The sequence below is a fragment of the Carcharodon carcharias genome, chromosome 11, assembly GCF_017639515.1.
Source record: "Carcharodon carcharias isolate sCarCar2 chromosome 11, sCarCar2.pri, whole genome shotgun sequence".
In the NCBI taxonomy this organism is placed as follows: Eukaryota; Metazoa; Chordata; class Chondrichthyes; order Lamniformes; family Lamnidae; genus Carcharodon; species Carcharodon carcharias.
The window spans coordinates 68,384,186-68,630,443 of record NC_054477.1 but is presented as its reverse complement, the minus strand read 5'-3'; the positions used below and the strand labels follow the sequence as shown (position 1 = coordinate 68,630,443).

At 43.5% G+C, this 246,258-nt stretch overlaps 2 protein-coding genes across 3 annotated transcripts in view; one reads left to right on the top strand and one right to left on the bottom strand.

Moving 5' to 3' along the window:
- Positions 1-19,521: 19,521 nt before the first annotated feature.
- Positions 19,522-124,754, bottom strand: edar (ectodysplasin A receptor). Of its 2 annotated transcripts, none has more exons than XM_041198575.1 (12): positions 124,541-124,754; positions 79,738-79,804; positions 65,977-66,102; positions 54,765-54,946; positions 39,928-40,013; positions 35,875-35,961; positions 33,933-34,061; positions 33,752-33,826; positions 30,323-30,398; positions 29,185-29,341; positions 22,444-22,504; positions 19,522-21,636 (listed from the first exon to the last, which is right to left on the bottom strand). In XM_041198575.1, the coding sequence occupies exons 2-12, from the start codon at positions 79,786-79,788 to the stop codon at positions 21,302-21,304; spliced, it is 1,365 nt and encodes a 454-aa protein (XP_041054509.1). In that variant the 5' UTR covers positions 79,789-79,804; positions 124,541-124,754; the 3' UTR covers positions 19,522-21,301. The 2 variants fall into 2 exon arrangements, with proteins under 2 accessions (XP_041054509.1, XP_041054510.1); XM_041198576.1 differs by having other exon boundaries at positions 33,933-34,058.
- Positions 124,755-190,309: 65,555 nt separating this feature from the next.
- LOC121284376 (E3 ubiquitin-protein ligase SH3RF3-like) overlaps positions 190,310-246,258 on the top strand; it is a 518,157-nt gene continuing 462,208 nt past the window's right edge. The window contains exon 1 of the mRNA XM_041199801.1: positions 190,310-190,684. Within this exon, the coding sequence (XP_041055735.1) occupies positions 190,310-190,684 (375 nt within the window). The remainder of the gene's footprint in view (positions 190,685-246,258) is intronic.

Genomic DNA, 246,258 nt, shown 5'->3' with positions numbered 1-246,258 from the left:
AAATATTCATGATCTACCTGCTGAACGCCTTCTACTGGTCAAGGGATAGGAAGGCACGCGACAGACCAGCCCTCTGGGAAAAATGAATGGTGTCCCAGACCAGATGAATATTATCGAAGATGGTACGGCCTGGGATGGACTGGTCAGGGTGGATCATGTGGTCCAGCACGGTGCCAAGGCGAGAAGACATTGCCCTGGCAAAAATTTTATAATCCATGCTGAGGCTGGAGACCGGGCGCCAGTTCTTAAGTAGGCAATGGACTGCCCTGCGCCATGACAGGGGCATCTCCCGGGTTGCGATATTCTCCCCCAGGACCCCCCGCATAGCCATTCCCCAGGACATCCCAGAACGCCCTGAAGAACTCCACGGTCAGCCCATCCAGCCCTGGGGATTTGCCCCTGAAGAGGCTGTCAAGGGTGCCAGTCAGCTCCCCCAGACTTATAAGCTTTCCGGCGTCCTCGGGGCAGGTCCTCCCACAAAACTCTGTGAGCATCCTCACAGGACGGATCCGGAGAGGACAGGGCAGTGTCATAGGATATGGAAATGGCCCTGATGCCCTTTGGATCCAAGACAACGGATCTGTCGTCGACCAGCAGCATTAGGAGCTGCTGACGGACCCCGTGCCTTTTTTCCAGCAAGTAGAAGAAGAGGGAGCTGCGGTCCAGGTCCCAGAGGAACCGGATCCACCACCTCGCGTATGTACTGCGGGACCCTATGAGTTGCAGGTACCGCAGTGTGCCCTTCTTCTCTTCGTACGCTAGCTGCAGGGCTGGGCCCGCGTCGGGCTGAGGGAGACGTGCCTCCAGGACGAGCACCTCCTCCTCCAACTCCTCAAACTTGGATTTCCGCCTCTTTGTCGACCCCCTCTCTTGCTCCTGGCCAAAGACGCAGAGGTGAGCCTTGCCCAGGTCCCACCATAGCCTCAAGGATGGGAAGCCTCCCCACTTCCTTCTCCAGCCGGCCCAGAAACGACGGAACGAGTCCAGGAACCGCTATTCCTCCAGCAGCAGGTTGTTAAAGTGCCAGTACGTGTACCCCATCCGAGCGCAGAACTGAGCGAGCTCCGCCCACACCAGACGGTGATCCGTGCACAACACCTGCCACGCAGAAGCCGACGGAACATAGGACATATACAACTTAGAAACATAAAGGCAGTCGAGTCTGGATGCTCCGACTCCCGGTGACACGAAAGTGAAAACGCTGGAGTCAGAGTGGAGATGTCGCCAGACGTCCACCAAGTCGAAGGAGCCAACCAGGCCCCGTAACTTACTCACACCTCGCGTGCAGTGCTGGGTACCGTGATAGTCCCGGGCCTCGAGGGTACAGTTGAAATCCCTGCCCAGGACGATGCGATCGCCTGCGTCGTTGGAGCCCAGATGGGTGGACAATTTGTCAAAGAAGCTCGCTTGCTGCTGCGTGCCCAGGGGAGTGTACACATTCACAAAGTGAAACACTGCGCCCCTAGGGTGCACAGTAAGGTGCAGCAACCAGCCTGACACTGGCTCCTTGACCTCCAAGGTCTCCGGCTGAAAATGTGGGGCCAACAAGATAGCCACCCCGCCAGAATTGGAGGCTAGGTGACTCATGTAGACACCCCCTCACCACTTCAGGAGCCACTAGCTTTGTCTCCCGGAATGGTATGGGTTTGCTGCAGGAAGCACACTGCATACTTCCCATCCCGGAGGACCGAGAAGCTCTGGAACCTGCACTGTGCGTCCCTGCTGCCGTGTATGTTGAGGCTGGCTATGGTAGTCTTCATTGTCAGAAGTATGTGCTACCATCACCCAGACTCAATAAAAGGAGAGGACTTTTCTCAGTCTTCCCCTCCTTCAGGAGCCCAGCAAGAAATGTATGGACCTTCCGCTGGGCGTTCTGTTCTAACTCGGGGGCCTTTAGGGTATCACGGCTGGACCAGAACAGCAGAAGATACGAATGACACCGGTCCATGGCCACCTGGGCCCTGTCTCGGCAACTGCAATTACTCGCTAAAAATCCAAGAGTTCCTACAAAGGAATGAGGGGAGAGTCGGTGGGGGGCACCAGGGGATTCACCACCTCAACCGACAACGACTCTAAGTTGTCCCAAGTGCCCATCACCGTCCTCCAGGTCATTGCCTCCAGCTTCCAACCCCTTCCCCGTATTGAGTATGGGGGCTGGTTTGGAGCTGCCAATCGGCTCCACCTCGATCCCAACCCCAGGATCAAGGGCAAAGGGGTCCTCTCTGGTCTCTTCTTGGGGATATGGGCCAAAAGGCGGCAGCAGCTCCTCAGAGCCCTGCCCCCCCCACCACCACCTCAAGCACTAGGTCACCCGGTGTATCTGGAGAAAGCTCCAGATCTAGGATGGAGGTATCCGGCGCTGAAAGTTTGGAGGGTGCAGGGAGGCCTTCCTCGCCACCACCCCCTGATGACCCAGTGATTGGGGCCATGAATGGACTACCACAGTCCCCTGTCAGGCCAGGTGGCACCTTGGGGGTACAAGGTGGGTCGGGGTGGGACACCATTGCAAGGACAATACTCTCACTGACCCCTGAGGGGCCCTGCTCAGGGGACTGCAGCCAGAGGTCGGGGATTTGGGCTCCCACCAGACGGCAGAGTGAGAACTTACGGGGCAGAGACGCCACCATCTTTTCATTGGGGGATGGGTCACATCCAACCTCACAAGTCACGAGGTCCTCCCCCTCCGAGGGGTGGTGTCTCTTTCAGAGTAGGCTGAAGGCTGGGGAGACCTCCAGCTGCGAGGCCCCCACTGCCTCGTCCAGTCCCTCCAGGCGCTTCAACATCTGGGATTTTGGCTGGTCTATTCTTTTTAGGACAACCACCAGCTCAGGGTCACGCGCCTCATCGCTGTACGCCTTAAGAGCTCACACAAGAATGATGCTGGGTCCAACACATGCTGCTAAGGCACACATGAGCCCGGGAGCATGCGCAGACACATCGCCAAGGCCAGATGATGTCTTTCTCCCTGAGCTGATGTCCCAGGGTATCTGGGGATCAGCGTTCATTTGTGGGTTTTTGGGGCCTCCTCCGCATGGCAGGTCTTTCGTCGCACCTTCTTCCGACAGGGGGTCTCTCCCCCCCGCCTCGCCGGCAGCCAAGATGGCGATGGCTGTCAGCAGCACCTCCCCTTGTGGGGAGGAAGATGGAGCAGTGGTGAGGGGAGGAATGGCGGTGCCAGCTGTGGCCACCTGAGTGACATTGGTGGCCTTGGAGGCAGGGCAGTTCTTTCAGTTGTGCCCCACCCCATTTCAGGCATGGCACCACACGCTGTCCGCCGACCAGAAGACACGATAGGCAACCCCCTCAAAGGTGCCATCAAACCGCCCCTCCGTGCACTCCTCCCAGGCCAGGTGAACAAAGACCCGGTGCTGGAAGGAGTACACATGGCGGAGACTGGGGTCCCTGAGGCCGAGCGGGATTGGCACCACCCCATACCTGACCTTCCCCAGTTGGTGAAGGTGGGGGAGGAGGAGCTCACTGAGAAGAAAGGGTGGGAAGTTGGATAAAACAAGCGTCTCCGCGGAGGCCTCGAGGATCCACCGCTAGATAGGTCCCACCTATGGTGAGCACCTTGTCCAGGGCCAGGTGCACTGCCCACTCGGACCTCGGGAAGAACATCACCTGCCCATATATGCGCGAGGCTACAACAATGGCTAAGGGGCCAACAATCCCTGCCAAAGCCTTCTCACATGTTTCTATAGTCACCTCGGGGTGAATTCCGCCCTTTATTCCCCGCACCCCCCCCATGGTCCTGGTTAGGAGGTAGAACAGTAGACACACGCATACATCCCTTCTCCCCAAGTCCCATCAATAGTCTTCTCCCTCTCCCTACAAAGCAACATGGTCTTCACAGCCCCCACCAAACAAAAGCCCAGACACCCACTGCAGACATAATGAAAAAAAAGTCCTTATCTCCTGGCCTCCCTGTCTTGTAGCACCTCCTCTCTCTCTCCTCCAATCCCTCAGGCCTAAGGCCTTGCAGGCTCCAGGCCCCTGCAGCCCTGGCAGCAACACCAGCGTCCCTTGGGCAGCAGCAAAACCAGAGCAGCTTGTACAAGTCCAGAGGAGCATATTGGAAAAAGCAATAGTAGCAGCAGGGTGTACCTTTCCCAGCATTAGCTGCAGCCTCAGCCACCATACAGCGACAGCTCCCACCCAAGCAGGAATGAGCTGCACCTGAGCCCAGTCAGTCAAATGCTCTACCACTGAGCTATACCCCCCTGAGCCCAGTCAGGAAGCACAGCCTGGGCACGGGTGTTAATCACTTGTACATAGTGTCCACTATTGTCAATAAACTCCCAAGACTGTCTCCCTGCCTATTGCTCCTTGTTCTGATGAGTAGTGTTCATGTTACTCAGATGTGAAAACCTTTTTGCAGGTGTCTCAGTCCAGGGCCTCTTCCTTGTGCTTTGTGCAGCCTTTAGACCAAAGTGACAGTCCCGCCTCACTCCTGGAAACTTTACTGATGCCTGTGCTCACCATTGCTGCCAGATTGTAGTGGACAGGCATCACAGGGTTCTGTCATTCTCTCTGTGTGCTCTCAGCACCTTTAAGGTGGGGCTGCCCCCCCCCCCCCTCCTCTCTTCAGCATCTGTGACCAGTGACACTGTGCTCCTGAAGGTGTCAGGTGCTAAAGACGAACAAAGGACCAGGGGCTTCTAAAGTTTCATGGCTGCGTCTCTAAGATATGACCCTGATTACAGAGCGCAAGCGAGCTGTCCTCTGCCAGACAGGAATCAGACATTCTCAGAGGCTATGTGAAGATCTATGGAGTGTCCTCACTGCATGTCATCATTATCCTCCTGCAATGGAGTGACTATTAGGGCTTCCACTGCGTCTCCATGACAGGAGCATTCTCACAGAGGGTATTGGCGTTGCCATAAGCCAGACTGGAGCCAAACATCCACAGATGCAATGTGAGGATCTATGGGGTCTCCTCACTGCATGTTGTCATCATCCTCCACAAATCTAGCAGCCATGAGGGCCTCCCAAGCCTGCCAGCCTCGCCTGGCCAGACTCCTGTCATCGCCACTATCAAGGACCTCCTCGCCCTCATTCCCGTTGGTGTCCTCCTCATCTGAGGAGACCTCCAGCTCCTCCATCTCATCCTCAGCCAGCTCCTCTCCCCACTGCAGTGCCAGTTTGTAAAGGACGCAGCAGACGACGCCGATGCATGGCACCTGTTGCAGGGCTCCACCATATTGGCCCAGGCACCGGAACTCATTTTCAGCATCCCAATGGTCTGCTCCACCAAGGTCCAAGTTGCAGCATGAGCCGAATTATGCCTTCGCTCTACTGCAGTCTGAGGCCGCCGCACTGGTGTTATCAGCCTCGTCTTCTGCGGGTAGCCCTTGTCCCCAAGAAGTCATCCCTGCAGCTTCTGTGGACTTTGGAATACATCAGGGATCTGTGACCGACTGAGAATGTGGGAGTCTTGCACACTCCTGGAAACCATGCACAGACCTGCAGGATGCGTTTCTGGTGGTCACACACCAGCTGCATATTCAGCAAATGAAAGCCCTTGCGGTTGCTGTAGTCGACTACGTGTTCTGCCGGAGATTTGAGCACCATGTGAGCATAGTTGATGGCAACCTGCACCTGTGGGAAACCCAAGATCTGGGCAAATACAATCACTCTTGCACCATGGCTGTCCTGCTCCCAGGCGAAATGCATAAAATTGTACATCCTTGCAAAGGTGGCGTCCGTGACCTCATGGAAGCATTTGTGACTGGAGGCTTGTGATATCCCACAGAGGTCATCTGTGGAGCCCTGAAAGGAGCCACTGACATAGAAATTGAGCATTGCTGTCACTTTCAAGGCCACTGGCAGTGGATGCCCTCCATATCCACTGGCGCCAAATCCTGCTGTAGCTGGCAGATGTGACTGATCAGTTCCCTAGACATGCGCAATCTCCCGTGACACTGGTTCTGGTCATCTGCAGGAATGAAAGGTGGCATCTATAGACCGACCAGCGATGGCTCTCTGTTGCACTTGGCGGCCGATTAGCGGCAGCTTTGTGCACTGGACTGCATGCTGTGCTCTCAGCTCAGGTGCAGGCATTCTCCTAACCCACGCTGCAAGGCAGCACTGTTAGCTTGAACCATTGGGGAGACTGGTCCAAACCGGGATTCTGACAGTGCAAGGGCCTGCGAGCGCCTCCACCAGTGACTGCTCCATGGCGACCTTTAGCAAGGAGATTGTACAACGTGTGTAATCATCCAACTGTTCTGCAGTCCACTAAAATGCTCATTACTTTGCAGTCTGTGCCCGAGGGATGAAAAGCTCTGGAGCACTCGGTGGCACTTTGATGCCTCTGCATTGCTTGAGTGGGCAGATAAGCTCGACGCCCAACTCCAATCATATCAATGGCTGTGCCTGAACTGTTTCAATTGCAGAGGAATGATCACTTTATGTCAGGTGTCCCTCATGCGTGGCTGCTTTCCTCGCCCACCCGCCCTCACGCCCTCACCCTGAATGCTTGTGTGCTACATTCAACCGCTGGGCTGCCCTTGCCACCCCACCCCCCCCCCCCCAAAGTTATCTCAACCACAAGGCTGCCCTTGCCCCCGCACTCCTCCACCCCACCAAGTCACCTCAACTTCAGGGCTGCCTTTGTCTCCCCCATCCCAACATGCCTCAAGCTTGAAGTCCAACAGGCGACCCTGATGAGCTCTACGCAACGTTACTGTGTACCCACCTCCAAGCTCCCCTCAAAGTGCAGCCCTTTTATATGCTGTTGTGAAACATGATGGCGTGCTTTCCTGCTGTGCGGCCGAATTATCCAGCGGGGGGATGATTCTAGTGGACTGGCCTAATAATGATATGCAGATGTATGACAATGAGTTTCTTGAGATCTGATGACGGGAAACACAGCCCGACATCAGCGGGCTGAACGGATGATCGCAAACTAGTTTCACGCCATCGTAAAACTGATCATGCCATATTGTTCGCTCATGCCACCAAACACACCCAATGCCGGCAGGCATGGAAAATCCCAGTCCATGATTGGCAAAAGGAATTTCCTGGTATTCAGAACAGCTGCCACCTTATTATCTCTGAGGAGACACTAATAACCCCTGTGACTGAAGAGATCAAATCCAAGGGAATTGTGCAAAGGCCATTTACATTTCTTAGGCCAGGTCCAGCCAGTGGAGATGGACAATCTAATAGGACAAAGAACCCTGAAATCTCTTTTGAAATTATTAATGGTTGAAACATTAACTATCTCAAGAATCCAAACAAAGGAATATACATCCTTTGTCCAAACCAAAGTAAAGTGGGAGTCACATCACATGACCCCCCCTACCCCCAGCTGGAAGGACCAGTTACCCTGTGTTACTGGAGCTGCAACGCAGACTGCCATCCTCCATCTAGCAAGTAGCAGCTAGAACAAGGGCTCAATCCAGGTGAATGACTGGCACCCATCGACCCTGTGTCTACTGGAACTTCTGACCTTCTGTACCAGTACCTACAGGACTAACTCATCCCTGCCCATCTCATCATGGAAGCCATATCTACTGGAAAAATGAATTATCCAGCCTCAGTTTCAACCTGCTGACCTCTATGAAGGAATAGACCATTGGACTTTTGATTCTGGACTCACGTGAAACAATAATTCTTATCTTCTCTGTGGTCTTCGCCCTCTACCTCTTTCTTTCCCTCTTTTACTGAACCCAACTGCCAACCCTCCTCCCACATTTTAAGTGTGTGTAAAATTAATTAACCCTCTGATTTTACCCTATCTCAAGTTTACTGTGGAGTTGTTAAGAGAAATTGGATCACACATGGACTGTAGTGGTTCAAGAAGGCACACGTCACCACCTTCTCAAGGGCAACAAGGGATGGGCAATAAATGCTGGCTTAGCCAGTGATGTCCACATCCCATAAATGAATAAAAAAAAAGGACATCTGCGTTGGTACAGAGGTGACTTCGAGCAGCAGCACCTGTGACTGAGCAGTCCTCCTCAGGATACCCTCTGCTCGCTCAAAATGGTGAGGAGGCTAGAAAAAGTGTACTAAAAATAGTTCCTGGCTGGGGAACCACACTGTGTGGCTTTGTGGTCAAAGAAAGAAAAGTTAAAATTTTGCAACTTGGAATTTTAGGACACTCATGGATAATCTCAAACGTGAGCAGTTGGAAAGAAGAACAACAATCGTATCACATGAGCTATCAAGGCTCCAAATTGACATCGCTGTCCTCAGTTATACCGGCCTTCCTGGGGAGGCTCAGCTGAAGCAACAAACAGGACGATCCACCTTCTACTGGAAAGGAAAGCCTGACAGCAACCCTTGTGTCCACAGAGTCAGTTTTTGCCACCCAGAATCAGAGCTTGGACACACTGCTACAACTCCTCAATTGTATAAATGAAAGACTCATGACACTTCACCTACTGCTCAGCAGAAAGTGGATATGTCTCATCTAACCAACCGCAGTGTAAATGGAAGACTTTTGTGAACAAAGTAGCAGCCTTCCATCTCATAAGACCATGGTTTGCACCATGATGGTCAACTCTCTGTTAAACATCACCTGCCACTTGGTATGGCAGTCTCTGCCTCATTTGCTGCAGAGGAAGAGAGTAAGCTGAGAAGGTATATAATTCACTGGCCTCTTTTTCCATTTGGGGTCTCTTCTTGGACAGCTGAGCTTTTTGTTTCCGCTTGTCTCTTCCAATCCCCTTCCAAACAGTCAGCCTCCAGAGGTCAAAGCCATCAGCAACTCCCAGTTGTCAATGTCAATATCTGCTATCTTCATATCTCGCTTGCAGGTGTCGTTATGGTAGACGTATAGACGCCAAGGAGGTCATGACCCAGTGGCCTATTTACTGCACAGAATGGCTTTGGGTTTACAGTTGGCATCCATCCAATGGACGTGACCAAGCCAGCGTAGACATCTTTGACTTAACAATGAGTGTATGCTGATGGAATTAGTGCATTCCAGAAACTCTGAGTTGGTGAGCTTGTCCTGCCAATAGATGCCGAGGATATGTCAGAGAGAGTGAAGGTGGAAAGTGTTCAACCTTTTCTCCTGTTTAGCATATGTCATCCTGGTCTCAATGCTGCAGAGAAATTTGCTGAGGATGCAGGCTTGGTAGACTTGCACTTAGGTATTCTCAGTCAGGTTGCTGTTGTTCCACACTCCTACTCAGCTTGGACACAACAGCGGCAGCTTTTGCGATGTGTGCATTGATTCCAGCATCAAGTGCCAGATTGCTGGTGATTGTGGAGCCACAATATGTGAAACTGTCAACAACCTCCCACATCACATTGTTAGTGCTGATCGATGACTGTATGGCAACATCCTGGATGATGACATTGTCTTCCTGATGCTGCTGGTCAAACCAACTCTTTATGGCTTATGAGGCCTATCCATTCATCATTGTTGGTGCCCCTCAGTATGGAATGTTAGTGCAGCATCATCAGCATAGAGCAACTCTAGATCACCTCCACACGTGTTTGAATGCCTTGGTGAGATCAATGAAGGCAATATATAGTATTCTCCTTTGTTCACAGCATTTCTCTTGTAGCAGCCGGATTGAGAAGACCATGTCAATTGTAGATCTTCTAGTTCTAAAACCAAACTGAGATCCAGGATAAATGCATTCAGCCAAGATCTGCAGTCTGACAAGGGTAACACAGGCAAATGCTTTTCCCATGATGCTCAGCAGGGAGATACCTCGATAACTGTTGCAATCACTGCACTCGCCCTTGTTCTGCTACAAGGTCACAATCTTTGCATCATGCATATCCCGCAGCATCCCCTCTTCCTCCAGCAGAGACAGAGAAGTCCATGCAGATGCTGCAGGAGTGCCAGTTTCCCGTGCTTGATGAATTCAGGCTGTATAGCTTCAGCATGGAGCTTTGCTTATATGGTAAGCCATTCAATAGCTTTGCTAAGTTCCCCCATTGTGGGTTCAATATCCAGCTCTGTCATGACAGGCAGGCTTTCTGTGGTGTATAGAGCTTCCTCGGTGACAGTGCTCTCCTATTACATTACAACTCAAGGTAGTGTTCCACTCATCTCTCCAACTGTTTATTGCAGTCGATGATGACCTCCCGTCTTTGTTTTCAATGGAATCATTTTTTTTGCTAATGGATCTGTTGCCTTTTTGATCTCTTTGTAGATGCCCCTGGATATTCTGGCAGAGTTGTAACCAGTTATCATTGGCACGCTGGCTAGCAGCCTGTTGGACTTCGAGCAGCTCTTAGTACATTCAGAGTCTTCTCACTCAGATTTCTCTTATAATTAATGAGTAAACCACTTGGCGTCAGTGACAGATTTCATTAGAGTGATGTTAGCCTAGAACCAATCACCATTTTTTTAAAGAGAGTATCAACATAAATTTGGATAATAGTGAATTGATAAACTTGGTTTTGAACCTTTATTTTAAAAAGGATAAACATTGATTTTTCTCATAAAGCAAAGTACTGTGAATGCTGGATTCAAAGACAGTGATAATAACATCACATATACACTATGGGCAGAATTTTAACTGTGGCGCGCCATTCCCAATGGCAATTCTGCAAGAGGCTGCCATTTCTGCTCTTGTGCTTTTTGCTGGTTGCCATGTGTAGTGTAAGGATTTGGCACATAAAAGGTTAACGTGGGACTGAGTACAGTACAGCCCACACAGTGATGTAAGGGAACACATGACCTGTCCAAGGGGGTCAGTGTAGTGTTGGACAGAGCCCTGTGTAGAAGCAAGCATGGAGACTGCTCCTGGCTTGGAACTTTGCTGTACCAATGTATAAAGTTTCTAGACATTAATAAACACTTACTATTGAACTACCTTTTCTACAAATACCTTAATAAGACTCCCTGAACTATGCCCAACATCTTACAACATGATGGCAGCAAATAGAACAATCCAAAACGTTGCAGAGACTGCAGAAAAAAATTAAAATCTTGGAAAATTGAAGGAAAAATCAAAGAAGCATTCTGACCTGAAGAAAAGCTCAAGATTCAAAAGTGCAGAAGGAAATTACCAGACAAAAGCTCCAAAGAAAGACTTGGAAGCTGAAAGAAGAAATTAAATTCCTCACTGCAACAAAACACTCCATTGAATATCTCGGTAACCCAGCTTCAAAATCCAGAGTGTCCAGAATCAGCAGACCTAGCAGGGGTGAGCTAAAAATTTAAAATTCTTGGACAACACAAGCTCTGAAAAAAATTGAACACTGCAGTGGTCAGAAATTTCCATTTTAATCTCAGCCCGAGAAACCCGATTCCCAAGCCAATGCCTAAACAAGTGGCGGCTGATGTCGAATAAAAAATTTAATTAAAAATTAATCACAACTGAGTAGGAAGCTTTAAAAGCTCAGCAAAAGCCAGGACTTAACACTGCTAAGACCTGAAAACATTGTGCTAAAGTGTGGAAGACTCTAATCGATTGATCCAGGCAGCCATTGTTGAAAAAGTTTAAACACTGAGATCGCGAGCCCACCTAATCTGGCAAGTGCAGGAAAGTGTACGAAGAAGTGTATGGTAGCATTATCTTGGATTCCTGGAAACCTCTTAAAGCTAAAGCTGCAATGTTAAAATTTTAACCATGCATCAGAAATCTACTCTTCCAGATCAGTTTAGACTTATCCAAGGCCCAGATCAATTACAAAATTGGGGAATTTGGATAAAGAGATCACTTAGATACATGATTGATTCAGGTCTGTATAAAAAGACAGAAGCTGAACAGATTAACACACTGCTTTATTCGGTAGGCCTGATAGCCAATTATATAATAGCTAGACAAGGAATCAACAAATCATCTGCAAAACTTGCTGATGATGCTTATTTTAACCTCAGAAGTAACAAAATCCTTGAAAGGACTAAATTTAGTAAACATGTCCAGCAGCCAGGAGGACTGTCAACTCCTTCAGCTGTACAGAATGGCTGAAGGCTGTGATTACAGTGAGTTGAAATCTGAGCAAATCAGGGATAGAATAGTTGTAGAAGTGGCGAATCATGTACTCGTGGGCATGCTTCAAGCGAAGGAAGGTCTAACCCTTGAGAAGGACATCCAGATTGTCAGGCAATCCGAAATCCATTAGTAGCACAGATCTATATTAAAGGGCAAAAGCAAACTATGGTACAAAGTAAACCCCACTGTCCAGCTAGTGAAACAGCACGGAAACAGGGACACTCCAGGCCAAGGGAAGCAATACCCTAACCGACTGGTGGAGCAACCATGCCAGCGCTGTGGAGCAAAGTGTGCCCACCGTCATGATCAATGCCCAGCAATTTTAGCCCGATGCTTTCAATATAATCAAATAGGACACTTTGTGAAGCTGTGCAAAGACAAAACATCAAAACAAAAGAAGAGGATTCACGAGGTCGAAAGCACACCAAGAGGACATACAACTCTGCTTCTTGGGTGAGGTCAAAGATCCTGGATTTTCATTCTGAAATGCAACATCTAGGTTAATGGCCATCTCACAAGTTTTAGGTTGGACGTGGGAGCCAGTGTTACTGTTCTATTGGACAAAGCAATGTGGCTGAGAGACCTCTGGCTACGAACAACAGACACATTACTTTATGGGCCCAGAGGAATCTGCATTCTGGTCATAGGGATGATTCTGAAACCATTAAGGTATGGTGGCAAGCAAATCTTTGAGCTGATGTATGCCATCCGTAACCAGCCTTTTTCTCTCTTGAGCAGAGGTGCCTGTGTAGCCCTGAATATCCTCAAAACGACAGAAGTTGTCAAGACAACCACTGACGCAAAAAATGCAGAACTGCAAGTTCCCGAGAGCTCCAACAAGAAAGATTCTCTCAACTGGGACTTCAGCTCTGAATTGTCTTCTCTCTTTGCAGAGCAGGTTTGTCCACTTTCATGTGCCAGAAGCCCCTCATTGGTCAGACCAGTCAACCACTAAGATGGTTACCATGACACCTCGAGTAATGACAGTCAAGAGAGGAACCACCAATGAGAAAAGCCTCAACCTCCGGCTCTGACGCTAGTAGGAGAGATAAATCCTGAGGCCACAGACCAAGCCCCAGCCAGCATGACAGTGACACCAACGTTGCTGGAACTGAATAGCAGCCATCCATTGACAACAGCACACCACACAGCCAAATGGAAAGGTGAGTTTACCACCAAGTCACCCTCACAAAAGGAAGAGCCCTCTTCCATCCCAGCGTGAGTCATGGCAAGCCGCCTGAAGGAAGAAGAAAAAAAAACACTATAGAGGTGAGCTAGCGTTCCACCCTGTAAACAGCTGGATAAACCAGCCACCATCTATCACTACAATTAGGGAATCGACAAAGAGCGATTCAATGCCAAAGAATAGAAAAAGAGGACGAGAAGACACCCAGATGCCAGAACAATCTCCAATTCAACAAAATTCACCTGCAGCGACAGAGCCTGCTAATCCTCTGACAATAGTGAGAACAAGATGTGAAAGGATTATAAGGCCTCCAGACCACCCGAACGTATGAACTCAGTCTTGAGGGGGGAGGGATGTGAGGTAGTAGAAATGATGCAAATACATAAGGTAAACTGGGATAACCTGTAAATATATTGGATAAAGACTTGGAGGGAGGGTCTGGCACATAAAGGGTTAATGTGGAACTGAGTACAGTATCCATGCAGTGATGCAAGAGCACACATGACGCACACCTAGGGATCAATGTAGTGTTGGACAGAGCCACGTGAGGAAGCAAGCATGGGGTAGCTCCTAGCTTGGATTTTTACTGTAGCTGTGTATATAGTTTCTAGTAGTTAATAAATACTTACTGTTGAATTACCTCAGATTATAAATATCTTAAGACCTACCGAACTATGCCCTACACCTCACAACGCCATGCAATTCCAATCAAATGTTTAAGTGCCGGTGGGATGCACAGGAGACACATGCGATCACACAGTGGGGGAAGCTTTCTCAGTGGTGAAATCTGCCATCAGTTGACAATGCAAAAGGTAAGGTGGACTTTAAAAGAGCCTTCTGGACAAACAGGGAGACTTTTCACTATGGCCACAACTTTCCTGCTGAACTCCATTGCCTTTAACGGAAGACGTATTGAGAGCCTGAGTATTTTTTAAATGTAAATTTCACTTATAAGTATTGCACATTACATTGATTTGTGTACATCATTGTTATTTGTTGAGACTAGCTTAGAAAGCTAAATGTATTGGCATGTCTCATGGTTGGCAATGCATTGATGGTTACAGGGAGTAGTTATTGTGGAAGAAATGATGTTATGTTTTTGTGTTCACTTTTTATTGAATGTTCATGTTAGTGTCCAATGTTGTTCTTGCTACACTGTGGGATGCGACTGAACTACCAGGCACAGCTGGCCCTTTTTTCTATGAATTGTAAAGGAGATTGTCTGAGATCACTCTCAGCAGAGATAATTGAAATGTTGTGGGTGAACTCAAAGCCCTGGAAGGACTCTGCCAGCCAACACCCTGAGATGGACCCAAATGCAGACAATACTGACTCAGCCCTTTAGCCTCCTCATTTTCTTAACTTGAAAGTGGGGACATGGGTGGGCAGGTAGGCGGCAGGCAGCCCACCGCTGGATTTAACAAGCCCCTCGCCTTCAATCCTGTCAGCGGGGAAATGTAAAATCTAGTCCATGGTCAAAAACTGAGGCCTCAGAACACCACTGGTATGCCTAACACTGTTTGGAATTACCAGATCAAGGAACAGAGTGCTTAACTGGACAGAGCTTGATATCTGTAACAAAGTATATAGATTGTGTTAGTCATTATTTCTTGGCCATAAGTTTTTCTTCATAAAGTAAAGCCCAAAGTTTCAGAATCATCTTTGTCACTCAACTGTGAACATTCTCCAAATTGCCAGTGGCTTTTTGAAGGTATATACTACCCAGAATTTAAAACGTTATGTTTGTGAATTTCCAATTGAATATATGGATATAAAATATCTAATCTTGACTGAAATGTTTGCCTTCAAAATTCTTCCCATTCCTGATGATTGACCTTCACATTGACTGGTAAGCTTAAATGAAAGAGAAGGCAAATCATCACTGGGATGGATGGTGAGCAGTCAGAAATGTTGGCTGGAACCTAGTGTTCTGAGGTCGGGCGCGCTTGACCCGAACGCACGTAAATTTGCGTGAAAAGATGTCGGGCAAGCATCCCGATGTCATCGCGCACACAAGTAATATTGAGGTTGGCGAGTGCCCATCGATAATTAAAGGGCCAATTAAGGCCATTAAAAAACCAATTGACTGTGATTTTACTTTGCCCATGTGATTTTTAGCTCATCGCCTGGGCAAAACGGTTGAGTGGAAATCACGTTTTTATCATTTCCTCATCCATGGGCAGGATAAAAGGCCCTCGGAGCAGCAACACATTCTCTGTCATTGCCAGTCCTTTGTTGTGTGAGCACAAAATTATCCCAGAGCTTCTTTGCATCTTGTTTGATTGTCAAGCTTGCCTTTCAGCATCTCAGGTCCTCATCTACCCTGGAAGGTTCCGTTGGGTTTTGCAGCACAGTGCTCCTTCATTTTCAAGGTACTGCTCCTCTGCATCCCATTTAATGGGGATAGTGTATTCTGCCAGTGGAACCTCCTCTGAAGAGGAAGGGAGGGGCAGGAGAGAGAAGAGGTCAGGTGGGCCCAGGCAGCATCCCAGGGACAGACCTTTAAGAGGAGAGGCACAGGCTCAGCTGGTGCAGGAGCAGCAGGGAGTCCAAGGTGGGACAGTACGCTAAAGACACCATTACCCAGCAGCTAGAGTGTTCAGGCTGTGCTCCAACTACTTCCAGATGCCCCAGGTCCAGTGCCGCAGGAGACTCCGCCTCTTCAGGGACAGAGTGACAGAAATATGTCACATGATAGGTCCGAAAATCACCTCCAACTGCATTTGTGGACACCCCATGCCAGTAGCTTTGAAGGTCACAGTGGCCCTCAACCTTTATGCCTCTGGTTCGCTTCAGGGCTCAGTGGGGGATCTGTGTGGAATTTCTCAATCAGCTGCACACAATGCTTCAAGCTCATGACTGATGCTATCTTCAGACACGACCACAGTTTCATCCACTTGCAGACAGATGAGGTGAGCCAGGTGGAGAGAGTACGAGGCTTCACTGCAATGGCTGGATTCCCCTGCGTCCAGGGTGTAATGGATTGCACTCACGTGGCCATCAAGGCACCAGCAGGTGAGCCAGGAGCTTTTGCCAACAAAAAGGGATTCCATTCAATGAATGTTCAGATTGTCTGTGATCACAGGACCCTGATTCTCCAAGTTTGTGCCTGTTACCCTGGGATCTCACATGATGCTTACGTTGTGCGGCACTCACAGGTGCCAAGGCTGTTTGTGGCTCCTGCACAAGTGGATGGATGGCTCCTGAGTGACGAGGGCTATCCCTTGAAGAGGTGGTTGATGACCCCACTCTGTCACCCAAGAGCAGAGGCCGAGGACAGATACAACAGGAGTCATGCCTCCACAAGGGCCGTGGTGGAGAGGACCATCAGGCTGCTGAAGATGTGCTTTAGATGCCTGGGCCAGTCAGGGGAGCATTGCAGTACCTCCAGACCGTGTGTCCCTCATAGTCATTGCATGCTGCGCCCAGCACAACCTTGCTCTGTCAAGAGGGGACCCACTGGAGGCTGAGTAAAGTGGGGCAGCTCCACAGGCCAGGGAGGATGACGCGAGTGATGGCTCAGAAGAAGAGCCTAGGGAAATGCAGGGTGGGGACCTCGAGGCAGAGGACAGGAATTCTCTTGGAGGCAGGGCCACCAGGGATGCTTTGATCCAGCGAACATTCTGCTAGGCATCCAAGGCATTGATGCCTCATCACACTAACAGCATTGTCCCCTTTGCTAACAATCAATAAATGAGAACCCACACATTACGCCAGCATCACACAACGCCATACTTTTACAAGCCTGTGTTGCATCTGGCACCTATTCACACCATCCAGACAACTCAGCCTACTTAAGTAAAATAAATGTTTAAGGTACTTAGCGCGAACAAAGAACAAAAAAAGTGTCATCCCTAACACAAGAATAAGAAAAACGCAAAAAATGTCACCCGTGACATGCCCCTGCTATGCTCAAGGTGCCTTCAACTTATGTGTGCGGGTGTTGTCCCTCGGTGCCCCCCCCCCCCCCCCAACTGTCTGTGGCAATGGAGACAGCCTGCTGACTCTGCTGTCCTGGTGGCCCTGATGACCTTGATGGTCGTCCTCTGGCCCTCAGAGCCTGATCCAGCTCCGCATCCAGCCCCCTAGCTGGGCACTCCTCAGTCGTTGAGGCATCATCAGATGCAGCAGCCACTGGCAGAGGGGAGGAGGTGCTGGTGCCCTCATGCAGAGCGACCTGAGAGAAGGCCACAGAGATGACAGGCAGCTCGTCAGCCACTACGAGGTGCATTTGCACCTCTCTGCTCACCATTGATGGACAGGGACCTAGCAGGGAGACTAGGTCCCTCATCGATCTCTCACACTGGCAGTGACCTCCTGAGGTCACTGCCTGCATGAGAGCTTGCAAGTCCAAGTGCAACTCCAGAAACCCCTGAGCTCATGAAGCTGCCTCTCAATGAGTGCCACCACTCTTTCAATGGAAGATACTCTGCACTCGGCATTAAGGGTCAACACAGAACTCATGCTCTCATGGACTCCTCTGTGACAGAGACCATGGCATGCGGACGATCTCTGTCAGTTCTCCCCATGCATTTCGCTGGACATCCAGCTATGCTCCCACTGTCGGCTCCCTGGGACCTCTCTGCCTCTGCCAACTCCTCAAGTGACTGTGATGTCCCCTCACTGCTATGCATTACCCATGGAGCCGAACGCCTAATGCCCACCGCCATGTGAGTTTCTGTGCTGGTGCCTGGTTCACTGTCTGTGTGATGCTGGTGCAGGTGTGCTGTATTCCCTGGAGCTCAACGGTAGATCCTCAGGGTCCTGTGGATGGTGCATGTGCGGGAAGACGGCAAAAGATTAGTAAATTCATTTATCATAGTCACTATGCATGCTAGGCAGGCTGAGGAGACAGTGGACTTGCTGCATGGTGACATCTGCATTGGAGCTTCAATAGGCTTTCTGGCTATGACAGCCCAGTTTCTGATGGGAGGAGCCTGTTATGTTTCCAGTACCCACCGCACACACATCAATCACCTGCAGTCTTGCATTCATCCAAGACCCCCCCCACCTCACCATGACTGGAGGAGCTGGCTGGCAGCATTCATGCTCCAGTGCATCGCTCTCGCGCTTAGTGAGGAAGCACAGATTTGGCGCTCCTCCACCTGTTCTGTGGCACTCTGCGTCATTTTGACTCCTCTTCCCCTGACAGGGAAAAATAGTCTCAAAATTGCTGCGTCCCTGAGGGTCCTTTCCTGGTTTCCACCCACCCTCCCATCCGCACATTAGGCAGGCCGTGTCATTGACACATCTCACCCTGCAATGCACTGAGGCCAGTCGTACTGACATCCCAGCCATGGCAAGGCAGGCTTCCGTGCCAGTTGACATACACTCTTTTAAACCCCTGAATGTCCTGAGAAACAGGCACCCGACTAACGTTCTCTACACAGGTCCATGCCATTTCTGCACTTAACTTTGCTGACTGCAACAGATCATCGAATCTTTTGTGGCGCTGAGCCACGTGCAGCACACCACATTGTACCCACTGACCTGGGCGGCGACCTCTGTTCAAGCCTTCTTCGTCAGGTGAGGCGGCTTTTTCTTGCTGCCCTTGGGCATTAAGAAATGCTGCCTGGCACTGACCTCCCCCACCAGCACTCCAAGGCACTCATCTGAGAAACAGGGGGCAGAGTGCTCACCCAACTTGCCCTCCTGCCTTCCATGACCTTCAGCTGCTGAGGCCATGACTGCACACCAGAATACTTCTTGAGCAGCTTCCAGACAGCTCCCTCAGCCTTCCCCGGAACTTCTGGCAGCATTCAGGGAGCTGCCTCATCCGTTTTTAACCCCCCCCCTCCTGGGCCCACATTGAATCCAATGCCCGACGCATTCCTGCTATCTGCACACGGAAAATGCATCCGGAGGTCACGTTTCATGCTGTGGGGAGCCTTAATTGACCACTCAGCATAAGATCAAGTTCACAGCGCGATCTCGGCCGGGAGCAGGTTTTACATCCTCTTCCGGCCACCCCAACATCAGGCACACCCCAGGGGTAAAATTCAGGCCGTTAATATTCTCTTTCTTTCTTAAACCTCTTATTCATTTCCAGATCACTGCAGGGTAGCATCTTTGCTTTGACTAAAAAGGTTAATGTTAAAATAATGTAAAAGTGTTTATTTAAAAGGATTCAACTTACTGTTCCCATTATAAGAACACATGAGGACACAAAGCAGCAAACTTGGATTTTTTTGCGTACCATTTGATTACATCAGCAGTTATACTGAGATTAATTTTATTAGCGGATAGCCTAGTTCCTGTATTATAGAGACACTGGGCAGAATTTTCTGGCCCCTCACGCCGGTGGGATTTTCCAGTTCTGGCATAGTCAACAGGCTTTTGAGCGGCTGGCCGTATTTTCTGACTCCATAAAATTCCGCCCAATAATTGGGCTTGGGTGAAGAAGGTCAATGAATTGAACATTTAGTTGGAATTTTTTTATTGCTATTTCATAATACAAATTATGTACATTTGAATAAATTATACATACAGTTTATTCCTAGAAAAATGTATCACATTGGGATAATCATGAAACAAATCTGCAGAAAATATCCTGCTTGCATGGCTTACAGAATACCAGCTCAGTAGATTCTGAAAGCTCATCTCCATAATTTTCTATGTTCTCTAATTACAAAAAGGACTGGTGATATGTAAGGAAAACTGGCTATGTAATGCTAGTTGGTCCCTTTGTGAGGCGGGGGAATAAACAACAGAAATTGCCACTTTGGTTTCAAACATACAACTCTAATAAGTAACAACAGATCTGTCCAGTCTTGGACATTTTTTTTAAAAAAGATACTATTTTAACGTATTTTATTTTAAAAATGAATCAAGATTTATGGGCTTATTGCCTGTCTCAGTCTTTTTGATTATAATTTTCTCTCCTAATATTTCCTTGTAATGGCTGTTCTGCTGTGGATTTGTTGACTGTCATGGAGATTTTGTATACTATTGAAACATTGATGAATTTCCCAACATTTTTTTATTTTCAGTGCCTAAAACACAATGTATGGGTGGAAAGACAAACACTTCTGATGTGCTTAACAATGGAGCTCAACATTTTAAATAAAATCTATCACTCTGAATCTTCCTTTCTTTGTGTCCTATTAAGAAGACTTCTGCATTATAAAATGTTCACCATAATGTTGTGCTTTCACAAGCTACCTGATTCCGGGTTTTATCAAGTTTGTCAGCACTTTCTTGAATATACTTTTTTGCTGCTATTACTTGAAATATGCTGTACCTATTCATTTAAAATATTTATATTTGTAAGTACTAAGGAAAAAAGTGCTTTGGTTAAAACCTAACATATTCTTATGGGATTTCTGTTGCATTAATTTAGGGGTGACAATTTACTTAGATGCAGCAGGCCAATAAAAGTAGAAATATCATCCTTTATCATATCTAGCCAATCTCATATCAGAGATAAAATTTATGCATTTTAAGTGCACAATGCACTTTATAATAATTTGCTTCAGCACGAGATTTATAAAGTAATAAATTTGATGCAATCATATATGAACACAAAAGGAATTTTAAAAATCTAAATAAAAAATTAGCTGTTTTGATTGCTGTTTCCAATGTGTTTAGAAATTTTCAACAGGATAGATTTAAGTAAATGGCTGGTTTGCAGCCTCTTAAGCTTACCCTTGCTGCAATAATTAATTGATCGTTCTCTTACAATCAGCAAATTCGCTAGTGGGCCCCAGAATCAACCCTATTACTTAAGTCATTTGTGCAGTTTAGGCCCCTACATTGTCTCAGACTCTGCTTTACGCTGGGAAATGCCACTAGAAAGCAAGTCATGGTTCATAAATCTTTTAGGGAGATGTGTAGGAACAGGTCAGGCTGTTTGGCAAGTCAAAATGTTTAGTTTGTCAGCATGTTTCTGCTTAATTTTCATGTTTATTGCACTACAGGTGAATAGGCATCAGTCTGTACTTTCGGTACCCTAAAACTAACTTGTCAAATTATTCCTGATCTTTTAGATTTGTCCCTTAATAAGATGTCTTCCAAGAACAGAATAACACAAAGCCTAACAGTCAGGATCCTGAATAAGAATTAAGAAGCTTGAATACAGAACCTCTTTTCAGAGGTTCACTATTGTCTTCTGCCTCTTTGGTCCGAGAACTCGTAGTAAGCACTAACAGATAACATATTCTGGGCCCACAAACAATACTTTATGGTATTTATGGCAAGGGACTGACTACAAATTTGGACATTTGGGTAAAATAGCAGGATTAGCTAGCGGTGTATTTTGTGTGCACTCTAGAACGTCCATACACAAGGCTTCTACAGCATCCATCCTTTCGATATGCACAAGTCTGGTCAGGAGATCAGGAATGCTGTAACCTGCTGTGCTTATACGGTCGAAGAGTTGCATCCCATCTGTCATTCCACCTATTTCATCCCTCTTCAGCCCAAAACTCTCTGCCAGATGACGCCATGTTTTTACAATAGCTTTATCTGTGCTATAGGTAGAGCTCAACATTCTGCTGGTTTTCTCGAGGCAGTCAAAAGGCAGTTCTGTAGGGCTGAGCCCTGAAAATATGGATTATAGTTATTTATTAAAAATAAATCACTTCTACAATAAAAGTTTCAGAATAGCTAAGAGACCTGCAGGAATAAAGTATTGTTCTGCCACTCCCTCCTAAATCTAGAAATGCAATTTACTAGTATTTTAAGATTTGCAAATTAGTATGGGATCACCTAAAATTATTAGAAGTGATCCACAGAATTAAATAAAACTACCCAGGAGCTATATTCCTATGTATTTATATAGTATCTGAGATTTTCAGCAATCAAAGCTCTCCATTTCTAAATATCGCACATAATGAATGTTCTGGATTGTAGTGAATACCAATAATAGGTTTGGATTTCTCAGCAGTGAGCTATATTTGAACAGGTGACCAATATGGCATCCACCATTTTGGCCATATGCATTTACCCAGACATGAATTTTTACAAATTTTGAGGAAAAATGAAATGCCATTTTTCTTGAATCATAAATCCCAAATATAGGAGGGGATCTTTTTTAACTGATTAAAAGTAATTACTGATAGACATTTGGCAACATAATGAACCATTTAAAATAAATTCAGTGCATTTCCTATATCTAATTATGTTAGAACTCATGATTATAACTAATTATTTTTCTCAATAACCTGTTAACATAAACTCAAATCAGTTGCCCCTACAAGTAGATTTTATTAAAGTCAGGATGCTTTATAATTTTTGATATTTTTCTCAACTTGTACAATGTAGCTTAGGGAAAATCCACAAAATTGAAAATAACTAATGGACTACTTTTTGCAAAGTTTTACAAACAGTAGATTCCTGGTGCATTACCTTCTGTGAAACTGCACACTCTCTTGCACAATTCAAGTATCTTTTCCCTTCGTGTCTGTATCTGGAACATTAACAAAACTCATTTTCAGTTTATAAATAAACAGGTTAAGAATCAAATGTAGAGTGTGTCTCTATATGAATGTACTATTAACCTTTGGGAGGTGTATTAAAAAGCACATTAGTGTGAATATAGTATCACATGAGTTTATAATGCCTTGGTAGTCACACATTCAGTCCTTTGTAGAAGCTTATTTGCTATGCTGGAGTAACAATGCAGAAAAGTCAACCAAATGCATTTACAGCACCTGAACAATTAAGAATATGGGATTCTTTACTCTGAAGAAAGAGACTCATTGAAAATATCCGAGATAATTCAGGGAATACGTTAATTAAACCCCAATAAAACATTTGAGATTATCACAAGCCACAGAACCAGAGAGCATTGCTTCAATTTTTGAAGAGGAAATGTTTGCAAGCAATTTACATTTAACTCACTAGTGCAGACAGTGGTGTTAATGTGGTCCTTAAGTCATGAAAAGTGCTATAAAAGTGCAAGTATTTTTTACCTTATGGCCTGAATTTTCCCCCTGTTGGGAGGAAGGGGGGAGGTTGATGGGCGGGTGTGTGGGCGTGCTTCCGATTGGCGCCCTGATCGGAGGCGTGGCGCCATTTTACATGGGCAGGCCAATTAAGGCCCACCCAGCGTGGTTTCGTGCTGCCTCAGGGAGATCGCCTCTACTTTCAAACATATTAAAAATAAAAAAAAAATCCCTTACATGTCCCCACATATGACAATATCACATGAGCTGGGACATGTTCATAATTTCCAAAAAAACTTTATTAAAATTTTTAAAACCCTACACGAAACCTCATCCCACCTGTGGATGAGGTTTCATGTTTTTTCTAGTTCCCGCCGGGGCTCCTGGCCTGCCCGCCAACCTTAAGGTTGGACGGGCAGGTCCACTAATTATTTTAATTGTTCTGTCAGTGGTCTCAATTGGCCATTGACAGGTCGGTGGCATGCAGCTAATTTTGCTGTGCCCCCGCCTTCCTGAAAATTTGAATGGGGCGCGGTGACGTGGGGAGTTGTGCCGACATCACCGCATTTCATTTTATTCATTGACGAGCAGGCCCCGCTCCCGCTCACTAATGGTAAAATCGAGCCCTATGAGTGGATTTCTGGACTACAGGGCCGGTGCTGCAGTAAGTTATGCCACTGCCCTATTTCACACACCTAAATAATCAATCTTTAATTGGTGCATGTTTTTAGCATATGTTTATAAATGGCCTCAGAAAAATCAGGCTATGTCCTACCTTGTGTTTAGATGGTCTTGACATTCTGACAAAATATCTCAAAATCATTTAACACAATGAATTGCTTCTGTTGCGCAACAACTATGATTAATTCGGCAAATAAATGAGCCATACTGTGCCAGCAATTTCCTACAAACCAAAATGAGATGACTAACTGGTTAATAATTGTTTTTTTCATGGTGCTGATTGATGTTGCCAAAGTTATCAAGAGGGCAATCACCACAAGAATTACAGCACATCAGGCCTATCAACATTTTTTGAAACAACTAGGTTTTAGCAAAAAAAATTCAGCTTTGCCATGTTGTCCATATCCTGAGACGAAGCATATGTGAGGAAAGGTCAAACTTCCAATCCTGCTCCAAATAATGACATAAGGTATTTAGAGCCCACCTGAATTGACAGAAAGGACCTTGGATTTAACATGTCATCTGAAGGGCAACACTTCTGACCATATCAATATTGTGGTGGACACGAGTTAGACTGATAAGGAACCCATAAATGACTCCAACCATTCTTCCAATTGAAGCAAACTGATAGTAAATTCTTATTCCTAAGTATCATGGAACTAATAGTTAGACAGGAATTACCCTCTCTTACATTAACAAAATATGGAATCACAACATAACATAATAGGGTACAACAGCATAATGGTTATATTGCTAAATGAGTAATACAGAGGATGGACTAATGGCCAAATAGAATGTGAGTTCAAATCCCACCATAGATATATGAGAATTTCAATTCAGTTTAAAAAAATTGGAAATAAAAATCCTTTTAGTATCAGTAAAAGATGAAGCTGTTATAAAAATTAACTGGTTTAGTAATGTCCTCCAGCGAAGGGAACCTACTACTTTGACCCAGCCTAGCCTACATATGACTCAAATTCCAAATCAATGTGGTTGATTCTAAGGGGCATTGCAGGCTGGATTTTTATCCAGATCCGTGGAGAAACCGTGGACATTTAAAAATGGTGGGTGTCCCCATTTCCCACAAATTCCATTTTCGTTGCTCGGGAAAAGGGGGCGGTGCGTGATTCACACATAAGGGAAACCAAACTCAGTCGGGCCATTTAAACTCAGTACTGAGTTCTAACAGGCTCATTTTCACTGAAATCATAATGTGGGAATCACACATTTTTGGAGTAGATGTAAATGCTCATTAAGGGCGGATAATCCCTGTAGAATGGTCAAGGTGTGAAGTTATTTAAATCCCAAACTCTCTAAGTTAAAAAAAAGCCTGCCTGTGTCAGTGGGAGTTGAAAAAAAGATCTGTTCTAGTAGTTATAATTGCTGTTGTTGACATTTCCCCAAGGGCTATTATTATATCATTATGAATGCTTGGCTGTTCTCCACACCTACAATTATCTCAGCAGGAGGTTCTACATTCACAGTTTGATTAAGAGCTTAAAAAGTTTATTAAATGATTAGTTGTCTTTAATGTGGGATTATGAATAGAAGTTTGTTTTCATAAGGGATATTACTTGAGGGGATTTAAAAGTTTTGACTGTGTTTTTATGAATGGGAGTGTTTTTTTTAATTATAGCAAAGGCTGTATTGGTATTCAGACCTTTATTTCATTTCATCTCAACATATCTCCTGAGGTCATGCTATGGTGGATACTAGGTGAGTTGGCATGGAGGGTGTAAGGACAAAGAATGGTGGATGGGGACATGACAGGAGTTGGTAGTAAGTTGACATGGGGTCATGGGAATGGTTGGGAGGGGCATGGGGCATAAGTTGGCATGTGGACATGGAGGTCTTATGGGGAGTTTAAGGAAACAACTGGGACAAAATCCCTGAGAATCCAGAGATCCCACCTTGGAACTCAACAGTCCTTATGGCCGCCTCTGATCTGTGTCAAGATGCAGTAGTCCTAACTCCATCCCGCACCCCCCATCCTTTTGAAAATGAGGCATTTGTTGCCTTCAATTTCCCACCTCAAGCTACCCATCTCAGGAGTGAAAATCCGGCGCAAAAAGTCACTCATTTGTATCAAATCACTACCACCAGGAATGCGGCAGTTCAAGAAGAGAACTTATCATGACTGTCTCGTGGCAAATAAGGAGAGACAATAAATTCTGGTCTTCCCAGACCAAACGCAGACTGGGTGACAGCTTTGTGGAACACCTTCGATCTGTCCACAAGCATGACCCAGACCTCCCTGTCGCTAGCCATTTCAACATACCGCCCTGCTCTCATGCCCACATGTCTGTCCTTGGCTTGTTGCATTGTTCCAATGAAGCTCAACGCAAACTGGAGGAACAGCACCTCATCTTCTGATTAGGCACTTTACAGCCTTCCAGACTTAACATTGAGTTCAACAACTTCAGATCATGAACTCTCTCCTCCATCCCCACCCCCTTTCCGATCCCCTTTTTTCTAATTATTATTATATTTTTAAATATATTTTTCCTTTCCCACTTATTTCTATTATTATTTTAAAATTTATTTCCATCCATTGTTTTATCTCCACCTTTTAGCCTATTTCGATCCCTTCCCCCCACCCCACCCCCACCAGGGCCATCTGTCACTTGCTCATCCTGCTTTCTACCCTTAATGTCACTATTAGCACATCCTTTAGCTAATATCACCACCGTCAACACCCTTTTGTCCTTTTGTCTATGACATCTTTGGCAATCTCTTCTTTGCTTCCAAATATCACTGGCCCTCTATCCAGCTCTACCTGTCCCACCCCCCTCAGCCTATATTTCACCTCATTTCCATTTCTCTTCAGTTCTGATGAAGAGTCATATGGACTCGAAATGTTAAATATCTTCTGCTCCACAGATGCTGTCAGACCTGCTGAGTTTTTCCAACTATTTTTGTTTTTGTTTCAGATTTCCAGCATCCGCAGTATTTTGCTTTTATCTTAGTGAATTTGTCACCTTGGTTCCCCCCTTGGTATAAATTTTGGGGTAGAGCCCCCACTCCAGAGGATTCCCCTGCAGCCATTTAATGCTCTGTTAATTGACTCAGGGTGAGGTTTCTGCCCCCACCTGGGGAGGAAGTCCCACCTCTCTTGTCCCAGTAATGCCACCTTGAGGGGTGGCCATTGCTGGAACTGCATCCAGTCTCCAAGGAAATCTTCGCTGGAGCCGGATGGGGAGATAAGTGGGTGAGGGGAGCTTTCACCGGGATAGGTTAGCAGGCCCTGGTGAAGGGTGTGGGAGTGGTGGGGTGCCAGGGCACAGAAGACCCTGGGAGGGGAGGCCACCAATAGACCAAGGGGGTCTGTGTAGGAGGTTACCCACCTCCCTCCACCACCCCCTTGCCTGTCAGTATCCCAAGCTGCGGGAGATGCTGGGCTTCCTACTCAGCACCAGGCCTCTCACTTATTACTGGACTCCGCCCAACTCAGGAAAAGTTGTGGCAGTGTGGGAAAAGGTCCTCAATTATCCCACAGGTGCTGGTGCCTTCCCTGCTACTCGTAAAGCTGCAGTGGGGATGGGACAGTGAGGTATGCGCTAGGAATGACAACCATAGCAGTATGCCAATTTTACACCCCCAGCTTCCTTCCAACCTCACTCTGGGAGAGGGTAAAATTTTGCTCCTGGATACCAGGTGTTATATAGGCATCAGTCGTGATAGTTTTCATCCCACGCTGCTAAATGGATATAAAGAACTTCCATTTATAAAGCACCATTCACAACCTCAGCATGTTATAATGTGCTTCCTAGCCAATGAGGTAGTCACTGTTGTTACGGAGGCAAATGTGGCAGCCAATTTGTAAACAGCAAACAGTAATGTCCCATGAACAGCAAAAGCAATAAATGGTGGTGTTGGTTGAAGGGTAAATGTTGTTCAGGATACTAGGAAAACCCCTTGCTCTTTTTCAAATAAAGCTGTGGAATATTTTATGGCTATCAGAATCAGCAGACAGAGCTTTGGTGTACAGTAATGTTCTTAGGAAATAGGGATGGTTTAAGTAAGATATGTTTGTATTTGTGGGTGTTAGGATTGGGTTGTGGCTTTAAAGTTTAAGTTTGATTTGTATTTCTATATCTGCGTGTTAAGAAAAGGTCAAACTGAGCTTTAGTTTCACTTTAAAAGGTGCCTGCATTTCTAATGAGAGTTTTACGACTGTTGCAGCTAAGTAAAGCAAACACAAGAGTAGAGAAACTAAACTATTGCCTAGCACTAGGAGTCCAGGGAGGCAGGTCCCGCCCACAGACACACACAGAAGAAACTAGAAACAGCACTTTGATTTGGAAGCTGTTTGAGTTCAGTTGGTTTTGACAACAGCTGCCAGGAGAGACTGGAGCAAGGGAACATATATCCAGCCCCAAGCTAAAGAAAAGACCCCAAAATCCAGGGGGAATGGAACAGAAGAAAGTCCTAAGCAGACCTTCTAGTAAAAAGAAGAACAGAAACCTGGAAAAGGCCCTGTTCAGTCAAGTTAAGAGTGAGGGGCAGAAAGAAAGGCTCCAAGCTTCAGATTTAAAGAGTCAAAATCTGCAGTAAGCAGATTTAAAGTAAGAACAGCTTGTGAGAGGCCAGAAGGTCCAAAAAAAACAACTGAACGTCTATATCTCTTTGCTAGGGGCATCTGAAGCAGTGGTGCACTGTTGACAGCTGAGTCAGTGAGACAGAGTGTGTGGAAAATAGCTTGAATGCATGTGGTGACCCAAGGAAGAGGAACATCGGGAGGAGAGTTCAAAGCCCTGGAGGTGAACCATTGCGGAAGGCATTTGAGAGAAAGTGTCGGTTTGGGAGAAGATTCCAAAGTGAGTTCTTGGAGCGTAGAGATTGGAAACCCTTGTGTGAAATACGGAGTGCAGTGAGACCGGTTGACAACCATCTGATGGGAGCTGAGGGGAGATCCATAGCATCTGTTTAGGGTAGCATCTGTCACTTGGTTTCAGAGTGTAGTGTGTCTGACCACATGTCACCCTAGGTTTACATGGACTGTGTACCTACTGTGGACATTAAAATATATGATAGCTTTTGTAACTTGTGTTATCCTTACAAATCTGTATATATCTGTAAAGGTATACTTATGGGTAAAAGAGTAATGCAATATCGTTCATCTTTTCTTGTTTAATAAGTGTTTTATGCTTTTGTTAAAAGTTCATTAGCTGACTCCGGCCACCTGCTCAGTAGCCCCTCTCCACGTATTTGAATAAACAATGTTAGGATCTATCAAGCTAGGTTCCACCCTGGGATCAGGCTTGTCCAGTGGTAACTTCAGCTGGGGATCATAACAATGTATTGTCTGACAAACATTAATTAAGCTTGCATCTTTCTGGGGCCAGGAATAGAAATGGTTAATAGGAACAAATGCTATCTTATAGTTGATGAGTTATTGTAAGCCAGTTGGTCTGCCTGTGCAGTGACTCCTTCAATTCCTGTACCTGTTCAAATGCATATCTCTAGAGCAATGCATAACTTCCCAGATCCCACCTATTTCATTTCATATAGAAAGCCTTACCCCAGTTGCTTTATTGTTTGCTGATTTATCTCTCGTTAAAGGAACAAGTGATAGGAGGCATAAATCAGACATTCCCCGCTTGTCTAAGGCAGCCTCTTCGTCGCTGTCCATACTCCGACTCAAAAGTTGTTCATTTTCTGAGGAAGCATCATTTTCACTGGAAAAGAAAACACATTGCCAACAGGAAATATTGTGTAAAATAAATAATTTACATCAAGATTTACCTATGCACTGAAAAATATTCTTTAATCTGTATCTCCATGTAGAAGTCAAACACACTTAAGGGTAATCAGCTAAATCTTTTAAGCGATCTTGGTATTTACTCTGCTTAAATATGTCAAGTGATCTTTTCTCATCCTTGACTAATGTTGTTATTTCAATGTATGACTAAAGAAATATTAAAAGTCTCAGAGAGATCTGAATGAATTCCACCTTTCTTGTTTTTGGAATCACCCATATTGTGCCTTATTCATAATGAAAATACTGAGAGATGTTTAACATGTACAGGGGGTATAATGCAGCACTGGTGCTTCCCGTGCATCATGGGTCACTGGCAATGATACTGGGTGGGTGCTACATATACTTGTGCACAAATGAACTGATCTCTCTGAATAATGGGAGCTCAGAATACTTGCACAACTTATATTGTGAGAACACTAGGTATATTTCATGATGTGCCAGAAGCACTAGGTCGCAATGTTTGGGTACCAGCTGCCATTAAAGAGCTGCTGGTGACCATTATACACTAATGCTTTTCTGCTTTCTGAGTAGAGACACTGGGGAAAGTTGTAGAATGAAGCTGTGTACAATGGTATCTTGGACTCTATTGTACACCTGCCAAACGTTTCTGTCTGACAGAAAAGGCTGATTTTATATTTAGAAAACAAAGTATGTGTCATTATAGCTTGGAGTTTTTTTTCTAAGTATTTAAAATGCAATCCCACAATTGTGAATCAACACGAACTCAGGTTGATATGCAACAAAAATGGTTTTCTACTACTTTCAAGCACTTTCTTAATGGTAACATCTAGTATTAAATTCACATTGGTTTGCTAGATTTGTGTGCTTATTGTTAATATTATAAACCTTAGGCTAACAAAAATATGCAAATCACAGAAATCAGTGCAAATTGACTTACTTTTTCTCAGTCTTAGGTGGAACTGCCTTCAATTTATTATCAAATTCATCTTTCTCAGAGAATATTACAACATTTTCTGTCAAAAAATAAAGCAGAAGCTGATGCATGATCTAAAAGATAACTAACATGAATGTAAATGATTAAACAATGAGGGAGCAGTGTTTCTGCTTTGGGGGCAATCAGCAATCTGGGCACTAATTACACCCAATATTATGCTAGTTTTATGAGTGGTTCTTTTGCTCAAACACATTTTGAGATCACCAAAATTAAAGTCTGCCATGAATCAGTGTAATTGGGCAATGTTTTAAAATGCAATTTAAAAAAAGTACGCTGTAAGAAATATTCCTTGATGTATTTAGGAATGCTAACTTGATGCAATTTGATTAATACAGCTGAAAAGTAAGTATTTTTAATTAGAGTGTCTAGACCACCACTCCTGAATAACCTGATTTTAAATAACTGAAAATGACCAGCATCAGCAGTGGTGAGAGCAGGAGCCTATACAGGGTTAAAAAGGAGTGGCAACTCGAGGCCCCAGACTGGCAGCAGTGGCAAGAGTGGAAGTGGAAATACAAAGGAGCAGTGATCCAAAGCCCCAGAGCAGTAGTGGCAGCAAGAGTCAGGAGCAAAGGTAGGGACATAAATTAACTTAGCAGAGGGATGGGAACCAGCAAGTAGCATTAGGAAAGATTAACGAGGTGCACAAAGGATTAGGAGAAACAGATAGCACTCGAGTCAGGAAGACTAAAGTATTAGGTGCGGTCAGGGGAGGAGGTAATGCAATAAGGTCCAAACTGGATCTGCAGTACATGGAAGTGAATGTGTCTTGCATGTAAATAAGGCTGGTGGCTGCAAATGCAGATAGTCACATGGAAATATGATGCTTTGGTGATAACAAAGACCTGACTCAAAAAAAGGCAGGATTAAATATTAATTATTCCTGGATACCAGGGGTTGCTTCTTCTGGTCGGCGAGTGGGGGATGGGGGTGGGGGTGTGGGGTGGGGGTGGTTCCTTGAGTCAGGAGTGCGCTCTTTTGCACTCAGAAAACTTTTAATAAAGAAAAAAAAATTAAGCCATGTCCCCTCACGCGACAGTGTCACATGAGCTGGGACATGTCAATGAACTTTAATGAAAAACATTATTTAATTAATAAACCTTCATGAAACCTCATCCCATGAGGCTCCATGAAAAATGCAAAGGCCGCCTGGGCTCTTCGCCTACCCGCCAATCTTAAGGTTGGACTTTCTCAATAGGTTTAATTAGTTAATTAATGTCCTCAACAGGCCTTTGACAGTTCAGCGGGCACGCAGCCGAGTTAGCTGCGCGCCTGCCGTACTGAAAATCTAGATGATGCGCAGTAACGTCGAGAGGCACTCCCGACATCACCCTGCGTCATTTTACGCCTCGGTGAGCAGGCCCCACCTCTGCTCACCGGGCCGAAAATTGTCCCTTATGTTTCTGGTCCATCGACGAAGGAGGCATTGCTGGATCTGGTTGTGGGGAATGAGGTGGGTCAAGTATCAACAGCGGAACATTTGGGGCACTGATCATAGTATCAAAGTTTAGATTAGCTATGGAAAAGGACAAGGAGCAATCTAAAGTTAAAACATTCGATTATAAGAGGATCAATTTCAATGCATGAGAAGAGATCTGCCCCAAGTAAACTGGAATCAAAGATTGGAAGGCAAAATGGAACAATGTTCTACCCTTATAGAGAAGGTCATTCAGGTACTGTCAAGTTACAATCCCACAAAGAGGAATGGTAAGGCAAGCAAAGCCAGAGCTCTCAGGATGATGCAAAATAGTAAGATGAAGAAGGCAAAGGGGGCATATGACAGATGTCATTGGAAGGAGAGTTCAAAACCCTAGAGGTGAACCCTTGTGTAAGGCATCAGAGAGAAAGCGTCAGTTTGGGAGAAGATTCCAAGGCTAGGTCTTGGACAGTGGACATTGGAAACCCTTGTGTGAAAGACAGAGTGCAGTGAGACCGATTGGTTCACGGTGTGACAAGTGTCTGGAGGGGAGTTGAGGAGAGACCCATATCATCTGGTTGAGGTGGCACCTGTCACTTGGTTTCAGAGTGTGGTATGTCTGACCACCGGGTGCCATAGATTTACATGGACTGTACTTACTGTGAACATTAGAGTATAAGATAGCTTTTGTAACTTGTGCTATCCTTACAATTCTGTACATATCTGTAAAGGTATAGTTGTGGGTAAAGGAGTATTATAATATAGTTCATCTTTTCTAGTTAAATAAATGTTTTATTCTTTTGTTAAAAGTTCATCAGCTGATTTCTGTCACTGTTCAGTGGATACATTCTATGTGTCTAAACAAACAAATTAAAAGTTAGGATCTATCAAGCTGGGTTCCATTCTGGGATCAGGCCTGCCTAAGGGAAACCTCACTTGGGATCATAACAACAGTCTTTTTCAAAAAGGGGAGAATAATAATCTCAGCAATTACAGACCAGTAAGTATAACCTCAGTGTTGGAAGCATAGATTTACTTTCAGCAACATCTGGATTTTTGCATTTAACTGTGCATGTAAAGACCGGAAGTCACAGTCAGTTTCAGAGGAGTAATGATGGCAAATGCTGTCATTGCCTAATTACTACTGCAATATTTGAGCTGATAAATATGAGATTTACATTTTGGGAGAAAAAAATGCCTAGAATGGAAGTATACACTTACAGAAAATCCCTGCAAAGTGTAGCTGAGTGCAAAGCCTTGGGGTTTGGCAATATTAAAATTTTCATCAAAAAATACTGTCCTCATGTTCCAACATACTGCGCCACTGACTGAAAGGATGCAAGTTTGCATTCAGAATGTGACACATGGGAGTTCCTGACCTCAATCTTAACATTGTCGGGGGATACTAAAAGGCTGCCGGCAACAAAGGAAATTAAAGAGTCAATTACTCCCATACACATCCTAGTGACTTGTAAGTTAGAGAACTGAATCACAGGTCTCCAACCTGTGCTGTCAGTTGAGAAACATGGATGGCTATCTGGTGTGAGGAAATGCCATAAAAGAAAGTAACAAAATAATATAGAAGAAAAACATAAGGGATAATTTTTAAAACACAACACTTGTACTGATGTGAATTGGTGCTTAATTTCAAAAAGTGGAAAACTCAGCAATGTCAGGGTTTTACAGATATTGCAAGAGCAAAAATATAAATGAAAAGTTTACTGTTAGGAGATGTGTTGTCAGAAACATGTCTGGGAAATCAACACCATCTAAAACTTTTCTTTGAACTCTCAAAGTCAGATTTATTTTTACTTATTGTAACTCCATGCTTGTTAAATCCATTGGCTATTAAGTTGTGAAATAAATGCATATATTGACATGACAATATTTATATTCTAGGTAGGACTGGATACTTTTAGGACAAGTCAAAATGTAGATAATGAACATATTTTTACCTTGTACCTCCTTCTTGTCTTCTTGGTTGTTGACCTGAGCTTCAACGTGTTTTACAGATTGGCCACTGCAACAGGCTAAAATACAATAATGATTTACTTAGCTTTTTATCTAAATAAAAACTATATTTAAAAAAGTTTACTTCATGAGCACAATTCAGTCCTGCAACGGGACCATACTCACCCTGGGTAGAAGACTTTGCCTTTAAAATGTAGAAAAGAACAATTAAAACAATGGCTATGGCCATTATAAATATGGTAGACATGGCAATTATTAAAGCAGTGCCCAAGTGTCCTTGTCCAGCATGATCTACTAAACAAAGGTAGAATTAAAGAAATAAAATTATAAACAACTGAATTTTCTTTACAAATTATGAAGTTATAGATGTGCAAGGTAAGAAATAGGAAGTTGAGCGCATTGAGATTCTGAGATATCTAATCAATACCGTGAACAATATTTTCCATAACAGTTAATGGCAGAGATACACTCCTGGCACAGCTGCACATCAACCTCATGTCCCTCATATGGGAAGAAGAGCACATGCTGGGGGATGTCAGGGTTTCTGTGATCATGACTTTATTCAAGAACGGAGACAGTTCCGATTGCGGTAACTACAGAGGAGTCTCCCTGCTGTCTGCTATCAGCAAGGATCCTCCTCAAATGCCTCCGCCCAGTGGCTGAGGAACTCCTTTTGAAGTTGCAGTGCAGTTTTTGCCCATCAAGAGGCACGACAGACGTGATCTTCATTGTGCGGCAAATTCAAGAAAAGTGCAAAGAACAGCACCAACTGTTGTACATGGCCTTTTTCAGCCTCACTAAAGTCTTTGACTCTGTCAACTGTGAAGGCTTATGGAATTTCCTCTTCAAATCTGGCTGACCTCAGAAATTTATCACCAGCCTCCACTGACCCCATGATGACATGCAAGCTGTGATTCTCACCAATGGAACCACCACAGACCCTATCTCAGTGAAGACTGTGGTCAAACAAGGCTGTGTCATTGGACCAGCCCTCTTCTTCATCTTTCTCACTGTTATACTGCACCCCACCTCCAGAAAATTACCCACAGGTGTGGAGATAATTTATAGAACTGACAGGAAACTGGTCAACCTACACCTCCTTCAATCCAAAACCAAAATCACTCCAACCCCACTTATAGAGCTTCAGGATGCAGTTTATACTTGATGAGTGTTCACTCAGAAACTGAGCTCCAGGACATTGTCAACTCCTCCGAACCATATGAGAAATTGGGCCTTTCAATAAGTATCGAGAAAACTAAGGTCTGTTTCCAACCAGTTCCCACAGCATAGCCCCTCCCCATCAATTAAGATCAATGACGAGATCCTGAAAAATGTGGACCACTTTCCAGATCTTAGGAGTCTCCTCTCAATGAAGGCGAACATAGGTGACAAAATTCATAATTTCCTCCATTGTATCAATTCTACCTTCAGCAGACTGAAGAAAAGTGTATTTGAGAACCGGGATCTCAAACGCGAGACTAAGGTCGTGGTTTGCCAGGAAGCAGTGATCCTTGTGCTCCTCTATGCTTCGGAGACTTGGACAACCTACAGCAGGCACCTCAAAGCACTGGAGAAATACCACCAGCGGCGCCTTCACAAAATCCTCTAAATACATTGGTAAGAAAGGCAGTCCAACAGCAGTGTCCTCTCCAAAGCCACCTTGCCCAGCATCAAGGCACTGATCACTCAAAACCAGCTCTGCTCGGCAGGACGTCACTTGTATGCCTGACAACAGGCTCCCAAAGCAACTGCTTTACTCTAAAATTGGAGGCAACAGGAGATTCCCAGGAGGACAGTGGAAACACTTTAGGATGGGTTTCTTCAATACTGAGTGTTGAAAACAAAAAACCTTCCTCTTCAGCTGTGCCTTCAGTTCCCTAACCACCCTTACCATTCCCCTCCCCTTTCTCAAGTGCACTGTATCCCTTTTCCTTTCATAAGAAAGTGCCCTGAGAGATCTTCCTGCAACTGAGGAGCAGTATATAACTGCACTATGTATTGAACACCCAACTCAACAGCCTTCCAGAATATGCATACATTTTAAAAGCCTTCAGCTGAAAGTTGTTAGTTTATGAGATACTGAAACATCCTTAAGGTCACATCATACCTTTGTGAGTTTCTTGTAGAATTGGAGAGTTTGCATTGATGACTGAGGTACTGCTTGAAATACTTGAAGACAAAGCAATGCCCAAGCCTATGAAACAATAACAGAGGTTATTAACTTTTAATATAAAATCAAGACAGAAATGCAGTGTTCAGTTATTTCATGTATATTTTGCAACAAATATTTTTACCAGTTAAACAGTTGGAAAAAATTGTCAATTTATAAATATGAACTTTGAATCTCATATTTTTGGACAAGAATTGTATCGAAGTTGGCAGATTCCAGAATGAATCAGAATAATGACTATTAAAGCATTAATTGAATAAAAATGGAAGGTATTGGAAAGTACAATGTACATGCACCCATACAAAGTAGAGGAGAACTGATGATAGATTGGTTCTATCTTTCAGAATCTAAAATATTCTTTACTTGAACATGCAAATAACATGAATATTTCTATATACTCGTTAAAATTTAACACCGAGTTAAATGCAACAATTTTGCTTAGAATGTACAGACAGACCAATTTATCATCAAATAGCTTTTCTGACATTTTCCTCTACATCTTATTTTTAACAAATTCATAAACTCCACACAGGATGTGTGCATTGCTGGCCAGACCAGCATTTATTGACCATCCCTAGTTGCCCTTGAGAAGGTGATGTTAAACTGCCTTCTTGAACTGTTGCAGTCCATCTGGTATAAATATACCCACAGTGCTGTTAGGGAGGGAGTCCCACAACAGAGGGAGATCCAGTGACAGTTAAGGAATGGTAATGTAGTTCCTTGTCAGGATGGTGTGTGACTTGAAGGGGAACTTGCATATGATGGTGTTCCCATGTGTCTGCTGCCCTTCTCCTTCTAGGCGGTAGGGGTTGTGGGTTTGGCTGGTGTTGTTGAAGGAGCTTTGGTTAGTTGCTGCAGTGCATCTTGTAGATGGTACACGCTTTTGCCACTGTGGACACTGGTCGAGGGAGTGGATTTTTAAGGTGGTGCATGAGCTGCCAATCAAGTAAGCTGCTTTGTCCTGGATGGTGTTGATCTTCTTGAGTGTTGTTGGAGTTGCACTCATCCAAGCAAGTGGAGAGTATTCCATCACACTCCTGACTTGTGCCTTTTAGATGGTGGACAGGCTTTGGGGAGACAGGAGGTGAGCTATTCACACAGAATTCCTGGCCTCTGATCTGCTCTTGTAGTCATAGTATTTGTATGGCTAGTCCAGTTCAGTTTTTGGTCAATGGCAACCCCCAGGATGTTGATGATGGGGTCTTCAGCGGGGGTCAAGGGGAGATGGTTAGATTCTCTCTTTGTTGAGATGGTCATTGCCTGGCATTTGTGTGGCACAGTTGTTAGTTGCCACTAATCAGCCCAAGCCTGAATGTTGTCCAGGTCTTGCTGCTTTTTGGACACAGGCTGCTTCAGCATCTGAGGAGTTGTGAATGGTACTGAACACTGTGGAGTTGTCAGCGAACATCCCCATTTCTAATCTTATGTTTGCAAGGACTTTATTTTCTTTAAGCTTTTGATTTCATAAATTTGTTAATGTGATGTATCTCACCTTTATTTTCAGTGTTTTAGATAATTTTAGACACCTTTTTGTATTTTAAAAAAGAAATATGTGCATTTTCCCAAGCTTTCAATATAGTAGAACAATTAGTGCAGAGTAAATTGAAACAGGTTTCTTGCTTGTTTTTGTTTGGTGTTAATATATATGGCAAAAAACACTGATTTTCTTTTTCCTTTATTCTTTCATGGGATGTGGGCATTGCTGGCAAGGCTAGCATTTGTTGTCCACTCCTGATTGCCCTTTAACTAAGTGGCTTGCTAGATCATTTCAGAGGGCAGTTAAGAATCAATCACGTTGCCGTGGGCCTGGGCTTGTATGGTAGGATGGCAGATTTTCTCTCATAAAGAAGGCAAGTGAATTAGATGGGTTTTTACAACAATCAATGATAGTTTCATGGTCAACATTACTGGAAACAGCTTTATATTCCAGATTTATTAATTGAATTCAAAATCCACCAGCTGCCATGGTGGGATTTGAACCCGTGTCTCCAGAGTCTTAGGCTGAATTACTAGTCCACTGATATTACCACTATGTCACCATCTCCCCATTAAACTGTCATTGTTAATGCCTGTTTTATCTTGTTCAAGGAATTAATACATTCAAAAATATGGTAACTTTTCTGCTTTGATTAGCTCCCAATAGTCTTTGTATTAGGATACCTTGGTATTAAGCATACCTCTGACGGACAGGCTAAGCTTCCTTTACCGACAGTCAGATTTCACACAAGCAGCCTTTCTTTCAAATAGGAATAAATGTAAAATTTCTTCATACTTAAGATGGAAGTACCAATGTAGTAGTAGTTTGTGTGAATGATGCAACAAAAGGGCAGATTTCTCTGTGCCCTCTTTCACTTCTCTATTTGGCCATTTACAGAGGCCTGGGAGTAGGACCATCTGTTGTATTGGTTAAGGTATGATGTATGGCACAGAGAAACCCAAAAAATGGGGGAAAAAAGAATAAAATAGCACTAATATATATGTACATGCACTCAGAAGGGATAGGATAGGTAAATGTTGACTCCACCTCAGGCTTAACACCACAATTGTTCAAATGCCCAATACAATAAACATGTGATAATAAAAGCAAAATACTGTGGATGCTGGAAATCTGAAATAAAAACAGGAAATGCTGGAATAGCTCAGCAGGTCTGGCATCATCTGGGGAAAGAGAAACAGAGTTAATGTTTCAAGTCCGCCTGACTCTTCTTCAGAGCTATGATGCTTCTTCAGCTCTGAGGAGGGGTCATACGGACTCAAAACATTAACTCTGTTTCTCTCCCAACAATAAACATGCGCATGTGTTATTGTGTAACTATTGCTGTATAAAATTTCTGAACAATAAGGAGTTAGTTGGCCAAAATTTATTCATTCATAAATACCAGTTGGAACTATGGAGTGTTGGACATGGTTATGTAAATCTTAGATTATTTCTCATTGTTTTATATTGTCATGCAAAGAAGAGATCTGCAAGCTGCTAATAAAAAGTCTCACTTCTAGAATTTTCAAATCCAACATTTTTAAACAGAAAAGTATCTAGAAGGGTTGATATTTTGGATAAGGACCCTTCGTCAGAGCACAATGCTCACAGTAGTGTAGGATCGGCTTGTTTTTTTTCCTCTCTTTTGAGGACTGATGACTTATTCAGGTTATTTTTTGCCAGCAATCTGATGGAATGGATCAGTTACCCTCTGGAGAACCTGATTGGTTTTCATGTCCTTGATTGCAGTATGTTTTGTTTTCTTTTTTGACTTGCTGTACCTACACACTTCAAGGTCCCTTTACCTTTCCAATTTTTCAGTTTCTCACCTTTTTCTTTGTGTAGGTCTCTACCATGTCTTTCAGCCTCAAGATAGCACATTGTTTTGTTTTAAATACCTTTTTTAATAGTCTCATTGATCTTTTACATTGGCTAACAGTTTTTATTAAGCAGTTTGCAGGTTATTCAACCCATTATTTATCTCTGTACAGTATCTTTCTCTTTAATTACATTTTCTTTCTTCAAATGTTAATACTTATGTTGAGGTTTATGTCTCAAATGTTAAGTTATCTTTTCTCTATCTAGCTGTTGACCAACTTTTGATGCATTTTAGTTTTTGTTTCAGGTTTCCGGTTTTTTCCTTTATCTTTTTAACTGTAGGAGGGATTCCATGCCCTCACTTTATTCAGTTCAAAGCCAGGTTCCTAAATAAAAAAGGATTCTTTTCAAATCTTTAGGGTACTGTTGAACAATACAAATCAGGAAGGTCCAGATTTGAATCTCGTTCTTCAAGGACTTAGCTTATATCAGCCAGGATAACAATGAAGTAGCTACCTATAATCTCAGGTTTCCTGGGCTAGAGTGTTGTGCTAGGATAGGGCTAGACTAATCTGTGATGAGAACTTTGGTCAAATCTTCTGTGGAATTCTGGTTTAGTGCAAAATTACAATAAAGGAGGAAAGAAAATTAAATTAATGCTATATACATACATATATGTTTGCGAGGTAACTCACATTCTTTTGTGTTAGGAGGTGCCAGTGCACAGGAATGGCAAACCTTTGTATAGGTGTTTCTTGATCTATTGTCTAGGATGTAGTAACTGTAAAAAAAAAATCACATATATAACTTATATAACAAAGCATTTTCAGCACAAAATCGCACCTCACAGGTGATTGTGCACAAATAAAAGATTATGTCAAACATACTGAACACCAATTGATAAGTAAATCATTTGTCAGTGCGCACCAATCCTAAATAAACACAATTACAGATACAAGCATTAAGGCCAGGATGTTGATGTCGGCAAGTGGTGGGTGCGGCCCATTCACCGATGCGTAAAATTACGCGGGTTGACGTTGGGCGGAACTCCCAACGTCACTCTACGTTATTTCCATTTTCAGGTCAGCGGGGGAGCAACCGAATCAGCTGTGCGCCCACCGACCTGTCAACGGCCTATTGAGGCCATTTAAAAACTAATTCAATGTTAAGATTGTCCAATGTTAAGATTGATGGGCAGGCCAGGAGCCCTGGCAGGCTTCAGAAAAAGCATGAAACCTCATCCACAGGTGGGATGAGGTTTCATGAGGGTTTTAAAAAATTTAATAAAAGTTTGACTAAAAGTGATGGACATGTCCCAACTCAGGTGACAGTGTCACATGAGGGGACATGTCAGGGAAATTTTATTTTTGTACATTGACCATTTTTAAATTTGGCGCTGATCTTTCTGAAGCAGCACTTAGCCTCAGGGAGATGAGTGCGCTCTTTCGCACAAATGCGAATCCACCCCCCACTCCCCCCTGCACAGGGAGTGCATAGCGCTTCCTTGCAGACGTCACACTGGGCGGGGCAAAGTGCTGCCTCAGGGAGCTCGGCTCAAGTTTGAAAACTTTATTAAAGGGAGAAAAAAATATTCCTGATATGTACACTGTCACATGAGCAGGGACGTGTCAATTACTTTTATTTAAAAATTTTATACACATTTTAAATCCCTCATGAAACCTCATCCTGCCCATGGATGAGTTTTCATGTTTTTTCTGAAGGCCACTTGGGCTCTTCGCCTGTCCGCCAACCTTAAGGTTGGACAGGCAGGTAGCCAAGTCAGCTGCGCGCCCGACAAACTGAAAGTCTAAATGATGCATGGTGACGTTGGGACGCATGCACAACATCACTGTGCGTCATATTGCGTGTCAGCGAGTGGGCCCCGCCCCCCGCTCACTGATTGGAAAATGCTGCCCATAGTTTTTGGCAAACAATGTCCAACAACTAATGTAGCAAAGTATAAATTAAGAAATCTGGGAATGTTCTGACAGACTCTTTTAAATAATTGTTGCACAACCTCAGCAAGGTGCCCTGAGAATAACAGACACCGTAATGAGCTCTTGCATGAAAGTGAATAGGATTTTCTGACATTAGACTTTGAGGTAACAGTATACTGGGTGAATGTCCAACTAATTAATGAACCCACAATTCACGTTAATTTCATTACTGGTTGGTGTATATCAACTGTGGAGCCGAACCCTGTCATACGTTATTGCATTTCATACAGTAACATTTGATCATATCAACAGCCAGGAGAGGGAACAAGAGACAGTTAGGAAAATAAACCTCTACTCACAATACTGCAATCACCTCATAGCACTGGAGTTACTATAATAATATAATGCCTATAGTTTATTATACTCTGCTTATCGCTTCATTCCTAATTACCCATGTTGCCTGGCCTAACTGGTAACTAGTTTTGAGCAAACACATTCATCAATGCAAAGCCAACTTTGTCTCCTTTAAACAATTGTTTGAGTTTTGATTTTGCAAATCAAAACTGAAACACTATAATTCCTGGCACTGACCAGCCAAGCACCAAGAACAGTTGTGCATGCATATTCAGCCCACACTGTGGCTGTTGGCGCATGCACAGTTTCTCTGACCAAGATAGTGGGTGCCATTTTGGTCCTTGGCCAGTTTAACACTGCAAATTAAACCAAGTAAATGGAATGTTAACTGTTGAAGGTCTTTTGAAAATCCAGATAAATTACATCTACTACATTAACATGTCTACTCTCCCTGTTACTGCCTCAAAAAAATTCAACAAAGTTGGTCAAGCAAGATTTTCCTTTTTGAAATTCATGCTGATTATTCTTATCATCTTTTTTATTTCTAGATGTTCTTTATATTCTCTCCCTTAGCAGGGATTTCCATTACTTTTTTCTATTACTGATGCTAAGCTGACTGGTCTATAATTCCCTGTACAGGTTCTTTCCCCCTTCTTTGATATTGGAATTGCATTAGCTACCTGCCAGTCCTCTGACACTATGACCAGAATTTTTCACTTGTCGGGTGGGCACGCGTCCGACCTGAATGAGTGTAAAACGACACACGATGATGTCAGGCGAGGGTCCTGTCGTCTTCGCGCACTTGCGCAATATTTTGGTTGGTGGGCTCACGCGGGAGTCAGCAGTGCAGCCACCGACAATGAACAGGCCTATTAAGGCCATTAAAGTGCCAGTTAAATGTAATTTTTCCCTGCCCATCCAACCTTACGGTTGGCGGGCAGGCGAAAAGGCCAAGCAGCCTTTGCATTTTTAAGGAAACCTCATCTATGGGCAGCAATTAAAAATAAAATAAAAATTTTAACTTTTCATTAATAACATGCCCCTGCACACGAGGGGACATGTTTTTTTAACATCTTAAAATTCTCTATTTTTTACTTTCGTAAATATTCATCTCCCTGAGGCAGCTCTGTGCCTCAGGGAGCTTTTCCTGTGTGCACCCACGTGCATGCGTAAAGTTCCCCACTTGCCCTTCTCATATCTACTCTGTCCAGCCCCCTCATGACTTTGAACATCTCTGTCAAATCTCCTCTCAGCCTTCTTCTCTCCAAGGAGAACAGTCCCAGTCACTCCAATCTATTCTCATAACTGAAGCTTCTCATCCCTGAAACCATTATTGTAAATCTCTTCTCCACTCTCTCTAATGTGTTTGCATCCTTCCTGTAATATAGTCCCAGCACTGTACACAATATTCTAGCTGAGGCCTAACATGTGTCTTCTATAAATTCAGCATAACCTCCCTGCTCTTGTACTCTATGCCCCTATTAATAAAGCCCAGGATACCAAATGCTTTATTAACTGCACCCTCCACCTGTCCTGCCACCTTCAATGATCTATGCACATATACACCCAAGTATTTCTGCTACTGCCCTCCCTTCAAAATTTCACCCCTTATTTTAAATTGTCAGTCCATGTTCTTTTTTCTATTCATTCATGGGATGTGGGTTTCGCTGGCTGGGCCAGCATTTATTGCCCATCCCTAGTTTCCCTTGAGAAGGTGGTGGTGAGCTGCCTTCTTGAATTGCTGCAGTCCATGTGGTGTAGGTACACCCACAATGCTGTTAGGCAGGGAGTTCCAGGATTTTGACCCAGCAGCAGGTGAAGGAATGGCAATATATTTCCAAGTCAGGATGGTGATTTACTTGGTGGGGAACCTCCAGGTCGTGGTATTCCCATGCATCTGCTGCCCTTGTTCCTCTAAGTGGTAGTGGTCGTGGGTTTGGAAGGTGATTCTTTCTACCAAAATGCATCACCTCACACTTCTCCACATTGAACTTCGTCTGCCACCTGTCTGCCCACTCCACCAATTTGTGTATGTCCTCTTGAAGTTCCACACCGTTCTCCTCACAGTGCACAACACTCCCAAGCTTCATATCATCCACAAACTTTGAAATTGTCCCCTGCATAGCAAGATCTAAACCATAAATATATATCAAAGAAAGCAAGTGTCCCAATATCAACCCCTGGGGAACGCACTACAAACCTTCCTCCAGCCTAAAAAATATCCATTGACCATTAGTCTCTGCTTCCTATTTTACGGCCAATTTTGTATCCAAGCTGTTTTTATTCCATGAACATTAACTTCTCTCACAAGTCGGTTGTATGGCAATGTGTCAAATACCTTATCAAAGTCCATGTACAGCACATCAACAGCATCACCCTCAATGACGTCAAAAAACTCCAGCAAGTTAGTTAAACATGATTTCCCCTTTAGAAATCCATGCTGGCTCTTCCGTATCAACCCAAGTTTTTCCATGTGACTATTTTCTACCAGACACCTGTCATAAGCACACTTTTTTTTCTTTATCTTAATTTTAATCTCCTTTTTCATCCAGGGAGCTCTGGATTTGTTTGTCCTACCTTTCCCTTTCGATGGAATATACCTTGTCTGTGCCCTAACTAATTCTTTTTTGAAGGTAGCCCATTGTTCACCTATAGTTCTTCCTGCCAATCTTTTGTTCCAATCTACCTGGCCCAGCTGCGTTCTTGCCCCATCGAATTTGGCTCTTGTCCAGTTAATTTTCCTTACTCTGGATTGCCTATTGTCCTTTTCTATCATCATCCTAAAACATATAATACAATGATCACTATCTGCTAAATGATCCCCCACTGACGCTTGATCTACTTGGCCCAGCTCATTTCCAAGAACCAGGTCCAACAGTGCGTCTTTTCTTGTCGGATTGGACCAATTATCACCCCATCTTAAATCTTCCCTTCTTTTCCAACAAAATGCATCCAGCTTTCTTGTTATTCTCTGCTTGGGACCCTGCAAACTGGCTTCTCATAGATCAAAGAATGGTTACAGCACAAAAGGAGGCCATTTGGCCCGTCGTGTATGTACCCACTCTCTGCCAGAGTGATTCACCAAGTGCCCCCCCCCGCCCCCCCCCCCCCCCCAACCCCCCCACGCCCACCACCACCCCCAACCTTTCCCCTTTAGCCCTGCAAATTTTTCCTCCGGATAATTATCAAATTCTCTTTTGGAAACCATGATTGAACCTGCCTCCACACTCTCAGGCAGTGCATTCTGGATCCTAACCACTCGCTGTGTGAAAATATTTCTGTGCAATCACAACACAGGATCTGTTTTGTCAAGGTCATGAGTGATACCTTCTGTATCCATGATCACAGTTTGTTGTCCTGTTCTTATTTGTCTTGATCAGCCCTGACTTCTTTTGCTCCATTATTACTGGCTGTGCCTTCAGCTGCCCAGGTTCTAAGATCTGGATTTCCCTCCTTAAAGCCCTCTGCATCTCCACCTCACTTTCCTCCTTTAAGATGCTCCTTACAACTTATTTCTTGAACCAATCTTTAGGTCAGCTGTCTTAATGTTTGGCTGGATGTCAGTTTTTGACTGATTATGCTCCTGTTGAGCACCTTGGAACAATTTACTATATTAAAGGTGCTACATAAGTGTGAGTTGATGTTGCAGCATTGGCGCACATCTTCATTTATACAATAAGTGAAGTACTCCAATATGAGTAATTGTTGGATTAGAGAAAGGAAGATCAATGTGAATTCCTGCTCTTGATCACTAACTAGTATTTCTTACAAGTGCGTAGTTGTTTGGCAAGTCCAGATTCATGCTCAATAGTTAAGGCCCTTGCAATTGAATAGTCTACTGATGCTAACTGTTTGTGCTAACTAATAGAAAATACTCCACGAATTATACACCGAAGACACATCAAGCCCTTACAAGAGGAAGAGTTGAGGGTGAAAAAATCATCAGAGGAGAGAAAAAATATTCAAGTTTCAAACTAAAGCAATTCATGGTATAGAATATCATTATATGTACTTAATTTTCAGTCCCCTTCAAATTTCAAACATCCTTCCAGTCCCAAGTTGTCTGGATATTTAGTGTTCTACCATAATCTTACTGTGTAGTAGATTACTGTGGGATTCAGGAAAAAAATAGCTATTCTGTTAAACTGAAAACATGACTGAGTGACACATTTGAAAACTCCCAAAAACATTCATGGGCTGAATTTTCCGCCCGTTGGGGGAAAAGTTGATGGGTGGGTGCGTATGAGCATGCTTCCTATTGGCGCCCCTGATCAGAGGCTTGGCGCCATTTTACATGGGCGGGCCAATTAAGGCCCGCCCAGCATGATGTCCGCACTGAAGTGCTATGTGTTTCCTGTGCAAGGTGGCGGGGGGGAGGTTTTGGGGGCGATTCCCAAAATCGAGAGTGCACTCTTTCACGCATGCGCACAAAAGACCGCACTCATCTCCCTGAGGCTAAGTGCAGCTCTAAATGTGAAAATGCTCAAAATAGAAAAATGAAATTTCCCTAACATGTCCCCTGATGTAACAATGTCACATGAGTTGGGACATGTTCATCATTTCCAAAAAAACTTTACTAAAATTTTTAAAACCCTACATGAAACCTCATCCCGCCTGTGGATGAGGTTTCATGTTTTTTCTAATTCGCACCGGGGCTCCTGGCCTGCCCGCCAACCTTAAGGTTGGACGGGCAGGTCCACTAATTACTTTAATTACTCTGTCAATGTCCTCAATTGGCTGATTTTGCTGCGCCACCACCTTCCTGAAAATGGGGCGCGGTGATGTCGGGATTTCCGCCTGACATCACCGTGCCTCATTTTACGGGTCAGCGAGTGGGCCCCACCTCCCGCTCGCCAACCGTAAAATCCAGCCCCACTTGTATCAACGTGTGACTGGCCAGGGGATTTTATGGGTGTTAATTATCATTCAGCAATTGCTAATGGACACATTGAAAAGCAAATTAGCAGTCTGAACTGATATAAACAGAGCGGGATTAAAGATTAGGAAAGGTTTCTGTGCTGCTTTGTATGATTTCCTTTTTTAATCAAAGAGCAACAAAAACAGAAGCAAAATACTGCCAGTGCAGGAAATCTGCAATAATAACAGAAAATGCTGGAAATACTCAGTAACTTTGGCAACAGCTGTGGAGGAAGAAACAGAGTTAATGGGCAGAATTTTACCCTCGGATGGCGGGTGGGCCCCACCAGCTCGGCAGCGGGCAGACAGCTGACCCCCGCCACAGAAATGGGGCCCGCTGCCGTTTTGAGTGGGCGAACCAATTAAGGCCCGCCCAGCAGCCTGCCCGACAGGAAGCGCTATGTGCTTCCTGTGTGGGGGTGTGGGGGGGAGGGAATCCCCATCTGTCAAAGAACACACTGCTCCCTGAGGCAAAGTCCTGTCTCAGGGAGAATCGTGACAGATAAGTAAAGTCTAAAAATAGATAAATATTGAAATTATTAACATGTCCCCCTCATGTGACAATGTCACATGATTTGGGACATGTTAATAATAAACATATAAAGTTTATTAAATTTTTTTAAAAATGGGCATGAAACTTCATTCCGCCAGTGGATGAAGTTTCATGAATAATCTGGAGCCCACTGGGGTTCCTGGCCTGCCCACCAGCCTTAAGCTTGGACGGGCAGGTCTTTAATTATCTTAATGAGCCTGTCAATGGCCTCAATTGGCCACTGACAGGTTGGCGGGCGGACAGCTGATTTCGCTGTCTGCCCACCTTCTTAAAAACTTAAAGGGACCGGAATGACGTCAAGGATTCCTCCCAATGTCATCCTGCATCATTTTCCCCTCGGCGAGCGGGCCCTGCCCCCAAATACTGCCCAATGTTTCAAGCCAATAACCTCTCATCAGAACTGATGAATGCTGCCAGATCTGCTAAGTATTTTCTATTTTTATTTCAGTTATAAGGAGAAGTTGGTGGGGGCCACTTAATTATAGATATTTTTTTCAATTAAGTATGCACCAGAATATTTATGGGATTCATTATATGATATTTAAATTTATAAAAAACACATTATTTATTACAGCTGTTGTTCTGGAACAATGAACTGATTTTGGCTGGGATTTCCTGGTCCCACGATGAAAATTCCCGCCCGCAGTCAACCGACCTTTGCATCGTCTGTCAAAGTTTCTGTCCCGCCTATTATGATTCCCAATGCGGCCAGGACCAGAAAATCCTGACCTTTGATTCAAATAAATTACGGCAATCCTTCTTTTCTCAACTATTGTTACCCAAACAACATCCAATTTGATTCAACCAATGGAAAGCTCTAGTCCAGTGAGAGGAATGGTGCTGAGATAATGGGATTGATTTGGATTAAGATCTTTTTGTCTGATTTAATCTGTAGCAAGTTAGTTTTTATGGTACTATCTACACATGGAGCTGATAAACTGAGAATAGAATTCCAGGAATCTATAACTTTAGTGCCATTGCTAATGCAATCTTGTACTGGAGGCAATATTTATTTATCCTGTATAGTTAATTTCCCTGTCTGAGATTAACCAATTTATCGGTGTTCTAACTCATACCCTTGACCAAAATCTGCTCAAAGACACTAATCAAACTTGAACATCAGTTGATTCAAAGTCAAGATCACTAGGGTGAAATGTTTCTTTTGCTCCCAACTCTCCAATGTATCAGGACCAGTATGAATAACTGAAATGAGAAACATTAGGAGTCCTCTGTGGTTAGTGGTATTAGAGCTGATGCCAGACCACAAATGCGTGGAAGGCCAAAGCTGATGGTGTTAGTTTTCTGCTTCACACAGCAATTTATAAACAGTCCAACTGCCAGAACAGCTTGTGATTATTGCCCTAATCACTTCCGTGAAAGAGCCAAGACACAAGAAAACTGAGCATTCCTGGAAATTGGCTGCTGATATGGGCTTGTTGCCATTTGTTATCCAAAAGATGCACAGCAACGTCAAAACAAAGTCAACTCAAATATTCATATTGTTTTACTCCCAGAACAGCAGAACCTTTACAAGCATAAGGTATCCAAAGATAATTCAAGAGAGTGCTGGGTCTGATGCTAAAATATGAAAAGGCTAGGTACATTGGTTGAACAGTAACTCCAGGAAGTGTGAAAAAAGAAAGATAAATGGTGAAAGATCCAGGTAGAGATATCCAAAAGAACAGCATTTGAGAAATGAAGGAAAGAATGCAATTAAACAGCAGTGGCACAGAACGAGGCAGAAGAGACTGTGAGGAATACAAACACACAAACATATGGACAAGAAGCAGGAGTAAGCCATTTGGCCCCTCAAGCATGCTCCGCCATTTAATAAAACCATGGTTGATCTGATAGTATCCTCAAATCTGCATCCCGCCTACCCCCAATAGCCTATCACCCCCTTGCTCCAGAAGTAAGACAAACAGGCCAAGCTATCAAAGTGAAAAAGATCATGTCTGAGGGACAAAGAGAGTGAAGAAATATATAACAAAAGAGAGATCATGCCAAAGGGATCAGGAAGATTCAAAAAAAAACTATGGGGTTTCCTAGTCCTGCACAGAGGGAAGCAAAATACTGCAGATGTTGGAAGTCTGAAACAAAAACAGAAAATGCTGGAAAAACCCAGCATGTCTAGCAGCATTTGTGGAGAGGGAAACAGAGTTAACATTTTGAATGCATATGACCCTTCTTCAGAGCTAAAGAGAAGTAGAAATGTGATGAAATTTATACTGTTTAAGGCAGGTGGAGCAGGTGAAGCTGGATAGAAGGCCAGCAATAGGTGGGGACAAAGGAGAGATTGACAAAGATGTCATGAACTAAAGGACAAAGGGAGTGTTAATGGTAGTGGTAAGGGCTAAAAAAGGTGCTGATAGTTGGTGTAAAGGTAAGAAAGCAGAATGTGATAATAGCAGAACAAAGGTAAGCACTATGTGAAAGAACAACATGGAACAAGTAACAGATAGCCCCTTTGGGGGTGGAATGGTGGAGGGGGCAGTGGTGGGGAGAAAGAGGGTAGAAAATGGGATAAAAGTGAGGATAAAGAATGGGATAAAACAATGAATAAATGAATGAAAATAAAAATAAATTTCAACACACCATGTTGCTCTCATGCTCACATGTGCATCCTTGGCCTGCTGTAATGTTCCAGTGAAGCCCAACGCAAACTGGAGGAACAGCACCTCATCTTCCGATTAGGCACTTTACAGCCTTCCGGACTTAACATTGAGATCAACAACTTCAGACCATTAACTCTCTCCTCTATCCTCACCCCTTTTTTAATACCTTTTTTTCTACATTCATTTTTATTTTTATCCACTTATTTTGTGTGGGAAGTGTGGGAAGGTAGAGTTGAGGTAGAAGATTAGCCATGATCTAATTGAATGGCAGAGCAAACTCGTAGGGTCAAATGACTCTTCTTTTTTATATATAAAATAATGTTTTCTCATGGCGCAACTGGTTCTTTTGCCAGTCATCTTAAATCTGTGTCTCTGGTTATCAGCCCTTCTGCCACGACAGACAATTTCTCCTTATGTGCTCCATCAAATCTATTCAGAATTTTGAACAACTCCATCAAATCTCCCCTTAATTTCCTCTCTCCTAAGGCAAGAAACCCAGTTTCTGGAGTTTAACCACACAACTAAAGCCTCTCATCCGTGGGACAATTCTAGTAAGTTTCTTTCATACTTTGTCCAAGACCGTGCCAACCTTCCTGAAGTGTGGTGCTCAGAATTGAATGCAATTCTCCGACTGAGGTCTAAACACTGTTTTTCAAAGTTTAACATAACCTCCTTGCTTGTCCTGCCACCTTCAAAGATTTGTATCTACACATACCTATGTCTCTCTGTTCCTATACCCCCTTAAAAATTGTACCATCTTCACATCAAAATGCATCACTTCATACTTCGGGGAAGGTGGTGGTGTGGTGGTATTGTCACTGGACTAGTACTCCAGGTACCCAGAGTAATGCTCCTGGGGGCCTGGGTTCAAACCCCACAATGGCAGATGGTGAAATTTGAATTCAGTACAAGTCTAGAACTTAAAAAAATCTGATGATGACTATGAAAGCATTGCTAATTGTTGTAAAAACCCATCTGGTTCACTAATGCCCTTTAGAGAAGGAAATCTGCTGTCCTCACCTGATCTGGTCTACATGTCACTCCAGACACTTAAATGCCCTCTGAAATAGCCTAGCAAGCCATTCAGTTCTCAAGGGAAATTTGGGATGGGCAATAAATGCTGGCCTAGCCAGTGATGCCTGCATCCCATGAATGAGTTAAAAAAAAACTTTGCTGCATTAAATGTCTTCTGCTATGTACCTGCCCATTTCACAAGTTTGCCCATGCTTTACCCCTCCAGTCAAAAAATAACCGTTCACCAAGTCCCTGAGCCAATTTTGTACCCATGATGTCACTGTTTCCTTTGGGATTTAATTTTGCTATCAATTCTATCAAGTGGTTGTGGTCATCGGATGTGTAACATACCTTTAAGAAGAATGTTATCATGGAAGATCACATGATCTTAATATCCAATAGCAGAGTAGCTTGGGTTACCTTAGTAGTCAGTAGTGAATAGTCTAGAGCTAGAGTCTGCAATGTAGAGACAGGGCTTGAGTTGTAGGCACACATGTGTAGCTGCTGAGTTCCTTTGTAAATAAATAGAATGTGTTATACCTAAGAACTGTCTGCTGGTCTATTCTGTCTATGGTACCAACTCGGCCATCCCGAAACAAGCATGCAACCCGGATCCATTAGCCCAACTAAACTAGTGACCAAGGTCCAATAAACTGGTGATGACGGAAAAACAAGGAAGGACGAGAAAAAAGCAAGAAAAAGCGAGCAAGGAAATCAAGTGAACCGAAATTGGGCTGTACCTCACATGATAATTGTAAGTAGAATTTCTGTCCTAATTGTCAAAGCAGCCCCCTCGAAGCACGCTGCAGTTTGAAAGAGTTGATCCTTTTGACCCAACCGCGGATGATTGGTTTCATTATGTTGAATGCCTCACGTTCTTTTTCCAAGCTAACGACATTGCGGGGGAAGAAAAGAGGCGAGCAATCCTCTTATCCATGGTCAGAATTTTACACTCGGCGCGCAGGTGCATGCCCGACATGCCTGAACGTAAAATGACACGTGATGAACATAGATGAAAATGGAACAGCACCAATAGTCCATGTACTTAAACCCGACCAAAGTGCTCGAATTTATGGAGACTACAAATTGACTGTTAATAAAGTGGCTAAGTTGGCCAAACACCCTCTCCCAAAAATTGAAGACCTGTAAGCCAAGTTGGCAGGTGGAACTGCCTACACAAAGCTTGATATGAGTCATGCTTAATTGGAGTTAGTGAAGGCCTCCCAGAAATTTGTCACAATTAATACACACAAAGGGTTGCACTAATATACCCATTTGCCTTTTGGCGTATCCTCAGCACGTGCCATATTCCAGAGAACAACGGAAAGTTTACTGCAGGGATTGCCTCACATTGCAGTTTATTTAGATGACATTCTGGTGGCAGGACTCACCGAAAAGGAGCACTTGGCAAACTTGGAAGAAGTTTTGAAATATTTCTCAGAGGTGGGACTGCATTTAAAAAAAAATAAGTGCACGTTCCAAGCGAAATAGGTAATCTATTTAGGTCACAGGGTAGATTCACAGGGCATCCACTCGGTTTGGGGAAAACGTGCGAGCCATTAGAGATGCACCAGCGCCAAAGAACACCTTTGAGCTTAAATCATTTTGCGGATGATCAATTACTATGGATGTTTCATGCATAATTTGTTGACAGAACTGGCACCACCATATTACCCACTCAAGAAAAACCAAACACCACAGGAAGGAGCTTTCACAAAGGTGAAACAACTGTTACACTCATCCACCCTATTAGGACATTTTGCCCAAAGAAAAGAGTTAGTTTTGACATGTGTTGCATCTCCCTATGGAGTGGGAGCAGTGCTCTCCCATCGAATGGACAATGGCTCAGAACGACCTATTGGATATGTATCAGGAATGCTGAAAGCAGCAGAAAAGGGATACTCACAGATAGAAAAAGAAGGCTTGTCAATCATCTTTGGTGTCAAGAAATTTCACCAGCATGTACAAGGTTGTCATTTTACTATCATTTTGGACCACAAGCCTTTGCTAGGATTGTTCAGCGAGGACAAGGCTATAGTACCCATAGCCTCAGCAATAAACATAGATGGGCATTGATCCTGGTAGCATATGAGTATACTTTCATCCATAGGCCTGGAAATCAGGTTGCAAACACTGATGCGCTTAGTCATTTGCCTTTGAAAGAAAACAATGAGGATGTTCCAGTTCGTCAAGGACTTGTTTTATTATTGAACTTCTTAGATTCATCACTGGTATGTGCTCCAGATCAGAGATTTGACAAGTTGAGACCCAGTCTTACCCAAAGTACGCGAACAAGTTCTTCACAGTTGGCGACAAGAACAGGAATCTGACAAAATGAAACCGTATTTTCACAGAAGATATGAGATAACCAGCCAGGATGGTATATTATTGTTCCTCCAAAAGGACAAAAGCAATTGTTAACTGAACTTATAGAGTGCACATCCAGGTATTTCCTGAATGAAGACCGTAGCACGCAGCTATCTATGATGGCCTGGAATGGATGGAGAAATAGAGAGCTTAGTGAGAAGTTGTTTACAGTGTCAGCAAGGGCAATAGTTACCTCCAACAGCTCCGTTACACACTTAGGAGTGGCCAGGAAGGCCATGGATACAATTATATATTGACTGCGTGGGACCTTCATGGGAACAATGTTTCTCCTCATTGTTGATGCTCACTCAAAATGGATAGACATATATGAGGTGAAGTCACCATCATCTTCTGCTAGAATTGACAAGCTATGTCAAAGTTGCACCATCAACAGACTACCAGATGTTGTCGTATCAGATAATGGCACGGCATTTACGAGTGTTGAGTTTCAATGGTTTATCAGCCTCAATGATATCACTCATGTAAAAATGACACTGTACCACCCTTCATTGAATGGACTGGCCGAGAGAGTGGAGAAAGTGGTTCAAACATTCAAAACTGGCTTGAGGAAATTAACTGGAGACTCCATTACAACCAAGATATCACGTTTTTTTTTCCATCATAGGACCATCCCTCACACGACAACAAGTGTCACACCTGCGGAATTGTTGATGAAACACTGTCTCAGAACGAGATTGAGCTTAATAGCACCAAATTTAGGGGAGAAGGTGGAAAGGAGTCAGGGAAGTCAGAAAACTAGACATGATTGGCATAGTCGTGACAGAAAGTTTACCATAGGAGAGATGGTATATGTGAAAAATTTTGGGGAAGGACCGAAGTGGTTATCTGGTGAAATAAGTGCAGTGACTGGACCTCTCTCTTACCAAGTGAAAGTGGAAGACTGAACCATACGGAAACATATGGATCATATAAGGAGGAGAGAAACATAGTGCACAGGAAAAATTCCCTGAGGCACATATCTGCCTCAGGGAGATGAAAAGTTTTGAAAGTTAAAAATAAAGAATTGTAAAATGTTAAAAAAAAAATAGCCCCTCATGTGATTCTGTCATGTTAGAAATTAGTATGAAAATTTTAAATTTTTTTAAATGACAGATTGAAACCTCATCCCGCCCGTGGATGAGGTTTTGCAAAAAATGCAAAGTGGCTTTAATAGGCCTGTTTATTGCCCGCCCAACGAGCAGAAAATTCTGCCCAAAGGAAAAGCTCATTTTGGGATTGCTGCAAAATTAATATGTATATGAGAACAGGAGAAAAAGGCAAACCCCTGACATATCTGATCAGATATTCCAAGGGTTCTCTATCCTTTTCCAAAGTTCATATGAAGAACAACTCACAGCTGAAACTCAATTTCTGCAGTATTTTTCAAGCATCTACTGTATATCCCTCTGTATTCCCTTGTGTGGTCACCATGATGATGCATTAGCCTACTTTGCATCTTACTTCAAGCAACTGAAATAGGATCAGTTTCTTCCATTGCCCCAAATACTATTTCATGAAAACTTACGTGAAAACTAGAATAATGAAGTACATACTATATACATAGTGAAAAATTAACACGTTGTGACTAATGAATCAACTGAAATTCTTGACAAAATATGAAGCAAATGATTTAACCCCCCACTGCAAAGCCACCAAACGTGGCTTTCATAAATTTCTTATTCCAAAATGAATCTCAGAAGAACAATGCCAGTATTTGCCTGGTTTGGACTGCTAACTTCCCAGAAAGAACAGTAAGTTTAATAAACTACACTTACCCTGGAATACAAGGTCCGCACTCCGCATCAATCTCTGCAGTACCTGGCGTCAAGACAGTGGCTCGGAAGAAACCCTCACAATCTTTGTGCCTTCTGCAGATCTGATATACACCCTTTGAGAATTTGCCATCCTGGCAAGGCTGGCAGCCATAGGATTCATCCTTAACACCATATCCACAGTTCTAAAATAAAAATTATATGAATTAGATGCCAGAGGTGATTTGTATTTAGAAATTTGACTGGCAAAGGTCTGCACATTAAGAGTGTGACCCAAGGTTACCAGCTTCATCAGTAAAACACAGACCCATGCTTATTCCATCTGTGTGGCACATGGATAGTGAAATTGAGAAAGGAAGAGTTTAATTCTTTTCTCCAACACAGAGGCACTAAGGGAAAAGTATACAAAGCTGTTGAAAATGGTTTAATTTGGTGTGGGGTGTTTTTAATTTGATTGAAAACAGGCAAATTCTTTATTGATTTAAATACATTTTGGGACAGTGTTAACATTGATTTTTTTTAAAATTGTGGCACCATTATGTTTTAAGTGTTGCCCCTGTGTGCCAGGGTCAAGGATGTCACAAAGCACCCTGTAGTGAGAGGTTGACATGGTCCACATTGGTACCAATGACATAGGTAGAAAGAGGGATGTGGTCCTGCAGTCTGAATTTAGGGAGCTAGGTATGAAATTAGTAAGCAGGACTCCAAAAGTAGTAATCTCCAGATTAATCCCAGTGCCACATGCAAGTGAGTATAAAAATAGGAGGAGAAAGCAGATGAATGCATGGCTGGAAAGATGTTGCAAAAGGGAAGGCTATATGTTGTTGGGACACTGGGACCTGCTCTGGTGGAGATGGGACCTGTACAGGCAGACAGTTTTGCTAGTGCTATTGGGAGAGTTTAAACTATCTTGGCAGGGGTGTGGGAACCAGGAGATAAAATCTGAGGGTAATACTAAGGTGCACTGATTACTGGGAGAGAAAGATAACACCAGAGTAGGGAATAGTAAGTCAATAACAAAAACAGAATTACCTGGAAAAACTCAGCAGGTCTGGCAGCATCGACGGAGAAGAAAAGAGTTGACGTTTCGAGTCCTCATGACCCTTCAACAGAACTGAGTTCTGTTGAAGGGTCATGAGGACTCGAAACGTCAACTCTTTTCTTCTCCGCCGATGCTGCCAGACCTGCTGAGTTTTTCCAGGTAATTCTGTTTTTGTTTTGGATTTCCAGCATCCGCAGTTTTTTTGTTTTTATAATAGTAAGTCAATAGCTGGGGGCAGAGTAAGGGAGAGACCAACAAAAGCCTAAATCAGGGTTACTGTGCATGCATGTGAATACACAAGGTATGTTAAATAAGATTGATGAACTACCAGGTGCAGATTGCCATGTGGAAATATGATGTTGTGGCCATAACAGAGACCTAGTTCAAAGAAGGGCAGGACTAGGTGCTCTGGATATAGGGTGTTCAGGAAAGATAAGAAAGGAAGAAATAAACCCAGCAACTCTCAAGTTGGTGAGAGAAATACAGCAATCCTGTACTATTTGGGGCAGGCTAGGGAGAGAATTAAAACTACAGGGCATATATTACATATTATTGAACAGTAATAATTTTAAAAATTATACGGTTTCATATCGTTTCTCAACCAGAGTACTCCAAAAATATGATCTAGCATGGTATTTGACTTTAACAAAATTTGCTCTTGCTCTTCGATAGCAAATAAAACTATGGGCCACATTGGCTGTTGCCATTCTTTTTGTGTAAACGGTACAACAGCTAAAGGTGATTGGCAGCATTAAATGTAAACATCCCAAAGCTGCCATCTGAGTTATGCCAAGTCACTGTTTGTTTTGAAAAATGGCATCACACTGCTTCAATTCACTGACAGGTATTGAATATCGTGAAGTTGCTTTATTTACATAATAGATACAAGCTAAATCTGCTGCAGATTTTAGGCCTAGTAATTACAAGTGCCATTACCCTCCTAACATAGTGATTAAGTCTTAAAGGCTGTTAATCAACCTGTTTTGGCACCAAAATTGAATTAATTTAGGCGTGGAGTCTAGTTGCTTCAGGTATCAAATTATTTTAGGAGATTTAAAAGATGTCAATTTTTTTCTTACTTTTCCTTACATCTCTTTTTTCTCTTAATCCAATCTTTCTTTCCCTTCATTTATCCTTCTTCCTGTACCAGGTTTGATATTGATAGCCGACACCATTATGTCCTGTCACAGCAAAATTTCACCCATTGTCTCATATATAACTAATTTCTTTCTTAATTAGTTCTGGTCTCTTGACATGTTCCTGGGCTATTTTCTGGCTGTTTCTAATCTTTACTGTAGTGTGTAGGCATAATTTGTCATGTTATTCTCTCTTTCACTTCCTGGGCTCCACTTATCACCTCCATACAGCAATAAGGCTAGTGGTTGGCAACACATGTGGAAAATCATGCAGATGAGCCCACAACCCACCATTCCAGAAGAGTGTGGGATGTTTCAAAGGTGCTGCACTCTACATCATGTCAACTGATGACCTTTTATTCAAAGAACCACAGAATTTATATCCAATGAGTGACATTTTCTTTCCTATGGTTAATATAGAGCTCTTGTATCACTTGTAAAATATCATTAGTTTTGTTGCACGAAAATATTTTCTGATCATTCTTGGTTCACTTTCCCAAAGAAGTCCAAATGTATGACCATGAAGAGTTGAAATTCTATTATGAAAACCTCACTGCTGTAGGTAGATGCAAATTTAAATTTAATTCATTAATCTAGGCAGTGCTGAATTGCATTTTTATGTTTCCCTCTACATATGATAAGAATTGATTTTTATTAAGTTTGAAAACATGTAATATTTATCAGAGAATAGACACGATTCTAAAATAGCCTCAAGTAGAAAATAACAATGGTCTTGAATTTATGTTGTGGGAGAAATGTTTAATGCATTTATCTGAAATTTTGCTCTCCTATTTTAAAGCCAATAACCTGCTTAAGTAATAAGTAGGCTAATACCGCCACTATAATATGGAAAAGAAGATGCATTAAGCATCTATAAACTATTACTCTACAACATAAATTTAAAGTCAATGTTTACATATGAACAATTTCTATTTTTTTCAGGTTTTTTTTTAACTCTAATGAAAACTTTGTAACTTGGTTCGGTGGTTGGACTTTTGCCTCTGAGTCAGAAAGTTGCGGATTTAAATCCCAGTCCAGACTTTGAGAAGATATGCTAGTCTGGCATGTAGGGGCACTGCTACTCAGAGAGTATTGCATTGCTGGAGGTGTTGTCTTTCAAATAAGATGATAAACACAAGCCTAGAGAATTAAAAAAAAATCCCATGGCACTTTTCAAGAAAAGTAGGGAGTTCTCCAGTGTTCTTGTCATCATAAATCCTTAAACAACATCACCACAAAAAATTAACTGATCATTCATCTCAATGCAGTTTATGGGACATTGCTGTGCAGGAATGCCTGCTGGATTTATTAACTGTGAGCTTGTTTTGGGTATGAAATGCACTATATCAGTACAGAAAGAACACTAGTCTTATCTTCAAAAAGATTCAATCATGCTGGCAAAGAAAGATGCCAGAAGTAATAACTTCTGAAGTGCTTTTTGAAATGCTTACATGGTAAACATTCTTTTTCATTAATATTATTGATAATTTATTGCAATTCACAAGATGCAATTTTGAAATTGTATATGGTCTTGGGAATCATGAAGAATCTTCAGTTGTACTCCTGCATTTTGTAACACAGGAGGCAAACACCCTGAACTCCACACAACTATTCACCAAGCTTTTAAAATTTCAGACAATGAAGTGCTTGTTCTTGTAAACAAAATGCTATCACCACATTTAATTCTGCTTTCTAAAATAAGGGCCAGGGATCTTAGCCTGCAAGACTTTCAGATATTTGTTTTGAAGAATTTAACCGGAAGCCTACCTTAGTGAATACTATAACAGAAATATGATAAAATCCAAACCTGGAATTCATTATAATGATTCCAATCTCAGAGTACAATTATATTTTATTATAATGTCAGTCAATGTTAAGTTGCAAATGATACCAGCTACTACTGATAGTCCTCATAATTACAACATTGCAAACACTGACTTGTAAAATAGAGCCAAGGCTATAGCGGGCTTCCAAATAAAAAAGGAAACTAAAGGGATTAACTTTAATATGACACGCTCATTTTCTAATCTTGGTGAATGGAAACATTAAGAGGAGGTCCAGCATTTCCCAACAGTAAACAGCAAAGATTTCAAATGGCAAATCGCCTCAATCGATAAGGCACATGTAGAAACCTGAAAGCATGGTGGCTGCATATTTTCCAGATTTGAGATGGTGACAGTCAGGGCAAGAGACAAGGGCAGGAAGTCGTAAACATTGAAAGCAAAATAAAATCTTTTTGAGTAGAGGTTCATCACATTCCACTCATATTACATTAAATTTTTAAAAACCACAATGTACAAACGTGCTGAAACAAAGGACAGGAAAGACCAACTGGCCCATTAAATCTGTCCCAAACTGTCATGGTGCAACTTATGCACATCATGACACCTATCTCCCACTGCCTTAAACCCCCACGCCACCCCCGCCACCTCCCCCACCAACCTCCACCCCACCACACAACCAATGAACAATCAGCAATCTCTCAGGAGAGGCAAAAGGAAGGGGAAAAAATCCTTAGAAAATTTTTTTTAAATGCTGCAAAATTCGTCATTCAGGACCAGAGGCAATGAAACAAATGCATGGCGATAGTGGTGACTGGGAGACATTCCCCAGTGAGTTACCACTTTCCATACATAGCTGTGAAAGTCAGTCAGGAACTTGTCTGGAATGCTTGCTGTGAATCTGCACTGGCTGCATATCAACAAATTGTTCCAGATTTCAGCAATGAAATACGTCAAGACCCATGCTGCATAAATTATACTCATCCACCTTTATCCACATTAAGCAATCAAACTCAAACAGCCAAGCACATGGATAGATTTAAATCCATTTATTTAAACAAACCTCATTCAACTTTTGTCAAACGCTGAACTTCAGGTTGTTGCTGTAAAAATATAGGGTGGAATCAACCCAGATTTGCACTAAGTGCAGTAGTGAGTGGGATAAAGGGCTTTTTATCCGCTGGCCACAATGGTGAGTTTTCGCGCCATATTGTCCTATCCCCACCTCACTAATTATGCATTCCTGGGAAACACGCCAGGTTGCTGGCAGGGCGTCCTCTGATTCACCTGCCCTGCCATCACCTCAGGCCTTCAGTAAACCGGGTGCCATATTTAAAGGTCACCTCTGCAAAGAGCTAGCACTCTTCAAGGGATAGGAAACTTCTGGGAACTGATGGCTGCCAAAGGGAGGAAACATGTTGCCCCCAGATTTAGCAATGCCTCACCGAAGCGCCTACTGGACAGAGTGGAGGCCTGCCATGATGTCCTCTACTAATGCTCTGGGTGAAGGCCAGCAAGTCAGGTCACCAATCTAGCATGGGAGGCAGTGGCAGCGGTGATCAGTGCCAAAGGCTGCAAAAGAGGACAGCCATCCAGTGCAGGAAGAGCATGAATGGTCTCTTCCATCCTGCCAGTTATTATTCTCCTCACTCTCAACTCAAATTCCTGGACCCTACCATCTTCAGCTGCTTCATCAATGACCTTCCTTCCATCGTGAGGTCAGAAATGGGGATGTTTACTGATGATTGCACAATGTTCAACACCATTCGTGACTCCTCAGATACTGAAGCAGTTCATGTCCAAATGCAGAAAGACCTGGACAATACTCAGGCTTGGGCTGACTAGTAGCAAGTAACATTTGCACCACACAGATGCAAGGAGATGACTATCACCAACAAGAGAGAATTTAACCATTGCCCCTTGACATTCAATGGCATTACCATCGGTGAATCCCCCACTATCAACACCCTGGGAGTTACCATTGACCAGAAACTGAACTGGACCAGCAACATAAATACTATGGCTACAAGAGCAGGTCAGAGGCTAGGAATCTTGCAACGAGTAACTCACATCCTGACTCCCTGTAACCTGTCCACATCTACAAGGCACAAGTCAAGAGTGTGATGGAACACTCTCCAACTGCCTGGATGAGTGCAGCTCCAACAACATTCAAGAAGCTTGGCACCATCCAGGACAAAGCTGCCCACTTGATTGGCACCCCATCCGCAAACCTTCACTCTCTCCATCACCAATGAACATTAGCAGCAGTGTGTACCATCTACAAGATGCACTGCAGAAACTCACCAAAGCTCCTTAGGCAGCACCTTCCAAACACACGACTGCTACCACCTAGAAGGACAAAGGCAGCAGATAGATGGGGACACCACCACCTGCAAGTTCCCCTCCAAGCCACCCACCATCCTGACTTGGAAATATATCACTGTTCCTTCACTATCACTGGGTCAAAATCCTGGAACTCCCTCACCAACAGCACTGTGGGTGTACCTGCACCACATGGACTGCAGCAGTTCAAGGAGACAGCTCACCACCATCTTCCCAAGGGCAATTAGAGATGGACAATAAATGTTGGCCTAATCAGTGAAGCCCACATCCCATAAATTAATACTAAAAAAACACACACTCACAAACCCATTACACATCCACAGGGATCTCACACCTCAAGGGATAACACCACTAACTCTCACACACACCCTCGCATCTACATCTGGCTCTTACCTTCTCGAGCTTGCATCCTCATACCGTCCATGGCTATACTTGCCACACAAACATTCCATGCTGTGCCATGTGTCCTTCTCACACTCTTTCCATCTATTTTCATGCAGGAGAGGTCCCAGACCGTGGGTGGAGTGGCCCACATTAGGCCCCTCCACTTTGAGGAGTGTGACATCGTGCTGACTGGTGAGGACATGGACTGTGCCTGAAGTGATGGTGAGTCGGTGGTGAACACCCTCGTGAGGATCCTGCACCACATCATCCCTCTCTCAACGTAACAGTGAGTGGCCTCTCTCCTGCTTTTGACTCTGCTGCCATGCACTAATAATCTCTACTTTGATTCATAGGGAATTCTGCCAAGCGACTGATACCCTCAGTCAGTCAGTCCCTCAGCTCCAACCAGGTCCACACCTCCAGTGAGGAGGACACCTCCTCCATTGAAGAGCTGGAAATAAGCAGCCTGGAAGACCTGCCACAGCGCTTACCCACACCCTCCACCAGCACAGAGATACACACCTTGGTGGGATTTAGATTGAGAACAGACTCGGGTTCACACTCTGGTGGTGACCACGCAGATACGTGTCTGAAGCAGGAGGAGGCAGGCTCAGCCGAACTCCCCGGCACTCAGACTGCTGCTGTGGAAGAGACATCTGTGAGGTCTGAGTCAGATGATGAGCCTCTGGATTTGGCCTTTCAACTCACCTTTGAGAGTCAGCAGAAGGCAGGGGGAACATCACACAGAGCTGTTGGAAGCCCTCAGCAGACTGGCATGCGAGTCGGAGGAGTGCATCAGCCTCCTTTCTGATGAAGTGGTGCCCACATGTGTACGTATGGAGGTCTCCATGGTAAGGATGGCAGCTGCCATGGAGACCCTGGGCCAGCAGAACATAAATGTGTGAGCCCCGCACTCCATCACGGTAGCCTTAGGTGAGTTCCTGCAGAGGCAAAATGAGAGGGAAATGGGGCATGTTGACATCCCTCCAGCGGTTCCTTCCCCTTAAGGAATCAGGCCGGGGCCCTCGGGCACCTGAAAGGAAGAGGAGCAGCAGCTGGACACCCTGGGTCACCCACTCAGGAATCTCAGAGACTGTCCTCTCCCTCCCAGTCCTCTTTGCCTGTGACCCCCAACAACCTCACCTTCTGTCACTGCAGGGGGAGCAGTTGGCCCACAGGAGGACAAGCAGAGCAAGCCAAGGCCCCCAGGGCCTCAGCTGTTCAGAAGATGTATGCCAAAGACATCAGAGACAACAGGGCCAACCATTGCACAAGCCATCTCCAGTCCTGTTGCGGATGTCAGGGCAGCACCTAGGATAAGTAGTAGGCCTAGAAAAGTTAAGAATTTCTGGTCATAAGTGGTTGCACAGGTGAACACATTTTGTCACTTATTAATCTGAAGACATATTCACTTCACTGAATAATGTGTAATCTTGCCTTTCAGCTTAATTTACAGGCTTCCACCCCCTGCATCCCCACCCCCCCACCCACCTCCCCCACCCCGACACTAGCAGTTCAGTTGTATGCAGCTGGCCCATGAATGACCCTGGAGGGAGAAGTATGTGTGTGGCAGAGCCTTTCTGAGCCTCGTGAAAACACTCTCCCACACACGTAGATCCTTCCTCCAACACACTCATCTCAATGTCCTCAGCATTTTCAGTGCTGCCTGCTGGGGTTCTCTTTCAGTTCTTCATCTGAACTGAGCTGCATCTCCGCCCACCCACTGATCTCACTGTCATGCAGCACCTGTACCCACCCAACACGAGGCCCCTTTCACTTTCGATTTTAGAAGTTAAGTATGTCTTCAGCTCTCCCGTCCTTTCCCCTCCTGCAGTCACTCATGTCCTTTCCCCCATCGCTGTTGACCCCCCGGCATCACCTTCTACCTCCCCACTGTCACCTACCAGCCACAACCCTTTTCTTTTTGGGATGTTCACGTGAACATGTACATTCCCTATCTTCCCAAGAATCCCACCCCCATCTACATTGACCTCCCCGACCTCCACCTTCCCACCCCCAGGTTCCGTGTCTGCCTCTGAGCCCCCGCCAACCACCCTTACCGTCCCTTTTATCACTGCTGTCGCACCCTCACTCTCCCACCCTACCGACTAACTCTGCCCTTGGTCATTCTCATCATTCCTTCCTACCATGCCCGCCCTCATTTCACTCCCCATGAGGCAGTCATCAACTCCACAGACCCCTCCATTCCATATTCAGCTGGACATTCCACCCTCCACTCATACCCCACCCCTACTTCTTCCTTCACCCTTACTCCTTCCTCCAACCTTACTCCTTCCTCCACCCTTATTCCCTCTTAACTCCTTCCCCCAGCAAACTCCTTCCTCCCCATGGACTCCTTCCTCCGTCCGAACTCCATCCTCCTCTATCCTTCCCCACTCCAAGCTTCTTCGTCCCCTGAAGTCCTTATTCCCTCCCAACTGCTTCCCTCCTCCAAACTTCTTCCCTTACACCTTCCTCCCCCCTTACACCTACCTCCTCAGTTGCTGCATTCTCCCCCGTTAAACTCCCCCTTTGAACCTTACCCCCCTGACACCAATGATCCCCCATTCTCAACCGCACCCTCACTGACACCATTGTTTCCTTCCTCCCAACCTTCTCCGCCACCGCCACCCACCCCTGGTACACCTTCCTCTCCCAGTCAAGCCTAGACCTTCCTCTCCACCCACTCGACAATCATCCGTAGCAGACCATGGCCAAGACGCTGATGCCCCAGAGCAGACCCCAGATATCAATGATGGCCTTACACCTTTTGTGACCTGCTCTGCAGTGGAGCCATGTCCATCAGAATCCACTCAGCATGCAATGCATGTGTTCCTCCAGGGTCCGGTAGCTGGAGGGCTCCAGCATCTTCTGCTCCTCAGATGTTCGCAATGTGAGCAAGGCCCTAACGGTAGGTCCCGACTTCTGCACATCACACTTGTACAGATGTCTTCTGGGCCGGCGTTTTTCCACCGATGTGGGCAGTAAATTTGACGTGAGGGGAATGATTCTAGCGAGCAGGGTTTAAAATTAGATGCAGATGTATTAAAATGACATTCCCGGCGTGCGGTGACAGGAAAGGCGGCCCACCACTGACGAGCAAGCAATCACAAACTGGTTTCACAACGGCGTGAAACTGATTTCTGACCTTCCCGCCATATTGTCCACTCACACCCGGCATGACATCCGACGCCAACAGGGACATAAAATTCCAGACATAATTTTGCATCTGTTAAAACATTGGTATTGTGGTATCTAGTTATCAATCCAATAGCCCGCCTTTGAACTTTATTTTCTGTTGTCTCTATATCACTCATGATGTGAGGGGACCAAAACTTCTAAGTGAGGCCCAATCAGCATCTTATACACCGACAAGATAGCAGTTGTTTGGTGGTTAATTCCCCTGGCCATACATAACACTCTGTTTGCTTTTGCAATAATCTCATGGCACTGGGACTTCAGAGACTTACATGCAGTACATTCATATCTAAGTCTTTCTCCCACTGAACAGCCTGGAGTTTGCAACTCTGTATCGTCTTGTTGACAAACTTGTTGACAATTCCCCTGATGCTTTGACCTGGAGCATCGATAAAGATGGTGAAAAGCAAAAATTCTAATACAAATTCCTGTAGGAATCCGCTAGTAACTGGCCCCAAGCAGAAACTTTTCCATTAATAACTACCGCCTTGCTACAGAAACGCAATTGCTTCCTTATCCAACTCCAATTCTTGCTGCTAACCCCACAGGACCTGTATTAAATAGCCTATAGCCTGTGATATAGCATCTTATCGAGGACATATTGAAAATCATATTCAGTTCCATCATTATCTTTAGACTCAAGCAGATCATTACTGATGGCACTGACACAATGCAGGGATCTAAAGGCTTGCCTTAGAAACTGTTGTCAAGAAAGTCACTGATGGTTGTTTATTTCATGAGTTTTGGTACTTGATGTAGATGAAGGAATCATGATATCAAAGTGTATATCTGGCCCAGGGTTTATATCTGAGATACTGAAGTTGGAAATAAGGGCGGAATTCTAAGGCTCCTCCCGCTGGAGGGAATTTACGGTCCCGCCGAAGTCAATGGACTTTTAAACGGCTCGCACATTTTCTGACCCCGCCCCCGCTGCGACAGGGCGATAAAATTCCACCCGTGGAATATGGTGAAAACAACTATAGAAGCACTGTTCTTAACATAACTTTAATGTAACATAACCCTTGAACTTGAGAGACTCCTTTACATTCTCACCCAATGGAGGGTACAGATCAGTTATTCAATGATTAGAAAAATCAGCAGCAAATTGGGTGCATTGACCCCTACATTTGATTCTCTGATCTGTGTTCCCATCAAGTAAGATTCTATACTAGCATAGGATCTCACAATTTCAGACTTTTGTTTAGTGTCCTAGTTTATCAAATGCAAAATTATATTTTTATGGAAACTTTCTAAATTCACTGCTACTGTGCTTGATAAGACTTAAAAAATAATTGTAAGAAAAGCATTATTTATTTCTAAATGCAACTTACCGAAACAGGTTCTTCACCTGATTGACACTGAGGACAGGCATGGCAAACACCAGTGGTCTGATTAAAGTATTCATTTTCCTCACATTCTGAGGAGTAGTCAGCAATAACCGAAGAGATCAAGGATACCTGGCATTTAAGGATAGATCATTAACAAGTTGCTAAATGTTCCCGATACCAACACATTCATATTAATTCAAGCATTTACTTCCAAAAGCAAGTAAACTTGCAAGTAAAAAGTGAATAAAATTACTTCTCATAACTGCTGCTTGATTATTACCCAATGTTATGGTAGATAATTGAGCCAGTTATATCTGTTCTTGCCTCTAATTCTGGAAGCACAAAGGACAAAAGTTTCAAAACAGACATTAGCTGTAATCTGCAGACAAGTAAGTCGTTGGTAAAATACTTGCCTCAGGAAATAGGCTTGAATCCTTGCAGAAGCTCAGTTCACCCTGTTAGCTTTGCATTTATATGACTATAATCCTGGCTATAAATCACTGGTTCTGAGATTCCTGTTAGTGTTTCTCTTGTAAATATCTTCTGATCGCAGTCTAGGGAGGTAGAAGCTGATGGCCCTACTTTAATATTTACTGGAAATTTTTAAAGAATAGAGCAAAACAAATGATACACTATGGGCACAATTTTCACCACATTGGGTGGGCGTGTGCCCAACCTGCTTGAGTGTGAAATGATGTGCGATGATGTCGGGCAGGCGTCCCGACATCAACGTGCGATTGAGCAATAGTTTGGTCAGCAGGCATGCGCGGGAATCGGCAGCGTGCCTGCCAACAATTAGAATGCTGATTAAGGCCATTAAGTATTAATTAACTTAAATTTTGCACTGCCCATCCAACCTCATGGTTGACAGGCAGGCGAAAAGGCCAAGCAGTCTTTGCACTTTTTAGGAAATCTCATACATGGACAGGATGAGGTTTCCTAAAGCGAACAAAAATAAAATAACAAATTTTACATCTCATTCATAACATGTCCCTGCTCATGTGATAGAGTCACATGAGGGGACATGTTTTTTAACATTTATAAATTCTTTATTTTTGTTTTTCAAAACTCTTCATCTCTCTGAGGCAGTCTGTGCCTCAGGGAGGTTTTCGAGCGCGTGCCTGCATACATGCGCAAAGTTCCCCGCTCGCTCTCCTCCCCCGACTCCACACAGGCAGTGCTGAGCGCTACAGCAGGTGTTTCACTGGTCCGCCAGTGTGAAATCGCAGTCCAGCCCCGATCGCGGGCAGCGGTCAGCTTCCCACCCTCCCCCGCCGAGCCCACCCAACGAGGGCAAAATTCTGCCCTATGAAATTTGTGTCAAAACCATGATTGCACCTCAAAAACACCACAGATGTTATGCCATTGTGATGATAATGAAAACATAGCACTGTTTTCTCATGGCAACAAAGTCAGATAAATGCTTTTAACCTGTAGTTATACAGTGCCTTTAACACTGAAAAGAAAAGACTTGCATTTATATAGTGCTTTTTATGACCACCAGTTATCTCAAAGTGCTTTACAGCCAATGATTTACTTATGAAGTGTAATCACTGTTGTAATGTAGGAAATGCGGCAGCCAATTCATGCACAGCAAGCTCCCACAAACAGCAATGTGATAACGGCCAGATAATCTGTCTTTTTGTGATGTTGATTGAGGGAAAGATATTGATCAGGTCACCTGAGACAACTTGCCTGCTCTTCTTCAAAATAGCACCATGGGATCTTTTACGTTCACCAGATCAGGTTTATCATCTCATCCGAAAGACAGCACCTCCAACTGAGGGAGCACTGCAATGGAACATCAGCCTTCATTTTTGTGCTCAAGCCCTGGAACAGGACTTCAAGCCAGAACCTGCTGACACAGAGATGAGAGTTCTACCAACTGAACAACAGCTGGTGTATGGTCACACACTTTAATGAAATATCAAATCAAGCTCGACCTTGCAGATTGGTGAAAACATAATGGACTTGAGTTTAACTCTCAGTACGTGGGCGGGTTTTGAATGAGTTAAAATCTTGCCCAATAACGCTTGCTTTCATGATAGTTTATTTGATAACTGTTTATAGGGTGCTTAATGTGAGGGGAAACCAGAAAGTCACCTTTTTTCAATTATCTAAATAGCCATTATGGAACAGAAATTATAATGCATTCTATTTATACCATATGTTTCTTTTTTGGTTTTGAAGAGTTTTGGGTTTTTTGTTTTTATTTAAAAAAATATTTTTGCTATGAGAGATTGGTGAAATTATATGATATAATTACAGTTCATCAAAGTCCTGGAAACCTACCAAGTGACAATGAAGGTGGTAATGATCAGCCTGCAGAAGTCAGGGTAGTTGTATAGAACTATAAAGAAATTTATAATTTGAGGTTGGTCTGTAAGATAAAATAGGCACAGAAAGCAATGGGGAAGTGCAGGAAAGGAGAGAGGACTTGTTGGGACTGAAAGAGCACGATCCTTAAGAATAGTGGAATTTGTGCAGCATTAAAATAAATCATCATTTTTATGGGTATTTAAAGGATATTGTTGCAATTTAGGTCCCCAGCATGTAACTTTGCCACATGGGATTGTTTATGGGCAATTCTGGTGCAGAGGTCAGCAGGACCCAGAGGATTTTCCATCCATTAAGGATGAAAAGTTGCTTCTGGCAGGTGCATCACTGCACTGGGAGTCTGAATTCACAAAATTTCCCTTATGTTAAGTTAAACTGAATTCAGAACAAAATGATCCATATTGAGCTATTTTAGGCCGAACTGCAGATAGCTAATTTTTTCAAACTGTTCAGTTGCTTTTGAGGTGAAATTGGTCTTTGCCAGTAGGAGGAAATGGGTTGAGAATGGATTGGAAGCTCGTTATACACCATGGGCCAGGATTTTACGACCTTACTGCGGTGTGTCTCCCTCCCGTTGGATGCAGCGAGTCATTTAAACCTCCATTCAGTGCAGTGCGACCATAACAGCCCACCGGGAAGGAGGGGCTGCAAAATCTTAGCCTATGTCCAAGTCTCTCCTCTACTGGCTCCAATGGAAAAGGAAATTCTATACGCTCTAAAATAAGCTGCCACTTCACTATCAACCTGTTTTGTGTTCCTGGCAAAAATATCTTTCCCTTAAAATAAGGGGTAAAATAAGTTTCATGCATAATGATGGGGCAATTTTGGTGGTCTGCTTCTAAACACATGTGTTTTCCAGTTTGCATAACTAGAGGGAGTGTGACCACATTCACTGAAGCTCTCACACTCTCCCAAACCAGCTGCCAAATTGGATAAAAACAAAAAAACTGTGAATGCTGGAAATCCAAAACAAAAACCAAAACAGAATTAGCTGGAAAAACTCAGCAGGTCTGGCAGCATTGGCGGAGAAGAAAAAGAGTTGACGTTTCGAGTCCTCATGACCCTTCGACAGAACTTGAGTTCGAGTCCAAGAAAGAGTTGAAATATAAGCTGGTTTAAGGTGTGTGTGTGGGGGGCGGAGAGAGAGGTGGAGTGGCGGTGTGGTTGTAGGGACAAACACTGCTATCACTGCTTGTTTGTCCCTACAACCACACCCCCACTCCACCTCTCTCTCTCTCTCTCTCTCCGCCCCCCCCACACACACACCTTAAACCAGCTTATATTTCAACTCGTTCTTGGACTCGAACGCAAGTTCTGTCGAAGGGTCATGAGGACTCGAAACATCAACTCTTTTCTTCTCCGCCGAAGCTGCCAGACCTGCTGAGTTTTTCCAGGTAATTCTGTTTTTGTTTTTGTGCCAAATTGGATATTTGGTTTTAGTTTTGCAGATGCATGAATTTAATCCCTTCAAAGTTTTATTTACAAAGAAATCCATTTTGTGATTTGTTATTAGTTAAATAGTTGCAGCATGAAAAGTCGAGATCTGATACGAAAAAAGTCTTGCACTTATACAGTGCATTTCATAACGTCAGGATGCCCCAAGGCAATTTGCAGGCAATGAAGTACTTTTTGAAATGCAGTCATTGTTGCAATGTAGGCAAGCTTACAGTTAATATAAGGTTAAAATTTACACATTCCCACTTCTGGGAAATGAAGCTCCAAACTAGAAGTGGAAATCAATAAAGAAAATACCCTCACATTAAGCACATGTTTAACAGAATCTCACTCTTCATTGCCTGAGGCAACATTTAGCAATTAAAAGGCATTTAAATGCATTGTGAATCTTCAACAATGTTTTCTTTTCAATATCATAAATGTATCTAGGATTTCTAAACATTGATGGGCAATTCCTAAGCATGAAAGATAATCTTTTTCAAACCTACTGGTAATGCAGTGTATTACTGAGGAAGCACAGCATTGGCAGGGGCACAATCAAAATCCTACAGCAGAAGTTAAAAAAGACCAGGGGGCAGGATTTTTACCTCATAAGGTGGGCACAGCAGATGGGCCCAGGAGTGGTCGCGAAACTGACCGCTGCCCACGATCGGGCCCCGACTGCAATTTCAAGCTGGCTGGCCAATTAACGGCCAGCCAGCATGAATCACGCACTGTAACACTGAGTACTGCCGGGGTGGGGGCAGGAGGACGGTGAGCGTGGAAGACTGTGTATGCATGTGGGTGCATGCACTGAAAGCACCCTGAAGGCACAGAGCTGCTCAAGGAGCTGCAAAAATAACTGCAGGGATAGTGGATGCACTGGTAGTAATCTTCCAAAAATCCTTAGATTCTGGAAAAGTCCCAAAAGATTGGAAAACTGCCAACATAATACCCTTATTCAAAAAGGGAGGGAGACAAGAAACAGGTAATTTTAGGCCAGTTAGCTTAACATCAGTCATCGGGAAAATGTTAGAGTCTATTATAAAGAATATAATAGCAGAGCATTTAGAAATACATAATATAATCAAGCAGAGTCAACATGGCTTCATGAAGGAGAAATCATGCCTGCCAAATTTATTAGAATTCTTTGAAGAGGTAACAAGCAAGATAGATAAAGGGGAACCAGCAGATGTTATGTATTTAAATTTCCAAAAGGCGCTCAATAAGGTACCACACTTTAGATTACTTAATAAGATAAGATCCCATGGTGTAGGGGGTAGTATATTAGTGTGGATAGTGGATTAGCTAACTAATAAAAGACAGATAGTTGGAATATGGGGGGCATTTTCAGGATGGGAAACCTGTAACTAGCGGAATGCCACAGGGATCAGTGCTGGGGCCACAATTATTTACAATATATATTAATGGTTTGAATGAGGGAAATGAATGTACTATCGCCAAGTTTGCGGATGACACAAAAATAGGTGGGAAGGCAAGTGGTGAGGATGACACAAAGAGTCTACAGAGAGATATAGACAGGTTAAATGAGTGGGCAAAAATGTGGCAGATGGAATATAATGTGGGAAAGTGTGAGGTTATGCACTTTGGCAGAAAGAATAGAGGAGCTGAATATTATTTAAATGGAGAAAGACTGCAGAAAGCTACAGCACAGAGGGATTTGAGGGTCCTCGTGCATGAATCCCAAAATACTAACATACAAGTTCAGCAGGTAATAGGGAAGGCAAATGATGGCCTTTATTTCAAAGGGAATGGAGTATAAAAATAGGGAAGTCTTGCTAAAATTATGCAAGGCACTAGTTAGACCACCCCTAGAATACTGTGAACAGTTTTGGTCCCCTTATCTAAGGAAAGATATACTGGCATAGGAGGCAGCCCAGAGAAGGTTCACCAGGTTGATCCCGGGATGGAGGGATTTTCTTATGAGGGGAGGTTGAGTCAAATGGGCCTGCACTCATTGGAGTTTAGAAGAATGAGAGGTAACCGTATTAGGGGGCTTGTTGGGGTAGATACTGAGAGGTTGTTTCCCCTTGTGGGAAAGTCTAGGACCTGAGGGCATAATCTCAGAGTAAGGGGTTTCCCATTTAAGACAGAAAGGAGGAGGAATTTCTTCTCTGTGAGGGTATTCAATCTGTGGAATTCTTTACCACAGAGGGCTGTAGAGGCTGGGTCATTAAGTATATTCAAAGCTGAGAGAGACAGATTTTTAATCAGTAAGGGAATCAAGGGTTATGGAGCAAAGGCAGGAAAATGGAATTGAGGATTATCAGATCAGCCGTGATCTCATTGAATGGCGGGGCAGACTTGATGGGCCGAATGGCCTGCTTCTGCTCCGATGTCTTACAGTCTTATTGAGCTGAAGAATTTTATAAACATAAATAAAGAATTTAAAAATATTAAAAAGCATGTCCCCTCATGTGAATCTGTCACATGAGCAGGGACATGTCAAGAATCGGTTTTAAAAGTTTTTAAAAAATCATTGGTTGAAACCTCATCCCGCCCGTGGATGAGGTTTCACAAAAAATGCAAATAGCATTTGGCCTATTTGCCCACCCGCCAACCGAATGGTTGGATGGGCAATGAAAAATCTGCTTTGATTAATTGATTAAGGGCCTTAATAGGCCTTTTAATTGTCGATGGGAGCACTATCGTGAGAATGCACAATGACGGCGGGCGACTCACCTGATGTCTTCGTGCACTATTTTAGCCTGCCCGACGAGGGTAAAATTCTGCCCAGGGAGTCCTCAAACCAACATTCATCCCTCAACAAATACCATCAAAACAAATTAACTGGTAATATATCTAATTGCTGTTTGTAGAATTTTGCTCTATACACATTGGATGTTGTATTTGCCTATAAAATAGGAGTGGTGACATTTCAAAAGTAACATTGGCTTTGAATGTGCACTGGGATTTCAGTTTGTGAAAGGCACAATATAAATGCAAGTTTCTCCTTTGCTTTCTGCTTTACGGCTACCATTGTGGTGTGATTCATGGGTTAAAATTTCAGGGCATCCTGAAGATGGGAACGGGAATTGTTCCAAGACCCCAAACCCAGAACCAGCAATAATGAGCAGCGGGTTTGGAGATGCGGGGGGGAAGGACAGGAGTTCCACCATCCTTGCAAATCAGGCAAATTAAGGTATTTTACACACTGACTAAGAGCTTGTCAAGGGTATAAGGTCAGATTTTCAAAGAGGCTTACAGGTAACATGCGCCTTCTAAAACAGACCGGCAGTGGTGGTGGGGAGGTGGGTATAGAGTGGGAAGCCACTCATGGCTCCCCCTGGGCATCTCCCCAGCCCCAAAAAAGGGTCAGTAAGGCAAAGGGTGATTCAGTTCTTAGTCAGGGCCTGTCCTTGGTGCAGCACAAGTGCCAAAGAGTGGGCACACTGCCCAGGCTTTGAAGAGGGTTGGCACAGCTCAGGCATTGTGAGAGGAAAAGAGCAGGGGTTAAGGCTGCCAAGGATAGTGAGGCAGCCAGCTGTCCTGAGGGAAGGCTGCAGCTGGCAATGGGGATACCACTGTCATATTTTGGGCCCAACTGCAATGAGGGGCAGCATCCTCTGCAGAAAGTGCAGAACCCCGAGAATTAGGAGAGCACAGGAGAGGGAAGAAGAGCAGAAAGGATACGGATGCCATTACCTCAACATAGGATCTACCAACAAAGGCAGAGCTACCTGGAGATAACTGAGAACCAGTACCGCCGGAAACGGCAACTCCCCAGGCATGAAGCCTGTATCCCTCATCGCTGAAAACCTCACACCTTGCAGCACTGTTTGCTACGCCCTGACTGTAGCCATCAAAGTCACTGTGGTCTTGAACTTCTTCACTTAATTCTCCTTCCAAGAAACAGCTGTGGACCTTAGTGGCATCTCAAATACATCACTGCATCTCACAGGTCACTGATGCCCACTTTGTCAAAATTGGATAGCACATTCATTTAATGAGTAACACAGCCTTGCAGAGACAGCGGGCATTGACTTTCACCTGCATCACAGGGTTCCCTCAGATACAGGGCATCATCAATGGTACTCATGTGACATTAAAGCATACAGTGACTGCCCTCTCAGTTTCATCAACAGAAAGGGGTATAGAATGGAAAGAACATGCCCTCAATGTCCAACTGGTGTGCAACCACAACAAGAGCTTTTCTGACCACTGCCATGACTCCTTCATCCTCTGCCAGTCCAGGCTGTCTCAGATCTTCACTCCAAATTCCAAAGTGCATGGATGGATCTTAGGGGACTTTGAAGAGATGGCTACTGACCTATCTACAGGAGCCCTGTATCACCACCTTCAACACCTCTGTGTTCTTTTGTTCTTTTGTCTGTGACATCTTTTGATTATCTGCTCCTATCACCGCTTGCTTGTCCCCACAACCACACCACCCACCCCCCACTTCTCTCTCCCCCCCAACCTTAAACCAGCTTATATTTCACCCCTCTCCTAATATTCACTCAGTTCTGTTGAAGGGTCATGAGGACTCGAAACATCAACTCTTTTCTTCTCCGCCGATGCTGCCAGACCTGCTGAGTTTTTCCAGGTAATTCTGTTTTTGTTTGAGATCTGTTCTGTTTCAGATTCCAGACCTCTAGTTCGCTTCTCTGTGACATCTCGCTCCCCTCTGGTGCAGTGAAAGACTTTGGCACAATCAGCAGATTTTATTTTAGGGCAACCAGCATCAGTGATGGTCATCGTGGGTGTCTAAATAAGTTTCACCTTTCATCTGATCGCCTCTATTTCTGTCCCTACTGATGGAAAGAAACTTGTCTGTATATCAACTAAAGGCTCTTCCCTGTGATAAGAGCGGGAGAGAGTAGGATCCAGAGATAGACAGCAGCACCAAGAAGAGCTGCAGAGACGAGGACCCAGAGACAGACGGCAGCACCTAGAAGAGCAGGAGAGAGGAGAACCCTAGAGACAGAGAGCGACACTTGAAAGAGCAGGAGAGAGGAGAATCTGGAGACAGAAAGAAGCACCTAAAAGAACAGGAGAGAGAAGGATCCGGAGACAGACAGCAGCACCTAAAGGAGCTTTCTAATCTGTGGCTTCAGAGTGGGCCAACTGCAAAAACATCAAAGTGTGACATCACAGGAAAACAATTAGTTGATTGATTGGTGAGTCCTTTTCTCATTTATCTTTCAAAACTCAGGTGATTTTAGTAATTGTAATGTTTTATTAGTAGTAACAAGGTTTACTAATAGAGTTAAAGCTTACTAGGTTGGCTGGTGAGTATTTTCCATTTATCTTAACTAGGGAACTTCAGTCGGAGTAAGTAGAACATTTTTGAACTAATAGGAATATAAGCACAGGCAGGAATAAAGACATTATTTAAAATTCAATCAGCAAAGTAATTAATTATTTAAATGCTATAAAAATGACAGGGCAGGTGCTGTGCAGTGGCTGCAGAATGTGGGAGTTCATGCACACATATGGCAACCACATCTGCATTTAGTGTCTGCGGCTGGGGAAATTCGACTCAGTGACATTGAGCTGGAGGCTGAGCTGCAGACACTGCTACTAATCAGGAAGTGGGAAAGTTACCTGGACACTTTGTTCCAGGAGGTGGTCACACCCCTTAGGATAGGGTCATCTGATTTGGTCCATGATCAGGGACGGGAGGGTGTGACAGTGAGTGAGGTGGGTATGGGGATCGAGAAGGTAGAAGGTAGAAGTGGAGCAGCCTAAGCCCTTGCAATTGTCCAACAGGTTCGAGGTTCTTGCAGCCTGTGTGGACAAAAGTGGAGACTGTAGGATGGATGAGCAAACTGACCATGGCGCCATGGCACCAGAAACCATCTAAACAGGGGGAAGGTAGTGGGAATATAGTGATAGTAGGAGACAGTATAATCAGGAGGATGGAAACAGTTCGCTGTAGCCCAGAGTGCGAGTCCAGAAGACTGTGTTGCCTGCCCAGGGTCAAGATTCAGGACATCTGCTCTGGGCTAGAGAGAAACTTGCAGTGGGAGGGGGAGGATCCATTTATCATAGTCCATGTAGGTACCAACAACAGAGATAGGACCAGGAAAGAGGTTCTGTTGAGGGAGTATGAGCAGTTGGGGCTAAATCAAAAAGCAGAACCTCAAAGGTAATAATCTTTGGATTGCTACCTGAGACACAAGCAAATGGAGTAGGGTAAATAAGATTAGAGAGTTAAATGTGTAGCTCAAAGATTGATGTGGGAGAAATGGGTTTCGATTCATGGGGCACTGGCACCAGAATTGGGGAAAGCGGGAGCTGAACCATTGGGATGGTCTTCATCTGAACCATACTGGGACCAGTGTTCTAGTAAGTCATATAACTAGGATGATAGAGCTTTAAAAGAAACAGTCAGGACAAGGGATCAAGTGACAGAAGATGTGATAAATTAAAGATAGAGGACAAGGCAAGACAGCAAGGTAGCAATAAGTTAGTTGATAATCTGAGTATGGCAGGAAGGGACAGAATGTACAAACTTAAGAGTGTGCCAGCAGACAAGGTTAGAGGTTGTGAAAATTATAAAAGGTCAGAATTAAAGGTAGTCTATCTGAATGCACAGAGCATTCATAACAAGGTGGATGAATTGATGGCACAAATTGAAGTAAACAGGAATAACCTAATTGCCATTACAAAGACTTAGCTGCAGAGTGTCTAAGACTGGGAACTGAATGTTCAAGGGTGTTCAACATTTAGGAAGGATAGGCATTAAGGAAAAGGAGGTTGGATGGTGCTGTTAATGAGGGAGAAGATAAAGATATAAAATCAGTTTGGGTGGAACTAAGAAACAGCAAGGGGCAGCAAACATTGGTATTTGTTTGCAGGCCATCAAACAGCAGTGGTAATGTGGGGCATGGTATAAATAAGGAAACTAGAGATGCATGTACAAGGGTAATACAGTAATCATGGACGATTTCAATTTGCATATTAACCGAGTAAACTTAATTAGCATTAATGCTATAGAAGACAAATCCCAGGAATGTATACAACATGGTTTTCTAGAACTGTATTTTCAGGAACCAGCTAGAGAATGGGTTATTTTAGATCTAGTATTGTTCAATGAGAAAGGACTAATTAACAATCTCATTGTAAAGGAGCCTCCAGGGAAGAGTGACCATAATATGATGGAATTTTCCATTTAGCTTGAAAGTGATGTAGTTCAATGTGAAACTAGGGTCTTAAATCTAAACAAAGAAAACTACAAAGGTATGAGGGGCAAATTGGCTGTGGTAGATTGGAAAACTACATTAAAATGAATGATGGTGGACAGGCCATGGCTAGCATTTAAAGAATTGATATATGGTTTACAACAAATTTACATTCTTTGGGGGTCAAAAACCCAGTAGAAAAGGTCATCCAACCATGGCTAACAAGAGAAGTTAAAGATTGTACTAGATCAAAGAAAAAAGCTTATGAAGTTGCCAAAAAAGTAGTAAGCTTGAATATTGGTAGCATTTTAGAAGTCAGCAATGGAAGACCGCTAAACAGATAGAAAAAGAGAAAACAGAATATGAAAGTAAACTAGCGAGAAACAAAAACGCATTGCAAAAGCTCCTATAGGTATGTAAAATGGAAAAGATTAGCAATGACAAATGTGGGCCGACTACAGGCAGAGAAAGGAAAATTTATACTGGGGAATAAGGAAATGGCAGGGTAATTAAACAAATACTTTGTATCTGTCTTCATGGAGGAATATACAAAAAAGCTACCAGAAAAATGGGAGAACCGAGGGACTAACGAGAATGAGGAGCTGAAAGAAATTAGTGCTAGTAACCAAGTAGTACTAGAGAAATTAATAGGACTGAAAGTTGATAAATATCCTGGACCTGATGATCTATATCCCAGTGTTGGAAGAAGTGGCTGTAGAGATAATGGATGCATTGGTGCTCATCTTCCAAAATTCGATAGATTCTGGGATTCCTGCAGATTAGAAGGTACCAAATGTAAGAAAGGAAGGAGAGAGGAAATGGGGAACTACAGACCTGTTAGCCTGACATCAGTAGTAGGGAAAATCTATTATAAAGGATGGGATAACTGGACATTTTGAAAATCATGGTAGGATTGAGCAGTCAACTTGGATTTATGAAAGGGAAATCATGTTTGACAAACCTGTTAGAGTGTTTTGATGATGTAACTAGCAGAACAGATAAGGGGGAACAAGTGGATGTGGTGCATTTGGATTTTCAGAAGGCTTTCGATAAAGTCCCACACAGGACGTTAGTAAACAAGATTAGAGCACATGAGATTGAAGGTAATATATTGGCATGGATTGAGAATTGTTTTACAAAAACCAAAGAGTAGGAATAAACAGGTCATTTTCAGGATGGCAGGCTGTGAATAGTGGGGTACTGCAAGGATTAGTGCTTGGGTCTATATCAATGATTTGGATGTGGAGATGAAATGTACTATTTCCAAGTTTGCTGATGACACATATTGGTGGGAATGGGAGTTGTGAGGAGGATGCAAAGAGGCTTCAAGGGGATTTAGACAAATTAAATGAGTGGGCAAGAATATGACAGATGGAATATAATGTGGAAAAATATGAAGTTATCCACTTTAGCAGGAAAAACAGAAATGCAGAGTATTTTTTAAAGGGTGAGAGATTGGCCAGCGTTGATGTCCAAAGGTACCTAGGTGAACTTGTTCAAAAGTCACTGAAAGCTAACATGCAGGTGCAGCAAGCAATTAGGCAGGCAAATAGTATGTTGGCTTTTATTGCAAGAGGATTTGAGTAAAGAAGTCTTGCTGCAATTGTATAGAGCTTTGGTGAGACGGCACCTGGAGTATAGTGCAGTTTTGGTATCCTTACCTAAGGAAGGATATAATTGCCATATAGAGGGGGCAGAGAAGATTCATCAGGCTGATCCCTGTGATGGCGGGACAGTCCTATGAGGAGAGATTGAGGAGACTGGGCCTGTATTCTCAGCAATTTAGAAGAATGAGAGGTGATCTCGTTGAAGCATACAAAATTCTTACAGGGCTCAACAGGGTAGATGCAGGAAGGATGTTTCCCTTGGCTGGGTGGTCTAGAACCAGGGCACACAGTCTCAGAATAAGAGGTTTTCCATTTAGGACTGAGATGAGGAGGAATTTCTTCACTCAGAGGGTCGTAAATCTTTGAAATTCTCCACCCCAGAGGGCTGTGGATGCTCAGTCATTGGGTTTATTCGAGACAGAGATCGATAAATTTCTAGATATTAAACATATCAAGGGATACGGGAATAGTGCAGGAAAATGGCGTTGAGGTAGAAGATCAGCCATGATCTAGTTGAATGGCAAAGCAGGCTCGAGGGGCCGAATGGCCTACTCTTGCTCCTATTTCCTATGTTTTTAAATTGAGACTTTAGTCAGTTTCCCATTGGAGACAGTTTCCTGACCAGAAAACAAGCCCAGCTCCTGTTCCTTGCTTCCTTGGCAGAGATTCAGCCCCATGAGTATTATAGGACTGGAGTGTGGTTTTGAATACAATAGTCATGTTTCAGTTTAAATATGATATTAATTTGTCCTTTTCTTTAATACAGCATATTGCATGTCTGACACAAGCTAAAAGCACTGCACATCTTAATAAGACTGAAAAATACTGAAGGCTTCACATATATAATATTTGTAATATTACATTTTGAGCAAGTATCCTAAATAGTATTTTGTTTTATTACCTTTCGAATCATTTTTATTGTCACTACATAACTTGAAGGAAATGGCTAGTCTTTTAGCCATGCTTTTCATTACAGGCTGAGAGAGGTAATAGCGCCACTTCTTGAACAAGCAAGGTTGTCAACTCTCCTAGTTTTCAAAATTTCAGCAGTAGTTGCAGTTGGGCCCTTAGAGATCAACCAATTAGTTGACATTTGACAGGATTGGAATCTAAATAATAGAATTCTAGAATTCTGTCACTTCTTTGGAAATCAAGGACACAAAATACATGGCCACAAATTATTGTATTCCAACCAAATGTCATTCTCCAATATATCTAAATTTAGCATCCATACTTACTAATACAAAAGGAAAAACATGTGTCCACCAAAGTGTCTTGCAATGCGACATCTTTCTATTTGTTCACCTGTAACACATTAATCAAAATATATGAATACAAGTGTCTCTTCAAACTCTTCGTACTTTTAAAATGTAAGCACATTCTTTTATTCTATGGTCACTGAGCAGGTTGATCCGGGCGAGAGTTGTACAGAAAGAGAATAATAGGAAAATGTTTTGAAACCTATTGGAATATATTTTTCAACTTATGACCAGATCATTTTTAAAAAACATATTACTACTTTTTCTATATCAATCTCTATTTCAACAGATGTGCAAAATGTGATGTACTTCAGCTGTCATGTATTACAATCAGCATTAGCATTTGAGTCAGTCCTTTTTATCATCTTTTCTGTGGTCAGAGTGGATTGGTACTGATGGGTAGACTACACGGTCCGAAACATGGGCTGGAATTTAATTGACATATCACCACCAGCAGCTGGGAATTCTGTGTCAGTCCCTTTCGCCCTCTGACTTAATCGGGAGAGGTTTTGCCACCTATGGGAGGCTGGCATGGGGCCTCTCCTGCAGTTAAGTGGGCCTGGCCACCATGTTTCCTGCCATGACAAGCTGAATGAAATTCTGCCTCTGGTCTTATGTCTTTGAAGATACATTGCCATTTTTGTAATATACAGGAGAGCACAATGACAGTATCAGTGAAGCAACAGCATCAATTAATCAGGTAATCAAAGCAAAGAGGCATATTTTCTTTTGGGTTTTTTTGTTAAGTTTAATATTCAAGTAACTGGACAACAAGAACAGCAGAAAAGAGTAACCTGACTTTTCATCCATTCCTGCCACTGTTGAATCTTGTTCCCAATCCAAAATGCCCAAACAGATTTTTTTACTTGTTCAGTGCTGTTAAGATCGTAAAGGCCAATGAAGAAAAATGGTGTGCAAAATCATAGATTAAAAACTGTAGTAAATATTGTTGACAAAGGACAAGATTTTGAAATATTACTAAATATACGACATAATAATATGCTTCTTGCTTCACACTAAAGCAAGCACTTGTACAAGAAATTTAACTTTTATTGGCAGCCTCCAGTGGTCCCTTTAGAGGCCATTGGCTTAGGCCGTATGTAGACTTTGCCTTTCTGGAAGCAGCAGGCCCGTCGGCTGCAGTTAGGACAGCTAAATTTTACATTACACAGGAAGCCTCCAACAGGTGTCGGCTCCCTATTTGTACGTCCAAATGGTTTAACACCTGTTTCAAATGCGGGACCTGGACACCTCTTTTTCTGCCTTTACAAATATGCTGGGTGGCAAACTTCCAGGGTGTAATGAGTGCATGCACTTACACCCACCATTTTGGAAGCTTAGGCACCCATTTTACAAAGGTGCAATACCACCAAATCTTGATGCCCTCAAATCTAAGAAAATAGTATTCTTATCAGTAAATTATCTGCATCTCAACATATATCAAAAGCAGTAATTGCTCATTGCAAAAATTTAAACACAATTACTGTAACGTCACTGCACTGGAAGGAATAACTGCCAACAAGTCATGGTCTGTTTGTACTGAACCAATTCCAGTTGTCTACTGCCATTGCAATTCCCCAAGAACATAAGCAGACAGACAAACACATATTTAACATACCAATAGTTACCAATTTATTGACAGTGTCTCAATTTTCTTGTACAATCATGCAGCTTCTGAACATCAGAAGCAAATTGGCAGTGTACAGAGTAAGAGGCACATCAGCACATAATTACTACTGATTTTATTCAATATAATTAAGTGGATTAGACATTCGTTGTTTCAAGGTTCATTATCCTTGCTGGTGATACCGACAGCGGTGTGATTAAAAATGTCAAAATATCACAGGCATTTCTCACTAACCACTGTATTCCCAACAACCTGTGTACCTCAGGATAAAAAAAAAATCTGTATTTGCAGTGAACAAAAGAAAACAGAGTCACTGTGAAAACTAACATTTGTGTTCTTCAAGTGACACACTACAGTTTAATAAAAATTCATATTTTAAAATCAGTTCCTTCTACATTTAAAAATTGACATGCGGAAGACCTCAGAAATTCACTTGAGCTGACGCACTTTTGTGAACAATTGGCAGTATCTTAACAGTGCAGAAGGAGGATATTTGGCACATCAAGTCTACACTGAAAGAGCATTCCACCTAGTCTGACTCCCCTGCCTTATCCTCATGACCTTGCACATTCTCTCTTTTCAGGTAGCAATCCAATTCCCTCTTGAATACCTCGATTGAACCTACCTCCACCACCCTTCCAGGAAGTTTGTTCCAGACTCCAACCACCCTCTACTCTTTTTGCTGATTATTTTGAATCTGTGACCTCCAGTTCTTGATGTTCTCTTGAGTGGGAACAGTTTCTCACTATTTACCCTGTTCATACACCTCAGGATCTTGAATACCTCTAACAAGTCTCCTTTCAGCCTTCTTTTCTCCAAGGAAAACAATCCTAACTTCTCCAATCTGTCCTCATAACTACAGTTCTTCATCCTGGGAATCATGCTTGTTAACCTCCTCTGTACTCTCTCCAATGCCTTCACATTCTTCCTCAAATATGGTGCCCAGAACTGGACGCAGTACTCCAGATGATGCCTAACTAGTGTCTTACACAAGTTCAACATGACCTCCTTACTCTTGTACTCAGTGCCCCTATTAATAAAGCCTAAGATACTATATGCTTTATTAGCTGCTCTCTCAACATGCTCTGCCATCTTCAATGACCTATGTACATATATACTGAGCTTTATGTTTCTGCACCCCCTTTAGAGGTTCTCCCTTTATTTTATACTGTCTCACCATAACTTTCCTGCCAAAACGAATCACCTCACACTTCTCTGCACTGAACTTCATCTGCCACTTGTCTGCCCAATCCACCAACATGTCTATGTTCTTTTGAAGTTCAAGACTATCCCCATCACTGTTGACAACATATCCAATCTTCATATCAGATTCAAATTTTGAAATCACGTCCTGCACACCACAATCTAAGTCATTGAAATATATCAGGAGGAGTAAGGGTCCCAACATTGACCCCTGAGGAACTCCACTATAAACCTTCCTCCAACCTGAAAAACAACCATTTATCACAATTATCTGTTTCCTGTCACTCAGCCGATTTCTTATCCAAGTGCCGACTTTCCTTTTTATTCCATGACCTAAAATTTTGCTCACAAGTCTGTTATGTAGCACTGTATCAAATGCCTTTTGAAAATCCATATACACCACATCTACAACGTTTCCTTTGTCAACCTTCCCCGTTACCTCCTCAAAAAACTCCAGTAAGTTAGTTAAACATGACTTTCCCTTGATGAATCCATGCTGGCTTTCCTTAATCATCCTGCACTTGTCTAAGTGATTATTGATTTTATCCCGTACTATTATTTCCAGAGGTTGCCCTACCACTAAGGTCAAACTGACTGGCCTGTAGTTGCCAGCTTTATCCTTGCACCCCTTTTTGAACAAGGGTGTAACATTCACAGCTCTCTAGTCCTCTGGTACCTCCCCTCTGTCTAAGGAACACTGGAAGATTATCACTAATCCGTCTGCAATTTCCACACTCACTTCCCTCAGTACCCTTGGATGCATCTCATTTGCTCCTGGTACCTTATCTATTTTAAGTATGGATAGCCTTTCCAACACCTCCTTTATCTTGGTTGTAATTTCTTCTAGTGTACCAGTTACCTCCTCTCTTATCTTGGCCAGGGTGGGAAGTAATCAGTCAACACTTCCATTATTTCTCCAGCAAGTTCCCTTTTTTGTCCCTAATTTGCCCTACTCTTTCTTTTACCACCCTTTTATTATTTACATGCCTATAGAAGATGTTGGGATTCCCTTTTATGTTCACTACCAGCCTCTTTTCATGCTCTCTCCTTGTTTTCCTTATTAGTTTCTTCACTTAACCTCTGGTCCTTCTATATTCAGCCTGATTCTCCATTGTATTTTCTACCTGACATCTGTCGTACGCGCACGTCTTCCTTTTCATCTTTATCTCTATCGCTCTCGTCATCCAGGGCGCTGTGGATTTATTTGTCCTACCTTTCCCCTTGAAGGGAATATACCTTGATATTGCCTGCAATACTTTTTTCTTTGAAGGTGGCCCATTATTCAGCCATTGTCTTTTCTGCCAACATTTAATTCCAACTCACTCAACTCAGATGCATTCTCATCCCATCGAAGTTGGCTTTCCCCCAATTAATTATCCCTGCTCTGGATTGTTCTCTGTCCTTTTCCATGATTAACCTAAACCTTATGATACAATGGTCACTGCCCCCTAGAGGCTCTCCCACTGATATCTGATCCACTTGGGCCAACTCATTCCCTAGAACCAGGCCCAAAAGTGCATGTCCTCTCATTGGACTGGTGTTTTGAAATGATGAGCAGATTTCCACAACTCACCTCCTCTAATTAATTTTCCAGAATGTCTGGAGTTGAAATTATGAAACACTACATAAAAACAGAGCCAAGCACTTCAGTGAGTGCAGCGTAAAATTATAATCACATTTCCAGATAATTTTTCCAGCAAACTTTCAGAATAAAATATTCTATCCACAATTCTTATTTATTTGCACTTACTGGAAAATGGTTGTGATTGAAATCAGGAACAATTAGAAGAATATTCTGATTCTTGTAACTTGCTGTATTCTTCAAATTAAATATCTTGTCATTGCAATTTATTCCAAATGATTCCTGCCTGAGAATAGTTTCATTAAACTTTAATTAAAGTCAATACTGGGGATTCAATACTTCCTAGCTATTGTTTTGGTAAAGGATCGGCTCTTTGCTGAAACTTGGCAAACCCGTTTGTTCTTTGCAGCCAGTTAAATTAGCCAATTCAAACTTCCTGTGTACCAGGTAGTGACTCCATCAGTCACCACATCTTCCTGAGGTGAGGAAAATTGAAACTGCTTCATTTACCATTTGCAAGAGACAAGCAGGATGCCAGCCAGCGTGTTCTGACAAGTAGACCACCCTGGATGAAACAAAAGCAATTAGTTATGGCTCATTTCCAAAACTGCAGAACAGGAAACTCTACAATGGTGAATATCATGGGGAGAATGTTAATGCCCAAAAATGGGTGGGTTTGGGTTGGGTGGGATGCCAAAATATTAAAAATCTCAAACTCAAATCCAAGCTGCACCCAACCTGCCCACTTGCGGTTTAACGGAGACGGGACCAGGAGGCTGGTGACCAACCCATTCCCGGAAAGTGTGTCACTCATTTAAATATTTTAATGAGGGTGCATGCCTCAGATCTTTTCCTCTGTTTATATTTTATGCTGAATGGCCCGGTTTTCCATGCCTCAGGAAACCTGCAGTTATAGGGAGGTGCAAATTGGCGGATCTAAAAGATAAATGACTTTCCTGTGCTGGAGCCAGGAGCAGCAGGAGTGTTTTCCTCAGCTTAACTGTAAACTACTCCTGTGATCAGCCGTTCCCTACCCACCCCCATCCCGCCCACCTCAGCACCCTGAGCCACGACCTTGATCCTTTTCTTGATTTATATTAATGACTTAGACTTGGGTGTAGAGGGCACAATTGCAAAACTCCCAAATGACATAAAACTTGGAAGTATTGTGAACTGCGGAGAATAGTGATAGACATCAATAGGAAATAAACAGCTAACGTAATAGACAGACATCAGGCAGATGAAAATTAATGCAGAGAAACGTGAAGTGATTCATTTTGGCAAGAAGAACAAGGAAAGGCAATACAAGGATAAAATTCTAAAGGAAATACAGGAACAGAGGTACCTGTGGGTATATGTGCACAAATTATTGAAGGTGGCAAAGCGGTTAATAAGGCATATGGGACCCTCAGCTTTATAAATAGGAACATAGGCCAGAATTTTCCCGTCGGTGATTTGGGGGCAGGGCCCGCTCGCCGATGGGAAAATGACGGGAGATGACGTTGGGAGCAACCCCCGACGTCATCCCGATCCCTTTAAATTTTCAGGAAGGCAGGCGGACAGTGAAATCAACTGTCCCCCCGCCGACCGGTCAATGGCCAATTGAGGCCATTGACAGGATAATTCAAGTAATTAAAGACCCTGCCCGTCCAACCTTAAGGCTGGTGGGCAGGCCAGGAGACCCGGCAGGCTTCTGATAATATATGAAATGTCATCCAATGGCGGGATGAGGTTTCATGTTCCTTTTTAAAAACTTTAATAAATGTAATATGATATTTATTAACATGTCCCATTTCGTGTGACATTGTCACATGAGGGGGACATGTTAATAATATTTTGTTTTGTACACTGTCCCTAATCTCCCTGAGACAGCATTTAGTCTCAGGGAGCAGTGCGCGAAAGAGTGCACTTTGACAGCTGGGGATTCCCTCCCCCACCCCCAGCACAGGAAGCGCATAGCACATAGGGCAGGCTGCTGGGCAGGCCTTAATTTTGGCGGCAGGGGTTGGCTGTCCGCCCGCCGCCAAGCCAGTGGGGCCCAGATGCCCACCAAGGGCAAAATTATGCCCATAGAGCAGAGAAATAAGGAAGTTACAGTGATCCTTTATAAAACATAAGCTCATCCTCAGCTGGAGTGTTGTATCCAATTTTGGGCGCCACACTTTAGGAAGGATGTGGAGGCAGTGGAGAGAAAAGGTTTACGAGAATGGTTCCAGGGATGACAGACTTCAGTTATGAGCAGAGATTGGCAAAGCAGGGGCTGTTTTTCTTAGAGAAGATTAGGAGATTTGATAGAGGTGTTCAAAATCATGAGGGGTCTCGACTGAGCAGATGGGGAGAAACTGATCCCATTGGCAGAAGGTCGAGAACCAGAGGACACAGATTTAGGGTGAATGATAAATGAATCAGGACTGACATGAAAAAAAGACAATCTTGCATTTATATGGTGCCTTTCACAACCACATTTCAAAACACTTTACAACCAGTTAAGTACTTTTGAAGAATAGTCTCTGTTGTAATGTAGAAAATGCAGCAGATAATTTGCACACAGCAAACTCCTGCAAACAGCAAAATAATAATAACCTCATAATTTATTTTAGTGATTAGTGGCCAAACAGCTCCTTCCAAAGTTGCAATAAGGCTCTCACCCATCAAGGAACACCACTGGCATGGTCTTCACTCTGCGACAAATCCAAAAGAAATGCAAAGAACAGCACTAACTGATGTACATGGTCTTTTACAACCTCAGGAAAACTTTTGAGTCTGTCAGAGTGAAGACTTATGGAGTATCCTCCTCAAATTTGGCTGACCTCAGAAATCTGTCACCATCCTCTGCCTATCCACAATGACATGGTCTGCAGTGGTTCAAGAAGGCAGCTCACCACCGTCTTCTCAAGGGCATCTAGGGCTGGGCAATAAATGCTGGCCTAGCCAGCGAAGCCTACATCCCCTGAATGAATAAAATAAAACATGCAATCTGTGATCCTCACCAACAGAACCACCACAAACCCTATCTCAGTGAAGACTAGGGTCAAGCAAGGCTGTGTTATTGCACCAGACCTCTTCTCCATCTTCCTCACTGCAATGCTACACTTCACCTCCAGCAAATTATCCACAGACACAGCAATCATTTACAGAACACGTGAGAAACTATTCAATCTACGCTGCCTTCAATCCAAATCCAAAACCAATTTAACCTCAACCACTGAGCTTCAGTACGAAGGTGATGCTTGTGTGGGCGTTCACTCGGAAACTGAGCTCAGGTCTTTGTCAATTCCTTCTCTGAAGCATATTAGGAAACGGGCCTTACACAAAACAACCAGGAAACTAAAGTCCTCCTTCAACCAGTTCCGACAGCATAACCTCCCCCCACCCCCAACCCCATCGATTATGATCAATGGCTATATTCTGGAAAATGTGGACCATTTTCTATATCTGGGGAGCCCCTTCTCGATGTAGACAGACATAGACGTTGGAATTCATCATCGTCTCCAATGTGCCAGTTCAGAACTTTGGCCAACTAATGACAAAGTATTTGAGGATCAGGATCCCAAGCCTGAGCCTAAGGTCATGCTTTATCAGAAAGCAGTGATTCCTCCCACTCCTATATACTTCAGAGGCTTGGACAACCTACAGCAGGCACCACAAAGCACTGGAGAAGTACCACTAGTGGTGCCTTCACAAGCTCCTCCAAACCCAGTGACAAGATAGAGAGTCCAACAGCAGGGTTATCTCCCAAACCAACATACCCAGCGTCGAGGTGTTAATTACTCAAAACAAGCTGTTCTGGGCAGGATATGTCACTCATATGCCTGACGCCAGACTCCCAAAGCAACTGTTCTACTTGGAACTTGGTGATAGCAGGAGACTCCCAAGAAGACAACGGAAACGCTTTAAGGATGTCCCCAAAGCTTCCCTGAATCAGTCAAATATCCCCACTGACTCATGGGAGTCCTCACTTGTGACAGGCCAAAATGGAGAAGATTAACTTGAGAAGGCAATGAACAGTTTGAGAGACTTTGTTGGGAATATGCAGAGGGGAGGTTGAGGGGCGGTGATAGTACACAAACCTTCCAACAAGTCACCTACCCAAACCCTTCAAGCACTACCTGCCCCGCGTGTGGCAGAATCCACAGATCACACATTGATATTATCAGCTATCTCAGAACCCACTAAAACAGAGTGAAAGCAATAATTCTTGATCCTGTGGGACTACCTCAGAAGAAAGAAGAAGAATCTGTTATCCTCCCAGATAAAAGAAATGAAAATTAGAGACAAACCATTACAAGGGCAACATTCACATAACAATATCACAAAACCAATTTAGCAACATTTTAGGAAATAAATCTAAATAAAATAAATAAATCAGCATTTGCCTGTTCCATCCTGTTTGCATGCCTGCCTGCTTAATGCTCTGCCAGCTTTTTTGCCCGAGTGTTTGATTCCCAGTACTTTGAAGCTTCCCAGCACCTGTTTGTTTTCCAAGTTAAACGCATCAGTTCCGATCTCGGGAGGCGGAGAACAACTGGGCTTGAGCAGGCTGTTTTGTATTTGGGATACTCAAAGAGTGTGTTTCCTTTAGATTCTGCTGAATTTAATGACAGGATTTGATTAGCATATTTTGACTCTGTTTCTTGGCCGCAGCCAGCAAGATTCAAAGCTGCTTGGCTGTCGGGCAGGTATAGGCCTTTGCCGCCAGTCCACAGTCACAAAGCAGAGAGAAGGGAGAGAGGGATTGAAAAGGCTGGAGAAGGGGGTGATCAAAGACTGAAGAAGTGTATCAGAAAGGTCAGAGGGGGAGATCAGAAAGCTTATGGGGGCAGTGGGGGTTGTGGTGGGGGAAAGGATTTTGGGAGGGGAGGGGGAGATCAGAAGCAACAACTGGAGAGCACAGAGAAGGGAGGGAGGGAAGGATCACAGGGATTGGGGTGAAAGGGCTGGCTAAAATCAGGGCCAGAATTTTCCAGCTCCACCGCAGCAGGGATGGGACTGTAAAGTGCCCAGAGCCATTCTAAAGTCCATTGACTTCGGCAGTAATGTAAAATCTCGCTGCTGTAAAATTCCACCCCAGAAATCTGAAATCAGGCTGGTGGGAAATTATAGATTGAATCATAGAATGGTTACAGCACAGAAGGTGATTTTGGCCTGTCATGCCCTGCTGGCTTTCTGTATGAGCAACTCAGCCAGCCCCACTCCCCTGCCTTTTCCCCATTGCCATGCAAATATTTTTCTCTTCAGGTAATTATCCAATTCCCATTTTGAAAGCCACAATTGAATCTGTCTCCACCACACTCTCAGGCGGTGCATTCCAGATCCTAACCACTTCCTGAATAAAAAGTTTTTCTTCTTGTGTGTCGGCTGTGGTTCAATTAGTAACATGCTTACTTCTGAATCACAGAGTTCCAGGTTCAAGACCCACTCCAGGGCTTGAGCACAAAAATCAAGGCTGATACTCCAGTGTGACACTGAGAGTGCATTGTATTGTTGGAGATGCTGGTTTTTGGATGAGATGTTAAGCCGAGGCCCCATCTGCCTGAAATGCAAGTAGCAAGGGCGGGAAATACTCAGCTGGTCTGGCTGCATGTATGGAGAGAGAAACAGAGTTAACATTTTGAGTCTTCAGAACTGAAGAGTCATACCTGACTCGAAATGTTAACTCTGTTTCTCTCTCCACAGATGCCGTCACACCTGCTGAGTTTTTCCAGCATTTTCTGTTTTTAATTCAGATTTCCAGCATCCGCAGTATTTTGCTTTCATCAAGGTAGAAATGTAATGGGTTTTATGCCATTGAAGGCAGGGGAGGTGGAGGAAGAATAAAAGAGGAGGTTTGGGATAGGGTAGAGGGTGGGAGAGATTATATGACAAAGGTGTCATGGAAAAAAAGGCAAAAAGAGCAGTAATGATTGTAGTATTGTCGAATTGGGTGGTTGTAAAAGATCCCATGGCACTATCTCAAAGAAAAGCAAGAGTTATCCCTGGTGTCCTGGACAACATTTATCCCTCAATCAACACAAAAGACAGATTCTTCTTCTTTCTTCTGAGGTGATCCCTCAGGATCAAGGATGATTGCTTCCACCCTGTTTCAATGGATTCTGAGATAGCTGATAAATTCAATGAGCAATCTGCAGATTCTGTCACATGTGGGTCAGGTGATGCTCGAAGGTTTGGGTAAGTGACTTGTTGGAAGGTTTGTGTACTAACACTGTCCCTCGACAACCCCTCTGCATATTCCCAACAAAGTCTCTCAAACTGTTCGGTGCTTTCTCGAATTAACCTTCTCCACTTTGGACTGTGAGTGTTTTCAGAAAGGTGGGAGGGGGGAACATTCTGTAGACAGAGGGATAGGACATGCTCCTTGATCTGTAAATGCATGATTTTAATACCATTCATTTTATCATGTGGAGGTGTGGATGAAGGGGCAGATGGTATGGTTGCTAAATTTGCTGACGACACGAAGTTAGGTAAGAAAGTAAGTTGTGTGGAGGGTACAAAGTGGCATAGATAGGTCACGTGAGTGGGCAAAGACCTGGCCAAAGGAGTACTACGTGGGCAAATGTAAAATTGTCCATTTTGGCAGTAACAATAAAAAAGAAGCATATGATCTAAATGGTGAGAGATTGCAGAACTCAGACATTCAGAGGGATCTGGGTGTCCTAGTGCATGAATCACAAAAGGCTAGTATGCAGGTACAGTAAGTATTTAGGGAAGCTAATAGAATGTTATCATTTATTATGAGGGGAATTGAGTACAAAAGTAGGGAGGTTATGCTTCAGTTGTACAGGGCATCAACAGTGACTGGGGAAAGGAAATGAGTGAATAGGGGAGGGGAAAAAAACAGGGAACTTACACAAAAGCGAATCCAGACCATGCTGTCTAAATCAAAAGTGTCACGACAGTTGTGTGGGCGAGATCAGATGCTGCATGGGAGTGTGATCAGTAGGTGGAGATGCAGGTCAGCTCAGATGGAGAACTGAAAGCGAACCCCAGCAGGCAGCATTGAAAATGCTCAGGACCTTGAGATGAGTGCAATACTGGGAGGATCCACGTGCATGGGGGAGTGCTTTCTGCTTTCTGTGTTCTGCTGGACCAGGTTCTCCATGGCGTCCGCCATCCTCCCCATGGAGACCTCCATACTCATGCATGTGGGCACTGCATCACAGAGCAGGCGGACGCACTCCTCTGACTTGCATGCCACTTAGTTGAGGGCTTCCAACAGCTCTGTGTGAGGTTTCCCCACCTTTTGCTGACCATCCAGGATGAGTTGGAAGGCCTAATCCAGAGGTTCATCATCTGACACAGACCTCACAGATGCCTCCTCCCCAGCAGTCCTCCGAGTGCTGGGGAACTCAGCTGAACCTGCCTCCTCCTGCTGCGGATATGTGTCCATGCAGTGACCACCAGATTGCCAACCCGAGTCTGCTCTAGATCTAGGTCCCACCGAGGTGTGTGTCTCTGTGCTGGTGCAGGGTGTGGGTAAGCGCTGTGACGGATCTTCCAGGCTGCTTATTTCCACCTCTTCACTGGAGGAGGTGTCCTCTTGGCTGAAGATAAGGACCTAGATGGAGCTGAGGGACTGGCTGGCTGAGGGTGTCAACCCCTTGGCAGAGCTCCCTGTGAACCAGAGTAGAGATAATAGTGCATGGCAGCAGGGTCAAAAGCAGGAAGGAGAGCAGTCATAGTTGCATGCAGGGAGGGATGATGTGGTGCAGGATCCTCACATGGGTGCTTGCCACCGATCTCACTGTTGCCGGAGGTATGGACCACACCCTCACCAGTGAGTGCAATGGCACACGACTCAAAGTGAGTGGAGGACCTAATATGGGCCACTCCACCCTGGTCTGGGGCCTTTCCCTGCTGTTTTAAGCCATTTTATCCTGTGTGGAAACAGATAGAGAGAGTGCAAGCAGGGCACATGGCACTGCGTGGAATGTCTGTGTGGTGAGCGGAGCCATGAACGGGATGAGGATGCAAGCTCGAGAGGGTTTGAGCTTGATGGGGATGTGAGGGTGTGTGTGAGAGTTAGTGGTGTTGTCCTTTGAGGTGTGAGATCCCTGTGGATGTGTGATGGGTTTGTGGGTGTGAGAGTTGAGAGTGATGAGAAGACTACCCTGACGGAACAGATGAGACCATTCATCCTGTAGCAGCGCTGGGTGGCTGTCCTCTTTTTCAGGGCAATGGCGTTGACCACCGCTTGCCATGCTGGGTTGGTGATGCCGCTGCCCATCCTGTGGCCAGAGCTGGGGTAGAGGACACTGCGGCGGGCGTCCAAAAGACATTCCAGTGACAGTAAACTGGAGGTGTGCAGTCTTTTTTGCCTTTTGTGGACATCTTCCCTGCAGCATTTGTGGGCTGGAAGCACTGAGATGTGTGCACTCAGCTGGACTTTAAAAACAGTGCCCGGCATGATGAAGCGGTGGGGTGATGGTGTGGTGGGCGAATGACAGCCTGCCTGCCATGGAAACGGCATGTTTCCCAGGAATGCATAATTAATGCGGCGCGTTTGGGACGACACAGTGTGAAAAGGCCATTGCGACTGGTGAGTAAAACCTCATTTTGCTTGCCCGCCCGCCACCGCACTTAGTGCAAATCTGGGATGATTCCACTTCACATCTGGAGTACTGTGTTCAGCACTGGTATCCTTATTTAAGGAAAGATGTAGATGCGTTAGAAGCAGTTCAGAGAAGATTTTCTAGGCTAATACCAAGAATGGGCAGTTTGCCTTATGAAGAAAGGTTGGACAGGTTTGGCTTGTATCCACTGGAGTTTAGAAAAGTAAGAGGCAACTTAATTGAAACCTTTAAGATCCTGAGGGGTGTTAACAGGGTGGATGTGGAGAGGATGTTTCCTCTTGTGGGAGAATCTAGAACTTGGGATCACGGTTTAAAAATAATGGGTTGCCCATTTAAGACAGATTAGGGGAAATTCTTTTGCTCAGAGCGTCATGAATCTTTGGAACTCTCTTCCTCAAAAGGCAGTGGAAGCAGAGTCTTTGAATATTGTTAAGGTAGAGCTAGATAGATTCTTGATTAACAAGGGAGTGAAAGGTTATCAGGGGAGGCATGAGGTTACAGTCAGATCAGCCATGATCTTATTGAATGGCGGAGCAGGCTTGAAGAGCCGAGTGGCCTACTCCTGCTCCAAATTCGTACGTTTGTTTGTTTGACCTCCAAAGTTATGCAGCTCAAAAGAACAAAAGGCAAAGCGGTTAATTTCCACTGTTGCCTGATGATAACTGAGGTAACAGCCTCAAAAGCTTTAGTGCCCCATTTGCAGTGGTGATCTGGTCATCACCATATTAAAAGGTACTCACATCTGAGTCCCAAAGCAGCTGCCTCTTTCAGGCAGTAGGTCCCGTTTAATATGGAAGCAATGATTCTAAACATAGATTGGGCCCCGATCGCCATTTTAGGTAGGAAATGATCAGAGCCTGTACAGTCAAAGAAAATAAAAATCAGGAGGATAAAACTGGCTTCCAATTCACTATCACCAGCTTTACACACTATTGTACAAAGTCAAAATTACCTCCGTAATTTTCCATTACCACACAGATGCAGTTATTTATTAACATTGAATCATAGTTTTAACTCAATGATTTAAAAGAACAAAATTGTTCTGCAATTAACACTACTCCTCCACTTAATGGAAGGGTGGGGGGTCTCTTTCACCTTGAAGTGACCATTTAACTACAAAAAATGATGCAATGGCAAAGAAAGACAGGCTCCCAATCTTGCACGTCTGTTTCATTCACAGGATTCACGCATTGCCATTTTAAATGAAGCTCTTTTTAGGCATCCATCATGTCTGCTTGAAATAAGTACAGGCCCTTTTCAAAAGCTTTGGCATCCTATTGAACAATTGTAGATGAATCATAGAAATCATGCGCAGGAACTGCCTAGATAGCATAATTTCTAGGAATACTTAAAAGGGGTCATTAGCTGCTCCCGGGGATACTGATTAGTTTATTTGTACTGCTAGAATGCTGCTTTTCAGTTTTCAGGGGCTTTTGGTTTGGGGACAGGGCCCACTCACCAACGTGAAAAATGACGCAGGGTGACATCGGATGGAACTCCCGACGTCACTCCGCATCATTTCCATTTTCAGGTCAGCAGTGGTGCAGCCGAGTCGGATGTGCTCCCGTTGACCTGTCAACGGCCTATTAAGGCCAATAGAAAACCAATTCAGCTTATTAATGGAAGTGCCCATCCAACCTTAATGTTGGCGGGCAGGCCGGGAACCCAGGTGGGCTTGTGAAAAAACATGAAAACTCATCCACTGGTGGGATGAGGTTTCATGAGGGTATTTAAATTTTAATGAAAGGTTTAAATAAAAATTATGGACATGTCTTAACTCATGTGACAGTGTCACATGAAGGGACATGGCAGGGAAAATTTTTAAACTCCTTTATTAAAAGTTGGAAATCTGAGCCGATCTCCCTGAGGCAGCACTTAGCCTCAGGGAGATCTGTGTGCTCTTTCGCGCACATGCACGGAAGAGCACACTCCCGGCTAAGGGAATGCCCCCCTCCTCCCTGCCTGCACAGGGAGCGCATAGCGCTTCCTGGCGGATGTCACGCTGGGCGGGTCTTAATTGGCCCACCCACGTAAAATGGTGGCACGCCCCCGACCTGGGGCTGTGATCGGGAACCCACTAGCTTGCGCCCACTCCTGCACATCCGTCCCCCCTCGATGGGGGGATAATTTTGCCTACAGATGACATGGGTGGGCGGGGCATACCTTGACATGGGGGAGGGGGCAAAAGGGGGTGATTGAGGGGAATCCTTTGGCATGGGAAGCATGAGGGGCCATGTGTAATCCAATTGTACATATGAAGCGTGCATTAAACGACAGCCTTCAATTCTCCTGTGATCAGTTCCAACCCCTACGGAAGCCAGAATGCACCTCACTATTAAGAGATGTATTCTAGCTTTAAGTCATGCAGGCTAGCACTGCGTGATGCTAACCTCTCAAAAGCTTGGGTCCCTGAGATGTGCAGTCAGCACTGGGCTGCATGCCACAATCATTACAATTGCCAGGCAGCACAAAATTTTCCTTCTGCCTGCATCACTTTGAGCGGCTGCAGGCTATTCGTGATTTGTGATCGCTGTACCCAATTTTGGAGGCTATCCAGGTTAGCCCCCTTGATGATTGAGCAAAGATTGATGCAGAAGTTGGATTTCATGTCAGGAAACATTTGTGATATTAGCAATAATTAAAACCATTCTTTTTTTATTACTTTAAACGACTGATTCCCAGTTTATGTTCAATCAAATGTGGTTTACATTGGAAACAATGAGTAGATTCCGCAGAAAGGATCAATTCAAAGATATAATTATTGTGGTAAACAGTAAGTATAGTGTATACAGTACATCACCATTTTTGCAGTCCAAAACAATACAGTTATGCTTTCATACTGTTGAGCACGGCAACCGTTTTGAAGTGCAGAGCTCCAATCTTTCTTTTTTGAGTGCACATTTAGCGCTGTGATGAATTCAGTGCAGTGGACAGACATTAATGCCTCAAGTATAGTGGCAAATCAGAAATAAATGTATAATTCTTTTCATGTTCCTCAATAAATAATGGAACAGCACATAACCAGACTCAAATGTTTTTGAAGATTTCCAACAGACATGACTTGTGGGGGTCAATTTTAACTGCTACCAGGTGTCAATGTGGCTGAGTGAGCAGTCGGTCTATCTGAAAGCAGGGAGTAGGGAGGTCCATTTCATTTAATGATCAGGCTTCATAATCATGCCTATCATGTTCAATGGTTTAATTGATTTGTGCTTGATTATGTTAATCTGTTCATTGACCTAAATTCATTGTACATGATTGCTCAAGTCTGCAGGTGGAGCTAGAGTGCTGAAGTAAGTGACACTTTATGGAAGGTTCTGGAAAGATTTGTGTTCTGGGCTGAGACCACAGGCTGGATTTTAATCCTCAAGGCAGGTAGCGAGAGTTGGGAAAAGTCCATACTCTAATTGATGTCTGGGCTGTCTGCCAAGAATACCTAATGAGGCCTAGATGAGAGCCCAGAAATCCATTAGCTTATTGAAACATCTGAGCCCCAGGGAAAACATTGCTTGATTTTCAGCCTAGCTCTCTGATCTATGCTGTCAATTGCACGATGCCAATTTATACAAGTTGAAGAGGTTTCAAGTGCTTGTAGTTTCTGCTGTTGATATTTTAAAGGGTCTGTGTTACGGAGGCTTTCATTGACCTATAGTAAAAAGGAGTATTTTTTAAAGAAGTTGGAAAGTTATCAATGACTGATGTGTTTTTTTTAAGCTTTATTTGAAACACATATTACTGTCACTATAGGATTCATTGATTCAATACAATATATAGATGATGAATGAGCATGGAAGTGCCACTGCTTAGTATGGGGACATGAGGGCCATGGGGTAGTTTGGGGTCATCCCTTGACATGGAGGGCATGATAGGTGGTTAGTGGGGGGCTTCCTTGGCATGGGGGAGGGAGGGGAATGAGGAGGACCTTTTGAACTTAGCTTCCAAAAGGCTCCCTCAAACAGATTAGGGTTCACCAAACTACTGAGGTGCTGTGAACCATGACTCCTTGCAAAACTGGCCTGACTCCATGAAAATTGGGGAGAACTAGGATATGCCTATCCCTGCAATGGAGCCAGCCAGATTTGGAATGCAATGTATTTGCCATCCAAACCAGACTGCACCCTCAAAAGACACAGTTAAAAATCAGAAACCCTGAGAATGGAATCGGGAACCTTGGAATCGGGTCCTGGCCACCATTTTTAAAGGTCCGCAAAGTCAGGAAAATACAACCCAACATGTGTTGAAATCTTGAAAGTACTGAGATATTTTGAAGTACTGTAAACCTGTTGTAGATTTAGAATTAGTGTTATCTCTGCATTGCTCTGAGATAAATCAGATAAGGTATACAGCAAACTAACAAATACATAACAATGTCACTGGCCAATTTTCTGAGCACAATGAGGTCAGCAAGAGGCAACTGCCCCAGTGATAAAACTAAGCAGCAAAATAATACATAAAGAATACATTTACAATTTTATGATAAAAGGTGAATCATAACAATAAGTGTATTTAATAAAGTGTATTTAATAATAACACATCCAAAGGCACATCAGAGGAGAGCTATAAAGCAAAATTTGACACCAAACAATGTAAGAAAATATTTGGCCAGATGGCCAAAAGCTTGGTCAAAGGGGTGTGTTTTGAGGAAAGAGGCTTAGAGAGATGGAGAGATTTAGGGAGGGAATTCGAGAGGTTAGGGCCTTGGCAGCTGAAGACACAGCCAATACTCAATCAATTAAACTTGTGAATGTTCAAAATGTTAAAATTTAGAGGACTGCAAATATCTTAAACGATTTTAGGTTTGGAAATAGAAATAGAGAGGGGCAAGACCATAGAGGGATTTGAAAACAAAGATGAGAATTTTAAAATCACGGCTTTGCTTAACTCGGAGCCAATGTAGGCCAACAAGCAAAGGTGTCATACGTGAATGAGACTAGATGTGAGTAAGGAGAAGGGTAGCAGAGTTTTGGATGACCACAAATTTTTGGAGAATTGAATGTAGGAGACTGAGTCAAGCCCAGAGGTAACAAGGGCCTGAATCATCATCAGTATCATTTAGTATCAGATGAGCTAAGGCAGGGACAGAATCAGGCAATGTTACATAGGAAGAAATTGACAATCTGAGTGAAGGCTCAGGTATGTGCTCCACAGCTCATCTCAGAGTAATCCTCCCATGTTTCCCACAAACTTTACTGCGTAACACCCACAATTCTTCACATTTCCATGTACTGCAACTATTATTTTTTTAGCATCATGACTTAACTGTACAAAACTGGACAGGCAAAATGTTTTCAAAGCATACATGTACCAACAAGCTCCATGCAGGTGCACAAATGCTCTACCTACTGTGCCAAAAGAGAAATATTATTCTATTTTGTACAAGGATGCCTGAGAAGCACAACGTTCACTCTCCTCCCTTATTTTGATTTAAACATGAAAACACTCATTAATATTACACACAAAATTGGAAGGGAAATCATCATAGTGTGAGTCAATGAAAGTTAGATCAAGTCTACAATATTTCATGAACAATTATTAAATACAGGCCTTAGTACATTTGATAAAATAGTAGGGGTTTTAACTTCTGAATGGTAAAGCAGGCTAGTGAGTGATTGCTCTGTCCAGAGCAGCAACAGGAGGTCAAGCAGATTTTAATGGCTGTTCGCCTTCCTGGCCAGCTATTTTGGATAGAGAAACTTGAACAAACATAAACTTAAAGACTAGCCTAATCAGGCACATTTCCAGTAATTCTTCAGATCCCACAAGGGCAAGAAAAGGTTTCCCCTGATCAGACACTTTCCCCTTCCCCCTCTGCAAACCATTGACCATCTTGGAACCTCAATTTCCCCACCTGTGCCACACTTACCTTGGGCCTAAATTTCGATCTCTTCCCACCAAAAATTGTGATAATTAGGTTCCTTTGCATCAGTGGGTAGTGAAGAGAAAAATCATCCATGATCAATATATGCATGTGTGGCTGTCAAGCTTGGCTGTCCTATTCCTACTGTTGAATAGCCTGTCAACCCTCAAGACATAGATTCACATATAAGGGTAGGTAATTTGATCAAGGCACTGGGGATTGCTGAAATTACACCTAAATGAGCATGATTAGGGTACATTTCCCTGGTCCTGCATTAGAAAGATATATTGTGTTGGGTCACAATGAATAGAGGAAAATTGAGTGGGGAGGAGCACATCTCTGTAAGAGAACAGATCCAAATTTTCATCCATTATTATGGAGCCCCTTTACGAGCTTGTACATGTCTCTGCCACATTTTCCTGTGCTTGTTGTGTTCAGTTCATCTCATATACCCAGCCACAAGGTCATGAAATGGGAGGTAAGAGACAGAGAACACAGTCTCCACAACAATTCTTCCTATGCTCTTATAATCTGTCTACAGTATAGTTAATTTAATCTAAACTGGGAGCTTTTCATTCTTCCTCCATGTGTCTGAACATATGAATAAAGCATAAACAATATGCTCCAAATATGCTCCAATCTTGAAAATACAGATTAATTTTGCAACGGAACTCGGCTGCACTCATTCAGAAAAAAAATGTATTGTCTTTAGTTTTTTATCTGTAAAAATAAATTTATGGCTCTAATTATTTAGAACATTCTGCAACTGAACGATTATTTTTTTTCAAGGTTGACAGAAATTCGCCTTCCAGAAGAAGGACCATCATGTCAGTTCTTTGCTACAGCAAATTAAAACTTTTGACTATACACTCATGTATTAGAATGTGGTCAGAGCCTTCTGAGTTGAAATTAGATTTACTACGAGTTGAATTAAGCTGACTCACAAATGCTGACAATGGAATGGTGGACACTGGCTTATTAGGGGTGGCTGTCTGGGACCTGCAATATGGAAGAAGGGTGTGCAGAGACTGGGGCTGCAAACATTTTGTAAATTAGGGGATCACACGGCCACGAGACCACAGCACTTGAACAGCAGCACAGTCACCAAGCTCCCATTCACAACTAATGCAGTAAGTGAGGCCCAGTCATGAAAAATAATTTTGTTGTCTGAGTGGCCTTTAGCTTGAAGTATGGTCATTGGCCGCACCTCAGCTTAACTCAAGGAGCCAAAGTTGCCATCTGCCATGACAGTCCTCCCGACTAAAGAAATTGTGAGTACATTGAGGGCAGTCGGCAACCCTTTACTGGCTGCTGGTAACTAAACTTCTGATCCTATATTTCCCAAGCAACATCAACAATTCATATGGTACTCACTGGATCTGCCATAAAAGTATTTTATTCTCGCTTTGGGAAATTCTGTGAACAGAAGGTACAAAATATATGCCAGTTCTTTCTTTCTTTATGCGTTCCATGGAGTTATAGGGAATGATTTTGCACTCGTAATTTTTCAGAGTAAATTCCACATCACACATTGGGTATTCTGGGAGTTATTGAGCTTGAGCCTGATCCTTCCTCACATGGCAATATTGGTGGAAACTTATGAGGATTTACTGTAGTGACCCCTAATTATAGATTTCAGAGAGGAACAAAATTTAGGAAAAAAATAGTTTTAGATAGCAAAGTGAACAATGAGGAAGTCAATAGCAACACTCAAAACATAGGTAATTGAAGGAAATTTGATGACTGAACTAGCTGCAGAATCAGATTCAACACTACACTTGCAAAGTAGTTTTTAAATAGTGTATGATGCATGCATTTGAGTTGGAATGGAGTTCAGATATAAGGATGGCATAAAAATGCATGGCATTGCAGTGCAGTCACATTTGAATCATAACACGTGACAAAAACAATTGGGCTGTAACATCTGAACTCCAGGGTGCCGTGTTTGGAGAGTACCCCAAAGATGTGCTGGGGAACACCCCTCAGAGGTTTCCAGCTAAGGATTGCACGGCAACTGCCCATGAAGTACAAACTTCCAATGGGTAATTGCCCTGCACTGGGAACCATCTGAAAATATGATTTAAGTCACAAACTTTTGACTGTCTTACACCAAAAGTTACCCAGAAAAAGTTGGATGAATTAAAACCAATTCTAACTTCTGGGTAGCTATTGTACGGTCCTACACTGACCCCCCACAAGACTCCCCTCACTCCTCCAACTACTCCTCCCACTGTGACCATTACCCTCCCTCCCCACAAGGGGACATCCCCTGCCAGGCCAGACTGCTGAACTCTCCCTCATCCCCATGCCGCCGCCAGTCCCTACTCTCACCACCATTCCCAAACACCCCCAAGGCCTGACCCAACGTCCCACCCAAGGCACGGCCTGACACGAATCCATCCCCACCCCCAAGGCCCGACTTGACACTTCCACCCCAAGGCCTAAACTGATCTGAAACCCCCTCCCTGCCAGAGGGCCTGGCCCAACTTCCCCCACCTTCTCAAGGCCTAATTTGACAACTGCACACTCCACTCCCATAGGGCCTGACCCACCACCACACCCCTCACAGGGCCCCGCTTGACACCACACCACCCCCCCCAACAGGGTATGACCTGACATTCCCCCCTCCCCCCAACCACAGGGTCTGACCCAACCACACCGCCCACCCCTCCACCAGGGCCTGACCCAACCCAACACTGTGCCCACTGCCCCCCCCCACCGCTTCCCAACACTACCCATTTACCTTATATAGCTACCTTCTCCCTGGCTTGTCAAAGACCTTTAAATTGGCTGGACCTTTAAACTTATCTAGTTTACTGTAGCTAGTGCCGTAAATGAAGGGGACATGGCTTCCTTGCCTGTGACTTTTCAGCCCACTATGCTAGAGCCCAGGGATGTGCTGCACTGCTCAGATCTTGCCCAGCCTGAGACAGAAGATTGGGCGAGATGAGGTCGCCTGTATTTCAGGGTAAGAGCTTTTGAGTGGAGTGGCAATCCATCTCAATTGCCATTCCATTGGAAGTTATGACCCAATATGGCAATCCATGAATGCAAATCCCACTGCTAATAAATGACCTGTTATACTGAAATAACAAGGTCCAAATAAAATGTAATAAACTTCATATTAGTGGCAAATTTACAGATAAAAATAAGGTGTCGTCCATTTAAAACGGAGATGAGGTGAAATTTTTTCACTCAGAGGGTTGTGAGTCTTTGGAACTCTCTTCCTGAAAAGGTGGTGGAAGCAGAGTCTTTGAATATTTTTAAGGCAGAGGTGGATAGATTCTTGGTGAGAAAGGGGGTGATAGGTTATCAGCGGTAGGTGGGACGCAGATTTCAGGTTACTATTAGATCAGCCATGATCTTATTAAATGGTGGAGCAGGCTCGAGGGGCTGAGTGACCGACTCCTACTCCTTGTCTGTATTTTGATATAACATACCTGGGCAATTTTCCACATTTCCGGATAGATGTCAGTGTTGTAGCTGTACTGGAACAGGCTAGGGGTGCAGCTAATTCTGGAGCACAAGTTTTCAGTACTTCTGCAGATTGTTGTCAGGGCCCGTAGCCTTTCTTGATATCACGTGGAGTGAATCAAATTGGCTGAAGACTGGTAATTGTAATGCTGGGGGAGCCAGTGGATGTGGTTTATTTGGATTTTCAGAAGGCTTTCGATAAGTCCCACATAAGAGATTGGTGTGTAAAATTAAAGCACATGGGATTGGGGGTAGTGTATTGAGATGGATAGAAAACTAGTTGGCAGACAGGAAACAAAAAGTAGGAATAAATGGGTCTTTTTCCAAATGCCGGGCAGTGACTAGTGGGGTACCGCAGGGATCGGTGCTGGGACACCAGCTTTTCACAATATATATTAATGATTTAGATGAGGGAACTAAATGTAATATCTCCAAATTTGTAGATGACACAAAGCTGGGTGGGAGGATGAGCTGTGAGGAGATGCTTCAGTGTGATTTGGACAAGCTGAGTGAGTAGGCAAATGCATGGCAAATGCAGTGTAATGTGGATAAATGTGAGGTTATCCACTTTGGTAGCAAAAACAGGAAGGCAGATTATTATCTGAATGGCTATAAATTGAGAGAGAGGAATGTGCAATGAGACCTGGGTGTCCTCGTACACCAGTCACTGAAGGTAAGCATGCAGGTGCAGCAGGCGGTAAAGAAGGTGAATGATATGTTGGCCTTCATAGCGAAACGATTCAAGTATAGGAGCAGGGATGTCTTGCTGCAATTATACAGGGCCTTGGTGAGACCACACCTGGAATATTGTGTGCAGTTTTGGTCTCCTTATCTGAGGAAGGATGTTCTTGCTATAGAGGAAGTGCAGTGAAGGTTTACCAGACTGATTCCTGGGAAGGCGGGACTAACATATGAGGAGAGATTGAGTCAATTAGGATTATATTCGGTGGACTTCAGAATAATGAGGGGGGATTTCATAGAAACCTATAAAATTCTAACAGGACTAGACAGGGTAGAAGCAGGAAGGGTGTTCCTGATAGTGGGGGAGTCCAGAACCAGGAGTCACAGTCTGAGGATATGGGGTAGACCATTTAGGACTGAGTTAAGGAGAAATTGCTTCACCCAGAGAGTGGTGAGCCTATGGAATTCACTACCACAGAAAGTAGTTGAGGCCAAAACATTGAATGTTTTCAAGAAAGAGTTAGATATAGCTCTTGGGGTGAATGGGATCAAAGAACGGGGAGAAAGTGGGAGCAGGCTATTAAGTTGGATGATCAGCCATGTTCATGGTGAATGATGGAACAGGCTCGAAGGGCCGAATGGCCTACTCCTGCTCCTATTTTCTATGTTTCTATTCAAGAAGGGAGGGAGGCAGAAAACAGGAACCCAGTGGCCAGTTAGCTTGACGTCTGTCATGGAATGACGTTAGAATTGATCATTAAGGAGGTTATAGCTGGGCACTTAGAGAAACTCAAGGTAATTGGGAAGATTCAGCATGGTCTTGTAAAACAGAGGTCATGTTTAACCAATTATTGCGCTTTTTGAAAGAGTAACATGCGTTGTGGATAAGGGGGATCCTGTAGGCGTGTTGTACTTGGATTTCCAGAAGTCATTTGATAAGCTGCCAAATCAAAAGTTATTGCAGAAAATAAAAGCTCATGGTAATGGGGGATAACATTTTGCTATGGATAGAAGATTGACTGGCTGGCAGAAAACAGAGTATGCATAAATGGGTCTTATTCTGATTGGCAGGATGTGATGAGTAGAGTCCATGGGGGTCTGTGCTGGGGTCTCAAATTGTTACAATTTATAGGGGAGCGAAAGGATGGTAGCTAAATTTGCAGAGGACACAAATATAGGTAGGAAAGTATGTTGTGAAGAGGACTTAAGGGGGTTGCAGATGGATATAGATAGGTTGAGTGAGTGGGCAAAAATTTGGCAGATGGAGTATAATGTAGGAAAATGTGAAGTTGTTCACTTTGGCTGGAAGAATAAAAAAGCAGAGTAATACTTAAACGGAGAACGGCTGCAGAATTCCGAGGTGCAGAATGATCTAGGTGTTTTAGTGTATGAGTCACAAAATGTTAGTATACAGGTGTAGCAAGTAATTAAGAAGGCTAATGGAATGCTATCCTTTATTACGAGAACAATTGAACATAAAAGTAAGGGTGTTATGCTTCAGTTATACAGGGCATTGGTGAGACCACATCTCGAATATTGTATGCAGTTTTGGTCTCCTTATTTAAGGAACAATGTAAATGCATTGGAGGCAGTTCCAAGGTGATTTGCTAGATTGATACCTGGAATGAACGGGTTGTGTTATGAGACAGACTGGAGTTTAGAAGAGTAAGGGGTAACTTGATTGAAATATATAAGATCCTGAATGGTATTGACAAGGTGGACGTGGAAAGGATGTTTCCTCTTGTGGGTGAATACAGAACTAGGGGGCACTGTTTAAAAATTAGGGGTTTCCCTTTTAGGACAGAGATGAGGAGAATCTTTTCCTCTCAGAGGATTGTGCGAATTTGGAAATCTCTGCCTCCAAAGATGGTGGAGGCGGGGTCATTGAGTATTTTTAAGGCAGAGGTAGATAGATTCTTGTTAGGCAAGGGAATTGAAGATTATCAGAGGTAAATGGGAAGGTGGAATTCAAAACACAAACAAATCAGCAATGATGTTTTGAATGGCAGAGTAGGCTGGAGGGGCCAAATGGCCTACTTCTGTTACTATTTCCTATGTTCATATGATCCCCTGGCTTGATGGTAATGGTAGAGTGAAGAATATGCCAGGCCATGAGGTTCCAGATTGTAGCTGAATACAATTATGCTGCCGCTGATGGCTCACAGCTCCTCACGGATGCCCAGTATGAGTTGCTACATCTATTTTGAATCCATCCCATTAGCACGTAAATAGGACACACAAGGTGTTGATGGATAGAACTTCATCCTCACGAGGACTATACAGTGATTCAGAACAGATAGCGACTCAAACTCAGCACACATGAGGTGCTGTGAGCCATCAGCAGCAGCAGAATTGCATTCAACAATAATCCTGCTGAGTTTTTCCAGGTAATTCTGTTTTTGTTTTGAATAATCTGAAACATCCTGGCCTGGCACATTCTTCACTCTACCATTACCATCACGCCAGGGGATCAATCCTGGTTCAATGAAGAGTGCAGGAGAGCATGCAAGGAACAATACCAGAACACAGGACTACTTGCATGCCAAACTGTGAAAGCTGTAGTCATTCCTACCAATGCTGTCCTGGATAGATGCATCTGCCACAGATAGATTGGTAACGGAGAGGTCAAATAAGTTTTTTGCTCTTGTTGGTTTCCTCACCACCTATCACAGGCCCAGTATAGCAGTCATGTCCTTCAGGACGCAGCCAGCTCAGTCAGGAGTTGTGCTGCTTAGCCATTCTTGGTTACGGAATTTATGTACCCGACCCATTCTATGCTCTTGCTACCCTCAGTTTTTTTACCAAGTGGTGTTCAACATGGAGGAGTACTGACTCATTAGCTGAGGGAAGACAGTAGGAGGTAATCAGCAGGATGTTTCCTTGCTTGTGTTTTACATGATACTATGAGACTTCATGTAGTCCAGAGGATCAATGTTGAGGACTCCCAAGGCAATTCCCTCCCGACTGTATACCATTGTCCTGCCGGTGGGACAGGACAAATAGACATGTCTAGGAAATTGTCTGTAAGATATGATTCAGTGAGTATGACTATGTCAGTCAGCATAACAAGTCAATGGGACAGCTCTTCCAATTTTGGCACAAGCCCCCAGATAACTTTGCAGGGATGACAGAGTTGGTTGTACCATTCTCGTTTATGGTGCCTAGGTCAATGTCAGGTGGTTCATTCGGCTTTATTCCTTTTTGACTTTTCTGTAGCAGTTTGGTACAACTGAATGGCTTACTAGGCTATTTCGTAGGGCACCCAAGACTCAATCACAAAGCTGTGCGTCTGGAGTCACATGTAGACTAGACTAGATAAGGACGTCAGATTTCCTTCCCTAAAGGGCATTACTGAATCAGGTAGGTCTTTACAACTTAGATGACTAAGTTTTAAAATCGAGATTTGATTAATTAATTGAATTTAAATTCCACCATGAACCCATGTCGCCAGAGCATTAGCCTGGGTCGCTGGATTACCAGTCCAGTGACATTACCACTACTCCACCATCTCCCCAAGAGTGTGGGGGAAAAAGATGGGGTGCAGGACTAAACTGAACAGCTCTTTTAAAGAGCTGGCATAGGCATGATAGGTTGAATGGCCTTCTCAGTGCTGTAATTTTCTTTGATCCCATGTGGGTTTGTGCCTATACAGCATGATCCCAAAGCTAACTAAGTTGCTGTGGTTAACTTTATTACCATTACATTTCTGTAGTATATTGTAATTGTGCTTTCTTCCATCTGGTTAGTAAATGACCTGCAATGTTATTTTGTCACCTGAAGCCATTGCTTCCCTACCTCTTACACCTTGTTGCACTGAATAAACTACCAATTTCCAGTCCATAAAACATGAAAGAGTAAATGTATCTGTGTGGGCTCCAAGGTACAATATGCATTTAAAAAAATGAAATTTTCTTCAAAATCTCTTTTGACACTGAACGTCTAGGATAAATTATAGAGTAAACTATGTTTTAAGCATCAGTATTGACGTTGCTAGCTTTTCCAGTGTCTGTGAAACCTAAAACTTTTGTATAGAACTTTTGTACATAAGATTTTTTAGCCCTAAAGGAAAAAAGTAAACCTTTTGATGTCTGGAGAACCTTAAAGCTACATAGAAAAACCTGTATTCTCTGCCAAGGTCGGGGGCTGTAATTAAAAGGCATTTCTTTAATGTGGTGGAGCAAAGTTGACAAGATTCAACAAACAGTACCTGGGAGACGGTAAGTTTGATTTTTTTAATAGAGAAATTTGATAAGCGCATCCAAGTTTTATCCTAAAAGGATTTGATTTTTGATCATATAAAATGTGAAACATTTTAATATTTATTTGCTGTTCAATTCCTTTTCCAGTTGTTTTACAAAACCAACAGTATAAATTTTAAAGTGTTACTTACAAAATTCTACCTGCAACGTATCTTATTTTAGCCACATAAGTTTGTACAGTATAACCTATTCTTTGTACATCTGTCGTTTGAACTTAATAATTGAGGAAATGCATGAAGCACCATCACACATGAAAGCAATTGGTTTGTCTGTGTTATTTATGATTATTATTAATTACAGACATCAGTAAGTACTTGAGGATTCTATTCCTCTTTAAAGTTTGTATAAATAATTGTTAGATTTCTTCTTGAAATGAACCACAAATTCCAAATAGAACAGTTGTCTCAAAAAAAAGCCCTCAGTGCTTTAACAATGTCATAGGAAGTATGGATTTGGCCAAATTGTTATAATGCAAGCCTCACCCTCATTATCAGACTAAGTGCACACACCCCATAGACTTTCATCATATTCCAGCCTGAAAATTTATGTACAAAGGTGCTTTCTTGCAAGTCTGGAATGTGTACTGCTGTTTGAAGATGAGGAGATTGATGGTTTTGCAAACTGTGAGATGGTTATGGCTGTTCAAACTATTTGCAGGGACATGTCTTCATCTATTCAGCCACATACTTTTGCCTCTGGAAAAAAATTATAAGACACAACAAACTGGAAGGTAAAGACATAGAATATCTTTACACTATGATTAATTAGATCAAATATATATTCCACACAGGGAATTAATGTCTATGAACAAGATCAAGCTATAGTCATCACTATAATCGATAACATTAAAAAAAAGCTACAGCAACCACTTCACATGGGGCAGAATTTTCCCATTGGCGTGCAGGGGCGGGCCCCACATGTCCACACGTAAAATGATGCGTGGTGACATCGGGCAAGCGTCCCGGTATCACTACGTGCCAGCGCGATATTTCGCTGGGCGCGCGCGCGATGATGTCTGACATGTGCCCACCATTAATTAATGGGCCACTTAAGGCCCTAGAATGTTTGATTGATGCCGACTTTTCAGCGCCCATGCAATCTTTGGGTCGGTGCACGGGCGCAACGGGTTGGGCACATTTGTATTAACCTCATCCACGGGCAGGATAAGAGGGCTCACTGGGGTCGCGAGTATGCACAGTCAAGTATTTATTTTTGAAAGTTTTTCAAACTTGCCTGTGTGATCTGCAATACTTCAAAATGCATACCAGCTGCTTTTTCTGGACTCTTAATTAACCTTCAGGTCAGCACTCTGTAGTGAGTAAACTTTTCTGAGCCTGCAGGTTTAAGGAAGCCTTCCCTTAGCTTGGGAATGTGATCTGGAGGCGGCTGCTCTGAGGAGGAAGGGATGGCTCGAAGGAGGAGGAGGCCAGGAGTGTACATTCAGCCTCCAGGGGAATCACCTTTCGGAGGACAGGCACAGGCACAAGGGGCACAGGGCCAAGAGGAAGTCCAATGCGGAAGGGGCCGCAGAAGACACCACTATCCTGCTGCCAGGGTACACAGGCAGCGAAGCAGCTACCTCAATATGTCTGGGGTGCAGTGCAGAAAGAGGCTCCTTCTCTCAAGAGAGACAGTCAACCAAATCTGTCAAATGATTGGGCCTGAGATCTTTGCTAACTGTGTGGGTGGGCACCCCATGCCAGTGGCTCTGTAGGTCACAGCTGCCCTCAACTTCTATGTCTTTGGCTCCTTCCAGGGGTCGGTGGGTGATCTTTGCGGTGTCTCCCAATCAGCTGTCCACATTTGTGTCAAGCAGGTTACAGACAATCTGTTCAGCATTGACATTCATCCACTTCCATTGGGACCAGGCAAGCCAGACACAGCGAGCCAGAGTCTTCGTGGCCATTGCTGGCTTCCCCCACGCCCAGGGTGCTATAGATTGTACACATGTGGCCATGAAGGTCCCAGCAGGTGAGCCCGGTGCCTTTGTCAACAGGAAGGGCTTCCACTCCATGAACGTGCAGCTAGTGTGTGATCACAGGATGCAGATTCTGCAAATCTGCGCAAGGTACTCAGGCAGCTCCCACGACGCCTACATCCTCAGACACTCCCAGGTGCCAGGGCTCTTCAGTGCTCCAGCCCGGCTGATGGATGGCTGATGTTTGACAAGGGCTATCCCCTCAGAAGGTGGCTCATGATGCCTCTCTGCCATCCAAGAACAGAAGCTGAGCAGTGGTACAATAGGTGCCACGCCTCCATAAGGTCTGAGGTGGAGAGAAGCACCTGTCTTCTCAAGATGTGATTCCGGTGCCTGGACCGTTCAGGGGGTGCGCTCCAGTACCCTCCAGATCGTGTGTCGGTGATAGTGGCTGCATGCTGCGCTCTCCACAATCTTGCGCTGGATAGTGGGGGGACACAGTGGATGATGAAGACGTCGATGCAGTGGCTGCTGCTGCACATGATGAATCCCACAGGGAGTCTGAGGATGAACACGCACAGGGAAATGATGAGGGGGTAGATGCTGACCCGGGCATACTGCAGGCTGGCAGGGACATCCAGGAGGCTTTAATCCAATGAATCTTCAACTAGCTCAACACAGATTGACCTCCAGGACAAGCCTGGGCTGTTGGCTCGATACTCGACAATTATGTGCAAAATCTGCCAGGTTAGCAACAGTAACTAAGGGCCTTGTTAATAAAGCTGAATGTCCAAAAAAGCACTTATTATAGTTCTGGAAACCTTACACATGCAGAAGAAAAGAGGTACCCTCAGCCATGGTGACATTTTGAACTTAATGTGTCAAGCAAAGCAGCTTATAACAAAAAAAAGACAATAGTTTTACAAGTCAAATAAAATCATAAGGGCCTCATCTCGGGCCAACACAAAAGCACCAGTGAGAAACCCATGGAGTGCCTAAGGTGCCTTGCGCTTTTGTTTCCAGGTGCTACGTCTTGGTGCTGCCCCATCGCTTGGAGTGGCTTGTAAGACAGCCTGCTGACTCTGCTGTCCTGTTGGCCTGATGACCTTGGCAGTCGTCCTCTAGCCCGTGGAGCCTGTGCTGGCCCTGCCTGGGAGGGAGCTGCCAGTTCCACAGCTGGCATCTACCCAGTTGTCGCAGTCTCACCAGTTGACACAGTCACTGGGAAAGGGGTGGAGGAGCTGCTGCCCTCATCCAGAGCACCCTGAGAAGAGCTTGCAGAGACAACAGGCAGCTGCTGTGCTGACGTGAGGTTGCTTCGGATCTCCCTTCTCACCGTGGATGGATGGGCAACGAGTTGGGAAACCTAATGCCCACACCATCTCCCACACTGGCAGTGACCAGATGAGGTCAATGCGATGTGAGGGCTTGCTGGTCTGAGCGCATCCCCAGGAAGCCCTGACAGGTCTCCTGGAGGAGCCTCTCCACGAGAGTCGCCACTGTCTCTATGGAGGGCGCTTGGCGCTTGGACATGTGGCTCATTGCTACGATAAGCACCCATGTAGACTCCTCCACCATGGAGACCAAGCCAAGCATAGCCTCATGTATCTCCCCCAGATGCTCCCACACACCCAGCCGCATTTCCTGCAGCTGCTGCATCTTTGGCGACTCTAGAGGCTCATCATCAGGCACTGACTGAGCATGTGCCTGTCCCCTGCAGTCCTCCGACTGCTGGTGCCATGGGCACTCTCTGTCTCTGCCAACTCCTCCAGCAACTGTGAAGTGCTCTCACCACTGTGCCTCAGGACACTAGCTGATGTTGGATTCCCACCAAGGTGCTAATATCTGCGCTGGTGCCTGCCTCGCAGAAATGGTGTGACACCGCTGAGCCTTCAGACCCCTCAGGTGTGAGAGGGGGTCTCTGCTGCTCCTTGCTCCTCCTCCCAGCCCTGCTTCAATGATGCTGAAAGGAAGAACAAGGACAGTGGATCACTTAGCGTGGAGACAATGACAAAGTTCATTCCTGTCGCCCCGGCTCATTATGCGCTCAACCTTCCATAACCAATGGTCAAGCCATGTTGCAAAATTAAATCAATTAACATTCAGCAGTGCTTTGGCTGTTGGGAGAACAATGCTGACTTCCCTGTTGAGCATAAATACCTGGCCTTGGCACCCCAGCCTGGGCGGACCTGGGCGTGTGGTGCCTCTCCAAATCCAGGGCCTCCTGCTCGAACCAGCTAAGAATGGCGATCTGCGCCTGGTCGCCACCAGTTCTCACATGCTCTGCCGTGTTATGAGCATTCTTCTCCTGAAAATGAGAGATGAGCATTGATTATTGCAAATTGCACATGGACTCTCTTCGCACACGGCCCACCCTAACCAGAGTGGGACATATCTGGGCTCCAGTGCCTCCTCACCCCACTGCTGCCAAACACTCTCACAAAGATAAAAACAGAATTACCTGGAAAAACTCAGCAGGTCTGGCAGCATCGGCGGAGAAGAAAAGAGTTGACGTTTCGAGTCCTCATGACCCTTCGACAGAACTTGAGTTCGAGTCCAGGAAAGAGCTGAAATATAAGCTGGTTTAAGGCCAGCTTATATTTCAGCTCTTTCCTGGACTCGAACTCAAGTTCTGTCGAAGGGTCATGAGGACTCGAAACGTCAACTCTTTTCTTCTCCGCCGATGCTGCCAGACCTGCTGAGTTTTTCCAGGTAATTCTGTTTTTGTTTTGGATTTCCAGCATCCGCAGTTTTTTTGTTTTTTTTTACTCTCACAAAGATGCTCAGCCTGCACCACACCCCCCTACCCCCCACTTGAACACATGCTGCCTCCATTACATTAGGCACCACACAGTATATCCTTCCACAGCAAGGAAGCGCAAGCACATGGAGTGCAGAGCACAGCAGATGGTTCATTGCCACGCCACCTTGAAGCTCTGCTCTCAGCATTCAAACACTGTGTTTAGGTGCAGCTCCTCCAGGTTGCCCCCAAACCAGTCATGTGGGACTCAGTGTAACACATGCTGCGGGGTCAAAACACATCTATTCATCACCCTCTCAGGCTGACCTCAGCATGGGCTGTATCTGCTTGCCCGCCCAGCAAAGGACAAATGCCGTCAATGATTCAATGCAGTCACTACACTCAGACTGGGGGAAGGTTGGGGGGAAGCAGGAGGGTAAGCTGACCTGCTGGGTTATATGACCAATGCCAACATGGTACTTGCCCTGCCAAGTGCAACAAGTCATTGAAGCGCTTGTGACACTGGATCCAGGTGCGCCGCACCACGTCTTGGGAGCCTACCACCTCCGCCACCTCCTCCCAGGCACGTTTCGTCATGTGGGGGAGCCTCCTCCTCCCATCCTGGGGAACCAGTACCTCGCACCATACTTCTACCTCCTCGAGAAGGGCAGCAAGGCAGTCATCCAAGAAACGAGGGGTACACTGGCCCCCCGCCCTACCCTCCAGCCTGGCCTGCTCCGCTGGCCTACCCTCCGGACTGGCCTGCTCACCAGAAGGTGTGACCTTGCACTTGCCATTGTGAGCAGCCTAGAAAAGGCTGCCAGGCCTTCACTTAAACAGGCTGCCGGGTCGCCATTGGACCCTGCAATCTGTGCACGCCCGCTGCCACCTACCCACTCCCCCGACCCTCGGGAGTTGAGAAATACGCTGGGTGGGCCTTAATTGGTCTGCCCGCGTAAAATGGCAGCGCAGACCCGATTGTGGGCAGCGATCGGGTCCACCCTCACTCCTGCTCCCCAACCCCCACCCCAACCCCCACCCCAACCCCCTCCACCAACTGGAAAATTCAGGTTATGAGTATCCTACCGAAAATACTGCACTGAGTTACTATCTGAATTGCAGATTTTCTGTCAAAAGAATTTAGCCATTCCCAAACCAACAGAAGAATGCTCATAGGCCAATTCCACCCTAATTAGGATTAAAAGGTGAAATATTTTTCACTTTGTAATTATTATTTCGGAATAACTAATGTAAGAAATTATTTTTGACTGTTTCATCTGGATTTTTCAGATGATATCTCCATTTGGATTTTATTAGAAGTGCTCTCAGAACTTCATTTTGCAATTTTTTCAGTTTCTGAAATAGAATGCTTAATACTTGGAGCAGATTTCTGCATAAAACTCTGGAACCATTTAAGAGGGAGTAAGATGCTTTAAAAGGGGACTTTGAAAGGATGAACAAAGTAAGCAGTACGAGCTAGATAAGCAGAATGGCCTCTCTCTCCTGAAAAAAGTCTTTGTAAACCAAAAAAAACCTCCAAAAGTTTGTAATCTTGATGTTTTTTAAAGAACTAATAGAATTACTAGCAAAATAAATCCTGATAGCACGAACTACAAAATAATTTCTTGGAGATAATTGATTCCATCCATGGTTCTCTTGCTTTTCTTCCCATTATTTCTCCATTATTATTTAGAATCATAAGGCTAAGATTTCAGTAACAGTTTGACCAATCTCCTACTATAACTTTGGCAGACAATTGGTGAAATCCTGCTGAAATGGAGAAAAATCAGGAAAACTCTCATAGCAATTTTATCCCACCTAATTCTCTGGTAAAACAGAATGCTATTTGGCCCAAAAAACTTTGAAAGAGATATTCATTTAATCCCATTGTCCTCTCCTTTTCCTATATCTTTAAATGTTATTATTTTCAAATGGTTGTCCTATAACCTCTGCCTAAATAATTTTTTCATGAAAGAAAACAATACTTTATACATAAAATAGAACATTTATAGGAAGAAAAATGTCCTATTTTTATACATTTTAAGTTTATTTATATCTTTCCCTATGTAATCTAATATAATTATTTTGTTTAACTTTGTTTAGAAAAGCTAAAAGTTTCGAACCCGCTGAATGGATGGAATTTTATGCTGCCAGGATTTTACGGTCCCACTGAAGTCAGTGGAGTTTAAAATGGCTCGCCGCATTTTACAGTCTCGCCCCCATTGTGACCAGGCCGTAAAATTCTGCCCAACGTTGTGTTTGTTTCTATTTCAAACCTGGGCTCTGATTGGCTGAAAACCTCCTCCAAATGAGTTTCAATCACCTGAAGATGTCGCCAAAACAATCTTTCTGCAGTTGGGCACCATGGGCAATGGTCATCCTCTGATAGTTCACTCAAATTCCTATTATTTATGAGTGAGCCTTGACTGTGACTATTGGCAGACTCTTTGACCATTGAATACATTACAGCAGACCTCAATCCTGTCCTCACTTGATGTACACACACATAAATACCTCCAACAGATTTGCTGATCCTAACCAGTTTTCCCATCTTAACCTAGAGACACTGAGGTCAGCTATAATGCTCTTAATGCCATACTGGCTGAGATCTGTTAATTTCACAGGCAATTGGTCAAAATGGGGACATTCCAGATGAATCAGGAGAGGCCAGGTGAATTTTGATAGTATTTTCTTGACTGAAATAAAAGTAGTTCCGTTTTATTGACAAATTAAGAAACAACGCAGACAAAGTTCAACTTCAATAGGGTCACAAAATGAGTGGCAGCAGATTCATCATTATACACCCCATTCAATTTTCCTCTCCATTGACTGTGCTTCCTCATAAATCATTCTTTCCGGCTGGTAACCCAGTGTCTTTACTGGACCAGTCTGTCCATAATCAACTGGACTAGTCACATACTGTGGTAATCTGAGGTGCAATACACGTTTAAGAGAATGTGAGCAGATTGACCACATGACTGTATTACCCAACTGCTGTGTAGCGCAGGCTGCAATGTTAATGAGTGGTTTAGAATAGGGTCTGGCTGGAGAAGCACACATTGTGTTAGTGCTCTGTTACTTGTGTTAATAAACAGCATGTGCTTCATCTTATATTGGTCTCTGCATCTGCAGTATCTTGTTTACCAACTCACTCACCAGTAGAAAGGCATGCAATTGCATTCACTGAGCAAAGCAACCTGACAGAGGAGGAACACAACAACTGGCAACGAGGCAAAACATAACCAGTCGACGACACTAAAGAGAGCTGCGAAAATTCAAAGAAGTAAATCAGCCGTACCTTACAAGGCAATTGTGAGTACAGCCTTCATCATAGTCATTGAAGTTATCTCCTTCCAGTATGTCACAGTTTGACCATATCGAACCGTTTGATCAGGCCACTGATGTCTGGTCATATTATATTGAACGCCTCATATTCTTCTTTTAGGCCAACGACATATCGGGGGAGAGAAGAGGTGAATAATTCTCTTATCGATGTGTGGCAGTAAAATGTACAGCCCAATTTGTAGTCCAACAACACCCAATGCCCAGATTCCAAGAGTTGGCAAATCTTATGAAAAGCCATTTTTAGCCGAAAACCTCGGTAAGAATGCAGCGTTTTAAATTTAATTTGAGGTGTCCAGCCCCTGGAGAGATAGTCACTTGCTATGTAGCAGCCTTAAAACAACTGACAGAGCACAGTGAGTTCGGGATGTCAATTATTGACATGTTAAGAGACCGATTAGTATGTGGGATAAATGAAGACGCCATTCAAAAAAAGTTGTTGTCAGAATCGAATTTAGACTTCAGCATGGTGCTGGAGTTGGCCCTTGCAATGGAGAGTGCAGTCAGGGATTCAGAAGCAACCAAGGAAGCACAAAATGGCGCTATCCATTGTGTCAGGAGGAATGGGAATTGGGGGAAGACTCTCTGCTGGTAGAATCATACCTAGCATACAAGAAGATGGTTGTGGTTGTTGGAGGTCAGTCATCTCAGCTCCAGGACATCACTGCAGAAGTTCCACAGGGTAGTGTCCTTGGCCCAACCATTTTCAGCTGCTTCATCAATGACCTTCCTTCCACCATAAGGTCAGAAGTGGGGATGTTTGCTGAAGATTGCATAATGTTCAGCACCATTCGCGACTTCTCAGATACTGAAGCAGTCCATGTCCAAATGCAGCGAGACATGGACAGTATCCAGGCTTGGGCTGACTAGTGGGAAGTAACATTCGCGCCACACAAGTGTCAGGCAATGACCATCTCCAGCAAAAGAGAATCCAACCATTGCCCCTTGATGTTCATTGGCATTACCATCACTGAATCGCCCACTATCAACATCCTGGGGATATCACTGACAAGAAACTGATCTGGACTAGCCATATAAATACAATGGCTACAAGAGCAAGTCGGAGGCTAGGAATCATGTCACGAATAACTCACCTCCTGACTCCCCAAAGCCTGTCCACCATCTACAAGGCACAAGTCAGAATTGTGATGGAATACTCTCCACTTGTCTGGATGACTGCAGCTCCCACAACACTCAAGAAGCTCGACACCATTCAGGACAAAGCAGCCCGCTTGATTGGCACCACATCCACAAACATTCACTCCCTCCACCACCAACGCACAGTAGCAGCAGTATGAACCATTTACAAAATGCACTGCAGGAATTCACCAAGGCTCCTTTGATAGCACCTTCCAAACCCACGACCATTATCATCTAGAAGGATAAGGGTAGCATATAAATGGGAACACCAACACCTGGGAGCTCCCCCCCAAGTCACTAATTGTCCTGACTTGGAAATATATCACTGTTCCTTCACTGTCGCTGGATCAAAATTCTGGAACTCCCTTCCTAAAAGCCCTGTGGGTGTACTTACACCACATGAACTGCAGCGGTTCAAGAAGGCAGCTCACCACCACCTTCTCAAGGGTAACTAGGGATGGACAATAAATACTGGCCCAGCCAGTGAAGCCCACATCCCATGAATGAATTTTTAAAAAGCACCGGGTAGAAATGGCGCAGAAGCGCTGGGCTCCATGGAAAGGCAGGAAACAGCCACCATTAACCGACCAGCAAAAAGCAATGGTTTAACAGAAAAAACCCACAATAATAATGGCAGAGATAAAACCAGCCAGCCTGCAAGCAAACGACAATTTAAAAGAATCAAGTGTTTCTATTGCCATCATAATGGGCACATTATGTGATATTATAAAGACAGATTAAGTCAAAACTTTAAGCAAAAAGGTAGAAATTGTGAAATCCACACAATAAAGGAATCAGAAGAAACAGGGTCAGATATTTACTCATGACACAAATTAAAAATGGGTAAAACAGCCAATCTGCTTGACAGTGGAAGTCAACGGGAAACCCATCCGAATGGAGGTAGATACAAGAGCATCCACGACAGTTATAGGGGAACATATGTTCAAATATCTGATTGGAGGATACCACTCATTAAATCTGAAAATTTAGATGCTAAATTAAAGACATATACTGGTGAAGACATACCAGTAAGTGGTATATACAAGGTTCCAGTACAGTATGGAAATCAGTCTGTTAATTTAGCCCTGATATTAGTTACAGGGGAGGTCCAAGTCTACTTGATTGGAAATGGCTTAAAGGAATAAAACAAAAACAAAAATAGCTGTAAAAACTCAGCAGGTCAGACAGCATTTGCCACATTTCTATACTTCTTTAGCTCTGATGAAGGGTCATACAGACTCGAAAGGTTAACTGTGTTCCTCTCCGCAGATGCTGTCAGACCTGCTGAGTTTTTACGGCTATTTTTGTTTTTGTTTGAGATTTCCAGCATCCGCAGTATTTTGCTTTTATTAAAGGAATAAAGTTGGAGTGGACCGAGATTTTTCAACTCAGAATGAAAGATCTGTAAGAATTACTATAGAAATATGCCTCTGTGTTCAGGCAGAGCTTGGGAAGATTCAAGAGCTGCAAGCTAAAATCCACGTGGACCCTGGGGCCCAGGTTCATGAAGGCAAGGCCAGTCCCCTAAGCATTACAAGAAAAGATTGATGTTGAATTGGTTGGGAGTCTTACAACCTGTACAATTTTCCAAATGAGCAGCACCCATATTTCCAGTACTAAAGCCTGACCAGAGTGTGTGAATGTGCGGGGACTACAAGTTGACCATTAACAAAGTGGCCACACTTAACAGGCACCCTATACCGAAAATTGATGATTGTACTCCAAGCTGGCAGGAGGAACCGCATATACGAAACTTGACATTTGCCACGCTTACCAGCAAGCTGAGGTAGAGAAGACCTCTCAGGATTTTGTGACTATCAACACATATAGGGGGTTATACCATTTTACCAGGTTACCCTTCGGAGTCTCTTCGGCTTGTGCCATTTTCCAACAGACAATAAAAAATTTACTTCAAGACTTGCCCCATGTTATGGTTTATCTCGATGATGTCCTTGTAACAGAACTAACTCATGAAGAACACCTGGCTAGCTTGGAAGAGATATTGAAGAGTTTCCTACAAGCTGGAGTACATTTGAAGACAGAAAAGTGTATCTTCCAAGCAAAAGAAGTGGTTTACCTGGGTCATAGGGTTGACTCGCATGGCTTCCACCCAGTAGAAGATGAGGTGAGAGCTATTCGTGAGGCGCCAGCACTGAAAAATGCCATCAATCTCAAGTCCTTCTTGGGAATGATCAACTATTATGGCTGTTTTCTCCCAAATTTGTCAGCAGTACTGGCTCCATTATACGGGTTACTCAAGAAAAACCACAGGTGGACTTGGCAAGTTCCACAGCAACAGATTTTTATGACAGTAAAGCAGTTGCTACATTCACCGGCCCGGTTGGTACATTTCAACTCAAAGAAAGAATTAATTTTGACCTGAGATGCATCCCCTTACAGAGTAGGGGCAGTGCTCTCCCACCGGGTGGTGGATGGCTCTGAGTGACCCATTGGTTACATCTCAAGAGCACTCAGTGTGGCAGAATGATGATCATAAGACCATAAGACCATAAGACATAGGAGCAGAAATTAGGCCATTCGGCCCATGGAGTCTGCTCCGCCATTCAATCATGGCTGGTAAGTTTCTCAATCCCATTCTCCCGCCTTCTTCCCGTAACCTTTGATCCCCTTGCCAATGAAGAGCCTATCTATCTCTGTCTTAAGATACTCACAAATAGAGAAAGAATCCATTGTATTTGGTGTTAAGAAGTTCCACCAATACATCCAAGATTGCCACTTCACTACTAGGCTTGTTCAGGGAAGATAAGGCAACACCCCCAATTGTGTCAGCATGCATCCAAAGGTGGGCACTGATTCTAGCTGCTTACGAATATACTTTAATCCACCGGCCGGTAAGCCAGATTGTAAATGTTGAAGCACTGAGCCGATTACCTCTAAACAACAGCACCTTGATTGTCCCAATTTCTCAAGAACTTGTCTTATTATTAAACTTTCTGGATTCGTCACCAGTACATGCCAAATAAGAGACTGCAATCCAGTTTTGTCTCAGGTCAGCGAACAAGTCTTGCAGGGATGGTCTAATGAGTCAAAGTCTGACGAAATTAAGCCCTATTTTAATAGGGGATACAAGCTCACCTGCCAGGATGGCATCTTGCTGTGGGGAGTGAGAGTCATTGTGCCTCCAAGAGGAAGAAAGCCATTATTGACTGAATTGCATAGTGCTCACCCCGGCATCTCTAGAATGAAAATGTTGCTGCACAGCTACTTATGGTGGCCAGGGATGGATACAGAAATCGAAAACTTGGTGAAGAGCTGCCTGCAGTGCCAACAGGTACAGAAATTGCCCCCTTCTGCTCCGTTGCATCCCTGGGAGTGGCCAGAAAGCCATGGATTCACCTCCATGTTGGCTATGTGGGGCCTTTTTTGGGCACAATGTTCCTTTTGATTATAGATGCTCACTCAATGGATGGATGTATACGAGGTGAGGTCACCCAGATCTGCCGCCACCATAGACAGATTGGGTCAGAGTTTTGTGATGCACGGGCTACCAGAGATAATAATATCTGATAATTGAATGGCATTCCCCAGTGGGGAATTCCAAAGATTTGCAAGTCTCAATGGCATAACACATGTTAAGACCTTGCCATACCACCCTGCATCCAATGGTTTGACCAAAAGGGCAGTCCAGGCCTTCAAGTCCAGAATGAAAAAAACTGGATAGAGATTCTTTTGCAACTAGATTATCACGTTTTCTACTCAGCTATAGGAATACCGTCACACACGACCACCGGAATCGCTCCTGCAGAATTATTGATGAAGAGACGTCTCAGGACACGTTTGACTCTCATAAGGCCGGATTTAGGGGGATAGTAGAGAGAAGTCAAAAGGCCCAGAAAAATAGACACAATTACCACAGCTGTGAAAGAAACTTCACTGCTGGAGATACAGTTTTTGTAAAGAACTTTGGAGATGGGCCCAAATGGTTATCAGGTGAAGTGACTTCAGTGACAGGACCCCTTTCCGATGACATATTGGTCAAAGGTCGGATAATTAGGAGACAAGTAGGTCACCTCAGGAAAAGGGAAACAGATCTACAAGAATGATGCACCAAGCATTCGCATTGCAGGCTATGCCACATGTGGAAGGAACTCCACTTGGTTTGGAAGTGCCTGTAGGATCCGTTGAGCCTGAGAGAGTCAAAGAGACAAACTTAGAAGTTCCTACTGGAGAGCTTAGTGGACAGATGACTCCTGAGAGGGATGCCTCAGATAAACCATCCGAAGTCGTAGAACTATGACGTTCAACATGTTTGAAGAAGCCTTCAGATAGACTGAATTTGAAAGTAATTTATTTATGTAAATAGTTGATATATTGTAAAGATTGTAACTTGTACTTTTGAGTAAAGGGGATGTGGTAATCTGAGGTACTGTACACCTTTAAGAGAATGTGAGCAGATTGACCATGTGACTGTATTACCCAATTACTGTGCAGAGCAGGCTACAATGTTAATGAGTAGTTTAGAATAGGGTCTGGTTGGAGAAGCACACATGTGTTAGTGATCTGTTATTTGTGTTAATAAATAGCATGTGCCTTATCTTACATTGGTCTCTGCGTCTGCAGTATATTGTTTACCAACTCACTCACCTAGCACAACGGTATTCACTGAGCAAAGTGATCTGACAGAGAAGTAACATAACACATACATTGCTCCCTATGCATAATAGCATCCAACTTCATATTAAAACTGCCCTCAACACTTCCAAGTATTAAAGTTGTGGATCATGAGGAGAGAAGCATCACACTGAAAATTATGTTAAAGCTAATTTTAAGTTGCTTTAAATGGAGAAGAAAATACATATACCTGCTTTAGGTTGGCAAATTATTTTTGACATGGGCATTAATTAATTTGGGACAGTGATGTGTGCAAAGATGGAATACTGCACTGTTCAGTTTGGATAAAACTTGAAAAAAACGTCGGGGTCTTGCTTGTGAGAAACTACAGAGATAGCCTAAAGGAGTTTTGCATTATAGATTGTCCAAATAAACTACAGGAACAAATCTGCAAAAGAACAGGTATAATTTTACATTAATGAGGAAAGGTGTGTGCCGAATGCCAAATTCTCAGAGGTGCACACTAAGGGCAATGTTCAAATCATGTGACAGTGATACTGTTAAAAATGTCACTGCTTTGTTTCTGATGAAAGATAACTTTATACTATTTGACTAATTGGAATGCAATGATGCCTAAGACCTTGTGAAAGCTGTGTTTATTTGTGACTGTGGCTTGTCATCTACCCCAGAATAAGAGAATGATAAAAAATTTAACAAATGATGAACATGGCCACTCATTCATGGATGGAACAAACAAATTAGAATTCTGGGATTATGTTCAATGTTTTGGGGAACACATTTCTGCAGTTCTGTCAAAGATTTATTTTGACTGAAAAAGTCAACTTCAGTTTTACGAACATAGATTGCCAAAATTTGATGGTGTTTTAAGGATAACATATTCTGTGATATTTCCCTGTTTATCTATGAAAACTATATTAATAATTAAATATGAAAACTAAAATGATTGACTCTAACCAGCAAAAACAGCCAGAAATACCCAAAACTCCACTTCCCAAAATAAAGGCCTACTTTCTGTCCTCAGTATTTCAGGCTGCACAATGCCTGGCCCCCAATCAGCAGATTGCAATTTGAAGATTTAGCTTCACCTTTGTATACATCTGTATGCAGAACTTTGTTCAGGTGAATGATTCTACCTTGGGGATATACTTGAAAGATTGATTTTGGGAGAGAAATCTGAGGAAAAAAAACAGTCTCATGGAAATGGTTATCATGAGGCAACATTAAAGAAATCACAGAAATGTCTGTGATCCTGATTGTTCCACCCTCACAGCTAAGTGGGATGGATGCTCCACTGGGATCAATTGGAAATAATATGGGCAATAAAGGGCAAGGAAAGGTTTGTTTTCTTTCTAACGCACAAAGATTGTGCTGCTCTTCAACTCCTCCTACTCTTCAAAGTATAATACTAAAGATGCCTACAGGCAGATGTGTTGGGAATTCTGTAACTTCATTTCTGTGATTTTACTTTGCTTAGCTAGTCTAGACTATTCTTTTGATGGAAAGTCAACAGCTCCTGCTATAAATTGTATTTCACTTACTGCAGATGCTTCTATGAAGGATGATGAGTTAAATATGAATGTGAAGATTTCTTAATTTAGACTTATACAATTCAAATCGTGTTAAATATAACAAAAGAGTAATAAGCCAGTATTATATCTACGTCCTCATAATTATGTAGCTGTCGCTCTTGTTAAGGTAAAGTTTTCAAAAGCTGAAAGTACATGAAAAAAATTACTTGGTGTGAAGTTCTGAAAAGCAATCTTTTTAGAATATCTAATTACAGAGTTTTAAGGTACTAGGGGAATCTGTAAGGAACTTGCATTCAGTTTCTCGCTTTGTTTTAGTGTGGATCCAAGAAAAAGATTTTAAATGCTGAAAATCCCAGTGTAGGTTATAATAAATGCAAGTATAAAGTAGGTAACTTTATAATACCATTTGTAATACCATCCAACAACATTGGTTTAATACGAGTTGCTGTATTTAATTAACTTGTGGAAATGCTATTCTGCTTTCTATTACCCTTCTGGAAATGATTAAACTAGGGTGGTGCATCTCAAAATAAAGACACAGTACTTAATAATTTTTTACTTATTAAAGGAAAAAAATATAACCAGTATACTGTTTAATAGTAATTCACAAATGTTTTGTCGTGATTTATGCTTTGTGGTGAACATCATGTCTCACGTTTTCCTCTCTAGTTTCTCAGCTTCTTGCCTGAACTCAAAGTTCCAAGACTTCCAAAATTTCTGCTTCTCTAAATCTGAAACTTCAGCAATAAAGGCCCAAACAATTTAATTTAGTTGTATCCTTTATATTCAGAACACTTAACTGATTTTCTTAAAGACAGTTATCTTTATTCCAATTTTTGCCCTGCTTCTAATTTCTTCAGATCACATGCCAACTATCATTTAGACTTGTTCCCAGACCTTCACCTAAGTTATTCTCAAACAGCCATTCAGAGTCATATGAGGGAAAACAATCCCTGTGATTTTGTTTTCCTTCCCCAATCCCCATTCAATAGGGAGTAACCTTGTTTCTGATTGACATCTCCCAAAAGTAACATGGCTGAAATAAGAAACTCAGTGGGATAAAGGATAATATTCTCATCACGATGATCCATACCAGTTAGATTTTAGCTCAATTTTAACGGTGCTATTGTATTAATATGACTTGAAGTTGAAGCAAGTGAATGGTAAAAGAATAGCACTAGTACAAATATAACACTTGTAAACATGCATTTGACTGCATTTCAAATTCAGGTGAATATTAAAAATGCTTTGTAAAAAACTTACTTTTGAAGCTTCTTGTTTTGGCAGTACAACACTATGAACATGTTACAATTCAATCACTGATCAATTAGACTAATCAAACTTTAGATATTCTTTTGATTTTATTGTACCATTCCCTTATTTCATGGTTTGACCACTGTCTTCATCATTTGCGGACTTCTCTTTCAGGCTTGGGGTAGAATTCTGGTCAACTGGATAATTTTTTTTTGCATCAGATGGAACAATGGCAATACCTCTGCTTCTTTAGCAGTCTAGTGTGTTTCTGTACCCAAAGCATTAATCTACTTAATGGTCAGGTAACAGTTGTATTTCAAGCTCAGTTGGATGTTTCTATGGTGGGTCACTTAAGTCTATGCCGATGGATTTCAAATTTGGGGTCAAACCATCTTGATACAAATGAAAGTTATCTACTTTAAGCAAAGTTTATTTTAAATAACAATTGGCCTTGCAAAGAGCACATGTTCCATTTTACTATTGTTACTAGGGCAATATTAGTTGTATACGCTTACGATTTATTTAAAATACACAGCAAAGTGTGGATTATCAAAACGTGTTGGATTCTGCATAAAATAATGCATTCAATAACAAGATATTTTCGCATATTTGAAGGATGAGATTAACATAGAATATTGGGTATTTAAAGGATTAAATGTATTTTCTCTGAGATTCGGCTAGATTATTTATAAAGCAAGATAACAAAATTTGTGAAGCTGTATTAAAACGGTACTTACACAATGGTAATGGACGTAACACTTCCTCCATTCATAGTTTCAAACAAATTAAGTCTGCATCGTTAAATGTCCTTAAGTAACTAGAGAGTAATAGATGCCCCGAACACAATGATACCGAAACAGCTGCCAGTTTAACACAACCTAGATTTGTTAACGTAACGGCTATTAATAATCATCCAATTCTTACCACCAGGTTATAATAAGTAGATACTGAGAAAGGGCACCCAGTTATGTGAATCTAATTCCGTGCAAAGCCAGGATACTAAAGGAACTTACCTGAGATACCACTTTGAGGCCGGCAACAACAAACTTTCTCCCCCAGTAGCATCAAGCGACAAAGATAAGCGTCAAGGAAATGTTGGACTATTGTGAATAAGGTTTGATGGCGCTATTAACCAAATAGCATCTGTCCGCTGGTAATTGTCACTTTTGCTAATCCATCTTCGCGCTCCGGCGGACTTTCAGCTTCTCTCCCTGACTCTTCAACTTTCAGTACATTTACTCCTCCTCCTTCTCCTGACGTCAGGGTACAACATCTGGAGACTCATCTTCAACAGCTGGCGAGCAGCGACCAACCAGCGCCCTCTGTAGGGTAGGGGCCGATAATGCGGCAAGCGAGCTGAAACAGGACAACATAGAGTGCATGGGTTATTTTTGCCCAGTAGCTAGTATAACTGAAGAAAACATGGGGAAAATACAAGACTGGTGGTACTCCATTGACCAAGGGGACGTTTGGAATGTCCCACTCCAGAGCATAAAAATCAAGGCTGACACTCCAGTACTGAGTACACTGCACTGTTCAAGGTGGTATCTTTGCAGGGAGTGGCACTAGGTGAATTGCCCTTGAAAGAGAGCCAGTACAGATGCAACATGCCAAATAGCCTCCTTTTATGCCGTAACCATTCTTTGATTCTAGGAAGTGAGTTCCTTGCTGCAAATTCCTAGCCTCTGCCTGGTTCTTGTAATCACAGTTTTATATGGGTAGTCCAGTTATGTTTCTGGTCAATGGTAACCCCAGGCTGTTAATGGCAGGGCACTCAGTAATGGGAATGCCCCGTTGAGTGTCAAGGGAAAATGGTTTGATGCTCTCATGTTGGAGACGGTTATTGCCAGGAACTTGTGTGGCATGAATGTTACTTGCCTCTTATTGACTCAAGCCTGAATGTTCTCTAGCGCTTGCTATATATGGATACGCACTGCTTCAATATCTGAGGGAGTCGTGAATGGTGCTGAACATTGTGCAATCAACAGCCCCACTTCTGACTTTATGGTGGAGGGGAGGTCATTGACGAAGCAGTTGAAGATAGTTGCAAATGTTTCAGCCTTGTCTTTTGCACTGACGTGCTTCCCCATCATTTAAGATGAAGATATTTATGGGAGCCTCCTCCTCTGGCTAATTGTCCACCATCATTCACAACTGGATGTGGCAAGACTGCAGAGCTTTGACCTGATCCATTGGGCGTGGGATTGCTTAGCTCTGCCTATTGCATGCTGCTTCTGCTGTTTGGCATGCAAGTAGTCCTGTGCTGTAGCTTTATCTGGTTGGCAACTCATTTTTAGGGCTGCCTGGTGTTGTTCCTGGCATTGCCTCCTGGCATTGTGGGAAGCAGCCACGGATTTGGAAAAGCTTGTTAAAAGTGAGCATTCTGCCACTGCTGAGACCATTCAGCAGCAGCTCCATTGACATGCTTGGGAGTTGGGCCTCTGAAGCTTTTGTGCCCACTCCAACAATGCAAAAGCATGTGCCACCCAATGATCCAGGACTTATCATCCTTTGGGTGCAAGCTACAAATTAAAGTGCATTTTAGGGGGCAGCAGAACAATTGGCTGACTGGGCAAGTTGTACAATCCCCTTGTGAAAGGCAGCCATGGCACAACCACTGGCGGAGGCACTCACAGCCCCTGGCAATGTCTTTATTAAAGTTTGGACCAGTATCCCTCATGGTTCAAGCTAACAGCTCAGCCTTGCAGTGCGGGTTATGGGAATGCCTGTGCCTGAGCTGAGAGCACAGCATGCAGTCCAGTGATTGAAGCTGTTGCCAATCGGCCAAGTGGAGTAGGGGGGAGGTAGGTGGGGTTTCAGACAGCCAATAAGTGCACTACACACTGACCATTCAAGTGGTGGCCAGCACTCTCCTGCATGTGTGAAGGGGACTTCAGGCTTAACCAAGAGAGGCACTAAACCACACATCTCTCTCTTCCTGCAGTAGGAGAACATCTGGATCATGCAGCTTGGTGATTTGGCGGTATGTCTCATGGCTTACAGAGAGCAGAGAAGAAGAAGAGAGTGGTGGAAGCACCTGGCTTGGCAAAAAGAGGAGCATCTCCCTCAAGATGAAGGGGCAGCAGGGCCTGCTGCACACGCAGCTGAAGATCCACAGAGAGCCATCACTTGTAGGCACCTCGCTAGACCCAGGGTCTATAGTCAGCACGTCATTCCTGTAGATGACCGAGAACCAGTGTCGCCGAAGACTGCAAATGTCTAGGGAACTGATTGGTCACATATGCACCTGCTGCAGGATTTAGTGCCAAGGGGACATGGAGGGCATCCACTGCCAGTGGCCATGAAGGTGGCTGCGGTGCTCAATTTTTATGCCAGTGGCTCCTTCCAGGGGTCCACATGTGTCCTGTGCAGGATCTCACAAGCGTCTATGCACAAGTGCATCCAGGAGATCATGGACACCACCTTTGCGCAGGCACAGAACTTTGTGCATTTTGCCTGGGATCAGGAAAGCTAGGAAGCAAGAGTTATGGGATTTGTGCAGATCTCAGGTTTCCTACAGCTGCAGGGTGCCATCGACTGCACTCACATGGCATTTAGATCTCTGTGGCAACAAGCAGTCAACTACATCAACCGCAAGGGCTTCCACTTGCTGAATGTTCAGCTGATCTGTGACCATCAAAAACGCATCCTACAGGTCTATGCATGTTTCCCAGGGACCGCCCAGGACTCCTACATCCTTAGTAGGTCTCAGATCCCTGGCATCTTCCAGGACCCACAGAAGCTTCAGGCTTGGTTACCTGGGGATAAAGGCTACCCACAGAGAATGATGCCCATGTGGTGGCCTCAGACTGCAGCAGAGCAACGGTATAATGAGGCTCAAGTTGCAACCTGGATTTTGGTGGAGCAAACGATAGGTATCTTGAAAATAAGATTCTGGTGCCTCGACAGGTCCAGTGGAGCACTGCAATACAGTCTGCCGAGGGTGTTGTGCATCATCGTAGCTTATGTGTGCTTCACAATCTGGTGTTGCAATGGGGGGAGCACCTGGCGTGGGAGGAGATGCAGGAGCTGTATGTATCCTCCGATGAGGAGGACGTCGAAGGGGATGACAGTGATGAGGTCCTCGAAGGCGGGGATGCCGGCGACGAGGCCATCGCACTGACCAGATGAGGCAGGTGTGTTCAGGAGACCCTCATAACTGTAAGATTTGTGAAGGATGATGTCGAGATGTAGTGAGGACAGTCCTGACATCCTCACCTTGGATCTGTGAACATTTGACTCCTGTGTGGGTGATGGCAGCGCACATACCCTCAGTGATCAGGTGCATGTTACGGAGATGCAGCGGAGGCTCTAATAGTCGCAATATTCCAAGAGGATGATGGTGACATGCAGTGGGGACACTCCATAGGTCTTCACACAGCCTCTATGAACGTCTGACTCCTGTCTGACTGAGGGCTGCTCGCTTGTGCTCTTTGATCAGGGTCATATCATAAAGTTGTGAAACTTTAAATGCACCTGACCCTTTGTCAGCCTTGGGCACCTGAGCCCTTCAGGAGCACAGTGTCAATGGTCACAAATGCTGAAGAGATGGGGGGGTCAGCCCCACCTCAAAGGTGCTGAGTGCACACAGAGAGAATGACTGAACTCTGTAACGCCTGCCCACTACATTCTGGCAGCAATGACAAGCACTACCGAGGTGCAGGAATCACTGATGTGCCCAGTGAGTGTGAAGCCGGACCATCACTTTGGTCTGAAGGTTACACACTGCACAAGGAAGAGGCCCTGGACTGAGACACCTGCCTTTATCTTGTGCAGGAGCCAAGGTTTCACATCTAAGTGACATGAACACTGCTCATTATAACAAGGAGCCATAGGCAAGGAGACATTCTTGGGAGTTTAAAACAAAAACAGAATTACCTGGAAAAACTCAGCAGGTCTGGCAGCATCGGCGGAGAAGAAAAGAGTTGACGTTTCGAGTCCTCATGACCCTTCGACAGAACTTGAGTTTGAGTCCAAGAAAGAGTTGAAATATAAGCTGGTTTAAGATGTGTGGGGGGGGCGGAGAGAGAGAGAGAGAGAGAGAAGTGGAGGGGGTTGGTGTGGTTGTAGGGACAAACAAGCAGTGATAGAAGCAGATCATCAAAAGATGTCACCAACAATAGAACAAAAGAACACATAGGTGTTAAAGTTGGTGATATTATCTAAACGAATGTGCTAATTAAGAATGGATGGTAGGGCACTCAAGGTATAGCTCTAGTGGGGGTGGGGAGAGTATAAAAGATTTAAAAATATTTAAAAATAATGGAAATAGGTGGGAAAAGAAAAATCTATATAATTTATTGGAAAAAAACAAAAGGAAGGGGGAAACAGAAAGGGGGTGGGGATGGAGGAGGGAGCTCAAGACCTAAAGTTGTTGAATTCAATATTCAGTCCGGCAGGCTGTAAAGTGCCTAGTCGGAAGATGAGGTGTTGTTCCTCCAGTTTGCGTTGGGCTTCACTGGAACAATGCAGCAAGCCAAGGACAGACATGTGGGCAAGAGAGCAGGGTGGAGTGTTAAAATGGCAAGCGTCAGGGATGTTTGGGTCATTCTTGCGGACAGACCGCAGGTGTTCTGCAAAGCAGAGTTTATTTGTAATAATGAACATTATGTACATGTGATTAAGACCTGTGCCCACACTGTGCAACTACACCTTCTTAATCTCCCTAATCCTGCTGCTATGTCTTGGTTCTCCCCTGACATTCACAGAGGGGGTGGAGGCAGCCTGCTGACTGTGACGCTCTGTCGGTGATGACCTCAGAATGTGTCCTCTGGAGGGTCGAGACCTGGAGGGCCTCGGCCTACTTTGAAGTGTCCTACTGTGGACCAGCTGCACCCTCCTTGACCTGTGGAACTGGAGCTGGAGGTCACAGGAAGAAGGGATTTGATTTGGCCGGACATTCCCGGAGTCACCAGGGTTAATAGCCCCAGGATGTCAAGCTGCTGGTCCTCCTCCCTATGGGTGCCCTCTGGCCCCTGGCTGACTCCTTGAGGAGAAGGGGAAGCTGGAGTGAGATTGGGCTGCCCTGCATCCCAATCATGTTGACACTATGGCCAATTATGGCATCAGCAATGGAGTTCAGCCCGCACAGCAGTGCAGGACCTATGTTCTGGACCAAGGTCTCCATGGTGGATGCCATCCTGCTAGTGGTTAACCTTGGTGCGTCAGCATGGCGGCACTATCAACACGGACTGAAGGCATACGGTTTTCTCTGTTGAGCCTTGCAACCTGAGAGTGCACCAGACATCCCTTCTTGATGTTCCCGTGATTGTCTTTGCAATTTCACCAAGTGATTGAGGACCGAGTCCAGAGGCTCATCATCTGACTTGGACTCAACAGATTCTTTGTCTCCTCCAAATGCCAGTGATCAATGGTGCCCTCCCTCTGCCTGCTATGGAACTGATTGTATAGTGTGCTCACCAGACTGAGATCCCGAGGCTACTCTACATCGCTGCGCTGATGGAGGGTGTGGGTGAGCACCGTGATGGGTCTTCAATGGTGCTGCTCCCGGGGTCCTCATCTGAGGTGTTCTCCGCACTGGTGTCGGGGTTAAGGTTGCCTGAGGGCAACATATCAGATGTGCCTAGGAGAGAAAGTGGAGCTTATTAGTGCTTGGCAGCCGCATCGATCACAAAACAGTGGATTCAGAGTAGTGTTGAGAGAGGGATGATGTGGTACAGAATCCTCACATGGGTGTTCGCTGCCAATGTCTCCATCGCCGTATGAATGGTCGACGTCCTCTCCAACCAGCTCCAAAGCACGACTCTTGCACGGAGTGAGGACCTTGATATCTGGCTCCTCACCCCCAGTCTGGGACCTCACCCGTTGATTGTGCTCAAAATATCCTGCATAAAGATAGATGGAGAGAGTGTGAGCAAGGTGCATGCCAAGCCAAATGAGAAGGATGCCAGGTGTGTGTGTGTGCAGAGCCATGGACAGGATGAGGAGGCTATCTCTAGAGGACATGAGACCAGATGGAGATGTGAGGGTGTGTGTGAAAGAGTGAGTGGTGATGTCCCTTGAACAAGCAATGAGTGAGATGCCAATGAATGCGTGATGGGCTTGTGAGTAGCTGAGTTGAGATTGACTTACCCTGATGGCACAGGTAGATCATTTATCCGTTTTCTGCACTGGATGGCTGACCAGCATTGCCACTGACCACTGCCGGAGTGGTGAGACTGATGGGCCTCCTGCGGCCAGAGCGGGATTACAGAGCATCGCGGCAGGCCTCCACGGTGTCCAGAAGGCGTATCTGGGATGCGTCACTGAATCGAGTGCTGCAATCTTCCTGGCTTTCAGGGCCATGCCCTCAATGGAGCAGTCCTGGGGTGCAAGCATTGAGAAGTGTGCGCACTGCTGCATTTTAAATATGGTGCCTGGCATGAGGAAACAGTGAGGTAATGGCATGGCGGGTCAATTGGAGGCCAGCCGCTACTAATCCGGCATTTTCCTGTGATTGCATAATTTATGAGGTGGCAAGGGGACAATATGGAGTGAATGGTCAATGGGTCTTTTCTCCCGCCCGCTACCGCACTTACATGCAAACCTGGGACAATTCCACCCTGAGTCGCCCAAAACTCCAGAAAAATGCAGAAGGTATCAGGCTTTAAACAGCAGTGCTATAAACTGTCCATTTACTGCTAAGGTTAAAGAAAGTTAGGGTCTAGGATATCTAATTAGTATTTCTACCTGAATGCAAGGTTAATGCGTTTCATGTTGTCATTAGGGAAGAGGGCAAAGGAACCCAATTTTGAGAGCAGGCTACATGCTTCCCAAGAAATCAAAGAATATCCCAGACAGACTGCAGGTTCTCCGTGGTCAGCAGACAAAAGGCTGCTTGGCTTTATGACACTTCACTGCCGGGTACTAAAGGGAGAAAAGATGCATCCTGCAGCCATTGAAGGATTCTGGGAAATTTGTTCTGGCAAGGCCGAGGGAAGATGAATCATTGGACCAGGCTTTACCCCTGGTTGTGGATTTAAGGAACTCTCTGAAAACTCAGAAAAGCACTTGGAGATGGTCACTCAAAGATACTTGGTGAAACGGGGATCTGGAAACCCACTGGAAGCTGGGAGCATCTGTGGACTGTTTGCTATAAAGACTATAATTCCATGAGAATTGCGATGTGTGGTAAGTATAAAAAGGAACATCAATTTCTGTAGTTTAAAATATAAGTAACCAACAAAAAGAAAATACTGTTTGGTCATTAGTTTTTTTTAGCTGTTTGTTAAAATAAAAATCTTAAACCATGAAATCTTGTCATGTTATTCTTTCAGCTAGTAACTGAAAGTTTGAATCTCTTTTGAAACATTATTAGTCTCTATGGCAATTGTAATGCTAGGACACAGAACTTCCAGCACATGGACATCATATCATATCTTCCTAATAGCATATATGACCTGAGTTTGGCATTGAAGTAGTATCTGACCACAGACACAAAATAGTGCAGATCATTGGCTTTTATCCTGGATCCTGGATTCTGCCTTCATTGTGCATAGTATTACATTATTTGAAAGGAAGACATACTGGAGAGATGCCTGTTCAGAGACAAGGGCAAAACTCTATATCTGTAGTATAAGGGTCTGGCACATATGGGGCTAACATGGGACTGAGTACAGTGCTGCCCACACAGTAATATAAGAGAACACATGACCTGCACCTAGGTGCATTCTGGTGTTGGACAGAGCTATGTGTACAAACAAGCATGGAGACCAGCTCTTAGCTTGAACCTTTTACTGTATATATGTACGTAGCTCTTGCAGTTAATAACTGCACACAGTTAATCTATTTAAGACTACAAAGAATTCATTATGACCTACCGAATGGGTTTCCAGCACCCTGCAACAACATCCATGACTGCTGACCTCATTGGGACCCCGTGCACCACCTGCAGCCCCCTCCCTCCCTCCCCAACCTCATTTAGTAGCAGAGGAGTTCCCTGGTTTGGAAGCAAGGAAGGAGTAACTCCTGATATTAAAAAAACTTATTCTTCATTTGCAGTCAGGTATGAAGGAGTTGAGTAATTGTATTAATTAGTCAGCCAACTGCCCTCTGTGCAGCATGCACTTGCACTTTTCCTGAGGGGGGAAACCCTCAAACCTAAATGGGAGCACCTTCTTATGGAGCATTTCCTGTAGCATGATCTCCAATTTTTCAGGGCCAAAGGGAACAGTGCAGTCTAGGTAAATCTATTGTGGTGTTGGAGCCAGTTAGTTCACTTTTCTGCCATTATCACAGTCTCCTCTTAAATGGTGAGCTACAGCTTCTGCCTTGCTGGATTTTACAGCCTTTGCAACCAAGTGTTCACAAGCCAATGGTCTTCATTTTCCAGCAATATTTAAAGGTTCTGTCTCTGATGAGCTGACCTAGGTAAGCCTGCAACAAGAACCAGATTAACCTGGTTTTTGCCATTTTCACAAAATTAGGATTTAACGGATTCAACCCAATTGACTTGAACAAGAACAAACCAGGGTCGACAGGCAGAGGATCAGCTGTATTGACATGTCCGAGCACCAGTGCCTCAGGAAGCTCAGGTTTTCAGGGCAGCTTGCTGCTGACATTTGCAGCTCTTGAAACAAGACCTTCTTCCCAGTGAAGCAGTGGGCACATGTTGTCAGAGGCCAATAAGATGCCTGTTACTAGAGAGCAAGCTCCCCACAAAGTCTCTGCCTCTCCCTCAGGTTGTGTGCTCTCCTGCAAGAAGAGAAAGCAGAGGGGCAAGAGCATAATGGCTTATGTGGAAAGGAGGGAAGGACAATATTTTTGGAGGGTGACTGTGAGGTATGGGTGTGAAAGGACAATAAGCTGAGGGAGTGTTGGCTATTCAGATGGGAATTTTTTTTAAAATCATTCTTTCACAGGATGAGGGTGCTGCTGGCACAGCCAGCATTTGTTGTCCATCCCCAATTGCCTTTGAACTGAATGGCTTGCTAGGCCATTTCAGAGGGCAGTTAAAAGTCAACCACATTGCATGGGTCTGGAGTCACATGTAGACCAGGCCAGAGCAGGTAAGGATGGCAGATTTCCTTTCCTAAAGAACATTAGTGAACCAGATGGTCTGTTTTTTACAATTGATGATATGTTCATGGTCAGCATTACTAAGACTAGTTTTCAATTCCAAGTTTTAATTAATGAGTTTAAATTCTGCTAGCTGCTATTTGAACCCGTAACCCTTGGATTACAAGTCCAGTGACATTACCACTATGCCACCATCTTCACCAAGGTACAAAGAATCTGGAGAGAAAGGAATGTGTGCAGCTGCAAAGTGCGTCACCCAGAGGAGTGCTGTGCTGGTGTATGCTGGGAAAGTCTGAGTGTGGGGCTTGGCACCTGGAAGTGTTCAAGGCACTCACCTGTCAGGCCCTCCTGAGGTCCTGAATCCTCTTCATTCACTCCTTCTAGGTTGCATAAGAACATAAGAATTAAGAACAGGAGTAGACCGTTCCGCCCCTTGAGCCTGCTCCGCCATTTAATAAGATCATGGCTGATCTTCTTGTGTTTTGACTTCCACATTCCCATCTAACCCTGATAACCCTTGAGTCCCTTCCTGAACAAGAATCTATCTACTCTGCCTTAAAAATATTCAATGACCCCCGTCTCCACCACCTTCTGAGGCAGAGAGTTCCAAAATCGCACAACCCTCTGAGGGAAAAAATTTTGCTTCTTCTCTATCCTAAAAGGTCAACCCCTAATTTTAAAACAGTGTCCCCTAGTTCTGGACTCTCCCACAAAGGAAACATTCTTTTGAGGTCCACCTTGTCAAGGCTGTTCAGGATCTCGTATACTTCAATCAAATCGCACCTCACGCTTCTAAACTCCAGTGGAAACAAGCCCAGTCGGTCTAACCTTTCCTCATAAGACAACCTATTCATTCCAGGTATCAATCTAGTAAACCTCCTTTGAACCGTCTCCAATGCATTTAAATCCTTCCTTAAATAAGGAGACCAAAACTGCGCACAGTATTCGAGGTGCAGTCTCACCAGTCCCCTGTATAACCAAAGCATAATATCCTTACTTTTATGTTCAATCCCTCTCATAATAAAGGATAGCATTCCATTAGCCTTCTTAATTATTTGCTGTACCTGCATACTAACTTTTTGGAACTCATGTACTAGAACACCTATATCCCTCGGCACCACAGAATTATGCACCCATTCTCCATTTAAGATATATCCTACTTTTTTGTTCTTCCTGCCAAAGTGAACAACTTCACATTTTCCCACATGAAACCCCATTTGCCAAATCTTTGCCCACTCACTCAACCTATCTTTATCTATCTGCAACCTCCTCATGTCCTCATCACAACATACTTTCCTACCTTTGTGTCATCTGCAAATTTAGCTACCATGCCTTCACTCCCCTCATCTGAGTCATTGATGTAAATCGTAAAAAGTTGAAGCCCCAGTACAGACCCCTGTGGGACTCCACTCATCACATCCTGCCAATTAGAAAGATAAACAGTGCTACCCCTCCACCTTTATCTAGCTTCCTATTCTTCTTGATTGTCATGCACCCTTCAATATTGCTGTTAACTTACTTGGTCACTTCCATCTACATCTGCTTGGTTGGAGAGGTTGTGCTCTTGGACAACTTACTGCAATCCCTCAGAACCTGCAATAGGACCTTCAGCTAAGAGTGAGAGATCCAGGGAGCAGCCTTCTCAGGTCTCCTCTCCATTCCTCTGGGTGCACCAGGCTCAAAATTCCATGCTGAACTATTTTAACCCCTGTCAAGGTCCCTTTAGTTAAAAATCCTTCCATTGATAGGTTTGGTTAAATCTTGTCCCCTTTAAAAATAATCGAGGGATGGGTCCATTTCAGGGTCCTCACCCTGCACTTGCTGTCAGCGCGCCACCTGGGAGATCTTCCCGGAAGCAGCCATGTAAGAGGCCACCTCTGGAACCACTCTTCAATAAGGATAGAGGTTGCAGACCCAATCAGAGGGTATTGTATTTATTTACCCTTTATTTATTTTTATAAATACTTTTTAAATCTATTTTTATAAAATAAATGATGATGACAGCTACCAGGCCAACTCTGTGAATGGGTAACACATCCACAGGATGGCCCACGATCGCAGGTGTAGCCCACTGATGACTGCAGTTCTGGTGGTGAAGGGCCCTCCCCAGCCAACCGCCTGCAAGCCTCCTCCAGGTATTTGCCTGGTTTCCTTCACAAATGGGGGGGAGGCCATCCTCTTCCGGGAAGATAAAAGTGAAATACTGCAGATGCTGGAGATCTAAAGTAAAAACAGTGCTGGAGAATCTCAGCAGGTCTGGCAGCAATGGTGCAGAGAGAAACAGAGCTAACGTTTTGAGTCCAATATGACTCTGCTTCTGAACTCTGCTGGGAAGATCCTGGCAATGTACCCACTCAGCCCTGGTGGGGTGTTAATCATTCAAATGCCTACCTAGCTCTGCTGGGCGGCTCGTCTCTTCCGGTGATGACCCAACTCCGGAAAGAATACTCAGAGGCAAGATCTCGTCAGACCACTGACCCGACACTAATCTTAGCTGAATTTCCTCCCCGTCCAGCTTTCAAGCCCCTCCCTGTGGGACTGGAAAGATTCCACCCATCCAGTGTGTCATCAGCCCATCCTCCTGATTGGTTATGGAGGCAGGTGCTAATTTGGCGGCTCAGTTAAAGCCTGCTGGAGATTCCAATGAGTTCTTGATCTGCTAATGGTCCAACCCTTTCGTCAGGGACTTAGTTCAGAAAATTCTGCCCTTTGTTTTGCTCATTTCATTAATAAGTACGAGAAACAGCTTTTTTCTTACTGTCATTTGTGTGCATGTTTATTTAAGTTGAGCCTGACTTAAACTTGTAAATGTCAACTTGTTAAGGTTACAAATAAAATGTTCACAGCTTCTGTATTTGTCCTGCATTTCATTGTATGGGGAGGGAAGGGGTGTGGGGTGTGGAAATTAGTGCCTGTCCCCTGTACTTGCTGCACTTCTCCTTTCCCTGATCCATATTATTTTTTGCCCACTTAGGTCTGAATTTTATACTCCTGAGGACATGATGTCTCCTTGGCTGCCCTAAGTAAATGTTTCCCCTTGTTGGACATTTCTTTGAAGACCTGAAAATCGTGTTCTTTTGTTCTTTTTCCCTGCTGCTATAATCCCTACCAGCATCAGGCTCCCGTGATTCTTCACAGCTCAGCCTTTGTTGAAACTCTTATTGTCTGGCTTATATAATCTTTAGACACTACCTTTGACGACTTAATTTTGCTCTAGGTGTTTGCCTGTACTTAAATTTGCTATCGATCCTGTTGTATATACTGTCATCTTCATTTTGTTCTTGTATTTTCACTTGGTTTTTTTTGTTTCCTTTCATTACATTACTATTGTTACAAATGCAAAATTTTAACTAAACAGTTAGTTAGTAAGACAGAAAATAACTATAAATTGAATAAATAAATATTGTGTGATGAAAATTATGGAGTAGAAGTAAGTCAAGGCCAAGAGAGCTAAATGGTTGTCATACTCGACACCAAGTCACGTGCATGCAACTTGGATCCAAAGTTGGGCTTCCTGTGAAAGGCAGCCTTCCAGAACCACTCATACTGCTCATTAATAACCTGCCTCATTGGGTGTTTAAATATTACGCATCACTGACTCCACTTAAAGACCCTCTGTCCTTTTTAAAGAAAAAGGTCACCTTGGCTGCAAACAACCATTAATGAAGATTGATGAAGCTGGCAGCTGTAAGATTTCTACCCAACCTGCTGGTTTTCTAATGTTGCATTGGGCTATTGGCAGAAGAGGTCAGCAAGAGGGGGGACATCTTTTTCTCCCCACTGGAAGGAAGATCTCCAGGTCAGGAGTTTCGTATAAGTGGGCAGAGGTGGCAGAATTAATGAGCAGCAGAAACATTGAGCAGAATATTCTGCCATACACAAAATTTCAGGGTTCTGGACTATTTCCATGTCTCAGCCCCGCATGGGTCAGAGATGCAGCAACAGTTGGAATTTTCCAGGAGGTGACCAATTAAAAGGTTGCCTCCACATTTGCCATCCAATAATGGAGTGTGGGTGGGGGAGGGGTTTCCGAGGCAAGAGGCCCAATCAGAGGGCCTACAGCACTGGGTATTGTTGAGGCAGGTAGGGGATTGTGAGGGTACCTTAAAATGGAGCTGCTCTCTGAGGCTTTTCTTATTCATTTATGGGATGTGGGCATCACTGGCTAGGCCAGCATTTATCGCCCATCCCTAATTACCCTTGAGAGGCTGGTGGTAAGCAGAACTTCGTGCAGTCCATGTGATGTAGGTACATCCACAGTGCTGTTAGGGAGGGAGTTCCAGGAGTTTGACCCAACGAAGCAACAGCGAAGGAGGTGTGATGAAAATTAAAAATAAAGAATGCTCACAGGTGAAAAGGCCATCAGTGTGGAGGGGTGTGCCTTCCACAGGACAGCTTCTGGCCATGGCTGTGGTCTTCTAACCCCAGCAGATCTGTGACTGGGCAATTGAGAAGAGACTCCGATGGTCCCCAAGCCTGCCACTGGGAGAAGGTAGCTGCTGGGACCTGCACTGGGAGCCGCACTCAGCATTGGTGTACAGGAAAAAAGCCACCGGGTAGAACAGCCCAAAAACCAGCCCAGCATTGAGAGTCTAAGGTGTCGATGGGATCAGATTGGACAAGGGGAGAAAAAATAGAGCCATGATAAAAAGAAGTCAGTTCAGTTGGGCAGGAACAGGCAGAAATGAAGGGTCTACCAGAGCAGTTCAGTTTGTGGATTTTAGGAAGCAGGTAGAAGCGGGCTATTCAGATCTAGGTGTCTATGAGGTTGGAGGTCATGGAGGCAAGATCGCCAGAGAAGATGAGGTCTGTGACAGCTCTGGAAGTTTAATAGTGGGCTCATGGCTCAGGGAGAGGTAGGAGGAAGTGTCAAGGTGTTGGCATTTGGCCTCTGCTGGGTAAAGATCAGTTGACCTGGCAACAACACTACCGAATTCAGCAGGGTTGATAAAAATATTAGGTTTGAACCTGAGAGAATAAAGTGCAGCAAGTTCACAGGGAGATAGGTTAGAGTGAGTGAGAAAAGCAGAGAAATTTAGAAGGCAGGTGTCACGCTGGCAGCTCTCAATGATAAGCTCAAGAGGGCAAGAGGCCACAGGGAGGGGATCGCGTGGAAGGAGAGTACTGGAGATGGGTAAAAGGGTCTGGTGAGTAGGGGAAGGGACCAAAGTAGTGGGCATGGAGGCAAACATGATGAAAGAAGAACTTAATATTTTACTGAACTTGAAGTTCATTGAAGTGGGGGCATAAGGGAATAAGGCTGAGTCCTTTGCTAAGGAGAGATCATTCAGGGTCAGAAAGGGGAAGGCTGGAGGGTATCGTAAATACACAGCAAGGTGTGAGATTAGAAGAAGGGTCAGAGGGAAGTAAAGGAAAGAAAGATCTGGAGGTATGTTGGCACCCATGTATTGTTGGAGCTAGTGATTGTTGATGCCTGAAAGGAAGAAACAAGTTTTTTGTTAAAGTGTTGGATGAGAAAAAGGATGAAATGAAACCTTGGACCTGGACAGCTTCAAGATAGAGTGAGTTATACCATTTTAAGCATTAATGCAATGGGTGTGAGATGCAGATGATATGAAATATAGGGCTGTTGGTGCTGTGGGGTGGAAAGGGATTCTTGCTCACTGACCATTATAGTAATGGCAGTACTGCTGGGCCGGCTTCCTTTCCTGGAACCTCCATTTCCTCGATCACTTGCTGTTATTGTTGCTCTAGATGCTCTTGTTATGGCTTTGAGGCTTAGCCCTTTGCAATGTGATACTGTGCAGCAAGCAGCAGACCAGTTATTGTGACACTCATTCCGGCCTCCAAAGATTTTGAGATGCTTGAATCTTTGCTTCAAGGTCCCTGTACTCTGTTCTATAATGACCCTGGCTTTGCGATAGGTCTCATCGTACCAAAACTCCGCATTTGGCTCCAGCTTCCTAACAGGAGGAACAAGCCATGAAATGGGAGATTATTGAGGACAGACATACTATCAAAGCACCATAGCTACTGACAGGAAATAAGCTGCAAAGCTGCATTATTCTTTGCCTGTGATCACACACTATTTGAACATGAAACAAATGGTAGCCTCATAAGGTCCAATACATGGAGGAGTGAGATGCAGGTAAACTGAGTGCAGACTGGTAATAGTTTACAGTAGTGCTATAAATATAATGTAAAGGGTTAATCTTAAACATGTAAATATATAGTGTACATCATCAGTGATTTAAGATCATATGATAACAGAGCACACAGAGAGATAGTCCTATGTAGAGCCTCATGCAAGGTCTACATTGTATATAGTTAGCATAATATTCAATAAAAGATAGAATTTACTAACAACATTGCCTCTGGCATCATCTCTAAGTCCAAACCCACGGCTACCCCATCTAAGGCCAACCATAACTATAACAGATAGTGACAGTGATTAAACATAACAAAAGGAACAACAAGTGAAGAGCCCAGCAACTGGAAAGATCAGCAATAGGAACGACTGCATGACAAGGGCAGTGCAGTAAAATCTTCGACCAAACTCCAGAAAAGGCAAAAGTAAAGGGAACACATTGGAAAAAATCCTTCATTCACCGGAGTGCTTTGACCACATGGAAGGCATGGATCAAGCCGAGAAGTGGCAGAACTGGTGTCACAAGTTTACCAGGTACAGAACAGCATTGGAAATAGCAGAGAAGACTAGCAAGGAGCAGCCCAGTACCTTAGTGTATATCATAGGCAGTAGTGCAGACAACATTATGGTCAGACAGGGCATAAACGAAGGCACAGCAATGTATGAAAAAACTGTCAAAACCTTTAATACTTATTTCAGCCTTTGATCATGTATCATTCAGGAAATTGAAGACATTCAAGAAGTTGAAGGTGAAAAGAAGTACTTTCTGGGGAGAAATTACAGGATCAAATTTAACTATTGGCAAGCAGATATTATGGCCAATGGACATAGAACAAACTTCAAGTTTGATACTGGAGCAGGAGTTTCAATTCTTTCAGACACAGAAAAGTGGTTAAAACCAGACATTCTCTAGCCATTGATCTTAAGACTCCACGGTCCAAGAGGCATTCAGCTGAAAGGCAAGGGACAGTTGACTGCTAAACTCTAGTACAAAGGAAGAGAAATCACAGAAACTTTGTATGTGATCCATAATCAAGCATGCTCATTGTTAAGTTGAAAAGCTTGCACTGATCTACACTTCACCTTTAAAGGAGATGACTTGGAAAATGTAGAGGAAACCAGACAGAAGGTTCCCCTGGGACAGCAGGTATAAGGCAAGCAGCAAACAACAGCAGATGCATTGTCACACATTCCTGTTGGGAAGCGTGAACAGGAGGACATCATGTTGAGGATGTAGAGTCATACAGCTCACTGACTATGGAATTCCTATCAGTAACCACACAGAGGCTGAAGGAAATACACCAAGCACAGAAAACGGATTAAGAATGTGCTAAAATTAAAGTATACCGCAAAAATGGATAGCTAGAATATGTTCCGAACAATCACATCCTTAAATAGTACTTTGAGCAATGCAGAAATCTCAGTATTGCACGTGACTTATTGATCTACGTTTAGAGGTAGGTCATACCAAGAGTCTTCAGAGGCTCGAGATCCTTCAACAAATATATAAGGGACACCCAGGCATTGCACAATGTCCTGCTAGGGCACAAAATTCAGTTGCTTTTTATTCATTCACGGGATGTGGGCTTCGCTGCCTGGGCCAGCATTTATTGCCCAACCCTAGTTGACTTGAGAAGGTGGTGGTGAGTTGCCTTCCTGAACCGCTGTAGTCCATGTGGTGTAGGTACACGCACAGTGCTGTTAGAAAGGGAGTTCCAGGATTTTGGCCCAGTGACAGTGAAGGAACAGCGATATATTTCCAAGTCAGGTTGGTGAGTGACTTGGAGGAGAACCTCCAGGTGGTGGTGTTCTCATCAATATGATGTCCTTGACCATATAGGTGGTACTGGTCATGCATTTGGAAGGTGCTTTCAAAGGAGCCTTGGTGAATTCCTGCAGTGCATCTTGTAGATTGTACACACTGCTGCTACTATGCATCAGCGGTGGAGGGAGTGAATGTTTGTGTATGTGGTGCCAATCAAGCGGGCTGCTTTGTCCCGGACAGTGTCAAGCTTCTTGAGTGTTGTGGGAACTGGAATCATTCAGGCAAGTAGGGAGTATTCCATCCACACACCTGACTTATGCCTTGTAGATGGCGGACAGGCTTTGGGGAGGCAGGAGGTGAGTTACTCGTCACACTATTCCTAGCCTCTGACCCACTCTTGTAACCACGGTATTTATATAGCTAGTTTAGTTCAGTTTCCGGCCAATGGTAATCCCCAGGTTGTTGATGGTGGGGGGTTCAGTGATGGAAATGCTATTGAACATCAAGGGGCAATGGTTACATTCTCTCTTGTTGGAGATGGTCATTCCCTGGCACTTGTCAGCCTAAGCCTGTACATTGTCTAGTTCTTGTGGCATTTGGACATGGACTGCTTCAGTGTCTGAGGAGTCGCAAATGGTGCTGAACCTTGTGCAACCATCAGTGAACATCCCCACTTCTGACCTTATAGTGGAAGGAAGATCATTGATGAAGCAGCTGAAGATGGTTGAGCTGAGGACAGTACCCTAAGGAACTCCTGCAGTGATGTCCTGGAACTGAGATGACTGACCTCCAACAGCCACAACCATCTTCCTTTGTGCTAGGTATAACTCCAACCACTGGAGAGTTTTCCCTCTGATTCCCATTGACTCCAGTTTTGCTAGGGGTCCTTGATGCCACACTTTGTCAAATGCTGCCTTGATGTCAAGGGCAGTCAATCTCACCTAACCTCTGAAGTTCCACTCTTTTGCCCATGTTTGAACCAAGGCTATAATGAGGTCAGGGGCTGAATGGCCCAGGCGGAACCCAAACTGGGGATCAGTGAGCAGGTTATTGCTAAGCAAGTGCCACTTGATAGCACTGCTGATGACCCCTTCCATTAGTTTACTGATGATTGAGAGTAGACTGATGAAGCAGTAATTGGCCGGATTGGATTTGAACTGCTTTTTGTGTACAGGACATACCTGGGCCAGTTTCCACATAGCCAGGTAGATGCCAGTGTTGTGGTGTACTGGAACAACTAGGGGCACGGCATGATCTGGAGCTCAAGTCTTCAGTAATATTGCTGGAATATTGTCAGGGCCCATAGCTTTTGCACTATCCAGTGCCTTCAGCCATTCCTTGATATCAAGAGGAGTGAATTGAATTGGCTGAAGACTGACATTTGTGATGCGGGGGACCTCTGGAGGAGGCCGAGATGGATCATCCACTTGGCACTTTTGGCTGAAGATTGTAGCCTTATCTTTTGCACTGCTATGCTGGGATCTGCCATCATTGTGGATGGGGGTATTTGTGGAGCCTCCTCCTCCAATGAGTTGTTTAATTGTTCACCACCGTTCATGACTGGATGTGGCAGGACTGCAGAGCTTAGATCTGATCCGTTGGTTGTGGGATCGCTTAGCTCTGTTTATCACTTGCTGCTTATGCTGTCTGGCATGCAACTAGCCCAGTGTAATAGCTTCACCAGGTTGACACCTCATTTTTAGGTATGCCTGGTGCTGCTCCTGGTATATCCTCCTGCACTCTTGATTGAACCAGGGTTGATCCCCTGGCTTGATGGCAATGTTAGAGTGGGGAATATGCCGGGCCATGAGGTTACATAAAAACACAGAAAAATAGAAACTAGATGCAGGAGTAGGCCATTTGGCCCTTCGAGCCTGCTCCGCCATTCATTATGATCATGGCTGATCATCCAATTCAATAGCCTGTTCCTGCTTTCTCCCCATATCCTTTGATCCCTTTCGCCCCAAGAACTATATCTAACTCCTTCCTGAAAACATACAATGTTTTGGCCTCAACTACTTTATGTGGTGGTGAATTCCATAGGCTAACCACTCTCTGGGTGAAGAAATTTCTCCTCATCTCAGTCCTAAATGGTCTACCCCGTATCCTCTGACTGTGACCCCTGGTTCTGGACTCCCCCACTATCAGGAACACCCTTCCTGCATCTACCCCTTCTGGTCCTGTTAGAATTTTATAGGTTTCTATGAGATCCCCCCTCATTCTTCTGAACTTCACCGAATATAATCCTAACCAACTCAATCCCTCCTCATATGTCAATCCCGCCATCCCAGTAATCAGTCGGGTAAACCTTCGCTGCACTCCCTGTATGGTAAGAACATCCTTCCTCAGGTAAGGAGACCAAAACTGCACACAATATTTCAGGTGTGGTCTCACCAAGGTCCTGTACAATTGCACCAAGACATCCCTGTTCCTGTACTCGAATCCTCTGGCTATGAAGGCCAACATACCATTTGCCTTCTTTACCGCCTGCTGCACCTGCATGCTTACCTTCAGTGACTGGTGTACGAGGACACCCAGGTCTCATTGCACATTCCCCTCTCTCAATTTATAGCCATTTAGATAATAATCTGCCTTCCTGTTTTTGCTACCAAAGTGGATAACCTCACATTTATCCACATTATACTGCATCTGCATTTGCCCACTCACTCAGCTTGTCCAAATCACACTGAAGCATCTCTGCATCCTCCTCACAACTCACCTTCCCACCCAGCTTTGTGTCATCTGCAGATTTGGAGATAATACATTTTAATTCTCTCATCTAAATCATTAATATATATTGTGAATAGTTGGGGTCCCAGCACCGATCCCTGTGGTACCCCACTAGTCACTGCCTGCCATTCAGAAAAAGACCCGTTTATTCCTAATCTTTGTTTCCTGTCTGCCAATTAGTTTTCTATCCATCTCAATACACGACCCCCAATCCCATGTGCTTTAATTTTACACGCCAATCTCTTATGTGGGACTTTGTCAAAAGGACTTGGCCAGCTCAGTCAGCAGTGGTGCTAGTGAGCCACTCTTGGTAATGGACATTGAATCACTCACCCAGAGTACATTCTGCACCCTTGCCACCCTCAGTGCTTCCTCCAAGTGGTGTTCAATATGGAGGAGCACTGATTCATCAGTTGAGGGAGGGCAGTACGGAGCAATCAGCAGGAGATTTCCTTGCCCATATTTGATCTGATGCCATGCGATTTCATGGGGCCTGGAGTCAATGTTGAGGACTCCCAGGGCAACTCCCTCCTGACTGTACACCACTGTGCTGCCACTTCTGCTGGGTCTGTCCTGCCGGTGGGACAGAACATACCCAGGGATGGTGATGGTGGTGTCTGGGACATTATCTGTAAGATATGATTCCATGTGGATGACTATATCAGCCTGTTGCTTGACTAGCCTGTGAGGCAGCTCTCCCAATTTTGGTACTAGCTCCCAGATGTTAGTAAAAAGGACTTTGCAGGGTTGACAGGACTGAATTTGCCACTATTGTTTCCGGTGTCTAGGTTGATGCCAGGTGGTCCATCTGACTTTATTCCTTTTTTGTGACTTTGTAACAGTTTGATACAACTGAGTGGCTTGCTAGGCCATTTTAGAGGGCATTTAAGAGTCAACCACATTGCAGTGGTGGCCAGGAATCTCAAAATCACTGAAGGACATGATTTCGAGCTCCATCACTTGAGCAATCTATTACCAAGAGCAAAAAGAACCCCATCGATGGTATCATTATCTCTATCCAGACCCTGGGAATGTCTTGGAATGGATCTTTTTGAGCTCAAGGGGAAGACATTCCTCATAGATTTTGACTATTACTTTAGATAGTTTGAGGTTAAATGTCTTCATGGAACCACCTCAGAAGCTGTTATCAATTCACTAAAAGAATTTTTTGCCACAAATGGCATTCCAGATCTTGACATTTCAGACAACGGTCCACAGTTTGTGATTGAAGGGTTCAAGAAATTTACAGAAGACTATGGATTTGTCTACATAACTAGTTTGTCCAGGTACACACAAGAAAATGGAGAGACTGAGGAGAAAGAATGACCAAAGCTTTGTTGAAAAAGAATGGTGATCTCAGCTTAACACTGTTGATCTACCACTCCACACCACTTCAGAATGGGCTAGCTCCATCAGAACTTCTGACAGAATCAGCTTCCTTTTCTTCCACATCCACTCATGCCATGTCTAAAAACCTCTCGACATCAAGAGGGTAAGGTGGAAGGAGGATGACTATCATGCAAATCAGACAAAAATATTACAATCACTGCCCTAGGTTGCATGAGTTAACAGAACTCCAACCAGGTGAACAAGTGTGGACAAGTGACCAGAATAGAGAAGGACAAGGACTGGAAAAGACACAAAGTTCAAGATTTTAGCTTGTCAAGACCGAGAATGGGATAGTGTGAAGAAATAGAAGCACTTTCACATCAACAAGAAGACCATCAATAGAGTGGAATAACTACCCATCTGATCAGAACGACCACCTGAACAGAGAACCAATAGCCTCTGAAGATTCACAAACTACAACAGAGTTCAAGAGAGAACATGGAGAACCTCCAGGAGATATACAGACCAGATCGGAGAGACAGGTGAAACCAACACAATGCTAATCTCTGTGAAGTAGGTTTGAAGGTAGATACTGCAGGGGGAGATGTAGGATAAAGTGTTAATGTTAAGTATGTAAATACATAGTCTACATCATCAGTGGTGTAAGATCACATGACAACAGAGCATGGAGACATATAGTTCTATGTAGAACCTCTGCTGAGTCTACATTGTAAATAGTTGGCATAATGTTCAATAAAAGCTAGAGTTTGCTAACAGCATTGACTCCAGCATTATCTGTAAGTCCAGGCCCAATGACTACCACACCTAAGAGCAACAATAACAATAACAGAATGAATAAAGTGACCAGGTGTCCTGGTTTTGCAGGGATAGCTCTGGATTTTCATTAAATGTTCTGTTGTCCTGGCAATTTCCTCAAAATTGTTCAACTGTCCTGGTTTTCAGCTTATCCCTTTTTGGACAATGTTTAAACTATGTCAATGGGAACAAGGCAGTGGCAAAATATTAATGCAACTGAAATGTAAATTGAAAAAGTACAGGACTGGGGAGTGGGGCGGGCACCCAGTGATGATTGACAGCTGATCCCAGGGAGACACCCCCAGCCAGGCTTGTACCCCAGGAGCTCTCACCAGATCTGTCCAGGCCATTCTCCTGGATGTGGTTTTGACAGCGTCTCTCAGCAGTCATGAGCTCATTGATGGTGGAGAACGTGCGGCAGGTGGTGCAACTCCAAGTAGAAGGCACAGGGAGAAACAGCTCAGTATTAAACTGGAGTGGGGCATAATCACACAGACTCTCATATCCCTTTAATATGAGACTAAATATTACCGGGAGCAGATCCATGTGTCCTGGTTTTTGACTTTTAAGTATCTGATCACCTTGGCTATGAAGTTAGAAAGAGAACTTCTGTTCCTCTATGCTCCACAGACAGAAAAAAAACTGTCCTTGCCATTTCCTTAGTGGCCCATTAAAGGAGCATTAAAGAACTGTAAAAACTAATTGGTGTTTGCTGTGCACATGCTCCACCTAATTTTCATGCACTTTGTTGAAGGACTGTGAAATAGGTGCAGGACATTTCTTTACATATTTAAATTGATCCATTACTGATTTGATGCAGCAGCCTTGTTAGCCTAAAACAGTGAGGACTGATATGGTGCTGATTACGTTGCCCTCAAGATCGGGTGCAAGATTTTGTTTCCAGGAGTTGGTATGTATTGTGCCAATTTTACACCCAAAATACAGGCAACACATATACTAATTTCTATCTCAGCATGTCCAGTTAATATATTTGCTGAATGTGGTCCATGCCAAGTGCCAGGATATCAGATCAGACTCACCATGTAAATTGGAACATAAAAGATAGGTTTAGGAGTAGGCTATTTGGGCTTTTTGCCCTTCAGCAAGATCATGACTGATCTTCTACTCAACTTCACCTGTCTGCTCTATCCCCATATCCCTTAGTACCAAAGATCTATTGATTTACGTGTTGAATTTACTAAATGACTCTGGTGCACATCCACAACTTGTGGGATAAGAATTGCAAAGATTCACAACTTTTCATGTGAAAAAATTTTTCATCCCACTCCTAAATATTTGAAGCCTTATTCTGAGACTGTGACCCTGTGTTCTGGATTCCCCAACCTGGAAATACCTCCTCCCAACATCTATTCTATCAAGTCCTTAAAGAATTTTACATGTTTCAGTTAGATCACATTTTATTCTTCTAATTTATGGGAAATAAAGGCCGAGTCTACTCAATCCCTCCTCATTGTATATTCTCTCATCTCAGGAATGAGCTTATTGAACTTTGATCACACTCCCTCTAAGGCAAGTATACCCTTTCCTGGTAAAGGAGATCCAAAGAATACTCCAATGGCTGAGTTTTCTGGCTCCCCAAGATTGGGAAGTGGAGTGGAGGGAACCGCCTGAAAATACTGGTGCTAGGCAGCTTTCAGTTATAGGACATCATTCCCAGCATCAGCAATGTTCACGAGGGTGGGGGCTGGTAGGACAGGGACCCCGCTATATCCCCTACTGAGGCCAATTAAATTTGTTAAAAAGCTCATTAAGAACTTGTTGGATGGAGAGTGGGGAATATTTAAAAGGATGCGTGGGTTAGTTCCAGATCGGAATCGTTGAAGCAAGCTGCAGCCCTGCTCTGGATACCAGACCTCCAGCTCTATTGTGACATCTCACTTCCCTCTGGCGCAGTGGATGGCTTTGGCACAATCTGCCATTAGGACAACCAGCTGCCTCAGTGATGGCTGCTGTGGGGAGTCCCATGCTTCCTCCGACCTGCTTCCGTTCTTGCCCCCATTGGGTTTAATCAGACAGGGAACCAATCTCCATACCTGTTAGATGCTAACCACATGAAAATCTTAATTTTAGTCAGCTCCTCAATGGAGGTGGATTTCTGACCCAAAAACAAACTTGTTGGAAATTCAGCCCCAGCTGTGGTCTCACCAAGGCCCTATATAATTGCAATATGTCTTCTTTAATCTTAACCACAAATCTCTTTGTAATAAAAGCTAACATACCATTCACCTTCCTAACTCCTTGCTGTACCTGCATGTTAACTTTCTGTACAAGGACGTCCAGGTCCCAGTCTTTCAGCTTTTAAAAAGTATCCGTTTTTAAAAAATTTTTCCTATCAAAGTGGATAACTTCACACTTCTCCATATTATGTTCTGTCTGCTGCATTCTTGTCCATTCCCTTAACCTGTCTACATCCCTTTGCAGCCTCTTTGCATCCTCCTCACTGCTTACATTCCCATCTAAGTTTATATCATCAAGAAACTGGGATACATTACACTTTGTTCCCCCATCTAAGTCATTGGTATGAATTGTAAATCTTTACAGTCTAGTGAGTTGTTGTGACGTAGAATGTTATTGTTTATTGCAAGGGAAATTAAATACAAAATTAGGGAGGTTATGCTTCAGTTATACAGGGCCTTGATGAGACAACATCTGGAGTACTGTGTACAGTATTGGTCTCCTTACTTACAGAAGAATGTAAATGCATTGGAAGCAATTCAAAGTTTACTAGACTAATACCTGGTATGGGCATTTGTCTCATGAGGAAAGGTTGGACAGGCTAGGCTTGAATCCACTGGAATTTAGAAGAGTAACAGGTGACTTGATTGAAACATATAAGATCCTGAGGGGCCTTGACAGCATGGATGTGGAGAGGGTGTTTCCTCTTGTGGGAGAATCTAGAATTAGGGGTCACTATTTAAAAATAAGGGGTCGTCCATTTAAGACCGAAATGAGGAGAATTTTTTTCTCTTAGAGGGTCATAAGTCTTTGGAACTCTTCCTCAAAAGACAGTGGAAGCAGAGTCTTTAAATATTTTTGAAGGCAGAGGTAGACAGATTCTTGATAAGCAAGGTCGTGAAAGGTTATTGGGGGTAAGCAGGAATGTAGAGCTAAGGCTACAATCAAATCAGCCATGATCTTATTGAATGGCAGAGCAGGCTGGAGGGGCCAAGTGGCCTACTCCTGCTCTTAATTCATTTCTTCATACGTATGTTCGTGTGTGGAATGCACTGCCTGAAAGGATGGTGGGAAAATTCAAAAGAGAATTTGATAAATACAAAATGGATAAATATACTAGGGTTGTGGAGGAAGACCAGGTGAGTGAGAATAATTGCACACTCTGCTCAAGAACTGGTACAGGCACAATGGATCAAATGATCTCCTTCTGTGCTGTATCATTCAACATTTATATGGGCATATAGCCTGAATAATACCCAATGGAAAACGAATCCTACTTTTTCCAAGCAATTATTCATATATACACAACTTACAATGCAGGTTTTAGAACATTTATAACTATTTGTATACAAAAAAAACATAAATTGCATTTCCCAGCTAAGGTAAGTTCACACATGAAATCATTTCTTTGGTATACTAAGGCCCAGATTTTTGCCATGATGGTGAAGCTCTCCAACATGGTGAAAATCCCCAAAATGGCCGAAATTTCTAAGTCCCAGCCCTGAACACTGCATTTACCATCTTCGTAGGAGCAGGGGTGGAGTTGGGTTGGGGTTCGGGCATGCACAATTCGCGGAGGCAGCTGGCCATTTAAATGACCAGCTGCCTCCACTGGAGTGGGATTTGGTAGGCCAGGTGATTAGAACAGATAAGAGGAGGTCTGAACTTGATAGATTAGTTTGGATAGCCAGGTACCCCTTTGGAGAGGTAAGGTAACCCTTTCGATAGGGTTGCGAGAGCCCTTTGTGAGAGGTAAGGCAGCCTCTGGGATTGTTAAAAGCGAACATGATTATGTACTTTTTAATGCACAAACTCATTGGAACTGTCCAGCTGTCAAAGTTGTCAAGGAAGTATCAAAGCAGTCAAAGAAGTGTCCAGGGATACTCGGGGAGTTGGCATGGAGATGGTAAGGGCAAAGGGCAGTGGGTGGGAGGCATGGGATGACATAGGTTGGCATGGATGAGGTATAGGGAGTGTGTGGGGGGATGAAGACTGGAGGGCTGTTTTTTGTTTTTTTTTTCATTTATTTAAACACAGTGGTGGAGCATAGAGGCAGGCCTACCCCTAGTCTGCCTCCACACCCTGCTGCCTCTGGTCTTGTTATGGGATCACCCACCCTGACTCCTATTTCAGCCCACCTCTTTTCAGCAGAAAATTCGACCTATGGACAGACATTTTAAAAGTCAGTTTTGCTGAACCGGGATACCTCCCGACTCTATGCACCCGATCAAGCGACGAAAATCTAGGTCTAAATCTTTCTACAATTTGGAGACAAGTGTAAAATTTATTATATTTTTAGTTGGTATATCTTGTGCCTATTTGAACATTGTTGATGCCTTTCTCAAATCCATGTTGATTCTGCCTAATCAGCTTATGTTTATGTCCCAACTATTAATGTCAGGTTAACTAGCCTATCATTTGCCATTTCTCTTTCACTTCTTTCTTGAATAGGAGAGTTACATTTCCCACATTTCAGTGCATGGGGGACTATTTCAGCATCTAGAGAATTCTAGAAGGTCAAAACCAATGCATCCACTATCTCTGTAGCTTTTAAAACGCTAGGGGCAGAATATTGCGCTCGTTGGGTGAGCACACGCCAAACCTGAATGAACGTAAAGAGTCACATGAGCAGGGACATGTTATTAACATTTTTTAATTCTTTATTTTTTATGTTCAAAAAGCTTCAGCTCCCTGAGGCAGCTCTGTGCCTCAGGGAGCTTTTACTGCACGCACCCCGACACATGCGTCCACGCTCGCCCTCCTTCCACCCCCCCAACACAGGCAGCGCTAAGCGCTGCAGCGCGTGATTCACTTTGGCTGGCTGTTAATTGACCAGCCAGCGTGAAATGCCAGTCGTGGCCTGAATGCAGGCAGCGGCCCGATTTGTGGCCATTCCCGCCCGCCCCCACCAAGCCTGCCCGAAGACCAGAAAATCCTGGCCCACGAAGCAGACAATTAGGTCTGGGGAATTTTGACTTGTGGTCCCATTCATTTCTCTGGTACTATTTCTTTACTTATATTCAATAAAGGCGGTGGTCAGTGAAGGAAACTTTGCCTGAGAGTCAGAGACCAAGTGAGCATAATTGGGAATTTGGTTCAAGACGGGAATTCAGTGTATAGGGGGAAAGAGGTGCTTTAGATAAGGCTTACTGCAAGAAGTAAAGTGTGCTGAGTGGGGAGCTTAGTGAAGGGCGGGGAGGAGGTGATTTTTTTCTTTTACTCTTTTTCAGTCTCCAGTATTTGATTTGCACTGGGGCAGAAGGAGCAGGTAAACCAATAACTGGTATTATTAGAAACTGTGGCCAGAATTTTGAAGGTCAGGTGGGCTCGGTTGGTGGGCCCAGGAGCAGCCAGGAAACAGCCCGCCGCCCACGATCAGCTCTCGACCGTGATTTTACGCTTGCTGGCCAAGTAAGACCTGCCCAGCATCAAATGTGGTTCCTCACTGGTTGGGAAGGGACGGGCAGGGGCAGGTGCTAACTTGCTTTGGTTCTCATGGCCTGCGTATGCTTCATTTTTTTTTTCTGGTGCAGTATGTAATGCTAAACATGAGTGGCTGGTTATTTTATTGTAGTGAGTGGGCTTTGGGTTCAAATGAAAGGATCATTTCAGACATCCGGGATGGAGGTGGCAGCCCTGACATGAGGTGGAAGCAGATCTTTAGGGCCCTAGTTGAAGGAGCGTTGGATCAAGGTATCCCTGGTGTCCCTACCTCCCTGGAGGTTACCGAAGTCTGTATCCACGCCCTCAGCGTTCTCCTCTTCTGACTCACCACTGGATTCATTCTCTGTGGCCTGTGCAGCTATGTCAAGATCCTCCAGTTGGTCTCCCCTTGCCAGTGCCAGATTGTGGAGAGCGCAGCATGCAACCATTATCAGTGACACCTGGGGGATATTGTAGTACTCCCCCTCAACGGTCCAGGCATCAGAAGCACATCCTAAGAAGACCTAAGGACCTCTCCATCACCTCCCTTGTGGAGCCATGACTCCTATTGTAACACTGCTCCGACTCTATTCTTGGGTAGTGGAGAGGCATCATGAGTCATCTCTTCAACAGATAGCCCAACCATCTTAAGCAGCCATTCATCCAGTTGAACTGGAGCACTGAAGAGCCTTGGCACCTAGGAGTGTTTTGCAATGTACATGTCATGGGAGCTGCCTGGGCATCTTGCACAGACTTGTAGAATCTGCGTCCTGTGGTCACACACTATCTGCATGTTCATGGAGTGGAACCTGTTCTTGTTGACGAAGGCACCAGGCTGGCCCACTGGTGCCTTGATGGCCACATGTGTGCAGTCAATTGCACCCTGGACGTGGGGGAACCCAGCAATTCGCTCAGCCTGGCTGGCCTTGTCCGTACAGTAAAGAATAAAGATCAGTACCCATCTGAACAGAGCTTCAGTCACCAGCTTGATGCAGCTGTGGACAGTTGGTTGGGAGGCTCCACAAAGATCCCCCATTGAGCCCTGGAAAGAGCCAGATGCATAGAAGTTGAGGACCACTGTGATCTTCAGAGCCACTGGCATGGGGTGTCCACCCATATAGTTGGAGTTGATCTCTGGCCCAATCATCTGACAGACGGAGGTCACGATTTCCCTTGAGAGCTGGAGACTCATTCAGCACTGCACCTCGAACATACTGAGGTAGCTGCATCGCCGCCTGTAAACCCCAGCAGCAGAATAGTGCCATCTTCTGTGGCACCTTCTGTCTTGGACCTGAGTCCCTTGTGCCTGCGCCTCTCCTCCCACAGATCGCTCCCATGGAAGCTGCACTGGGGCACCTGGCCTCCTCTCCCTTCTGCCCCTCTCTTTCTTCTTAGAGGTGCCACCAGAGGAGACCACAATCCTCATTACTACAGTAACGAAGGCTGTCTGAAACCTGGAAGGGTCCACATGGTCTGAATCCTCTAGGGGCCTGCCAGACACCAATAAGTCCTAAAATGAAGCCTGGAAGTGCTAGGAATGAAGCCCTGAACAGAGATGAAGCTGTCATTTACCAATAAATTACCAGCAGCGAACTATTTACCCAACTCCTCACTACTCAAACTGGCAATGTTGCTGACCCTTTTTATCCCGCCCGTGGTTGAGGTTTTTGAAATTGCCGGTTGGTTGTCTGCCTGTTTTGCCCGTGCGACAAGTGAGAAATTGCATGGACAACAGAAAATCGTCGTCAATTGACTTTTTAATGGTCTTAAATGGCGTCTTAATTAATAGCACCCGCCGAGCGAAATATCGCACGAGTGTGGAATGATATCGGATGATCATCCAATGTCATCGCGTGTTATTTTATGCTCAAGCGTGTCGGGCACACACATGCTGAGTGAAAAATGCTCAGTAACGTAAGTACTGTATTGTTTTATCAGTACTGTAAATTTTACTGGCAGTGCCAAAACCTATTAGGAGGATTATAAATTAATTAGCAATTATTAAATAATTAACAAATATTGTTGATAAGTAGGGCAGGTGATGTGCTGCAATTGCAGGATGTGGTAACTTCTGGATACAGGTATGATCCAGGGCAAACACATCTGTAGTAAGTGTTTGCAGTTGCAGGAACTTCAGCTCAGAGTTATTGAGCTGGAGACCGAACTGCAAACACTACAGCGCTTCAGGAAGGGGGAAAGTTACCTGGACACTTTATTCCCGGAGACCGTCACACCCCTTAGGGTAGGGTCTTCTGATTTGGTCAGTGGTCAAGGACAGGAGAATGAAATTGGATGGACCATCCAGCATTGACCTAGGCACCAGAAATGACAGCGGCAATCGCAACCCTGTCAACTCTGCAAACATTTAAGGGAATATTTTAGAATTCAAAGAACAGATACATTACAACGAGTATGAAGAAGTCCAAGGGATGGATACACCATCCATGGGGGCTAGTGCCAAAATTGAGAGAGCTGTCTCACAGACTAGTCTAGCAACAGCCTGAGTCATCCTCACGGAATCATACCTTACAGATAATGTCCCAGACACCACCGTCACCATCTCTGGGTATGCCAGTCCCAGTCATTTATACAGTCAGGAGGGCACAAAATGTTCTCTGGGTGAGGGATTCAATGTCCATCACCACTACTGACTGAGCTGGCCGAGTCCTAAATGACATAGCTGATAGACTGGGTCTGCAGCAGGTGGTGTGGGAACCAACAAGAGGGAAAAACATACGTGACCTCATCCTCACCAACCTGCCTGCCACAGATGCTTCTGTCCATGACAGAATCGGAAGGAGTGACCACTGCACTGTCATTGTGGAGATGAAGTCTTGGGTTCACATTGAGGATACCGTGCTAAATGGGATAGATTTCGAACAGTTCTCGCAACTCAAGACTGAGTATCCATGAGGTGCTGTGGGCCATCAGCAGCAGCAGAATTGTACTTGAACACAGTCTGTAACCTCATGGCCCGGCATATCCCCTACTTTACCATTGCCATCAAGCCAGGGGATCAACCCTGGTTCAATTAAGAGTGCAGGAGGGCATGCCAGGAGCAGCACCAGACATGCCTAAAAATGTGGTGTCAACCTGATGAAGCTATAACACAGGACTAGTTGCATGCCAAACAGCGTAAGCTGTAAGTGATAGACAGACCTAAGTGATCGCACAACCAATGGATGAGATGTAAGTTATGTAGTCCTGTCACATCCAGTAGTGAATAGTGGTGGATAATTAAACAACTCACTAGAGGAGGAGGCTCCACAGGTATTCCCATCCTCAATGATGGAGGAGCTCAGCACAATCTTCAGCCAGAAGTGCCGAGTGGATGATTCATCTCGGCCTCCTCCAGAGGTCCCCAGAGTCACAGATGTCAGTCTTCAGCCAATCCAATTCACTCCATATGATATCAAGAAATGGCTGAGGGCACTGCAAAGTGCAAAGGCTATGGGCCCTGACAATATTCCGATAATGCTACTGAAGACTTGTGCTCCAGGACTTGCCGCACCCCTAGCCAAGCTGTTCCAGTACAGCTCCAACACTGGCATCTACCCGGCTATGTGGAAAATCGCCCAGGTATGTTCTGTACACAAAAAGCAGGACAAATCCAACCTGGCCAATTACCACCCCATCAATCTACTCTCGATCACCAGTAAAGTAATGGAATGGGTCATCAACAGTGCTATCAAGCGGGACTTGCTTAGCAATAATCTGCTCACTGACACCCAGTTTGGGTTTCGCCAGGGCCACTCAGCTCCTGACCTCATTACAGTCTTGGTTCAAATATAGACAAAAATAGCTGAACTCCCGAGGTGAGGTGAGAGTGACTGCCCTTGACATCAAGGCAGTATTTGACAGAGTGTGGCATTAAGGAGCTCTGGCAAAACTGGAGTCAATGGAAATCAGGGGGAAAACTCTCCGCTGGTTGGAGTCACACCTAGCACAAATGAAGATGGCTGTGGTTGTTGGAGGTCAGTCATCTCAGCTCCAGGACATCACTGCAGGAGTTCCTCAGGGCAGTGTCCTCAGCTCAACCATCTTCAGCTGCTTTATCAATGACCTTCCTTCCATCATAAGATCAGAAATGGGGATGTTCACTGATGATGGAAGTGGGTGATGCCAAAGCAGCTAGGTTAAAAGACCCACCTCCATTTGCTGGGACATCAAACCAAATCTGGACATAAGTTGGGATCGCCTAGCCTTCACCTCTTTCTGCCCCACCCCTTTCACCTCCCCTCACTCCCCGCAAAAGGAACCTCCAGATGTGAAAATGCTAAAGCCTTGGAAGTCAGCCAGAAGCTCAGTGAAAGTTTTGAAACAGCAGAACTGATGGCTGAGCTATTATTCAGAGACAGTGAAAGCTCAGCCATTTGTCAAAGCTTTGAAACAGTCCAAAAAATGTCTAAGCTTCAAGGAAAAGGTGAGTGCAAAGTGGACAATTCACATAGTAAAATCTAAATTTCACTATTGTGCAATGCACAATAGCACTTTATCCATGGATAATGCACGCAAATGCATCTGAAGACTTTTCCACTTTCACAATGTTGTTCAATTTAATGGTCACTTACCTTTTCCAAAGCTTTAACATCAATCAGTATATTAGAAACATATATAACTTATGACACAGCATCTCATTATAACATGTGAAGTCGTTAAATGCTTTTGAACTTACCTGCCATACAAATTCCTGCTCCAAAATATGGTTTCTCCCATGGTTCAAGACATCTCTGCTGGTGTGAACCACACCACTTCAATAGCCAACCCGACTACTTAAAAATTGTGGGGTCTCTAAAATGCCCATTCCCGCAATGGAGCCAGCAACTTTAGGACAGCTGGATGCAGGCTCATGACATGTTGCCTTTCCCACACTGATCAAAATTGCTCATGCCAGGAATCAGGTTGGGAATCCTGGAATCAGATCCACCCGCTTCTTTTTTTGCCCACCCAATGCCGGTTGGCCACATGACTGGACAGGAAGATCCAGCCCAAAGTATTTGCTTAATGTCTCTGCAATTGCCTTATTCCACATTATAGTTTCTCCTGACTCTGCCTCTAAGGGACTCATGTTTATTTTTGTTAATCTCTTCCTATTTGCTTGCCTACAAAAACTTTTACAATCTGTTTTTTATGTGTTTGACACCTTGCTATAGATAATTGGTGGAAACAGTTCAAAATCAAGCAAAATAGGTACATTCAATTGCTTTTGTTCTGATGAATATCTCATTTATTCTCCTTTAGGCTACTATACTGAAATCCCCAAACTGCAATAGATTTTCATTGCTTTTTATTATGGATGATAAAATGTGGCCCAACACTTAATAGAGTTTTCTTATGCAACCTCGGTTGAAATGCTATATTCCTTCTGGAGCTTTTATTCTTGAATTCATACTTAGTATTTTGTTTTTAGGAGACAGTAGGAGAGACTGCATTAACTATGATTGTATAAAAAGCTATTGATTGTAATATTAACAAGGACAATTGATGATGTTAACAGTTACAGAACTAATTTTTTGTGATGTGCAATTGATTTTTACCTTTAGGCAGTCAGAAGTTTACATGGAATTATATGACAATTAAAACTGATTAAGTACACATAAGTGTAATCCAGCAATAAAAATGCCAATATACCTAATTTGGCATCTACATTAATGCATTTAAGGTGAAATAGGTAAGACAAGAGGGAGAATAAATTAGAAATACATGCTGATAGGGTGAAATGAAGTATGGCAGGAGGAGGCTCATGTGAAGCATAAACACTGCCAAAGACCTGTTGGGCTGAATGGCCTTTTTTGTGTCATTAATACTATCTAATACTGTGAACTAAAGCAATGAAATCTTAATATATTCCTGAATTATTTCAGTGGCATTGTTAATCTATTTATTCTAAACAGCAACATCTTGGATTTACAAAGCAGCTTTATAACGAAGTAAAGGTTCCAAGATGCATCCCAGTTATAGAAGAGTTATGAGAGGCAACTAAAAACATCATTAAATAACAGATGAAATTTTCCTGGCCCCTTGGAGGTGGGTTTGGAGGCCAGGGCAGCCTGAAAAATTGTGGAAAAATGTGTTCGGCCAGCTTCTTGATGAGTTCCTGCCTCCTGCCTGCAGCTGCTACCAGCAACCTGCCCATTCATTGCTGGACTCTAATTAAGATCATTAAGGACTAATCACTGGCAATTGTCTGATAGGAAGACAGGTTTGCCAGTGTTGCACAGACTGCACACTGTGACACTTTTGCCTTGAAGCCTCCAATGTGTTGCCAGGCTTTTGACAAGAGAGTTTCTTTAATTTGAGAATGTAATGTGCAACTGTCTCACTTGGCAACTGTTTTCTTTCACAGAATACAATTTTCAGTGCAATCTCATTCTCAGTCACTCCATAATATGAGTCCAGAAACTCATTAATTTCAGAATGGTCCACAGTAGTGGGGTCACCCAAGCAACATTGGTTAGACACCACCTCAAAAGCCTCCAGCAAAAGCCTGGCAATGCATTGGCAGCTTTAAGGCAAGAGGTAAGAGTGCCAATTGATTTTGCACATTTATGTATAAAGGAGCCAGATCTGAGCCTTTTGTTATATTGCACTCCCTGTTGCCCTTTCTGTTGGGGAGGTGCAAATAAAATTAGTTCAATAATGGCTGCTTGCTGTTGAGTACATGTTAGTCTTAGTGCAATAAGCAGCAGAAGCTAACAACAAGGCTGGGATGGAATTTTCTTTTACATTTTATTTGTGAAACTAAGGATTGAAGAACATTGTGACACATTTCTGGAACTCCTAAAGTTGATTTTGAAGAGGTTTGAGCAACTTGAAAGATTACTCCATCATCTCCAGGTCAGCATTGTACGTAATTGAAAAAAAGGCATATTTGGGGACAATCGGGAAATTCTACCCCAACAAAGAAGACCAGCAAAGATAACACAATTGACTGAAAGTGAATAAAACAGGAGGTGAGGATAAAGTAAATGTTTTCCTCACCGTGATGGGGCCAAATTCTTTTGAGGTGGTGTCTAACCAATGTTGCCTGCATAACCCCAGTACTATGGTCTATTCTGAAATTAGTGAGATTCTGGACTCATATTATGGCATGACTAAGAACACATTGCACTGAGAATTACATACTGTGAAAAAAAAGTGAGAATCTTGCAGATTACATTCCCGAATTAAAGGAACTCTCTTGTCACCTTTGGTATGACACAAACTTAGATATCAACTTAGAAACACCTTCGTAGGAGGCCTAAAGAACAGTAAAATCCAGCCCAAACTTTTGAGCAAGGGCTATAAGTTGACGTACATAGAAGCCTGCAATAAGGCCACAACCATAAAAATGGCAGCAAGAGATTGTGTAAATTGCAAGAGAGTTCTTTTCTTGAGCTGGAAGGGGAGGTCTGCCAGATTTCAGCGAGACCCAGGCCACGGCAGCCAGGTTCACAGTCTCAGAGTCAGGAACTTAGATGCTACCATTGCCACTGAAGATAGTTTGTGACCACAAGACCTAGATTCTGCAAGTATGTGCAAGGTACCTTGGCAGCTTCTATGATGCTTATATCTTCCCAGGTGCCAAGGCTACTCAGTGCTCCAGCCCAACTAGATGGATGTTCGCAGGGTGACAAGGGCTATCCATTCAAAAGGTGACTTACGATGCCTCTCTGCCACCCAAGAACAGAGGCAGAGCAGGCATTAAAATACGAGTCATGGCTCTGCAAGGGCAGTGACAGAAAGGCCAGAGGCCTTCTAAAGATGTCCTTCTGATGCCTGGGCCATTCAGGGGAAGCACTACAATACACCCAAGAGCAGGTGTCACTGATTGTGGTTGCATGCTGCACTCTCCACAATCTAACTCAGGCAAGGGGGCACCCACTGGAGGAAGAGGATCTTAAGGCAGCTCCACAGGCCACAGAGGATGAATCCAGTGGTGAGTCAGAAGAGAGCATGGTGAGGAGAATGCTGAGGGCATGGAAGCAGACCTCTGTATCCTTCAGGGAGGCAGGGACACCAAGGATGCCTTCATCCAATGCTCCTTCAGCTAGGCTGCCAAAGATCTGTTTCCACCACATGCCAGAGCAGCCACCTCCATCCCTGATATCTGAAATGACCTTTTAATTTGAACCCAAGGTGCACTCAATGCCTGTGCAATAAAGTTTAGAGCCGCTCACGTCCAGCATTAGATACAGGCGTGCCCAGCACCAAAAAAAGGTGAAATATACTCAGGCCATTAAGACAAAAGCAAAATTCATATAATTTTGACACTCAAAACAAATAAACGTTACCATATTTGGTGTTAATGCCCACACCAGTAAACATATGAATAAAACATGTCAGAACAGAAGATCACCTGTGACCAGTCCCTCTTGTGCCTTAAACTTACATTTGTGAGTGTTACGTCTTGGTGCCCTCCACCCCCCTCTCTGGCAGTGGCACTGGAGACAGCCTGCAGACTCTGGTGTCTTGTTAGCATTGATGACCTTGGTGGTCATCCTCTGGCCAATGGAGCCTGTGTTGGCCCCGCCTGGGAGGGAGCGGCCAGTGCCATGGCTGGTATCCCCCAGTCATCGCAGCCTTGTCAGAGGCAACAATCACTGACAGAGGGGCAGAGGAGGGGCTGCTGCTGTCATCCAGAGCGCCCTGAGAGGAATCCACAGAGACGATAAGCAGGTTGTGCACCAACGTGAGGTCGCTCTGGACCTCCCTGCTTACCATTGATGGACGGGCACCTAGCTAGGATACTGGGTGCCTCATCCATCTCCCACACTGGCACTGACCACCTGAGCTCAGTGCCTTTGTGAGAGCTTGCAGGTCTGAGTGTAACCCCAGAAACCACTCATTCTGTCCTGGATCTGCCTCTCCAGGAGAATTGCCACTTTCTCAATGGAGGAGGCAGTGCACTCAGCGATGAGAGTCAACGCAGTGCTCATGCTCTGCATGGACTCCTCCACAGCAGCGACCATGGCGCGCATACCTCATGGATCTCTGCCAGATCCTCCTGCACATCTCACTGGACATCCAGCATCTGTCGCCTAATGGACGACTCCAGAGGCTCATCATCAGCCTTTGGTTCAGCAGCGTCCTGGTCCCCAGAATTCCTCCGACTGCTGGCGCACTGGGCACTCTCTGCCTCTGCCTGCTCCTCAAAGGTGTGAAGTGCCCTCACCGCTGTACACCGACATTGTAGCTGATGATCTAATGCTCACCGAAGTGCGGCGCTGGTGCCTGGTTCAGAGAGTGGGTGTGACGCAGATGCACCTGAAGCCCGGTGGTCCTCTGGAGTCAAGGGTGGCTCTTCAGGATCCTGCATATGAGTGCGTTCTGGCAAATCTAAGGGAGAACAAGGACATGTCATTAGTTTAAGTCATCACACTGTCACTGTGCATGCCAGGTGCCCTGGTGAGACCATGGAGATCTGCATCATGGTGCCATCGTCTTTCAATGATCAATGGGGACTCCAGGTTTAAGGCTTCCATTAATGATGAGACTGCACAAGAATGTTTGCTCAATCTGACACCCTCACCTTTGTGCACTGCACTCTTACCTTTGTCAGAAACCCCTGCCTCTCCACCACCGGCTGACCGAGGTGGGTGGCAGCTCTCCAGCTCCGAAGCATCCATTTCAAACCTTGTCATGATTCGGAGGTTTGAGGGCCTCCACCTGTCCTTAACCTCTTGATGGTGTTTTGGCTCCTCTTCTCCTTAAAGGACAGAGGAGCATTGATTAGTCCACTCTCTACATGCAGTACCATTGCAGCCTGGCTAACCTCACCTGAGGAACACCTCGCAGGGCACATCCGGGTTGTGGCCCTCGAGCCTCAAGGCACTTAGGCCAAGCAGCCAGAGCTCACCCCCTTGGCTAGCTCTGGCATCATTGACAGTTGGCACTCAGACTCTAACACCCCTAAGCTCCACAGGGGGACAGCCAGCTCTTAACACTTCTCCACACTGATCCATGCCAACACAGTACTCGCCCTTGCCGAGCGCAGCAGGTTGTTGAACCTTTTGTGGCACTACACCCCTGTGCGCCTCATGATGTCATGGCTGCTGACCTCAGCTGCCACCCCTTTCCAAGCTTTTTTTGGCCTGATGCAGTGGCCTCCTCCTGCCATCCCTGGGAACGAGGATGTCCTACCTGACACCCACCTTCTCCATGAGGACCACGAGGCACTCGCCCAAGAAATGGGGGGCTGAGTGCCCATCTGACCAGCCCTCCCGCCTGTCATCCAGCTGCTGGTGAGGCCATTGCTCCAGTCTCCAGTCTGCAGAAAAACTCTCCACGGCAGCCTTCAGGGAGCTGCTGCTGCCGATTTCAAACCACCCGCCGGGACGCCATTGGACCTAGCGCCCAACAGGCCCCAGCCCCTGACCAGCCTGTCCAGACCATAGGGAAGAGATGTTTCACCCTGGGCAGGCCTTAATTGGCCAGCGTGAAATCACGGTCATGAGCTGATCGCGATCGGGGGCCTATTTCCCAACCACTCCTGGGCTCACCGATTGCACGCACCCAACGAGGGAAAATTCAGGCCATGGTTTAACTGGACCAAGTTGTTTACAATAGGGATCAGTAAGAGTATGTCTGACATCGGGAAGTGCTAAGAAATCACAAAGTGGTCTTTAAGCAAGGAAGACCAAATGATAAAATTAGGCATCACAAGTCTGAAGTTGAGATCAAGGGCAATGTACAGCTGACATTTTGCAAAGGCTTGTGCCTTATTCACAGTTAAAAGAAGTAAGTGAAGAGTTGGTGAAACGTTGTGAAGTGTGTCTCAGATTGAGAAAGGATCCAACCAAGTGCCCTTCTTTCCATGGTCAAACAAAAGCAAACTGTAGGATTGAATACATGTCAACTCCTTTAGTGTGGAAGGGAAAAAGAACCATATTTTGGTCAATAGTTATAGCAAGTGGATAAAAGTTGAGTCTGAGCTCAATTTGAGAAGTTGGTTTGCAATTTATGGGTTTCCAGTGGTGTTGGTGCCAGATAATGGTCCACAATTTACATCTAAAGAATTTAAACTATTTCTGAGTAAAATGGAGTCAAATGCACTCTAGTACCACCATATCACACAACAGCAAATGATTCTGCTGAAAGGAGTAGACAGATTTTGAATAGGTCTTTGCAGAGTATTTGCTAGGCAGTAATTTCCATGTTTCTCTTCAACACAGGCTAGACAATTTTCTGTTCTCTTCCAGAACAACCCCATGTTCTACATTAGGTTGCTTAACTTACAAGTTAGGGTTTAAGCACACTTCCAGGGGAGAATTTTTCCTTTGGGAGCAGGCAGGGCTGGGCGCGGAGCCAATCGTGACAGTGTCACATGAGCTGGGACATGTTTGTGAAGTTAGTAAAATGTACTTATTTAATTTATAAAAGCTCCAGGAAACCTCATCCCTCCCGTGGATGAGATTTCCTGAAAAACTCGAAGGCCGCTTGGGCTCTTCACCTGCCCGCCAACCTTAAGGTTGGATGGGCACATTCTTAACAAGTGTAATTACTTTTGTAATGGCCTTAATAGGCCATTGACAGTTTGGCGGGCTTGCAGCCGCCTCTGGTGCGCGCTCGCCCTATGAAATATCGAAATGATACGTGATGACGTCAGAATGCACAGCATCGCATCATCGCACGTCGTTTTACACATTGGCGTGTTGGGCTTGCCCCTGCGCACTGACCTGGAGATTCAGCCGTAGGACAGGGTTTAGTTTGCTTAAGCCTGACATCAACAGTAAGGTGAGAGCAAAGCAAGGCAAAACACAAGGCATGAAACTTTGAGAGTTCAGTGCTGGTCAGGAGGTCATGGTGAAAAACCACAGAGGTGATAAAGAGAAGTATATGTTAAAGTTGGGGTAAAGGGACTCAGTGCATTCACATATCTAGTGAAGATTGGAGAGAGGCTCCATCAGGATCATATAAATCATTTGCTTGAAAACAGAAAGTCTCAGTCAACCTGAGCAGCACTCAATTTTCCCACTGGGGCTGCGGGCCCACGCTCCTTTTTGCTCCTCCGATTCCACCCCCCCACCACCACCACCACGGCCCCGGCATCCATGTTCTGCCCACTGTCCCTAATTGGATGGTAAATGAAGAGGTGACCTCCTATAAAATTAAGCTACCAAAACATCCAATCTCAAGACACAGAAATAACCCTGGCATTGGTTTCCGATGTCCAGGGGAGATTTTGAGAAGACTTTGAAAGCAGAAAAGGAAGTAATGACAGGGGTTTTGGGATTGGGGGGGAGAGTTCAGGGGAGTATTCTAGAAAAATCAGCAAGCAATTGTGGAGCACAGGAGGCCAGAGTTAGGACCAAAAGATAAGGAGAGGTGATACCATTTGCTGGGAAGAGGAAAATTTGCAAATAAAGCCAAAACTCTTAAATCAATAAATTGGGGATAAGAAGCTAATAAAAATCAGCCAGGATGGAATATGGTGTTAGAGTGACTTAGTCCAAAACAGACTGCAAGGATAGGATTCTAATAACATTTGAGGACAGTGTTACAGAAACTGAGACAAAAAAGCATGTCAAAGCAGCAATGGGGTGAGGTAAGGGTGAAGGTAATGTGCAGATAATTTAAGTAAGAGGCCTGGGTGATGTTTAGTGTATGGGGTTCAAAACTCAGCTCAGGTTAAATCGAGATTGTGATTAATTTTCAAAGTTTGCATCCACAGCATGATTTCAAAAAGAGATTTTCAATGAGGAATCTTAAAGGCAAGGGAAAGGTAAAATTTTCCTTTCATGTTACCATTCTAAATTTATGTGCTCCTACGATATACCTATTAGTAAACCATTTAGTGTATGGCTACTTAAGACAGTGCAGGCAGTACTAGTATTTAAATTTAAATGAAATTCTCAAAATGCAGAATGATGTCAAGAAATAGCCATAATCACCAAAGTACGAAAATTTGATAGGCTATTCCTCATCATTGATAATGTGGTACAGCAAGCACAAGCAATGCTAAAATGGCATCCTCATTAATGTCCATTAGTAGATAATTAATGGAGATTTATAGAACTGACTGATTGCCAGGTAGCACTAATTCTGACTCCCTAAGTCCCACCTATGGTTGTGCCCATTCTACATAATTGGTTCTGCTTGTATTCTTAACGGCTTTGTAAAAAAATGTTAGCTTTTTTTTTGAGGAATGGGGTTGTGTTCACCGAACCAAAAAAATTCAATGCTGGAAAACACATCTCCATTTTTGTCATCCACTGGACATAAGGCTGTACCCTGTACCCTGATAGTATAGGCAGAATTGCTGGCTGGTCTGTGTAGAGACTGTGAAACTGCACTCAAAGTGAATATGCTTATGATTTTGTTATAAATGGTAACAAAAGCCATCCTTCCCCTACTGTGTCTTAATCTTAACTTCAAAGGAGCATTCCTACTGAAAGCAGTGTGACATTTTCATTTCTCACTCTGGTCTCATTGGAAGAGGCTGTCAATTTAATATCAAATCACAGGTACAAAACACCAGTGTGCTAACCCAGTGTCCTATTTATAGTTTGCCTTTAAATAATTATGTGTGTTTTCTACTCTAATTACCATTAAGTGACAGTCATGCTAAGCATCGTAAAGGCAGATATAAGGGCAATGAATGTGATAGTGATTTAGGACTTACATGTCTCACCATGGGAACAGTACAATACAGTATGAGTGCCAAGTCATTTATTTTTCAGCAGCAATGGATTATTTGAAAATATATTAAAACAAATTACATTATATGCTATAGAATAGTATACTAAATTTAATGTAAAATATTATACACTATTATTACACACTTCAAGAGATTATTTTGTCTGAAAAGTAGCTCCTGATGCCAGAGAATATCCTTAGGGGAGGATTTTCCCCTTGTCGGTTGGTTGCAGCAGGCAGGCATGGGAGCGGCTGTGCAATATTCCCCGATCAGGCCCTGACTGTGATTTTATGCTGGCCAATTGACGGCCAGCCAGCATTAATTGCGCGCTGCAACACTCAGCGCTGCCGGGCTGGGGGTTGGGGGAAGAAGGGCGAGCGGGGAAATTTGTGCCCGGGTGCACTCGCAGAAAGCTCCCTGAAGGCACAGAGCTGCCTCAGGAGCTGAGGATTTTTAACTTTACAAATATAGATTTTAAAATTAAGAAAAACATGATTCTGTCACATGAGCAGGGATATATTAAAATTGAGTTTTAACAGGTTTTAAATTTCTTAAAACCGCTCTTCGAAACCTCAGCTCACTCATGGATGAGGAATCGCAAGAAATGCAAAGGCCGCTTGACCTATTTGCCCGCCCATCAGCCGTAAGGTTGAATGGGCAGGAAAAAAATTCAATTTAATTATTTTATTAATGGGCTTAACGGCCCTCTTAATTGTCGGCTGGTGCGGTGCTGACTCCTACACGTGCCTGCCAACTGAAATTTCGCTTGAGCCTGTGATGATGTCAGGACAATCGTCCAATGTCATCATGTGCTATTTCACGCTTGGGTGCGTGTTGGGCGTGCACCCACATACCAAGGTGAAAATTCAGCCCTACCAATAAAATAATTGATCCATCAATCCAAAGCTATGGAAATCAACATATATTTTTAGTTTTATAATTGTTTTCAATTTCTAACCCATATTTTGGAGCAACAAATAGTAGAGTATTGCCTTCCAAACACTGTCAGAAAGGTAGTATTTTCAGGATCATAAGGCCTTTTAGACAGGTCCACAGAAGTGGCTGAGGCAAAATGTCACATTTTCAGCTGTCATTTTGTGCTGTTGGCAGAAAATCCAACCAGATGTTAGTTGATATTATGTAAATTTCCTGCATTTTCCCATCCAAATAAGACAATGGCCTACTGAACTGATTCCTCTTAGGATGCATCTAGATCGATATAATCCAATACAGTCCTGGCTGACCTTCTCCTTCGACCCTCTGTAAACCTCAGATCTTCCAAAACGCTACTCCCCATGCCCTGACTCACATCAAATCCTGTTCACCCATCAGCCTTCGGCCCATTGACCTACATTAGCTCCTGGTCAAGCAATGCCTTGATTTTAAATTTCTCATACTCATTTTCAAAGCCCTCCATGGCCTCAGCCTTCCCTATCTCTGTAATCTCCTCTAGCCCCCTTAACCCTCCAAGATATCTGAGCTCCTCTAATTCTGGCCACTGCGCATTCCCACTTTTAATTGCTCCACTCTTGGTGACCATGCCTTCAGCTCCCTAGGCCTTAAACTCTGGAATTCCATCCTTAAACCTTCCCACCTCTCTATCTCTCTCTCTCTTCCTGTAAGATTCTTCTTAAAATCTTTTTGACCAAGCTTTTTATCATACACTATAATATCTCTGCATGCAGTTCGATATCAAATTCTGCTTTATAATGCTCCTGTGCATGGTCTTGGGACATTTAATTATGTTAATGACACTATATAATCACAAGTAATTGTTGTTGTTGTTATGCTGGTGGGAATAAATACTGAAACCTCAGAGGCCATATTTGAATAAGCTGTAATTTCTACACTCATTGTAGAATACAGAAAACAAAGTATTTGTAAAATGAGCCAAAATCATTTTAGCAACAGAACACAACTGTGCTAAAGTCTGAGTAGGGGTTGTTAAAATGGTATGGTTTCCTCAAAATCAATGACCTGAAAACAACTATAAAACGTAAATGAAACCATAAAAGAAAAATCAAAACACCATGTCCGTCTGTAGAAGCAGAAAATCACAAAGCCAGAAAATTGATTGCACAGGCAGCCAATTTAGATTGATAATGACACTAGCTCCTTCTCCCTGGCTCCTGTGGAGTTTCTGTAATAATTTGCATTTCATATGAACAAAGAATTAGGAGCAGGAGTAGGCCACTCGGCCCTCTGAGCCTGCTCCGCCGTTCAATAAGATCATGGGCAATCTGACTGTAACCTCAACTTCACATTCCTGCCCTAAGTAAATAATGCCCTTCACCTATGCATCTTAACAATATAATTAACATACCATTAACAGATTCCCCTTTCTTTCTCTAAACAAAAACTTTATAACACGCTCAAATAATTAGAAAATAAATCAGTGAAACAAATGAATTTCCATATTTCGTATAACCCATCATAATACAAAACATCCCTCTTCCAGGGTCTCCAAAATTTTTTTTTGAGGAAACATTCCTTTTTGTAAAGCAGTCTGATAATTGGTGACTTGCATCAACCCATTTTATCTCCGAGATCTCTTTCCTCTATAATATTTCTTTTATGCTTGCAAGTCAATCATTAAGTTTTCTCAGTCACACACTCTGTCAAATTTACATTATCCCATATAGAATGGTTATCCATATAGCATTCAATGGACAAACTTTTATCAGAATGCCCTGTGTATAGGATTTCCCTCAAAATGTTTGTTTGATTAGTAAAAGCCAATATCTATTGTAAGACCATAAGATCATAAGACGTAGGAGCAGAAGTAGGCCATTTGGCCCATCGAGCCTGCTCCACCATTCAATGAGATCATGGCTGATCTGATAATCCTCAACTCAACTTTCCTTCCTTTTCCCCATAACCTTTGATTTCCTTACTGATTAAAAATCTGTCTATCTAAGCCTTGAATACACTTAGCGACCCAGCCTCTACAGCCCTCTGCAGTAGAGAATTCCACAGATTGACTACCCTCTGAGAGAAGAAATTCCTCCTCATCTCTGTCTTAAATGGGTGACCCCCTACTCTGAGATTATGCCGTCTGGTCCTAGACTCTCCCACAAGCGGAAACAACCTCTCAAAATCTACCCTGTCAAGCCCCGGAAGAATCTTATATGTTTCAATAAGGTCGCCTCTCATTCTTCTAAACTCCAATGAGTAAAGGCAAAACCTACTCAACCTCTCCTCATAAGAAAATCCCTCCATACCCAGGATCAACCTAGTGAACCTTTCCTGGACTGCCTTCAATGCCAGTATATCTTTCCTTAGATAAGAGGACCAAAACTATTCACAGTATTCTAGGTATGGTCTAACTAGTGCCTTGTTTACTTTTAGCAAGACTTCCCTATTTTTATACTCCATTCCTTTTGAAATAAAGGCCAACATTCCATTTGCCTACCCTATTACCCGCTGAACTAGTATGTTAGCTTTTTGTGATTCATGCACGAGGATTCCCTCTGTGCTGTAGCTTTCTGCAGTCTTTCTCCATGTAAATAATATTCAGCTCCTCTATTCTTCCTGCCTAAATGCATATCCTCAAATTTTACCACTTTATATTCCATCTGCCAAATTTTTGCCCGTTCACTTAACCTGTCTATATACCTCTGTAGACCCTTTCTGTCATCTTCACTACTTGCCTTCCCACCTAATTTTGTGTTTTTTATTAATTCATGGGATGTGGGCTTCGCTGGCTAGGTCAGCATTTATTGCCCATCCCTAATTGCCCTTGAGAAGGTGGTGGTGAGTTGACTTCTTGAATCGCCTCAGTCCATGTGGTATAGGTACACCCACAATGCTATTGGGAAGGGAGTTCCAGGATTTTGACTCATTGACTGTAAAGGAATGACGATATATTTCCAAGTCAGGATGGTGAGTGACTTGGAAGGGAACTTCTAGGCGGCAGTGTTCCCATCAAGCTGCTGCCTTTGTCCTTCTAGATGGTAGCGGTCGTGGGTTTGGAAGGTGCTGTTGAAGGAGCCTTGATGAATTCCTACAGTACATCTTGTAGATGGTACACCTTGCAGCTACTGTGTGTCAGTGGTGGAGGGAATGAATGTTTATGATGAGGTGCCAATCAAGTGGGCTACTTTGTCCTGGACAGTGGCAAGCCTCTTGAGTGTTGTTGGAGCTGCACACATCCAGGTGGGGAATATTCCATCACCCTCCTGACTTGTGCCTTGTAGATGGTGGACAGGCTTTGGGGATTCAGGAGGTGGGTTACTCATCACACAATTCCTAGCCTCTGACCTGCTCTTGTAGCCACAGTATTTATATGGCTAGTCCAGTTCGGTTTCTGGTCAATGGTAACACCCAGGATGTTGATAGTACGGGATTCAGTAATGGTAATGCCATTGAACACCAAGGGGTGATGGTTGGATTCTCTCTTGCTGGAGATAGTCATTGACTGACACTTGTGTGGAGTGAATGTTACTTGTCACTAGTCAACGCAAGCCTGGATGTTGTCCAGGTCTTGCTGCATTTGGACATGGACAGCTTCAGTATCTGAGGTGTCGCGAATGGTGTTGAACATCATGCAATCATCAGTGAACATCCCCACTTCTGACCTTATGATGGAAGGTAGGTCATTGATGATGCAGCTGAAGATGGTTGGGCTGAGGACACTATCCTGAGGAACTCCTGGAACTGAGGTGACTGACCTCCAACAACCACAATCATCTTCCTTTGTGCTATGTATGATTCCAGCCACTGGAGAGTTCCCCCCGATTCCCATTGACTCCAGTTTTGCTAGGGCTCCTTGATGCCACACTCTGTCAAATGCTGCCTTGATGTCACCTCGGGAGTTCAGCTCTTTTGTCCATATTTGAACCAAGGCTGCAATGAGGTCAGGAGCTGAGTGACCCTGGCGAAACACAAACTGGGCGTCAGTGAGCAGGTTATTGTTAAGCAAGTGCCGCTTGATAGCATTATTGATGACCCATTCCATTACATTACTGATGATGGAGAGTAGACTAATGAGGCGGTAATTGGTCAGGTTGGATTTGTCCTGCTTTTTGTGTACCATCCATACCTGGGCAATTTTCTACATTGTCGGGTAGATGCCAGTGTTGTAGCTGTACTGGGACAGTTTGGCTAGGTGAGTGGCAAGTTCTGGTGCACAAGTCTTCAGTACTATTGCCGAAATATTGTCAGGGCCCATAGCTTTGCAGCATCCAGTGCCTTCAGCCTTTTCTTGATATCATATGGAGTAAATCAAATTGGCTGAAGACTGGCATCTGTGATGCTGGGAACCTCCGGAGGACGCCGAGATGGATCATCCACTCGGCACTTCTGGCTGAAGATTGTAGCAAATGCTTCAGCCTTATCTTTTGCACTGATATGCTGGGCTCTTCCATCATTGAGGATGGGGATACTTGTGGAGGCTCCTACCCCCCAGTGAGTTGTTCAATTGTCCACCACCATTCACTACTGGATGTGGAAGGACTGCAGAGCTTAGATCTGATCCGTTGGTTGTGGGATCGCTTAGCTCTGTCGATCACTTGCTGCTTATGCTGTTTGGCATGCAAGTAGTCCTGTGTTATAGCTTCACCAGGTTGACTCCTCATTTTTTGGTATGCCTGGTGCTGCTCCAGGCATGCCCTCCTACACTCTTAATTGAACCAGTGTTGATCCCCTGGCTTGATGGTAATGGTAGAGTGGGGGATATGCTGGATCATGAGGTTACAGATTGTGTTCGAGTATAATTCTGCCCTGCTGATGGCCCACGGTGCCTCATGGATGCCCAGTCTTGAGTTGCGAGATCTGTTCGAAATCTATCCCATTAGCACAGTGGTAGTGCCACACAACACAATTGAGGGTATCCTCAACGTGGAGATGGGACTTCATCTCCACAATGACTGAGTGGCGGTCACTCCTACTGATGCTGTCATGGACAGAAGCATCTGTGGTAGGCAGTGAGGATGAAGTCAAGTATGTTTTTCCTTCTTGTTGGTTCCCTCACCACCTGCCGCTGACCCAGTCTAGCAGCTATGTCATTGAGGACTCGGCCAGCTCAGTCAGTGGTGGTGCTATCGAGCCACTTTTGATTATGGATATTGAAGTCCCCCATGCCATTCTGCACCCTTATCACCCTCAGTGCATCCTCCAAGTGGTGTTCAACATGGAGGAGCACTGATTCATCAGCTGAGAGAGGGCAGTATGTGGGAATCAGCAGGAGGCTTCCTTACCCATGTTTGACCTGATGCCATGAGACTTCATGGGGCCTGGAGACCATGTTGAGGACTCCCAAGGCAACTGCCTCCTGTCTGTTTACCACTGTGCCACCACCTCTGCTGGGCCTGTCCTGCCGATGGGATAGGACATACCCAGGCACCTTGATGGTGGTGTCTGGGACCTTATCTGTAAGGTATGATTCCGTGAGAATGACTATGTCAGGCTGTTGCTTGACTAGTCTGTGAGACAGCTCTCCAACGTTTGGCACTAGCCTCCAGATGTTAGCAAGGAGGACTTTGCAGAGTCGACAGGGCTGAGATTGTCATTGTTGTTTCTGGTGTCAAGGTTGATGCCAGGTGGTCCATCTGGTTTCATTCCTTTTTTGTGACCTTGTAGTTTGTTACAAATTTGTTACCAGTACATCAGGTTTGTTACAACTGCTAGGTTATTTCAGAGAGCATTTTAAGAGTCAACCACATTACTGTGGGTCTGGAGTCACGTGTAGGCCAGACCAGCTAAGGACGACAGATTTCCTCCCCCAAAGGGCATGACAGTAATCGACAATGCTTTCATGGTCATCATCAGGCTTTTAATTCCATATTTTTATTGAATTCAAATTCCACCATCTGCCATGGCAGGACTCCAGGTCGCCAGAGCATTACCCTGTGCCTCTGGATTACTAGTCTAATGACGATACCACTACGCCATCATCTCCCCTTGGTGATGGTACATTCACTTCCCTCATCTAAATCATTAATGTACTGTAAATAATTGTGGCCCCAACACTGATCCCTGTAGCACTCTACGAGTTACAGGCTGCCATCCTGAAAATGCCCTCCTGATCCCAACTCTCTGTCTTCTATTAGTTAGCCAGTCCTCTATCCATGCTAATATACTACACTCAACGCAATGGGCTCTTATCTTATTATGTAGCCTTATGTGCGGTCCCTTATCGAACATCTTTTGGAAATCCAAGTATATTACATCCACTGGTTCCCCTTTATCTATCCTGCTTGTTACCCCCTCAAAGAATTCTAATAAATTTGTCAGGCATAATTTCCCCTTCATGAAGCCATGCTGACTCTGCTTGATTATATTATGCATTTCTAAATGCTCTGCTATTACATTCTTTATTCCCAATGACAGATGTTCAGCTAACTGGCCTATAGTTATCTGGTTCTTGTTTCCCTTCCTATTGAATAAGGGCATTACATTGGCAGTTTTCCAATCTTCTGGGACTTTTCCAGAATCCAAGGATTCTTGGAAGCTTACTACAAGTGCATCCACTATTTGTGTAGCTACTCCCTTTAATATCCTAGGATGCAACCCATCAGGTCCAGGGGACTTATTGGTCTTTAGCCCCATTAGCTTCCCTAGTGCTTTTTCTCTAGTGATAGTTATTATATTTATTTCTTCCCCCCCCCCCCCCCCCCCCCCCCCCCACCTTTGTCCCTCCATTATTTAATATTTTGGAATGCTGTTTGTATCTTCTACCATGAAGACTGAAGCAAAGAATTTATTCAACTCCTCTGACACTTCCTGGTTCACTATAATTATTTCCCCAGCCTCATTCTCTAAGGGGCGTATGTTCACTCTGGCTTCTCCTTTCCTTTTTATATATTTAAAGAAGCTCTTTCTGTCCATTTTTATATTACTTGCTAGTTTACCCTCTTTATTTTTTTGGTCAACTTTTGTTGGTTTTTAAATCTTTTCCAATCCTCTGGCTTACCACGAATCTTTGCCACATTGTATGTTTTTTCTTTCAATTTGATACTACCCATAACTTCCTTGGTTATCCCCTTCCCAAAACCCTTCTTTCTCACTGGGATATATCTTTGTTATGAGTCATGAACTATTTCCTCAAACATCTGCCATTGTTCATCAACTTTCTTTTCTGCTAAACTCCTTTCCCAGTCCACTCCAGCCAACTCTGCCCTCATTCCTTTGTAATTACCCTTATATAAATTTAGCACAGTTATTTCTGACTCAACTTTCTCACTCTCAAACTGAACAATAATTTCAACCATGTTATGGTCACTATTTCCTAGGGAACCTTTCACTCTGAGATAATTTATTAAACCTGCCTCATTTTACATCAACAGGTCCAAAATAGCTTGGTCCCTGGTTGGATCCACAATATACTGTCCTAGGAAACTGTCCCAAATATGAACTCTATGAATTCTTGCTCATGGCTACTTCTGCCAATTTGATTTTCTCAATCTACATGAAGTTTAAGTTACCCATGATTAATATATTGCCTTTTTAACATGCCCTCATTATCTCCTGATTTATTCTCTGTCCTACAGTATGGATACTCTTAGGGGGCCTATAGACTACTCCCACCAGTGTCTTCTTCCCCTTGTTATTTCTTACCGCTACCCATATGGATTCTACATCTTCCAATCCAAGATCATTTCTTGGTATCGTACTTATTCCATCTTGTACTAACAAAGCTACCCCACCACCCTTTCCTTTCTGTCTGTTCTTTAGAAAAATCACGTACACTTGAATATTTAGTTCCCAGCTTTGATCTCCTTGTAGCCATGTCTCCGTAATGGCTATAAGATCACATCCATTAACCTCTATTTGTGCTGTTAATTCATGTATTTTGTTCTGAATACTATGTGCATTTAAGTAAAGAGCCATCAGTTTTGCCTTTTTACTACATTTTTTCCTCCTTTAACCCTATGTGCTACTTTTTTTTATGTGTGTATCTCTGTCCCTTCCTGTCACACTCTGGGTATCATTACCTAAATAGCTGCTCCGCAATGCTGCCATAACCTTTTGCTTTGTTAGCTTTGTATCCCCTCTCTAGAACCCTACACCCCTCTATTTAGTTTAAAGCCCTCTCTACAGCCCTAGTTATTTGATTCGCCAGGGGCACTGGTCCCAGCATGGTTCAAGTGAAGCCTGTCCCACTGGGACAGCTCCCTTCTATCCCGGTACTGGCCAGTGCACCATGAATTGAAACCCATTCCTCCCACACCAATTTTTGAGCCATGCATTTAACTCCTTGACTTTATTTATCCATACCAGTTTTCCCATGACTCAGGTAGTAATCCTGAGATTATTACCTTGGAGGTTCTGCCTTTTAATTTAGCTCCTAACTGTTCAAATTCTTTCAGCAGAACCTCCTTTCTGGTCCTATCAATGTCATTGGAAACAACATGAATGACGACAACTGGATCCCTCCCCTCCAACACCAAGTTCATCTCCAGCCCTAAGGAGATGTCCTTAACCCTGACAACAGGCAGACAACACAGCTATTGGGACTCATGCTAATGGCTGCAGAGAACAGTATCTATCCCTCTAATTATACTGACTCCCACCACTACTATGTTCCTGGTCCTCCCCCCACTTGAATGGCTCCCTGTACAATGGTGCCGTGGTCAGTTCGCTCATCCTCCCTGCAGTCCTCGCCCTTATTCACACAGCTTGCAAGAACCTCGTAACTGTTGGGTAGTTGCAGGGGCCGAAGCCCCTCAAACATTACCCCCTGGATCCCCACACCTGCTTCATCTGCAGTCACAGCCTCCTGTCCCTGATCACAGACCAATTTTGAATTACCTAATCTGAGGGGTGTGATCGCCTCCTGGAGCATTGTGTCCTGGTAACTTTCCCCGTCCCTGATGTGGCACAATGTCTGCAGCTTGGACTCCAGCTCCTTAACTCAGATCTGATGTTCCTCAAGCTGCAAACACTTCCTACAGATGTGTTCGCTCTGGATCACCTTGGTGTCTAGCAGCTCCCATATGCTGCAGCAGCAACACATCACCCATCTTGCCACCGCTATCATATTTTATTTACTTGCTTAATAAATTACTCTAGTATCCCTGCTTTTTACACTTTATTGTAAATTTTTTACACACCAGTATTGATCTTATACCTAACAAGCTATTTTTAAGAAATAAAGAAAAAAAAGACTAGAGACCTAAACACAAACTAAAAGCCTACGTTTACTTTAAAGACTTAGAAATACTCACCAACCCTACTCAACAAGTAGCTGCGCTCCGTGCTCTTTAATGGTCGCTCGCTTCTCCACGCTCTTTAATGGTCTCTCACTCTGTTAAAAGCCATGCTGTTCCTCTCACTCTTACACTGTTAAAGGCTTCACTGCTCCCCTCGCACTCCCTCACTGTTAATAGCCATGCTGCTCCTATTGCACTCTCTCACTGTTAATGGTCCCACTGCTCCTCTCACACTCTGTTGCTGTTAATGGTCCCACTGCTCCACTCACACTCCATCGGTGTTAATGGCCCTGCTGCTCCTTTCATACTCTCTCACTGTTAATGGTCCCACTGCTCCTCTTGCTCTCTCACTGTTAAAGTCCATGCTGCTCCTCTTGCACTTTCTCATTGTTAATGGTCATGGTGCTCCTCTCGCACTCTCTCACTGTTCTTGCTTCTACTAGAAACAGTGTTTCTGCAGCTAGGGTACTTTTAACCGCACTTTTCATTTTCTTGGCTTTCCAGGTCAAGATACAACATTTTCCACTTTTACCCACCAAGAATATGCTGAAGATTATTGCTCCAGAACTAGCCACACTTCTAGCCAAGCTATTCTAGTACAGATACAACATTTGCATCTGCCCAACAAAGCAGAAAATTGTCCATATGTATCTTGTCCAACTAAGATCCCCTCACCACCCCCACTATCCTAATCAGTCTGCTCTCTATCATCAGCAAAATGATGGAAGGTGTCATTAGCAGTGCTATCAAGTGGCACAAACCAATAATCTGCTAAGTTTGATCAACCTGAGCCACTTGGTTCCAGACTACATTACAACCTTGAATAACATGAACAAAATAGCTGAATTCTAGAGTGACACATGAGTAACTGCCCTTGACATCAAAATAGCATTTAACCATGTGAGCTCTGGCAAGTTTGAAGTCAATGGGATTCAAGGGGAAAGCTTTCCCCTGGTTGGAGTCATACTGAGTACAAGGAAGGTGGTTGTGGTTTTTGGAAGGCAGCCATTTCAGCCCCTGGACATCAGAGGAAGAGTTCCTCAGGGTAGTGTCATAGGCCCAACCATCTTCAGCTGCTTCATCAATGACCTCCCTTGCATGATAAGTTCGGAACTAGGAATATTCACTGAAATGAGGAGAAATTTCTTCACCAGAGAGTGGTGTGCCGGTGGAATTCATTACCACAGAAAGTAGTTGAAGCCAAAACATTGTATGTTTTCAAGAAGGAGTTAGATATAGCTCTTGGGGTGAAAGGGATCAAAGGATATGGGGAGAAAGCGGGAGCAGGCTATTGAGTTGCAAGATCAGCCATGATCATAATGAATGGTGGAGTAGGCCACAAACGGCCTACTCCTGGTCATATTTTCTATGTTTCTATGTTTCTATGATTTTCGCTGACAATTGCACAGAATCATAGAGTAGAATCATAGAAACTTCATAGAAAATAGGAGCAGGAGTAGGCCATTCAGCCCTTCCTGCTCCGCCATTCAATATGATCATGGCTGGTCATCTATCTCAACACCACTCTCCTGTTTTTTCCCCATACCCCTTGGCACCTTTAAAGTCCAGAAATCTATCTATTTCCTTCTTAAATATATTCTGTGACTTGGCCTCCACAGCCTTCTGTGGTAGAGAATTCCACAGGTTCACCACCCTTTGAGTGAATAGTTTTCGCCTCATCTCAGTCCTAAATGGACTGTGACCCCTTGTTCTAGACACTCCAGCCAGAGGAAACATCATCCCTGCATCCAGTCTGTCCACCCCTATAAGAATTTTATATGTTTCAATGAGATCCCCTCTCATTCTTTTAAACTCCAGTGAATATAGGCCTAGTTGGCCCAATCTCTCCTCATACGACAATCCTGCCATCCCACGAATCAGTCTAGTGAACCTTCGCTGCACTCCCTCAATGGCAAGTATATCCTTTCTTAGATAAGGAGACCAAAACTGCGCACAATACCCCAGATGTAATCTCACAAAGACCCTGTACAGCTGCAGTGAGACATCCTTACTCTTGTACTCAAGTCCTCTCGCAATGAAGGCCAACATACCATTTGCCTTCTTACCTGCTTGCTGCACCTGCATGATTGCTTTCAGTGATTGGTGTACAAGGACACACAGGTCCCTTTGTACATCAACATTTTCCAATCGATCACCATTTAAATAATACTCTGTCATTCTGTTCTTCCTACTGAAGTAGATAACTTCACACTTATCCAGGTTATACTGCATTTGCCATGTATTTGCCCACTCACTCAACCTGTCTAAATTGCCCTAAGCCTTTTAACACCCTCCTCACCGCTCACATTCCCACCAAGTTTCATGTAATCAGCAAACTTGAAATACTATATTTGGTTCTCTCATCCAAATCATTGATCAATATTGTGAACAGCTGGGGTCCAAGCATTGATCCCTGTGGTACCCCACTAATCACCGCCTGCCTCTCCAAAATAGATCCATTTATTCCTACTCTCTGTTTCCTGTCTGCAAATTAATTCTCAGTCCATGCCAATATATTACCCCCAATCCCATATGCTTTAATTTTACACACTAACCTCTTATGTGGGACTTTATCAAAAGTTTCCTGAAAATGCAAATACACCACCTCCACTAGTTCTCCCTTATCTATTCTGTTAGTTATATCCTCAAAAACTCCAATATGTTTGACAAACATGATTTCCCTTTCATAAATCCATACTGACTTTGTCTAATCCCATTGATAAATTCTAAGTGTCTTGTTATCACATCTTTTATAATAGACTCTACATTTTCCTTACTACTAATGTTAGGTTAACTGGCCTGTAATTCCCTGTTTTCTCCCTCCCTCTTTTTTTAAATAGTGAGGCTACATTTGTCACCCTCCAATCTGCTTGGACTGTTCGAGGATCTAAAGAATTTTGGAAGATGACAACCAACTTTCTCCATGGCAACCTCCTTTAGTACCCTGGTAAGTAGATTATCAGACCCTGGGGATTTATTGGCTTTCAGCCCCATTAATTTCGTCAGCACTATTGTTTTAATAATATTAATTTCCTTCAATTCCTCTTTCTCACTAGGCCCTTGGTTCCCTGGTATTTCTGGGAAGTTATTTGTGTCTTCCCCATGTGCAGACAGAACTAAAGCAGTTGTTTAATTGCTCTGACATTTCCTTGTTCTCTTTTATAAATTCTCCTGTTTCAAACTGTACATTTGCCTTCACTAATCTTTTTCTTTTTACATATTTATAGAAGCTTTTACAGTCCATTTTAATGTTCCTTGCAATTTTACTCTCATACTCTATTTTACCCCTCTTAATCAATATCTTGGTTCTCCTTCGCTGAATTCTAAACTGCTTCCAACCCTCAGGCTTGTTACTTTTGCTAGCAACTTTATATGACTCCGCTTTGGATCTAATACTTAATTTATTTTGTTAGCCATGTTTGGACAGCCTTTTTTGTTGTGTTTTTGTACCAGAAAGAAATGTATAACTGTTGCAATGCACAGAAAGAGGCCACTTGGCCCATTATGTCTATGCTGGCGCGAAAGTGAGCCACCCAGCCTAATCCCACTTTCTAGCATTTGGCCCACAGCCTGCAGGTTATCCAGAAACCTTTTAAATGAGTTGAAGGTTTCTGTCTCTATTACCCGTTCAGGCAGTGAGTTCCAGACCCCCAAAGCCCTCTGGGTGAAACATATCCCTCATCTCCCCTCTAATCTTTCCACCAATCACTCTAAATATATACCCCATTGTCATTGTTCTCTCTGCTAAAGCAAATAGGTCCTTCCCATCCACTCTGTCCAGGCCCCTCACAATTTTGTACAACATCCAGCATCCTCCTCTGCACCAAGGAGAACAACTCCAGCCTACCCAATCTTTCCTCATAGCTGCAATTTTCCAGACCTGGCAATATCCCCATAAATATCCTCTTTAAAGTACCCTCTTTAAAGCAATTACATCCTTTCTGTAATAAGGTGACCGGAACTGCACACAGTACTCAAGCTGTGGCCTAACTAATGTTTTATATAGTTCCAGCATAACCTCCCTGCACTTATATTCTATGCCTCGGCTAATAAAGCAAAGAATTCCATATGTCTTATTAACCACCTTAACAACCTGTCCGGCTACCTTCAGGGATCTGTGGACCTTCACTCCAAAGTCTCTCACTTCCTCTACGCCTCTCAGTATCCTCCCATTCATTGTGTAATCCTTTGCCTTGTTGGACCTCCCCAAATGCATCACCTCACACTTCTCTTGGTTGATTTCCATTTGCCACTTTTCTGCCCACCTGACAAGTTCATTAATATCTTCCTGCAGATGACAGCAATCCTCCTCGCCATCAACTGTGAGGCCAATTTTTGTGACATCTGCAAACTTCTTGATCATCCCCCCTACCTTTACGTTCAAATCATTAATATATACCACAAAAAGGAGAGGACTGTGTACTGAGTCCTGCAGAACTCCACTGGAAACAACATTCCAGTCACAAAAACATCTATCAACAATTACCCTTTGTTTCCTGCCACTGAGCCAATTTTGAATCCAGCTTGCTACATTCACTGAATCCCATGGGCTTTTACTTTTTAACCAGTCTGCCATGTGGGACCTTGTCAAAAGCCTTACTAAAATCCATATAGACCACATCAACAGAAATAGCCTCATCAATCCTCCTTGTTATTTTCTCAAAAAAATCAATCAAATTAGTTAGACACGACCTTCCCTTAACAAATCTATGCTGACTGTCCTTGGTTAACCCATATCTTTCTAAGTGACAGTTAATCCTCTCCCTCAGAATTGATTTGCATAATTTGCCCACTACCGAGGTCAGGCTGACTGGCCTATAATTATTCGGTCTATACCTCTCTCCCTTTTTAAACAAAAGTATAATGTTAGCAGACCTCCAATCCTCTGGCACCTCACCTGTATCCAGTGAGGATTGGAAAATGATGGTCAGACCCTCTGTAATTTCCCCCCGACTTCTTTTAACAGACAGGGGTACATTTAATCTGGCCCTGGTGATTTACCCACTTTCAAGGATGCTCATCCCCTTAATACTTTCTCTCTCCCTATGCTTATCATATCCAATGCTTCACACTCCTCCTTCTTAACCACAGTATCTTCATTGCCCCCTCTTTTGTGAAGACAGACACAAAGTATTTATTAAGAACCAAACCCACATCCTTCACCTCCACACATAGTACCTTTTTGATCTTCTATGGGCCCTACTCTTTCCTTAGTTATCCTCTTACTCTAAATGTATTGATAAAACATCTTTGGGTTCTGCTTGATTTTGTTTGCCAATATTCTTTCATGCCCCCTCTTTGCTTTCCTAATTTCCTTTTTGATTTCACTTTTTCTCTTTCTTTGCTCCTCTCGGCAGAGTATTCACAGTGTTTAGTTCAGTTTGCAATAGCTCAAATGACAGAGTAATCTGTTCCCACATGCAAGAAGACTTGCAATATGCAAGTGGTAAGCAATGACCATCTGTAAGAACAGTGAGTCTAACTCCTTCCCCTTTATATTCAACAGCATTACCACCATTGAATTCCTCACCATCAACATCCAAAGGAGTCACCATTGACCAGAAACTTAACTGGGACAGCCATATAATTTGTAATAACCCACAGTTGATATTAATTGCTGCGCAAACCAAACCCCAGGGGGAAACTTGGCTTACAGGCCATACCCTTTTTGTGTATTCTGAAAATTAAAAGAAAATGTACTGATGTCAGCAGCAAGAAGTCCAGTAACACTTCTGGGATTTAAAAAATTAAAAGTAAAAGTTTTATTAACAAAAATAAAAGAAAACTTAAGCACACAAGATTACAGTTGCACAGTTAAAATTAGCCTTACAACACATTTCCCTAAAAGAATCCCTACTTGGTCAGATCCACAGACCCCTTCTAGGCAATACGTCCTTATTAATATTCACTTATAAAAATCCAGTAACGTTAGCCAAGGCAAACTGCTGTAGCTTTAATAAATGCATACCACATGACCTCTTGAACTCTCTCCCAATCAGCTGTAGAAATCCAAAGCTTCAGAACAAGACTGCTTATTGCAGCCCAAGACTTTTCTGGCTTGAGTGGATGGCTGATTAAAACTGCATCTTCTCCCAGCCTAGAGCTACGTCTCACAGCCAACAGTCCAACAGCTCCTTGCTCCAACTCCAGCTACCTTAAGCATTCCACAGTAACTCTAAAATACCTTTTCCCCCCTTACATCTCAGGTTCCATTGTTCTCACACCTCTTTGAAACTCAAATCCTTCAAAATATAAAATCTTTTATGTTTCTATTTTGTCTCTGCTTTCGGATCAATAAAATGTAATACATCCTTTTCTGTTTGTCTCTAGAACTCGTGCAAGGTGCAAACATGTTTCATGGACCTCTGACTTCCCTTTGATATTCAAATGAACTCTCAACTTATCTAAAAATGAAAATGTTAGATCCAACCTATTCAGTTTTACATCATACCTAACACTTTTATCCTTTCATGCTTTAAAGCCCCACCAGACAATCTGTCTTCTAGTAACTTTTCCCCAGCTTAATTAAGTCATTTACACACACACACACACACACACACACACACACACACACACACACACACACACACACACACACACACACACACAAACACACACACACACACACACTCCCCAAAAATATATTTAAAAAGCATACATTCTTACAAAATACTGGAACTAGAAGGTCAGAGGGAGGGTCTCTGCAGAAAATAACTTACTTCCTGACACTCAAAAGTCTTTCTCCTATCTACAAGACACAAGTCAGGAGTATCATGGAATACTCCCCATTTGCCTAGATCATTGCAGTTCCAACAGCACTCAAGAAGCTCAACACCATCCAAGACAAAGCAACCTGTTTGTTTGGCACACTATCCACCACATTAAACATTCGATCCCTCCACTGGTGCACCCTGGCTGCTGTGTGTACCATCTACAAGATACACAGCAACAACTAGCCAAGGCAACTTCAACAGCACATTCCAAACCTGTGACCTCTACAGCCCGGAAGAACAACGATAGCAGGCACATGGGAACACTCCCATTTGGAAGTTGCTGTCTAAGTCAGACACTATCCCTTACTTGGAAATATATTGTCATTCTTTCATTTAGCCTTAGTCCCAAAGGACCAGAGGCATCTCTCTCCAACAAGGATGCATTTTTGGCTACTCGTAGTTTGAGGCATGCCACTCTACAAGCAGGGCCTCCATGAGCTACCACAGCTGGTGTGTGGATTGCACCTGTGCTGTTGGCATCATTCTATATCACATTTCAGCCATCTAGCCAGCTGTGCTATCCAACACCCACACCCCTCCTTACTCATTTATTATTGCTGCATCAAAATCCTAGTCCTCGCTACCTAATCTGTAAGTGTACCTACACCACATGGCCTGCTGGCTCACCATTTCCTTCTTGGCAATTACGGATGGGCAATAAGTTTGCCATTGATGCCCACATCCCATGAATGAATAAAGAAAAGCTCCTGTTCCTATGTTCCTAGCATCCATGCTGCCACTGTCTCTTTAATTCCATGGATGTTAATTTTTATAATATGTCTATTATTTGGTAGTTTATTAAGCTCCTTTTGAAAATCTATCAATTTAACTTCAACTGTACTACCACTGTGGAGGTCTTATGACCTCTAGGCAAGAAGTTCTGGCCATGGAAAGTGTGTTCATGATACAGTTTAACAGACGGATAATCAGCCTGGAAATCCTCCCACTACTTCTCTGAAGGGAAAAAAAGTTTGTGAAGATACCGTTAAAAAAATTACACTCATTAACTGTTATTTCATCAAAGAATTTAGTCAAGCAGGATTTGCCTTTAATAAATTGATGCTGACCTTCATTTATTAGCCTATACTTTTCCAAATGCCAATTAATTTTGTTGCAGATTATCATCTCCAAAGTTTTCCCCTTCACCAATGCTAGACTGACTGGCCTGCAGTTGCCAGCTAGATCTTCTTCTGTTTTTAAACTTGGATGTAAGATTTCAAATATTCCAGTGCTCTGGCACCACCCCTAATATCTAAGGAGGATTAGAAGAATGTGGCCAGAGCGTCTGCACGTTCCATACTTACTTCCCTCAGTAACATAGGATATATACTATCCAGACTGGGTGACTTCTCTACTTTATGAATTGCCAATCTTTTAAGTTCTTTAACCTCTTTACCTATTTTATCCTATCATATTTCGCTATTACTTCCTCTTTTACTCCTACATCTGCAGCACCCTCTTCACTATTTAAGGCAAGTGCAAAGTAATCATCTTGTACTACAGCCATGCCCTTTTCCTCAATTAGAATAGTTCCCTTTTAGTCCCTAATCAGTCCCATCCTTCCCTTGAGAACCCTTTTAATATTTTTATTTCTTTAAAAGACTGTTGGTTTCTCTTTTATGCTACTCACTAATCTAATTTTCACTCGAGGTGTCTCTTATTCTCTTTAGTAGATTTCCTCTGTGCTTTTTATATCCAGCTTGGATCTGTACTGTGTTATGAACCTTAGATTTGTCATCAGCCTCCTTTTTCAGTCTCAACTTAGTTTCTAGATCTTTTGTAATCCAGAGAACTCTAGTTTTAGATGCCCTTTGTAAGAATGTGTCTATTCTGTGCACAAATTGATGTTCTTCCTTTCATTCATTCTAAAGCAAAATACCATGGATGCTGAAAGTCTGAAATACAGAAAATGCTGGAAATACTCAGCAAGTCAGGCAGCAGAGAGGTAAACAGAGATAATGTTTCAGTTTGATGGCCATTCAACATAATGGGAAGAAGTTAGCTTTCAATCTACACAGAGGCAGGCAAAGTAGCCAAGTGAGGAAAAAACACAAGGCCTGTGATAGGGTGGAAGGCAGGAGAGATTAAGTGACAAAAGAGATGATGGTGCAAGACAAAACAGGCTAGTAAGGGATAAGTAAAGAACAAAAGATATGTCTAGAGGAGGTGTTTGGAGCCTTGGATGATAGGAAAGGCGATGAAAGGGCAGGCATTGCATCTCCTGCGTTTTCACAGGAAAATGTGAAAAGTGGAGGAGGTGTTGAGTGCCTGAGGAACAGCACCATATCTATTGATTAGATGAGCCCCACCACCACCCCCCCCGCCCCTACCACCCCACCCCCCCCCCCCCCCCCCCCCCCCCCCCCCCCCCCACCCTTCCCCCCCTCACCGACAGGAAAATGCTGCCCTTAGTGTCACGCTCATGAACTGAATGTAGGTCACCCAATCTGCATTTAGCCTCCAAAACGTAGAAAGCCCATATCATAAGTAAAGAATACATTTTACTAAATTGAAAGAACTGGAATTGCTGTTTCAGCTGGAAGGAGTGTTTGGAGCCTTGGATGGTAGGAAAGGCGATGAAAGGGCAGGCATTGCATCTCCTGCGTTTTCACAGGAAAATGTGAAAAGTGGAGGAGGTGTTGAGTGCCTGAGGAACAGATCAGGATGTCACATAGGAAATGGTCCCTTCAGAATGTTGAAAGAAGTGTGGAGGGAAAGGTGTTTTTGGTAGTAGCAGAAATGGATGGGGGATGATCCGTTGAATGTGGAGGCTGATGGGGTGGAACCTAAGGATAATTCTCTTGTGATTCTGGAAGGGAGGAGAAGGGGTGAGACCAGAAGTGCAGGAAATGGATGGACACAGTTGAAGGCCCTGTCAACCACAGTGTAGGGGAATTCTTGGTTGAGGAAAGAGCAAGACATATCAGGAACCCTGGTGTGGTAGCTGGCATCATCAGAAGTTGCAACAGAGATGAAGAAACTGGGAGAATGGAATAGAGACCTTCGGTAACTGTGGGTGTCAGTGGGGTCATAGTAGATGTTGGTTGATGGCAATCCCCAGAAATGCAGACAGAGAAGTTGAGGAAGGGAAGAATTGGAGATGGACCATGTGAAGGTGAGAGAAGGGTAGAAATTGGAAGCAATTTGCTGAAATTTTTCAGTTCAAAATGGGAGCAGGAAATGGCACTGCTACTGTCTTCACTGTGATAGAAAAAGAAGTGAAGGGAATCTGTGCAGAACTGGAACAAAGAATGTTACATATGTCCTATACATGGCTTTAATTTGGAAGAAGTAAGTGCAGTGGAAAGGGAAATTGTTCAAGGCAAAAATAGGTTCAGCCAGGCAGAGTAAAGTGTGGTGAATGGGAACAGTTTGGGCCACCATTCAAGGCTTGATTTGTTACCACTGTTCTCAAGTAAATGTATTGGGCTATAGAACTTCACTTGGATCCATTATTTGTGGAACCCATCTATAACCTATTGCTTTTAATGTTTAGTTTGGAGGCAGCTCTGTGTTGTAGCTTCAGTTTTAGGGTGTTAGATCGGTCCCTATTCTCTCCCACTTAACACAACGGTCTTGCCATGAAGCATCTTCGAATATTTTGTAGGATGAATGGTGCTAGATAAATAATTTACAGAACCTTTATATTTATACTGTTTAGCCATCGTACTGTTCCCTTCTTTACTTTTTATGGTGCAGTAACTTAGCTTGCCATTTTCCTTGTTGTGCTCTCTGCATTTGTTCTTGTTAGATTAGAAAAATTAAAAATGCTGCTGAATTTAATATTGGCATTTAATTTTAGAGATAAGTTTCTCTGATGCTATGACTGCTTGGATAGCATCTCCTCCACATGTATTTGAGCATCTTCTCAGCTATATAGAATTCTGCATATCTCTTGCTGCCAATGAGATTTCTAATGGTTGAATTGTCCTTTTACTTTAGTGGAGTTTTGCACTAGCTGCTTTCATATAACAGCCAATCACTATCCTTCTAATGTGAAACTACCTTTTCCAGATCATTTCTGACAGGTGACTGGCTGAAGTTGCTTCTTGTTGTTGTTATCAGGGAACGGATATTAGTTATTCTGTTAATACCAAAAGAGTATTAATGAGCAGCCACACCAGTGGTTATGTGACGTCAACTGGAATTTAAAGCTTCCCCTGTGATCTTTGGGATGCAGGTAGCTTGTTGGTTTTAAACCAAGAAGCGAGAGGTATCTGGCTGGCTTTGTGACTGAAAATCTTACATCTAGGATTTGTCCAATATTAATAGCTCCCTACTCCAGAACTTAAGTGCATGAATTAATCTGACACTTGAGTGCTGCATTGTTAGAGATGCATCCCTTTCGCTAAGACTTTTAACCAAAGAGTTGCCTGCCTGTTCCACTGATTCAGAGAAATAGTGAAGATCCCATGTCGCTATACAAAGTAGAACTGAGAGCTATCCTGGTGTCTCAGTCACCGTTTTCCCCTCAACTGACATTATCAAAAAACATTGGACATTCATCTCATTCCTGTTAATGGAAACAAAGATTTGCATTTACATAGTACCTTTCACAACCTCAGAACATTCCAAACCACTTTACAATAAGATCCTTGTTAATGTAGCCACTGCCATAAGATAGGGAACACAGCAAATCAACAAGGTCCCACAAACAGTAATGTGTGAATGACAAGTTAATTTGATTCAGTGATGTTAGTTGAGAGATAAATATTAGCCAGGAAAGCACCCCTAACTCGTCTTCAAAATAGGGTGATGGGATCTTTCACAGGGCATTTTGGTTTTGAGGAACACCTTCAGCATCAAATAGACAGGCTCTTTCACACCTGTAAAGAATTTGGTTTGACCATCAACATCAGGAAGACAAATGTCATGGTCTAGGATGTTGCCATACTGCATCTATCAGCATTAGAGTCATAGAGCCATAGAGGTCTACAGCACAGAAAAGGCCCTTTGGCCCATCGAGTCTGCGCCAGTCAAACAAATACCTAACTATTCTAATCCCATTTTCCAGCACTAGGCCCATAACCTTGTATGCCATGGCATCGCAAGTGCACATCCAAATACTTCTTAAATGTTATGAGGGTTTCTGCTTTTACCATCCTTTCAGGCAGTGAGTTCCAGATTCCCACCACCCTCTGGGTGAAAAAATTCTCCCTCACATCCCCGCTAAACCTCCTGCCCCTTACCTTAAATCTATGCCCCCTGGTTATTGACCCCTCCACCAAGGGGAAAAGTTCCTTCCTGTCTACCCTATCTATGCCCCTCATAATTTTATACACCTCAATCGTGTCGCCCCTCAATCTCCACTGCTCCAGGGAAAATAACCCCAGTCTATCCAATCTCTCCTCATAACTAAAACTCTCCAGCCCAGGCAACATCCTGATAAATCTCCCCTGCACTCTCTCTAGTGCAATCACATCCTTCCTATAATGCAGATTCCAGAACTGCACACAATACTCTAGCTGTGACCTAACCAGCGTTTTATACAGTTCCAGCATAACCTCTCTGCTCTTATATTCTATGCCTCAGCCAATAAAGGCAAGTATTCCATATGCCTTCTTAACCACCTTATCTACCTATCCCACTACATGTGTGGTTCCACAATCACCAGCAATCCATCATTCGATGCTGGAGTCAACACATGCATTGTAAAAGCTGCAGCTGTTATGTCCAAACTGAGTAAGAGAGTGTGGAACAACAGCAACCTGACTGAGAATACCAAACTGTGAGTCTACCAAGCGTCTGTCCTTCATGCACTCTGTAGTGCTGAGACCTGGACAACGTATGCCGAACAGGACAAAAGCTGAGCAGTTTCCACCTTCACTGTCTCAGACGTATCCTCAGCATCTCTTGACAGGATAAGGTCACCAACTCAGAGGTTCTGGAGAGTGCTAGTTCCATCAACTAAGCCAATAATGTCTGCGCTAGCTCGGCCTCTTTCATTGGATGGATGTGAGCCATATACCCATAGACCTTCTGTACGGTGAACTAGCCACTGGGTCATGACCTACTGGACATCCATACCTCCGCTACAAGGACACCTGCAAGTGAGATATGAAGATGGCGGATATTGACACTGACAACTGGAAGACAGTTGCTGACGACCGTGACCTCTGGAGGTTGATATTTGGAAGGGCATTGGGAGAGGCGAGCAGAAACAAAAAGCACAGCTGGCTAAGAGGGCCAAGAGAAAACAGAGGCCAACGAATTGTGCTGACTGTCGCCATGCCAAGTGGGGCTCCTGAGTCACATCAGGCGATGCTTAACACAGAGTTGACCATCATGGCACAAGCCAAAATAATCAGATGGAAGGCTGCCACCATCAACCTCAGTGAGGCGCTCAGTCTCTAGATTGGAATTTTGCTGTCGATAAAATGGCCATCACGTTTGCTTATATAACATTAAGTGCATTTCAACTCGTCAGAGGTCAAGTGTTTGAGGTCTTCCCGCTAAATATGATAATGCTGTGCAAAAGTGCCCGCAGCTTTTTATTATTTTAATGGGTTCAAGCCAACAAGACACCAATGTTACTTAATAAAGACATGGACAAAGATAAATTATTTTTGATATCACTCCATCAGAAAACTTTGGCGACCTGTTTAGCGACTTTGTGCCAACTGAGCAACTGGAGATGTCTGGTTTGCAGGGCTGACATCTCTCCTCAAGAGGGCGACGTGGTCAAGCCTTTCTCTCGTCCTGAAGCCTTGGTTGCAGTTGGACGCATTTCCGTCCCTCTCTGACGTTCCCTGGAGCTGGAAAGAAGAAATCGACACGGCGGCGGGGGGAGAAGAAATTGACAGATTGAAGGGAGCGCGGCGGCTCCGCTGTCCACAGCGGCTTCTTGACACGGTCCCTGCCGTCCCTCCAGTGCATTATTTCCAGCCGGGACTGGGACTGAGCGGCTGGTCAGCAGCGAGCCCAGGGGTGCCGAGTTGCTGAGTTTGAAGTGAGCGGGATCGCGGTCGGGGAATGTTGGAGCACCGACCTGTTTCCAATTAGTATCGATACTGCAGGTTCCTGGAGCTCGGAGCCGGCCCGCAGTGTGGCTGAATGCATCGCCCTGCCTGTCGGAACGGGCAACATCTGAACTCACATGGTAGCCCCTTTCATTTAGTTGTTTTAAAGATCGCTGCCCTGAGAGGAAAACCAGGAGAGGAAGCAAACATTTCAGAATTAACTCTTTTCTTTGGAGCGTTTGATTTGCTGCGCGATTCCAAGTGCCTGGGATTTGAGACGGGCTGTTTGATTATTGCGAGCGTCTTTGATTTTCTCTTTGCAAGGCAGAAACAAACTTATTGTTCGGAATGAAGGGGGGATTTTGGTGACATTTTCCAAACGGAATCGCGGGCCTGGGCGAGTGTTTGATGACCTACGGGTCAGGCCAGATCCGAAAGTGTCAGGAAAAGGGACATTGTTGTTTTTTCCTGGGACAAGAAAGTCAGATCCTTTTGTTTTGCTTTTCCTGACATTAGTATTTATGTTGCATCCGCGCGATCTAACTACTGGAACTTTTAAAGAGGAGAGAATCAGCGTGCACGGGAGGGCTGGGCTTGGCCAGGGTCGGACTTTAAAGATGAATTAACAGACTGATCCGACCCTGTGGGGCTCAGGCTGGCGGAAATGTAGACGTATCGCCAACCACCAGTTACGGATCAGACACTGAGCAGTTAGACGCAGCACATCGCTGCTGCTGGCTTCTGACTCTTTTTAAAAACAACTTAAGGAAAAATGCAGCTTGTCAAGAGACCATCGCCGTCTGTTTTGGTGGGGGGTGTAATGTAAGCCAGAAAATAAAGCCCCCCCCCCCCACCCCACCCCCTCCTCCCTCCCTCCCCCAGATCCATGCTTCAAGATGGACGAGTCTTCACTGCTGGACTTGCTGGAGTGTTCCGTGTGCTTGGAGAGGCTGGACACCACCGCCAAGGTGCTGCCCTGCCAGCACACCTTCTGCAAGCGCTGCTTGGAGAAGATCGTCAGCTCCAGGAACGAACTGCGGTGTCCCGAGTGCAGGATCCTGGTGGACTGCGGCGTGGAGGAGCTGCCTGCCAACATCCTGCTGGTGAGGTTACTGGATGGGATTAAACAGAGACCGAGGAACGGGAGGTCAACCCCAACCCCTGGCCCCGGGTCACTAGCCTCGGGGAGTGCGGCATGCCCGGCTCCTTCATCCCTGGGGACAAGCCTGAAGGATCACTCCACAACCGCTACCCGGAGTTCTCCAGGAAAGGTAAATGTGTAGGTTTTGACTTGTGTGTTCCTACCGTTTAGATGATCTGCTGCGGCTGTGTGATGTGCCAAATGTTCGGAGAGCATGACGTGCGTAAGCCTGGGTCTTGGCCCGTTCATCAAAGCCTTGAAAAGAGGAATTTCCGATTCTGGAATATTTCACATTTCCACCGACACTACCAAATATCCAGAGTGACTCGCGCGCTCGCTGTTGAATTGATGAATTTATTTGGAGATGCTTGACTTTGCTCCCCTTTGATATTTCAGTGTCTTTCTTGCCAAGAGTTCTAATTTTAGTAATCCCGAGCATGTTCCTTTGAGCTTTCAGGACAGAGTTTTTATAGGTGTCTGTGGTAACATCTATGCACATCGAATTCAGATAAAAACCCAAATAGTAAATAGTTTCCGATTCAGATACAAAATGTGAACTTGCGGTATCCGGTGTCGAATTGCCAAATATCAGTGCTGTAATTCACCAAAACAAAAACAGAATTACCTGGAAAAACTCAGCAGGTCTGGCAGCATCGGCGGAGAAGAAAAGAGTTGACGTTTCGAGTCCTCATGACCCTTCGACAGAACTTGAGTTACAGGTAATTCTGTTTTTGTTTTGGATTTCCAGCATCCGCAGTTTTTTTGTTTTTATCTCTGTAATTCACCAATATCGATCCTTCAGTAAGTTATACAGCTTTCTGGGCAGGTGTTAAATTTCTGGCAGTTCAGTTAGAAAACTGCCATTTACTGTATTTGGAATTGACGAAAGCTTCCTATGAAATGGGATCCTGAAGCTGGGAACGAACTGACTCATAAATAATGTGTTATAGTTAGCGGATTCTTAGGGAACCCCTCCCTTCCCCCCGCCCTTTCCTTCGAGGGAAGCAGATGTGTAGAGAGGAACTCAGGTGGCAAGTGGATCAAGGGATGGGTCACTCTGTTTTCAGATATAACTTCAAATTACTAGCTCCAGGTCAGCATACCTGTTATTTACAGAAAACCCAAGGCCTGCTTGCATTATGTAATCACTGTCTTTTGGGTTTGAATAATAGGTACCAATTGCCAATTTGTGGACAAAGTTTCATATCATGAAAGGTCATCGGCCTGAAACATGGGGTGGAATTTCCCCAGGCCGGTGGAGGAGGGTTCTGGGCACGCGCGGCTGGAAAATTGCAGAAAATAACATCGGGTCAGGATCCCAACCTTTCTGGCTTTCCCAGGGCAGGCTTGGGACAGCAGCAGGGAACCCACATGGCTGAGACAGGAAGCCAATTGGGGCACTTGAATGGCAATTAAAAGCCATTTTAAGCAAGCTATCCCTCTTTCCCAGCAGCGCACAGGTCCAATACTGTGTTGGCAACTCAGCAGGTTGGAGTAGGTGAGTGCACAGCAGGAAGTCATTGAAGACTGAAACTGACATGATAGCAGCATCATAAAGAGTGAAACTGGCAAACCTGAAGTCAGGAGCAGCCAAATGTTTGCTGATAGGAACAGGTCTTCCAGGCTAAGCTCGATAATTTTTTGTGGGGATAGCAACTTGGTGTCATTCCCTTGAAGTGGCTTGACCACCTCTGAGGGACAAGTGACCTTCTCATTTGTGAGATTGTACAGTGACATATTCTGTGTGAATGACTGAGAAGGAGGTGCAGCATCCTCCAGCTCAATACCCACCATGATTGGGACAGCAACTCCCAGGGCAGCAGCGACTGCAGCATTCTAAACAGCCATAGGCAGGTGAATGAAACAAAGGGGATGGCCACAGGGCAACACCTAGAAGGAGGTGATACACTCTGCACAGCATCATTAGGCCAAGGCTTAGCTTCCTAGACTAGAAGTGCCTCCGTAGGCAGCAGATCTTGTGGCAGGTGATCAGAGACCTCTGCACTGTGTTGGAGGAAGACCTAAGGCCAATAGGAGCAGGTGTCTGTGGCTGTCAAAGTGACTCAGCCCTCAATTTTTGTGTCTGGTTTATTCCAGGGCTCAGCTGCTGACATCTATAGAATCTCACAATCTGCAGCCCACAACCGCATCACAGCCAGGCCACTGATGCCTTGTTTGTGAGGGCTTCAAACTACGTTAAATTTGAGATGGATGCAACCAGTCAAGTCCAGAGAGCTGTTGGCTTTGCTTCCCTTTCAGAATTTCTACAGGGCCAGGGTGATACAGGGTGTTACCCATGTAGTGATCAAGGCTGCATTGGAACAGCCAAGCATTTTTGTCAATCAGAAGGTATTCCACTACTTCAGTGTACAATTGATATGCAACTACTACAAGAGGAGATTGGAAATGTGCACCAAGTATCCCAGGATTTGCCATTGCATGTTCATCTTTCAGCAGTCTCAGGTGCTGCAGTTCTTCTCTCAGTGGCTCAGTCCAGTGGTGGGGGGTGGGGGGGTGATGTGGGATGTGGCAAGGAATACCCACTCAAGACCTGGCTGTTGACACCAGTGAGGAACCTAGGAGGGGTACAACTGGAGTCACCTTACCACCTGGGCCACAATAAAGAAAGCCACTGACCTGCTCAAAATGCAATCCTAATACTTTGACTTTTTATTTATTGATTCATGGGATGGGGGCGTCACTGGCAAGGCCAGCATTTATTGCACATCCCTTTTTGAACTGTGTGGCTTGCTAGGCTATTTCAGAGTCAACCACATTGCTGTGGGTCTAGAGTCACATGCAGGCCAGACCAGGTAAGGACAGCAGATTTCCTTCCCTAAGGGCATTAGTGAATCAACAACGGTTTCATGGTCATCATCAGACTTTTAATTCCAGACTTTTTTTATATTGAATTTGAATTTTGTCTTCTATCATGGTGGGATTCAAACCTGGGTCCCCAAAGCATTACACTGGGTTTCTGGTCCAGTGACAATACCACTACACCACCATCTCCCCATGACTGATCTGTGGGTGCCACGAGGAGAGCCCTCACTGCCGTTATCTCTGTTTCCCTCTTTCCTCCCAGGCCTACCTGCACTTTCCTGCTAACCAAGAGTGGGAGGGCACCTGGCTGCATTTGAGTGAGTGTTCAGCCATCAAGACACCTGTGTGATCAATGCTCTGCAAAGTCATTGCTATTGTATGCAGGTCATTGTTGTCGACTAACATGCACACTTTGGCCTGCCGCATCTATTTCTCCATGAGGTTAGCCATTCTTTCAATCAGCACAAATGCCTGGGTCATCTGGCACTCATGCTGGAGATGGACTTCTTCATTTTCTGTGAAAGGGTGCACACTGCCCTGGAAATCCTGACAGATGCACATGTTTCCTGATGCTGCTCCACAAGTACCCATTCCGTGTAGGATCCCGAGACTCAACATTCGTGTCTTCAGGCCTTTGATGGGGACTCTCCATGGCTGTCCCTGCCTTCAGCATTTGCTCCTGATTACATGTGATGTGCTCCACTCTGTGCTACCCTACATATCTGATGCTGGACCCACCAAGGTGCGTGTATCCATGTTGGTGGAGCGTACGCATGAGTCGTGTAATGGTGCCTCCTCAGAGTGATGTCCTTCCCCTGAGGACTGCACTTTCTCTTCCCTCATCTCTTGTTACATCTCCAGCAATACACTTCTGGGAGATGGAAGACATGCTGTAGTGTTGCATGCAAATGAAATAGAGTCTACCCTAGCATAGTGCAGATCATGACATTGAATGTATAGGTGACATCAATTCAACATGACTGACTGGTCAATGCTAAGTGGCTGTGTGATATAACGCTTTCATCAGGTTTCCAGCCACCCCATCTCTTCATTGACAACAGCCTGTAATGCTGCCACCCTACTGATTTCCAGGGCTTTCTCCTCCACTGCTATCAGGATGGTCATAGATTCAGCTTCTTCCTGCTTCTCTGCCTATCCTAGCAGTTGTAGGCTGTCTTCTCCTGCAATGGGAAAAGGCAGAGAGTTAGGATTGCTTGGAATAAATTGATCACTAAGGATGGAGGCTAAACATTTAGAGGGTGTCACTGTGGACAGGTTGTGCTTGAGGGTCAGTATTGTCTGTTCAGTTAGAGACTTAAGGAGGAAACTGGGGAGAAATGATAATGGTCTGTCCTGCCTGAGCTGCAGGGCAGTGTATCTGAGGAATAAGCCAAAGACGCACTGGTGAACCCCCCCACCCATCCCCCTACCCCCTACCTACACCGCACCACCTCCCCCCCACCCCCCCCCCCCCCCCCCCCCCCCCCCCCCCCCACAACCCCAACTCTGGAAATTCCCAGGTAAGGTAAGGATTTTTCAGCAATTGCCTGGGAAGTTCAAACTTTCTTTGGGCAACTGCCCTGCACTGGGAACCATCTGATATGCGACTTAAATCACAAACTTTGGATAGTTCCAACTGTCTAACAACAATAATTAGCCATACAAAGTTAGAAGAATTAAAACCACTTCTAGCTTCTGGGTAACTATTGTACTGACCTCCCTGGACACGCCACAGGACTCACACCACCACCCGACTAACACCCCCCCGACTCCCTGCAACCCCCACAGTACCCCTCCCACCCCACTACCCCCCTTGCACCCCGGACTACCCAACCACCTGTGACCTGATCCCCACTCGCTAGGCCCGACCCGACCCAAACCACAGTCCCGAAACACCCTTGGACCTGACCCGACCTCCTGCCTCAAAGCCCTGACCCTACCTGACCCAACCAGACCCCTCTCTGCTCCCCCCAACCAGGCCTGACCCACACTCCCCAGAACAGCCTCCCGATCCCCTCAAAATCCTACCCACTTACCACATACACTTACTTTCTCCCTGGCTTGTCAAAGTGGCTGGACCTTTAAACTTACTGGTTTACAGCAGCTAGTGCCGTAAAAAAGAAGGCGTGGCTTACTTACCTTCAACTGAGCAGAACTCAACTGTAGGCCTCGGGAACCCACTGCACAACACAGATCTCACCTGGCCTAAGCAATTACGAGCAGAGTGGCAATCCGACTCAGTTGCCACTTCACCAGAAGTTACGGGCCATCGTGTAACTCAGATGATATCTAAGCTGAAGACTGCCAAAGGTGTTGAGAGAGTGACCCCCGTTGGTTGGGGTTCAGGTTCTCAACTCTGAAATGGACCCACTCAGAGACTAAGGCAGTAAGATTCTTCCTCTTAACTCTGTTTCTCTCTCCACAAATGCTGAGGAGCTGTTGAATATCTCCAGCATTTTATGTTTTATTTCAGATTTCTAGAAAGTGCAGTATTTTGCCTTTGTGTTGCCTTTGGTTTGTTTTGTCTACATTCAACTCACAGCTTGAATTGAAAAGTAATGTGAAAAAGTTGTGGGGGGTGGTTGCAGGCAGTGTTGGGTGGTAGGAGTTGATATCTCTGTATAGACCTGTAGATGTTTCTATATGATTTAATATGCTGTGATATATGACATATATGACAAACATGTTTTAAACTTTGACATTCAGAATTAATTTACATGCAAAATTGCTCTTTAATAAAATGCATTTAAATGATTATTTTGTTCAATTTCTTTTGGTGAATAGTTTAGAAGAGAGCATAAGGTATTAATCTCAGTAATACAATTGAAAGCACACGCTAATCTGTCCCTAGGTTAAAGGGCACATGATTTATTGTTTAGTGGCAGAGCTGTCAGCATCTGCTTCTGGTGATTATGCTGTGTAGGCGCAGGAATAATGGGTCCATTTCGTTATTTGCGTCATTTGAGTCACACAGAGGGCAGGTTGTCTAATCTGCTGGGATGTCCAAACACCTGCCAATTTTGTATTTAATTGCAAGCATTAATTTGAAGCTTTCTATCATGCTCTTCAAGTGTAGTTCGAAAGCTCACTATCTCCCTTGTTACCATCTATCATTTCACCACCTACATCATCATACTGAAGTGCAGTAGTGTACTAAGATCTATTTTTAACTCTTCACTTGCCAAATTTGTTATTTCTATTCAGGAATTTTTGAATGAAATTCAGTTTTGTGACATGGGGCCGCCTTCGTCTGTTGCTACTCAATTTGAAATAACATTTTATGCTGGAGAAATCTCTTACAGAATCACTTGATGTTAGAATCAATTCCGTATTTCAGAGCATGTTGCTGGACTGTGCCCAGTAACTTTTCTGAAGCAATTGCAAGGAATAATATTATTCCTTGTGGGGAAAAAAAGTTTGTGAAATACAGTTGAACCTTGGACTTCTATGAGATAACTTTGTTAGCGGGTGCACTTCTAGGTCTGTTACTTGTGGGATAAATTGGCTGAGCAATTGAATGAGAGTTTTCAGCAATGTTACAAATTTCAGTTGTGCGGGTAAGCCTAGAAGAGGCTGTTCATTGTCTTAACCAATTCATGATGGGAATTAAATTCAGTAGGCTGTTCTTCCTCCACCCCGGCTAAGGAGGATTGGTACTATTGTCCACCAAAAGATTTGAAAACTGTTTTTTCTAATGAGCTGTAAATCAGTAATTTTGCAATATTATTAGGCCACTTCTTGATAACTTTGTGCTAGATATTTTGAAATTTATCAATAAATACATCAGAATAAGATCTGTAAACAATTGCAATGTTCGCTGTTGTGCTACTATCATTGTGTCACATTCCTCTTGACTGTATTCAGCAGGCTGACTTTGATTTGGACAATGAGTGCCTCTTAATAAGTACTTTATACTGAGTGTTATGTATGAACCTGAATTCGACCTGAGGTAACCAGCCTATTGGAGCAGGGATGGCAGGAGTGGTGTTCCTGTTTGAATTTGTTTAATTGAACTGCTCAGTACGGTAATCTTGCTTTAATTGAGGCTTGCTGTGATCCTGCAATTGGTAGTAAAATCCATATTTTATTGTTGTTTGAATACAATTGCTTCAGACTGAATAGATTGTCCACGTAAATGGGGATTAATTGTGATGATGTCAGGGAATAGGACCTGGATTGTGCATGATTTTATATTAATGGAATTGTCATCCTGGACTGTTTTTAGGTCAAGGCTTTTGGGGAGATGCTACCAATAAGACTTTTGTTCTGAAAGACTCTGTCCCTGTGCAGTTCTACAGTTGGAGGGCACCATGCTTTTGTTTGCTTGGTTGTGAACACACATCCAGCAATCCATGTGGCATTTTGAAGGTATGGAGGAAGGGCATCGCTAGCCGGGATTCTAGAAGAAATTTTTAGATGTCCAATGAAATGTTACCCCAACTTTAAGCACATACTTTTTCACTATTTTGTCACTATTTTTGTAAAGTACTATGTCAAGTTTTCTGGGAGGATTTCAATCCTGCAGGTACTTTGATTTACAACTGAAAGTTACATAACTACTGTATTTAACCGCTCAGTTGCTTATTGTTTTCAGTATTATATGTGTCATTTCGGGTTAACTTGCATTTATTGAACTTGATGTCTAAGTACAATATGTGCAGAATGCTGAATAATGAGTTTCAGTTTTATTTTTGATGTTATTTGTAATGACAAAATGATTAAATACCACTTAACATCCTGTTTACATTGCCAAAATCAAATTGTTTTGCAGCTGAGCTGTAGTTGTACATGTAGTGAAGGAACTTGGATCAATAACGACATAAAGATACTGCAATACGTGACTTGGTTATAATGTCCAGCTGATATGCCACATTATTGTTTTTGCACCTTGCACTATTCAGGTTGAGGATGACAATTTCATTTTTAAGATCCATTTGCTGCTGCTGTGTTAACTTCTGAATTAAATGCAATGGTGGAAAACTCCCACTCTCTCCCTACACACAACATAGATTAAAAACCGGTAATGTCTGTACAGCCTCCGGCTGCTTTCTAAAAGTAAAAAAAAAATCAGTACAATAGCTCAACATTTTACTTCGTTGCCTTTGAGGAATAAGGACCTTTTATGTGCAGAACTTTTCCTCAAAAATTTTATAGATGAAGTAGGATCCATATTAGGGCAGATAGCACATTACCAATAGAAAAAGCAAATATTACTGGCTTCCTCACAGTGTACATTCTGCTCATTCCATGATTTCTCATGTCCTTGAGGTATAGTTAAGAACTGCAATGTGGATGTATTAAGGGGAAATGAGAAATGAGATTTTCACTCTAGGACGCCATTAGCGTATGGGCCAATCAAAGAAGTTATGAAGTGGCATTTCTGGTATTTCCTTGTACTCTTCACTACCCACATTACTCAATCTCGTACCAGCTCCAATTCCTTCTGTGCCAATCCTGGAAAAAGTAACTTAAAACTTTATTTTCAGTCTCTCAGCTGCTTAATTTGGGTCGTTTATTGACCACAATATGTCTACAGTTTTGGTCTACTTAACCACCTTGGCTCCACCCCATAATTACAATGTGTCCAGAAAAACCTTTACTCTTTCCCATCCTGGTCATTCCTCTTGGTAATTTTTGTCTCCTCGTGCCTCATCTCAGTCAAACATTTTCATGTCCTTAGTTAAAAGATGGACACTCGACCCAGCCTGGGTAACTTTGTCAAGATACACAGTTACTTGTTGACAAACCCTGTGATTTTCAAATTCCATTAGGTATAAGCTGTAAATCAAGACTAAATTATTTGTCATACTCCCCTTTTCACATCACTTCAACATGTCCTTTTTTGTTCTTCTTTCAAATCAGTCTTCGAACCACTTGGTCCAGGTTCTAATGCCTGTTATCTATTATTTTTCATGGCTGTAGGTTTTTATTATCCAGCCAGTCCAACAGCTCTCCAACACTTGTCTTGATCCTTCCACTGCCTCTGGGTGTTATCAATTTGCTTGTCCAATATCCAATCTTGGATGAGTTGCAATTTCTTCCAGCTAACCCTTGGAAATGTCGAAGCCATTGGCCTCATCAGAAACACTATATCCTCACCAGCAACTGCATCAACCCCTCCTGTGTCAGATTGAACCAGATTATATGCAACCTGGATGCCCTGTTTGACTCTGTGGTAAGCTTTCCATCCTCTACTGCCCATAAGCTACAGCACATCCAAACATTTTACTGTCTGTATCCTATTCCACACCAAGGCCCGCTCATCTACCACCCTGTCCTCACTAACCTACATTGGTTCCCGGTCCACTAACTCCTGTAATTTAACTTTCTCATTCTTCGACTTATTCCTTCATGGCTTCACCCTCTCTATTCCTGTAACCTCCGTCAGCCCTACCCCTCCCCCCAGAACTTTATCTTCCCTCCATTGGCTGTTGGCATTCCTCCTTTCCCCTTGCTCCACCATTGAAATCCCTGCTGTAAACTTCTTCACCTGTCATTCCTCCTTTAAGACCCTCCTTAAAACCCACCCCTAATCAGGAGGTCACTTCTCCTAATGGCCTCCCTTGGTTCCATGCCCATTTTTGTCTGATCATACTTCTATGAAGTGCCTTGGAAGACTTACTGTGTCAAAGACACCATATAACTTGCAAATCCTTGCTGACAATGAGATGGAGCGAACTGTAATTCCTCTGGCATATTCAGGAAATTTCTCAATGTCTTCTTAATAGACATGATAGTGTTTCTGAATTGACTTGTTTGAACACCCATTAAGATGAAATATTACTTATTACATTTATCCCTTAATTCTCCTCCTCTTCCAAGAAACTACTACTATGTAGCTTAAATCTCCAATCTTCATCGGTTGCCATCTGGCACCAGTGCAATGTGTCATGCAATAGTGATAAAATCGGTTTAAAAAAACTGTTCCTGAAGCCAACAAACAAGTAGGAACCCAAACGCTATATGATTGCCAGCACAATTCTTTAAATGAATATGCTGTGAATGTATCTATCATTCTGTGAAGAATTACATAATTGACAGTGGATTGTGTGGAATTCATTATCCATCATGGGATCCACTGTCAATTGGATTTTTAAAACTTGGCTTTAAAGATGGCCCACCTTGATCCTACAAAGGATGTGGCTCTTAACAGTTGGTGCAGTGAGGCATTCTGTTTGACTTAGCTGCGATTGTTTTTCCTTCTGTGTGATAAATGTTAAACTGTGATGGCTTGCTGGGCTTACAGCTTGGGAGTCTGAATGAGGTTTGATGTGTTGAAGAAAGCACAGTTTCTGACTTATTACTCACTTGAAGTCTGGCCATTGGGGGAGCAAAAGGTCTCTAATAGATTCAGTGCTGTAGTTATTGCTTTTCTTTGTGCTAATGACAGTTTAAGAGGAGAGGTTGTTTGCTTACTTTAGCTGCAAGAAATGCAGGTTGCCATCATGACTGAAATTGATGAAAAATTCCTGATCCTCACAATGTTTATTACAGTGAAAGAAAGTCTGCACTAATCTGCTTTTACAAAGCAGCTAGGGAAAATAATCCTGTACATGAGCTGCTGATACAGCTGTTGCCAAGTTGCCTTGCACAGTTGCACTGAGATTCAGACTGGGAAGGCTCCAGGTTTTATCCCTGGTCATTTCTGAGTTATCCAGGTGGTGGTAGGTGTTTGATAATTGGTCACAGCACCCTTTGACTAAAGAAGGGAAAACTGGACAGGGTTCTCGTTCCTGGGCTGGAATTCATTGCGGAGGCAGTAGCTCAGCCCCTCCCTGGCTGAAAAGTTGGGGGCAAGCCACCTCTGCAGAACTGGAAGCACATGACCTGCTGGGAACAGTGGCCACTCCTGGGACTGCAGCCAGTCCCCCATGACGCGCAGTGGTGGAGGCCAGGCTCAAGATAAGTGGGATGGTTTCACTGGGGCAGGGGAGGGCATGATTGGGAGGTCGGGGTGGTCAAGGGGAAACAACCAGGGATGGTGATCAGCACTGGGGGTGGGGTTGAGAGGGTGCTCTGTTGGGCACAGGGTGCCTGAGCAGGAGTGACCTACTCCCACTCCTGAGCCCGCTGCCAGGGATTACCTGATGTTGTCACCGCATGGCATGATCAACTCCTTCTGCCAGTAAAATACAAGCGGTTGCAGGAGCAGACCCTTAAGTGGTTATTAACTGGCCGCCCGAGGGCTTCGATTTGCTCAAGGGCACGTAGTCTACCTGACACCTATCCCACTATTGGTAAAATGCCAGCTGAGGCAGTAGGTGGTGGGAATGGTGCCCCCTGCCATGTCACCCGATTTTGCACCCTCCCTGCCTGCCAGCCAGTTTCTGGCAGGGGTGAGGGGGGTGCAGCATAAAATTCCTGCCCAGATTGCTATACCATGACCTCTTGCAGGATGTGTGAAACCAGGATTGAGGTGAGCTTGAACTCATTCATTTAGCTCATTGCTGCTTACTGTCTCGGCCCACACATGAAGGATATCTACTTGGCCTAAGTACTGGAGGGAATTCTGTGTCTATTTGGCTTTAGGAGAGGAAAGGAGAGACTTGCAGGGGGGAGAAAATAGTTTCTGGTGAAATCTTAATGATCCACACTTCCATTATCCATCGTGGAAATCAGAAGTTAGTTCTGCTTAAAGTAGGTCAACTGCAATTGAGCATTTTTAATTCATCCTTTGCAAGTTGTTCATCCAGGAGATAATCCAAGTATTCGTTACCTGGTAGAACATTATGTCCAATCAATTTCACCACTTTGACCAGGAGAGTAGCAGGAGTCAGACTGGCAACATTTCTTTCCCTAAGTATGTATCTAATTTTTTAAAGGAAAAGACCTGGATGCTATCTGTTCTATCTGATAATTATCTCTCTTAATCCATTCCCACATAGAAACTGAATTCTATCTGAAAGTTGGGTATAGTGACTTTGGGGTACTCATTGGACCTATCAGCAAGCAGATTCTTTGTCATTGCAAGTGGGCAGTTGGGTTGTCACAATGCCTGTAGAAACCAATAACGTTTAGATAGATAAAAACAAAAAACTGCGGATGCTGGAAATCCAAAACAAAAACAGAATTACCTGGAAAAACTCAGCAGGTCCGGCAGCATCTGTGGAGAAGAAAAAAGTTGACGTTTCGAGTCCTCATGACCCTTCAGCAGAACTGAATAAAATTAGGAGAGGGGTGAAATATAAGCTATATAAGCTGGTTTAAGGTGGTGGTGGTGGTGGTTGTGGTGGTGGTGGTGGTGTTGGGGGGGTGGGGGGGGGGGGTGCGTGTGGGGGGTGGGGGGTGGGGGTTTTAGATAGGATGACACAAAAAGATTTCACGTTTTAAGAATTTTACTGCACACATGACGTAAAACACTATTGACCAAACACTAATTTTGTAGGCAACTTATCCTTTAAATGACAGAAAGGAACATTCCCATTTTACATGTATTAAATAACGCATTCTCCACAGAATTACAGTCCTTATAGCAAACAGTCCACAGCCACTTTCAGCTGCCAGTGGGTTCTGGTATCAGCATTTCGCTGAGCAGTAAATGTGAGTAACCGTCTCCGGGCACTTTGCTTGGATTTTGGAATATTTCCCAAATCCATTGCCGGCTGTAAAGCCTGCTCCAATGATTCTTCCTCCCCCAGCCATGCCAGAGTGAATCTCCTGGATTCCCTATGGCTGTGGACTGTGTCAATGTGTCTCTTCCACTAGACTCAGTCTCCCTCCTTCATCTGGCTTTGGTATCTTGCAAAGCCAAGCAGCCTCTTCGCTCTGCTGACCAGAACAACTGTTGTCCCTCCCCTCCCTCTCTTTTTCTGCATGTCCCTTGGAGCTGGCAAGCCCATTTACTGTTACACAACTGCTTTTGCCCTGTGTCTCCAGGTGTGGTAACTTTACAGCCAGTCCCATGACTAAGCCAGGCTTGTTGTCAGGTGGAATTTGAAATAGTCACATAGTTCTGCAGTCCTGCCACATCCAGTCATGAATGGTAGTGGACTATTAAACAATTTACTGGAGCATGAGACTTCACAAATATTCCCATTCTCAATGATGGGGGATCCCAGCACATCAATGCAAAAGACTAGGCTGAAGCATTTGCAACAATCTTCAGCCCTGATGTACCGAGTGGATGATCTATTTCAGCCACTTCCTGAGGTCTCCAGCATCACTGATGCCAGTTTTACGCCAATTTGATTCACTCCACGTGATATCAAGAAATGGCTGAAGGCACTGGATACTGCAAAGGCTATGGGCCCTGATAACTGTCCGGCAATAGTACTGAAGATTTGTATCCTAGAACTAGCTGCACCCTTAGCCAAGCTATTCCAGTACAGACACAACACTGGCATCTATCTGGCTATGTGGAAAATTACCCTGGCATGCCCTGTTCACAAAAAGCAGGACAAATCCAACCCAGCCAATTACCGTCCATCAGTCTACTCTCGATCATCAGTAAAATAAGGGAAGGGGTTATCAACAGTGCTATCAAGCAGCACTCACCCAGCAATAACTTGCTCACTGATGTTCAGTTTGGGTTCTGCCAGGGCCACTCAGCTCCTGACCTCATTATAGCCTTGGTCCAAACAAAATAGCTGAACTCAAGAGGTGAGGTGAGAGTGACTGCTCTTGACATCAAGGCAGCATTTGACTGGGTGTGGAATCAAGGAGCCCTAGTAAAACTGGAGTCAATGGGAATCAGTTGGGGGCAGGAGAGTGGAGGTTGGGAAACTCTCCACTCTTCAGAATCATACTTAGCACAAAGGAAGTTGGCTGTGGTTGCTGGTCAAACATCTCAGTCCCAGAACATCACTGCAGGAGTTCCTCAGGGTAATGTCCTAGGCCCAACCATTTTCAACTGCTTCATCAATGACCTTCTCTCCATCATAAGGTCAGAAGTGGGGATGTTTGCTGATGATTGCACAATGGTCAACAGCTTTTGTGACTCCTCAGATACTGTAGCAGTCCATGGCCTAATGCAGCAAGACCTGGGTAACTTTCAGGCTTGGGCTGATAAGTGGCAAATGACATTCACACCACACAAGTGCCAGGCAATGATCATCTCCAACAGGAGAGAAGCCAACCATCTTTCCTTAACATTCAATGGGATTACCATTGCTAAATCCTCCAGTATCAACATCCTGGGGGTGATCATTGACCGGAAACTGAATTGGACCAGCTATATAAGTACTGTGGCTACAAGAGCAGGTCAGAGGCTGGGAATTCTTGGAGATTAACTCACCCCCTTACTCCCCAAAGCCTGTCCACCATCTACAAGGCTCAAGTCAGGAGTGTGGTGGAATACTCTGCACTTGCTTGGATCAGTGCAGCTCTATCACCACTCAAGAAACTTGACACCATCCAGGACAAAGCAGCCCACTTGATTGGCACCCCATGCACCACCTTCAACATCCACTTCCTCCAACACCAATGCACAGTAGCAGCAGTGTGTATCACCTACAAGATGCACTGCAGCAACTTACCAAGGCTCCTTCAACAGCATCTTCCAAACCCATGACCTCTGCCACCTAGAAAGACAAGAATAGCAGATGCATGGGAACATCACGACCTACCAAGTTCCCCTCTAAGTCATACACCATCCTGACTTGGAATGATTTTGCCGTTCCTTCACTGTTGCTGGGTCAAAATCACCCCCGCTAACAGCACTGTTGGTGTACTAACACCACATGGACTGTAGCAGTTCAAGAAGGTGGCTCACCACCACCTTCTCAAGGGCAATTAGGGATGGGCAATAAAGTTTCTGGCCTAGCCAGCAATGCCCTCAACCAATGAAAGAATAAAAAAGATATGGCCCCCTTAATTTTTCCTAACTTTACGGACATTGTCCAAAACATAATAATCTTACATACCTCATAATTGTAACAAGGTAAACAGCCAGCCCAATTAATGACATTACTGTGTACTGGTTGAACAAAAATAGAAAAGAAACACAATTTAATGTTTAGCACTGTTTGTTCTGTATAAATGACACTGATGACAGCATTTAGGAGAATTTTAATCATTTTAAACTGTCAGTTTCCATGGTAGCTCTGTATTCTTCTGGTGACTTGGTGGATAGTCCAGGGTATTCCAGTCACTGGTATGTACTTAACTGAGTTCAGAAAAGACCACATTAGTAGTGCTACAGGTAATCACCATGTTCTCAGGTAGGGGAGGGAAAACTCAGTCAGAGTTTTCATAATGGTGAAAATAATTGACTGACTCTGCTGGAATTTGCATATGCATGAGCATCAGTTAACAGATAGTTTGGACCTCTAGATCTGATTTCCTCCCTCTCTGATTCCTCTCTTAATCTCCTCACCCCACAATCTCCTCCCACGCCCACATCCCTACTCGCAATCTCCTCCCTTCTTTGCAATCCCTTCTGCTCCCCACAATCTCCTCCCCTTCTCTTCAATCACCTCCCCACCTTCCCAGGATTTCTTGGGATCTTGTCTCCCCTCCCCAGGATTCCCTCTTCCCTGGGATCTTCTTCCCCCTCTCTGGGATTTCCTCCCTGCTCCCCAAGTTCCCTTCCCCATCCCTCTGGCACTACCCCTCCCTCTGGGGTCTCCTCACTCCTTGGATCTCCTCACATTGGAATCTCCTCTCCTCTCCCTGCATTCACCTATGCTCTCCACACGATCTCCTGCCATCTATTTATCACTGTAATCCTCTCCCTCCACTGCCCGCCCCTCTCTCTGGTCTCCAGCTGGGGTTTTCTATTGCAATAGGACCTCCATGTATTGCTGGGTTTTCCAGCTTCTAAATGTTGCCTCTGATCCCTCTCTGCCTCTGCAAATACTGGGGCCAAGGTTCCTTAAAGGGACTCTGCCATCAAGGGTTTCAAAGCACTTTGGACAAGTTAAGTTGGTGAGAAATGTCACATCTTGCTACTGTTGTATATTACTTACTGATTGTCAATAGTCTTGCACACAGAAGTCGAGATCAAGGACTCAATTTTAACTACACTCACCTAGCAGTTAAAATCATCAAAGTGCCATCTAAACTGAGCATCATTAATTTTAACTTGCTTTGGAAAATGGATTTTTAAAATGAGCCAAAACATAATGGAACAAACAAATCTCAGCTAAAATCTCAGATGTATATATACATCTGTACATGTAAATTCTCTCCTTTGATGCAGAGTAAATGACCTCCCATCACACATTAGATTATTTATTCCCATATGTCCTTGACATTTTGCTGTGGGTATCTCACTTGAAGTTTCACACCAAGCTGATGTGAATTTATTTCTGATCTATTCTGATCTATTAGTAAGTTCATGGTGATGATAGGTACATTAAGTGGCTCAAAACAAAATAATATTCATTACCCTGCACTCAAGTCATGTGGAGCTGAGACTTTGCAGTCTAGAAATTAATGTTAATATTGAGAGAGGGACTTTTAACAGGATATTCCTCTGATTGTATCTTAGGGGAGATATTAATTCATTTATGGTAAAATCTTCACTGTCAGGCAGTTCCTCAGGAATGAGAATGACTTTCTTCTCAGTCTAGTTCGATGGATTCTGAGATGGCTGATAAATTCCATGTGTGATGCTTGAAGGGTTGGATAGATGGGTTGTGTAGAGGTTTGTGCTCTCTCTCTGATGTCTCAACTTCACCTCTGCACATTCCCGATGACGCCTCTTGATGTGCTCTATGCCTTCTGAATGAGCCTTCTCCATTCTTTTGGTCAGTCACAAACTCCCAAGAGTCGACAGGTATGTTTGACAACTTCAGCGATGCTTTGAGGACATCCATAATACGTTTTCACTGTCCTCCTGGGAATCTCCTAGTAGAGCAGTTGATTCAGGAGTCTGGTGTCAGGCATACGAATGACATGTCCTGCCTAGTGGAGCTAGGCTTTGAGTGATTAGCATCTCGATGCTGGGCAAGTTGGCTTGAACAGGGGAATGCGGTATGAACCTGAAAAGTGTAGAGATCATTTCTGTCACAGGGCAAGATTCCTCAAATGACACTCTGACAAATGAATAGGATATTTTTTTTGTGTTAGCTAAGACATTTGAGAACTCCTTGTCCTTTTTCCACATAGGACTATTGACAACCAAAATGGGGGGTGATATTGGTTCTCAATGTTGGTGCTAAACAGGTGGTAACAGAAAGGTAATCTGTTCAGACCTGCCTGATTATTCTTTTCCATTGATGCCAATGATTCACTGTTGCTCACTTTGCCCAACCACCAAAACCCAATTCTACCCCCAATAACTTTTAACTGCCCCAATTATTTTGTGATTCTCTTGAGTCTGTCCACAACTTGCCCTTATAGCTTTCTGTTCAGGAACATAATACTTAGGAGCAGGAGTAGGCTATTCCACCCTTTGAGCCCTCTCCACCATTCAGTAAGATCATAGTTGTTCTGGTTATAGTCTCAGCTCCACTTTCTTGTCTGCCCCCCATAACCCTTGCGTCTTTTGTCTAACAAAAATCTATCTAACTCAGAGGTGAATAAATTTAAAGACCCAGCTTCCACTACCTTCTGGGGAAGAGAATCCCACACTCAAATGACCCTCTGAGAGAAAAAGACTCTCCTCATCTCTCTCTTAAAAGGGAAAACTCTCATTCTTAAAATATGTCTTCCAGTTCTAGTTTTCCCCATAAGAGGAAACATCTTCCCTGTATCCACCCTATCCAATCCCCTCAAGACCTTATATGTTTCAATAAGATCACATCTCATTCTTCTAAACCCCAATGGGTATAAGCCTAACCTGTTCAGCTTTTCTCCATAAGGTAAGCCCTTTCTTTATCCCAGGAATGAGTTGGGTGAATCTTCTCTGAACTGCTTCTAAAGCAATTATATCTTTTTTCAAATAAGGAGACCAAAACTGTACACAGTACTCCAGATTTAGTCTCACAAAGCCCCTGTACAGATGTATAGTTTTAAAAACTATTCTGTCTGCTTTTTATCTCCCTGTGCTCACAATCCAAGAACTGGGTTTATGTTGGACAATCCCTGCTGATCGACCTGGACAAGAGCGCTCCCAATACATTGAATGTGAAGTGTTTTTGAGACAGGCTAACAAATTACTTATCCTTTGCAATCTTTAAGGAGAGAATTTCAAAGCCTAGCTCATTTGTACTTATACTACTTTTTATCTCAATGCCGTTCTTGAACATGTACATGTAAATACTTTGCTTTAAAGCACAAGCATATCTCTTCATTCCAAATCCTCTTTGTGGAGCAAAAAAAGACAAATCTTGAAATGTTGCAGTGCCTTTAAAAAAAAGGAAGCCTTGCAATTATATAGCATTTTTTTCATGATCACCAGATGTCTCAAAGTGTTTTACAGCCAATGAAATACTTTTGAAGTATAGTCACTGTTGTAATGTAGGAAATTTGTGCCAATTTGCGCACAGCAAACTCCCAAACAGCAATGTGATAATGACCAGATAATCTATTTTTGAGATGTTTATTGAGGGATAAATACTGGTCAGGACACCACAGACAACTGCCTTACTCTTCTTCAAAATAGTGCCATGGGATTGCTTATGCCCACCTGAGATGGCAGGCAGAGATTCAGTTCAATGACAGACAACATCTCTGATAATGTAGCACCTCCTCAGTATTGCACTGGAGTATCAGCTAGATTTTTTGTGCTCAAGTCCCTGGGTAGAGTTTTTGGCTCATCGGGTGGGCATGTGGCCGACCCGAGCGAGCGTAAAATGATGTGCAGTGACGTCAGGCAAGCGCCCTGACGTCATCGTACACTTGCATGGTATTTCGGTTGGCGGGTGTGCACGGGAGTCGGCAGCGTGCCTGCCGACAATTAAATGGCCTATTAAGGCTCTTAATGAACTAATTGATTGAAAATTTTCACTGCTCATCCAACCATTCGGTTTGCAGGCCGATGAAGAGACCAAGCAGCCTGTGCATTTTTGGCGAAACCTCACCCACGGATGGGATGAGGTTTCGACCAGTGTTTTAAAAAAAAATTTAAACTTTTCAAACTCGTCTCTAACATGTTCCTGTTCATGTGACAGCCAGATGAGCGGACATGTTTTTAACATTTCTAATTTCTTTATTTTTTATTTTAAAAATCTTCAGCTCTCTGAGGCAGCTCTGTGCCTCAGGGAGCTTTTACTGAGCACACCCGGCTGCATGCGTGAACTTCTGTGCTCGCGCTCCTCCTGCCCCCACCCAGGCAGCGCTGAGCACTGCAGCACACAGTTCGCGCTGGCTGACCGTTAATTGGCCAGCCAGCATGAAATCACGGTGGGGGCCCGATCATGGACGGCAGTTTGTTTCTTGGTCACTCCTGCTGAGCCCGCCCAACAACTGGAAAATCCTGGCTCTAGAGCAGACTTGAACTCACAATCTTGAGATTCATAAGGGAGAGTGCTACCAACTAGTTATACTCAATTGAATGCTGCCTTGATGTTGAGGGCAGTTACTGTCACTGTTCCTGAGTGTTAAGTAGTTTGTGGGTACAAGTTTGGATATTCTCACTGGCTCGCTAGTTGGAGCACCCCAAAAATCAGGGGAAAAAACCTGCACTCCCAAACTGGATGATAGTATCTTGAAAGAGGCCTGTTGCTGGCAAAGTGATGGAAGGTGTCATTGGCAGGGCTATCAGAGTAGAAGCTACTCAGCATAAACCTACTCACCAATTGCTGAAGTTGGCTTCTGCCAGGACCACTTGGCTGCAGACCTCATAACATTGTTGGTCCAAAACATGGACAAAAGAGCTTAATTCCTGAGGTGGGAGTGCCCATGACATCAAGGCAGAACTTGACTAGGTGTGGTATCAAGGAGCACTAGAAACATTGAAGTCAGTAGGAATCCAGGGAAAACTCGCCATTGGCTGGAGTCATACCTAGCTCAAAGGAAGATGGTTGTGGCTATTGGAAGTCAGTCATCTCAGTCCTAGGACATCACTGCAGGAGTTCATCAGGGTAGTGCCCCAGGCCCAACCATCTTCAACTGCTTGAATGATCTTCTCTGCATTATAAGCTCAGAAGGGGGATGTATGTTGTTCCATATTCAGTTCCATTCATAGCTCCTCAGATAATGAAGCAATCCATACCCACGTGCAGCAAAACCTGGACAACATTCAGGTAAATTAGTGGCAAATAACATTCTCACCATACAAGTGTCAGGTAATGACTGTCTCTAGCAAGGTAGTGTTTAATCACCACTCCTTGACTTTCAACAGGATAACCATAATTGAATCCCCACCATAAACATCCTGGGGGTTACCATTGACCAGGAACTGAAATGGACCAGCCATAAAAATAATGTGGCTACAAGAGCAGGTCAGAGGCTGGGAATTCTGCAACAAGTAACTTGCCTCCTGACTCCCCAGAAACTTCCACTATCTAGAAGGCTCAAGTCAGGAGTGTAATGAAATACTCTCCATTTGCCTGGATGAGTCTAGCAGAAACTTAACACCATCCTGGACAAAGCAGCCTGCTGATTGGCACTCCATACACCATTTGAAACATTCATGCCCTCCATCATTGATGCACAGTGGCTATGGTATGTACCATCTACAAAATGCACTGCAGCAACTCACCATGGCTTCTTCACCAACATCTTCCAAGTTAACAGTCTCTATCATCTAGAAGGGCAAAGGTAGCAAGTACATGGCAATATCACCATTGACCTTAAAGTCAACTTGAAATTACAAATATATCTCCATTCCTTCATCATAGTTGAGTCAAGATCCTTGAGCTCCTTCCCTTAACAGCTTTTTGAGTGTTCTTACACCACATGGACTGCAGTAGTTCAAGGTAGCAGCTCACCACCCCCTGCTCAAGGGCAATTAGAGATGAGCAATAAATGCTGGCTTTGCCAGTGATGCTTACATCCCATGATCAAATAAAGGAAAAACCCAGGCACTGCTCAGTTTCAGGCAGAATGTTCCTATGATGCGTATAGGATGCAGATGTCATTTTGGGAGACAGTGCTTGGTGCAAAACAGATGAAGAGGAACCAAAACTGCACATTTAAAAATATTTTTGTGGGGTCAGGAGTACTCCCCTGGGTTATATTAAAATTATGTTGCTGCCCTCAACCCAGAATCACACCACCCCCCCTCCACTTCTGCAATTGCCCCTGCCAACTAGCAGAAAGAGCAGCAAAAGGGCCTGATGGATCTCCCTTGCTGCCAGCTGGGTCATCGTCCAGGTTGTGCAATATTGCACCAGCTCGGAGCTGGTAAGCTGCAATTGGTGCCTGTTTGATGCCCAAAGCCTGCTGGTGGCATGGTGCACAAAGCATGCTGCACCCGTGCCGAGTGTATTTTGTGTGAGATTATACATGTTACCATTTAAATAATAAAGTAGATTGAAAAATGCAGCCTTTGATATTGGAAATTAGTGAGGAATGCTGAAGATGGCTGATGACAATTGGATCGATGGCACCGTGCCCTGGCAGCTGCAATAATTTAGTAGCTAACATTACTGCTATTCCTTGACCTTATGATGATATTTTGACTGACATTTGGGGTTGGGGTTGCTGGAATGTGGTCATAGTCATCCCCAAAATTCCCTTACTTGTCTGTTGCAGAGGGGCAAGAGTGTTGCTGGTCCTAAAAGACAATCCTTATTTCGTCCCAATCATTTCTGAAATTGTCAGCCATCTGTTTAATCAAAGTCCCTTTTAAATACCCAAATTAGAGTGATGGCAGAATCCCAAAGATTGCAATTTATGCACACCAACAATCTGTCAAATAAAAATGGAAAATTAGAGCGCTGTTAAACGTTTCAAGCAATTTAGCCCTTTTGCTGCTCTTTCTGTTATTTGGCAGATGGGAAAAGAAGGGGGGGAGGTGGAGTTGTGCAGATTATTTTTGTGCTCATGCCCACCTGCAGCCTGACTATTTTCCAGGCAGTGTGTATCACATGGACATATATGTTAGGCTGATATTGCGTTGCAGGCTGGCAGGACAGATCTAGATCTACTGTTTAACTATTAAAAACTAATCAATATAATCTGCACCCTTGAATGATTGACCATATACAATACTCTCGTTTTACTAAGAAATGTTTATCCTTGTTTTACTAAGAAATACTCTTCCTTGACTACATAGAAATTTTGGACTGATCAATTTAAAATTAATGTGACATTGACAAGAGAGTTCAGGGTTTGTTTAGAACCCAACTCTTGAAACCTATTCTGTAAGCAGCATGATTTCTTTTGCAGCTGACAAATACTGTAGAGTGAAGTTGTAGACTTAAAGTGAACTGCTGCAAGACCTTTGTGCTTTAACAAGAAACTATTACAGCCAAATGCTGCTGCAGTGAAGGTCCTAAACCCTGATCCATTTTTACAGATGCTATTGGATGGATTGAGTCTGCTGCTGTTTTCCAAGAAACATCATGTTCAATAAACTTGCTGGGTGAATTTTCATCTAGCTGTGCTGTGATAAAATCCTGCTGCTGCTGAGTCTGTTTGGAGCAGCTCTCATTGTAAGCTCATAGTTGACTCAATCAGCATTCATGTTTTCGGTGCTGAATGTCAGATGTTCAGGCTTTCACATGCCCTCTTTAAGCAGATATTCCAGCAGATGATGAATTCCAGGTTTGTGCTCTCCAAAATGCTGGAAAGTGATTGTAGATAGACAGCTAATATAAAGCTACACTTTTCACAAAGACTCTTTATGACTTGTGCAATGCATACATCAGTTCTACCAATGGTTATAACTTGGCATAAAAATAAATAATTTTAAACCAGAACAGAGATTTCAATGGTTGAACAGCAGGGCTAAGACAATCCTCACTGAGCCTAGCTTAAACTTCACCGTTCTGCTAAGTGTTTTCATGCATTTTTAGAAAGCCAGTTTCTGTATGCAGCAGATACAATATCATGGCCAAGATGACCAACAGATGTAACACTTCTATTCAAGAAAGGAGGGAGAGAGAAATGGGGAACTATAGGCCTGACTGTTGATTAGATTCATAGTCATTACAGCACAGAAGGAAGCCATTCAGCCCATCAATTCCATGCTGGTTCTCTGTGGAACAATCCAGTCAGACGTCAGCCATCAGGAAAATGCGAAAATCCATTATTAAGGAAGTGGTAACAGGGCATTTGGAAAATCATAACATGATTAGGCAGAGTCAATATGGCTTTATAAAAGGGAAATTGTGTTTCGCAAATCTGTTACATTTGCTGGGAGCAGGACATCTGCCAATTTTCTTGGCCATGATATTGTATCTGCAAAACGCTATTAAGAGGTTTTTTTTGAGGATGTAACTAGAAGAGTAAATAAAGATGAATTAACGGATGTAGTATATTTGGATTTTCAAAAGGCATTCAATCAGATCTCACAGGAAAGTATGTTGTACAAGATAAAGGATCATGGGCTTGGTGGTAATATATTAGCATGGCTAAAGGATTAATTAAGGAAGGGAAAACAGAGATTAGAAATAAATGGGTAATTTTCAGGTGGGCAGGCTATTACTGGTAGATGCTGCAAGGTTCAGTGCTTAGGTCTCAGTTATTTACAATCTATCTTAATGATTTAGATGAAGAGACCATGTGCAATGTGTCCATGTTTGCTGAGGATCTTAAACTAGTTAGGACAGGAAGCTGTGAGGATGATACAAAGAGTCCGCAAAGGAATATGGGTAGGTTAAGTGAGTGGACAAGAAGCTGGTATTTGGAATATAGGGTAGAATTTTTGGGTCGGCGAGTGGGGGTGGGGCCCGCTCACTGACATGTAAAATGACGCGTGGTGATGTCGGGCGTGCATCTCAAAGTCACCGTGTGTCATTTAGATTTTCAGTGTGAACTGTCAAAGGCTTATTAAGGCCTGTTTAAAAACCAATTGAAATAATTAAATGAGCTGCCTGTCCAACCTTAATGTTGGCAGGCAGGCGAAGAGCCCAGGCGGCCTTCGCATTTTTCATGGAACCTCATCCACAGGCAGGATGAGGTTTCATGAAGTGTTTAAAAATTCAATAAAAATTTTTTAAAAATTCATCGACATGTCCCAGCTCATCTGACACTGTCGCACAAGGGGACATGTTTTAAAAGTTTTTAATTTCTTTATTTAGATGTTTAAAACTTAAAGAAATCTCCCTGAGGCAGCTCTGTGCTTCAGGGAGATTTCTGCACTCTTTCGCGCGCACAGGGAGCGCTCAGCACTTCCAGGCGAGCGTCATACTGGGCAGGCCTTAATTGGCCCATCCATGTAAAATGGCAGCCCCAATCGAGGACACTGATTGGGTTCGTGCCTGCCCCCGCACAACCTCCCCCGACAGGGGGGAAATTCTACCCATAATGTTGGGAAATGTGAGGTTATCTACTTTGGTAGAAAGAATGGAAGTTTTTTTTAAATGATGAAAAACTATTAAATGATGGCATTCAGATGAATTTGGGTGACCTTGTGCAAGAAACATAGAAAGTTAACATGCAGGTACAGCAAGCAATTAGGAAGGCAAATGGTGTGTTTGCCTTTATTGCAAGTGGATCAGTATGCAAGAGTAAGGAAGTCTTGTTGCAATTGTTCAGGACTTTGGTTAGGCTAGCCCTGGAGTATTGTGTACAGTCTTGGTCTCGTTATCAAAAGAAAGCTACACTTGCCTTTGGGAGGGTGTAGGGTTGGAGGTGCAATGAAGAGTCACTGGGTTGATTCCTGGGATGAGCAATCAGGAGAAATTGAGTAGGCCGGGCAATACTCCCTGGAGTTTAGATGAATTAGAGGTGATCTCATTGAAATACGAGAGGGCCTGACAGGTTAGATGCTGAGACTGCCACTCTATGGCTGGTTACTAGCTGGCAGGTTAGAAAGTCTTTGGATAGTCATCATCATATTACAGCAGCCCTCTCCAAAATCTCAGCCTAAGTATTCTCAGAGGCCCAGATTTTTCCATCAGTGGTGAAGCAAGGGCGATCACCGCTGACCTCGAAGAAGACAATCCGCAAGGATCCAACGATCTTTGTGACAGCAGTTTAAATCTGGCGTCACGTTAAGGGAGGTCTTGGTGAGCAGCAGCAGTGATGTCAGTGAACAGCTAAGGAGCCAATCACATTGAGGTATTCATACACAGCAAACCTGGAAGGTGAAAGTACTTAAAATCCTTCACTTTTAAATTAAATGTTCAAATAGTGAAATAAATGATAATGATTGAATTGAAATAAAAGCTAAAATAAAGATACACTTTCAAATAAAAAGAATTAAAACAAATGTGAATTTTTAGCATTATAAAGAAATGTGATCTTCTACAAATATAAAATTAGCTTTTTCAGGCCAGTGAGAGTATTTAGCAGTAATTATGAAGCTTAAAAACACTCATTCAACAATGGTAACCTTTTCAAGGGTTTTTACAGTGATTCTAACAGGCCATGATGCTGAAGAATGGTAACTGTGTTTGTGAGATAAATTCTGCCATCTTTATTAGCAGGTTTTCAGGCTGGCTGCTGAGTGCTGAAGACAGCCATTTATTAGGATTAAAGCTCAGGATATGAGGAAGCTCTTTACTATTTTCTGTAAAAACACTGGATGCATAAATTATTCAATGATTGTGTCTTTTCTGAGATGAGGCAATATGTTATTGTACAATAATGGAGGCCAGGTGATTCTGCTGAGGGATTAACATTATCATTGACTCAGATTTATGTTGCTGGCTGGAATCTGGAGCACATTGCGACTCTAGGATATTAAAAAAACCAGGTGATAATGTGGTTTCAGCAGTTTTACTGTCAGTAATCAATTTCCAGCCAACAATAGTCCTGTTAGTTTACATTTCTACTTAAAATTCAGACATTTCCCTCACCCCCACCCTCCTGGCTAGGTGATGTCTGTGAGTCTCCCACAGCATTGGTGGCACTGGGGCGTCTAAATTGTCAATTTTCATGCTTATTTTAAATAATACTTATGTACATGGATTCATCTTGAAAATATGTACCTTGTTAGTAGTTTTTGGTATGTTAAAACTGCATAAATCTGAATAAAAATAGTATTCTGGATAGAGCAGAGCAGACAGTATTTGATTTCAGTTCATCAGTGACTGAGCTGCCTCCCTTCGAGCTGTTTGTGCTGCTAATCAATAAAGCTTTTTGTATGTTAATTGCTAAACTCGTTTTCTTTAAATTCTGCTAAGAAATAAGAAAACCCAGAAATAAAATCTTTTCCTAATCTAGTTCCCCTATTCCATTTTTTCCACCTTCCCTTCATGAAAGTGAATGACTAGTCCACAGGAATTAACAGGCAGCCAGCAACTCACCTAAGAGGTGAGTGTGAATTCCAATAGCGAAGGGTAAATTTTATGATCAACCGGAGGTCTGATTGAGAGTGGGGCAATGTAAGACGGGTACCCACAAGAAGTGTAGTGTGCTAACCTGGCATGTCTTTCAGATTGGAAATCAGCTGAATGTTTAGAGAATAGAATCTTTCTGATTCATGTAAATAGCGTTCTTATGCAATGGAATAACGTAAGCCCATGTGTTGCAATCTATAAATCCCGTGACCTTTGAAAAAACCATAATTTGGCAAACTTGCACATACCCTTCATGGTATTGCCAATTGTCCATGGGGAGAAAGGAATAAATTAGTTATTCAAATTGACAAATATGGGTGATGTTTCCAATGGCAACTTTGATAAGAGGCATACAAGTTTAGGATGCAATATCACTTTTCAGGATGTGGCATAACCCGGTCTCCTTATGAATCATGGTCTGTTCAAACATTGCTATGCTAACTGGTCTAAATAGATACAAAAGTGCCAATGGTTTTAGCACAGAGTGCCATAGCTTGACCTCCTTTGTAACCCTTTATTGATCATCCTATTTTTTCTCCAAAAACACAAGTACAGGAGAATTCACATGTGGAAACCCATCGTACTACCATTAATTAGATTGGGACAAAAATGGCATTGATCCAAAAGTTGCCGCAAAGATATACCTGAGCAGCTAAGTGATGAGAATAAATATAAATAACAATACATAATCAAATGTAACTTTATGAGTAAATTATCCTTGTAGTCTTCAAAAAAGGCACTTTAAAATGTTCCAATCAACAGGTTCTAACAAATCTGAATGCATATTTTATAATGGTTAATGAAACAGTTATATGTTTGTGGAATCACCAGAAAATTTCGTGAATGTCAGTAATACATTGTTAGGATTCTCTTATTGAATTGGTGGGAACCTTTGATACCAGAAGAAAATACCCCAAGAAACATGAACGAGAACTGATGTGACAGTTTCCAGTTCAGCTTCCAATATACTTCAGCCAATTTGAGTCCTCTTTTTTTGAAGAAGCTAGGAATAAGTATCAGCAGCTTTCTCGACTCCACGGCCAAGGCTGATCCAGCCCTCACCTGACATTTACACACACTTTCCAGCACTCAACAGTGAATAAGAATAGGAACTTTGGCAAAGTGCAAGCCTAGTCTTAAGTCACAAAGGGCAGTTGGAGCATCCCTGTCACCAGCAGTTTTTGCTTAAATTATTGTACTTGCTTCAACCAAAATTGTGAATCTTTCAGTTCATTTGCATGCCTTGACAGTCATTTCTTTATTACAAAGAACAAAACAACAAAGTCTGGGTAAGCCATAACAGTCAATGCTGCTTCATAAAAACTGTTATTCAGCTGTGTTTGAATCTCTTCCTCTTTAACTACTGATTGAACATGTCAAAAAAAAACCAAAGGCACAGCAAGGTCCTTGTGGTTCTAATGAACATTGCTGCATGTCTTATTCCTCAATTGGAGATGATTTGCAGAGTGCTTTCATTTACCAGGGGTTATGGCTTGGCCTAAATAGCCAAGTGGTTATGGTACTGGGTTTGTAACCCCAAGATCAAGAGTTCAAATCTCACAATGGCAAAACTATCAAGAGTTCAAATCTCACAATGGCAAACTATGAAACAATGTAACTTCATCTGAAACAGATGGAAATGGGTTTGTACTCGAAAGAGTTACCAGGGGTTCTGATTCCAACATAGGATAAGCTGCATCTTTCAATATGTCCATCAATAGATGGGTAGTTATGATAATGACTGAGTTGTGACAGTGGAGATAGTTTTAGGAATGCAGTCTTTCACATAATGAAGCAGGATTTTGGAGATGTGAGTAATTTGTCTGCTAATACTTCCTCATTTATTCTAGATCACCATAGATTAGTTTTAGGAATGCAGTCTTTCACATCATGAAGCAGGATTTTGGAGATGTGAGTAATTTGTCTGCTAATACTTCCTCATTTATTCTAGATCACCATAAATTGAAAAGCTACTTCAGACTTATGTTTAGAAAATGATAACAAATATGACTTAAACAATAGAAAAAATTTTTTCAAAGGCTGCACAGTTTGCCTCCAAAATAGCAATCATTATACTTCAAAAGGTAATGAATTATGTAATTAGTTTGAAATGTTTTAATGTGCAAGGTGTTGTATGAACTGGAAACAGATTGTTGGAGCTCACTTCAGGTACTGTCCAATCCACAGAGCTGTGTACCTGCTGAATTTTTCCAGCATTCTCTTGAAATGTTAGTCAATCAGACAGTCTGAACTGGTATCTTGTGAATTAGATATGCCTCAGATGTTGGTTTTACAGTGGTGCAAATTGATATCCATAATTGGAAAGAAGCAGAATTCAATTGTTAAAATTACTGGATCCCTCTGTATTCTTGCTGCTATTCATCACATCTGTTGTTTTTGAATTGGCTGTAGATGTTAGGTCAATTGAAATGTTCAAGGCAGAGATCAACAGATATTTATTAGGGAAAGATATGGAGGGATATGGATCAATGGTGGATAAATGGAGTTGAGGTACAGGTCAGATCTGATCTAATTGAATGGTGGCAGAACAGGTTCAAGGGGTTGAATAACCTCTCCTGTCCCTATGAATTACACTTTGTAGCAAAACCACAATAAGGCAACTCTAATAACAAGTTCTGGGGCTTTGTGTTCCTGGATCACTTAAGGTACAGGAAGGCAATTGTGGATATTACTGATATCACATTGGTAACCTCTGTTTTGCCACATAACTGTATTCCATGGTGTTGGAGATGAGAGTTGGAGTCGAGGACACCTCTTATGGCATTTGTTTTCATAGAATATTATCCCCTTGTCTCAGCTTCATGGAATTTTTTTTGCTTCCAGGTAACTTGGCCAGTGATACAGAGCTAGGTTATAGCTTCTCTGATTTCAGACAGCATAATCTGATAAATACATTCTTCTACTAACTGACACCAAACCATTTTATAATGAACACTATGAACTTATGCAATAGACAAATAAAAAGGGATTTAGAAAGACGCCAAAATGTATTAGGTTGCTTTGGCATAAATTCCAGTTTAATGAAAATGTACAACGAATAACATGGTGGTCCAATGAACAAAGAATATTAGATTTAGTCATTTTTAAAAGTAATTTTGAGCCTCTTTTATTGCCTTTAATAAATTCAAAGTTATCTGCATTTTTCAGAGGAGGAGATCTCACACTACATTCTGAAAAATTCAAATTGTACAAATTTGCTGAGAAGATTGTGGTAATGCTTAGAACATTAGTTATGAATTAGATTTTGAATGTTTTTTTGAAAGAACTTGTGGTACAATTGTACTTTTCTTTGGGGTTGAGTTTTCAAATGAAGTTTTGTGCAATTCTATTAGTCTGCAATAGGGTTGCTTATTCATGAAAGGACTGTGTTGGCAGTAATTAATTATGTAATTTTGGATTGAAATGATAAGATTTATATTTTTGTTGTTGACAGGAGTTCTGCATATTTTTTCCCCAAGTCTGTTTTATGCAGAGCAAAAAGATTTGAAATCACAGTTCACTGGTGGAGTTGATTGTCATGAAAAATGGCTAGACTGCTGGAGGGTTAGAAAAAATCTCAAACCAGCCCACATTGGATCTCATTGAGAATTGTGCAATGCACATGACACATAATTTTAATTGAGCTTCTTCCTGCTCCAGCTCATATCAGTGTCATGCTCAGTATCTTTAGCAGCCGTCAAAAGCTGCAATTACACTTTGAATAATCCTTTCTCTGGTCAGAAGTGAAACTTGTAATGGTGTCATTTGTAACATGTCAGTGTGCTGCAGGGATCAGTATTTTGATGAGAGGCTGTAGGCATCTTTCTGGTTTACAGGCATTGGTATTCTGCTGCCTGATTATTTGAATGTTTGAGTATTGCAGCTTTTCAGAGGCAAATGTCTTTTTTAGCTAACCTAATAACACAGCCAGGTTCTAACCATTAATATTGTAGAATAAAATGTATAGAATTATGTTACTTGTTTTTGTGAGGGAGTGGCTTTTTGTATTTTCTGTCATCTTCAGATGAGAGACTATGGTTGCAAATGTAATTGCCTATAGTAACAGTCCTTCTGATGCCGGGTTTATACTATAAAGCAGTAGTTCTGTTTGCCTAGTGCTAGTTATGTGGAATTTATCCTGTTGTATTACTGGTGAATGTGGTCCAAGCTGACCCCATTTCCCCACACAACTCTGCCTCCCTCCCAACTTTGAGTAGAGGTGCCCACCTTCCTCATAATGACCTGGCTAATATTATAAATTCATGTTGTAGGAACTCTAAAGATACTAATGCACAAAATCAGAAATGTATGCAACGAGAAAATAACATCATTTTATTTATCTGAAGCATAATCAATTGTCATTGATTTTAAGATCATGGTTTAAATAGAAATTCAGTGATCAACTATAAATAGAAAATTTATTCCACTTTTGAGAAAAAGCCTTGATAACTCGCGATTTTCTCGTTCACAGAATCTTATATCTTGTGGTTTCCAGAAGTTTGAGATAATCACACTGTTTTACTCAGTTACAGGAGCTGACATTAAATGTATTTCTCAGATCTCACCATGTGTTGTAGAATGATACATTGTTGCTTTGGTACACTGACTGGTGCAGTGGTGAGTGATGTGGCATTTTGGATACGTATGTATACATGCACATAATAATATAGTTTTGTATTGTTTCAAATAAAATAGCAATATAACACGGAATAAATTATACGATGCAAATTTATCAACATGTGCCTTCTGACTTACTGTTTAGTGATTGAATCAGCAAATTATTATTTAAATAATGATGCCATAGGTCAGTGATGCTCATAATATGGCCACAGGGTTAGCTATTCCTCTTTTGTGACCCTCAAAACATCTGTTGTTTGGGTCTTAATCTACAATCTACCTACAAGAAAGGGATGTTTATTCAGATCCTGTATCAAGGAACACCTGCAAGCAAAGTCAGAAATGAAAGCCATACAGGTTAGAAAAGGCAATATGAAGAAACTTTATACCCTTATTATAAATCTTAAAGGATTTGGGTGACTGTTATTGTCTTAAGCCTAATTTTCATAGTTCTTGATGTAATATGATCCCCAAATTTGTATTCATATCATGTAATTCCCTGAGAGATACCCATTAATGTTCAAAAATTCATCATAAGACATGGATTTTGGCAGCTGTTACAACTGATGCATTTTACGAAAGAATTTCACTAACACCCATCCCAACTGAGATTGTGGATGGATGTCTCTAAGATGTTACAGGTTTGATTTTAAAATGGAAGTGATCTTCAAGAAGCCTAATGATCAATTTAGTGATCTGGGAGTGGGGAGGGTAGGGGGGGAACGGGGGCCCTTTAATGTCCAACCTAATTTGTTAGAAAAACATGTAAAGAGAGGGGGATAATTAAGAAAACAAATAATTAAAAAGCTCCAATTATGTCATGTGCAGGTGAGGTAATAAATTCAAAACATGTAATTTAACTATTGGTCCAGGTAGAAGGAGTAAGTGGTGATTATGTATGTGTAGGCCAGAGAAAGGATTAAGATCTGGATTTTCATTCTCAAGGTTTTTGAGAGTTTAAAAATAAAGACGGTTATTTATTCTCTGTCTTATCCCAAATTAAATGCCATGCCTCACACATTCATTTTCACCCAACCATTCACAAACACAAAAATTAAATATAGGCAGAAGTAATACACTTTACAGATTACAGGTTAACTCAGTCTTTGGTTTATCATCTCCAACCTCCCATGTGGCAGGCCTATAGTCTTTTGAATGGATTTGGTGATGTAAAATTGAAGTGAGCTTTCACATCTACCACACTGAAGGCCCGTGCTGTAATTTAACTGCTACTTAGTGCAGAACCCCTAATGATGCAAATTAAATAATTAAATAATTCTGGCTTGAGTCAGGAAATTTCCTGGTTTGGTGCACCTGCCTTGGGTGGGTGAGGGGATAAATCCCTTGAATAGTGCAATTTTTGCTCCAGGTGGGTGCAGGATGGAGTTGGGTCCACTGCCCCCGGACACAGATTGGAGACAGCCAGGGGCTACTGAGTGCCAAAGTGGGCTGATTAAAAGGCCCACCTTGATTCTTTGGGATTCTAGCCATCATCCCTCACACTCCATAACCTCCCCCCAGCCCCCACCTATACCCCATGCATGTCACCACATGCTACCCACTATCCTTTGCCCTTACACACTTCATGCCAACTCACCTAGTATCCACCATGAGCAAACTTCAGGAGCCATGCTAAGATTAAATAAAATACATTTCTTAATATCTGTTACAGCTTTCACTATAATTAACAAGCACTCCCATTCATGAAAATGCATTGCAAACTTTAAATCTCTTCAAGTTTTTAATCCCTTATCAAAACAAACAGAATTGTATTCATAATCCCACAACAAAGACAGCTAATCCTTTAATAACCTCTTTGAGTTGTTAATAAAGCTGTGAACCTAGAGCCTCCTGCTGGGATAATTGTAGGTTATGGAAAGCAGCCAACCATTAATAATAATATAATGAAGGAGCTGTCACAGACAGAATGTATGTGCTCTCTTTTGGTCCTTGATCAGTATCTTTTGTATGGAAAGAGGTGTGTCTTTTTTTACCCTTGGAATATGGATCCCAATTAAATAATTCTGCAGCAAGCTTTTGAGAGTTTGAAAATAAAGAAGGTTATTTATTCTCTGTCTTATCCCAAATTAAATGCCATGCCTCACACATTCATTTTCACCCAACCATTCACAAACACAAAAATTAAATATAGGCAGAAGTAATACACTTTACAGATTACAGATTATCTCAGTCTTTGGTTTATGATCTCCAACCTCCCATGTGGCAGGCCTATAGTCTTTTGAATGGATTTGGTGATGTAAAATTGAAGTGAGCTTTCACATCTACCACACTGAAGGCCCGTGCTGTAATTTAACTGCTACTTAGTGCAGAACCCCTAATGATGCAGTTGAGTTCAAAATGCCCTGCTGCATTTGGGTTTCCCTCATATGAATTATGCCTCGCCCTTTTTGCTACCAGAGAAAGTGGGATCTGTTGGAAATGGGGTCAGAACTTCCGGATCCCATCCGCCATTTTTAAAGGTCTGAGAGACTCCACAAAAATTTGGCCCTAAGAGATTCATTTGGAGAGCAAAGAATTTTCTATTGAGAAACCAAAAATGATAAGATCTAGAGATTTTTTCCCCAATTAACTTGCTGATGCGCTCAAAACAAGAGTGACATGCTTGAAATAGACCCATAATCAATAAGCAATCATTTGGCGCTTTGTGACTTGCTATGATAGTGAATTTGATACACACTATCAATGTGCTTTTACTGTCATTATAGTTTCATTTTGTAAAAAGTGTTCTCAAGAGGCACCTTATAATCATGAAACTATGGTTTGGAGATTTGGGAATTAAAGCTGCCACTTAGCTGCAATATTAGGGGTTCAGTTGCAAATATAAACATGTGGTGGTCAACTACAAGTATTGGACTCTATTTTGAGCTGTGCAATCAATTTTGTACCATGTTTAGAAATAGAAATGAGTTTAAGACAAATTAAGCTGATTTTCTGAACAGGCAGAAGACGCTTGAAGGCCCTTTACCGGATGAAAGTTTGTGCTTGGGCATGATCGACTTTGCTCTACGTGACAAAAATGTAGCATTGCTACCTGTAATAAATCAGTTTCTGTTACACAAAATCAGCCCTACTTATTTGAATGAAAGCAAAATACTACAGATGCTGAAAATCTGAAACAAAAACAAAAATAGCTGGAAAAACTCAGCAGGTCTGACAGCATCTGTGGAGAGGAAGACAGAGCTAACGTTTCGAGTCCATATGACTCTTCATCAGAACTACTTATTTGAAGATAGGTAACAAACTGCCACGGCATCAAAATATACTTAAGGCAGGATTTTCTCTGCGGGCTTTAGGATCCCACCATAAGGCTCAAATGGGGATCAGAAGACAGCGGTGTGTGAAGAACAGTCACTCATCTCTGATTTTCCCTGAATTCCCCAATTAGTGACTTGAGGGTGGGCTCACCATCCAATTAAGGGTCAGCTCTTCAAGCTGGACAGCCAATGGTAGGCCCTCTGTCACTAAAGAAGCAGCAGGCTGCCTTTCAAAGTAAGCAGAAGGGAGGTTGCCTCAAGTTGGACATAATCTCTCTCCAAATTTTTTTTACCTTTAATGGCCTCAGCAGCCAGGCCACTATTGTGATTTGGTGTAGGGGAAGAGCTCCTACACATGGCTGCAGCTGTGACCAGGCAGGCAGGAAGGATCTCTGAATCTGCCTAGATCGCTGGCCCATCGATGCCTCCAGGAACCTTGAGGCCAACTGGAAAATTCCAGTCCCTTCAACAATAGGCCTTTAAATGCCTCAATTAGTTACCCACACTTGAGGGCAGGTAGTTCTGCCACCACTCCCCACTCCTCCACACAGCCTCTGGGAAAATTACCCGGGGGTAGGATGGAACCAGGGAACTGGCACACCTGCTAGACAGGTGGAATTCGGTACAGAGGCCCGTCTCTGAGCCTGCCCCCAATGGGGCATAAAAATTCAGTTCTTAAACAAAGTCACAATGATATATTCTGTAATTATGATTATGGTACATGATCTTCTCTTGTCCTTTTTGACCTCCTTTGATTTGGTTGGCTGCCCCATCCTCTTTCAATGCTTCCTTTGTTCTCCAACTCAGTGGGACTGTCTTCACTTGATTCCATTCTTTTCTATATAATCATAGTCAGTGCACCTTGAGCATTGGCTCTCCTCCCACACTGGCACTGTTACCTCTGGCGAATGCTAAGCATCTATCCTTGGCCCCCTCCTTTCCCTTATCTACATGACATGGCATCAGCTTCCACATGGAAGCTGACAACATCCAGCTCTACATCCATCCACTGACTCTCAGGTGCCTCAGTTGCCTTTGTGTTGTCCGATTGCTAGTTGGGCATGCTCAATTTCATCCAGTTAAATAATGGAAAGGCCAAAGCTATTGTCTTCAGCCACCATCACAAACTCTGTAATCTGGCCTCCAATTCCATCTTTCTTTCTAGTCACTGTCTTAGGCTGTGCCATATTGTTTGCAACTTCAACATCCTATTCAATCCCGAGCTGAGCATCTGACCACGTTTATTCTTCAGCACAAAGACAGCCCACTTCCATTCTGTAATATAGTCTGCCTTTTCCAGACTCGATAGTCCAATATTCTCCTACACAACCATTCACCCCTGCATAAATTTAAGTTTTTCCAAATGCTGCCCCTATCCTTTACCACATGAAGGCCTGCTTATTCTTCATCCCAATCTTTGCTGGGCTAGATTGGCTCCCACTGCTTCAAAGCTGCAAATTTAAAATTATTATGTTAGTGTTAATTTCCCTTCATGGTTTCACCCCTCCCTATCTCTGTAACCTCCTCCAGTGAGACAACCCTTTTACCAGAACTCTTGCCCTTCCCATTCTGGTCTTATCCAAACATTGGTGGCCCTGCCTTTTAGCCAACTAGCCCCTACCCTCCAAGGTTCACATCCCCAGCCCCTCTCCCCCTTTAAGACCCTCTTTAAAACCCAAATTTATCACCCCCCCCATAATAGCTTTTTTTGTCTCAGTGTCTTTTATTTTTAGCTGTGCCTCTGTGAAGCAACTAGGGAAATTTTTGTTTCTTGTGACAGGTGTCTGAGAATGAGGCCAAGCCATTTGGTTTAAATGCAAGTCTGGTAGACACAGGAGTAGTTTATTGAGCCCCTCAAGACAGTTTTGCTGTTCAAAATTGTGACCTGTACCACAGCTTCATTTTCCTGCTTTTGCTACATATGTCTTGATACCCTTGTCTACAAAAAAATCCACTCACTTTATTCTTAAATGTTTCAATCGACCCAGCATTCACATTCTCCAATTCTAGCCTTATTTGTACACCTGATTACTCCACCGTTGGCAGCCATCCTTCAGCTGCCTAGGCCCTAAGCTCTGAAATTACTTCTCTAAACCTTTCTGCCTCTCTACGTCTTTCCTTCATCAATTCTCTTATTAAAACCTACAAATTTGACCAAGCTTTTGCTCACCTGTCCTAATATCTCCTTATGTTGCAGCTCCATGTCACATGATGTGTGATAACACTCCTGAAACACGTTGGGATTTTTTTTTTAAAGAATGGAAGACAGGCATTCATATTATGCCTACAGAACCTTAGGACACGCTGAAGTGTTTTACAGCCAGTAAAGTACTTTTCAGATGTAGTCACTATTGCAATATATCAACATTTAACAACTTGAATTTATGTAGCGTTGTCTTGGAGCATGGAATGCAAACTAGGTTTATGCAACCTTCCAGCAGTTCAGTGCTCAGAATTGAATTCCATACTCCAAACAGGGTCTGACAAAGGCTCTGAAGAAATGAAGCATCATTTCCTCACATTGCTGTACTTACAGGTATATCTATTAGTTAAATTAATTCAGCGCCACAGTAACTCCTCTAGCTATATCTTATCAGCCTGAAATGTTAACTCTGTTTCTGTCCCCAGATGCTGCCTGACCTGATGAGGGTTTCTAGCATTTTTTGTTTTTATGGCCTTATCTATTCTCGCCTGTTACTGAAGGCCACTCACTCTCCCTTAGCCCAAGCAATGGCCAAAGTCCCTTTTGAAATAGTGTATAAGAAAGAATCGGATGACTGAGAAGTTGGAACGCCAAAGTGATGTGGCACCATGCTATCCAATAACAATGCCAGTGTGGGAAGAGAACCAATGCTCAAGAACGGGATCAAGTGAAGTTTAAAGTCATCTTATGTATATCGTGATATTGAAATGTGTCAACACTTTCTTTGGGCGCTTTTTGAATCAAGATATGAATTTAATTGTAATATTTCTACCTTTCTAGCTGCCCTATAACACACAGAGTAGGAATTTGTTGGTGACCGGTTTTAAGTGCAAAGATGCCATAATGGTTGTAGTATGTGCCCAAACTGGGAGGCCCAGAATGAGGCCCCAGACTTCACCTGAAGAACCTGGGTGAGCTGCTGGTGCCTGTTGCACCCCACAGGCAACTCACCCACTTCAACTAGAAGAATCAGGCTGCTTTGTTTGAGGTCAGCAGTCCTAAAGTCCTCATGGTGGGGTGGTGTTTGAGTAGCAATGCAGGCGATCAAGTCTGCTATGGAGTTGGTGATTTCAGAGAAGGGCGGGTAGGAAGGATGAAGTAAAAACAAAAAAACTGCGGATGCTGGAAATCCAAAACACAAAAGGAAGAAGGCCTACCCCAAAAGAATTATTTAAAGAAAGGAGAAACACACCTCTTTTGGTGCTGGTTGCTACAGCTCAGGAATCCAGGGCAGAGCAATCCAGTTTCACAGAGAAGGGCTAACACAGGCATTCAGTCTCTCATTTAGATATGTAAGGAGCTGAGCACCCATTTTAGAAATCTGACTGAGAAATCGCCCAACACATTATTGGGTTGGACATATTGGGATGCAGAACAGTGCTCCCTGAAACTGAAACTTCTTGCACCCATTTTACTCACATAAAATAAGCACAACAAGGTCCAATTTCTACCCCACTGTGAGAAGCAATGATCATTGCTGACCTTTGGCCTTCTTTAAATGAATCAGCTCCAGAATTGTACTTGATGAGGCTTTTGGTAACCCTGGCAACATGCTAAGGGTACAACATGTGCATTGAGAACTGAAGTCTGCAAAAAAACAGGGTTAGTATTGATCGTAATGAAAGCTTAAAAGACTTTCAGTAGCATTTTCACTAAAGCCCATCCATTATATAAATATTCTTCTTTTGGCCACATTCAACCCAAACACTTTCAGGAAATGGAGGTTAAAGGGAATATAGTAGTACATAAAACAAGTTAAACTATTGTCAAATCACATAGTGAGGGGTCTGTGAAAAAAGACATGTAACATTCCATCCTCCAAAGGAGTTTAACTAGGAAGGCTGCTTAAGTGGTGAGGTGTTCACAGGTACAGTCTGCAATAAAAACATTTCAAACATTGTTGTGATATGCAATATTGTTGACTGTGTTGGTAAGAGGATGTGTGCTGCTTGCATGTGCATTTGATTTTTTTTTCTTATCTGTTGATATTTCTGAAATGTCTGCTAAAAATGAAGGACTATACTGGGGGTAAATTTAACCTAACTCACCCGGGTTATTTTGCAGAGTTGTCATAATTTTAATCAAACCAGGTTACTGTATCATAATATTAGTTTCTTTTAAAAACCCCTAAAATGTAAAAATATAATGATTCCTTAGGTTTATGGTTAAATGTTATTCTACTGCATCACATTTTCAGTTGATGAAGGATCATAAAATTACCTTAATTCAAGTGCCTACAATATATCATCTGACCGAAAAGATGCTACCAAGGTGGGAGAAAGTAAAGCTGCTCTTGCTTATTATGCAGCTCAGGAAGATTACATAAAAAGCAAAGAGCAGGTGTGGGCCATTCAGCAGGTTAAGCCTGTTCTTCCATTCAGTGAGATCATGGCAGATCTTTTGCTTCAACACCATTTTCCTGCACTATCCCCAAATCCCTTGATGTTTTTTATAATGTAGAAATCTATGTGGAGAATTGTCCCCCCCATCAGAGGGGTGTACAGGAGCGGGCAGGGGTGGGCGCAACCTTAAAGTTGGATAAGCAGCTCAGTTTAATGGTTTAATTAGTTTTTAAATAGCCATAATAAGCCTTTGACAGTTTGGCGGGCACGCAGCTGACTCTGCTGTGTGCCCACTGAACTGAAAGTCTAAATGACATGCAGTGACATCGGGACGCACGCCTGACGTCACCCCGCGTCATTTTACACCTCGGCGAGCGGGCCCCGCCCCTGCTCGCCGAGCCAAAAATTCTGGCCTATCAGTCTCTCTGTCTTGAACATACTCGATGACTGAGCCTCCACAGCACTCCAAAGATAGAGCATTCCAAAGATTCACTACCCTCTGAGTGAAGAAATTCCTCCTCATCTCAATCCTAAATGACCTGCCCCTTATTCTGAGATTATGACCCCTGGTTCTAGACATCCCAGCCAGGTAAAACAATCTTTCCTACATCTACCCTGTCATGCCCTTTAAGAATTTTGTATGTTTGAATGAAAAAGGCCCAGTCTATTTAACTGTTCCTCATAGGACATTCCATCCACCCCAGGAATTAATTGATTGAACCTTTTTGCACTCCCTCTATGGCAAGTATATCTTTCCGTGGGTAAGGAGACTAAAACTGCACACAATACTCCGGGTGTGATTTCACCAAGGCTCTATTCAGTTGCAGAAGACATCTTTACTCCTGTGCTGAAATCCTCTTGTAAAAAAGGCCAACATTTGCTGCATTAATTGCTTGCTATACCTGCATGTTAGCTTTCAGTAACTCATGAATAAGGACACCCAAGTCTCTTTGACGTTCAACACTTCCCAGCCTCTCACCATTTAATAAAAACTCTGTATTTCTGTTTTTCCTACCAAAGTGGATAACCTCACATTTCTCCACCCTTTATTCCATCCGCAAATTTTTTGCCCACTTGCTTAGCCTCTCCAAATCCCCTTGAAGCATCTTTGATTCCACCTCACAACATACGCCTCCATCTAGTTTTGTGTCATATGTAAACTTCGAAATATTAACTTTAATCCCCACATCCAAATCATTGATATAGATTGTGAATTATGGACAGAATTTTCTCATCTTAGTCCCTGCCAAATGAAGGGACCATTAGTGGGTTGGGAACCCAACTGAGCCACAGCATTAATTTTTGGGTTCCCCAGACAATCAGGAAGGATGGTGAGTGATGCATTAATCTGTCAAGGGAAGTATTTCTAATTAAAGGGCCCCTGGCATGAGTAACAATGGCTCACCTACACATGGATTTTGAAGCTGCAGTAAACAGGAAACCAGGTTTGACTCTTTCCTTGAGGTGGTCCTGCTGGAGGATCTGAGAGACGGCAGTGAGATGATCTTTCCCAAGGACTGGAGGAAGAGGACAACCTATCCAACCAAGCCAGTATGGGAAGGTGCCCTAGTGGCAGGTATCTTAGCCTCTGATAACGTGTGCCCACCTGCCCCACTGGGAAGGAGTCCTTGTTCCAGTTGGCTGCAGATGTCAGTAATGACCCGTCATGAAAACTTGAATCTCCTGAGGCACTGGTGCTCAGACATGTTGAGAGACCCAGCCCAGTGCCAGTACATTCTGTGTTAAGGGTCTCACCTCATTTGAGGTGAGAGGATCTCTGTGTCCATCCCCTCAGACTGTGGAGAGGCATGTGCCAGAGGAGAAGGCAGCTGGTCCTCCTGCCGGTGTTATTGTTGCTGCTGGAGCAGTTGGTGGTGATGTGACTTCTGCTCTTTCCCTTCATCAGAGGTGCAATGTGGAGCTATATAATAGCAGGGAAAAGCAGATGACGGCGAGGGAGTGCTGACAGCGAGGGAGTGCAGTCCCTTCCAAGAAGTTGGCAATTACTTGTTAAACAGTGATAGCACTGTGAGAGAAGAAGTGCTTTGAGCAGCAGCCTCTCACTGGGCCATGACTGGAGCTCTTCAGTTTCATTACATCAAAGCCTTTCCAACTTGTCCATTTCACTGAAGAAGCACACTCACTGTGCACTTGCCTTGGTGATCCCGACAAGTTGCTGACATTTTGAGAAATAGCTCACTGGCAGTTAATGACACAATCCTTGGTTAAGACAGGACTTAATGATCTACTTGATAGTTAATTACCTTAACTGATAGCTCCAGGGGTTGCCTGTTCACATTCAAACCCATCCAGGTGAAACCTGGGAGAGGATCGGGTGATGTCGGGTCCTAACCTGATGTCACTCCCTAGGGGATACAGCTTACCACAGGCACCCCATTCTGCCACCTCTTGCTTGGAAAAATTTTGCCCAACACCATCACAGCTTTCTGACTGTGTTGAAGGATTTTCTTTCTCCATATTTTGAGACACCAGGCATATTGTGAACATTTCCATTGAGTGCAGTGCCAGGTTAATTAGACATCCTAAGTGTCCAACCTAATTTTCTCTTTTAAAAGATGAAAAAATTGCCCCCCCTCCCCTCTCCCCAGATGTGTTTCCCTCTGTCACAGATCATTTCATGGCAGAGGAGGCCTGTGAGTAACCTATTCTCGGGTCTCTGCCAGTGTACCCTTGAAATCTATCATGAGGAAGAATTTTTTTCCTTCTTTGTAGGGAAACTTATGGTCTCCCCATAGCTCCAATTCCACCAGTATGGCCACAATCAGCTGGCAGTTCATTGTATGGAAAATCACAAGTACGAGCCTGTGCTCATTGACTCTGCTCTGGAGCAACATCTCACAGCCTCTCTGCTAAACCTTTTAATAAATTAAATGACTGTGATGTGACAGCGGCCCAGTTATATTAATTATTTACTTAGGGCATGTCATTACATCTTTCTCACCGTCTGTTCAGGGTAATAAAAACATTGAAGCCAAAAAATTCGAGGGAGAGAATTTTATGTGTGAATTTGAAAGTTTAGAATAATTTAATTTTGGCTGTACAGAGGAGGCATTCAGAATGAAATGATGTCTAGGAAATGGTTAGCTGGTTATTCTCTTAAGTAAGGAAATGGTTTACGATGGAAAGAGACTTAAAGAGAGGAAGAAAACACAAATAAAAAGATTTAAAGCAACAAAAAAATTGCATAGAAGATAACATTCCTTTTTAACAGTGTACCAGATGTAACCGTTGAATACCATGGCTGAAAAGGAAACAGAACAACCATTATTCTAATTTGGCAAGCTGCAAAATGGAAAATGTGAAGAGGATTTTGGGAAGCCTTTCAAAATATTGCATCTCTATTCCATTTATATGTTAGAAAAGCAGGTACTCAGTTACCCAACACTTCAAAGAACTTCTCCAGTCAATCTTGCTTTCAGGTTTAATATTTCTTACTGTGTAGCCAGTGGTGACAATAAGAAACTGAATATTTACTGCTGAGGATGTCAAGAATTACCAATACAGCATTTCCATTAAAAATCAACTGGCAGATTATGCTCTGAGGGAAAGAGTTGAATACCTCTATAGCAATTGAAAGACCTGCGTATACACAAATTATATCAGTAAAGAAAAGTAAACAGCCTTTAGGTTGCATAACAATGTGACAGTTTCTTCCTCTTGAACAAAAATAAAAATACCTGGAAAAACTCAGCACGTCTGACAGCATCTGCGGAGAGGAACACAGTTAATGTTTCGAATCCATATGACTCTTCAACAGAACTGTTCTGTTGAAGAGTCATACGGACTCAAAACATTAACTGTGTTCCTCTCTGCAGATGCTGTCAGACCTGCTGAGTTTTTCCAGGTATTTTTATTTTTGTTTTGGATTTCCAGCATCCGCAGTTTTTTTGTTTTTTTTTCTTCCTCTCGAGATGACTCTTGCTGTAGTATGGCCCAGAGGCACTGGTAATATTCTTCCCCAAGTAGTCCATTGTTCAAGTGTAAGCCTAGACGTCGACTAGGGCCGGCGATAGCATAGTGGTATTATCGCTGGACTCGTAATCTAGAGACAATATTAGCAATCCAGTGTAATGCTCTGGGGGTTCGGGTTTGAATCCCGCCTCGGTAGATGGTGGAATTTGAATTTAATAAAAATCTGGAATTAGAAGTCTAATGAAGACCATGAAACCATTGTCAATTGTTGTAAAAACCCATCTGGTTCACTAATGCCCTCTAGGGAAGGAAATCTGCCCTCCTTACCCAGTCTGGCCTACTCCAGACCCACAGCAATGTGGTTGACTCTTAGATGCCCTATGAAATGGCCACTCAGTTGTATCAAACTGCTACAAAGCCTTAAAAAAGGATTGAAACTGGACGGACAACCCGGCATCGACCTAGGCACTGGAAACGACAACGGAAAACGTAGCCCTGTCGACCCTGCAAAGACCTCCTTACTAACATCTAGGGGTTAGTGCCGAAATTGGGAGAGCGGTTTCACAGACTAGTCAAGCAACAGCCTGACATAGTCATCCTCACGGAATTACAGATAATGCCCCAGACTCCACCATCAATGCCTCTGCGTATGTCCTATTCCACCGGCAGCTCAGACCCAACAGAGGTGGCAGCACAGTTGTATACAGTCAGGAGGAGTTGCCCTGGGAGTCTTCAACATCGACTCCAGACCCCATGCAGTCTCAATACATTAGGTCAAACATGGGCAAGGAAACCTCCTGCTGTTTACCACATGATGCCCTACCTCAGTTGATGAATCAGTGCTCCTCCATGTTGAACACCACTTGGAGGAAGCACTGAGGGTGGCAAGGGTGCAGAATGTACTCTGAGTGGGGAACTTCAATGTCCATCACCAAAAGTAGCTCAGTAGCACCACTACTGGAGATTAAGCCACACCTTCATATTGAGGATACCCCCCACCAAGTTGTGTGGCACTACCACCGTGCTAAATGGGATACATTTCAAACAGACCTAGCAGCTCAAGACTAGGCACCCGTGAGGAACTGTGGGGCATCAACAGCAGCAGAATTGCACTCGAACACAATCTGTAACCTCATGGCACAGCATATCCCCCACTCTATCATTACCATCAAGCCGGGAGATCAACCCTGGTTCGATGAAAAATGCAGGAGGGCATGCCAGGAACAGCCAGGCAGACCTAAAAATGAGGTGTCAACCTGGTGAAGCTATAACACAGGACTACTTGCATGCCAAACAACATAAGCAGCAAGTGATAGACAGAGCTAAGCGATCCCACAACCAACGGATCAGATCTAAGCTCTGCAGTTCTGCCACATCCAGTTGTGAATGGTTGTGGACAATTAAACAACTCACTGGATGAGGAGGTTCCACAAATATCCCCATCCTCAATGATGGGGGAGCTCAGCACATCAGTACAAAAAAATAAGCCTGAAGCATTTGCTGCAATCTTCAGCCAGAAGTGCCGAGTGGATGAGCTACCTCAGCTTGCTGTGCCCCTGGCCAAGCTGTTCCAGTGTAGCTACAACACTGGCATCTACCAGCTATGTGGAAAATTACTCAGGTATGTCCTGTACACAAAAAGCAGGACAAGTCCAACCCCGCCAATTGCTGCCCCATCAGTCAACTCTCAATCATCAGTAAAATAATTGAAGGGGCCATCAATAGTGCTATCAAGCAACACTTGCTTAGCAATAACCTGCTCACTGACGCCCAGTTTGGGTTTCACCAGGGCCACTCAGCTCCTGGCCTCATTACAGCCTTGGTTTAAATATGGACAAAAGAGCTGAACTCCCGAGGTGAGGTGAGAGTGACTGCCCTCGACATCAAGGCTGCATTTGACAGAGTGTGACATCAAGGATCCCTAGCATAACTGCAGTCAATGGGAATCAGGGGGAAAACTCTCCACTGGTTGGAGTTGCACCCAGCACAAAGGAAGATGGTTGTGGTTGTTGGAGGTCTGTCATCTTAACTCCAGGACATCATCGCAGGAGTTCCTCAAGATCATGCCCGAGATCCAACCGTCTTCAGTTGTTTCATCAATGACCTTTCTTCCATCATAAGGTCAGAAGTGGGATGTTTGCTGATGATTGCACAATGTTCAGTACCATTCATGACTCAGATACTGAAGCAATCCATGTCCAAATGCAGCAAGACATGGACAATATCCAGGTTTGGGCTGACAAGCGGCAAGTAACATTTGTGCCTGAGAAGTGTAAGGCAATGACCATCTCCAACAAGAGAGAATCTAACAATCACCCCATGATGTTCAATGGCATTACCATCACTGAATCCCCCACTATCAACATCCTTGGGGGTTAACATTGACCAGAAACTGAACTGAACTGAACCATATAAATATTGTGACTGTAAGAGCAGATCAGAGGCTAGGATTCCTGTGATAAGTAACATCAATCCCTGACCAGGAACCCCCCGCCACCCCCGCCAACCACCCAGCCCCCCCCCCCCCCCCCCCCCCCCCCCCCCCCCCCCCACCCCCCCCACCACCCCCGCCAAATTGTCTGCCATCTGCAAGGCACAAATCAGGAGTGTGCTGGTATACTCCCCACTGGATGAGTGCAGCTCCCACAACACACGAGAAGCTTGACACTGTCCTGGACAAAGCAGTCCGCTGATTGGCACCACATTCACAAACATTCACTCCCTCTACCAATGCACAATAGCGACATGTGTACCATCTACAATTTGCACTGCAGGAATTCACCAAGGCTCTTTAGACAGTGCCTTCCAAACTCGCGACCACTACCATCTAGAAGGACAAGGGCAGATGATAGATGGGAACACCACCACATGGAAGTTCTCCTCCAAGTCACTCACCATCCTGACTTGGAAATATATCACCGTTCCTTCACTGTTGCTGGGCCAAAATCCTGTAATACCCTCCCTAACAGCACTGTGGGTGTACCTACACCACATGGACTGCAGCATTTCAAAAAGAAAGCTCACCACCACCTTCTCAAGGGCAACTAGGGGTGGGCAATAAACGCTGGCCTAGCCAGCAATGCCCACATCCCATGAATGAGTTAGAAAAATCAGTGAGCTATTTGACCATGAAGGCAACGTCGATCCTGTCTTTTGTATGTTCACTTCTCAGCAATAATCATTAGATGTTGATCAGCAGGATTTTACTCTCTCTCTTCCTTAAGTGTCAAATGCTGAAGTTAACTGTAGCACCAAATATTTTTGTACCATCTGTCTCCAGGCAGAAGCAGATGCCAGAGGTGGGATGAGAGAGACACTGTGTAATATCACCATTTTGCAGTGCTTCCTATATATTTAAGCAGCTTGATTCCTAAGCCCAAGTTCTGTTGTTGTGTAGTTTTCTCCAGGTTTACCCAAGAATTGCTCCAGGTGTGAATCTAACATTAGTCTATCGCTGAACTTCAATTCTAATAGGAATCAAGTTTTAATATACTTCTCTGTGCATATGTGATGCTGACCTTGCCCCTTGTCAGTTCATCCAGGAAATATCCTTTTTGTATTTAGAGAGTGGCTTGGATCCATTCTGACACAAAGACTAACTGATGTGAAAATGTTTCTGAGAAAATAATATGCTTTAGGCATCTATACAATACTATGCTGAAGTTTGAAAAAACATTTTGATCATTGATATGGTGGGGATGTGAATGCAGATTTTAATGTCATTCTCACCAGAAATTATCTTTGTGGCACTGAATAAAAACCTTTCATATTACTAAAATGGATTTACAGTTAGGAAGTTGTCATCAGACTGTTTAGTCTATTCAGTCTCAATCCTAGCGCTGTCTGTATTTATGAGAAATTGTTTGCATCAGACTTCCTGTCTAATCCACATTACTAAAGATTCCAGCACATGATTTAAAAGCATATTTTTCACATTCTGATTCCTTTCTTCCTTCAAAGCTATTACAGCTCTAATCTCTCTCACTGAGAATCATCACATTTCATACTTTGCCATTAGCAATACCCTTAAGTCATATCTAATGGGATTATCCACCGGAACTCCTGACTATCTGTTCTTCCCAAGGAAGGTCAAGTTGAAAGCTCCTTCCCCTGGGGTTTTTCTTTGAGGAAAATTTGTTCACTAATGCTGCTTGCTACTTACAGATTTTGAGTATTGCTGAAAAAGAGACATGCTGTTGAAGCTTTTCATCTTACACTCACCAGGATAGATGCAAGAATGACAAATTTCAAAGAGAGCAACAATTTATACTGCATGAGAAAAGAGGTGTTGATTGGTGGACAAATCAACTTTGATTGAGGCATTGCCATGGAGAGCATGCTTTAGTTTAATTTAAAAAGGCACAATGCCTAGACATGTTCCTTTTTCCTGCAGAGGACAGGTCCCTGCATGCAAATAGATGTAGCTTCTAGCAAGCATGGTGAGGCATATTGAAAGTCTGTGATAGATTAATGTTACATTCACGCTTGTAACTGGAACAATTCTCTGTAAACCTGGAGGAAGCTATACAATAACACAACTTGGACTTGGGAATCAAGCTAATGTTAGGCATTATGTTCTGAGCAAGATCTGTACTACCTGAACAAATATTTACAGATTTCCATTAAAACTTTTACAAGAAGAACTTTATAAAATATTTAAAGTGCAACATTTGCTATATCTTTGATTGTCCTAAATTGCCTCCTATTCGACACAAGGGAATGAGAGAATGAAACCTCATTGAATCATATAGGATGCTGAGGGGACTTGACAGGAGGATGCTGAAAGGATGTTTCCCCTTGTGGGAGAAACTAGAACTAGGGGACACAGTTTAAAAATAAGGGGTCTCCCATTTAAGACAGAGATGAGGAGAATTTGTTTCTTTTAGAGGGTTGTGAATCTTTGGAACTCTCTTCCCCAGAGAGTAGTGAAGGCAGGGTCAATGAATACCTTTAAGGCAGACATAGATAGATTCTTGATTAATAAGGGAGTCAAAGATTATTGAGGGTGGGTGGGAATGTGGAGTTGAAGACACAGTCAGATCAGCCATGATCTTTTGAATGGCAGAGCAGGCTCGAGGAACTGAATGGCCTACTCCTGCTCCTCAATTGTAAGGACAGGATGTGCTTGAGCTGTAGAATTATTGCTTCTGGGAGATTATTTTCTATGTTTTCACCCCTCTATCCTGAAAATGCTGACTCTTGCTGTGGCATAATTCTGCAGGCGCTGACTGGCCTCTGGAGCTTTATCTAAATGGCCATTAGAGCTTAGATGGTGAATAGAATGTTTGAGCATCGAAGGAGGGCACTCTGCTGAAAACAATGATGAAGACTAATTTCAGTAACAGTTGTGACATCAACCCTGACACAGTTAAATGTTAACTCAGTGATCTATTTCCAAGAACTCATCAGGTCAGCACACATGTTGGACGTCAGTAGAGAGACAAGTGGGGGGGGAGAGAGAGACTGATAATGGATCGGCGAATAAATGCATTGAGCCATTGAGAAAGAACAAAGCTGTGTTTGTGTAGCTTCTTTCACATCCTCAGGATGCATCAAGATGCTTCATAGCTAGTTCTGAACTGAAGTCACTGATGCTGTAGACATACTGTGGAAGCCAATCAGCACACAGCAAGTTCCTACAGAGACCAATGACATGAACTTTATCAAAAGTATTAAAGGGTTTAAATCACAGAACCATCCTTTGAGTGGAGTTGATTTGAACAAATTGAAATATTCAAGTGCAAATTGCTGTTGGATTTCAGCTTGCTCTCATGGTTAAATGGAGCTAGAAAAAAAGAACTGTACATATAGTAGTTATTTATTTGGAAAGACAAGTTAGTTTATAAAAGAGAGAGACTTGCATTTATTTAGTGCCTTTCATGAGTTTAAGGATGTCCAAAAGCCCATGGCAGCCAGTGAAGTTTCCAGATCATTGCACGTTGTCCTGTATAAAAACATGATGCTTTCATTTTGGGCAACAAGAAACTGTATTTACAAATCAAATGGATCCAAGAAAATGCAGCCTTCTGCTGAAAGAAGATAAACTGGTTAACTCAGCCTCTTTGTATAACCTGTGTAGTGCCTGACTGGGAAGCTTCCAGATAAAACCACAAGGCATCTATACTGGAGCATTATAGATGCTAGAATCCATTATCCAGGTCAATATCCACCTCTCAACCAACAGCCTCAGAAACCAAATTAACTGATCACTTGTCTACTCCTGCCCCCATTCTTATGTTCTGTTGGTGTTGCATGTTCAAGGAGCATGGGATCTTATGGATTGGGCCTCTGTTTAGCATATCATCAGAAAGACAACACTTGTGACAATGCAGTACCCCCTCAGTACTGCACTGAAGTGTCCGCTTCAATAAAGTGGCCAAGTATGGTTTGAACCCCTAGCCATCAGAATCAGAGGCAAGGGAGCTCTCTGCTTGGTTAAGTTTAAGCATCACTTCTGGATACTGGCGTGGAGTGACTATGCAGGGACCCACTCAAAAGTGAGCTGTGTTATGATATGGCAGGTGGTAAATTGCCAAGCAATTGCAAAGGAAAACTTGGTCAAGCTATCACAACAATTTGCAATTTGTACTTACTATTATGAGATATGTGTACTAAAGTCAGAAATAAAGATTCCACTACCACTTTTGGAAATTTGAAATATTAAATTAAAACATTCAATAACAAAAAACTTAAACACACAAGATTACAGTTACAGTTAAATTTAGTCTTATAACCTTTCCCAAAAGATTTCTACTTAACTAGACTTGCAAGTAAACACTTTTTATAGGCAACATTCCCTGTAGATTCTTAATCTGTAAAAATCCAGTAATATTACCACTGTTGCTTTAGGGGAGGTATTTCACAGGCTTCTCTCTCCCTCTCACTTTACAGTGGAAATCCAAGGCTTGTGACAAAACCTTGCTTTCTGGAACAAACAAACACTTCTCTGGGGTGGCTAGAGGCTGTTTACTGTGTTCGCACAACACAATCTTCAAGATCACATGGCCATGCAAACTCAAACAACTTTTAATCTTTCCTTAAATATATTTTTCCCTTTCATTTTTCTTTGAAAGTTACCTTTCCCAGAATATAAAAACATTTCATGTTGTCTTTAAGGCCACTACTTTTGGGAAAAATAAACTTAATAATTTTCCTTTATTCATTTACGACCTTTGCCAGTTGTAAAATGTCTTCTGATTTCTCTTAAATTCACTCACCTCCGAATGCAAATTCCTATTAATGTTGTATTTACTAGTATCCCATCTTAATTTGTTCATCTCTACTTCAAAATGCCTGCTTTTACACCTAACCCTTTGATGATTTAAACCTTGCAGTCTGATGGTCTTCAGTTTAATTTAATTAAATTAGTCACAGACACACACAAACATACAAACAACCCTCTCAAGCCTGCTTCACAGTATCCCACAGTAATATTGGAAAAAATATTTTTTCCTTACAGCTGCCTTTCCTGAAAGTCTTTATACAGGCTTTGCAAATGAAATTCACAGTTGTTATGAATCCTAGATATTGATTCTGGTCTGATTAATCAAGCATGTCATTAGCAGCAGCAAATAACTCTTTGTGATGCAGGAGAGATACTTTTCTGGTAATCTATTTTAAAATGTTCTGCAGAAGTCCTACTTGATGATTTTAAAAAGTCTAATCACCCTTCTACTGCCCCCAGGAAATTCAAAGATTCCATTAGCTCTCACATCTTGGAGCAATATAGTAAGCCGGTCCTGGGAGACTGTAACCTGTAAATCTGAGCCAACAGTAGAACCCCTCCATTGAGACCTGTTGTTAGGAGAGGTTAGCTGGAGCCAATTTTGCATTCTGAGAGTGCCATTGGCTGCAAGGTTATGGATGTTCCCCAACAAATAACCTTGCTAAGCCAGTTAAGGTCACCCATGTGTTTTTGTGCTGAAGAAGAATCTCTGCTCCCCTGTAAACATTGGAGGCTGATTGTCTCCATTCAAATGTGCACAACAAATGGGGTGAGTAGCTCTTATATATTGCTTTGGTGACCCATCCAACATCTGTAAAAAGACCTTGAGAGGATCACTAGCATCCTCACAGGATTGTGCCCCAGTTTGGCAGGTACAGGGTAACAGTAAACACTGAAGAAAATACCAACAACTGACTCCGCCATCACCAGAAGCATGAAGTTAGCTCTCCTCGAATGTTTTCAGAACCTTAGAAAGGAATGAAATTATCAACATTGGTCAAAGGACAAATTGTTGAGCTATATTTATGTAATTTAACAAACTCAAATGAAAATGCTTGCGGGATGGTGGATGCTTTTTCAAGCTGTTGAGTGAGCTAATCAAACCTATCTGATAGCCTACAAGTAAAATGATTCAGACTCGAGAGCTGCATAATCGTCCTGTAACTTTCCTGAAGTCCATTGAGAGGATATTGCCGTGAGGGATGTTTTCCAGTGTTAGGGGCTGCTTGATGACTCTAAACCTGGATAATGTCATTCCAGATTGTCCAATTAAATGTTTAATAACAGATGGGAACATTCCAAACTGCTGTTCTGTATAGAAAATCAGCAGGTTTTAAAAGTGAGTATTTTCATGTTGCTGCCATTTCAGGCTGACAGAACTCTGGGAATAACTTGCCATTATTTTGACAAGTTCCTGTGGTTCCAGGAGCTGGTGCCTATGACTTAACACTGCTCTTCAGTGACTGACATGAGCAATCTTGGCAGAGTCTTGGAAACACATCGCAGTGTGGATTAGAAACAGGATTAGAGAACCTAAAGTAGGAGCTAATAAAAATAAAGTTATATGACCTGAAGTCATGCCAGTGCCTCAGTTTTATGCAAATACTTTCTCTACAGATGACTGGTGCTATGGTGACATAACTCACATTGGATTTTATTTTATATTAGTTCTTCTGTGTTCTTTTGAACTTGACCTCTTTTTATTGTTTGAGTTATTGTTCATGTGCTTTCTAACACCCTTGTTTCCTGCTATTCAGACGTCCCATGCACTCTGTGTACAATCAACTACCACTACCAACCAGGTGGCACTGCAGGCCAGAAAGATTGCTTCAGCATGGCCCAGATTAAATGTAAACCTTGGAGCCTTTTCTCAATCAGGCACTGCTTGCTGAATGTCTCCTGAGAATACTGAAAACAAAGAGCAACCAAAAGACATTTCAGCAGTCTGAACAGCCTGAAGTCTGAACACCATGACTGCATTAAGGATTTTGCTCTGTGACTATTGGGGGAAAAAATTTTAGAAATAATTAACTTATAGTAAAAGGTCAGCATAGGATTTTTTTGTTCAAATAAATGCCCAAATGAAATTAAGCCTTGGATAAATGCATTTTGTTCGATTTAAGCCAGCTGTTTACTCATTGTTGGTTTGTGAGTCTAAACAAGAATTCATTTAGTGTATGGGACAGTTAATTGTGTGGTTCCACAGATAAAAACTACACATCCACTATGTTTTGTCATACAATGTATTCTAGAAACTTTAATATGCTCCAAGGGTGTACACAGGATTAGAAAGCAGAGGGATAATGCAACCCTCCCTCACTAAACCCACCTTAGTCCCTGAATCAGATACATCAGATTTTAGTAAATTACTTTCCCTCTAAGTTATTGCGTTCTCTCCCCACATCCCAGACAATCATAACTTTATTTCTGCCTGTGTAGTCTGATAATAATATAAAAGCAATATACTTGGATGCTGAAAATCTGAAATAAAAACAGGAAATGCACAGCAGGTCAGGCAACATTAGCGGAGAGAGAAGCAGAGTTATGGTTTCAGGTCAATGACCTTGTGTCTGAGAAAGTTCTGAGAAGAGGTCACTCTGGCTGGATTTTTGTCAAGGAAATGTCCTGACTCCACAAATCCTTCTCAATTAAGGAAGCCCCGGCTGCCATAATTTTGTTTCTGAAAGATGGGGATGGGTTGGAGTTGGGCCTGCTGCCTCCAGAGACAAACCCAAGATGGCAACAGTGGTATGTAGATGGTGATGCCACCAGGCTAGAAGGCCTGCTTTTGTTTATTGGGATATCAGCCCAGTTGTAATCATGAATTTTCGGCCCTCATGCCCTCACCCTTCATCCTCCACTGACTCCATGCCCCCTTATATCCTCCATGGCCCCCATGTATCCTCCATTTTTGGAGGTGATTTTACCTCTAAGTTCACAGACCAAGAATTACGATTGACACAATCTCACGCTAAATCTAATTGAGAATTTTAAATAAAACTGTTTCAGTTAAATCATACAGTTATCCCTCAGGTGGTCAATGACTGTAGGTTGTTTAGGAGTGACTTTTGACCAAGATTTTCCTGCTCGGTTCACTGGAACTCTTACTGTTGACAGGTATCTTCTGTCTTCTTTCGGGAGTGCTGCCTGTTGATACGTATCTTTCTTCCTCCTTCAGCATGCTTCTGTGAGCCTTTTTTTTCAGGTGTTTACAGGCAATATACTGTTTTTGAAAGAGTTCATGCACAATCCTCTTCTGGATGCAAATCAGTTAGTTGGATGCATGATCGGTTGTTGGTTGGTTAGTGTATTACCAAGTTGTTTTTCATTGGCTTAGCCATATAAGGACTTCTTCCTGTCCTGTTGTGATTACCTGTCTGCTTCCTATCAGCCTCCACTGATTTCAACTAGTTTGCTGTGATTAACAGTTCTATTCAATTCAACTTGTTCTGTTTTATTCAACAGTATCACTGTAATTAACAAATATTGATATAATTAGCAAGTATCGCACCCCTCGGGTTTTCACGTAACAAACACTCCTCTGAATTCATAGCCAGTATGTTAACCCATTCCTTACAATACCAACTCTCCCTGTACAGAACCAATGAGCCATTGACAAGCTTGCAAGTCTTTGAAATGCCCATGAAACTGACACAATAAGAAAATAGGCTTTGAAAATCTATGTTTGAAAAAACAACTGCTCACCTTACAACCTCTTAAGCTGTCAATCAATCACAGTCATTCATAGTGTCAGTGACAAAAGCTTTTTATCTACTCACACCTCTTAATCTTGTGTAAACAAACACAAGGAGACATTGAAAAACCACATCAAAGAAAGGTCAGATTATTACAAGGTAATAAATATGTAATTCAAACAAAGCTATCATTCCCATACAAGCTGTGTCAACATTTCCTGCTGAGAGCTAAGTGCATTATCAATTTTTGGAGCTCAGCCAAGTATTCAGAATGGGATCATCTAGAAAAACAGATGTCTGATTATCTGTTCTAACTGCTTTTGTGGATACAATTGCCATTTGATCTCATGATGAATGCTTCATGGAGATCGAATAATGACTAATAAGCAGCTGTTTCTTTGAAGGGCTTTTCAATAGCTATGTGTCTATTTACACAAGATTAAGAGATATGAAGTAGATAATCGTTTTTTACCATTGATACTATGAATGACTGTGATTGATTTACAGCTTTGAGAATGTAAGAGGGGCAATGTACTTCAAAGGGAATGTTAAATGGCTGTGTTTTTTTGGTTCCTGATTCTGGTTCGCAACTCTCCTGAGAAGCTGTGAATCATATTTACTAACAGAATTGGCTTGGTCCAATCAAAATTGTGGGAGGTTTGAAATGGTCACCCCCGCAAATGAGCTGGCAAGGGCTGGAGTGCTGCATGTGGGCTAGCTACCTCCACCATTATCCCATGATGGCAAAAAATCTCAAACGTCAATGGGGCTGGAATCCCAGAATTGGCCCTGCCCCCAATTTTAAAGGTCTCTCAGCTGAACTCAACTCCACGAAAATCCAGTCAGTTTCTGTTTCACAGATGCTGTCAGTCTTGCTGATAATAGCAGACCTTGTTTGTCCATTTATTCCTGAAATTCAAAAGAATTATATTCATGATTATTGTTCTTTTGAATTTGTAATAAACATTCCAATGAAGACATTGATGACAGGGAAAAAAATAATCATTCATATAAAACAAAGTTAACAGATTTGTTTTCTAAACACGTTTCCATAATTTTTTTCAGTGAGCTGGATTCCCAATCGGGTGTTGTTTAGCCATGGCAATATTGTTTGACTAGAAAGGTTCTTTTCCCCTCTTTTTTAACAAACCTTGCTCACCAGCTGTAACATATTTCTCTCTCATTTTCCCTCCAGTTAATGTTTGAATGAATTACCCAGCAGACTTTACAGGTGTAAAGAAACTGTTATAATTTCTCCATATACATTTCTCTCACCTAAATGTGTCTATTACTCCCTGATCAACTGGGGTTTGGGTTTGGGTTCTCCCTATGGTTTGCTTTAAGATGATTTGACAGGAATTTTTGAATATCATTGAGCACTCTGAGGGTAAATGCAAATATGACATTTTGCCAGCGTCTTCCAGCGACTGCTCAGCTTTCTGGGTGGAATTCAGGATTGACAATATTGGGAGAAGCTGATGTAAATCTTAAGGAAGCAGTAATGAGTTGTCTTATCTTGCGTAGGCTTTAAGCCAAAACTATTTTAAAAATCAAATCTACTTAATGAGAAATACTTATCACTGGAAAGAAAAACTCACATTGACGGATTCGCACCCATTGTGAAAGCTGTCGAATTTTCCTTTCTATTGATGTTAATGTGTACTCCTTCTGATCTACTTTTCCTTTATCTTTCCTGCACAGCATGTCCCTTTGGGCCTTCCTTTCTGCATCCTCATCTAATCCTTTCCCTCCCCTTTGGCATATTAGTTTAAAGATCATAAGAAATAGGAGCAGGAGTAGGCCATTTCACCCATTTAGCCTGCTCTGCCATTCAATAATATAATGCCTGATCTTAATTCCACTTACAAGAGGAAATATTAGAGAGGAAAAGCAGGGTGCACAAAATACTGGGAGGGACAGATAGCACTAGTATAGAGAATAGTAAGTTAATAGGTGAAGTTGGGGTGAGGGAGAAAGTAAGAAAATCTAAGTCAGGGTTAATATGCATGTACCTGAATGCACAGAGTATAGTAAATAAGATTGGAGAGTTACAGGCGCCGATTCCGTGGAAATATGATGTTGTGGCGATAACAGAGACTTGACACAAGGAAGGGCAGAACAAGGTGTTCAGAAAAGATAGGAAAGGAAGGAAGGAAAGGAGGAGGGACAGTTATGGAGAGGTATTGGTTAAGGAGAGTATTGCAGTGCCAGAGAAAGAGAATGTTCCACAGGGTTCAAGGATAGAATCAATTTGGCTAGAGCTAAGGAATAAAAAGGGTGCAATTACATTGCTCGGTGTAGTCTATACACCACCAACTAGTGAGAAGGACATAGAAGAACAAACCTGCAGAGAAACTGCAGAGAGATGCAAG

Excerpts from the sequence above, each read along its gene's own strand:
- edar (XM_041198575.1), bottom strand. The coding sequence starts at position 79,788 with ATGTCGCATTGCAAGACACTTTGGTGGACACATGTTTTTCCTTTTGTA. Across the intron at positions 35,962-39,927 it reads ACCTCCTAACACAAAAGAAT|GCTTGGGCATTGCTTTGTCT; the intron begins GTGAGTTACCTC and ends ATTGTTTCATAG. Across the intron at positions 33,827-33,932 it reads GGCAAAGTCTTCTACCCAGG|CCTGTTGCAGTGGCCAATCT; the intron begins GTGAGTATGGTC and ends ATTGTATTTTAG.